The sequence below is a fragment of the Artibeus jamaicensis genome, unplaced genomic scaffold (genome assembly GCF_021234435.1).
Source record: "Artibeus jamaicensis isolate MK-2021 breed Jamaican fruit bat unplaced genomic scaffold, CSHL_Jam_final contig_332, whole genome shotgun sequence".
NCBI classification, from domain to species: Eukaryota; Metazoa; Chordata; class Mammalia; order Chiroptera; family Phyllostomidae; genus Artibeus; species Artibeus jamaicensis.
Window position 1 is genome coordinate 20,379,748 of NW_026521788.1, and position 264,738 is coordinate 20,644,485.

Below are 264,738 nucleotides of genomic sequence, written 5' to 3' on the forward strand. Positions count from 1 at the left end.
CAATAAATGACATCATTAAGAGGGTAAGAGACTTCTGGCTAACATGGAGGTACGGGTAGATATGCTTCACCTCCTCACACAAGGTCACAACTAACCTCAAAACAAAAAACAACCAGAACTGCCAGAAAAATCAAACTGTATTAGAAATGGGACAAACAAGGATTTAGAGGAGAAATACTCTTCGAGAAGGGTAGGAGGGGTGGAGATGGGAGCCAGGGCAGAGAGGATGCGTGTGGCGGTGGTGAGGTGGGCGTGATAAGGCAGTGGTGGCAGCAGTCGGCATAACTGGCAGTCCCACATTCATGTGTGGTGGATAAAAACTGGGAGGGACTTAGGGGGACACCTGGGGAGCCAGCAATCCCAGCCCCAAGCCAGAGCACAAAGCCCAGGGTTCCAGTGCCAGGATAATAAAGCCTCGTAACTCCTGGCTGTAAAAACTCAGTGGGGGTTGGGCCAGCAGAAGAAATTGCCAGTCCCTCAGGAGAGTTCATTTTTAGGGTCCCCACAGTCCTAGAACATATGCAAACCCTCCCACTCTGGCAACCATCACCAGGGCATCAGCTAGAGGGGCACCAGTCACACATGGGAAGTGGGTGAAATGACTGGAAACAGAGTAAGTGCTGGGCAAGTGGCATTGTTCCCCCTCTGACTTGTCTTCCATGTATAGCAACACACAGCCCCAAAGCAGTTCCTCCACCCTGGGGAATACTTAAGGCACCTCCCCTTACAATATAACAGGTGCACCAAGACAGGAAGTCAAAGCAGCTCTACCTAATACACAAAAACAAACACAGGGAGGCTGCCAAATAGAGAAGACAATTATATGGCCAAAATGAAAGAACAGATCAACACTCCAGAAAAAGAAGTGAAAGAGAGAGAGGCAAACTATCAGATGCAGAGTTCAAAACACTGGTGGTAAGGATGCTCAGAGAACTCACTGAGTACAGCAAATGCATAAAGAAAGAAATGAAGGCCACACTAAGTGAAATAAGGAAAAATCCACAAGGAGCCAACAGAAAAGGGAAGTAAGCCAGGGTTCAAGTCAACAATTTGGAATATAAAAAAGAAATAAGCAACCAGTACAGAATAAAGAAACAAGAATTCAGAAAAACAAGAAGAGAATAAGAAGAATCTGGGACATCTCCAAAAGTGCCAACATCCAAATCATAGGGATGCCAAAGGAGAAGAGGAAGAGCAAGAAATTGAAAACTTATTTGAAAAAATAAGGAAAGAGAATTTCCCTTATCTGGCAAAGGAAATAGACATACAAGTCCAGGAAGCACAGAGTCCCATACAAATTGGACCAAAAGAGGCCCATGCCAAGACAGATCATTATTAAAATGCCAAAGTTTAAAGATAAAGAGAGAATCTTAAAGGGAGCAAGAGAAAAGAAGAGAGTTACCTACAAAGGAGTATCTATAAGACTAACAGCTGATTTCTCAAAAGAAACTTTGCCGACAAGAAGAGACTGGCAAGAAATATTCAAAGTGACGAAGAGCAAGGTCCTACAACGTAGATTACTCTATCCAGCAAAGCTGTGATTTAGAATGGAAGGGCAGATAAAGCACTTCCAAACAAGGTAAAGCTAAAAGAGTTCATCGTCAACAACTGAATCTTTAAAAAAAAGGAAAAAAACAAACAACTAGAACAGGAACAGAATCATAGAAATGGAGATCATGTGGAGGGGGAGAGGGGGAGAATAGGGGAAAAGTTGCAGAGATTAAGACGCGTAAATGGTAGATACAGAATAGACAGGGGGATGTTAAGAACAGTATAGGAAAGGGGGAAGCCACTTGTATACATGACCCAGGGACATGAACTAAGGTGGGGATTGCTTGAGGGAAGGAGGGTACTGGGAAGAGGGGTCAGGGGGAAAATTAATTAGGACTATTGTAATAGTATAATCAGTGAAATATACTTTAAAAAATAAGTGAATAAGCATGTCATACACTGAGAATGTATTCATAATACATATATCTGACAAAGGATCCATGTCCAAAATAGATACAGAACTCTTACAAATCAATAAAAATTACAACCCAATTACAAAGTGGACAAAAACTTAGACACTTTTACAGAAGATCTCCAGAAGTCCAAAAAGCCTATGAAGAGGGATTCATCACCAGTTCCCGCTGGGATATGCAACTTAAAACGACAGCAAGACATCACTACACAGTGCCCCAGAAAGGCTAAAATTTAAAAGATGGCAGTGTCAAGGAGAGTGAGGATGTAGAGCAAGAAGAACTCGCACACGTTACTGGTGCAAGTGCAGATTAATTCAACTGTATAGGAAAACCATTTAGCAGCATCTATTAAAGTTAAACCCATGTTAAAGTTAACTTTGCAGTAATACTTCTGAGTGTGCTATCCAAGGTAAATTAACATTTGTGTCTCCCAAAAGACATATAAGAATTTTCACACCCCCTCAATCATCAACATGAGAAGGTATGACATTGTAGTATAATTACACAGTGGAATATTATATAGAAATAAAAAGAAACAACTCAACAGCTGGTATAGTCCCCAAAATGTTGTTTACTGAATGAAACCTAACTCCAAACAGTATATACTCTATGATTCCATTTATAAAAACCAAAGAATAGGCAACTCATTTATGGTGATATAAATCACAGAATAATGATTCTCTTACGAAATGAAGGATAAAAAGTTATTTTTCTTTTTTTTTTGTTTTTTACAGAGAAGGGGAATGAGAGGAACTTCTGAGGTGATGGAAATATTCTATATCTAGATGGTAGATATACATTGTATACATATGTTAAAATACATATATGTGCCCAAATTTCATGTGTCCCCTCCCTGCTCTGGAAAAAGTTGGAGTTTTTTTTTCCTTTGGACAATGTAAAACAGAATATCACTGCAGTTGAGGGCTTCAAGCACATATGAGAGTGGGGTGTCATAGCAAGAATTGGGGGATTAAATAAACTTATGCATGCCAAAAGCTGGTTTACCCCACTCCAGGTTCTCCTCCTCATGTGGCTCCCTTGAACTAAGTGAGCATTTACTCATGTCTCATTAGCCAGAGTTGTATCACATGCTTAATCCTAATCCAATGAACAGGCTAGGGATTGTGCAGGATGGGGCTCTCCCAAAAAATCAGGACAACCTTGAAGTCTGTCATCACCATTATTCTTATCATCACACATTTACCATAGATGCTCATACCCTACAGACTTGACTGTATTTCCTAATAAACCAAAATTACCCAAATATTCCCGCATCCATTATTCTGAGCAGCTTCTCAACTATCAGAAGCCTAGCTCAGCTCATGGAGCAGCGACTGCAAGGGCCCCCAGCCACCTCCACAGTACGGCTTCCCTGTTCAGGACCCAAATGCCCAGGAGATCAGTTCCGATCGGACTAAGCCTGAGTCGCATGGCCCCTGGTCTGCAGAGAGGGAGAGGCAGCACCTGGCTGCTTCTGTTTCTCAGTGGGAGTTGGGCTCTGCCTCTTTGACTGCTCACAGTGACAATCTCCCAGTCCAAGGTGCTAGGAGGACGGTATTGGATGCTGCATGACTCCAAACAAATATTCATAACTACAAAAACATCATGATCTGGCTTTAATATTGAGCTAAAAGTTGAAAACAATTTTTTCTGTTACTTGACCATCCTTGAGTTTACCTGATGCCCCTTTTTGACTTACCGGTCTGTTTTCTGCTCCTTAGCGCAAAGCTGTGAATCTGCTCACTGTGATTCAATACACAGCGTGTGCCTGGTCTCTGAGCTCACAACTTCCCACTCATCTGAAGCTCTCTGGTACACAGGACTGGTGTGTGGCTTTGACTCTCTCTGCTGTAAATCCCATCCCCATCAATCAGTGGTCTCTGTTTAACAAAGACTCAGTATAGCAGTTTGCATGTGTGTAAAACAGAAAGTAGGATTGATCAATCTTCCTCTTAACAGAATCTCACTAGAGTACTATATACTTTTTGATATAGGGATCAATTCCCGTGAGAAAAGATTACAGCATAAATTTGAAGTGAATGATGAACACTGCCAAGCCAACTCCCTAATACTGCATAAAATAAAGTTTGTTTTAGCTCCCCTCAACATCAGTGTCTCTTATTCTTGCAGGTCTCAGCAGCCCAACTTGCTCTGCATATGGTGGCATGTTTAATTAGTGATCCTTCTGTAAGTGTCTGCAATTAGCACCATGATGATTAATAAAATAACTCCTTTAAAGCTCCATTTAGCTAGCAGAACTGCACAATCAGGTATAATTAATTCATCATTAATAAATCATGGCTGATTAACTAATCTGTTTATTACCAACACATTACTAAACAGCTCCCACCTGAGCACAGCTAATTTTTCTATGCTGAACAGAACTGGAAGCTTAAAAAAAAAACAAAAACAAAAAAACAGGTCCTCTAAAACTGCACCAAGCAGCAAGTATCTTGGCATGGTCAGGGAGATTTTGAGACGATGCACATTTTAAAGTTACTGAGCTGCATGAACAATTGTTGCTTGGGTGAAAAGAAAACAGTGGCCAAATCTGGAGTCCTGACCACCAGTGATTCTCCAACTTCAGCACACGCCAGAATCACCTGGAGGGCTTGTTAAAAACCAGAGATCTTTTTTTAAAAAGATTTTATTTATTTATTCTTACAGAGAGTGGAAAGGAGGGAAAAAGAGAGAGAGAGAATCACTGATACATTGCCTCTTGCATATCCCCGACTGGGGACCTGGCCCTCAACCCAGGCACGTGCCCTGAGTGGAAATCAAACCGGCGACCCTTCGGTTCACAGGCTGGCACTCAGTCCACTGAGCCACACCAACCAGGACTAAAAACAGATTTCTGATCACCGCCTCCAGACCTTCTGAATCAGTAAGTCTAGGGGATAAGGCCTGAGAATTTGCTTTACTAACAAACTCCCACCCAGGTGGCATGGATGCTGTTTGGGGACCACATTTAGAGAAGCATAATTCTACCCTTTCTCATATACTTGGGATGACCCCAAAGTCCTTTCTATAGATTTTATAATTTAAAAAAAAAGTAAAATATCTTTCAGCATTCTTTATCCGCCCTTGTGTTTACATGCTTTCTCTCCAACTGGATTGTTAAAGAATTAATTTCTTTCATTTCTCAGACACCACAGAACCTAACAAATACTTTCTAGATGTAGAAACTCTAAACAAAACCCAGACACGCATTCATCTCTGAATTGTTGTTCATGCCCCTGCCTTCCGGAGCCCTGCCCTTCAGTACTCCCCTGACTGTGCCATACCACTCGGTGTCTGCGCCATCTGTAGGCCCTAATCACTGACCAGTTGCAAGGGCTCATTATCTTTTCATGAGAGGATGAGTCTGGTCTCCCCAGTCCCCTGAGACTTCTGTAAGCTCCCTTTCCAGTCGTCTTTTTAGCCTGCTCCCCAGTTCTCCACCTGTCCAGCTTCTAGCTGGGCGTCCTATGCACAGAAGACAGCAGATTACATTTTACCAACCATGTCTGATTACCAGACAGTGGGCCTGACCCACAGGCTGTGAATGGGATCCCAGCTGCACACCTAACTTGCAGAATACATGGAAATGACAGCAAGGGGGATTCCCACCCTGAATAGAACTTGGAAAGAAGCCGTCCACCCTCTGAGAGTTAAACCGTACCAAAAAACAACAACAAAAGAGAAGTGAAACACATGGTCAGCTTACAGCAGTGGTTCTCAACCAGGGTGAAGATTTTTGCCCCGGGGCCCCCACCTCAGGGGTATTTGTCAATGTCTAACAACATTAAAGGAATAGAATGGCTTGCCCAGGCAGGTGACTCAGTTGGTTGGAGCGTCCTCCCGTACACCAAAACAGTTGCAGGTTCAACCCCAGTTGGGGTGCATATCGGGGGAGGCCACCCTTCCATGTTTCCATCTCACACTGATGTGTATGTGTGTGTCTCTCTCTAAACTCAATAAATATATCTCCTGGTGAGGATTTTTTTAAAAAGGAATGGGACGGCTTGACTATATTCTGATCGCAGAGGAAGGCAGGGCTGGGCAGCAGTGGAGGCCCTGGGGAAGGTTACTCAGGAACACAGGAGGGCCCAGCCCGGCTGGACCTGGGAGAGAGGCAGGTGACATGCAGCAGACTCACGTCTCACACAAGTGTAGGCTAAAGTCACCGTGTCTTTAAAAATACTGTAAAAAAAATGTGTAGGATAATCAAGAAAATGTGCTATTAACCGGATATTAATAGTGTTCCAATTTTTAAATGTTGTACTGGTTTTTCATTACTGTGTAAAATCACCACAAACGTAGTGGCTTAAAACAACAAGCATTTATTTCACTTTCTGTGGGTCAGGCGGGTCCTCTGCACGGCCACAATCGAGGCGTTAGGTAGGCTGGCGTCTCAGTCTCATCTGAACACTCAGCTGAGGGGAAAGATCTGCTTCCAGGCTGACTCGGGTCATGGCCAGTATCCAGTTCCTTGCTATTGTAGGACTGAGGGCCTCGTTTTCATGCTGGCTCTCAAGTAGAGGCTGCCCTCAGCTTCTAGAGGAAGCGAGAATCACGGGGTTACCTTAAAAGTCTGTCTTCCATTGATGTGATATTAGTGTTGAGGTTACTATTTTTTTAGGAGCCCTTATGTTTTAGAGCTAAATACCGAAATATTTGCAACGAAACTATGTCTGTCTGGGATTTGCTTCAGAACAATTCAAAAGGGAGGTATAAATAATTGACCATGAGTTGAAAATTGTTGAATCTGGTAGGTTCATGGGAGCTCATTATCTCCCTACTTTTGTGTATGCTCGAAATGTTCATAATAAAATTAAAAATAAAAAGTTCCCATGCATATTATCTACTGCTGCAAAACTAATTATCTCACAACTTTGTGACTTAAAACAACAAACACTTTTTTTTCTGTTTCTGTGCGTCAGGAATCTTGCACAGCTTAACTGGGTGCTTCTGGCACAGGGCCTCACAGGGCTGCCATCAAGGAGTCAGAGGAACCCCAGGCCTCCGAGGCTCCAGGAGCTAGAGGGTCTGCTTCCAAGTTCATGCATGTGGCTGATGCTCAGGGGCCTCAGCTCCTTGCTCACACTGGGCAGCTGGCTTCCCACAGAGCAAGTGGTGAGGAAAAGAAAGCAAGAGAAAGAGAAAGAGAGACACACACAGAAGTTGATCAAAACATAAGATGCAGTCTTTTATAACTTAATGGAAGTGACATCCTATTACTTCTGGACATTCTGCTGGGCATGCAGACCAGCCCTGGTGCAGTATGGGAATTGACTGTTGTCAAAATTATCCTTGAAAACCCTATGAATAACCTATAAAACCTAGTGTGCAGTTATACCAGTGCACAAGCCCAGCACCGCCAGTTTTTCTCCAGTGCTGGCACACGTCACCATTTTATTGAGTGCTGGATAAAGCTGTCGGCTTGAAGTTGGAATCATGGTTGTTCCCAAAATAAATATATTTAAACACTAAAGTCACATATGGCATTGCCCCGAGCATATAAAGTTAAATTCAAGTAAATTAAGTGCAGGATGATGGGATTCTAATGCATCGTTCAAGTGAGAAAGCTTATCACGTCTTGATGACATCTGCCATTTGGGTCCATTTTGCTGACTCCTTATTTTAGCTCCATAGTTACCAAACAGCTTTCTGACTATAATTTGGTTTTCCAAACAGAAATGCAAATAGGGAGAAATGCTCTGATCTAAATCATTCCGTGGTTACATTTCTCATTGTAAAATTAAAAGTTGGCGTCTGGCTTTAAATATCGGTCTGTATGTGCTAGGTCACTGTGAATCTGCACCTGAGAGACCAATTCACTCTTGGTTCACCGACATGATAGGCTTTTGAGCCTGCTCCTCCGAGTCCGTACCAGGGGTGTCCAACCTGTGGCCCAAGGGTCCCACACAGCCCAGGATGGCTGTGAATGCAGCCCAACACAAAATTGTAAATTTACTGAAAATGTTATGAGGTTTTTCTATGATTACATGTCACACTGTATTTAATGTGTGGCCCAGAGATGCCAAAAGGTTGGACACCCCTAGACCATGATAAATTTACCCAAATAATGCCACCCAAGGGGGAATCATGGGAGGGGCCTAAAAATCTTCTCAAGGTGTGATGGCTATACTTACTCCCCCACACTTCTCAGGTCCCTTGCTATTAGATGGGAGGATGTAACCAGTTTTGGTCTGTAGACTGCAAACAGAATTGACACATCACTTCAGAGCCAAGATACAGTGAGATTTTCATATGCTCCTTCCTCCTGCCGCAGCAACCATGGAGGCCACACACTGAGACAGTAGAATGCAAAACCAGCCTGCGCCCCTGCACGATCATGATGAACGGAGCCCCTCTTGACCTGTGATAGACAGAAAATCTGAGGGCAAATAAAAGTTTGCTGTATTAAACCACTCTGACTTCATAGATATTTCCTACTTTAGCATAACCCAGTGTAACTCAATACATCACGGAGGCCAACTTTGCAGGGAGCACATTTTTCGATCAATGGTGACCTTACACTTGAGTGCTGGGATACATCTCCAACAATCTCTCTCCTCAAAGCCCTACACCCACGCTTAGTAAGATGAGGTAGGCAGGAGGTGGGCAGAAGCAGAAGAGGCAAGGAAAAACCTAGCAGGACTACAGATTTTAAAGCCCCCTCAAACCTGCCCTGCTCACATCAGCAGAAAACTCCCTCATGCTAATTCTAGAGGCTTTTGCTCCTGCCTCCCGAAGATGTCATTTCATTTCCTCCTGTTTATCCATTGGAGTGTGCCTGTCCTTCCCCACTGCTGCCTCAGCTTCCCTGGAGGCCACTTCTGGAGCACTGCAGCCACTGTGGCTGCTCAGTCTTCAGCAGGCTGACCAAGAAAACACACTAAATATTACAGTTGCCCTGTCTATTCTGACTCAACTCTCCATTGCTAAATGGAAAAATTTTACTTACAAAAGTAAATATAGGGTTTGAAAATATAGAATGAAAAGTTGACCCAGATGCTTCAAATAGCAACTTTCACGCAAAAAAAAAAAAAAAGAATTTAGTCATCTCAAAGATTTGTTTCTCCAAAACAGCTATTAAGAACTTAGCATACATGTAAGAGAGAAAATCCACACCCTCGCAGTTGCACATTTATGTAAAATTATTCATGCAATTCAGCTCTAGGCTGGGAAAACCTTGCATTTGGCCAGAGCCCCCCAGTGACTCTTGCCCTGGTGTCAGGACCACCAGACAAGTTGTGATGAGCCATGTGTGCAGTGCACGGTGGGCCACCAGCCATTCGGTGAGCTAAAGCACCGAAGCCAGTGAATTATTTTCTTCACCGCAAATTGAGGGAAACACAAGATCACTTTTGTAATACACTCACTCTCACATGCCTTAGCAAAAATAAATAAATATAGGAAACATGGTAGCATTAAGGTGAAAAATGTTGGGACAGCAATTTCTAACTGATCAGCTAGCAGTTTTTGAGACAGCCAAGAACTGCCACCAATAAGGTCACGTTAAAGAAACACTGTTTAAAAAAGAACCCTCACCCAAGAATATATGTACTGATTTTTAAGACAGAGGGAAGGAGAGAGAGAAACATCGATCGGTTGCCTCTTGTACGCACCCGGACCGGGGATCGACCTCACAAACTTTTGGTGCATGGGAGACGCCCCGAACAACCCAGCCACCCAGCCAGCACAAGAAACGCTCTTAATGACCTGAAACAGTTCCCATCCCAGAGTCAGTTATGGGTATTCAATATTACAGATTTAACAGAATTTAAAGTTGTGTGAAAACCTCTTTATTAAAGTAAGAGAAGAATCCCTTTTAATTTATCACTCTAAAGCCATATATCAGATAAAGATATTAAATTACCTTTAGTATTTTAATTTTATTACCATGCTAATACATACACATTTTTTTTAATTTCTGGGTTTTTTAGTTACTTAGTTATATGTCCTGATTTTTAGTTATTGAACTCAGTGTGTTCCAATAAAGGAAGTAATTTTTAGATACATTAAAATTACTACCAAACATTCCTCACACATGAACTGTTTTCACTGTTTATTTTCATGACCCATCCTTGTCCACATAATTCATATACTCATAGCATAACATTGCTAACATTTTATAGCCTGCTATAATTTTCTTTCCTAGTATTATATCATAAGATATTTTTCTGTATTTCTACATAGTTACCATGTCTTTTTAATGGCTGCAAAATATTCTATCACATTAACCTAAGTTTAAATGGTTTGATTTTGTTCCTCATAAATTTGTTCCTCATTCTGTGATTGGTAGTCACAAAAAAACAACCTTATTCTTTGTTACTAGTTACTTACATTTCAAATACAGGTAGAACCAAAACTCAATAGTTAATTAGGGTGTGTTATTACATCTCCATTAATATGTCTTCATTCTTCTAACATGAGGTCAAGTAGACTACTATGCAAGCTTGCTAAAGGCAGCCCCTTACATTCTCTTTGCGAAAACTCGTTGCAGATAGCTGCATCTGCTCCCAGCCGTCTCTAGGCCGTCAGTGTGCCCTCCAAAACAACAGTGGCGCCGCCCCTGATGTCAATCCGTCCATCAGAACGCAGTGAAATATCCAGCTCTCCTCCTCGGCAGGAACACTGAAAGGCTGAAGAAAACAAAATGAATCAAAAATTAAGATCATTTTCACCCTTTTTAATTAAAAGAACCTAGTGAGACACCTCTTATTACAAATTCCAGAATCCTTTCCGTTGTATGTACAGCCCAGCCCAGTGGGTTCTCCTAAGGACTGGGGGGCCACAAATACAACGGGATCCACAAAACACACAGTTCCATGTCTTCCCTTCCCTGAGCCCCTGAGCTACTTCCTCTCTCACCTCCCCAAATGCCCCAGACACACCCCACCTGTAATTTCCTGCCCAGCTCTGTCCAGGAGTAAGCAAGGATGTGTGAAGACAGATGCTAGAACTAGATGTCTAAGAAGATCAGGAGAAATGGTCTTGGCCCTTCTGAGAAGGCCCCATCTCTCCAGGTCTGAGTAAGATAAAGAGAGTCCACTTGCTCATTGTGGTCATCAAGCAACCACATGTGTCAGGCAAACAAGGGGCACGGCCTCAGCCTTGCTGGAGCTCAGTGCTTTGGGGAGTAACTGGTCTCACCTAAGAAAGAGCAGCCACCCCGCTGTCCCCAAGTTAGTGTCACAGAGGCCTAGCCCTCCCACTAAGACCTGTACTCGTTAGGGTAGGACTCATTTTAATTATTAGGGCAATGTAGCCTCAAGTGTCTCAGATCTATTTTTCCTTCCCTGGAGCAATATATTAATCTCCCAGAAACTTGGGCCAAAAGTAAGAAACCTAACTGATCATTCAGTCTAAACTTGTCACATCACATATAATTTCTCTGGGACAAAGTGACACAGCTTGTTAGTTTTATTCAACAAACATTTATCGGGCGCCACTGCACTAGAAGTGTGTCTGCGTGTCGGGAGGGCAAAGGTGGAAGATGTTTGAGATAGGGGCTCTCTTGCATTGAAGGTTCAGGGGGAGGAATTTAAAAACCTTTCATTTTCTTGTGAGTGCTACATAAGATTTTACTATATCCTCAAGTGGAGAGTACATATGAGAAGGAATACTAGCTTAAGCTTAGGCAAATTTTTTTTTTTTTTACTGAAAAAGAGCTGTCCTACCATGCATAACTTTCTTCCCCAGTTGCTGGGACCAGTAGCTGCTGAGAACGGCATGGGCAGACCCTTAAAAGAAATGAAAAATGATCATGCAGTCACGAAGGAAACTGTGGAGACCTTGTGGTACATTTATAAGCAGTCACAATCAGCTATACAGTTGGACTAAACCTTAGATGACTTAGTCGTTATGTTGCCATGGCCACAGCAGTGTGTGCAATTATGAATGGAGATAGAAAGGAAGACTTAGAATTTATGGATAAGATTCTCCAAATGATACATTTGCTATGCTTTATACTTTCTGAAGGCTGGATTAAAGTGCAGGTTTTAATTCTTGTCCTGTCTATAATTCACTGTCAGACCACGATAGGAAAATCAAGTCCTTCACAAGAGTCTTTCTAGATCTTTCCAGGGAAAAGTTCTGCTTCCTCCCAGGATGCACACACAAAGAAAGGTGGGAGTTCTGACAAAATGCCAAATCTTCCACCAAACGCAGTCCCAGGCTTTCAGTGGCTAAAAAACTTTCTTTCAGTGAGGTATTGTCTCACATGATTGTACCCTAGTTTTAGATCAGAGAATAGACAGTAAAATGAAGAACAAACTATAAAGTAATAACTGCCAGAAAAGTCTTCGAGGGAGAAAAGTTCGGATTGGAAAAGGCCCCTCTTTCAGAAAAATGCAGTAAATGTTATGGGAAGCCCACATGGTGTGAGCAGCCACGCAGTTTGCCTGAGACTGTCCTGGTTTTAACGCTGAGGTTCCACGTGCTGAGAAACCCTTGATTTCAAGCAAGCTGAGATGGTTGGTCATCGCTGTCCAAAGACCTTTCCTCTCTAGAGAAGCATTATTCCAGGGGAAACACGCTTGTCCTCTGTGCCAATTAAAATCTTTGTAAAGCAGCTGTACGAGTATAAATCTACTCAGAACTTCTTGTCCATGGGGGAAGGGTTGAGCTGGACTGTTTGGATGTCATTCGGGCATTTTCCTGAGTCTTTAAAAGTGCTTGCTTGCTGAGTTTGGGTTTCACATGCCTTGTTCCTGAGAGAGTAACTACGTCCTGACTCCACCCCAGCCCCTGCCATCTGACCAGGACAGGAGCCTGCAAGTCTCCGCCCAGCCTCCTCTGGCCTGGCCACCATCCCACCCATGGAGCACTGCCCACTTGGGCTGCTCAGCCCACTCTTCTGAAGAGGATGAAAGTAGGAGACTTCCCATTCTTGCCCATCTTAAATCTTATCCCTCTGCTTCTGGCTGGGAGATCTTCAATAACCCTGTTCCCAAACTCACCCCACCTTCTTTGGAGGCAGGTCTGGGAAAGGTGGAGGGGAAGAAAAGAAACACTATTCCTGTCCCTCTTTCCACTTGCAGCCCAGGAGTTCATCCTTCAAAACCAATTCTTATCTAGATGTCAATAATCATGCAGGATGGTCACCGGAAAGGGCAAAAGACATCAGCCCCTGAACTTAAAAAATAGCAGATCTGGAGGTGTTTGCTCAGGGAGCCAGTTTCATGGTTATTATTAAAACAGCTAATAGTTACTGGGCACTTACCATGTGCCAAGAACTATGATAAGTACTTAACTTGCATTGAGTTTCAGTAACCCTCTGGGGATTATTTATATTTTATAAAGGTGAGAATGTATACTTCTAAAAGTTAAGTCATTTACCCAAGGTCAACAACTAGGAAACTAGGATGCACACCCAGGCTGTCTTGACATTAAAGTTTAACTCTGCTAGACTGCTTCCTTTTTCTGTGTTTTCACATGAGATGTCAGTGAAGGGATGGGGGCAGGGAGGTAGGGAAACAGAGGCAGCTGAAGGCCTAAGCAATCTGAAGGTCGCGGGAAGGGCACTTAAACAGCTGTTTGTTATCCTCCCACTCCTCACTGTTTAACCCTCCCCAGGACCCACGTCAAAACTTACCTGTTACAGGGTCTTCTGCCACACCAACCCACGGAGCAAAATATCTGGAGTAAAAGTCAAATGCTTGGGTCTGCCCACCAGGCTGTCCTTTAAGGGTGAGAATGAGTCCTTTCACCTTCCCTGTGTTCTCTATTTGCGGCAGATTCTGTGTGTTCACTTTCAGTTTCTCCAGAAATGACCTTGTTCATAAATGGGATGCATTAGGACAAACACATTCCACAGACCACCCACTAAACAGACTCTGCAAAGCAGGCGAGAGTGTGGCTTCCCCAAACAGATCAGCAGGAAGGGAAAAGCAAATGGAACATCTTCCCACCTGAGAACAAAACTCTCTGGCTGCATAGATCACAGTCTGACTGGACACAGCACAGCCAGACCAAGTCAGAGCTATAAATCTGGGTGCTTGGCCCTCCCCAAAGTGCTGGCAAAGCCAAAAACCTCGTTCACCTGTCGTAAGTATCACTGAGCCGGACCAGGAGCATCCGGGTATCTGGAGAGTAGCGGATGTCCTGCACCAGTGTGTCCCCTATGGCAGCCTGCGGAGAGAGATCAGCCTTCTCAGGAACGTGCTGTGGGTCGAGCCCTTGGTCCCCTGCATGGTAAACAACCTCACGTGCATCTGCAGTGTGCCGGGCACACCCATGGTCTCTAATCCCCAAACTTTAGTTTGGTTTCAGGGTTAAGGTGTTGCCTGAGGAAGGTCATTTTCCTGATGATTAAAGAGGCCTTTAAAGGAGTTAAGCTCAACCTCTGGGAGTCAAATATAGGCATTATTCACAAGCGTTAGTTAATATGTGCCTCTACGTACTTCCTTCAAATGGGTATTTTCCCCACAGATCAGAAGGAAGACTTGAGCCCAAGGTGTCACACGCACGCACACCTCTCGACCCAGGTCTTGGGAGCCCTGGAGTCAGTGCTCTGAATTCCCGCTGCCTACCGTCCTCTGCGATGGGAGGCAGCCCTCGTGCCCACCCCTTAGAGTCGTTGTGGGGATTCAATAAAACACGTGGAGTTCCCGCGGCAATGATGAGAACATTCCACACGGTGAGGACTCGGGGCTGGTGGCTGGATTGGACTTGGGGACCAAAGGACTCACCTTCATGCCGCTGCTCTGCTTGGCAAGCACACTCTTTTCATTTAGAGGCGACATCGCAGGTCAGTAACATAGCCACATTTTCTAAAGATTTTTGCCCTTTATGTAAGACTGTGAGGGACATTTTGAGGGGACAAAAGCCCCTCCAAGCACTACCACGGGATGCCAGCTGAGCAGATGACAGTGGTGATGACATAGGCATTGTCTGGCAAGTATTGGGTGGCTTTAGGTCAAGGACTGAGATGCTCCAAGTCCCAAGGGCAAGATTCCCTCCACCTCAGGTTTCTGGGCTACCTGCCTCTGTTACCACAGTGAACCTTGTCCTTTCCTCTAGAAACTGGAACCCCACCAGCCAGACCCCACTTTCTCTCGGGGACCTTCCAGTCTTTCTAAAGGGTCATCCAGCCCTTCTCTGAATGGATTCTTAGTTGATTTGAAAGTTGAATTCTGGGCCGAGAATCCTATTGCCAGTTTCTAGGAACACAAAATTACAACACTCATGATAAATAACCCTTTGTCATCCTCATTTCACAACGCTGACCCTGAGGCTTAGAGGGGTCAGGTTCAGCTCTTTCTACCACAAACAAGGTAGAAAGAACCTGGAACATTTTCCATTCTCCTGCCAATGGTTCTCCCCCACCCCCACTTCTGCCAATGGAGGCTAATGTTGACAATGAAGAGTCAGTGAAAACTGGTTAACTTTTTCAGCAAATAGATCTAATATTGAAATTCAGACTCGGGTGCATGGTTCACTATCCATTCCAGCTTAGATTCGAACACTGATACTGGTAGCAGGCCTGTCTATTGGGGTCAAATGGTGCCTCAGCTTTGCATTCAAACAATACCAAATGTTCAAAAACATGAACTCAGTTTTTATTCTTTTCACTAACCTTTATCAAGTCTCTTACTTCATGAAAGTCCTATATGAGGAAAAAAGACAAAAATCATTGGAAAGTAGGCAAGCTGTCAGTTGTACACAGTTTATTAATTGGAAAGAACTGACCTGGGGTTGGGCTGGATAAAGAGGCAAGTCCAGGATGATGCCATCCTCTGCTTTTCTGGCCTTTAGTTCCCCACTCAGCGTCACAAAGGTTAGAGTGCTATTCACATTTTCTGGCAAAAAAAAAAAGTCTTATTTTGTCAATCAGAAAACTGTTTGAAAATGAGTCAAGAAACAGGAAAATAAACCTTGTTATATTGTTATATATGTGTATGTCTATTTCAGTCACCATTGTCTTAGATTCTCTGGCACTGCTGTCCTTTCATGCAAGGGGGGGCTCAGGTTTGGTTTGCTGAGGTCCACAGTGGGGAAAACCCTCACCAGATTCTAACTTGAAAACTAAGAACATGGCGGATTAGACTTGGCATCATATTGCAAGGCTTCAAATCCCAGCTCTTTACTGCCTCCTAGCTGTACCCTTGAGCAAATTATTTAACCTCCTTAAATTTCAATTTCCTCATCAATAAAAAGAGGTCAGAATTAAATCTATACTGATTTTACCAATAAAAAAAGGGTAATGATTAAGCCTACCTCATGGGGATGCTATGTTTTCTAGTACAATTTCATATCAACCTACAATAACTGTAGAATTAGAAACTCTACTAGTCTAAGATATGCCGAGTGATGATAAACAGAACATACACGTTATGGACAACAATCTGACATGAATAAATAAGATTTATTTTAACTAAACCAAGCTATACATAACATTTTGATTTAAAGCCTAGACTATAAATGCTGATATAATAGCCCTCCATGCATGTTTCTAATACAACCCGAGCCACTTACCTAACTTCAGTGTGTGTAACATTTTTGGTGAAACAAAGATTTGTGACATAATTCCTTCCCCCCCCTCAATATGTCTGTAAAATTTAAACATATCTCAAAGGTGAGGAAATTCAGCATTGTTTATTACCTTTCACTAAGTATAACTGGTGTTAGACTATTATTTACAAAGCAGTTTTTAGTATCTTATCTCATCTAGCCTTAAACATACTCAAAGGGAATCTGAGAGCTATCATTACAAACCTCAGCCTCATACCAACCAAGGTGGGGTTTTCAAATCCAACTTCCATAAAGTCTGCTTTTCAAGACTGAGTTCCTAAACAATATTTTATGATGTTTGCTTGCCTTCATTCTAATCCCCTAACCACTGAAACCAAAATTACCTTTTTAAAACAGGAAATGGATTACATTACAGAGGTGCCTTGGCCTAACTCTCAATGTTACCTCCTGCCAATCACCCTCCCCCGCAGGAAGCTCCAGCCCTCAGGTTATACAGACAAGTGCCGCTGGAGCTTTGCACTTGCTGCTGTCTCAGCCAGAAATGCTCTTCCTCCCACTCTAACTCTTTGCACAGATGGCTTCATATTCTTCAGCCTGAAGGTCCCCTTCTCTAATGGATGCTGTTGTCCTGCAATGTCTTACAGCAGTCACTTGGTTCGCTGGAAAGAGTATGAGAATTTTAAAACATATTTGCTACTAGCTAAGTGATAGGTTCACTTTTTTTTTTTAATCACATTACTTATTTTGTGAAACAGCACAGCTGCAGAAGCCAGGGTAGCATGGCCACAGAGAGGGACCTCACTCGCTGGTGTGAACCACCTTAATCCGAAGCAGGAGCCTTCAGAGAAAGACAAATCGAAGAGAGACAAAAGTCATTCTCATACAAATGAGCCACAAAATTTTCATTTTCTTATTCTTTTCTAAGTATTTCATTAGTGTCAATCAATTGCTGAAGCATGCTGTGAAAGAAGGAGTGAACTCTAAGCATGCATGCTGGGGCTCTTGGGTACTAGATCTGGGGCTGAACCATTCAAATTGACCAACCCATTCCCCCTGATTAACTGAAAACCAAATCGGATCTCCCCTTCTCTCTCCTCTCTGCATGCAAATAGCAAGTGGGCATTACCCTTAAGTATCATTCCCCCACTGGAAAGGCAGCTTCTGGTACCATTCAAGAATGGTTTTAAAAAATGCTTATTTACTTTGTGTAAAGTTGTCAGTTGGGTGCAGTTTTCGAATAAAAGCAGTTTCTGAGAGGTTCATTTCCCTTGCAATTTTTTGATGCAAGTCTTCATCCAATTTCTACATTAGAAACAAAAAGTTGATAAGATCCCAGAAATATAAGTCAGACTTCTTTGGACAGCAACGGCCATTAGTTAATAACACAATTTATTAATATTAAAACCTGCATGCTTAAAAGAAAATAATTGCCAAGGAATTCAGGCACTTTTCTAAAGATTGCTTTTTAGAAATTCATGTCTGAGCACCTTATGAAGAGCTGTGTAGGTATATAAAGCTAGAATAGACCCTGAAACCCAACTGGCCCGTCCTATCCTTTGTCAGATTTTTACCTAAAACAATCTCCACAAATGGAAATATCACAATCTCCCTTTCTTGTTGGATGAGGAGATATTTGGCACTCCTTCGAGGCAGGCTGGACCACTCTGCCTCCATTTAGGCAGGTTCACTCCCTTTCATGGGCCAGGCCTCAGGCCAGAGGTCGCTCTCTGCAGGATGCCTTCCAGACTGCTCTGCCCGCAAGCACTGTCTCCTTCCCAGTGCTCAGACAACCTGAAATCACCTAGGGTGTCCTTCACTGTCCGTGCCCCCACACTTCTGACTCAGAGCTCTAAGAGGGCACAGACCGCTATTTTGCTTTGTCCTGGCTTAGAACAATGCGTTGTATTCACTCCAGGATGGAAGAGGCTCGATAAACATTTGCTGAAAGAATAAACACATTACTCACTTAATCTTTGTTTTAAAAATCTTCAATATAGATATTTTATCCACTTACAGATGAAGTTAAACAGAGAGGTTGTCTAATAACCTACGATCACAATATACCTAATCAATGGTAAAGTGATTAAGAGTGTGGGCTTTGCAAATGGTAACAACCAGAGAATCTAGAGGAAAGGTATATGGATGTTCATTGTACCACTCTTGAAACTTTTCTGTAGGTTTTTAACTTTCCAAAATAAAATGTTAAAAATAATGTGAGGCCCTGGCAGGTGTAGCTCACTTGGTTGGGGCAGCTCATGATGTTTCTCCCATCGATATTCCTCTCTCTCTCTCTCTAAAGGCAATGAAAAGAATGTCCTTGGGTGAGGAATGAATGAGTGAATGAATGACTGAAGTAGGCTTCGCACTTGGTCAGGTGACTCAGTTGATTGGGGCCTCATCCCACACAACAAAGGGTTTCGGGTTTGATCCCTGGTCAGGGTGCGTACCAGAGGCAACTGATCAGTTTCTCTCTCACACTGATGTTTCTCTCTCTGTTCCACTCTCTCTAAAGTCAACAAACTTGTCCTCAGATAAGGATTTTAAAAAGTTGTTTTAATAAAAATAATGTGGGCTTTGGAAACAGAATTGGAGCTGTATCTGGACCAGCCCCTCGTAGCAGTGCGAGAGTGGGCAGGTCATTACCCCCAGGGAGCCCCAGTTTCCTCGGAACCTCAAATTCCTCAGTTTAAGGGATTTTAATCCCTTAAAAGGGGATTAATGGTATTAAATCAAAGAATTATTGTGAAAATACATGTGTACATACCATATTTTCACACACAGACACATTCTTTTTACCTCAAGAAAAAAATGGGTCAGAAATATGCATTTTCCTTTTGAGAATAAAAATAAATTTTTAAATCCACATAATGCTTACTAGCTAGATTTTGAATTCTAAAGACAAATAAATTTTTGCTTTGGCCAAAGTTACTATTTTTGAGATCCTGAATGCCAGAAATAAGAATTATAACTTTATACTAATAAATTCATAATTCACTTAGCTGAGTTATACAAGTTAATCACCCTTTGTTTTTTAGTTGTTTCAAATTCTTTTAAAACACTTCCCATATACTTGTGTAGGCATTAAACAGTGGTTATTGTGAAAATCAGTCATGAGTTTTAAACTATCAGCTGGTATAAAAATCCTATCAAGAGATTTACTAAGGTTTTCTTAAAGGAGCACTATATTCAAAATCTATAGAAATTCTATAGTCCTATAGAAAGAGAAATCACTTAAGAAATTGGTAACTTATTTTCTGAAAACCCAAACATAACAAATTGGTTTTGTTTTTTATGTAACGTTTTTCTTTCAAAAGGTTAAATCTAGTAATGCATGTAAAGTGCTCATAATAGTGACCAACATGAGCAAGTACTTGATTAATGTTACCTTTTTACTTTGAGTGACTGAAAGTCTGTGCTTTAACCTGCCACACTGCACCGCCTCTCCATAACACAGACAAACTGTTCTTATCCCTTTAACACACTGCAGACAGGAAAACCAATGTGCATCAGGTCAAATGGACCCCTACAATATTTCTGAGGGAAAGCAGCAATCAGTTACTGAGCTGGGCCAGCAGCATCAGCAGCACCACCAAGGGAATTTGTCAGAAACGCAGCGTCGGATCCCGTCACGGGCCTTGTGAATCAGAATCTCAGTTTTAACCAGGCCCCCAGATGACCCGTCTGCACATTACAATTTGAGAAGCCCTGGTGCATACGAATGGCCCTGTGTTCTTGTGGGGAGTCAGGACAGACACAGAAAGCAACAGTGAACAACACTAGAGAGTACCTGTGAATGTGAGACATATTGTGTACAGTGTGCAACTGAGATACATCAATTTTGACAATAAATACGTTAGGCCTTTAAAGATGAGGCCTTGAAGTGGACCTAGAAAAAGGGCAAATTTTGGTGAGTTGGACAGGATAATGTGTGCAACGTTAAATGTGAGCTTTGTATTGGGGATGCTTCTTGGGAAAGTTACTTGATCTCACATCCGTCGGTTACATCTTTGACACTCTAGGATTCTGTGACTTAAGTAAGAAGAATTAGGATGGTAGGATGAAATGAAATAAGCCCCTGTCACAGCTGTGGGCCTGGAGAATGAGAAGTCCCATCTGAGCAGGGGAAGCGGGTGGTTGCTGGAGCATTCCAAGCAACAAGGCAGCACTTAAGAATTGAGCTTGGGCATGCTTTCCCTCTGGGAGCATGGCTGCACCTTTTCCTTCCTCCTCTACTTCCCCCTCTTCTTCCCCCCAAGGCATGTTACTTTTGCCTCTCCCTCTCCTAAACTCTAAGGGCCCTTCTTCTGCCTCTGTAACTTGTTTCCTGAGCCTACGCAGCCCAGCTGGCTCACTTTTACTACCTCTATAACCTTCTAAATAAACTTTCTCATAATTTGGAAAAAAAACTGAAGCACTTGCCATGGCCTGTACAATGTTCTCTGTGGAAACTGGCCCACACACCTGTGCATACAACACCTAAGAGAAAGTAGAAGCCATTTAATTCCCCAGTGCAGAATCTGCAATCAGAAGACTCAATGGCCAATGGAGGGGTGACAAAGAAAAGCCTGCGTGGGTCTTCCTGGGTTTGCCTCCCTGGCACAGGAACCTGCAGTGCCTGCCAGTCCGTCCTCTCTCTCTGATCCAGCCACACTCTCCCTACCCTTGTCCTTCCTTTCTTTACCTATTGCTTCCCTCAACCTTTAGGACAAGAGTCTCTGAAAGCATTAAAGCATTCCACTTTGTAGCCAAATTTGCCATCTATTGGTAATAAATTTCCTTGCAAAAGGGCTGTTTTGCACATCAGCTAGAACACATACTTTACTGACCACCAGCTCTTTAATCCTCTCTACCTTGATGAATTATACCAATTGCAATTTGAATTTCTGTAACTATTCACTGTCCCAGGACACTTAAAATCACCTATTTGCCTGCGGGACCAGAAGACATAATGTCTAAAGTTTCATAATAGCAGCTCTCAGTATGCACCATATGAGGCTGAATTTCTACACCGGAACTAAAGGGCAAGATACTGGTGACTCATGAGAAGGGCAATACTGGCTCTACTTTGAGAACTTTAGAAACAAAAGGAAGAGGCCGCATTCATTTAAAATACTGAATTTGGGTTCCAATCATTTTTTTATTTTACACTACAAGCTTATTTTCCTTTTTCTATATTTGAGTTTTTAACTATATTTTATTGATTATGCTATTACAGGTGTCCCCGTTTTTCTCTCCCCTTTACCCCTCTCCTCTCTGCACCCACCTCTACCCTCCAGCATTCCCCTACCCCTTAATTCATGTCCATGGCTTGTACATATAAGTTCTTTGGCTTCTCTATTTCCTATACTGTTTGTAACCTACCCCATGTCTATTTTATGCCTACCAGTTATGCTTCTTATTCCCTGTACCTTCCCCCTCTAATCTCCCCCTCCCCACGGATAACCCTCCATGTGATCTCCATTTCTGTGATTCTGTTCCTGTTCTAGTTGTTTGCTTAGTGTTTTTTTTAGGTTCAATTGTTGATAGTTATGAATGCGTTGTCATTTTATTGGTCACAGTTTTTGATCTTTTATTTCTTAGAAATATTTGTTTATTTGTTAGTAACTGTTAGTAACGCAGCACAAAACAGTGACAAACCAACAGCTTTTAATTCTCTTGCTTTAAGATCTTACTTCCTTTGGCAATGTCATGTGAGACAAATTTCCAACGGCAAAAACAGAGCTATGATTTTTTTTTTCTTCTGAGTTTCAATGTTCTGCATCAAGACACTGAGTTTCCATCGCCTTTAAGGCCCACAAAAAATTAATGATCAGAAAATCAAAGTAAAGTTTTAAAATACTCCCATCTTGTGGCAGTTTTGAAGTATGACAGCCTAAACATAACAGTCTTGCTCTCAGTCTTTGTCCCTCTGCTGCAGATACAGTCCAGCAAAGAAAAAGTAGTTGGATGTAGAAAGTTCTAAATCGTCCAGGAGGAAATAAGAGACTCCTTCTAAGGCACCTGGATGATTGTGAAGTTATGTCCCTACAATGCGGTTCTCCAACCACAAGTCATCTTTAGTCGTTCCTACTGGTTCTTGCGCATGTCCAGTCTCTGCAGCTCCGTCTGGAGCCCAAAGCTCGTACTCACTTTCCATATTCCACCCACCCCTTCCCACCAATCAGAACATCAGACCAATAATTCTTGGTTAACTAGAACTCTTCAGAAGTTTTGCCATAATTTAATTGATTATATTTTTTACGTTCACTCAACAGATATTTAGTGCCTCCCGTGGGCTAGGCCAAGTGTGTTGGAACACGTCTAAATGGATCTAAGACTGTGTAGAATGTGCCGTCTAATGAGGAAGACAGGCATTGAGTGAAGTACTGGAGTGATACTTGTTACTAACTGAGAAGGAACACTAAGGAGGGCCGAGGAAGCAATTAAAGAGAACTTGTCGTTGAATAGGGAGCACAATGGTTAAAGCACAGGCTCCGCAGTCAGACAGACCTAGGGTGGGATCCTAAAGTCAGCCACTTAGGAGTGCGTGACCTCTGGCAAAGTACTCAAGCTTCCTCCGCCTCTATTTCCCCATCTGTAAAATGGGGGTAATAATAACAAGACCTACTCATGGAGTAGTTGTGAGGATACAATGAGATAACATATGAAAGCCAAGCAGCACAGTTTGGGATGAATTTGTCTGAAGTCACTGCTGCCAGAGCTGAGGGTTATGTTCTAGAAGTCAGTGAGGATAGTTGGGAAGCAGAAATCCCTACATCAACATCTCCTCTTCCTAGACATCGCTCTTTTTGCACAAATGCTGGACAAAGGGAAACCCTTCAGTATCCTAGAGAAGTCTTCTCTGCACTCCCCAATCTCTTTTCTGGGCATAAAAATGAGATACGAGGTTGAAACACCCTAGAAACCCCAGGAGCCTCTGACTGAGTGTGGTCACAGAGTCTCTCTCTAAGGGAGGGCACCGAGTTTGGAGGCGGGCAGTGCACCAAAAGCTTCCCGACATGAGTTAAAGCATGGGCTGAACACAGTATTAGGCTTCTTTTCTTCCTTAAATACATAATCTGCTAAGCTATACAGGAGTTTTGGGTGTTCTCTAAATTTAAAATTGGAAGAGCAAATAGTTCAGAAACTGAAAACTAAGCATTCTTCTTTAAAAATGTGAAACCAATCTTCCTTGCCATCACTGGAATTATTATTAATGCTTAAAAGAATAATAATTATTTTAAACAGTAAATGCCAGTTGAATTAGAATAAGTGTATATATTGGGCATACAGAAAGTGTTTAATGGAGAATTTTAACAGAAAAACTCAGGAATAAACTTCCTTAGTACAGGTATTCTCTGAAGCAACAGATCTCAACCCGAGGCAATTTTTTATTGCCTTGACCAAGAGGGGAGGCAGGACTGCTGTCATTTAGTGCGCAGAGGCCAAAGATACCAGTAAACATTTTACAGTGCACATGACAGCCTTATACAACAAAAAAAACACGCTGTCCAAAATGTCAGTAGTGCTACGGTTAAGAAACCTTGTGCTAAACACACACACACACACACACACACACACACACACACACACACACGAGACCAGCAACAACCAAACAAAAAAATGTGATGATTTCCTAGAATATGAAGGATAAATATGGGCTCCCTACCCCTGAAGATATGTTATTTTTCACAAAATGTTGAAGCTGGTTTACAGAAGAATAAACAAAACATCACCCCTCAGTATGGTCAAAGGCCTCTGACCAATCCAATAGCTGGTTGTGAGTGCTTATAGTTCTTTACTTAGCTGTCATTGTAATGTATCTATTTCATTTTTAAAATATTGTTTCCATACCTTTTTCCATGTGTCTACATGGTCTTTATTGCCAAACTTATTGTCACACGTTTAGGGACACCATCAGTTTTTTAAGACTTTAAATATTTTGCCTGGCCAGGTAGCTCAGTTTGTTAAAGCATCGTCCCAGTACACCACGGTTGTGGGTTCGATCTCCAGTCGGGGCACATACAAGAATCAACAAATGAATGCATAAATAAGTGGGACAACAAACTGATGTCTCTCTCTCCCCATCCCCCTTCCTTTCTCTGTAAGGTCAATAAATAAAAATTTTAGAAAAGGATTTTAAATATTTTATTCAAATATATGTTCCATTTATCCCTTAATCTGTTTTTGTTTTTACCTAATATACAGTATTATAAGTTCCTCATGTGAGAACATGAAAAATGTACTTGTTCTTAAAGAAAAGCACAACTTTAGAATGTTACAAAAGCTCTCAGAACTCTGTTATCCAGAATTTTTCCCTTTCCTTCCAGCAGTCTTTTATCAAGCATTTAAAAAGCAATAACCTAGTCCTTAGTCTGTCCACCAAGTTATTCTGTGGTTGGTCTCATCTTGGTCAAATTTGAAATAATTTTTACAAAAGAACAAAACAAAAAGAATATTCTTTAAAACCCTTCATTTAAAATGTGAACCATTTTCTCCTCCGTAAAATCCAGCACTGTTCTCTGAGTGCCCTCTGTACCCAGCAGCCGTAGGTCTTTCAGCCACTGTGGTGACCACTGATTCATGATCAGGCCCACATGTCTGTGACCATGACCCTCACTAGACTTTGAGCACTTCAAGGGCAGACAAACTTACTAATCTTTGTACTTCCTATCAGTAGCCCAGCGCCTGGCTCATGGTAGATAGTGATAAATATCTGTAGAATATGTTAATGACAGGCTAAGCACCTGAATCATGGCCAGCATTATAAGATTTAACACTTATTTGCCTCTGATATTTTCCAGAGTTCACTTGTCCTCTCTCTAGGCACTTTAGGTATCCACTGTCTCCAGCCATGGATAAGAGAATCCAAGGGCAGAAAACACACTTTATATTTCCTTTATAACTTTTATTGATCATGAATTAGGTAGGGAAAGTGCTAAATTCACCTCCAGGAGAACAGAACTTCCATGTCCACAGAACAGAAAACTAGCAAACTGGTCTTTAGATGCCCATTCAGTTGTCCCTGACAGGCCATCAGGTTAGAATGTTCTCACAGGTCTGAGGCCCAGAAGAAGTGAACTGGGAGACTCTTTAGAGAGTGTCCCCCGGGTCACAGACTTTGTCTTCTTTTTCTTTTTGCCATTGGTACTGAAGCATATTGCTTTTAATTAATTAAGTTCTTTGCTTCAAGTTTTATTTCCTAGTTTTTCCAAATATGTAAATAAGATGTAAAACATATTTTAATACAGAGGTAGATAAACATAGAGATATGTAGTCAGGTAGATGAATAAAGGGTGAGAGATCCTTAAGTCTGTTATTTAGTGAGGATATTGGAAACAAAAGGAGTTAATTGAGGAAGGATGCTAATCCTTGTCTTCAGTGAAAATTAAGTACAAAAATCACTCAAAAGTATTTTCAAAACTCCCAGAGATGTTATATATGGAAACATGGGCAGATAGATATGCTAAGACTCATGACAAACAGATGTAGCCAGTCACAATTTCTTGAGGTGAACTTGTGTTTGCCAGATTGTTTCTTAAAAAAAAATACACAATTGAGAATCTGGTTGTTAATCATTCTCTCACTAACTCTCACAAACTCATTGTGTTGATAGAGCCTATTAACTTTATTACTTTCTCTCTGCATTCTGTAGTTGAAAGAATGCCAGCTGCAACACTGCATAATGAATGTGTTGCTAAAGTGAGCTGAGGGCTCTTGAACTCTTGATCACCATTTTGCTGCCCCATTTGAGAGATAAAATAGGGGTACCAAGAATTCAATTAATAGTATTCACCTGTCTCAGAAGAACCCCAGGATGCCATTCCCCATCTTGACTGCACAGTCGCATCCTGTAGGGAGATTAACAGACAGTGCTGGCTGTGTTCCATTCTGGCTGTGTCCCAGAGATTCTGTGGTCATTGGCTGGGGGTACAGCCTGAGCACAGAAGTTTGTGTTCCCTCAGGTGATTCTAATGTGCAGGCCAGGTTGAGATTCATGGCACAGGAATGCCTCAACACACTATGTCCAACTTAATATAAAATATATTTAAGATGATGAATTGCTTACTGTGTTTTTTTGAAGTAATTCTCACACATACCCTCACACTAGCTTCTCTGAGTGGAAGCGCACCTCAGCTTATCAGCTAACACCTAGGGACCAACACAAAGCACTAAGGTCAAGGAATATATTTAACTGTTCTGTTAATACTTATCCTAATCAAAAAGCCATTTTTAAATAAGATTTTCAAAATCCAATTTGAATTTTTCTTGCTCAATGTAGTATCAGCCATGTCCATTTACATAAAACTCACCTAATTTTATTCTCCTCCATATTTGGTACTAACTAAATGAAAATCTAATGGGTAAAAGGGAGCTCCAGTTCTTCTTTACACAAATTTTAATTTCCCTGCAATTAAGCATGTAGGTGTAAGCATTCTCTCCAAAGTTAACTTGCAGTTATGAATATAATTGCTGATATAATTTGACTAAAAAGAAAAAAACACAAATGTAAACAAACTAGACCTGATTTTTTTATGATCTCACCTTTAACAGGAACCTAATCAACAAAACAAACAAGCAAAGTATAACCAAAGACACTGAAATAGAGAACAGGTTGACAGGGACCAGAGGGGAGAGGGGAGGGAATTTCAGGGAAAAAAGGGGAAGGGTTTGTAGAAACAAATATAAAGGACACATGGACAATAACTGGGGGGGGGGGGACACAGGAGGGAGGAGGGGAGCACTGGGGGGGGCTGGGATGGGGGAAAAAAGTAGAAAACTGTACTGGAACAACAACTAAAAAATATATATTTGGTTCTACAGGAATTTAGAATTCCAGGCACTGCATTTCCAAACAATACTTACATTTTCTAGGAGACAAACAGCAGCAGGATTCCCATTAAATGCCTTCGTCGTGAATGCATCTGCTATGAAAATAGGGAGCTTCATTTTCCTTGTAAGCTGTTTCTGTAAACTCTCAAAATTGCTGGTAATCTGCTTTGCTTCTTGCTGTTGCAAAAAATTTTTTAAGTTAATGTTTTACTTGCTGTACAGAAGCAACTAACAGTTCCCAGATACAAAATCAAGCAATTATTCTAACACACCTACATTTAAAGATATGTGATCTCTAATTTTTAAGCCTCTAATATTGAATTTGTTTTAAAATACTGAATGAATAGAGCACTTTCTTTTCAAATTTTGTATTAACAGTTATACTGTGTATATACTTAACAACACAATTGTATTCTTACTTAGAGTAGCCAAAACTACCTTAGGCTATGTTTTTGATGAAGTGAATAAAACATCCAAGGGGCGTATATGTGCTTATAGTCACCCAATGAATATTACTACCCTTTTAAAAGAACATTGTTTTCTCTTATTATAAAAAATATGCTCATTGATTAAAATAAAACTTGGCCAAATAAAAAGTGACCCATAACCATGCAATAACATTTTTTTAAATTTTGAACTTAACATAGTCAAAAAAACCCTCATGCTTTAATTAATTTTGTTATTTTATTAAACCATCAAGTGGAGTTTTGGAGCTAATGATCTAGATTAGTAAAAGCTTAGTCATTCTAAGATTAATAACAATAATCTTATAATACTCTTAATCTTCTAATGACTAATCAAAAAGAGTAGTCATTATAAGACTAATACTTCCTTTTTATTTAAAAAATCTATCAAATACAGAAAAGCAGAGGGGAAAAAATAATCTCCTGTGCTTTCACTCCCTAGAGACAAATTCTATTAATATTCTGGGTGTTTCTTTTGCTTCACTAGAAACTTCAACTTGGCCTCGTACCCTTTCCGACCCCTCTCCCACAGACAGTGCCACAATGCAGCAAAGACTGTTGCCTCACCCTGCTGAATACCTAAAGCTCCACCTCTTACAACATAATAGGTACACCAAGACAAAGAAATATAGCCCGAATGAAAGAACAGATCAAAACTCCAGAAAAAGAACTAAGCGACGAGGAGATAGCCAACTTATCTGATGCAGAGTTCAAAACACTGGTAATCAGGATGCTCATAGATATGATTGAGCTCAGTTGCAAAATGAAGGAAGAAATAAAAGCTATACAGTGTGAAATAAAGCAAAATATACAGGGAACCAACAGTGAAGGGAAGGAAACTAGGACTCAAACCAACTATTTGAAACAAAATGAGAAATAAACATCCAACTGGAACAGAATGAAGAAACAAGAATTCAAAACATGAGGAAAGGCTGAGAAAGCTCTTGGACAACTTTAAATGCTCCAATATCCGAATCATAGGGGTGCCAGAAGGAGAAGAGGAAAAGTAAGAAATTGAAAACTTATTTGAACAAATAATGAAGGAAAACTTCCCCAACCTGGTGAAGGAAATAGACTTCCAGGAAGTCCAGGAAACTCAGCGAGTCCCAAAGAAATTGGACCCAAGCAAGAGCACCTTAATTATTATTAAGTTACCCAAGATTAAAGGCAAAGAGAAAATCTTAAAAGCACCAAGAGGAAAAGAGTTAACTGCAAAGGAGTTCCCATAAGGCTATCAGCTGATTTCTCAAAAGAAACCTTACAGGCCAGAAGGGGCTGGAAAGAAGCTTTTGAAGTCATGAAAGGCAAGCACCTACATCCAGGATGACTCTATCCAGCAAAGCTATCATTTAGAATGGAAAGCAGATAAAGTACTTCCCAGATAAGGTCAAGTTAAAGTAGTTCATCATCACCAAGCCCTCATTATATGAAATGTTAAAGGGACTTATCTAGGAAATAGAATATGATAAAAAATATGAACAGTAAAATGACAACAAACTCACAACTATCAACGATTGAACCTAAAAAACAAAAACAAAAATTAGACAAACTACTAGAACAGGAACAGAATCACAGAAACGGAAATCCCATGGAGTGTTATACAGTGGAGAGGGGGAGGGGGGAGAATGGGGGGAAAGGCACAGGGAATAAGAAGCATAACAGGTAGACACAAAATAGACAGGGTGAAATTAACAATAGTATAGGAATTGGAGAAGCCAAAGAACTTATATATACAACCAATGAACATTAAGTGGTGGTGGGGAGTGGGAATGCTGAAGGGTGATAGGGTTCAGGGAGAAGGGGGATAAAAGGAATCATAATTTTTTTTTAATTTCAACAAATTAGAGGGCACTTTCATTACATCTGAAAGAAAATGACCACCCTGGCTGGTGTGCCTCCATGGATGGGAATGCTGTAACATAAATCTATAGGTCACAGGTTTAATTCCCATTGAGGGCACATGCCTAGGTTGCAGGTTTGGTCCCAGGTTGGTGTGTGTGTGTGTGTGCAAAGCAACCAATCAATGTTTCTCTCTCTCCCCCCATCCTTCCCCCCCTCTCTTTAAAATCAATAAGCATGCTCTTGGGTGAGGATTAAAAAAAAGAAAAGAAAAAAGAAAATGACCTATCTAACATGCTTTTTTTTTCATTTTTAAATTGAATTTATTGGGGTTACATTAATTTAAAAAATTATATATAAGTGGTACAATTCTATAATACATCATCTGTATATTATATCATGGCTTCACCACTCCAAGTCATGTTTCTTTCCATCATCACTTATCCCCCCTTTAACCTCTCCTACCTCCCGAACCCACATCTCCCTCTGGTAATGCCCATACTGTTGCCTGTCTGAGGGGTTTTTTTTTCTTACCCCTTAACCTTTTTCACTCAGCCTCCTACCCCCTCCGCTCTGACAGCTGTCAGTCTGTTCTTTGTAGCTATGAGTCTTTCTATTTTGTTCTTTCGTGCATTAGATTCCACACATAAGCGAAATCATACGGTATTTGTCTTTCTGTGACTGATTTATTTCACTTAGCATAATAACTCTCCAGGTCCATCTGTGCTATTGCAAAAGGTAAGATTTCCTTCTTTTTATCCTCACCAGAGTTGGGGGTGGTAAATATATATATATTGCTTTTAGAAAGAGAGAAAGGGAGAGAGTGAAACATTGATTGGTTTCTTCTTATACACGCCCGGAATGGAAATAGAACCTACAAACTAGGTATGTTGCCCTGACTGGGAATCAAACCCACAATCTTTCAGTAAAAGGATGATGCTCCAACCAACTGACCTACAGTGGCCAGGACAAAAGTTCCTTCTTTTTTACACCTGAGTAATAAGTATTACATTGTGTAAATGTACCACAGCTTTTTTATCCATTCACCTACTGAGGGGCACTTGGGCTGCTTCCAAATCTTGGCTATTGTAAATAATGCTATAATGCTACGATGAACATAGGGATGCATATATTCTTTCAAATTAGTGTTTCAGATTTCCTCTGATATATTCCCAGAAGTGGAACTGCTGGGTCATAAAGAAGTTCCCTTTTAAATTTTTTGAGGAAAGTCCATACTGCTTTCCACAGTAGCTGCACCAATCTGCATTCCCACCAACAGCATACAAGGTTTTCCTTTTCTCCACATTCTCTCCAATGCTTGTTTGTTGATTCATTGATGACAGCCATTCTGCCAGGTGTGAGGTAATATCTCATTGTGGTTTTAATTTGCATCTTTCTGATGATTAGTGACCTTGAACATCTTTTCATATGTCTATTGGTCATTTGGATATCCTTTGCCCATTTTTAAATTGGATTGTTTGTCTTGGTGTTGACTTGTATAAATAAGTTCTTTATATATTTTGGAACTTAACCCCTTACCAGATGTATCTGTAGCAAATATGCTCTCCCATTCAGTGGTTTGTCTTTTCATTTTATTGATGGTTTTCTTTGCTGTGCAAAAACTTCCTAGTTTGACACAGTCTCATTTGTTTTCTTTTGTTTCCCTTGCCCACGGAAATAGATCAGAAAAAATATTACTGTGAGAAATATCTGAGATTTTACTGCCTATGTTTTCTTCTAGAATTTTTTATGGTTTCAAGTCTAACATCTAAGCCTTTAATCTATTTTAAGTTTACTCTTTTGTGTGGTGTAAGAAAGTGGTCTGGTTTCATTTTTTTGCATGTAGTCTCTGTCCAATTTTCCCAACACCATTTATTGAATAAATGGTGTTCATTCAATATCTTTAGCCCACTGTATGTTTTTGCCACTTTCGTCAAATATTAATTGGCCATAAAGGCTTAGATGTATTATACCTGGGCTATCTATTCTGTTCCATTGAGCTATATGTCTGTTTTTATGCCAGCACCATGCTGATTTGATTACTATGGCCTTGTAGTATAGTTCGATATCAGGTAGTGTGATTCCTCCAACTTTTTTCTTCTGGTTAAAGGTTTGTCGACCTTGTTTACTTTTTCAGAGAACCAGCTTGTAGGTTCAATGATCTTTTGTATTATTTTTTAAACTCTATTTAATTTATTTCTGCTCTAATCTTTATTACTTCCTTCATTCTACTCCCTTTGGGCTTTGTTAGTTGTTCTTTTTCTAATATCTTTAAGTGTAAAGTTAGATTGTTTATTTGAGATTTTCCTTATTTCCTAGGAAGGCTTGTAATGCTTTGAATTTCCCTCTTACGGATGCTTTCTCTGTATCCCATAGACTCTGAGTTGTGTTCTCATTTTCATTTGTTTCAAGGTATCTTAAATTGTCCCTTAATCTGATTGTTAACCCATTCATTGTTTAGTAACATGCTATTTAGCCTCTGTGTCTTCGTGTGTTTTTCAGTTTTTTTCCTTGTGAATGACTTGTAGTTTTATGCCATTATGGTCAGAGAAGATGCTTGATCTGATTTCTATCTTCTTCAATGTACTGAGATTTTTTTGTGTCCTAACATGTGGAGAATGTATATTCTGCTGCTTGAGGGTGAAATATTCTGAAGCTATCAATTAAATCCACCTGACCGTGACTGGGTAGCTCAGTTGGTTAGAGCATCATCCTGATACATCAAGGTTTGCAGATTCAGTCCCCACTCAAGGCACATATAAGAATAAACCAATGAATGCATAAATAAATGGAATAACAAATTGATGTTTATCTCTCTACCTTCCTTTCTCTCTCTCTAAAATTAATAAATTTTTTAAAAATTATTTTAATTTAAAGAAATAAATAAATCTATTTGATCTAGTGTGTCATTTAAGGCTGCTGTTTCTTATTGATTTTCTCTCTCGAAGATCTATCTATTGATATCAATGGGATGTTAAAGTCCCCTACTATGACTGTAGTATAGGCAATCTCTCCCTTTATGTCCATCAAGATTTTCTTTATACATTTAGGTGCTTCTATGTTGGGTGCATAAATGTTTATAAGGGTTATATCCTGTTGTTGGATTGCTCCCTTTATCATTATATATAGTCCTTTTTTGTTTCTTACTATATATAGCCTTTGTTTTAAAGTCTATTTTGTCAGATATATGTATTGCTACTCTAGATTTTTTAAAATTTCTATTTGCATGAAATATTTTTTCCATCCCTTTACTTTTACTCTGTGTGTATCTTTCCTTCTGAGGCTGCCTTTTGTAGACAGCATATATATGGGTCTTGTTTTCTTATCCATTCAGCTACCCTATGTTCTTTTGATTGGAGCAGTTAAGCCACTTACATTAAAAGTGATTACTGAGACTTCTGCCAAGATGGAGGCGTAGGTGGAAACACCTTGCATCCACGTACAACCAAATCTAAAAATAACAAAGTTTTAACAACAATAAACATAACCAAACCACATAGAAAATCGACAATATGGAGTCCGAAAACAACGAAATGCTCAGCTAAACCAGTAAGGGGGGCAAAGCCAGCAGCGGAGTGGGTTGGCCAAAAGGATCCCCCGACCGAGGTGGTGCACAAGCAGCCGAAGGCGCAGATTCCAGGTGTGGGCTAGCTACAAGTGGACACAGGGAAGAGGCGCGGCTGGCAGTCTGCGGTCGGTCCAGCATTTGCGTGCAGATAAACCAGTGAAGAGGCGAGCATTGAGACCGCAGGGCGCAGGGCGGCGGGCTTGCACGTATCCGCTCAGATAAACAGGCGGGGGCAAACAGTGGGACGGACTGGGCGAGCAAAGAGGACCGCCCTTGCTCCCTCTCTGACCCTGCCCCCACATACAGCGTCACAACCTGGCAACCTGGGTGGCCCCACCCTGGTAAATAACTAAGGCTCTGCTCCTCATATGTAACAGGCAGGAACAGATCAAAACATGGCTCAAGAACAACTCAGAGCCCCAGAGCCCATAAATCTAAGTGATGAAGAAATAACCAAACTTTCAGATGCACAGTTCAAAACACTGGTGATCAGGATGCTCACAGAACTGGTTGATTTTAGTCACAAATTAGAGGAAGATATGAAGGCTAAAGTAATTGAAATGAATGGTAGTGCACAGGAAACCAATAGTAATGGAGTAAAGGAGACTAGGACTCAAATCAAGGGAGCAGACCAGAAGGAAGGAAAAAATGACCAAACAGAAAAGAATGAAGAAACAAGAATTCAAAAAAAGGAGGAGAGGCTTAGGAACCTCCAGGACATCTTTAAATGTTCCAACATTCGAATTACAGAAGGGGAAGATGAACAGTCACAATTAGAAACCTTATTTGAACAAATAATAAAAGAGAACTTCCCTGTTCTGGTAAAGGAAATAGACTTCCAGGAAATCCAGGAAGCTCAGAGAGTCCCAAAGAAGTTGGACCCAAGAAGGAACACACCAAGGCACATCATAATTACATTAGCCAAGATGAAAATGAAGGAGAGAATCCTAGAAGCAGAAAGAGATAAGGGGACAGTCACCTACAAAGGACTTCCCATCAGACTGTCAGCTGATTTCTCAAAACAGACCTTACAGGCAAGAAGGGGCTGGAAAGAGGTATTCCAAGTCATGAAAACCAAAGACCTACAACCAGATTGCTCTATCCAGCAAAGTTTTCATTTAGAATAGAAGGACAAATAAAGTGCTTCTCAGATAAGACCAAATTCAAGGAGTTCATCATCACCAAGTCCTTATTATATGAAATGTTAAAGGGACTTACCTAAGAAAAAGAAGATAAAAAAGATGAACAGTGAAAGGACAGCAAACTCACAGTTATCAACAACCACACCTAAAACAAAAGCAAATTAAGAGGACAGCTAGATCAGGAGCAGAACCATAGAAATGAAGATCACATGGAGGGTTAGCAACAGGGGAGTGGGAGAAGGAGAAGGGGGGGAGAAGGTACAGAAAATAAGTAGCACAGACAGTAGATAGAAAATAGATAGGGGGAGGGTAAGAATAGTAGGGGAAATATAGAATCTAAAGAACTTGAGACACGTGTTCATGAACTAAAGGGGGGGAATGGTGGGGAGGAGTGTGCAGGGTGAAGGGGAACAGAGGGGGGGAATAAAACAAATGTAATGGCATAATCAATAATAAATAAATAAATAAGAAAGTCCAAACAACATTATGCTAAAAAAAGGGATTCTAGTGCTGCAGAAATACCAAAATGACAATGTTTGTTACAGGTGCTAGATTACAATCAAAAGTAAAGCATAAATGTTTTAGGCTTTTATGGAGGAAAAAATTTATCTATAAAACACACACACACAGGTCTTTATAAATTACCTAGCAGATAGCATATATATATAACACTGTTAACTAAGGATCTTACTAATTTAAAGTAATGGTCCACATGTAACGGTGGTTATTCCAGAATACACACACACACACACACACACACACACACACACATTACAAACACATACATACACAGGGGGTGCCCAGTAGTATGAAGGGTCAAGCCCATGCCCTATCCTAACAGGTCTCATTTAACTCACACTATAATATTCAAAGGCAAATATTTTACTGATAAGGAAACAGGCTAAAAGAGGTTAGGGAACACATCCAAGGTTCCAAGCTTCCAAGTGCTAAAGCTATTTCAAATAAAAACACACACTAGGGGTCAAGAAGAGAATGAAGGGCAAGAAGGGAGAAATGAAGTTTCTAGTCTCAGTTTAGGGGCAGGGAAGCAGATCGGCAATACACTCACTGAATAGACACCCCTTTGCATTTTTTTCTGGACCTCTCTCAGAACCTCAACTGACATGAGCAGCCAGGGATGTAATACAGTGAGCAGTACCCATACTAAAATAAATAAATAAATAAAATTAAATTAAAAAATAAAATAAAATGAATAAAATAAAATAAAAATAAAGTGATTATTGATAGATATATATTTGTGACTATTTTATTCTTTATAACTATGTTCCTCTTTTTCTTCTTCTTAAAGAAGACCCTTTAACATTTCTTGTAATACTGATTTGCTGGTAATTAACTCATTTAGCTTTTTCTTGTCCGGGAAGGTCTTTATTTCTCCTTCAATTTTATGGGGTTTTTTTTCTATTTAGAGCCTATTAAGAGTTTATTATGAACTTGTGTTATGGCCCACAAGGAAATAAAAGGACTATGTACAGTCTTTTAGGAAACAGGGAGGAAGCTGAGGAGGGCCAAGATGAGTCTAGGGCTTTGATTAGCGCATTCCAGAGGAGGGGGCCCTCATATTCCTGGGGGCAGGGGCCACATTTGTGGAGGAGACATGCCCATAAAAGTTCTTTGTCTGGCAAGGGGAGAATCCCCACTGGGAGACCCATGGGAGGCCTCATACCAAGAAGTGGGCCCATCATGCATGGAGGAGGTACCCCTTGGCCCATGGGTGTGGGAGACCACATGGCCAGGTGGGTACTGGATTGGGGCTCCTGCAGTACTGAGTATGGCACCAGCTGCAGCACTACAACAGTGCCTCTTCCTTGTGGGGTCATCACTTCTTGGCATGGCCCACCAACCCCATGAACTGGCCCAGTAAGACCTGCAGGGACCTGGGACATGGGAACACCAGCTGGGATTCCTCTGCCAGCAGCCCTGCCATCCCCTGGATGCCCGGCAGCTCCAGTAAGTGGCACTGAGGCAATGCCAGTATCTTTGGGAGGTCCTTCTACTGTCATTGAGACTAAATTCTTCCCTCAAAGAAGCACCAGACCAAGGACTCACTTCTCTTCTTTCTTCCTGTTTTGAGTTCTTTGACTTGATCTTCCTGCATTCATCACAGTCACATGGATCATATGCTTGTTGAAAGCCCTGAAGGTGCCAATGAAGACAGGACCATCCTGTAGTCAATGGGCTGCACCATCTTGCTGGTCATGCCTAAAGCCATGGTGGCAGTTCTGACAGATCCTCTCTTTCAATTTCAAACTATAGCTTTACTGGGTAAAGTAGTCTTGGTTGTAGGTCCTTGCTTTTCTTTTTTCCTTTTCTTTAAAAGTATCTTTTATTAATCATACTGTTACAGTTGTCCCAATTTTCCTCCTTTGTCCCTACCACCTGGTACCCTGCTTCCCTCCAACAATCACCCCCTTAGTTCATGTCCATGGGTCATGCATGATAGATTTTTGGCTTCTCCATTTCTATGATATTCTTAACTTCCCCCTGTCTATTTTGTTCCACCAATTATGCTTCTTAATCCCTTCCCTATTTCCCTATTGACCCCCTTCTCCCTCCCAGCTGATAACCCTCCCAATGATCTCCATATCTATGATTTCTGTTCCTGTTCTGGTTGTTTGCTTAGTTTTTTCTCCTTTTTGTTAAGATTCTGTTGCTGATAGTTGTGAGTTTGTTGTCATTTTAATGTTCATGGTTTTGATCTTCTTTTTTTTCTTAAATAAGTCCTTTAGCATTTTATATAATAAGGGCTTGGTGATGATGAATTCCTTTAGCTTTACCTTGATAAAAAGGCACCTGTAAATTGTGTGGGATGGATCCTTTGGTAATTGCCAGGGCAGAGCTACCTGCTTCACTGTTTTGTGTCTGTGTGAGGAGGGCACTGAGAGGGGACAATGCTGCCTGGCTTCTGGCAGTTCACGCGTGCTCACCCCATTTCCAGTCACTTCAACCTCTTCCTGTGTGCAACTGGAGCCGTTCCAGTTGCTTTCCTGATGGTGAATCTCAGAGTGGGTGGGTTTGCATATATTCTAAAACCATGCTGGCCCTTTAAGCAATGAAAAACCAGCAGTTTCTTCAGCTGCCCCAATCCCCGCTGATTTTCACAGCCAGAGGTAATGGGGACCTGTCTTCCTGGTGCTGGAACCCAAGGCTGTGCTGGGATCACTTGCTCCCAAGGTATCCCTCCCATCTGTTCCACTGTCGCTGCTGCCACAGCCTTTCTGCACCACACCAACTCTCCACCCATCTCCCCAACTCAACCCCTACTACCCATGTGGATGAATGTGTCTTCTTTAAATCCTTGGTTGTTGGACTTAAATACAGCTTGACTTTCTGATGGTTCTGGGGCTTATTAATTTGGGGATCTGGATGTAATTCTTTCTACAGTTGTGCAAGGAGGCAAAGTGGAGACTTACGCCTCCATCTTAACTGGAAATTAAGTCCTTGCTTTTTATCACTTTGAATTATTTCATGCCAATTCTTTCTGGCCTGAAATATTAGTTGAGAAACCAGCTGACAGTCATATGGGAGACCCCTTGTAGGCTTTTCTCTTGCTTACTGACTATGAGGATCAACCCTGACCAGTGTATGGGCTGCTGTGCAGATGCTGACCATTCATAGTAAAATTTGCCTCATCAGGATTTGGGCCTGCTGAGAACTTTGGATATGCCACTTGTGAACCTAATTGGATCCTGCTCTGATGTTGTCTGAAGTTGGCCACTGCGTTTTATTGGTTCTGGAACCTTTTGAGAGGGACTCTGGTGCAGACCAGTATCAGACGCTGATTGTGCCTCACCCTGGGCAACCTGTCTGGAGCTACAAAGCAATCCATAGTTTGTGGTTGCCTCTGCTGGGCTTGGCTTTGTGGGAAGGGTCAAGCTATGCACAAAGGCTCACTTTCACCAGCACGGGGCCTGGAGGCCAGCCAGCAAAATTTCCTAGGGACCCTGAGGCTTGCTTCTGCCTGCCAATTGCCTGTTAGGCTCAGTCACTGAAAGAACCTCTGGTGATACTCAAGTTGCATGCATTACTTTCTCAGTGAGTTTCCAGGTAGGGGCGAGAGGTGTTCTCCATGTCTACATAGGTTCAATCTTGGTGCCAGTGCTGGGTCTGAGGCCACTCAGCAAATGCCCCAGGGTGTACCGACTCCAGCTACCACTCACTGGGTGTTTGCTCATCTTTGTGCAGGGCCACGTCTCATCGGAGTAAGGCCAGCAATGTTTATGAGTGAAACAGACCAAGATTTGGCCAAACGAAGGGGAGGCTCTGCCCCAGTTGGACATGTGAGGGAAACATTCCCTGTCCTAGAGCCACACAACTCAGACTGTTCCGGATTCTGCCCAGACCTTGGCAGAGTGGTGCCACCAAAAGTCAAGAGGGTGGGGCCATGAGCAGCTTGGAGGGCGGGACTAGCAGATCTACTGTGAGGGGGAGGTGCCAGTCAAGATCACAGGAAGGTGATGGAATGGCTTCCACCCCTAAGCCACATAACTGAATCAGAGCCCCCTGAGTCTGCCAAGACTTCTATACCAGCGCAGGCATCTGACTCCTTAGCAGGGCCAGAAGCTCCATAAGGGGAATGGACTGGGAGACCAGAGGGTGAGGCTATTGCATTCCCCCAGGCTGATGCTGTATGGAGGAGTGTGCTCTACCCAAGAAAGATGGCATCTTTGGTGCCTCGGAGTGACTCAGTACAGGGGGTCCTGGTGGTTATCCCCTCAGCTCTCTCTCCAGAGCCACAAATCCCAGTCTCTCCTAGCACAACTCTAGTCTACTCTACCCTCCCTCCATCAGAGCACAAGGTGAGTGGGTGCAAGATATTTTCTGCATTGGCTCTTTATGAGGGTGCCTGTGTTTCTGATGGAATCCCACCTCTCCCTGGCAGACAGAAATCCCACTTCTTTTCACAGCCCGATATTATGTGGGCACCTTTTCTCAGCTCTGGTGCTCTGGGCTGGGGAGCCCAGCTTGGGCTTTAGACCCCATGCTTTTTGTGGGGAGCCTTTGCAGCTGAGATATTCCTCCAGAATCTCCCACATGGCTAGCCTTTTTCATGTCTTCACACTTCCAGCTGGTCTCAATGTGGCTTCTTCTATAAATCCTTGGTTATAAGACTTGTCTTCTGCTAGTCTTTAGCTGATTGTTCAGGTTGATTCCTCTATATTTTACTAGTACTTCTAGTCTGGTCCTTGTAGGTGAATGTAGCTTCCACACTTTTCAAGATAACCTGGGAAGCCTTGCTTGGCTGCCCACACCATATCCCAACCCTCTCGGCAGCTCTTAAGCCTACATCTCTTCCTTTTTTTTCTTTCCTTCCTTCCTCCCTTCTTTCCTTCCTTTTGAAAATTTCCATAAGTTTATTTGAGTCAAACTGATGACATATTCCCAGAAAGAAGGGTAGAATCTCAAATGCATCCCTTTCTTTCTTAATACAAGTGTTTTGCTTAATCTTGCCAAATGCCTGCTTTTCTTTTTTCTTTTTTCCCTTTTTTACTGAGTTACAATTGACATATAACATTATATTTGTTTCAGGTATACAACATAATGATTCGATATCTGTATATATTACAAAATGACCACCACAATAAGTCTAGTGACCATTTGTCACCATTTATAACAAAAAAAAAATATTTGTGATGGGAACTTCAAAGATCTACTTTCTTAGCAACTTTCAAATATGCCATACACTATTATTAACTATAGTCACCATGCTGTACATTACATCCCCATAATTTGTTTAAAACTGGAAGTTTGTACTTTTTGATCCCCTTCAGTAATTTTAGTAAATTTGTACATTTTGACCCCAAGCAATAACATTATTTTACACATAGTTTTTAATCATAATTTTTACCCTCTTAATGGTGCAATATATTTTCCAAGGGAAATACTTTAAATACACTAAATGCATCAGAAACATCATTTCAATAGATTTACAAAAGCCTAGACATGCTATAAATTATTTAAACATTTCCTCTTTGGTAAATTTTATTTCTAATTTTTCACCTATAAGGTAATGATCAGATTTGTTGAATATAAAATTTGGAATGCACTTCTGACTCTATAATTATAATAGATTCTTAAAGCGAAATCCTTTAGTCAAAGTGTGTGGACATCTTAACCTATACACACAGTTAAATCCATCTTCAGAAAGAGTGTACCATTTTAGACAATATATGAGTGTCCCACAATTGTTAATCTGATAAAAAATATCTTGAGTTTTTATTTGTGTTTCTTGGACTATTCTAGACTTTTAAGAGCATAAATACAGAACCTCCTGTTTCTCTTTACTTCTATAATCTTGGTTCCTATAACAGAACCACGCACTCAATAAATATTTGTTGAATTAAGTAGGTAAGTAAATAATATGCTGTGCATACATCAAAACTGGACATTCATACATTGATTGACAAATAGTTAAGAGTTTCTAAACATGTTATTATCTGCCAACTAACATTTCCATTTCAGTAGCATTACCAATATTGATAGTACATTGCAATTTGTTTATTCAATTATTTGGAAATTGTATTACGGATTACCTCTATTATTTTAGGAAATTTGAATAGGAACAAACTACAGTTCTTTTCATTAAAAAAGATTTTTATTTATTTTTAGAGAGGGGGAAGGAGGGAGAAACAGAGGTAAACATCGATGTGCAAGAGAAATATCAATCAGTTGCCTGTCACACCCCCAGCCAGGGACCTGGGCCACCAGCCAGGCCCGTGCCCTGACCAGAATCAAACTGGTGACCTATCGGTTTGCAGGACAATGTCCAACCCACTGAGCCACACCCATCAGGACAGGAACAAAGTATAGTTCTGATAATGAAACATAGTTTTTATAAATTTAATAGGATTCATATGATTACAGAAATTACATGGGTGCCAAAAGGAGCAAGTTTTTTGCCTCGTTGAACTTCACTGGTCGTAGCCATCAGCGACATGTTCAATAGGATGAGAAAATATACATTGAAAAGACTAACTAACTCTTCTACAGTGATCATAAATTTCCTACCTGTAGCGTGTTGGTTCTTTACTTTGTGTAGGAAAGATTTCACAACATGAGTCTAGGTGATTTTGGGCATAAGTTTATTAAAGCTAAGGACAGGGAACTGAAGGACTTAGAGAAGCAACAAGAGAGAGCCTAGGCAGTACGCTGCTATTGTTCCATAGAAATGTTACATAGGAAAGAAACGAGCCAAGGCAGGGCAACTGTTAGCTCACTGGAAGGTGATGGTCACAGTGACATAAGTGAGGCAAGGTGGGCATGCTTTTAGTTCACTGGGAAGTCAGAGGAAGGGGCCTTGGAGACAGGGTCAAGGGGTAAGCCTGAGATGAGGTGCTGCTGTTCCCCTGGTTGCAAGTCTCATGGGGACACTTAAGAGTTTAAGAGGAAGTTAAAAAGTTCATGCCCCGGAAGGGGCATGGGTGTGCTCTACAGCGAGCCCACACTAGGTCTTTCTCCTGAGGGTCTTTATCTCACTTCTGCAGGTGAGACTCTTAAGGGAGAGTTTCAGCAGATTTTTTCATCAGCTTTCTAGGTGCATTTTCGATATGCTGAGGCACCAAAATGTGTGTACGGGAGTTTGGGTTAATTCTTTGGTTTGCTTTACTGGTTTACTTTTATCTTGGGTCTGTCTGGCTCTAATGCAGTTTTTGTTATTTGTTCCCCTCACTTCATCTCTCCTTCGGTTTAGCTGGCACAAATGGCATTAATTGGGGCTCTGTTCTCTATTCCCAAACCAGGTTGATTTAAGCTTTGTATTCTCTGGTTAGGGAAGAGAGGTGTAAACCATTTGCTCTCAAGTGTCCTTGGTTAGGGAAGATAAGGTTTTGTGATTCACTAGCTGAATGTTAAGTTGTTCAAATGGTTTGGCCTTGTTTTATTTTCTTGTCTCAGTTTCCCTATTCCACTTGCCTGGGACTTTGACTAGCTTCTTACTATCCTGCCATACTTACACTTGGACAATTCTTTTATTTAATTAGAAATAAATCTTGCTGAGTTTTCATACATAATGTAATACAGTTTTTTAGTTTCATACATAATGTAATACAGTTTCTTGTATCAGGGTCCTTTGTATTCTTCAGTGTCTGCAAGTTTAAAAAGAATTTTAAAATAAAATTTGTATGTATTTACTGATTGATTTTTAGAGAGGAAGGGAGGGAGAAAAAGAGAAACATCAATTTGTTGTTCTGCTTATTTATGCATTCACTGGTTGCTTCTTGCATGTGCCCTGACTGAAGATCAAACCTGCAACCTTGGCATATTGGGACAACACTCTAACCAACTGAGCTATCTGGCCAGAGTGAGAATTTTTAAATTCTGAGTGTTCATTTCAATGATAGTGTAAAAAATTATTTTAAAACTTAAGATGGCTCTGACCAATGTGGCTCAATTTGTTGAGCGATATTCTGCACATCAGTGTTTCTCTCCCTCTTTTTCTTTCTTCCTTCCCCTCTCTATAAATAAAATATATATTTTTTTAATTTAAGACAAAATTTGTTATGCAGTGATGATTTACAATTTCATGGGGCTAAGATTTTAGTTCCTCAAGTGAGAGTTTCTCAAATTCTGGTCCTCAGATATATTCTAAGGTACAGTGACTAAGAACATGAGCTCTGGAGTTAAGAGTTTGGGGGGTTGAAATGTAGGCATTGCCTAAATGTGTGGCCCTGGGCAAGTTACTTAAATTTTCTAAGCCTCCATTTATTCATCTGTAAAATGGAGATACATATTATAATAGTTTCAGTTTCATGGGTTGCTCTGAGGAATAAATGCTCTTAGAATCATGTCTAGCATGTAAGTGCTCAATATATATTAACTTATTGTCCTTGGAAATTTGTGCAGCAGTTAGAAGTCTGTTGGGCTACAAGTAACAGAATGTTGAAACTGTGTAAGTTCCTGTTGCTGCTATAACAAATTACCATAAACTTAGTGGTTAATAACAACACAAATTTATTATTTAAGTTCTGGGGGTCAGAAGGCCAAAATCTCAGGGTCTCACCGAGATAAAATAAAGCTGTTGGCAGGAGGTTACTATGGACTGAATTGCCCCCTCACCCCCAGTTAATATGTTAAAGTTGTAACCACCAATATGATGGGACTTGAAGGGGGAGGGCCTTTGGGAGGTTATTAAGTTTAGATGAGGTCATGAGGGTGGAGCCCTTATGATGGAATTAGGACTCTTACAGAAAGATGCACCAGAGAGCTTGCTCCCTTTCTCTCTGCCATGGGGACACAGAAAGAAGGTGGCTGTCTATAGACAGGAAGAGAGTCCTTACCAGGAACCAAATTTGTTGGCACCTTGGTTTTAGACTTCCCAGCCTCTAAATTGTGAAAAAAATTAATTTCTGTTGTTCAAACCACTGTCTATAGTATTTTGTTATGACATCCTGAACTGACTAATCCAGATTTGTTCCTTCTAGATGCTCTAGGGGAGAATTTGTTTCCTTGTCTTTTCTAATTTCTAAAGGCCACCTATATTCCTTGGCTTATGGTTCCTTTCTGTCTGCAATCCCCATAGCATGTTCAGACCTATCTGAGTTGGACTTTTTTGGCCTTCCTCTTCCACTTTTAAAGATCCCATGACAATGGATCCACCTGGATAATCTAGAATAATCTTATTTTAAGGTCAGGTAATTAGCAACCTTAATCCTATTTACAACTAAATTCCCCCTTGCTTTGTAATATAACATTTTCAAAAGGTCTTGGACTTAGGATGTGGACATATTTGGGGAGCCATTAGTGGCTGCCACACAGACTAACAATAGTTTATATCTTAAGGACATTTGTTGTTTACTTAAGAAATTTGGAAGTAGGAGCTTCTAATATTTATTTAGCAGATTAATTTGTATCCATACTCTTGACAATTTGTATTGTCAAGTGTCCATACTCTTTCTTTCTTACTTAGTTAGCTTTTCTTAAAAAAAAAAAAAGATTGTACTTATTCATTTTTAGAGAGAAGAGAAGGGAGAAAGAGAGGCAGAGAAGCATCCATATGCAAGAGAAAACATCGTGATTGTTTGCCTCTCGTGTGCTCCCTACCAGGGGCCTGGCCTACAACCCAGGCATGTGCCCTAACCAGGAATTGAACTGGCAACCTTTCAGTTTGCAGGATGATGCTCAACCCACTAAGCCACATCAGTCAGGGCTTACTTAATCTTCGTATTTTTCACCTCATGGTCAAAAGATGACTGTTGCATTTCCAGGCATCAGCAGTGGCAGTCCATTGTCCTCTTAGGTCTTCCCTTTTTTATCAGAAAGCCAAGATTTTCTCCAGAATCTCTCCAGCAATCTTGCCCTAATTGGGTCAAATGGCCATCTCTACCTGCAAGAGAATCTGAAGAGTGGGCATATGACAAAGGAGAGTGAGACTGTCCTGATTGGCTTACACAATTTATGAGTCATTGTTGGAGGAATGGGGAGGGGAATGTAGCAGGAGGTAGCTGTTAAAACAGGCAAATCATATTGACTGTTAGGGTCTTTGAGAATCTTTTCCCTTTAAAGACATGTTTTCATTTGAGATGGTATACAATACAGGGCGGGGCAAAATTAGGTTTAGAGTTGTTCATGTGGAAAATAACATAGTAATTAACAAATAATGATATAAAAATAAACTCTGTTTTGTGTACTTACAACTGTAAACCTAATTTTGCCCCACCCTGTGAGGCCTGATAAAATACTTGGTTGTGAAATTTTATTTCTCTGTACTGAATTAGATTAAGAAAACTTCAGAAGACTATTTAACAAATATTATTTTTAAAATTTGTATTCTGGGCCCAGACTCAATCCAGTAACATCCATTTCTTAAGCATTTTCATTCATTCTAGGACTTGGTTCTCAGATTTTAGCATGCATCAGAATCATTTGTGGGGGCTTGTTAAAGCACAGATTGCTGGACTCCATGCCCAGAATTTCTGATTTTGTAAGTCTGAGGTAGGGCCCAAGTATTTACATTTCTAGCAAGGTCTCAGGTGATGCTGATGCTGTACTTGGAGAATCACTATAGAAAAATACATGACATTTCTAACAACAAAAATGTATTAAATATTTCTAAACTGTGTTATGTAACTTCATTTTAATTTTTATTCTGTCAAAAGGTAAAGGGTTTTTTAAAATTCATTTAATCAATTAGATCTCTGAACTGTATGGTGACAGATTACAGTTGTGCTAGGACTCACATTAATGGTTTTATTTTTTTTTAATTACTGTTTTTTAAATGCCTGGCATATGCTAGACTTTGGAGATAAATCACTGGTTCTCTCAAGGAATTCTCAGCCGGTAAGGAGACCAATCTAAATATTATACCATGAAATAAAAAGATCTAGATAAAAAGTTTGAAAATCCAATGACAGCAGTAACTCTACCCGGGAGATGTCAATGCTAGGCACCCAGGGAGAGGAGAGAGGCTCATGAAAGAGCCACAACCCACTATTCTGAGGATCTAATTCTAGAACTTATTTCTTTCATTGTCATCTTTTTTTTTAGAACTTATTTTTTAAAGATTTTTATCTACTTATTTTTAGAGAGAGGGTAAGGGAGAGAGAAATAGAGGGGAAGAAACATTGATGTATGAGAGAAACATCAATAGCCTGCCGCCTGCACACCCCCAACTGAGGACCTGGGCTGAAATGCAGGCATGTGCCCTGACTGGGAATGGAACTGGTGAATGGAACTTTCAGCTCACAGGCTGATCCTCAATCCACTGACCCACACCAATCAGGGATAGAACTTATTTCTGAACATATCTTTTCTTCCATCTCACTCTTAAATTAATTTCATTTCTGTAAGGAAAAGGCAGCCTTAACCTCCCCTAAATTACTGAGGGAAAATTTGAAGCAGATAAAATTTAAGCAACTTGCCTTTCTTTTACTAAGTGGGCATGTACAAATTCTCGTTTCTGGTCAGCCTAATGGCTAGACCTGAGGTGCAGCTGAAACCAGAAAAGTTGGTGTTCATGCTGCCTGTCACCACCAAAACCAGTAAGTAGAGATAAGGATTGAATCTTTATGGGAGCTTTATTCAGATGCTGGTGATCTGAGAATGTGGCAGGTTATATACCCTAAAAACCACCTTAATATCTCATCTCAAGTCAACCTTTTTATGAGAAGAAAAGGGTAGGTAAGAAGCTTGGAAAAAGATTAATCAGATAAGAGTTACAGTCTGGCAGAAATTCTCATAGTATTTCTTTATCTACCAAACAATTCTTTATTTTTTAATGTTTTATTGATTATGCCATTACAGTTGTCCCATTCCTCCCCCTTCATTCCCCTCCACCCTGCACACCTACTCCCCCACCACTCCCCCCTTTTGTTTATGTGCATGTGTCACAAGTTCTTTAGATTCTTTATTTCCCATACTATTCTTGTCCTCCTACCGTCTATTTTCTCCCCACCGTCTATGCTACTTATTCTCTGTACCTTCTCCCTGCCCCTCCTCCCACTCCCCTGTTGCTAACCCTCCATGTGATCTCCATTTCCATGGTTCTGCTCCTGATCTAGCTGTCCTCTTAGTTTGCTTTTGTTCTAGGTGTGGTTGTTAGTAACTGAGTTTGTTGTCCTTTAACTGCTCATATTTTTTATCTTCTTTTTCTTAGGTAAGTCCCTTTAACATTTCATATGTTATTGGGCTTGGTGATGATGAACTCCTTGAACTTGTCCTCATCTGAGAAGCACTTTATCTGCCCTTCCATTCTAAATGAAAGCTTTGCTGGATAGAACAATCTTGGATGTAGGTCTTTGGATTTCATGACTTGGAATACTTCTTTCCAGCCCCTTCTTGCCTGTAAGGTCTCTTTTGAGAAATCTGCTGAAATTCTGATGGGAAGTCCTTTGTAGGTGACTGTCCCCTTATCTCTTGCTGCTTCTAGGATTCTCTCCTTCATTTTAATCTTGGCTAATATAATTATGATGTGCCTTGGTGTGTTCTTCCTTGGGTCCAACTTCTTTGGGACTGTCTGAGCTTCCTGGACTTCCTGGAAGTCTATTTCCTTTGCCAGATTGGGGAAATTCTCCTTTATTGTTTGTTCAAATAAGTTTTCCACTTGTTGCTGTTCCTCTTCCCCTTCTGGTACCCCTATAATTCAGATGTTGGAACATTTAAAGATGTCCTGGAGGTTCCTAAGCCTCTCATTTTTTTGAATTCTTGTTTCTTCATTGTTTTCTGTTTGGTCATTTCTTTCTTCCTTCTGGTCCACTCCATTGATTTGAGTCCCAGTTTCCTTCCCATCACTATTGTGTCCCTGTGAATTTTGCTTCATTTCACTTAGTGAAGCCTTCATTTGTTCCTCTAATCTGTGACTAAAATCAACCAGTTCTGTGAGCATCCTGATCACCAGGGTTTTGAACTGTGCATCTGATAGGTTGGCTATCTCTTGGTCGCTTAGAAGTATTGGCTCGGGGGCTTTGAGCTGTTCTTCTTCTTGAGCCATAATGTTGGTCTGTTTGCGCTTGTTACATATGAGGTGCAGAGCCTTAGGTGTTCAACAGGGCGGGGCAACCCAGGTTGCTGGGTTGTGATGCTGTATGTGGGGGCGGGGTCAGAGAGGAGCAATGGTGTTTTTTTTTCTGCTCTCTGTGATTTCGGTCCCCTCTGCTGCTTCCCACCAGCAAATTGGGCCCTTTTGGTGCTGGTTCCCAGATGTGTGGGCTTGTGCACCCTCCAGAACCCTGTGGGTCTATCCAATGAACTCTCTGTGAGCCTGGGAGCCTCTCCCAGCACCTTGAGCCCTGAAAGTTTTTCCAATTGGTGATTTTAGGCTTTATTTCCCAGTGCTGGGGCCCTGCGTTGTGCGGTCTGTCTCACTGTTTGTTTTTGCACTTGGTTTATCTGTGCGTGAATGTGTGACTACAGTCAGCCAGCAACCTTGTGCCCTCCCTGGGTCTGCCTGTTGCCACCCCTCGTCTGGGATCTGCCAACCGCCATCTGCACACCTGGGTCGGTTCCGGCAGCTTTCTCCTGCACAACCCACTAACTCCGCGCCTCTTACCAGTCTGGATGAATGGTTCGTTGTTGTTGGGCTTTGGTACAGTTTAATTTTCTGTTTTGGTTGCATTCTTGTTTTTAAATATTTGTTGTTCATAAACTTGGTTGTGCGAGGAGGTACGGTGTTTTCACCTATGCCTCCATCTTGGCAGGCCCAATCAACAATTCTTTATCTTGTCACGGATATCCCCTATCTTGACAGCTTGCAGATCTCTGGGGCACAAAGGTTCAATTGCTTGTTGACTTCCTGGAATCACATGGTCATGTATTCCAGTTCCTGGAACAATAGTTTTCTGCATGCATCAGTCACTCCACAGCCTATCAACTATAACTAAAGCTAAAAATTCTGAATCCTTGAGTTCTCCTATCACAGCTATCAAGCTGGGCTCTGTGTGGCTATCAGGTATGTATTTTTCAAGTAACCCAAATATTTAAATTATCCTTTTCTAGTTTCACTCACATTCCATTTGGACCTCTAGAGTGGCTTCATATGCCCCTCAATAATTCCAAACAAATATTCTGTTTACATAAAAATCACCCAAGGGTAAAACTTACAAATCATATAATTTCTCATGTATTCATCTTTTTATAACTGTTTTTTTAGTCTTATCTATTGATATTTTTAGAGAGGGAGGGGACAGGTGAGGGAGGGAGGAGAGAAAGAGATCAATTTGTTGTTCCACTTATTTATGCACTTATTGGTTGCTTCTTGTATGTGCCCTGACCAGAGATCAAACCCATGCCCTTGACATACCCGGGGGATGCTCTACCCAACTGCGCTACCCGGCCAAAATTCTGTTAAAGTTGTTTTTTTAATCACCAATTTAGTATATGAATATAATCTTCTTATAACAAAGATAGTAAAGAAAATAACTAAAATCCCATTTGACAATTTCCTATCCCATTACCTTCCTCAGAGGTGCATCAGGTTTGTTTTTGAGAACACTGCAGACACTTCCTGAATCTAATCTTGCTTCCATTTACCATGTAAACAGAAAGAGAAAATCATAAACTTCCCTCCTTCAAATAGCTTAGATCATGAAAACTGCCCATGGGTGCTCCTGGGAACACTGATGTTTATTTCTTCCTCAGTAATAGTTTTAGTTTGTTTACAGTATCCTGTGGCTACAGACAACAGGAAGTTAATTCCTATTATTCTATAGCTGTTAGCATAAAAGAACTCATTACCTTTGGTTGTGACTGCTGCCTCAAAACTAGGCTACTCATTAAAAATGACCTTTAGCCCTGGCGGCGAGCTCAGTGGTAGGGTGAACAGAGTGTTCGATTCCGACGTTTGGCCAGCGGGCGGCTTCTCCCTCCCCTCCAAAAAAAAAAAAAAAAAAATGACCTTTAGTTCTTTAAAAGGGTAAATACTTAATAATAGAGTACTGACATTCTAAACATATATGAACGCTGTCTACTAGCTGGTGAAAAGAATAAGTATAAAAATTATGCATTCTAAGTAAAATAAATTTTAATTCAAAAGTTGGAAGAAAATTTATTTACAAATTAGTTTTATCTTGCTACTAATAGCATACATATATAGCACTCAATTACTTTGTGTTTATTTTATGCATATTTCCTTAGACTTAATAGAAGCTCTGGAACACTGCCTTTGTTAAAATATTTATAGACTAATTCCAAATTACTAAACTACGTTTATGTTCAAACACCAACTGTTTTAGAAATTTTCCAATTTTTCTGCTAAAGTTTACATTTCTCATCATCTAAATGTTATCAACTAAACTTTTGTTTCCTCTTTTTTTTTTTGAGGACCATTCACTAACCTTTTTTTTTTTTTTTTAAGAGAGAGAGGGGAAGGGAGAAACAGAGAGAAACATCAGTGTGTGACAGAAACATTAATCAGTTGCCTCTCACACAGATCCCCACTGGGGACCGAACCCATAACCTAGGCATGTGTCCTGACCAGGAACTGAACCAGTGACCGTGTGCTTTGTGGAACATGTTGCCCAACCAACTGGACCACACCAGCCTGAGCTATCAACCAAATTTAAAAAAAAATTTCTTTAAAGATTTTATTTATTTATCTTCAGAGGGGAAGGGAAGAGAGAGGGAGAGAAAAATCAATGTATGGTTGCCTCTCATGCATCCCCTGCTGGGAACTGGCCTGCAACCCAGGCATGTGCCCTGACTGGGAATCGAACCACAATCTTTTGGTTCTCAGGCCCATGCTCAATCCACTGAGCTACACCGGCCAGGGCAATTAAAAAATATTTTGACTGCTTGAAAATAAGACTCATATTCTTGCCACCTAAGAAGATCAAGGATACAAAATATGGTGATGGAAGGAGATTTGACTTTGGGAGGAGAATACACAAAGCAGTGTAGAGATGATGTGTTATAGAAATGTACATATGAAACCTACCTAATTTTATTAACCAGTCACCCCTACTTTAATAAATTTTATTTTTAAAAAAGTAGTTTAAGGGATTAGAGAAGACTCCAGAAAGTAAATTATAAACTGATTTTAAGATCCTTTTTAAGTAGGAAAAATATGATTCAGTACTGTTTGTACTAGTAAAACTCTCAGTGTATGCCAAAAAATTTTTAGGCTCTTTCTAGTAGTCTATGAAGAAGCTGTATTTGACTATCCAACTTTAATGCACATTTATATTTTAAAGTTTTGGACAGTCTCACAGTTAAAAATTTATCAATCTTTTTGTAAAGCACTGGTAGCATCTTGCTCTATCTTGAAATTAAGTGAGGAAAACTGGGTCTACAAAGTCATTACAGAAAAAGACTATCTAGATCTTTAAATACATACTATTTGGATTTAACTTTAGCAATAGTGGGAAATAGTGGTTTTGGAAATGTTATGATTATTACAATCTCATGCGTAAGTAAACAAAATAGTAACTCTTAAACCTTGTAGCCCTCTGTCTACGCATCCTTCTGTTTTTTATGAATATTCACAAATGCATGTTTACTATAAATATATGTATCATACATATTCATATATATATAATACCTAGTTAATGCAAAACAAGCAGTAATGAAGGAATAGAGGAACAATAAAGACATAAGCGATATAGAAACCAATAGCAAAATGGCAGACTTAAATCCTACCTGATCAGTAATTACATTAAATGTAACTATCAACTGTTTGATGGTTTTATTCCTCATTATTCCTCAATGTAAGTTAATAAATTCTCATTCCAATTTTTACAACAGATTCTACAGCAAATTTACTTGGCCTGAGCCTATCCACCAAAATATCCAGAATGTAAAACCAAAATATATGTTGATAAATGCCAAATCTATATTAGTTAGCTTATATTGATATCCTCCTAGATACATCCACTTGGATTGTACATGACATCTCAAAGCCAACATACCCAATATTCCTATATTTCCTATTGTCAGTTACTGCCCCACCATCCAACCCTAAGGGGAAAATAATTCATCCTTGACTTCTTTTAAGTCACCCATCCATAGACCCTAAATCCTGCTGAAAGGAACTCCTAAATATTTCTCAAAAACATCCTCTTATATCTATCCCTAATACCATTTTTCTAGTTTAAGTGCTCATCATTTCTGTTGGAACTTCTCCTAGTCTTCTCCTTCTCTCAATATCCACCATCCCCACTTCAGCCAAAATTATTTAAGGTTGATTATCAACCTAAAAACAAATGCCAGGGATAATCTGAGATCTTGCTCCCTAGTGTATATCATCAGTTTGGCTAAAATAAGCTCATAAAAATTCTCTACAGATTTGGATATTTCTTACATCAACATTTACTTGGTGTAATAGGCAGGATTCCAAAGCCCAGTCAGGACCACTCTGTAGACCTGAGCCCAGTACTAGATACAAGCAAGGGCCTATTTTGCCCTACTAGCTTCCTGCTTTGTATCAAGTACACTTGGATCAATCTTTCTTGGAACTTCAGGACTTCTTGGTTTAAGTAGCAGACCATGACTTTATTTGAGCTGCTCTTAGAAAATCCTCAAGCTTATGCTGGCCAGTTCTTCCTTGGATGTCTGAGTGAAAAAAAAAAAAATCCTCAAGCTGGAAAAGGGTTGAGATAACCCAGTGGGGGGAAAAGTGAGTTGCCTGGTTTTAATTAAGCTTTTTAATTGGATTGCTGGTTAAATGAGTGTCTCTACTCTCTATAGCTCTGAAAGAGAAAGGACACTTGCTTCCCTAACCCAAACAGCAAATGGGGTGACAACAGTTGTTTCAGATCCCCCAATCCAGAGTGGTAGAGATGGATGCCATGAGGCACCCAGTGTAGTAACGCAGTCAATCCCAAAGAAGGTCGCAGGAGCCCCAGAAAGAAAGACAGGGTGCCCTAGAGTGGGTTCACCCTAAGAGAGGCCCATGAGAGAAGTATGTGCTCTGGAAAGGGTGGTTGTCTCGGCAACATCCAGTAAGTTCTCCCCAGCCCTTGTTCAGATATTCGTACATAACTAAGAATCTTTGTGGGGTTTGCCTGAGGAAAAATATCCTCTGGGGCTTAAAACAGTACTAGGGATATCCACTACCTATAGCTCACCTGGACACATGCAGGGCTGGTTTTCTCTAGAAATTTCTTCAGATGCCACAGAGCTCAAAATTAATGTGGGAAATCATGCCTCCCAACCCAACAAGGTTCACCACAGTTGGCCTCCCATTTATAACTGAGATGGCTGAGATGAGGATCCTTTGATACTTCTAAATTAATTTTTGTGTGCACTATTAGAAAAAACGGGCTATAAAATTAGGCAGAATACACGGAAAACACACTTAATTGGTCTCTCAGTTGGTCTCTTATTATTTTCAAAAATTAGAGAAAGAGTGTTAGCTGCTTTCTTCCTTTTAAATTTCTTTTAAAAGGAAAAAACTTCCTTTTAAATTTGCATAGTGTATAATTATTAAAATTGGATGAAACCTTTGAATTTCCCTAGTCTCAGATTACCTCTAACTATGACTTAAAGAAACAAAAGAGTATTAAGAATGTTAACTGCATAATTAAGCCTTGTTTTGAGAAGTAATTTTGAAGCATGACAAGGAAGCTCACTTCTGAAGATAGCAGATATGAGGTCTATCCAGAAGAAGTCCAGCCATTGTTAATATAACGAGAACTGTTTGTGTGACATCGATGTAGCCTGGCAGCCACGGAGAGTGAACTGGAATGCCCATGTGTGAACTATGACTTCACTGTAGACGCCAATTGAGTGAGCATGTGTATAGTGTGGCTGTTGCACTAAAAAAGACTGGGCCAGCAGAGCAACAAATCTGCATCAAATTTTGCATTAAGCTTGAACATTCCCCTGGGGAAAATATTAGGATGACTCGGAAGGTCACAGCTATGAGCAACTGGTGACTGGCAGCTTCATTACAATGCACCCACTCATGCGTGACGTCTCATGCGGTTTTTTGGCGAAACATCAAATCACCAGGTGACTCAGCCCATCTAAAGGCCAGATTTGGTGCCCTGCAACTTCTGGCTTTCCCCAAAAATAAAATCATCTTTCAATGGGAAGAGATTTCAGACCATTCATGAGATTCAGGAAAATACAACGGGGCAGCTGATGGCAATTGGGAGAACTGTGTGAGGTCCTGAGGTGCCTACTTTGAAAAGAGGACTGAGGCGTCATTGTCCTATGTACAGTGTTTCCTGTATCTTCTTCAATAAATGTCTCTATTTTTCATATTGCCTGGCTGGATACTTTCTGAGTATATGAGGTCTCAGAGAGAGACCTCATATATATAAACCCCCAAACAAGCATTTCACAAAAAGTAGTAAAATAGATTTAATGTTCAAAAGGCATTAACTACCTTAATTAGACACACTCCTAGAAACGGATTTATAAGTTTTGCTATGTTTGGTTTATTTGTTTTTCATATAGTCAAAAAGATTATAATAATCCAGGTTTATGTTAATTTAGAATGTCATCTGGGGGTACGTGAACAACTATCTTAACCAATTTTTAGTTAACACGCCTTCCCTCCCCGAGGGGTGCAGTCTCTTGATTTCTGTGTTTCTCTTTTCCTCAGGCTCTGCATGGAATTTTCCTCTCCTCTCCTTTTGGTGTAATACATGATCACAGGTTCGTTGTCTTGTTTTCCCCTGGGTGGTTTGGGTACTTCTATTTCCTTCTCCCTTTTCATCTTTTCTATCCTTATGGCCTCCAACAAGATCCTCTCCAGGGTCCCTCTGATCTCTATGCTAATAGGAAAGCACTGAAGTGACTGAATGAAAGACAAAAGAGGAAAAAAAAAATCCCGAAAGCAGCTGGGAGCCCTTAGCTCTAACCATCTCTATGGAAACAATTCCACCAAGCTCCATCTGGAAACAATTCTGTAGGGATTGCAGGAGCGGTGGTAAGCCTGTCTCACTAAGCTTTACTTGGAGGATCCAACTTGCAAATGGGAATAGTTGATAGACACTGTTTGTTGTTATTGTTGTTTTTAAGAAAAATGGTAAAGTAGGAAGTCAAATAAAAATTAGGTTTACCCCTACATAATGCACTTTTTTAAAAACTCAAAACTTCCTACTTGCTATAATGATTTTTAAAAAGCAAACGGAATATATGTACTAATTTCAAGTTTTCTAAGCATTCGCAATGGCAAATAGCAGAGTGCACAATGTAAAGAAATTACAGCCAAAGAAAACATCAAGGTGTGCTGGTAAAAAGTCATTACAATGCTTTTAGGTTTGAGGCCAATAACCACACAAAGTAAGTATGTGGAAAGAATGTCAAACTCAATCAGGCAGTAAATAAATTATATGGATTCAGGCAAAGGGTGAAAAGGATTACAGAATTCCATCTACCAAATCAGGTGGAAAGACTGAAAGGATAAAGTAGGGAAGTGACTTGAAATGAAGAAAGAACTCCATCTGAAGTGTGAAATTTTGGAGTCTTACCAATACAACAAATATTTTAAAAAGAAGGGGTTGGGGGTGCGAACAGTGTCAGCAACATCAGGACATTAAGTGTAGGGCCTGTTCAAGTCTCCAGCCAATAAATTGTTAACTGCAGATCTCTGGAAGAGTAATTTCAGTGTTTGTTTAGGGGAAATAACTTTGGTTTGCCTAAAATGACGTTTGTTTAAAACCGTGGCCACTGGTGTAAAATCATTTGAGTTCAAAACGCTAGCTTCTGACACTTAGGTGTGTAACCTTGGGCATTTTTTTTTTCACTTTTCTAGAACTCAGGCAACTTTTCTGTAAATTGGGGATAATAATTACTGTATTTCACAGTTGTAAACAGTAGTGAATTGAACACAGCACCTAGCTCAAGCAAGTTCTCAATAAATATGGGCTATTATTAATACATTATCCTGGTTTTGTTTCTGTCTGTAGTAATGATGACCACACTAACTTCTTCCTTTTCTGAGGGGTATTTTAAAGGAGTGGACTCAAGAAAGGCACTACAGAACTACGGCTTAACCAGTTCTTACTGTTCTGTACTTTGCTTCCCCCCCCCCAAACTATAACAGGAAGTTTATTTTAAAAAATCACAGAGGTAAAAGATATGAGCCATAGAAGATATGGGCCTCAGGAAACAAGTTACCCAGGGAAAAGGAGGGGCCCTTGGAGTTTAGGAGAGAAGGGTAAAGCAAGTTGGAGGATGAAGCAGGCTTAAGCCGAACCACGTGGCGCCATGAAATACGTGTAGGGTAACTAGCCTTGAAATGTAAGGAAACTGAAGATAACTGGCTTCCTGTGTCCACTCCACACACTGAGATCTCATGGGGGAAACATTCAAGCTTATTCACTGCAAGCACCCCTTGCTCCCCCAATCCCACCCTGTACGAGTTTCCCAATGCCCTTACTACAAAGTCTGACTGGATATTGACGTTCTATACAAGCCAGGTTCACCGACATTTCCTACAGAAACAATCGTGCGCTCAAACTCATTTCCTTCTCTCCGTCTCACTTCTTGTCCCTTCCTATTTCTGGACCTTAACTTGCATTAATCTCTTTACCAGGATTGCCCTCCACCCTTCCCAGAAATTCAGCTGGCGTTTTTTTTAAATTAAAGACATTAGGTGTCGCTAGGAACCTCCGTGATGTGACAGTACAACCAACAAGTACTTACTCGGTGTCACTTGTATGTGGAACTTTCAAGGATGCAAAGCTCTAGTTACAAAACGAGCCAAAGTCGGCCGTCTAGGGCTGCTAATGGATCACTCAGGTTACGAAGTGTGAGAGATAAAAGGCAAGAGGAATGCGAAGGCGAGAGCAGAGAGCGAGGTACGTATTTGCAGGTAAACGCGGGTAGAAAGGAAATCAATCGAGAAGCCCCTCCCGCCCCCCACCCCCGCGACGTGACCCACTGGTGGACGACGGTGCGGACAGCGCCAGGGCCAAAGGAAGGAGGTGCCAGGGGCCAAAATTAGGGCCAGTGGACACTTGAATCTCTCCAGCGTTGAAAAACTCCTATATTTACCGCATAATACAAACATGGTGGACAAGGAAAATGCTCCCTGTTTGGCGGGAGAACCACGTGGCGCTTTTTCCACGCAGGTGACGCTGAAGTAAGGGCGGGCCTTTATGGAATTTGTTCGTGGTGGGGCAGAGTACTGGAGAACTCTCCGAAACTGAGACACCACTATTCCTCCAAACATGTTGGTAGAACCACTATTACCACTCACCCTCCGAGAAAGGCCAGAATGTGGGCTCTGAGAATTTGATAGCTGTATAGAAGGCAAGCACGGAGGACCTCTCCGCCCTTTCCTCTAACTGGACCTGCCTATGCTTCTCTACCAACTGGTCAGCAGACTAGCGCGCAAGAGCACTACTCATAGCACGCGCCAAAGTGGCCTCGACTCTCTAATCTCGCGAGAACGGGGGCGGCCGGTTCTCGCTGCTCGCGCTGCTCTCGCTCCACCTACCCCCTCCTCGCTCGCACTCTCCCATCCCCCCAAGCCATTCGCTTTGCTGCGCAGCTCCCTAAGCGGTTCCCTCCGCCGGAGACGGTTGGAAGAACCGTTGTGGGGAGCGCTACACTAGGCGAGCGACTTCTTTCTCTCCACCGAACCCCGCAAGCACCGGAGTCGGCGCTGCTGTCGTTGGACAGGGTATCTGAAGTAAAAGGGGGTAGGTTGGGCTGGTGGTTTCGTGAGCACAGTCGGGAGAAGGACGAAAGAGACTGGGAGGGTGTGGGGGGGGGAAGTGTGGAGGTCGCCGCTTGGAAGCAGCCAGGCTACTCCTCCCAGGCGATCTCCCACTTCAGCGGGGGGGCGGGATGTCGGGGGGAGGGCTTGCTAATGTGAAATTCAGAGAATGAAGCCCGAGGCCCGAAATGGGGGTCATCCAGCATTTCTCCTTTCCCTGCTGGTTTGGCCTCCGCCATTTTGGGTACGGTGGCGCGGCCGCCTCTGCTTCCCGCCCTTCCTCTCTCTCTACTTTTTGCCCCTCAGTTTTCCGAAACTGATTTAGAAGGCTGGAAGGTGGTCAGAACGCCCTGGAGGGGATGAGGGTGGGGAACGAAGCGAGCTGGGAACCGCGGGGCAATTGGGCGGGGGTGGGGGGAGGGTCTGGGCTGACGGGCGCGCTCCCGATGGAAATGGCGCTGGATGGGCCTGTCCTCCCACCGCGGCCTCCCATCCTCTGCAGTCTCGGCTGGGCTACCTGGGCTGGCGGCACTGCCAGTGACTTCTGACGCAGATTCTCAAGATGAGAGAGGCTGGAGCTGGGGGAGGAAAGCCAATGGCGACGAAGGCGCTCTACTCCTAAATCCAGGACAAAGGAGGCAGGCAGAGGTCTTCCTTTGTAACTCCGCCGCCCGGTGGCTAAGGTTTTTAAGCCAGGCTTGGCTGCCGGACGGGGAGGCGGGGGAAGGGGCGTACTCTCCCTAGCCCTCTGGTCTCCAGGGCAGCTAGATAAACGAAAAGTCTCCGGGGAGGAATAAAGGACGCTTAGCCGGCCCTTATATTCCAGATTTGGAACTTCGAAAAGAGTACGTACTCATTTTCCAAAGGGATTTTTTTTTTATTCGCGCTTACTTTAAACGTAAAGAGTTCGTGGGTAATTGTTTTGTAAGCAGAAAAGCGGGCGACTTATCGAATAAAAATATGAGATGGGCATATTTCAAATAGGTCGTCTGGGCCCAGTGAACTATGTGATACAGTTTATTGAACTTTGGGATGGGGTGGGTGGTTTAGCAATGGTTCTCTATAGTTTGGCATATACTGAGTTAGAATTGTAGTAGGCGTTTTACATTTGGGGAAAATGTTAAAACAACCAGTGGTGACAAAAAATGTGTGGTAGGAATTGAGTTACCGTGCGAAGATTCTTTTGGCATTAGGCTGTATAAAATACTTTAAAATACAGTTGGGGTTTTTCTGGAAGCCAAGCGTGTTTTTTATTTAATGTAGGACTATCGTAATATTTTGACCAAAAGCATAGGCCTGCTCAACAGCCAGACAAACTGAAAGCTCAGTCCATACGGTGTATTGATGGTCGTTAGAACACAGGAGAACTGGGTGGGTAATTTCCACGGAGGACGGTGGTAGGAAAGGGACAGAATAAGAGTTTTCCAGTAATGCATATGAATCTTTACAAAAGTATCTTATGTACATTTCTAGCTTTAAAAGACAGGCCGAAGTTTACTTACGAGGTAGTACGTATGTGATGTAACAGCTTTCCTAAGTGGATTGCCCTAGAAATCTTTTTCTCTGCTCTCATCTGCATCATAATCTGGAAATCCATGTAATTGCCTTTATATTTCTAACAACTATGTTCTTTTTTTGGTGGCCTCATACTAGTAAACAAGCAGCTGGATGTAGTAACTTCGCTCTAGAAAAGAACTCCTTTATAGTCCTTTAGGTATAAGTAGTGCGTCTGTCTTTTTTAAATTTAAAATTGAGTAAGCACATCAGAAAAGGGAATAATATAAAATTCCCATTTTAGTTAAACATTTTTTGCCAGAATTTGGAATTCTCATTTTTTAGAACCAATGGGCTGTCGTTTAGAAAGTTATTGATGCATCAAATCCATTATGTATTAAACTTTAAAAGATGGTGTAATCTCTGCTGCTATAAAGGAATTTTATATTTCATTTGATGTCTCTTAGATGCTTTTTATGACAAACTAAAGTCTCATATAAAATGGACTAAAGTTGTCCTAATGTTTCAACTGCTGGTATTTTTAATTGGTGCTAGCACTTGGAAATCTTAAAACAGAATTGTGATTAGTCATAATGCTGTTGTAAAGAAAGGGCGAGCTGGATTTTTCTGAATAGGTGGAAACTATTTAGGTAGTTTCTGATAGTTTTATTAAGGTACTAAAGCAGATCGTCTTTTTGTATTCCTTTAGACTTTGTCTTGGTTTTGTCTTCTAAGTAGAATTCTAGACTCAAATTTTTGGGTTTTGAGGAAATAAAAGTGTTTTTATTTGATAAATTATTTCTTTTTAGAGAGAGGGGAAGGGAAGGAAACATAGATGTGTGAGAGACACATCAGAAGGCTGCCTCTTGCATGTCCCCTGACTAGGAATCGACAGTGCCCATCTCACTGAGCCACACCAGTGGAGGCAAGTGTGCTTCCTTTTTTTGTGTGTGCTCTCTCAGTACACATGGGATGGAGAGTTGCCCTCTTAATAGTTTCTTCCGAATTTGGTTAAGTTTTCCCCAATTTAAAATTGTGTTTAGGTTTTGTGGGGTTTTTTTTAATAATGGTACTTTTATTTGTTTTTATATAGATTTCATTGGGATAGGCTGATCAGAAAGTCAAAACTTAGTTTGCTTACAAGTTCTTGTAGTAAAATAATCTACTTTCGATTTTTGTATTTGTTTCCAAAACAGTATCTTCACATTGACAACATGTGCATAGTGTTATAAAAAGTATCATGTTAATGTTTTGTGTTTTTTTTTTTAATTTTTACTTAGTGATTTTAGGGAATAGGAGACATTGATTTTTCTTATTTCGTTTATGCATTCCCTGGTTGATTTGTATGTTCCCTGATCAAAATCCACTACCCACGCAGTGGGGCGATGCTCTAACCAGCTGAACTACCCACCCAAGGCTTCACAACAGATTGACTTTGCAAAGTTCTTAAATTTTTCATGAGGAAGTAACATGTGGTGTTAGATCTCCTCCACTTTTCCCCTATTTTGTTCTTAACTTCCTTTATAGAAAGCAGCTATTGTTTCTTAGGTTGATGCTATTTTTTCTTTCCTCTTTTTTTTTTTAATTTAAGAAAATGGTAGATCTTCAAAATGTCTCTTAACTCCCCCTCCCACCCTGTTTTTGGAGCCTATTTTCAGGGCTACTAGACGAGTATTTTTAAGTCATCTAGCTAATATATATATTACAGTAAGTGTTTCAAAAAAACCCTCTATTCTCTTTGCTTTAGACAGTTTCTAAGGAAATGTGAAAACTCCTGACAATGTTTATTTCCTTTTAAGACTCAGGATACTTTCCTGTCTTTTAAGGTTCAGTTATTTTGTTAGTAGTACATTTCACTAGTTCTACAGGGCCCCTTAAAATGTGATAACAATGGCCACTGTTGACTAAGTGGTTACCTTGCCACAGAGCATGCACTGAATGATTCTTAAAATGGTCCAGTGAAGTATAAGCACCCCTGTTGTATTTTATATTTGGACACAGCAGTTAGGTAATTTGCTTAAATTAAGTAGCCAGTGAGTGACAGACCAGTGAATCAAATCCAGTTTCTTTTCTCTTTAAAAGTTCATACCAGTTATTTGTATGCATAAGACTTAGTTTTACAATATCAGATAAAAATGCATATTTTTGCCATTCGAGATCTCTATCTAGAGTGGTACCTAGGATTCCTGTTTTAAAAAAACAACAGAACAGGTATTAGAAGTGATTGATATGCAGAGATGATATGATTTATAACCACATTTGGAAATTTCTACATTTAGCTTATTTTTAAATGCATTAATTTCGGGGTGGGGTGTTACTCTTTGCAGATGCTGCCCCTAAGAGTTGCACTGATAATTCAGTCGTGTGAAATTAAATATTAGTGAATATTGTTTATACGAAATACAATTTTTGAGCATACAGGAATCAAGTGAACAAATTATTTTACTTACAGGGGAGGTGATGGTGAGGGAAGGTTTTGAAATAATCAAGTGAGTAGGATTCCTACAGCTGCATAATGAAATTTATAAGCTCTGGTAAGTTTCTGCAGCTGAAGGACTTCTGCATTAACCTTTTAAAAAGTGTTTTGGAATATTAAAAGGAAGGGTGGATGTCTTGGGAAGGGAACAGGGTGGATGGGTTCATTTTGGAGGGGAAAAACAGCTTCTCTTGCTGTACTCTTTAATGCTTTCTTTTTTAATGTGAATGTATTGTCATTTTAAAAAATTTGTGTCTTGCCCTGGCTGGTGTAGCTCAGTTAATTGAGCGCAGGCCTGTGAACCATGCGATCGAGGTTCGATTCCCAGTCAGGGCACATGCCTGGGTTGCAGGCCAGTTCCCGGTGGGGGGCACATGAGAGGCAACCACACATTGATGTTTCTCTCCCACTCTTTCTCCTTCCCTTCCCCTCTCCCTGAAAATAAATAAATAAAAAATTTTAAAAAAAATTTTTGTGTCTTAAAGCAGTGAGTAAACTGGATTTTAATACACTATATTCAATAACTCCCAAAATGGGTGGTTTCAAAAAAAAAACACCAATGACTGTCAGAAGGCTTTTTTTTTTTTTTTTTTTTTTTAACCTCCATTTAAAAATTCATCCTAATTTAGTCATTAACCCTTGTGGAGTGTTTGAACCAGATTTAGATAAAATAATGATAGGGTTTTTCCCCCCTTCAAAAACAGCTTGATATGTTCAGAATTATAGTGCATCAAACAAATTGACACTTGTGATGTTTTCCAACATCAAAGAAGTACTCGTGCTTTTGACTTCAGTTCTTCCTGTGAGTGGATGGTGGTACCGTGTGCAAACTTCTGAGTGGTTAAGTTTTAAAGACTGCAGAACTATTCAAGTGAATAATAAAACCTGGAAAATGTAAGTGAAAATTTGAGAGATGAGGAAGAGGCAGAATTGATGTTAAATGGTAGGGTTGAGAGAGTTTGAAGACTGAGGAGGAATTAATTATGTAAACTTTTGTAAAATCAGGCAGTATATATTTGCTCCTTATAAATTCAGTACTTTTTCATGGGAGGGGTCACATTTCACTGCCTTTTTTCAGTCTTTGCCTACCTCAAAACAGAAAGGTGCTGTGCCATTGTATTGTTGTAGCATTGTCACTGGAGTCACTGAGCTGTATGTTACATTTCCTGTTGTGCACCTCTGAGAGGTGTTTCTTCAGTACCTCTGACAAGAGTGTATTTTGATTGACTGCTTTATGTGCTTGTTTATTTTTTTATAGCGTTTATATCAAACGGTATTGAGATGGATTGGGTTATGAAACATAATGGTCCAAATGACGCTAGTGATGGGACAGTACGACTTCGTGGATTGCCATTTGGTTGCAGCAAAGAGGAAATAGTTCAGTTCTTTCAAGGTACCTCTAGTATTAGTCAAAGTTTAGTAGTATTTTAATTGTACATTATATTACTCAGTTTTTAATTTGCAAAACCCATTTGCTTGGGGGACTTTTTAATTTGAGTATGATATGTTGGTTAATGTATAAAGTTATGAAATTTGCTCCAGTCAATATTACATACAGAATGTGTAGAATATGTAAAATATGCAATAAACTTAATTGAGAGTAATTATGTGTGATGAAATGAACCATGAATTAGCATATGAAACAGCTAAATTTGATTTGTGATTTTTTAATGTAATGTAGGTGGGCTTTTAGAGTAATTTTAAAAGATACTGGTCAAAAAATTATGTAATCCAATATTTGAAAAAATCTTCCATTTGTATTATGGGGTGATGGGGAACTAAGCGTTTTTTGTTTTGTTTTGTTTAGATTTGTTTTAAATATTTGATTCAGATGGGAATGTTTCAGCCTTTAACACTGTTCCCCTTGATGGGGTTATTTGTCCTTGGGTTAAAGGGTTGGAAATCGTGCCAAATGGGATAACATTGACGATGGACTACCAGGGGAGAAGCACAGGGGAGGCCTTCGTGCAGTTTGCTTCAAAGGAGATAGCAGAAAATGCTCTGGGGAAACACAAGGAAAGAATAGGGCACAGGTGGGGATGGAGAGTTTGGGATGGTGTTAAATTTTTATTTTTGGGGGTTGTGGGTCACTATTGCTTAAAGGGGTGGGTAACAGTAACATTTTTCTGGGGTAGTTTTAAAAGAATTGATAATTACCTAAATTTAACTTGGAAACTACAGATTTGGGTGGGGAATTAATACTAATAGTTTGCTTAAATTAAAATTAGACTGTTTTCATTTCTCTGTAGGATGTTGATAAATGCTTTTGTATAATCAACTATTTTCTCTACACACCTATCGTGTACTTAAAGAAAAGCTAAAAATACATTTATATTTCAAATGGCTAATTTGTCTATGTGAAACTTAAATATTAATTATTTAAGTTTGAAGGTTTAAAAATGTTAACTTTATGGTATATTTAGGCAATTTAAATTGGGTTATGTATCTGGATATAGAAAAACTTACTGCATTTTGCCCAATATCTTATTTACTCTAATACATTTAAGCTGAAACCTGTACCTTAAACCATTTTTAAATAGGTATATTGAGATCTTCAGAAGTAGCAGGAGTGAAATCAAAGGATTTTACGATCCACCAAGAAGATTGCTCGGCCAGCGACCAGGACCATATGATAGACCAATAGGAGGAAGAGGGGGTTATTATGGAGCTGGGCGTGGAAGTATGTATGACAGAATGCGCCGAGGAGGTGATGGATATGATGGTGGTATGTGTATCTAATGAACAAAGGTTCTGTTGTCATTTTCTTAATGTTCCTGACACTTTGTCAAGAAATACAGAAATGGCAGTAATTTCAGTACCTACTAGGTTTTAAAACCTGTTCATGAAACTACGAATTCCCATGGCAAGCTGTGGGACTTGGTTGATGCACATATTGGCCCCTAAATGATACATACAGAATTTAAAATGAAGGTATTGGCATGTTTTGATGTCTGTTTGATATCAGGGTGAAAATTAATTTAGATGTCTAAATGTATCCTTTTGAAATTTTAATTTCTACCAAGTGTTAACTGCTTTTTTCACATGTTGAGAGTTGCAAAGTTGTAATGATTAGCCAAATTGCTTACCACAAAGTATGCTTTTGTAAACTACATTATAAAATTTATCTCTTTAAAGTATATTCACGTGTTTCTCAAATTACACAGGTTATGGAGGTTTTGATGACTATGGTGGCTATAATAATTATGGCTATGGAAATGATGGCTTTGATGACAGGATGAGAGATGGAAGAGGTAAACTAAATACTAAAAACATACTTATTTTTAGGTGAATTTTGGTATTTGCTTTACAGCCACTTAGTTGTAATATAGGAGACATATATAAAGTCAGCTAAGGCATATTTAAGTGTATTCTATGTAGGGCTTTATATAGATGTATACTTGGTATATTCTCCATTCGATGATTAAACGAACTATAAATGTTAGATCTCTTGGGGTTGTCAAAACGGTGTGAATGGGAAAAGTATAAAAATACATTTCTACATATATCAGTTTATAATCTGGAAATGTTTCCTTAGGTATGGGAGGACATGGCTATGGTGGAGCTGGTGATGCAAGTTCAGGTTTTCATGGTGGTCATTTTGTACATATGAGAGGATTGCCTTTTCGTGCAACTGAAAATGACATTGCTAATGTGAGTAATTTTAGTAACTAGTGGTTTTATACTAATCCCTGGTATCTAAATTTTAAAGCATTCTTAATGTTCTCATCCTTATAGTTTTGATATCAGAAACCTTTAATGTAGAAAAATACATGTGTGTATGTGTCTCTCTCTCTCCAGTAGTTTGAATATTTTTGGTCCATTGTGTGACCTACATAGGATTCAAACAAGTAAAGGTTACATTGATAAAGTCCCTGTTAAGAATTTAGTGAAAGCCCTGTCTGGGTGGCTCAGTTAGGTGGAGTGTCCTGAACACCAAAATCTTGTGGGTTGTGATACCTGATTGGGGAGTGTGTTGGAGGGAGCTGATCAATGTTTCTCCCTTTCTCAAATCAATTAAACATATCCTCAGATGAGGATTTTTAAATACATACCCCCCAAAATTAGTTAAAGCTGACTGACCAGCATGGAGTAGTGATGGTTGGGAGATTGTTTCCCTTGTGTGAAGTTTTGAAAGTATACATTTGTTAACAAGTGAAAAGTTTAAGTAGTTTGGTTTAGTTTTCTGGGCTGTATGATGAGCTGAAAATAATTGAAGTAGATGCTGCTATTGATTTAAAACTGGTTGGTTTCATATTGGCTAGAGAATCAGCAGATGTCAGCTGATGGGCCATCCAGTCACATCCATTCACTTACCGAGTAGTTTACTCCCAGTGGCCCACAAAGCCAAGAGAATTTAAAGAAAATTTTGCTTTTAGCTCTTACTGGGAACCAGTTGGCCTAAGTTCCCAGTGCCTTTTAAGATCGCATAAACCTATTTAACTTGTGTTTAGAACTAAATTACATATTTTGGGAACTATCGGTATATAGTTGGTAGGTTTATTGAACTCCCATCATTTTGAGTCATATACCCAATTTCAAATACTTTTCTTGGAAGTGGGGTGCTTATTCTTACCCCTCTCAGAAGTAGGGTATGAGACTTTTTCATCTGTTTAGGATAAACTATTCTCTGGGTTAGATACATTTTTCTTCTCAAATTTAATATCACCTACCTTATTTTAGAAGAGAATAATTTCTTTGTTTTCCTAAGTATGTATAGTCTTACATTCTTAGAACCTCTGAAGTTGATGTAATTATTGACCTTGCAATAGAGGGCAGTAGAAGGGTTTGTCTTCATGGAGAAGGAAAAACAAAGGCATGGGGTAATTTCAGTAATATAAATAGAAAAGTAACAAGTTCTTTTCTTTAGTTCTTCTCGCCACTAAATCCAATACGAGTGCATATTGATATTGGAGCTGATGGCAGAGCAACAGGAGAAGCAGATGTAGAGTTTGTGACACATGAAGATGCAGTAGCTGCCATGTCTAAAGATAAGAATAATATGCGTAAGTAGTAGCCTTGGCATGTTATCTTTGTTTCCTGGATGTGAACTTGTTTCTTCTATGGTCAGACTTTAATGGATTTCTAGGGGGCTGCCTCTTTTTTTTTTTTTTTTAAGATTTTATTTATTATACAGGGGAAGGGAGAGAAATTGCAGTGTGTGTGAGGGAGACATCAGTTGGGTTGCCTTTGGCCCAAAACTCAGGCATGTGCCCTGACCAGAACTCAAACCCATGACTACGGGTCTTTTTATTGAAGCATTAATTCCTACTCTTAATATTTGACAAATTAGAACTAAAGTTATTAAAGGGGGAAAATAGGTATGTAACATGCTCTTGCCTGAGTTCCCATGCCTTTTGCAAATTAGTACCACTTTTTAATCTATACATTGATCAACTTAGGTGAGTTATTTTTGCATGTCATCAAATCTGTTTTTAACCCACCAAATTTCACCTCAACCAGGGATTCCCAAATCTGGCTACACATCATCTGTCACTTGGTACTTCATAAAAAGTTCTCCTGGCCCTGGCTGGTGTGGCTCAGTGGATTGAGCACTGGCCTGCTAATAACCAAAAGGTCACCAGTTCAATTCCCAGGCGGGATACATTCCTAGGTTGCCGGCCAGGTCCCCAGTTGGGGGCGGTGTGAGAAGCAATCAGTTGATGATCTCTTACACATTGATGTTTCTCTCCCTCTCTCTTTTCCCCTCTAAAAGAAAAAAAAATTTTAAGTTTTCCTGGACACTGCTCTTAAGATTCTAATTTAGTTCTATGACTGGGCCTGGAATCTGTTTTTAAGAAGTATACCAGTTGGTTCTGAAACAAGGAATCAGTTCTCTTTATAGATAAGTTCTCTTTATTTTGGGGCTGAGGCCCCAAATACTTATTACTTGTGCAAGCCTATACAGTTTGAAAGAAACGTAATTTTTTTGAGCCCTGTTGACCATTTATTTTATTTTTTTCCCCTTCAAATTTGTAAGCATACATTTAGATTAATATTAGATATCCTTTTTATGCTTTCTCTTTTTTCCTAAAGAACATCGATACATTGAACTTTTCTTGAATTCCACTCCTGGAGGTGGCTCTGGAATGGGAGGTTCTGGAATGGGAGGCTACGGCAGAGATGGAATGGGTATGTAAAGGTTTTTTTTGTTTTTGTTTTAAGTAAATGGAGTTAGACACTTAACAGTCAACCTCAAAGTTTTTCTTTCTTTTTTTAAAGATAATCAGGGTGGTTATGGATCTGTTGGAAGAATGGGAATGGGGAACAATTACAGTGGAGGATATGGGACTCCTGATGGCCTGGGTGGTTATGGTAAGTGTTTTTGGTTACTCTGGTTCAGTTTGTTAGTCCTCATATGTGATACAGACTAACTTCTGTGTTGCTACCTTGTACTAAATTCTTAATGTCTTTTTTCCTAAGGTCGTGGTGGTGGAGGCAGTGGAGGTTACTATGGGCAAGGTGGCATGAGTGGAGGTGGATGGCGTGGAATGTATTAGAGCATAACCACCAACATAATAGTCCTGGCAAAAGCATCTGGTCTACTAGACTTTCTTACAGATTTCATTTCTTTTGTATTTTAAGAACTTTATAATGACTGAAGGAATGTGTTTTCAGAATATTATTTGGTAAAGCAACAGATTGTGATGGGAAAATCTGTTTTCTGTAGGTTTTATTTGTTGCATACTTTGACTTAAAAATAAATTTTTATATTCAAACCACTGATGTTGATACTTTTTATATACTAGTTACTCCTAAGGACGAGCTGCTTTCATAAGCTTTGGGTTGGTGTATTTTATTATTAGCTCTATAAGTAGTAGTAATATGGTGTAATTGTAGAGGAGAATGGTTCACCTCTACATAGTCTGCAAGTCTCAATAAGCAGACACCTAGAATAGAATTTGGAAAGTAGTATAACTTTTCATTTCTCCTGGACAATACTGTAAATATAAAACCTAAAGATGAGTTAAGATGGTTTCAGGAGTATAAAGTTCTGCTAATTCTATTAGTGTTTTTTCAAATGTCACTTATCAGGCATAGCTCTGAAATGTTGATCTAAATAAGAGGTATCTGGACTTCTGAATATTCATAATTGTGTTACCCAAGGATAGCAGTGTTGGACATTTAAATTCTAGCCCTAGACTTTAGAATAAAATCCCCTTGGCACTTGACTGAAGTACCAAAAAATGTTTCCAAAAACTGATTGTTGTAAGTTATCTCAAAAATGTCTTAGACTAGGTTAAGGTTCTAAAACTGAAATGAGAATTCAGTACAAAAGTACTACTGTGGAGTATAATTTTCACAGATGTATTTTTATTTTCAGCCCAATAGTTAAGACATTTATTTCTGGGTTTTTGTTTTTGTTTTTAATATCTGTATAAATATCTTTAAAGATATAAGACAAGTCCATGTTGTGGTCTTAAAATGATAGTCCTACGGTTGGATTTTTTCATTTGCTATCTGTTTGGAATTTTAGAGCCATTGTGTTAAAAAACAGAACAAAACTATATGTAGCAAGGAAAAGGTGCTTTTTACTTTTAATCCTTTTGATCAGTATGGCTTTTTTCCAAATTGGCTAATGGATCAAAATGAAACCTGTTAATGTGAATTCGGTTATTGAACATGTTACTTGTTTTTTGCTTAGAAATGTTAATGTAATAAATATCAATGTGGGAGATAATGGTATGGCGTCTGTCCTAGAATGCTTTGTGTCAATTTCTAAGTCAAGGTACTAAATATTTCTAACTGAAGATTAGACAAAATGACTCATAAATTTAGAGTGATTTCTGCTTTAGAGAAGGTATTAGGATCCTAAATGGAGGTTATCAGCTAAAGCAATGATAAATCTTAATGCCTATACCTACTTCTTTTAAGAACTACCCATTTAAATATTAGTTTCATGTTAACTTCATTTTAATCCTCAACCCAAGGACATATTTTCCTTGCTTTTTTTAGAGAGAGAAGCATTGATTGGTGTCTTACACATGCCCTGACCTGGAATTGAACCCATGACCTCTAGCTCTATATGATTTGATGCTCCAACCAGCTGAGCCACACCAACCAGGGCCCACTTAACATTTTTTAGAGATTACATGTGCTTTGTTTTCCCTGGTACTCCAGGGACTCTTAAAATCTTTAGGAGTACTTAAAGAAAAGTAATTAAATCTTTTAAGAGTAAAAATATAAAATGTTATCAGTGAAAGTTGCCCTTCTAAAGCAGGCTACTTTTTTCAAATCTTTTATTTGGTTTATAAAATTCACATTTTATTTTAAAACATTACAGGATAGGAGAATTACAATCATGATTCCTTGGCACCATGACAGCTTATTGTGGTAGTACTAGCTAGGTGAGGGAATGCTATGTGAGGTTTATTTAAGATCGTTTCACAACCACAAAATACAAATTCAAAGTTTGTAACATAAATTCAAAATTAGTTACAAATGGTTTTTATAAAAGAGCCAAACTAAACGGAGCAGGTTGTACTGCTGTCAATAAACACTTGCCTACAAAAATCCCAAATCAACTGGCAATACACGAATTTTAAATGGCAAAGAATTTAAGGGAGTGGAGGCTAAAAATCATGGTCAAATAGCTTTGGAATTTAAGCAGAAATCACATTTTAAAATTTGTTCTAAGCACAGTAGTAATTAAAAAACATCTGGTATTTGAAAATTTTCCTTTTTTCCTTCATCTCATTTTCAGCAATCATAAAAATGTTCATCCCATCAATACAAAACAGTTTTCAAGAATATAATTTCTCTCTTGACATTTCTATCAGAGCATTCAAGAAAGACCACCTAAAAATCTCAGTTCTAACTGAAGACCTCAAACTGGATTATGAAGAGAAAAATCTTCAAGTAAAATACTAATTTCTGGCAATTTAGAAAAATAATTCTTAAGCTTAAGGAAAGTATGTACTCTTGAGGAAAGGATCCTGCAGGATAACCCCCATCCTGGGGGGAGAGGGGTAGCCATGATTAGGTTCACTAAATATAATGTTTTTAGGAATAATACAAAGTTATCCTAATAGACATTGTTTGAAAGGTACACAGGCATAAAGTGCATGGCTGGTATTAAACTAGGTTTTTTTAAAATGTAGTTGTGATGTCATTCAAGTGACTATACAAAGGTAACTTTACAGATTAAATTCTTGGTATGCTATAAGTAATGTAACAAGGTTAGTGTTTATTCAGTCTCATGCTTGAAATGTTTCAAGTACGTACTTTTCATGGCAGGGCTGCCCATATTTCACCAACTGAACCTAGCTTAGAGGTGCTTAGTTTATGGTGAATTTTTTACTCTATCTACTGCAGTAGCAGGCCACTGCAATGTAATGCTTAAAATTTTCTAGATCTGCAAGTAGCAACTTTAAAAGGATGATGGTTTAACCTCCTTTCAAAAGGAAAAGTTTGAGGCAAAATAACCTCTTTAACCCACTGTATCTGAAAGGTATCAGCAACATTGATTTTAGAGAGGAAGGAAGCCAAAAGAAATTTTATAGGATAAAATATTGGCCTTTTCTAATGCAAAATGGACAAAAGAAGGGAGGGGGAAAGGGCCAAATAAATAGGTATCTTACTGAGCTAATGGAAAATCTGTTGAATTGGAATATTAACACTTGTAAAAAGTTCTACACATTTCCAGTCTTTCTCTGAGATCCATGAAGCATTAAAGTGCATTAATAAAACTTAGAGGCACCATCGAATATAAACTCGACCATCTGGAGCCCTATTTTTAAGAAGGCCTTTATAAAGTAAGGCAGATATGTGTTAGCTATGCTATCCGGCCTTTCAGTGTCTTTGAGAGTTACATTATAATTACATGAATTTGGAATTAGGTTAAAGCTCTTTTAAAACATGCCCTGTTGAAAATTCTTTTTGAATAATAGTGGAAAGGAAATACTAAATTATACAACAATTCCCATGAACTGAAATGTGAAACAGAACTGGTACCAGTACTGTCTGAAAGTTGCTTCAAAGGGCTATCTGAATATGTGCACATACTCATACATAACATTCACCACAGGTACTTGCATACAAGGAAGATTTAGTTCTGGAGTCTTATGGCAAATTAGATGAGCATCTCTGAATTAGCAGTGCATGACAGGAATCACAAACCCGTACTGGCTTTGGTGAAGAAGGCAAAGGCAGTTCGTTGTCAGAGCAAGCATTACAGAAAATTTCTCCACAGTTTCTACAGTGGTGCTATTCGTTGGAGGAAAAAAATCAGAAAAAACTATGAGTAACATTAAAAGCCATATTTGCCCCAAAACTTTTGGACTCTACTTCCTTTACCTTTCTCTTAGAGAGTGAGAATTCCTTTTCACAAAGTTTACAATGTGTCGCTTCTTTGTCTTTCAACCATACCAGTCCCTAGTAGGAAGAAAAGTAACTATTAATGCTCAAATTAATTACATTAAAAAACTTTTTCCCATCAAAAACTTTACAGGGATGTATACAGATGAAGAGTCAAAAATGAGTCCCTTAGCCCTAGCTGGTGTGGCTGAGCAGATTGAGTGCCAGCCAAAACGTTGCCAGTTCAATTCCCAGTCAGGGCACATGCCTGGGTTGTGGGCCAGGTCCCCATTAGGGGGTGTGTGAGGCAACCACACATTGATGTTTCTCTCCCTCTCTAAAAAATAAAATTTAAAAGAAAAAGAGTCCTTTTTTCTGTGAGGGAATACTGAAATAGTTGTAGATTAATGTGTAAACTTTGCTTCAAAATAATCGGTGAGAGAGAAGCGATATGGGTTGAACATAAAACAAGATTGGCCATATACTGGTAAATACTGAAACTAGGTAATGGTTGGTTTTACTCTACTATTACATATGTTTGAATGTTTTCATGATAAAATTTTTTAAAAATAAAAATCTATTACTGATGGTAGTTTTTGTTAAGGAAAGAACCCTAAAGATTATCTAGTCCAACACATAAGGATAAATTTTCACTGTAGAATGCATTTGAGTTGGGCATTAAATATACTGTATACACAGTAATTCCATAAAACTTGAAGAATTTGGAAATCAGATGTTTGATTAAGACCACATTAAATTTAGTTTTATGTGGCCATTAATTTCTCTCAAGTTCTATAATTCACATATTTAGTAGTGCATAAACTTTAGTAGCGGTCTTAAACAAGCGGGAGTTAACTTTGTATCTAAAATTTCTAATTTGACCCATCCTTAACCAACTAAGATCTTGGGTAGAAAGAGCACCTTTTTCCCCCCAATAAAGCAACTTTGTCTATATGGTGCCAGTTTTATAATGAAAAGACCCAGGTAGAAGGACGAGTCCTCAATGCTTCAGATTAATCTTATCACATGTTCCTTTTAAAAACAGCCTGGCCCTGGCTGTTACGGCTCAGTGGACTGAGTGCCTTCCTGCTAACTAGCTGAAGGGTTTCCAGTTCAGTTCAATTCCGAATCAGGGCACATGCCTGGGGTGCAGGCCAGGTCCCCAAATGGGGGTGAACGAGAGGCAAATGTTTCATGTATCTCTCACATGTGGATGTTTCCCTCTTCTTACCTTCCCCTCTTTCTAAAAGTGATAAAGAAAATCTAAAAAACAGTCATTTAAACACAGCCCAGCCTAAGCCACACTGCTGCTGCTTCCAAAGAACAAGTGAATCCAGCTCAGGAGGTAGAAGATGTGCCACCTATAAAATACCTCTGAAGCAGAGGGGCCTTTATCACCTAACTAGAGAAAAATTCTCCAAGTAAAATTCTTAAAAGACTTCAGACAATTGAATGAAGAAAGAGGAAAATTAAAAAGGACTGAGCATTTGCAGATAAAAATCACAAGGTTAATTCCAGGTACTTCTTTTACTGTCTTAATAACTAACACCTATTGTAGCAGAAGTAAGACAACTTGTGTTGGGTTAATGCACTTCAGGCAGTCTAAGGCTCCTTAAAACAGGACTGTAAGTAGCGAAGGGTTAAAAACTAGACAGCTCAGACAAACAACACCAGCAAAGAATCCAATGACTTGAATTGCAAAAATTTTTATTCAAAGCAAGATACAAGACCTTAAAAAGATAATCGAATATAACTTTAACACCATAAAAAGAGAAGTGACTTGCCAAATGCCCCAAAGCCACCCAGTGGAAGCAGCACGGAAATCTGATGTGAAGCAGATTTCCAAGCAGCATCATTGGTTTCAGAGGTAACCTTTCTGACTTCAGGCCTGGGCCTTCCACACTTACTTCAATTTGAATGAATTTACCCTGCTCGTTTGCCAAGGAGAAAAGCTGTAGGGTAAGCCTAGTGTGTCAGCTGAAAGGGACCTCAGAGATCGTTACCCATAGCTCTTATTTACCAGATAAGCTACAGGAGTGTCAAACTCACTTTCACCGGGGGCCACATGGGCCTCGAGATTGCCTTCAAAGGGCCGAATGTAATTTTAGAACTGTACAAATGTAACTTCTCCTGAACAGTTACTTGAGAGCTCAGTGCTGCCATCAGGTAGAAACAAACTGCCAGACCAAATAAAACAAGGTGAAGGGCAGGATTTGGCCCTCGGGCCTTGAGTTTGTAACCTGTGAGATAGATGAAGTCCAGAGAACTGTAGCTGTTTTCTCAAGGAAGCACAGCTGTTTCAAGACTAGAGGAGAGCAAACTATTGCTCTGAAAACAAAGGGCTATTTTTTTCTACCCAATTCCAGAATGTAGATTACCCAACTAAAACTCGGAACCCCACCACCACCACCAGACAGGATATTAGAGGATCCTTTTCTGGAGAACCTCAACTGCCCTAGAGAAAAGTCCTGTTGATACTACCATTTATTTGGAAAGGGTACCAACTAGCAACTAGAAATCTGTTAACTAGCAACAGATTTCTCTATGCTGAAGCCTCTCCGTCTATAACAACCTGCCCCCGTCCACCCAACCATCACGTACAGGGCATCCAAGATTTTTTGTGTTACTGAAATTGGGGGATTATCCAGCATTTGCGGAATGACCTCGGCAAGAGCTACCTCAAAGAAATAAATTCAGAAGAAATAAAGAGTGGCAGTAGCAAAAGAAAACTTCATAAAGAAACAATAAATATCCTGAGAGATAAAGTTGGATGCTATTTTTAAAAGGAAAAGTGAGCAAATAGGGGCCTGCTGGATATTAAAAATATGGTAGCAGAAATGAAAAGTCTCAATTCAGGCTGCATAAGCCTTTAGATTTAACTTCCAGTTTACACGCAATAAGGGCCCAGAAGAACAAGTTTAAGACTGCTACGAATAAGTTATCATAAAACCCATCATGGGGTAAACTGTAGGACAGCTGTCCCAGACCCAACAGCTGGTCAAAAAAGAGCACGTCACATGTAAATCTATTTTTATAGATGTGAAAATATGAAAATCTAGGTAATATCTTGTTAAAGATAGACATGAATGATTAAAGAAAAACATTATTAATAGAAAATACAAGATTATTACTATAGGGAGAAGATTGCAAATGGAGCACATATGTTCTATTTTACAAACTAAAGTGGAGAATATGCCAATATTTTTTTGGGATTTTACTTATTTATTTTTAGAGAGGGGAAGGGAAGGAGAGAGGGAGAGAAACATCAGTGTGTGGTTGCCTCTCACACGCCCCCTACTGGGGACCTGGCCTGCAACCCAGGCGTGTGCACTGACTGGGAATCAAACCAGTGACCCTTTGCTTTGCAGGTCGTCACTCAGTCCACACCAGCAGGCAAGTACTTTAAAGCTGTACTATATGGTATCTTTAACAGTGAAAAAAAATTCAGTTTAAATAGTGATAGGCAAATATCACTATGGATCTCTTTAAAAGTGAGGGCAGCCCCGGCTGGTGTGGCTCTACCATGTGAGTACAGTAAAGGGAATTCTAAGAATGTCAGCGAAGGGAAATGTCAGGACAGGGGTGAACAGACAAGACAGGAGCAGAGGAAAGCAGAGAACTCCAAGGAGGAGGATTCAAAGAAAAAAACAACTAACCGGTTAGCAGATTCATTTACAACATGCAAAACTCTTGTCAAGAAGCATTTTATAGAGATATTAAGAAAACACTGATGTTCAAATACAACTAAATTAAAAAAAAATAAGAAGCAGTTAACTCCAGAGGAAATAAAAGTAGTTAGAAAATATAATTACAATATACTACTTGGCCCAGCAAAAAACAATACTTAAGCAGTCATAATAAAGAATATACATTAAGTGAATTCTACAAAAACTTTTGAAAGCAAGCAAAACTCCTCATCCAGCACATTAACCAGGCAATAGATAGGTCTAAAGTAGTCTTAAATAAATGAAGAGCAAACAATACGTACTGCATATTATTTACAAATAAGGGGATAAATGTCCAAAGAAAAAAAAGAAAGTAGCTCCCCTCAGGTGGTGGGAACTAGGGTGAACAAGGGACAAGAAGATGAACAACAGACTACTTCCATTATTTGTTTCTAGCACTATTTTAAATTATTCTCCTGTAACACTTTTATAAAAAACAAAATGGGGCCCTGGCTGGTGTGGCTCAGTGGATCGAGGGCCCGCCTGCAAACTGAAAGGTCACTGGTTCAATTCCCCAGTCAGGGTACATGCCTGGGTTGAGGGCCAGGTCCCCAGGTGGGGGCCCACAAGAGGCAACCACACATTGATGTTTCCCTCCCTCTTTCTCCTTCCCTTCTCCTCTCTCTAAAAATAAATCTTTTTTTTTTTTTAATGGGTAGCTTGTGCAAGAAGAAGCCATCTGTAACTGAAGTACTCACAGACTATTTTCTCCTATGTTATAGAAGGGATCCTTGCATCAACACATTCAGAACGGTATACTGATACATTGTACCAATTACTTTCACATATTTTAACCTACCCAATATTCAAAGCAACCCTATGCAAAATCATAAGCACATTTCAGAAGAGGAAACACTTAATGAAAATATGTGACTTACTGAAGGTCAAAAACTAATAAGTAATAGACTAGCACAGGAACTCAAGAATTCTCCAATTCAAAGGCAGTTTCATTCATCATGCCACAGTTTATAGGAAAGTGGACAAAGTGAAGTGGGCCCACAACACCCAGGCTCCCCATTCAGTGGCTTTGCCTCTAATAAATCCTGGGATTCAATAATAACACTTTAGTTGTATACAGGGCTTTACCTCCTATTGAGGACTTTCACATATCTCTATACTTTCCTACTTGAGGAAAATACTTTCTACTCACCTGCAATGCTTTGTTGGCTTCTTTTATATCTTCTATTTTAAGTTTTGACCTAAAAGAAAGTACAAATAGGCCCAAATTTCAGTACATGTATATAAATATAGAACATCTAGTGATTCATTAGGAAGATACTGCTTTTATACAGTATGTAAAATATTAAAATTGCTTTTTAAAGAATACTGGTATTTTCATGTGGTCATGACAATATTAATAATAGCTATTATTTACTGGCTTATGTATGGCAGACATTATGCTATAACCTTTGCATGCATGATCTCATTTAATCTTCAAAAAACCTATTTTAAAGATGAAGATGGTGCAGTCTTATGAGGTTCAGTCACTTGTAACAGGTCACAGAGGTGGCAGCTGGGGAAGCCAGGATTCAAATCCTGGTCTAGTGTGACCCCAAAGGCGACATTCTACCATCATGCACATTATTTGTCTAGCAGATACAAAAAGAGTGGAAAAATTGAGGAATATATAGTAGCAACACTTTTTATTTATTAAACTTCCTGGGATGACATTGTATCATATAGGTTTCAAGTGTACATTTCTATGATACACAATCTGTACGTTCCACTGTGTGCCCCCCACCCTAAGTCAAACCATCTTCCATCACCATGTATTTGGCTCTTTTTACCCTTTACTACCCCTACCCCATTCTCTCTGGTGACCATCAAACTATTGTCTGTGTCTATAAGTTTCAGTTTTATGCAATACTTTTTCTTCTAAAAATAAGTGTTAACAAACATGTAGATTATAAATAGCAATATTTAATTACCTGTGATCCCACTTCTCAGAGAGACAATCTCTATATGTTGATGAGTGTGCATGTATTTTAAATGGAATCATTATTGAGTTTTCCATAACAAACTCTTTTCACTTAACAGTATAACCTGAAAGGCTCAGAGCTACTGACTTCTTATCATCTTCTACATCATTATATTAAATGATTACAAGTATACCATAAAAAAGAATATAAAGTAATTTATATAATTATCTACTGCTGAACTTTCAGTTTGTTTCATTTTTGCCACAAGGAGGATTAGTATTTCAGCAGATAAACTGGTACAGTCTGGAACCTAACTGGTGTGGCTCAGGGTGTTGGGCATCATTCCAGAAAGCAAAAGGTTGCAGGTTCAATTCCTGGTCAGGGCATGTGCCTGGGTTTCAGGTTTGGCCCCAGTGGTTGCAGTCAGGATGCTTACAAGAGGCAACCGATCGATGTTTGTCTCTCACATTGATGTTTCTCTCTCTTTCTCCCTCCCTTCCTCTCTCTCTAAAAACAAATAAGATCTGCAAGAAAAAAACAACTGTGTACCATCTGGGAAAACTCATAGGGCCACTGGTCCTTCCTCCAGCCATCATAAAATTATTGTCACTGCAGAAAAGAACTCAAGTTGACAAAAGTAAAATATGTTCTGACTCCCAATGAGCCCTACTGATGTCTTAGGGACTACAGGTCTCAGAAGCAGAGATAAAAAACTAATAAAGCTGCACCATAAAAATCAAACATCAGCCCTGGACAGGTAGCTCACTTGGTTCGAGTATCCTCCTGTTACACCAGTTTTGCGGGTCCCAGGTAAGGGCACACACAAGAATCAACCAATGAGCCCTGACCAGTGTGGCTTTGTGTGGATGTCATCCCACAAAGTGAGGGGTGGTTGATTCGATTCCCAGTCAGGGCACATACCTGGGTTGCAGGCCAGGTCCCCAGGTGGGGAGTGAGAGAGGCAGCCTAACAATGTTTCTCTCTCACATAGATGTTTCTCTTCCTCTCTCCTTTCCCTCTCCCTAAAACTAAATAAATAAAACTTTTTTCTAAAGAATCCAGTAATGGGTCTCAAGTAATAAGTGGAACAACAAATTGATCTTTCTCTCACCCCTTCCTCTCTCTCTCTCTCTCTCTCTCTCTCTCAAATCAATAAATTTTAAAAATGTTTAAAAAAGAATTTGCCCTGGCTTGTGTGGCTCAGTGGATTGAGCGCTGGCCTGGGAACCAAAGGCTCACTGGTTCCATTCTCAGTCTAGAGCACATGCCTGGGTTGCCCGCCAGGTTCCCAGTTGCGTGGGAGAGGCAACCACACACTGATGTGTCTCTCCCTCTCGATCCCTCCCTTCCACTCTCTAAAAATAAATAAATCTTTAAAAACAAAAAAGAATTCAAACATTAGCAAGGAAAGATAGATAGACAGACAGACAGACAGACAGATAGATAGATAGATAGATAATAAATGAAGTAAAAAGACAAATGACAAACTAGAGTAAAAAGATGTACACTGTACAACAACTAATTTACAAAGGTCCCATAAGAAAAAGATGAGCAATTCAACCAAAAAAATCTACAAGTGGTTTTCAGGAAATAAACTGCAAGTACAAATAGAACACAAACAGAGCCCTGGCTGGTGTGGCTCAGTGGATTGAGCGCGGGCTGTGAACCGAAGGGTTGCTGGTTTAATTCCTGGTCAGGGCACATGCCTGGGTTGCGGGCCAGGTTCCCAGTGGGGGCCTCGTGAGAGGCAACCACACACTGATGTTTCTCTACCTCTCTTTCTCCTTCCCTTCCCCTCTCTCTAAAAATAAATAAATAAAATCTTTTTAAAAAGCTATTAAAAAAAAAAGAACACAAACAGAGATGTCAACCCTGCTCATAGTTAAAGAAATACAAATCAAACAGTATTTTCAATTATCAGAATGGCAAAAACAGACACTCCTACTTCTGGAGGGGATCTAACATTGGAGGTGGAGGGTAAATTGGCACTATCAAAAATTTTTAAAGCACATTCTGTGTGGCCCAGCAATCACCTCTTGGAACTTATTTTTTAGATATACTCATTAAAGTATATCTAGAGATATCAAAATACATTTACAGGAATGTTCACAGCAGTACTAATTATTTTAAATACTATAAAGTTTAAGAAAATTTTAGAAACAGTTTAATGATAGCATGTTCATCCTAAGGAAAATCTTTGTGTACTCATGAAAAAACCTCTAACACATATTCTAAAGTATAAAACCCTACAAACCAGAAAAACACGCATACAGGAATTAGGTATGTAGTCGGTTTACAAGGCAAAAATTTAGTAGTCACAATAGCCCTTGAGAATTCCTTAAGTAGTCCATAAGGTTTGGTACAGATTGTTAGGTATACCTGATCTTGAGCAGTTATTCTCATGCAAAGTAAAATTTGAGAAACAATGAACCAGGCTAAAGATAAAAAAACCATAAGTCTGAATTCAGCTACCTGGACAGCCAAAAAGATCATGCTTTTAATACAACTATAAAATCTCTAGTATTGAATGAGAAATGAGCAAAAAGTAATTCCTCCTTTTACTATTCTAATCTGTTTTAATATTAAACCTTTATGATCTTAATAAATGTAAACATATTTTTTGTTCTGGGGATTACTCACTACTGAGCCCCTAGGAGCAGTTAGAATAGTGTCTGGCCCAAAGCAGAAGTTCAACAAGTAGACTGAACAAATGGGAAATGAGGTAATAAGCACTTAGCGTAGGGTCTGGCTCAAAGGGGTCAGTAAATGGATGCCAAAATAAAACTGAAATCTTGTTTATCAGAATCACAATGCAATTGTTCTTTGAATTTGTAATCATAAACACTGTTATCTTTTGAAGATTGATGTTTCCTTTTGCCATTTTAGTAAACTGCTCTTTCCTTTGCTCTTGGACACTGGTCTCAAGACTCCTTCATAGAATCAATCCCATCTTTAGCAAAACACAGACTATGGAACAAGGAGGAATATGAGGGGCAGAGCACCATTTCTTTCTTGTCTTTATAGGGACCCAACACTTCACTGCAACAGAACCAAACGCAGACACTCCATGAAGCTAAGCCCCTACTCCAGACGGGATGAAACACCCTTCACTTCTCACAATGTTGGGTCCTTCTCAAACACTCTGAAAAAGCTAACTTCTGTTGCTCTGAGAAAAATATATTAACTCCTGGATACTATTATTTAAAGAAATCAAGACACTTAGCTTTCATCTCTTAAGAAAACCTTCAGAACTAAGAGCTGATACAATGAAAATTTTTAATAAAATCTCTCCAACCTATAGTCTTATTTGTTAGTCTTTAAAATTTTTTATTGTATTTTTTCCATTACCATCTATCCACCTTATACTCCCTCCCTCCTGCAATCACCACACTGTTGTCCATGTCCATGAGTCCTTTTTCCTTTTTGCTCAATCTCCCCACCCATTAACCATCACCAACCCCACCCCGCCCACATCTGTCATCCTGCTCTCTATGAGTCTGCTTTTGTTTTTAATAGTTCATATCTTTCTTTTCTATATTTAAACTTTTCTGCTTGTTTGGTTTGGCACACTCAAACTTTTATAAAAGTCAATGACTACTTAGCTGAAGGAAAAAAGAGAAATTACTCGCTAAGTTTGTTGCCAAGTTCTTGAAGAGCCTGCTCCTGTTCATGATACAATTTTTTCAATTGCTGATTTTCATCTTGGAGGTCAAGGAACTCCTTCAAAACAATAAAAAGCAAACAATGTAATTCCAGAGAAAGAAATGAGAAACTCCACATTGTATACACATACCATTAATTAGAAACACAAATTTTAGTTTTTTACAAAAACCAGATTTTTATGTCCAAAGCTCTTTCTTTCATAGCTGCTCTATCAATTATCAACTACTTTCCACTCATTATTTACTCTCTTCACTGATATTTTTAAAGATGACTAGTATGTTATTTCCTTATTATAAAGGCAAATTATAATTTGATTCTTTTTAAATAACTTTTATAAAAATGTGATTTTAATTTTAAAAGTTTTACCACCATTTACTTTTTTAAGACTAATGATTTGTTGGGTCTCATTTCTAAGATGAGATAAAGCATCTTTCTCCTTCTGAAGATCTTCCTGCAAAGTCTGCCTCCACTCTTTCTCAATCTTCAAATCGGTTTCCAGTTGCACCCTTGAATGACAAACAATAAACAGAAGCTCAGTACTATGGTTTACATGAGAGTTTTACATATTCTTTAAAAAGAGCATCTTTTTGGTTGATAACTTTTGCCTTTATAATTCATTTCTAGATATTTTCTTGCATAAATATTTTTTTGGTAAATTCAGCAGCACAGGCTTTTCTGATCCCAAAGTACCAGCACTACAGTTAGCTCAGAATTATCAGCTCAGAATTCTAAGGATATCCTGAAAATATCCTTCAAAAATGAAAGTGAAATCAAGGTATTTTCAGATGAACAAGAGAAACCAAAAAACAAGAGAATTTGTTATCAACACACCTACCCTCAAAGAAAGGCTAAACGTTTTTCAGAGACAAATAAGGAAACTTGGAACATCAGAAATGAAGAAAGAACAATAAAAAGAAAAGTTTTCTAAATTATGTTTTAAGGTTGAGGCACAAACTATAACATTGTCTGATATGCTTACATAGAGAAAATATTTAAGCAAATTGTATTAGAAAGGGGAAAGGGCATAAAATGGAAGTAAGGCTTCCATGCTTTACTAAAGGCAATAAAATGTTGATACCAGCAGACTGTGAAAAGTTGCAAATATACAACATAATGTGTACGGCAACCACTAAAACATTATATAGAGAAATACACTCAAAAACACTACAGATAATCAAAAAGGAATTCTAAATAATGTTCAAGTAACCCAGGGGAAGGCAGGAAAATGAAATGGAAATAAAAAACAAAAATAAAATAATAAAATAGCAGACTTAAATTCTAATATATCAACAATTACATTAAATATAATGGACTATCTACATCTTTAAAAGAGAGACTGGCAGAATGGATAAAAACTAAACTATAAGAAACTTCAACTACAATGATAAAGATTAGGCTAAAAGTAAAAAGATAGTAAATTGCAAACATTAATCTTTTGTTTACTACATGAAAACATTAATAAAAAGAAAGTGGAAGTGGCTATTTAATTCTGATAAAGTAGATGTTAGAGCAAAGAAAATTACCAGAGACAAAGAGGCAAATTATATAATGATAAAAAGTTCAATTCAGTAGGAAGATACAGTTACCCTAATTGTGTAGATATTAAACAACAGAACTTGGAATGTAAGAAACAAAAAATTATATAACTGGAAGTAGAAATACCTAAGTCCACAATTATAGTTGAGAAATTACAAGAAGTCCTCTCTCACTAATTGATGAAGCTACTAGACAGAAAATCAGTAAGGACAGAAAAGAACTTAACAACACCTCAACCAATAGATTTGAAGGCAGCTTAGCAAATTATACATTGTATATGGCATGTGGTCTTGTTTAATGATCTGTTAAACATAATATATAACTATTTTCTATTGTTTTCTTTTAATAACACAAAAGTAATATGTATTTACTGGGGAAAAATACTGATCCTTATAAAGTAAAAATTAAAATACCCTTGTCAGCCCCAGCTGGGGCACATGAAATAAAAAAATAAAATAAAATGCCCCTGTCAGTTTGCCATCACTCCCCTGAGATAATCATTCCTTAGAACCTGTATTCTTTAAACTCTTTTCTATGGACAGTTTTAATTTAATTTAATTTAATTTTTAAAAGATTTTATTCATACATTTTAGAAGGGAAGGAAAGGAGAAAGAGAGGGAGAGAAACATCCATAGGAGGAGATACATAGATAGGTTACCTCGCACGTGCCCCCAGCCGGGGAACCTGGCCTGCAACCCAGTCATGTGCCCCAACTGGGAATCAAACCAGTGACCTCTTGGTTCATAGGCCTGCACTCATGCCACTGAGCCACACCAGCCAGGGCAGGACCATTTTAATTTTATAAAAAATAGGATCATACTTAGCACATACTTTCTGCAACTTGGCTTTTTTCCAACTCAATGACATATACTGATATTCTTCCTAATTGGCAATATACAGATCTAACATGTGAAATACTCATAAAAATGTTCCCGGAAAATATCATGTTCTTCGATAACAGATGTTCCTTACAGTTACATAATGGCTATCAGATTAATGTTAACAGAGAAAGAATAAAACTGCCCTTGAGCAAAAAAATAGCAAGACAGTTGGAAATGCTCTATAAACAATAAAGGTGGGACTTCCGCCAAGATGGAGGTATAGGTGGAAGCACTGTGCCTTCTCACACAACCAAGTTTAAAAACAACAAAGTTTTACCAAAAAAAATGCAGCCAAACTACAGAAAATTGAACTATACAGAAGTCTGACAACAACAAACCCTTCAGTCAAACCGGTAAGAGGGGCAGAGCCAACAGCAGAGCGGGGTCGGGCAGGAAAGACCCACCAGACCAACCCGGGTGCTCGACCCAGGTGCGCCGGCAGCCATGGGCGGATCCCAGGTGTGGAGTAGCGGGCGGACCCACCGAGGGCGCAAGGCAGTGGACTCACTGAGAGCTGACCATGGTCACACATTCGCGTGCAGATAAACCAGTGAAGGAGCGAGCAGTGAGACAGACCGTGCAGGCCCAGTGGCAGGAAGCAGCAGAGGGGACCGCCATTGTCCCTCTCTGACCCCACCCCCACATACAGCATCACAAACCAGCAACCTGGGTGGCCCCACCCTGGTGAACACCTAAGGCTCCGCTCCTTATACCTAACAAGCATGAACAGAGCAAAACATGGCTCAAGAACAACTCAGAGCCCCAGAGCCAATAAATCTAAGTGATGAAGAAATAGCCAAACTTTCAGATGCACAGTTCAAAACACTGGTGATCAGGATGCTCACAGAACTGGTTGGTTTTAGTCACAAATTAGAGGAACAAATGAAACCTAAATTAATGAAATGAAGGGAAATGCACAGGAAACCAATAGTGATGGAAAAGAAACTGGAACTCAAATCAAGGAAGTGGACCAGAAGGAAGAAAAAATTGACCAAACAGAAAACAATGAAGAAACGAGAATTTTAAAAAATGAGGAGAGACTTAGGGACCTTCAGGACATCTTTAAAAATTCCAAACATCTGAATTATAGGGGTACCAGAAGGGGAAGAGGAAGAGCGACAAGTGGAAAACTTACTGGAACAAATAATAAAGGAGAACTTCCCCAATCTGGCAAAGGAAATAGACTTCCAGGAAGTCCAGGAAGCTCAGAGTCCTAAAGAAGTTGGACCCAAGAAGGAACACACCAAGGCACATCATCATTACATTAGCCAAGATGAAAATGAAGGATAGAATCCTAAAAGCAGCAAGAGATAAGGGGACAGTCACCTACAAAGGAGTTCCCATCAGACTGTCAGCTGATTTCTCAAAAGAGACCTTCCAGGCAAGAAGGGGCTGGAAAGAAGTATTCCAAGCCATGAAATCCAGAGACCTACATCCAAGATTGCTCTATCCAGCAAAGCTTTTATTTAGAATGGAAGGGCAGATAAAGTGCTTCTCAGATGAGGACAAGTTCAAGGAGTTCATCATCACCAAGCCCTTATTATATGAAATGTTAAAGGGACTTATCTAAGAAAAAGAAGATTAAAATATGAACAGTGAAAGGACAGCAAACTCAGTTATTAACAAACACACCTAAAACAAAAGCAAACTAAGAGGACAGCTAGATCAGGAGCAAAAACATAGAAATAAAGATCACATGGAGGGTTAGCAACAAGGGAGTGGGAGGAGGAGAAGGAGGGAGAAGGTACAGAGAGTAAGTAGCATAGACGGTAGATAGAAAATAGATAGGGAGAAAAGCAAGAATAGTATGGGAAATATAGAATCTAAAGAACTTGAGACATGTGGACATAAACTAAAGGGGGGGAATAGTGAGGGAGGGGGTGTGCAGGGTGGAGGGGAATGAAGAGGGAAATAGGACAACTATAATGGCATAATCAATAAAATATATTTTTTAGAAATTTGTATATTTATTCTTACATGTTTAAACTTCATTCACCTTCCAAGTACTCTCCATTTCATAAAATACATCTACTGAGACTTTTTCCCATTGTGCAAAACAGTTTTTGAACTCCTCGATTTTGATGCTATTTAGTGCTTCTCCCATTTTTTGGTTTACCTCTTCCACATGGGCAAAACATTTCCCTTTGAGGACTTTTGTCATCCAGGGAACAAAAAATGTTGCTCAGGGAAAGATCCGGCAAATAGGGACGAGGCATGGAGATCATGCTGTTTTTGGTAAAAACTGCTGAACACTCTGTGGTGTGGGCAGGTGTGCTCATAAATTACCATCATGAAATGGCAAACACCTTGAAAGAGTCTTCAGAAAAATTCACTGAAGCCAAATGCAGCCTCTCACAACACTGATACAGATGAGTTCCCGGAACACTCACCTAGCTGGAGAAGCCTGTACTACACGGGGCCCACCCTCCGAAGATAATTCAGGTTTTTGGGGGTTACCCACCTCGTATATTTTCTAATATTTTTTAAGAACTCCAACCCTGGCTGGAGTAGCTCAGTGGATTGAGGGCGGGCTTGCAAACCACATGATCGCGGTTCAATTCCCAGTCAAGGCACAGGCCTAGGTTGCAGGCCAGTTCCCAGCAGGGGACTCACGAGAGGCAACCATACGTTGATATTTCTCTCCTTCTCTCTTTCCCTTCCTCTCTAAAGATAAGTAAATAAAATCTTTAAAACAAAACCTCTATAATCTACCTGACATCATTAAATAAATGAAAATATAGGTATTCTACCATAGGCACAAAAGAAAGGGGGGTAGGTAGACATTATGCTAATACAAGTATTTTTTTCCAAGAGTGAGATACTCACAGCTGTTTCTCCTTTTGAGAGATTTGTTTCTGCAGACTGTCGGATTTACTCTGACATTCTTGTAGATATTTCTTGTCCTCATCTTCAGCTTCCATTTGCGCCTTCTCTGCTTGCTGCAATCTGGTGTAATTCAAATCAACTTTGGGTAAAACTGAGGCTAGAACTAGGGTGTAAAAGGGTGAAGAAGACAAATAAAAGAAAAATGGGGAAATAGAAACATTTCTAAATGAAAACAAAGTTTGGGGGAAAACTCACAAACTCAAACGTGAAAGAGCCACACAATGTCTAGAAATTGTTTTGTGATTTTTTTCAATATAACATATAATATGCCCAAAATACTATCTTCAAATTTGTTTTATTTCTTGTTCATAATTAATAATGCAAAGCAATACAGCCTTTACCACTTTTATAGAGCATAATGAATCAAATTTCAAAGTATAATAGGTGTGTTACTACCTTTTTACAAAACCATGAAAAGCATAGTATGTTTATGTCTATACTAGGTGGAGAAGCCCCATTGTTATGTTAGGATGTGTATGCCAGGAATCAAGTGCACTGACAAGGCCAAGAGCAAAGACCTGCAACTACTTTAAAATAACAGCCTAGTCCTCCCTATAGGATCATTATGCATTTACTAAATTATGCCAAAGCTGTACGTATATGTGTGCGCATTTTAAGATTTAAAGGTATTTAGTAATAGTTGGCAACATTCTCTAGAGGTTATTTTTGTTCCTTGAATTTTGTCATTGAATTTTTTAAATTTGCTAAAATGTGATTTCCATTTTTTCTTATTTTTAAGTCACTGCTTCTCCCTGAGCTTAGCTCTACTCCCTGCCTCCTATGGTCATCTAGGATTTCTTAGATTTAACTTCAGTATTTTTATAAGAAAATATCTCCCAAGTATTCAAGCGATATTACTCCTTGCAGGGAATCCCAAGATAAACATCCATTCTAACCAAAAAAAAAAAAAAAAAACAAGGCCTCTTCTTTTCTTACTTACAGTCATACCAATGGGGCAAACCCTCACATATTTCAGAAGTATGAATGCCACTTCCAAGAGAAAGAGTAACATTCAAGTTGTCTTTAAATCTAAATTTGAAATATTAAGGTAGAGGGAGCTTTTATCTAATATTATAGAAACTAAAAAAAAAGAGTGAGGTAGGCCTTGAAGTTGTGCTATCATAGAAGATGGCTAAGGGGAACTAGAAACTTGAGGTGCTAAAGCACGAGATGATGGCCAATCTGGGTTATAAACTATTTTAAACATTTTAAAAACTAGTAAAAGAGCCATTAGGCAAACAGTGGACCAATGGTGGAAAAAAAAAAATCTGTGCCAACACATTGTGAAACCAAAGGTTAACTTATTTTTAAACAATTTATATATTTTCCATCAAAAAGTAGCTAAAAAGATAAAACTGCGTTTGAAAATCCTGACCTCTGAAGGTCAATACTCAAAATCAGCCCTTGTGCACAAGGTTTGAGGGATGTGTTTTTGGAAATCCAAGTGCACCCACTCTGCTTTATGGCAGTGTTTACCACAGCTGCTGATCAAGAAGTGTACAGGGTCCCTAATACCCCATTTAGAAGACTTAATAGCATAAATTCTTTTCTGTGTAATATATTATAAAACTGTTGATTCTCTTTCAGTCTATTTAAATACAAGTGGTTTTCAGAAAGATATATCTTTGACCAGCTTGTACTGGTCCTGAGTGTCACTGCTGGCACATTTCACCAATGACATTGCAATTGTCCTAGTTTGAGTTAACAAATCGTTGTCACTTCATAATGGAATGGACAGAAATCAAAGACAGAAAAAGGTAATAAAGATGTCCAAAATGTAAAAATGGGGATAAAAAAACAAAAAAGAAAAAAGAAGAAAGAGGATGTCAATAAAAGAATATTCATGTCAATAAAGCATTAATAGTTATGTTTTTCATAAGTAGATTCAAAGAAAGCAATGATAAGACATATGTTGACACCAACATGACAGATCAATGAAAATACATTACATTTTCCAACAATAAAAGTGAAAAATGCCAATATAAAACAATTCAATTTAAACAAAATTATTTCTTGGGTTGGGTTAAGGGTCCTAGCTCAAAGAAACAGAACTAAACTGTCACCTCGGAAAGCTTGATTTCAGATACAAAGATGGTGAATGACAAGGGGTATGAGGATCAATATGCATGGCAATCAATCAGGGATAATTCCACTACGGATTTTGTTTGTTTTACACTTTTTCAACATTTCTGTTTGTGTATTTGTTTTATGTAATGGAACAGATTGAACCACATGAAATTGCTGATATTAGGCCTTTTAAAAAAATCTATAAAATGGCAAGTTCAAATGAATCAGCCTAATATAAAGCAACTTGATTCCATGCAACAATCAAAACAACAAAGGCAAAAATCTGCTGGGCTTAAAAAAAATCATGTTCTAATCTAAATTTTCCTAATGGTTTTTGCGGCAGGTGTCAGAGTTGAATAAAGAAAGGGGAGAGAGAAAGGAAAAAAAAGAAACTAAGACTAGAAGTGCTGTACCTTTGTTCCAGCTGCCTCATGGCTATAGTAATTTTATTGGTTTTGTCTTCTAGTCGTGCAATTATCTCATTTTTTTCTTTCAAACTATCTTCAGAACCCTATTTAGAAAAACATAAAAGCTACAGTGGTTTTGACTTTTATACCTGAATATTTACAAGCTTTGTATACCATTTTGCTGTGGGACTGTTACTTTGGAATGAACAGTTAATTTATAGATTAAAATACTCTCATAATATAAAGCAGTAGTACTACCAGTCTTCATTAAAAATATAATAAAGGGAAAAAACTCAGCTTTCAATGTTTTTGGAAGACAACAGGCTAAGCTCTTGTAAAATATGCTGTTTTTGAAATTAAATTGTAAAGGGCTTTTGGCAACAAGTCTACTGAACAAACATGTCACTTTATTAGATAATTCATAATCATTATAGTAAAATATTTCAGTCAAAATTAAATCTGTCTTAGGACTATGCTGTATAAAGAAGTTCACAAAATGTCCTGCATAATTAGATTGAGTTTTCCCAAAAGATTTAACTTTCATACTGTTAACCTTCCAGCATTAAAAAAACAAATTCAGATAGGTGCTTTTGTTTGTTCTCTGATACTTTTTCATTGCTACATATCTGAAGCTTCCATTTAAGAATTTAAAAAAACACCTCACTTTTTATAACCAATATGGCACAGTTAAAACAGGCTCATCTATTAAAAACCAAACCCTATATACAAATATTCATTTTCAAATTATATAACAAGAAATTCCAAGAATTTAAGAACATTCCTTACCTGCAACTTTTGATACATCTCTATGTTAATTGCTTTAACTTCCTCTAGTTGTTGTCTAAGGCCTATCAGAGTGTCTTGTTTCTCATGGATATCTTTCTCCAACAACTTCATGGCAAGTTCAATCTCATGCTTCATACTAACTTGCACAGCTAGCTCGTTCTCGGCATCCTGTAATTGCAACATATCCTCAATTCACGTGCCACTTCAGGATGTCAAAATCAGATACACAACAGTTAACGAGGCCAAGAAAGAGTTTCTACTCCTTTTGAGTTATAAGTCCCACTAAAGGGAATCAATCAAGCCCTAAAACAACATTCTAAATATTTTCAAATGCATATTTTGCTAAAATGAAAGTATTTCCTAGATTGTCAATTATCACTATTCTACTGGCTCAAGGATGAAGTATTTTTATGCCTCATAAACTCAGTATTGATTTTCCTTAAGTAAAACAATAAAGCCATCTATATAAGTGAAAGTCAAAGAGAACTCGAAAATTCTATTTCACAATCTTAATTTCTTCTCTTAAAGAATTTTACATCAGAAGGAAAAGCTGTTTCCTAATATTAAAGACAAAGAGCAAAAGTAATGAAAAGGCTCGCAATGCTCTCTTCTTCACCTGGGTAGTAGTTACACAGGTAGTTACATTATAATTCATTAAGCTACACATTTGTATTTTTCTGTAGGTGTTATATTTAATAATTTAAAAGGGTAAAAAACTTAATTTAAAATATGATTTTACTAATACTTGAATACAGCATTCTATTTCCTTTTTTGTCATGTTGGTCATGATCTATTCATTTCAAAAGTACAGATGTAACAGTTTAAAAATACCATTAAAAAAAACACTGATACAGTGGGAGCTTAAAGAATTGGAGGGATTTGAGTGAGGCGGATTGCCATCCCACACCAAGGAAGATGAGGCTGAAAGAAATTTTAAGTGGTGTTTGCTTAAGGGTAAATAATAACTATTATTACTATTGTTAGCTAATGTAACTTTAATGCAATCTACCTGTCGTAACTGAGACTCATCTCGAAGCTGCCTTCTTGCTTCATTGTACATTTCATCTAGCCCCTGTCGAGAATGCTTATATGTTTGAAGCTCAGTTTCCACATCCACTTTGGTAACCTAGGAAGAAAATTGTCAATTTTATCATCACTATTATTAATACAGCACAGAAATACCCAATCTATACAAAAGTTGCAAAAAGTAACAATTTTTGACACAAGAGTCTGTTTGCAATCAGTCTATACTTACCTCTAGGTGTTGCTGTGTTTTCATTAAAATCAGTTTATTCTCACTTCGCAATTGATGATTTTCTTCTTGCAGTTTAATGATATTATTCTTTGCTATTGCTAACTAAAAATTATGAAACATGGGCAAAAAAAATTTTAAACATCTTTATACTTGTTTTACAGGTTATATTCATGGCTATAAATAATAGAAAATAAAATCCTAAAACTAGTAAAAATGACTCTAACAATTACAGAAACTTTTATAAGAAATATGTGTTTCTATTACCCCAAAATACCAATTTAAAAAAATTTACTAATTTCTACTGTTTCCTTTTCTTAGTCAATATATATTATGTTAATCAAACATATTATGTTTAACTGGTTTACAATATGCCCTGAATACAAAGTGCCTGAGTCAGCATATAAAGAAATATGTGGAAACAATAAAACTGTAAAAACTTGTGTAAAAACAGAAATGTCCATAAGGAAAAAGGTTTTGCTGTCATTGGAAATGACATTTGCGATAACAAACAGGATGCCCTATGAAACATGGCGCACTGAGTGACCAATGCAAACATGAGACAGCTCTCAGTATCAGAGTTAAACCTGAACCACTAAGTGAATGAATGGCTTGACTCTGAGGCCCAGAATAAAAAGGATCCTAGGAAAGGAAAGCAGGGACCACTCCCCAGTGCTGACTTGCAAATAAATTTCTGAACAATTTATTAAGGATACAACTGAACTTCACAGTGTGTGCTTCTGACCAAGAAGAGGCACAAACCAGTGAGCAGCTCTCTCTCACAGTCCCAAACTATCAAAATGAAGATGTACTCTTAATTGCAATTATACAAGCAATCACGTTTCCCTGGTTTGAAAACACAGGGCAAGTTTTAAAAGAAAGAAAAATTTTAATTCACAGGGAAAAGAGGTTTAATAGCATTAGTAAAATAACATATTTCTTCCTCTACCCAAAATAATTCTGAAAATAGAAAGCAATACTTCTATGGTTAAATAGATTTTTAACATATTAAAAAACAGTATAAAAAAGAGAACTAGCATAGTCTCTGGTTCTGGGACCACCAGAGAGCCACTTTGAAAGTGCAGGAAACCAGAGCACATGGGAAGAATTTTACACATGGGAAGGTAAAAACAGGGTGGATATGATCATGCTTGAAAAGAAAAGCAATCTGAATAGTGGAACAAGAGAGAGAGTATCACTTCAGCATGAAGTCCTAACTATAGGTGATTCTATATCTAAAATCAGGCTATGCAGATTTAAAATGAGAAGCATAGCTCACTTATAGAAGAGTATGTATGAGTTTCATCTTTGAGGCTCATTCCTAGAAGGTGAGTATCTCAAAACAGGTAAGATTCATTTGAGATATGTGGTTTCTCTAAAACTTTTTTTTTTTTGCAAAGGCAAATTTATTTTTCAATTTTTTTCTATTAGTTTACATTTAATATTATTTTGTGTCACTTTCAGGTGTACAGCATAGTGGTTAGCCAGTCATATATTTCCAGTACCCAACTGGCACCATACAGTTATTACAATATTATTGTGTATATTTCCTATGCTGTACTTTACATTGCTATGACTTTTGTAACTACCAATCTGTACTTCTCAGTCTCTTCACCTTTTTCACCCAGTCCCCAAAACCCCCTTCCTAAAGGGACTTGTTTTCAGAGATGTGAGCAGGGTGTAGGAAAACCATGAAGGACAGTGCAATACTCTGGACAAGTAACAGCAGGAGGTCATAGGAAGAAGTTAGGCAGTTATTGGAACCTGGAGAGAGAGACAGAGATCCTAGGAAGACATGTGCCCTTTGATGAAAGCCCAGCAACCCTTTGTAAACTGCCTTACTCCCCAGGCTCCTTCTGAAACACCTGTGACTGGCCACCCACTCTTGAGATGGTGGTGCCTACAAACCACCATGAATCTCAAGAGGCTACCATTAAACTTTTCAATTACAACTGTGTTGCATATTTTCTTCCATCATCAACATTAAAATGGCTGCACAAAAATTCACCAATTTTCATAAGCCTTTTAAAAAAAATTCTTGCTGATAAGACTGCTGTCACAATATAATCTAACAAAATTTCAAATGAAGTTAGACAACTAAACTCTACTAGAGCCACCTTATGGGAAAAAAAAAACCAAACTTGTTGGCCAAACCAATATAAGTATTCCATCATAATGATGAAAATGTGTGTGTGCATGCTTATTACACTCATGCCGAACATGAAAAAGGATTATAAATACTAGGTCCGTGAAAGACAATTATCCATGGCTGATGACAATACCTCTTCGATCAGCTTTGTATTTGACTTTTCTAATGAGTCAACTCTTGAATGGAGACTGCTGACTGTGCTGCTGAAATTAATAAAGAAAAAACTCATTCAAAATCACACAAACTCACAAAGGCAAGAAAAAGTATGTTATCCTGGACTCTATGTTAACTGACATGCACCAAATGCCAACTGAATTTTGAGTGTGGGAGTTTCAGTAAGTTGGATATCCTGATTTAGCTAGAAAAACGATAAAGACTGAAGCAAAAGAACCAATATTTCTATTAAAATTTTATTTGATGCTGCTCATTATTTTTTGTCTTCTTAGGGTCCCTTTTTACATTTAACTTCTAATATTTAGGAATAAAAATTCCACACAAAAGAGTACTCAATATTACTGAAACTAAATTTAAAGTTATTTTTAAAGGGTAAACTTTAAATGTCCATTTTGTAATTAAGTGGCTTAATGATGCCACTTATAAACAATGTTCATGAACAGAAGTCCCACTGTTTCCCCTCTCCACTTTCATAACAACTTAAAGACCTCCAAAGTCACCTGTTGTTGAGAAATGTAAACATGCGATACCTAGTATCAGGAATATAGTCAGCCTGACACTAAGCAAACACCTCGGCTTTCAAGGATAGTCAAGTCAGGTTACACCACATAAACACACTCGTTTTTCACATTTTTGTTTAAATCAACCAATACTGGACATTAATGTACATTTTACTGAGTCTGATTTTCAAGGGCTGCTTGATTTTACCATCTCAAACTTTATCTAATAAAATGTTAATATGCTGTATACATCACAGTAAAGATATATAGTAGATTCAACAAATTTTATACCATGCTCAGAAACAACTATTGGCATTTCAGTTAAGCTATGAAACAGAAAAAATGTTTTTTCATTTATATTAAATCACTTTTTAGATATAACCATTCTGAGGTAAACAACTCGAGTTCTTCACCAACAGCACCATACTGATGACAAGCTATAACCAGCACAGGACTGGAAGATGAAAGACCAAGCTTGGAGTCCCTGCTTTTCTAATTGTGTCGCCTCCTGAAACCTTTCCGAGTTCCAGCCTCCTCACCTATATAGTCACACAATATTTGCCCTACCTTTATGTGAGAATGAAAAAATAATTTAAAAAGTAACTTTTGAAAACAATAATGTTTGTTTAAACATATTCGAATAATAAATAATTTGTTTTTGAAAACAAAACCCTCGATAGTGGTTTTCTTTGGAAAACAGGTGAATTCTATTTTTTATCTGATTTCTACACTTTCAAAACATTCTAAATGTTCACAAACTATTTTCCAATTAAAAAAAAAACAAAGAAAAAGGGGAAGTGTTTACAGGACCAAGTATAAAGGACACATGGACAAAAACAAGGGGGGTGGAAATGGGAGGGAGGTGGGGAGGGCTGGGGGGTGGGCTAGGATGGGAGTAAAAAGCAGAAAACTGTACTTGAGCAACAATGAAAATTAAAAAAAGAGAAAAAGAAAAACAAAAATGCTTTGAATACATAAAATATACAGAAGACACAAGTATTGCAGTAACTGATTAACAAACAAACACATAATTTAAAAAAGACTGAGAAAGCTCATTTGAACCAAATGGAATAGTCTCTAAGATAAACTGTTGAGTAAAAACAGTAAAGTACAGAATAGTGTAAAAAAATGTGCTACCTTATGTGTAAAGAACCGAAAGTGAGAAATATGAGAAAATATATGCGTATCCTTATTGATTTGCATAAAGCATCTGTGGAGGCATTCACAGGACCTAGTATATTAGTAAATCCCTCGGAGAAGAACTAGAAGGTTACAGATCAGGGAAGAGGGAGACCTTTCATTTAATGCTCCTTTTGAAGTTTCAACCGTGGGAATATATTGCCTGTTCCCAAAAAGTGAGTAAAAGTTTAAAAGTAAATAAGTAACACAGGGTTGCACTTAGAGATGCAGTCTCAGAGCCCTGGCCAGGCTGCACAGTTGGTTAGAGCATCATCCCCATATGCCAAGGTTGTGGATTCAATCCCCAGTCAGGCCACATACAAGAAGCAACCAATGAATGCATAAATAAGTGGGACAACAAATCGATGTCTCTCTCAAATCAATTACAAAATAATTAAAATAACCCTGGCTGGTATGGCTCGGTGGATTGAGCACTGGCCTGCCAGCCAAAGGGCTGCTAGTTTAATCCCTGGTCAGGGCACATGCCTGGGTTGAGGGCCAGGTCGCCAGTTGGGGGTGTGTGAGAGGCAACTGATTATTTCTGTCACACATTCATGTTTCTCTCCCTCTCTTTCTCCCTCCCTTTCCCTCTTTCTAAAAATAAGTAAGACTTTAAAAAATATAATTAAAATAAAAAGTAAATACAATATCACCAATATAAATGACAAAAATACAGATACATACAATGCACACATTTCCTACGATAGCTATTATTAAAACTCCATCACTAAAGAAGACGACACTGACATGAGATCTCCCCTGTCTCCAACTTCAGAGGGAAAGCAAGAGTTACAGCTTATTAGCTTTTCTGCAATGAGAACATGTTTATTTGTATCTTCTGATTGTAATACATGTTTATTGGGTAACATGCAAAAAGTACAGAAAACTATAAAGAAAAAATAAAAAGTATTCATACTCCTATCATCCAGAGTTAGCCAGTTTGGCTAATTCTTCCTTTCAACTAATGAGAACAGTCCATTTCTAACTACATAGCAAATATTCATTCACTATACCCATGTTATATACTATGGTAGCCATAAGCCATTTGTGGCTACTACTAAGCACTTACAATGTCACTAATCCAGATTTAAATGTGCTGTGAGTAAAATACACATTGAATTTTGAAGATAGTACCAAAAAATTAATATAAAATACCTAAATAATTTTTATAGTGATTAAATGTTGAAATGATAATATTCTGGGTTAAATAAAATATATTTTTAATTAACTTCAGCTTTTTTTTTACTTTTTTAATGAGGTTTACTAGAAATTTTAAATTGCCTATGTGACTCACATTATGCTTTTATTGGACAGAACTGCACTATAGTACTTTGCAAACGTGTATCAGAAATTCTCCTCAGATAGAGTATTCACTGACAGTTCCAGTGACCAGGCAACACTGGAAGGAGACAACTTCCACCGCGGAGTATGAAAGCCACATTTATACATGAAGCCTCTTGAAGTAGGAGAAAATGAATTTTTGAAGTGTCAAAATGACAGAAACTTCCACCCTATCTATCTAACCTTTTTTCTTAAGGGCACAGGGATAGGTTTGAAATTCTATTTTTAAATTCTGAGAATTCTATTTAAAAATCTGATTCTCATTTTCTACTGAAAATGAATCATCTCCAGTAACTCTCTGTATCCTTACTTCCCATTTTCTCTATTCACTGTAACCCCTTCTAGAAGATGCACAGAAGAATAGGGTTAAGTTGACCTGACCGGGGAACCCTAAGACAATAGTCATAAATATACTAAGTATTCCAAGTATCCATAATACTTACTTCAGTTGTCTATTTAATTCTTCAACATAATTCTTCTGGTCTAATATGGCAGCAATTTGAACATTCCTAAAGGGGGGAAAAGTAGTTTTGTGCTAATTGAAAGGTATTTAGTGGGTACCAAAGATAATATCTAAATCATCTAAAATTGCTGTAAAAATAATGTCTAAGTCATTTAAAAATTTTTAATGCCATAATGGCAAAATATTATCTTGCCTTTAAAATTTAATAATCTTTATAGTCAGTAGCAGTAAATTGTCCAATTATATTAAATAACTATAATATTTATTAAATAACTTGCTAATACACTTAATGTGCCATTAGTATATTTAAAAATTTTTACATCAGTATGATTTATTTTCTATTGAAATATATGACCTATAACTGTGTAAATTTAAGGCATACCACGTTAGCTCAATATATTTATATTGTGATATGATTGCCATTGTAGCAATAATTAGCAGCTCTATCACATTATATAATTATCCTTTCTTTTTAGTACTTGGAATAAGTATAATTTAAATTTAAACATAATTAGATCTTGAAATAAACTAGTATATGTAAGCTTGTGAATAATAAGCTTTCATCACTTTTATCACAAAACACAGCATAGTACTAAAATGGGTTTCAGGCCCTGGGGGGGTGACTCGGTTGCTTGGAGCATCATCCCGTGCACCAGACGGTTGCAGATCTGATTCCCCATCAGGGCATATGCCTAGGTTCTGGGTTTGATCCCCAGTTGTGAGCAGGACACAACCAATCAATGCTTCTCTTTCACATCAATGTTTCTCTCTCTATTCCTCTCTCTCAGATCAATGAAAATGTGTCCTTAGATGAGGAGGGAAGAAATTTATAAAATGGGTTACAGGAACTACTGGTATAACCAAAGTCATATATCAGACTAAAGTCTCCTTCCAAGTGGTCTTTGCTTTTTAAAGCTTGTAAATGGAAATGAAAACTAAATAAAGCAGGAACTACACACAAATAATGGTAATAAAAAACACACGGTAAATAGATGGACCTCAGACTGATTTATAAAGACCCACATAAAAAATACATGTGAAATAACTTACGAAAATCTTACCTTTCTTTATTTCCAATATCATCTTCATTCTTTAAATACATGGAAAAATCAATCACTCCAACCTGAATTTATAAATAAAGTTATTTCTATTTAAAGGGGAAAAATATCTAAAGTACATTTAACATGCAACTGAATTTTATTCTTAATTTTTCTTTAATGTTTAACTGCACCGTTTACAACTTAAAGCAATAGTAATACCTGGATCAAAGTGGAACACTGCAAACTGAAAACACTTTGCTTTTGGTACTAATCACTTCCACTTACTTGTGAGTCTAAATCCTCTCCCTTTACACACAGATTAGCATCTATTACATTCAGGCCAACCAGTAGCCCAACAATTACTGCTCCTTCTTCTTCCATCATTAGTGCATGATACTCATAAAATTCACTGTGAAAATTAAAATAATAAAAACATTGAATCACAAATGTATTTCAAAAACTAAATTTTGTAATCTCAGTACCTTATTACAAACATGAAACCAATATTAGGTATCTTCAAATTAGCCTTTCTATGTGTGAACAATTTAAACTTTTTGAAATTTAAATGTTTATACAGAAAATGTAAAAAAAAGAGACCAAAAGAAATAAAATTAAAAAAAAAAATTTTGAATGCTAAGAAGAGAAGCAAGGATAGATCAAAGGAAAAAGAGGCATCACTGAGGGCTGGAATGTTAATGACTCTCAGAAGACAGTGACTGCTGCTGATCTGATTACAACACTTTAATTAGAGTTGAATTTTTAATTCAAGGATTTATTAAGACCCTTGGGATAAAGACTAAGGTAACTAAATGAACATATTACATATTTCAAAGCTCATGTTCAAGTCAGTGGTTTTGATATGTACATTGCAAGTGTTACTAATAGAGAAACAATAAAAGGTACTTATGGATATCTATATTCTAAAAAAAATTCAAATAAGAGACTTGTGAAAGGAATGGGACAGTTTAAAAATTAATATTTGACTATTTATATTAAGAGAACTAGTTATCACTGTCTCAGGCCTTCTTCAAAAGTCACATGTATAATATTTAACCACTTCAATTAACCTTCAGAATATAACTGAGAAATTGCAGGTACTTAAAGTATGGTCATTCTCATTTAAAATATGGGAAAGCCAAGATGTACAACTAGAGTCACAAGTAAACCCAAAACAATTAAATTTTCCAGAACATCAGACATACACTCTAAAAGAACAAGAGTGAATTAAGGGGCTACCATGGGCCCACTTCCTTTGAAAACTGATTGCCTTGCTTTGACAGTCTGTCTTAACCATTTGGCCTCCAATTTAAACTGATGGTTTACAATACAGTCAAAACAGCAGTCTGGACATTCAAGATCTGAAAAGAGACCTCTTGAGCCCTGGCTGGTGTGACTCGGTGGATTAAGTGCCAGCCTGCGAACCAAAGGGTGGCTGATTCAGTCACCAGTCAGGGCATATGCCTGGGTAGCCTGCCAGATCTCCAGTTAGAGGCGTGTGAGAGGCAACCACACATTGATGTTTCTCTCCCTCTCTTTCTCCCTCCCTTCCCCTCTCTCTCTGGAAATAAATAAAATCTTTAAAAATAAATAAATAAAATAAAAGGAGACCTCTTGAACTAAAGCCCCAAATTCCACTATAAATTTTTACTCATAGAATAACTGTAACTCAGAAAAAAAATGTACCTTACACTTTAAAAAATGAAGCTTAGAAATATAAATTTCCCCCTTATCAGCTGATAAAAAGTGTACAATATTCTTTTTTTTCGGCTATTTACTAATCAGTGTATGTCCCCCACAATGATTTTCTCACTCATTTTGTTCTTCCTTTTATTTTATGTCATGTTATTGTATTTTATGAATCGTTTTTTTACTACATCTTCAATCCTTTTTGGAAGACACCATATAAAGGAAATAAAAAATGAAAATGAATACAATTTAATGGTACTAACCTCAAGAGATCCCTTTGAATTATTAAGCAACGAAGATAATCAGCCATTTTTTTTTGCATGAGAGCTAATCGAAGCCATGCCCTTGCACGACCCAGGGGGGTCCTAAAAAGTAAAACCAATTGGTAAGAAAATAGCCCCAGCCCAAAGATAATGGACTACATGTTCTATCTCTGTTGAGGTATACATTAATAAGGAAAAAAAGCAATTTATCATGGTTTTGTCTTCATTTCTCTAGTTTTAAGCCAGTTCTTCGAGCATGCAAACCAATCCTTGACAACTACTTAAGTCCAAAGGTAAACTTGCATCTGTAGAACGTCTAGGTACCATTTTATGGATTGGAAGAAATGACTCTCTAAAAAGTGAGAATATTTCTACAAGCAACACTTAGTCAGAATGGGCTTAGCCTTCTAAAAATGAATATGCATCAATAGAGCAGTATAATGCCTTAAAAAATAACTGACATCATATCTGACTGTAAAAAAATCATAGCAAAGCTAAAAAGGTACCAACCAGGACTTCTGGCTAAGATGGAGGTGTAAGTAGACACACTGTGCCCCCTCACACAACCAAAATAAGGACAACAACCATTTAAAAACAACAAAATAACCAGAACTGACAGAAAATTGAACTGTACAGAAGTCCAACAATGAAAGAGTTAAAATAGACACACTCATCCAGACTGGTAGGAAGGGCAGAGTCTGGTGGCTGGGCAGAGAAGGGTCGGGCAAAAAAAAAAAGTGGTGGCTTGCGGACCGTGGGCACACAAGGCACAGTTCAAAACACTAGTAATCAGGATGCTCACAGAATTGGTTGAATTTGGTCGCAAATTAGATGAAAAAATGAAGGCTAAACTAAGTAAAATAAAGCAAAATGTACAGGGAACCAACAGTGATGGGAAGAAAACTGGAACCCAAATCAATGGAGTGGACCAGAAGGAAGAAAGAAAGGACCAAAGAGAAAAGAATGAAGAAACAAGAATTCAAAATAAGGAGGAGAGGCTTAGGAATCTCCAGGACATCTTTAAACAGTCCAACATCTGAATCATATGTATGCCAGAAGAAAAAGAGGAAGAGCAAGAAATTGAAAACTTATTTGAACTAATAATAAAGAAAACTTCCCCAATATATTTGCCCCAAGGCAAAGGAAACAGACTTCCAAGAAGTCCAGGAAGCCCCAGAGAAGTTGGACCCAAGGAGGAACACACCAAAGCACATCATAATTACATTAGCCAAGATTAAAATGAAGAGAGAATCCTAGAAGCAGCAAGAGATAAGGAGACAGTCACCTACAAAGGAGTTCCCATCAGACTGTCAGCAGATTTCTCAAAAGAGGCCTTACAGGCAAGAAGGGGCTGGAAAGAAGTATTCCAAGTCATGAAAGGCAAGGACCTACATCCAACATTGTTCAATCCAGCAAAGCTTTCATTTAGAATGGAAAGGCAGATAAAGTGCTTCTCAGATAAGGACAAGGAGTTCATCATCACCAAGTTCTTATTATTAATAAGGGAAATGTTAAAGGGACTTATCTAAAAAAAAGAAGATAAAAAATATGTATAGTAAAATGACAGCAAACTCACAATTATTAACAACCATACCTAAAACAAAAATAAAAACAAACTAAGCAAACAACTAGAACAGGAACAGAATCACAGAAATGGAGATCACATGGAGGGTTAGCAACAGGGGAGTGGGAAGGGGAGAGAGGGGGAAAAGGTACAGAGAATAAGTAGCATAGATGGTAGGGAGAAAATAGACAGGGGGAGGCAAGAATAGTATATGAAATACAGTCTCCAATAAATTGTTGCTGACTGCCTACTATTGTAAAACATCTTAACACTCAGGAAACAGAAATGCATAATTGATACATCCTGCTTTAAAAGAACTTGCATTGTATTGCAGTAAATTACTGCAAAATTCTGCAATACTGCAGAATTAAAGTAAGTGATATAATAAGGAAATTACTATGGTGATAAGAACCTAAAAATAAAAAGTAGTTACTTATTACTGAAGGGGCTAAGAAAAACCATGAAATTTGAGCTGAACCATGAAGAATGAACAGAATTTTATTAGGAGACAATGGAAGAAGGCTATTTAAGGCTGAGAGAAGATAAATTAGAATGTGAAGTACTTTTAAGGAACCGCAAATATACTTCTGTGGTTACAGATGAACAAGTAACAAGATGACTTACTTAAGACCAGGTAAGTCCCGGACACTAGCCCCTATTTCCTCTGCTTCTGGGTACAGCTTCTCCACTAGTTCCAAAGGACCCCAAATAGTTTTGTTGTAACTCAAAAATGATTTTCTTACTGAAAAAAAGAAAATGTAATGCATATGACTTTAACATATGTATATAACTACAGTAACTTCCTTTAAAATATTTAATTTCAATATTTCTAACAACATACAATTATTCAGAGACCTTAACTCTTTTATCACACTGCACAGCCTGTTAATCAGGATCCTGGTATTTTTCCTTATGAGAAATATGTACCTTGGCCATTCTTCCAAATCAGAAATATGTAGGCAGATAGATAGTTACGGTAAAAAACAACTGGGCCCACTCTTTACCAGTACCAAAATAGAAAGGCTGACAGCCCTAGAAAGTTTATCTTTATCAGTTTATTAAATAAAGCAAAGACAAATAAATATATTACTTTTTTTAAAATCCTTAACCAAGGACATTTTTTTTCATTGCTTTTAGAGAGAGAGAAAGAGAGAGAGAAACATCCATGAAAGAGAGAAGCATGAACTGGTTGCCTGTCAGCAGATTTCTCAAAAGAGGCCTTACAGGCAAGAAGGGGCTGGAAAGAAGTATTTCCCAGACAGACCTGGTCCGGGAATTGAACCTGCAATCCTTTGGTCACATGATAATGTTCGAACCAACTAAGCCACACAGGCCAGGGATAGTTACATTAGTTTTAAACATGAAAAAATGTGACTTTCCTTTTCCTTTTTTTTAAATCTGAGATTTGGGTAATATAAAACCATAAAATCACTATCCATTTCTTTCTTAAGACTGACCAGCTCTCCTGCAGATGCACTGTGCCTATCATATGTACCATCCAAGGACAACCATGAAGTGAGGCAATTTTTCTTTGGGGGAAAAAAATCAAACAGTACCAGTAGACTTATAATGATTCATCAAAATAGGCCTATGACTGTTAGGAGATGTCTCATGATATTTTGTGAAGTAAAAGAAAACAAAATCAGAGAAGTTTAAATTTTAATTATTTTTGCCATCTTTTGGTAAATTGCATTTCAGCAAGTTGGGAAAAATGAAAAATCTATGTTACTGTTATTATTTATCTATTTAATTAATTGTTGTTCAAGTACAGTTTTCTGTCTTATACTCCCATCCCAGCCCATCCCCCCCAGTGTCCCCCACCTCCCTTCCATTTCCACCCCCTTAGTTTTTGTCCATGTGTCCTTTATACTTGTCGCTGTAAACCCTTCCCCTCTTTCCCCTGAAATTTTCTCCCTTCTCTCCTCTGGTCACTGTCACCCTGTTCTCTATTTCAGTGCCTTTGGTTATATTTTGCTTGCTTGTTTGTTTTGTTGTTTAGGTTCCTTTTAAAGGTGAGATCATATGGTATTTGTCTTTCAACACCTGGCTTATTTCACTCAGCATAATGCTTTCCAGTTCCATCCATGCTGTTGCAAAGGGTAGGAGCTCCTTTTTTCTTTCTGCTGCATAGAATTCCATTGTGTAAATGTACCACAGTTTTTTGATCCATTCATTTACTGATGGGCACCTAGGTTGCTTCTAACTCTTGGCTATTGTAAATTGTGCTGCTATGAACATTGGGGTGCACAGGTTCTTTTGGATTGGTGTTTTCAGGATTGTTAGGATATAATCCTAGCAGTAGAACTGCTGGGTCAAAAGGCAGGTCCATTTTTAGTGTTCTTAGAAAATTCCAGCCCTGGCTGGCATAGCTCAGTGGATTGAGTGCGGGCCTGCGAACCAGAGTATCGAGGTTCGATTCCCAGTCAGGGCACATGCCTGGGTTGCAGGCCAGTTCCCAGCAGGGGATGCATGAGAGGCAACCATACATTGATGTTTCTCTCCCACTCTTTCTCCTTCCCTTCCCCTCTTGATAAATAAATAAATAAATAAATAAATAAATAAATAAGTAAGTAAGTAAGTAAGTAAATGAAAGAAAGAAAGAAAGAAAGAAAGAAAGAAAGAAAGAAAGAAAGAAAGAAAGAAAGAAAGAAAGAAAGGAAGGAAGGAAGGAAGGAAGGAAATTCCATACTGTTTTTCATAGTGGTTGTAAGAGTCTGCAATCCCACCAACAGTGAACTAGGGTCCCCTCTTTTCCACAACCTCTCCAACACTTGTTTGTTGCTTTATGATGGCCATTCTGACCGGTATAAAGTGGTATCTCATTGTGGTTACTGTTATTTTTTTTAATGAAAAGGAAATTTTCAAAAAGCAAGTCCTACCCTGGCTCAGTGGATTAAGTGCCAGCCTGCAAAACCAAGGGTTGCTGGTTTGATTCCCAGTCTGGGCACATGCCTGGGTTGCAGGCCAGGTCCCCAGTAGAGGGCATGTGAGAGGCAACCACACACTGATGTTTCTCTCCCTCTCTTCCTCCATTCCCCACTCTCTAAAAATAAATAAATAAGATCTTTAAAAAAAAAAAAAAGAGTAAGCAAGCCCTGGCTGGTGTGGCTCAGTTGGTTTGGTCATCCTGCAAAGCGAAAAAGTCACCAGGGACATGCCTAGGTTGCAGGTCAGTATCTGGTCAAAGCATACGTAAGAGGCAACCAACTGATGTTTCTCTCCCTCTCTTCTTTCCTTTCTCTTTCTCTAAACGTCAATAAACATATTCTTGGATGAGGGTGTTTTTTAATTTTTTATTTTAAAAAAGAAAATAAATCTGCCCTGGCTGGTATAGCTCAGTGGATTAAGCATGGGCCTGTGAAGCAAAGGGTCACAGGTTCAATTCCCAGTCAGGGCACATGCCTGGGTTGCAGGCCAGGTCCCAAGTAGGGGACATGTGAGAGACAACCACACACTGATGTTTCTCTCCCACTCTTTCTCCTTCCCTTCCCCTCTCTCTAAAAATAAATAAATAAAATATTTTTTAAAAAAGAAAGTAAATCTTTAAAGTTCTCATGACAAGAAAAAAAGAACTTGTAATTATGTGTGGTGATGGATGTTAACCAGACTTGTGATAACTTCACAATATATACAAACATCAAATTATTGTGTTGTATACCTGAAATTAATATAATGTTATAGGTCAATTATATCTCAATAAAAATAAATGAATAAAATTTAAAAAATAAATGAGTACATTAATAACATCACACAGAATTTCTCAAATTTTGGCACCAAGATTCCTTCTAAGTTTGAAGTACATTTTATTAAAACCACATTTAGATAAATCTCCTCTTCTGCTTTTTACATGTACCCACACTCTCATGCACCAGAGTCAGAACTTCTAAGCCCTCCCAGCCTACTCAGGCTCCTAGTGCAAGAAACCACGTTTCTCTTGCTTTACAATAACTGCCTTAGTAAACAACTTTACTCACATAGCTGTCCACACAGCTGTTGATCATATGAATTAGAGACCAAAACTGTCTAATAATTATAAGAAGTTATTATGTAACAAATGTTAAATAATTATAATGCATTTTACACATTTCATAATTCAACATGAACTGTATAGAAGAACACAATATTCACTATTAATATTGTTTTCAGGGAGCACTCACATTTCTATAATAACCCAATTTAGAAGACAATTTTTCTAGATATGTTTCCATGTGCTAAGGAAGTTTATATTTCACTAATCAATTGTTTTAATGTATTTGTTCAATAGCACCTAGACTAGTAAAAAGAGTTCATATCAGAATCACCAAACTTGACATTTTTAATATGTCTATAAATGTCTTAGAAAATGGAAAACAATTCAGAGTATGTTGAAAAACTTTTACAGTAAATACGCCTTTTAACCAAACACTAACAAGTACTCATTTTCTAAGACCACCCATTTCAAAACATAAAGCAATAGGATATTTTCTCCCAAAACCAACCCACCGAGTATTTTTAAATGTAAAGTAACAATAATTATGGCCTCAAAACAACAACAAAAAACATATTTTCAAGAATGTTTAAGATGTAAGAGAGATTGATTCTAACTTTTTTAAGTCTCATGATACCTTTAAGACCGTGTTTCAGACAATGTTCCATGACAACAAAGAACTGCTGCAAGGGGGGATAGTCAGAATCCAAAGTGCGGCCAAAGCTGAGAGCAGATTCAATGAGTCCTTTGATACTCAATTTTGCCATGTTTAACAAGTTTGCTCGCTCTACAGCTGTGGGGTCTTTTGTAGCTGAAAGCACAAGAAAGAAGTCCAAGATCATTTGCAAGACATGACACTGAAAAATATACAAACTCTTTCCTTCCCCTATAAAACCAACAGAGGCTTGTTTTTCCTTGGTCAACAAATTAGTCTTCCTAACTCACCTACACCCCTAGTTAACTTCACTTTATGTCTCTTTCACATAAACTGTAGAACTCTACCATGCCCACTCCAGCCAACATTTATGAATTATTCTCAAAATCCTGTAAAGTGGCTATTCTCTGGTATTTATTTTACTTTTATGGTACCCCTTCAGGGAGAATGAGGTTTTTTAAACGACTTTCTATAGAGGTAAATTGGGACTAATATGCAACATGTTTAAGCATCTCATGCAAAAGGTGGATAGCAGGAACCATCCAAGGATGAATTCCAAGGCAAAAAAAAAAAAAAAAAAATCAGAATAAACTGTCAATAAAATAAAAGGTAGTTAAAATTCTAAGATTCCAGTATTACTCATAACAATCATGACAGATAAACAAAAACAGTGACAAGAGAACACAGAGGAAGCCATTCAATTTCACTCATTTTAATTATCTTGTTTTTTCATCGTAACTGTTGTTCTATGTTTCGTGACTCCCTTATTTTCCAAGAGGAAATAAAAACAGGGTACAGTTTCACATTAAGGTTCCCTGCCGTTCCTTCCACACAACTGATTCAGTTGATTCAGCTGATTCAGCTGATTCAACTGATTCAAGTTAACTTGTTAACTTGTTAACAAGTTAACAGATATATTTTTAAAATTATTTCACTTGATATTTTCAATTCACAAAAAAAATTTTTTCTTTCCCACGAATTTTATTCTGTTTACTTAGAAATTCAGACCCCATACTCTCATTACCGTTTTGAGTGGCAAGAATATTTTCAGCAAACACAGATGACAAAATGAAATGCAGAAAAAAGAAGCACTTAGTAAAGCGTTTCATAATCTCTGACAAGTTTACTAGCCCGGAGTAAACCAAGTGTCCGTTTTTCCTTCACTGAACAAAAAGTCCAGGGTTCCCAATGATCTAGTATTCTAGTTCTAGTCTCAGATAACCAGGCAAAAAATGCAAACAGCCTCAAGTGCTGTGACCTGGCCAGCAGGTGGAAAATCTCCACACACGTCACTGCTTCAAATGTGCACGTGTCCCTCTTTTTTTCGGGGGCGAAACCACTTAATGTTTCATAATCTATGGAAATTCTCCATTTTTGTTAACAATTTCCATCACGATATGCAACGCACGATGCGACAACTAGACAAAGGGTGCCTTTGCAGCACTGGGTGGCAGGGCCAGCCTGGGCGCCAGCAGCTTCGCGCAGAGACTTTGCAACCGGCCGCGCCCCGCAGCTGCTGGCGGAGGCATCCCGGCTCGCGGCCGCGAAGCAGAGCTAAGGACCAAGCCCCGGCATTTGCCTGGCCCTGGAGCCCCTTCCCTGCCCCTCTATCTCCCCGAGTAAGACTGTCCAAAAGGCTCGGGCGCCCGCGGGACCCGCGGGGAGGGCTCACCCGGGGTCCTGCGCCGCATCGCTGCCCCTCCCCCGCCCTCGGTGCCGGGGACCCGGGCCAAAACCTGAGACGCATCTTCCCTCTGCTACTCCCGAACCTGAAATGTCATCGCCCACCCCCGACCCTTCCCGGGACCAGGGACCGACACCGCGGCCGGCCCTGTCCTCGCTCGCTGGAGTTGAAGGACAGCCCCTTATACCCTTAGGCCCCAGAGCCGGGGCCAGAGGGAACGAAGGGCGGCTGCCCGTTGCCATGGTGACCCCGCGCGCCCCCGAGTCCCTCGCCGCCCCGGCTGGGCCGGGCCCCAGTTCCGACCCGGAGGCCTCGGTACCACCACCGCCAGTACTCCTCGTCTGGCCGCGGCCTTCGTCCCCGGACGCAGGGCCCAGAGTCCGCTCTCAGCCCGCTCCCCTTACCCATGGCGGCGGCGGCGGCGGCGGCGCGATCTCGGGCGGGGACTGCCTGGGCCGCGCCAGCAGCTCCCTTCAGACGCGCGGCGGCCGCCAGGGCGTCAGCGCCCAGACCCGCAGCGGCCCACAGCGCTCCCGGCGGCCGGAGGGTGCCCGGGAGGTTCCGCAGCGAGCGGGGCGGGGGGCCGCGGAGCCTGCGCCCGTAGGGGCGAAACCCGCCTCCGCTAAACCCGTCCTGCCCACCCGGACAGGAAGAAGACCTGGGCTCCGCGGAGCCGGAGGGCGGGACCCCGGCCCGAAGGCGGGCCTCTCACCCTCCGGGCTTCGACGCCGCTCGCTCGGGAGGCCAGTTCCAGGGTGTGAGCCGAGTGCAAACGTTTTCGTCCACCTGGGTTTTCTCTACCGCGCCCTTTCATCTTCACGCACTAGTAGGAGATTAAAAGAATTTAGAAAATCTGAAGCATTTATCTGTTAATAACAGTTGGCAGGAATCTACTGAAACTGTTCTTACAGCCCGAATCATGACGTTCAAACCATTAAATATACTGGTGCGCAAAGAGCAATGAAAACAGCCTAACGGAGGGATCACTCAGTAAATTATGTGTCTAATCACTATGCCGTACGCCTGAAACTAATGTAATATTGAATATTGACTATAATCGAAAAAAATTAAGTGATAAAAAATGCGTTGGGGAACGATTTTACTAGTCAGAGAAACTAGTGTCAAGATAAAACTAATGTGGTTTGTTGTTTTGGTTTTTTTTTTCATTTCAGGAGGAAAGAAAACCTCATGGTCAGATGACACGGTTTAAGTTATATCAATTTGGAAAAAGCGAGCTATTCCCTAGTTAGATCAGCAGTTGCTAGAAACAGACCGAGGTATTTCTTGAAAATGGAGCGATGTTTTCTCGTCATTGCTTTGGCCATTAGCAAGTTTTGTTATGCAGCTTTACTGCTTTTGGTTTTTCATTTTATTTATTGTGAGGTAAGCACATATGGATAAAATGTACAAGACATATACAAGTTTAAAGAATCATTATAAAATAAAACAGATGTAACCACTACCAGAGTGAGCATAGACAGAGCCATCATCCCTGGGAAATGGCACCACTCACCACTCACTCCCCGTCCCCCTAGAAGGTAACGACTGTTCTGACTTATATGAGAACTCTTTCCTTGCCTTTTTTTTTCCCTGTTACTACCACTCAAGTGTGTTCCCTTAAACAATGTAGTGTATTTTTGCTTGTTTATAACTTTTCACATATGGAATAACACTACAGATTATCTTGTTTCATTTGTTTAACATAATCCACGTGCACGAGGAGTTTCCAGGTTGTACACACACCTTGGTGACCATAGCACCAGTCTCTGGAGCATATAATTAAGAATAGAATTACTGGGAATCGTGTATACCTTTCTTTAAATTTACTAGATGGTGCCAACCTGTTTTAAAAACTCTTCTCAAAATCAACACTCCTGTCAGTCTTTCTGTAACTCCACCTTCATTCTAATACTCAAATTGTGAGAATTTCTTTATTTTTGGAATATCTTGTGGGTAGCTGATTGTATGTTGGGTTTATTTTGTATTTATCATTACTGATGACATAGCACTTTACCAATGTTTACTATTTGGAGCTTCCCTTTTCTAGAAACTGTTCAGAGCTTTAGCCTATTTTCCTACTCTTATTGGATTGTGCAAGTTACTAAATATTTACATAAGGTTTGTGTCATTATGTGTTGCCAATAACTTCTAATATTTTCTCTATCTCTCTTTATCTTTGATTAACATAAATTCTTAATTTTCCTTGTAGTTGAATTTGACTTATAATTTAGAGTCTTGTTTAAGAAGTCCTCCCTACCTGGAGGTCATGAAGATACTCTTAAGAGCTGCATCGGTTTGCCCTTCACATTTAAGCCTGTTATCGCACCCAGAATTGATTTTAGTTAATGGCATAAGATAGGGTCAAATTTCTTTTTTTCCATATATTTATAGCCAACTATCCCATTATCCTTTCTCCATTGATCTTCCATGCCCCCTCTAGTTTCAATACCCATGTATGTTGGTAGAATAAATGGAGTCAGCCTGGCTTCCTTATCCAGATGTCTGGGCAACGAAGGGAAGCAGTTTCCCGTAACCTTGAGAATGGTCCTATAAGCAGTGTTCCTATAGCCTTGAGAATGGGTTTAATAAAATGTTCCCATAGCCCTGTGTGGGCCTGCATGCATAGAATGAAGCTGTTGTATAATATCCTGGTACCCTGCTGGCTTTATCTGTATTTAGTACATAAGGGGGTCAGGGATTTCCCACTGGGGGCAGGAGACTCGCAGAGACATGCAGTGACACACGGAGGGATATGCAGCTTGCAGCATGTGTGGACTGCCCACCCGTGAATGAAGGCGTGTCAGACACCTCAATGACTCTGTGATGACGAGTCTGCTCGAATCCCATGAACCTGTCCGGCCTTGAACAGTGGCAACACAATGTTCCTGGGCCAGAATCTAAGTTGATTTTCAAAACCATGCCAGTTAAAAATAATCATCTCCATTTTGCAGATGAAACCAATCTCAGAAAAGTTTAACGACTTACCTGCAGTCACAGAACTATTAAGGGACAGAACCAGAATTTGAACTAGTACAAAAGTAGCCTCCATTTTCATATTCTAAAAATGTATCTGAGGTTTTTACAGTGTTCCAAGGAGTCCAAAATTCATGACAAGTCTAATCCCTTTTACTATCTTACTGTTAAAGTTGAAATACAACTGACTTGTTCATTTGTCTCTTCCCTAAATCATGGTTTAAAGAGGACTCTGGGCCTCTAAGTGCATTTAGAAAAATGAGTAAAATTAAGTATATATTTAATTGTTTTATAGAGCAATAAGAACAAGGGAAATGACTTTTATTTCCTAGATTGCTTCCCCCCAGGGACTCTATAGATAACACGTACAAAGAAATTTAATTCAGCAAAAAAAGTTTACTTAAAGCAAAAGCTGTTCTTCCCTTTGAGGTCATAATCTTAAACATTTCCTGGATATTCTAGCCTCCTTGTGTTAAACAGAATTAGAATTTAGTGTGTGATGTTTAACTGCCCTTCATAGGGTTAAGTAGAGTATCAATCTGTTGAGTCCTTGATCTACTAAAGCAGAATCTAGGTTTTTAAAAAAGCTTTCAAATATTATGTAACAAAAATACTATTTTAAAAATCTCATCACACACCGCAGTATAGGGGTGGAACTAAATGTCTGGAATTTGCTTTACAACATCTCAGATTTTTAAAAAATCAAGGAGGCTGAAAACTGCAGCAAAATCTATTGAATATGGGTGATGAGTGAATACAGTTCATTGTACTACTCTATTTTTGAAGTTTAAAATTTTTAAAGCTTCTAAAATGTAAGCTAAAGTAAAAAAGAAAATCAATGTAAAAATCTTTTATACACCAAAGCAATACCCATAAAAGATGCAGACTTCACCCCCTGCATCCACCTTGATTCATACTTCCCAGGATTGAGTCTCAGTCACCCAAGGGTCATCAGTGACTTGAGTGGAATTGAATGGGTCTATCCTAATAACTAGAAGCAGTCTTTTCAATCAGCAAAGCTCTCCACTGAATGCAGGTAGACCAGCTTGTTACATCATGCCACAAGCTTCCAGTCATACACCCAGCTAGCCTAAATTGTGATTTGCTTACAATGACAACTGTAAGTTAGACTGCCACACACTTGGAAAATGTGTACTACACCAAAAGGGGAACACACAGTGACTAGGAAAATTGCTGAATTACTAATCAAAACACCTGAATTCTAGCAATGACCTGCACAGAACTATATGCTAATAGAGAATATCGGGGGACTTCCGCCAAGATGGAGGCATAGGTGGAGACACCGTGCTTTCTCACACAACCAAGTTTAGAGACAACTAAATACTAGCAACAGAAAACACAGCCAGAACACAGAAAATTGAACTTTTCGGAAGTCTGATAACAACAAATTCTTCAGCCTGACTGGTAAGAGGGGCGAAGCCAGCAGCTGGCGGAGAGGGGTTGCACAGGAAAACTCGGTCAGACGGACTCAGGCACGCAGAACCCAGGTGCAGGGTTGCAACGGGTGGACCTAGTGAACGACCCAGCAAGCGACCGCGGGGAACCAGTGAGGGAGCAGGGCCAAGATTTGACTGTGGTCGCGCACTCTTGCGCAGATAGACGGGACCCAGCAGGCCCCCACGGCGAGCGTCAGCAGAGGGCGCTGCCATTTCCCCCCCACCCTGCCTCCACATATCCACAAACAGCGTCCATAACCCAGCGACCTGAGTAGCCCCGCCCTGGTGAACCACCTAAGGCTCTGCTCCTCACCCAGCCAGGCGAAACGGCAGAGGGGGCTGCCATTTCCCCGCTCTGACCATGCCCCCACATACAGCATGACACCCAGTGACCTGGGAGTCCAAGGCTCCGCTCCTCATACTTAACGGGCACGAACAGACCAAAAATGGCTCAAGAAGATCTCAAAGCTCCAGAGCCTATAAATCTAAGTGATGAAGAAATAGCAAAACTCTCAGACGCACAGTTTAAAACACTGGTGATCAGGATGCTCACAGATCTGGTTGATTATAGCCACAAATTAGAGAAGCATATGAAGGCGAAACTAATTGAAATGAATGGAATTGCACAAGAAACCAAAAGTGATGAAAAGGAAACTGGGACTCAAATCAATGGAGTGGACCAGAAGAAAGCAAATAATGGCCAAACAGAAAAGAGTGAAGAAGCAAGAATTCAAAAAAATGAGGAGAGTCTTAGGAACCTCCAGGACATCTTTAAATGCTCCAATATCCGAATTATAGGGGTACCAGAAGGGGGAAAGGAACAGCCACCAGTGGAAAACTTATTTGAACAAATAATAAAGGAGAATTTCCCCAATCTGGCAAAGGAAATAGACTTCCAGGAAATCCAGGAAGCTCAGGGAGTCCCAAAGAAGTTGGACCCAAGGAGGAACACACGAAGGCACATCATCATTACATTCGCCAAGATAAAAATGAAGGAGAGGATCCTAGAAGCAGCAAGAGATAAGGGGACAGTCACCTACAAAGGAGTTCCCATCAGACTGTCAGCTGATTTCTCAAAAGAGACCTTACAGGCAAGAAGGGGCTGGAAAGAGGTATTCCAAGTCATGAAATCCAAAGACCTACAACCAAGATTGCTCTATGCAGCAAAACTTTCATTTAGAATGGAAGGACAGATAAAGTGCTTCTCAGATAAGATCAAATTCAAGGAGTTCATCATCACCAAGCCCTTATTATATGAAATGTTAAAGGGACTTATCTAAGAAAAAGAAGTTAAAAAAATATGAACAGTGAAAGGACAGCAAACTCACAGTATTAACAACCACACCTAAAACGAAAGCAAACTAAAAGGACAGCTAGATCAGGAGCAGAAACATAGAAATGAAGATCACAAGGAGGGTTAGCAACAGGGGAGTGGGAGGAGGAGAAGGGGGGAGAAGGTACAGAAAATAAGTAGCATAGACAGTAGATAAAAAATGGGGGGCAAGAATAGTATGGGAAATACAGAATCTAAAGAACTTGAGACACATGGTCATAAACTAAAGGGGGGTAATGGTGGGGGCGGGGGGTAGGATGGAGGGGAATGAAGGGGGGAATAGAACAACTGTAATGGCATAATCAATAAAAAAATAAATTTAAAAAAGAATATCTATGCTAGGTACTCTGTAAAGTTTAATCCACTGAGAGAATATCTATGAAAATTGCTGGCAAACTTTAAAGCATGCTACATATTACTACTGCTGTTAAAAAAGCAGTAAGTGTTAATAAAGTTACACAAAGCACTATTGGGTAGTCTAAATATAGAAATGGCAGTAATTCTTTTGTCAGGGAAAAAATCAGACAAGGCTTTTTGGGGATGACATATTAAACTCTTTCAGACTGGGTAAAGTGCATAAATAATGGAGGAAAAAATAAATCCAGATTGAGGATATGAATGGGAGGAGGAAAAGACATGTACAGGGAACACCAAAAATACAGGACCCAGCACAAATAATACCTTTTTTATTACAAACTTTTATTACAAAATCATAAGCATGTAATTCTGTAACATAACAATATCACACTCAAGTACACCATTATGACATTTTAGGTGAAATGTTCAAATTAGAACTATAAATTATTACACCCATATTATTACCCTACCAACCACCCTCAAGCAGGTATTACTCTGCTGGACCCTGTAGTCTATTAAAGTTACAACAAATATATGAACAAAATATTAGAGAATGACTTCTACTGGGTTGTCCAAAAAGTTGGTCAAGTTTTTTTCCATATGATGGTTCTAGTAGTACCCAGCTGTCTTCAACTTCATTAGAAACAATTTTGTTCCACTGCATTGCGACAGCTGTCATATCAGTGTGCAGTAAAAATAATTTATCAAAATTGGTTTTTGTGCAGCCATTTTAATATTGAAGATGGAAGAAAAAATGTAATATTTTTGATGCACGATGCTTCATTATTTCAAGGTAAAAACACAAATGAAGTGCAAAAAAATTGTGCAATATATGGAGATGGTGCTGTGACTGACTGAAGTGTTAAAAGTAGTTTGAGAAGTTTCTTGGTTTACTGACATTTTTGCAAATAATTCCTTGCTGTGGGGCTGTCTCCTGCATTGAAAGATGTTTAGCAGCATCCCTGGCCTCAACCCATTAGAAACCAACAGCAGGAGATAGATGACATACTCCAAATATCCAAATCAATAGTTATTGGTGAAAAGGAAAAATATGTCTTTTATTTTAGAAAAAACTAAATGGACTTTTTGGCCAACCCTCCATTACAACCCATGGGTTCCAACCTATCGGTGGGACATGAAAGTAATTCTAATAGCTTACAACCAGCTGGTTTTAATGGGATAGAGTGGGAAATATTAAGGTGTATCACATATAAAAAGGGTACATATTTTGTTATTGTTTCAGATGCACCCATGTACACATCTATGCCAAATCATGACATAAATGTATTTCTTACAGGTTGTGGTCATTTTTGTTTTTTAAGCACCATGCTATATTATCATACAACAAACAACCAGTAGCTGTAACTAAAGGTTGAACTTACAAAAAAATTAATCTTCTAAAATCTTCAGTGTTTGAAATTCTCACTAAAATCAGGGGAAAATATTTAAAGAAAGGTACACAAAGACTTTAAAGCTCAGGTAACTGTGGGGTAGATGGTGGTGCTAACCAAGATCGGGATCACAAGAAGGCATTGCATCAGCCATCTCCAGTCTTCATCATCTCATGGCACACCATAAATCACTAAAATTCTGTGGCACACCAAAAAGTATATTGTTATTTTCTGCCAATCTGACAAAACAAGCAAGTGTAATTTTGATTCATTCTCACTAATTGCTGGCTATTGTTGCACTGACTGTTGTCATTTTTTATTTGACAGTCTAAGGGGAAAGAGGTCAGTGCCCCCGATTAAAATCTTCAGGCATTGCATATTTTAAAAATTCTCGTGGCACACCAGTGTGCCTGCTGCAGCATACCGGTTGAAAATCGCTGCATTGGGTGGAAGATGGGAATTGACATTTTATGTGTACTGAGTTTGAAATGCTCATAGGAGATTCCTACAGCATGAGATAGAAAAGTTATGTGCAAAACTTAAAAGACATAGTGTGAGGTATAGATCTGGTAAACAGCCACACAGGTAGTTGAAGCCATCAGTATCCAAGGACAGAGAAGAGGACCACACCAAACAGGGAGGTCTGGAGAAGACCTGCCTTTAGAGCGAGGAACGGAATCAGAGATGGCAAGAGGGAGATGTTAGCAGGAACTCTGAACTGATTCAGGGGTGAGGCCCCTGGAATGGCTATACTGTCATCAAATCTTGACTTTACACTACAAGTGAGATCTTATTGAGTAATGGTGCTTATAATCTGGAACTGAACAAAGTGAGTGCCCGTAACATTAGTGTTTGGTAGCCACTGATGTCTCAGTCCTGGGTATGAATATCATACTTAGACTGCACTATTAGCTCTTCTGAGTGCCCAGTTTGGGTTTAAATTCCAGCTCATCCTAAGCCTCCAACTCACAGCACCTTATACACAGACAATGAATCCTAACTCTTTCAAATAAGTAAGTGGCTAGAATCTTGTAACCAAGACAGATTCACAAATGACAGAAAATGTAGAATTCCCCCTCAAATTCTTCTTCTATATGGCTTTACTTTACAGGCCATACAAACCTGTGAAGTAAGCACTGACTAAACCAAAAAAACTGCGTATTCATCTCACCCCAGGAACTGGAATTATCTTAGAGTCCTTCCTGTTATATAATGTCAACACCCCTTGGTTTCATCTTTAGAGTACCATAATTATTTCGGTTGTCACTACTAAAAAACAACGCTGGAAAACCCATAATTTAATTATTATTCAGTATTAATAATTGACACAGTGAGCCCTGGCTGGTGTAGCTCAGTGGACTGAGTGCAAGCCTGCAAACCAAAGGATTCTGGTTGGATTCCCAGTCAGGGCACCTGCCTGGGTTGCAGGCCAGTTCCCAGCAGGGGGAGCATGAGAGGCAACCATACACTGATATTTCTCTTCCTCTCCTTCCTTTACCTTCTAAAGATAAATAAAACCTTAAATAATAATAATAATAATAATTGACACAGTGAAACAACAGTAGAAAACAATTTATTTAATGAAAACTTCAAGTAATCATTTTTTTAAAAACCTGAGAGGTAGAACAACTGAGAGAGAGAAATGAGAACTTTCCATGGAGAAGACGGATACACTAATGTTGAAATTGGTCACCATATACATAAGTAAGTACTTTAAGTCAATTTTGTTATACAAAACATCTTTATACAAAGAGGAAAATTTGAGCAATACCCCAAAACAAAGGGCATGTGAACATAAAAAGGTGAAAATAGGGTATATATTTTTAATTTGTCATCAATTCAGCAACAAAATTTCTAAAGAAGAATAAGAATTACTTTCTTTTATAACAAAATCTACTCTAGAATATTGAATACTAAAAATAACAAGTGGGAGAGCAAGAAGAAAGTAGAAATTACTTGGAAATAATCAACTTATGGTTTAAAGGCTAGGACTTTTTTCAAAAAAGATTTTATTTATTTATTTTTAGAAAGGGGAACGGAGAGAGAAAGAGGGAGGGAAACATCAGTGTGTGTCTGCCTCTCACATGCTCCCTACTGGGGACCTGGCCTGCAGCCCAGGCATGTGCCCTGACTGGGAAATGAACCAGAGACCCTTTGGTTCTTGAGCCAACACTCAATCCACTGAGCCACACCAGCCTGGGAAAAAAGGCTAGGTTTTTAAATCAAAACATATCTGACACCAGAAAGTAAAAAGGGAAAAACAGCAAAATGGATTTGGATCAGGAATCTCAAAAAAAAAAAAAAAAAAAAAAAAAAAAAATTCACACCTATGTTCTCATCACCATAAGATTGTGCTTACATGATAAAAATGAATCAATTTTCTTTACTTACATTGCAAATAAAATATGATAAAAATCTACAAAATCAAGTTAATCTTGAAATTTTAAACTTAAAAGTTTAAACCTCAGATCCCCACAAAACTCCATCTCAAAAGCTGGTAAACATTTATTAAATTCTTTGTAGGTCACACAAAAACACATATATAGTACTATAAATTTAGACTTTTCAGTTTGGGGTATACCTGTACAGAAAAATAAATAGGGTTAAATTTTGTATGGTGACAGAACTTTATGCTTAACAAGATTATACAAACACATACACACAAACTTGCGACTTTGAACAGAATACATTTACATCATTTCTTACCCTTAAGATAAAAGTTATCTCCATGGCCTCCATGTGCTGATTTTACAGCATACCCAAATTACTCATAAAAGGAAATTATTAGGGAAGGTCAGTATGCTGGTGTGAAAAGGGAAAACAGGGCTTGTTCACCTTCTTTGAAAATCACCCAATACATAACGAAGACTTTCATGTTCTCCTGATGGCAGATCAATGATGTAAAATAAATTAAGGAAGACATATTTAACACATTATGGAACCATATAAAACATCTGTGACATAATTATTCAATATTTCATAGTTTAGCTTACAGGACTGCTAAAAATTAGAGCGATTTTTATGGCATTCTATGGAAAATAATGTACTTATGAAATATGGTTTATGTATCTTAGCCTAATACCCCATATAATTTTTTTAAAGATAATCCATTTTTAAAATAAACTATATAAAGGCAAGAAATAATTCTCCATTTCTTAAAAAGATTTTATTTATCCCCAGAGAGAGGGGAAGGGAAGGAGAAAGAGAGACAGAAACATCGATGTTTCTGTACACCCTAGCACACCCCCCACTGGGGACCCGGCTGGCAACCCAGGCACATGAGGAACCAACCTGGCAACACGTCGGTTCACAGGCCAGCACTCAATCCACTGAGCCACACCAGCCAGGGCTAATTCTCCATTTTTAAATATAATGCTTTGTCCTATATTTTACACAGATATAGGTATAGATAATCCAGCACAAATAATGCTCCCTTTTTATTATAAACTCATTTATTACATTATAAACATGTAATTCTGTAACATAACAATATCACACTCAAGCACATCATATGACATTTTAGGTGAAATGCTCAAATTAAAACTATAAATTAGTACACTCATATTATTACCCTACTAACCACACTCAAGCAGGTGTTCCTTCTGCTGGACCCTGTATATGTAAAAATGTTATTTATTTTTCAGAGAGGGGCAAGGGAGGGAAAAAGAGACGGCGAGAAACATTGATGTGGGTGATCAGAAACATCAAGGTTAGATTGATTGGTTGCCTCTCACATGCCCCCAGCCAGGGAACTGGTCCGCAACCCAGGCATGTGCCCTGACCAAGAATTGAACTAGCCATCTTTCAGTTTGCAGGCTGGTGCTCAACCCACTGAGCCACACCAGCCAAGGCTATACTATATTTTTAACAAAGGGTTATAAATTGGGTGAGAGAAACCAGAGGAGAGAACCAGTTTCCCTAGATGCATCTAAGAAACATGCTCCCTGTTCACTGGGCAACAGATCAAGTCCCTTTTCCCCTCCTTTCTCACTTCACACACTATCATCCATCACCTTCATTATTCTACTTTCCACTTAAAATTACTTCCCATGAATTATTTTCTATCTTCCCTTTGTAGAATCAGATCTTTGAGATATGCCCCCGGAAAACACAAGACACTGAATTTTTAATTTATGCAAGTACATAAATAAAATACTCAAAACAGCACAATCAAATGTGACCACATAGAAAACAAAAAGGATATTAATTTTTCTGAGTTTAGATGGCAAAGCAGCTTCCCCAAAGGAGGATAGCGGTTTAGTGAGGACACACATCCCAGGAGAATCAGTTTATGTTTGGCTCTGGTTATAGCAACATTAAGTCGTCGCCAGTCTTTCAAAAGTTCACCAAGCTGAAAAATATGTAATTTTCAATTATTTGAGGTTACTTATATATTTGAGATTGTTCTGGCAAAGAACACAATTTGTCTTGAACTATTTTACTACTGTTTTTTTTTAAGATTTTATTTCTTTATGTTTAGAGGGGAAGGAGAGGAGAAAGGGAGAGAAATATCAATGTATGGTTGCCTCTCGTGCATTCCTGCTGGGAACTGGCCTGCAAGCCAGGCATGTGCCCTGACTGGGAATCAAACCATGATCCTTTGGTTTGCAGGCCTGCACTCAATCCACTAAGCTATACCAGCCAGGGCCTATTTTATTACTTTTAATGCTAACCAATAAACCACCAGGAAAGGTTATTTTATTACTTTAAAAAATATATATTGCACATCAGTAAATGAGTGGATCAATAAACTGTGGTACATTTACACAATGGAAAACTATGCAGCAGAAAGAAAGAAGGAGCTCCTGCCCTTCTCTGAGAGCATAGATGGATATGGAGAGCATTACACTAAGTGAAATAAGCCAGGTGGTGAAAAACAAATACCATATATCTCACCTGTAAGTGGAACCTAATCAACAAAACAAACAAGCAAGCAAAATATAACAAGAGACATTGAAATAAAGAATAAACTGACAGTAACCAGAGGGGAGGGAGAAGAGGAATAATGGGGGGAAATAAGAGAAGGGTTGTCAAAGAATATATATTTATCTGAAGGCCTCATGGACAAAGCTAAACAAGGTAATATTGAGAGTGGGAGGCGGGGGTGGGCGGGATGGAGAGTAGTAGTGACGGAAAAATGGAGACAACTGTACTTGAACATCACTTTAAAAAATTACATACACACATATATACACATAACATATACAGCAAAAAAGATTCATCGACACATTAAAAAAATCTTATCTTTGGAAAAATTTGCCCACAATGTCAACTATTTCATCAAATATTTGATGAAATATTTCATCTTATATTTGATGAAATATTTCATCTTTGGTGTGATATACTAGCCATAATCTAAGACTATTAGATAACATAATAAAAATAAAAAGTAGAGCTATATTTCACTCATTGTAGCATTGTTTGTTACAGTAATAAAATTAGAAGACTCGGGGAAGTGGTTAAATTACACCATGACACATATGTACAGAGTCTGGCAGGTGTAACGCCTGCTGGAGTGTAGTTGGTAGGGTAATAATATGGGTGTAATATTTAATAGTTTTAATTTGGACATTTTACTTAAAATGTCATGTGGTATGCTTGAGTGTGATATTGTTATATGTTACAGAATTACATGCTTATGATTTTATAATAAAAGATTTTATAATAAAAAAGGGGCATTATTTGTGACAAACCCTGTATAATGGAAAACTATGCAACAATAAGAACAGAATGAAATCTCTTTCTATATAAAAAAGATCTCCAGGTTATTTTATTAAGTGGCAAAGCAACAGTTCAGAATAATGTATTTCTACCTTTTGTGTAAAAAGGAGGGAACTATGAATACTGATTCTCATCTGCTTGTATATGCCTAGGAAATTCTAGAAGGTTATTAAAAAAACTAAAAGTGTAATTATTTGTGCATATAAAAACTGAATAGAAAAGGAATATGGTAGAAGGGAGGCTTTTTACTATGTACATTTTTATAACCATATAAAAGTATCACATAATCAAGAAAAAATCAAGAAGAGGTAAAAATGAAAATAAAACAAAAACTGGAATTATCTATAAATCTAAGAGTATATCTGCAAAAGCCTCATATTTAAAATGCCCTAAATGCTCCTCAGAAAACTAAAAAATTGAACTGTCTTTTGACCCAGCAATTCCACTGCCGGGATTATATCCTAAGAACCCTGAAACACCAATCCAGAAGAACCTATGCACCCCAATGTTCATAGCAGCAAAATTTACAATAGCCAAGTGTTGGAAGCAACCTAAGTGCCCATCAGTAAATGACTGCATACAAATACCATATGGTATCACCTTTAACAGGAACATGATCAACAAAAGAAAAAAGCAAGCAAAATATAACCAGAGACACTGAAAGTAAGAACAATCTGGCAATAACCAGAGGGGATGTAGGAGGGGATAATGAGGGTGAGGGTTTTCAGGAACTACTATAAAGGACACATGGACAAAACCAAGGGGGAGGGTGGAAGCAAGGGAAGAAGGGAGATTTGGCTGAGGGGGACTGGGGGGGGGGGGCGGGGAAATGCAGATAACTGTAATTGAACAATAAAATAATTTAATAAAATGCCCCAAATGCAATAGCCAAGAGGTAGAAGCTACCCACATGCATGTTGATGGATAAATGAATAAACAAAAGTGGTATATATGTGCAAAGGAATACCATTCAGTCTTTAAAAGGAAGGAAATTCTGTCACATGCTACAACATGGATGAATACTGAAGACATCATTCTAAGTGAAGTAAGCCACTTACAAAAGGACAAACACTCTTAAGATTCCACTTGCATAAGGTACCTCTATGAAGCTGTAGTCAACTTCATAGAGACATAGATCAGAATGGTGGTGGTCAGGCTGGAGCGGGAAGGAATTAGGGAGTTGTTATTCATAGTTACAGAGTTTCGATTTGCAAAATGAAAACGGTTCTGGAGATCTGTTGCATGACAGTGTGAATATACTTAACATTACTGAACTACACACTTAAAAATAGTTAGGTTGGTAAATTTTATGTTCTGTGTTTTTAGCACAATTTCTTTTAAAAAAAGAGGGAAAAAATATGTCTCAGAGGAATCAACAGAAAATATAATTAACTTACTGTTCCATCTTTATTACTTCTAACAAAAGACACTAGAATGATACTCTTGTCTCTTCCTTGGTATTTGTCTACCGTATTAACTTCAACCACCCCAAAAGAAGAATGTGCCAATAAATCATTGATGATCTTTAACTGCTGCCTGTATGGTGCGACGATACCAATATCAGAGGGATTACATCCAGCCTAAACAGAAAGGACACAATGTAAAATTTTTTAAATCTTGATTTTTGTTATTTAAGGCTTACAAATTCATTAAATGTTTACTACATAATGTGCCCAGCTGATGTTTCCAATAGATATTCCTATGACAAGGGGTAAATATAATTATTGAATTTGTTCTAAATCAAAATTTGCATTTCCCGAGCTGAAATAATTTCCTCAAACATTGCTCCCTTGATTTGTAGAAGTCCGTGGCAGTATAATGGTTTGCATGCCACTAGACCATTGCTGCCATACAAAAAAAGTATAAAGATATACATTTCACTTTCTGCTCTCCGATTCCCACTGATGTTTCTGATCCCCAATCACACTGACTCCCACTATCGCACTATATTGACACAATCAGAATTATCTGATGTTACAAGTTATCCTAAAAGGAGAACCAAAATGCCATTATTAAAAAATTACGTGAGAGAAATTTTCCCAAAATGAACTGATCAGACTTCAGTCCTCTTAATTAACAAGGGTAAATGCTACTACATCTTAAGTTCCTTGCATTCTAACATTCTATGACTTTGCAAATATTAATTTGCCCTCAAATTAAAATATTAAATTACCTTAATAAAAATCGAAGTCAGGAAAACAATGAGTTTGGCTTCTGTTATATTGCTCACACCACTCTTTTCAACTTGTTCTGGTGCTGGAACCTATACAGAAAAATAAGCATCCTGCTTGTAAAACAATCTCTAAAGTTAAGAGCACACAGGTAGCTATAAGAGACTGTACTACTGATTGTGGAGACAGTTGAAAAATCTTTTCATCTTAAAAGGTGAAATGAATGAGACTATGCACTTTCGGAAAGCCATCCAGAGGCAATCTTCTTAATCATGTCACGGTTCAGACTAAAATTTCTATGAAAGCCGACCGCACATTGGGCTTCACATGCTTTACTTTGTAATTCTCCATGTTAAGGACTCAAAGGCCAGAAAAGATAAATATCTGGCTCAAGGGCTCACAATGAATCGTGGCACTAGGAATGAAAACCTAGATCTGGCTCCAATAACTATGCATTTTCTTGTTGCCTTTTACACAAATAATGGGGCAGATAAAGTTCCCCAGGTTCTGCAACACATGGTAAAACTCCCCAAGGACTCTCTTGCTCTACATATCCCCAACTAACCTTGATTACTTTTAATACAACTTATTTGGAATCCTGATGCTAAGAAAGAGAAAGCCTGAGTAGCAAAACTAAAGAACCTGAGCAATCATTGGTGAGGTAAATATACTGTAAATTAACTAATAAATTAAAGTGTGGTTTATAAAAGCAGTCATCTGTGAAATCAGTTTATTTGAATGAATTTCCCAGAATCTGCCTGTCCCTAGGTGTTAATTCTTGAACCTGAAACATTCAGAGCAATATCCAAGAGAATGAAAATTCCAGCAGGGTATGCACAATTAGGCCCCGTTTTTAACAATCAGCTAACTCCACCCATCCTAATAACGAATGATACATTTCAGAATAATATGCGTACATGTGATTGGCCACTATGTAAAGACTTCTAAATCAGTGCTGAGAAGCACTATGTAAAACAAACTGTAGGGTCAAAACTTTGTTCTTAGTTCCTAGAAATAAGTCATTTAACGTTCTTGTGAAGATGTTTGTTTAATGCCAAGTTTGTAAAGAGGTTTTTATGTGCATAAGTGGGGTCAGAAGGTATATGGGAAACTTCCTTACTTTCAGCTCAGTTGTGCTGTGAACCTAAAACTACCCTAGAAAATAAAGTCTATTTTTTAAAAAGTCTTTAAAAGGACAAAAATTCATATGTTCTGTCCATTGACAAACCCAGCCCTTGGACACTATTAACAGCAGTTTCTTTTCTAGGAAATGTAATTATACTCTTGAGTTCACTTTCTAGCTTTCCTACTTAAAAGTCAAATTTGATATCTGTCAATCCTCAAAAAAAACCTCCCAATGATAATGGGTCTACAAAAAACTTTTGTATATGTTGCAAAAGTGTATAAGAAGTATACTACTTTTATTGTTATGCTCTAATGAGGCATTTCTATTGAAAACTGTGGAATGTAAATAACAGGAAAAAAGGAGAAAAACTTAAAAAAAAAAAGTTGTTTTATTTTCTTTTACCTGGTCTGTATTAAGAAAACAAACAGGATTGTTTGGTTCAAATGCTCCCATCAGCCACGGACTTTCTGAATAATCAGCATAAAATTCCAGTTCCAGCTTTACATCTTTAAAGTTTGGCAGGTTTATCACTGCATTGGCCACTTTGTCTGATCCACATTCCAGCTTCCCTTCATATGTCAGTTTATTACTTAAGGACATGATTTTACTAAAAGAAATTACAAAAATAACTGTAGTTTTGGTGGATGAAAACGAACATGAAAATCCCTTGTAGCTGCCACCGTTATAAATACCTGTTCATTCTGTACTGCACAGTTAACTGTACGACAGCATTTTTATTCTGCTCCAGCCTCTTGAATAAGCTTTCACTCATGCCAAGAGCTCTGTCAACATAAATTGAGGCTCATCAGTGTACTGTAACTGTCCCTTAAAAAGAAGCTAATTTAAAATGAAAACTTCAATGTCTGCTCACCTTGCTTCACGGTTCAGCACCAGGGGAGGAAGCTGCTGATGATCCCCCACCAACACGAATCTCCGAGAAAAAAAAAGTGGCCCTAGGCAAACTGGCTGGCTAATTTGAGAAGCTTCATCCACAATACAAAAATCAAAAACTTTACGGGAAAATATTGGATGGTTTACTCCCATACATGTTGTTGCAACTATAAGCTAAAGGCAAAGAAAACAGACCAGTTATTTAATGTCCAAAAAATGTAACTTTTTTCTAGTTTTGAAACTAAAATATATAAAAAAGACTTCATCTCCAATAACAGGAACCCCCCAATATTATTTAATTCTGAGATATAACATGCAAAAAAATTAAGTTTTACTACAAATTGAAAAAAATTTTTTCCAAACACCCTAACAATTTTTAAATTTGCAGACCAAACCCAGCTCCAACGAAAGCCAGAGGAACAGATAAGGGGAAGCCTAGCAGAGAGAAAATCTGTAACAATAACCACTCTACTCTAGCCAAACACCACAAAAAAAACCGTGGCCTCGTCCCCCACCAATGCGAGCAGAGACCAAATTAGAAATCTATAGACCGCAACTGTCCCGAGATGTTATAGCAGGGCTTCACAATACCCTGTTGGAGCAGTACCAGAGAAAGCCAAGCAGGGAGCCAGGATTTCCATTCGCGCTGGCTGGTTACATGCCCCCACCTGCAATGTCCCTGGAGACTCTGTGGAGAGCCTGGACTTCCACCCCATCCAGCAGTAATGAGGAGCCCCCACCCCGTACGTCAATAAGGCCAAGTGGGGAACCTGGACTTCAACTCCCACCTGGCAGTAATGAGGTGGCATATCCTCTCATCCTGCCAGAGTGGTGTCAGAGGAAGCCAGGTCAAAACAGAAGTTTGGGTTTTTTTTAAGATTTTATTTATTCATTTTTATAGAAAGGGGGAGAGAAAGAGAGGGACAGAAACATCAATGTGTGGTTGCCTCTTGCACGCCCCCTACTGGGGACCTGGACTGCAACCCAGGTATGTGCTCTGACTGGGAATCGAACCAGCAACGCTTTCATTCACAGCAGCAGCTCAATCCATTGAGCTATACCAGCCAGGGCTAAAAACATAAGTTTTAAACAACAATATAAAATTGCTCAGGTTTCATCCAAAAAAAATCACTTATTATGCACAGAACCAAGAAAATCTCAAACTAAATGAAGAAAAACAATCAATATATGCCAACACCAAGATGACGTTAGGATCATGTGACAAAGATTTTAAAGCAGCCCCGAAAAATGTTTAAATAAGCAGTTATGAACACATTTGAATCAAATTAAGATATTACAAGTCTAAACAAAATAGAAAGTCGCAGCAAAGAAATGAGAGAAAAGAATCATTTTAGAACTGAAAATACTTGCACAAAAACCACATTTTTAAAAGACCACAGAACAGGCTCAACATTGGAGGACAGGGGAAAGACTCAGTGAACAGAGACACAGAAAAATAGAAATTATTGCAGGGGTCAGTGAAAAAGATGAAGGAATTAAGATACAAATTGGCAGTCACAAAATAGTCATGGGGATTATAGGTTATAGTCAATAATATTGTAATAACAAAATATATATAGTATCAGGTGGGTGCTAGACTTATGGAAGTATCACTGCGTCAGTTATGTAAATTTCTAACTACTATACTATACACCTAAAACCAATATAATATTGAATGTTAACTGTAATTAAAATTTTTTAGTTTAAATAATTATAGAAATTATGTAACCACTGACCTGTGGAACAAAACAAAAGATCTAACATTCATGTCCTCACAGTCCTAGAGAAGGGGCTGTAAAAAATACTAGAAGAGGCCTGGCTGGATTGAGTGCCGGCCTGCAAACCAAAGGGTTGCTGGTTCGATTCCCAGTCAGGAAAACCTGACTGGGTTGCGGGCCAGATCCCCAGTAGGGGGCGCATAAGAGGCAACCACACATTGATGTTTCCCTCTTTCTCTTTCCCTTCCCCTCTCAAAATAAATAAATAAAATCTTTTTTTTTTAAAGTACTAGAAGAAATCATGGTTAAAAATGTTTCAAGTATGACAAGAGATCCGTAGATTCAGTAAGCTGAGGAAAAAACCCAGGACAAAACACAACATAATTAAAATTCGAGAAACCAAAGGAAACAAAAAAGTCTGGAAAGCAGCCTCAGAAAACCACACCTTGCTATAGGGGAAAACATTCTAATTCAAGTGTCACCATATTTCTCATCAGAAACCATGGAAGCCAGAAGGAGGTGTCCGGGATTTTTCCAGGACTAAAAGAATCATTTAACCAGAATCCTATAACTAGCAAAACTACCATTCAGGAATAAAGAGGAAATCGAGACATTCTCACAATGAAGGAAAACTAAGAGATTTTTTGCCAGCTGACCTACCACCCTAAAAGAATAGATAAAGGAAGTTCTCCAAAGAGAAAGGAAATGGTAAAACATGGAAACTTAAAACATGAGGAGGGAAGAAAAACACAGTAGGCAAAAAATACGAATAAATACAAGATGGTTTCCATCTCCTCCAAATTACCTTTGATGGCTAAAGCAAAAATTATAACATGGTCTGATGTAGTTCTAAATACGGAAGAAATATTTAAGATAATTATATTATTAACAGGGGAAGATAAGGGGCAAAAAAGTGAAGGTACGGTTTCTAACTTCACTTGTACTAGTAAAATGACAACAGCAATAGACTAAGTTATGTATATATAATGTAATAACTACAGCAACCACTAAAAACAACTACTCAAAGTAATACATACAAAAACACTATACATAGATCAAAATGCAATTCTAAAACAATGTACAAGTAATCCATAGGAAAAAGGAAAAAAATCAAAGCAACAAAAAACAAACAAACAAACAAAGTGGCTGTCATAAGCTTTTATATATCAATACGTGTCATAAATGTAAATGGTCTATAAACCACATACGTTTTTAAAAACAGATTAAAAGATACCACAATGGCTGGTGTAGCTCAGTGGATTGAGCACCAGCCTGTGAACCAAGGGTTGCCAGTTAAATTCCCAGTCAGGGCACATGCCTGGGTTGTGGGTCAGGTCCCTGGTGTGGGGGGCATGTGAGAAGCAACCACACAGTCATGTTCCTCTCCCCCCTCCTACCCTTCCCCTCTCTCTAAAAATAAATAAATAAAACCTTTTATTTAAAAAAGGTTAGAATTTGGCAGAGTAGATTAAAAAAACATATCCCAGCTAAACACTACAAGGAAAGCACTTCAAATTTAATGAAAGTCATGTTGAGAGTGAAAAAAATGGAGTATCGTACTGATTTTCACTTGTTGAAATTATCCCATTTGTTCATCATATATAAACTTTTTAATATGCTGCTGAATTCAGTTTGTGAGTGTAGTGTTGAGGATTTTTCTATCACTCAAATATGCCCAGCAAATTTTTTTAAACACAGGTACAAAAGCAATTCAATGGAGGAATGAAAGGAATTTTTCAAGAAGTGCAACTGGACATCAAAACAAGCAAATAAATGAACCTTGACCTAAATCTCATACCTTATACGAAAATGAACTCAAAATGGTAACAGACTTAAATATAAAACATAAAAGTATAAAGCTTTTAGAAAAAATAAAAACAGGGGAAACTTTCAGCATCTGAAGCTAGAAAGAGTTCTTAGACTTGACACCAAAAGCAGAATGCATGAAAAATTATATACTGGACTTGATCAAAATTAAAACCTTTTCTGCTGTAAAAGACCCAGTGAAGAGGATGAAAAACAAGCTACACCGTGGGGGGGAATACTCACAAATTACATTCCAATAAGGACTAATATATAAAATATATAAAGAATTCTCAAAACTCAGTATTAGAAAGTAAACAATCTGGCCCTGGCTGGTGTAGCTCAGTGGATTGAGCATGGGCCTGCGAACCAGAGTATCCCGGTTCGATTCCCAGTCAGGGCACATGCCTGGGTTGCAGGCCAGTTCCCAGCAGGGGACACATGAGAGGCAACTGCACATTGATGTTTCTCTCCCACTCTTTCTCCTTCCCTTCCCCTCTCTCTAAAAGTAAATAAATAAATACAATATTTTAAAAAATAAATGTAAAAATAAAAAGTAAGCAATCTAAATGGGCAACAGATATGAAGAGACATTTTGCTAGAAAGGATATATTGATGATTAACAAGCACAGAAAACCATCACTAAACATTAGGTAGCTATTTTCAACAGGTATGATGCAAGAATTTTTAGAACATGCAATTCATGACTATTTTAGTCAGGGGCACTGACCTCTTTTCCCTCAGATTGTCAAATAAAAAAATAACAGCCAAAACAATAGCCAAGCACCGCGAATAACTCAAAATTATACCTATATTTGGGACTTCCAGCCAAGATGGAGGCGTAGGTAGACCCACTGTGCCTCTTTGCACAACCAAAAGAAGGACAACAAATTAAAAAAACAAAAAACAATCAGAACTGACAGAAACTCGAACTATACGGAAGTCCAACAACCAAGGAGTGAAAGAAGAAACATTCATCCAGACCAGTAGGAGGGGCAGAGATGGGCAGAGAGGACTCACGGCAAGGCGATGGCTGGCGGACCCAGCGGGGTGGCAGCTGGACTGGGAGGTCCCACATTCGCATGAGGATAAACTGGGAAGAACAACTGGGGAGTGAGACAGGCCGCACAACCCAAGGCTCCAGTATCAGGAAATAAAGCCTCAAACCTCTGACTGAAAACACCTGTGGGGGTTGAGGCTGAAGGAGAAACTCCCAGCCTCACAGGTGAGTTTGTTGGAGAGACCCAAAGGGTCCCAGAACCTACACAAGCCCACCCACACAGGATTCAGCACCAGAAAGGCCCAATGTGCTCATGGCAAGCAGGGGAAATGGATGAAAACCAGCAGACAGTGGAGCAAGCAACATTGTTCCCTTTCGGACCCCCCCCCCCCCCCCACAACAGTGTCACAACCCAGCAACATGGGTTGCTCTGCCCTGGTGAACACCTAAGGCTCCACCCCTTACAACTAATAGGCACAGTGAGACCCCCCCCCCCCCAAAAAAAAAAAAAGAAAGAAAAAAAGCCCAAATGAAAGAACAGTTGAAAGCTCCAGAGTAAATACCACTAAGTGATGAAGAGATAGCCAACCTATCAGATGCACAGTTCAAAACACTAGTTTATCAAGATGCTCCAGGAACTCACTGGGTACTTCAACAGCATAAAAAAGACCCAGATAGCAATGAAGGTTGCATTATGAGAAATGAAAAAATATATACAGGGAACCAACAGTGAGGGGGAGGAAACCAGGACTCAAATCAATTGTTTGGAGCATAAGGAAGAAAGAAATGTTCAACCAGAAAAGAATGAAGAAACAAGAATTCAAAAAAATGAGGAGAGGCTTAGGAACCTCCAGGACATCTTTAAATGCTCCAATATCTGTATCATATGGGTACCAGAAGGGGAAGAGGACAGCAACAATGGAAAACTTATTTGAACAAATAACGAAGGAGAACTTCCCCAATCTGGCAAAGGAAATAGACTTCCAGGAAGTCCAGGAAGCTCAGGGAGTCCCAAAGAAGTTGGACCCAAGGAGGAACACACCAAGGCACATCATCATTACATTAGCCAAGATGAAAATGAAGGAGAGAATCCTAGATGCAGCAAGAGGAAAGGAGACAGTTACCTACAAAGAAGGGCCCATCAGAATGTCAGCGGATTTCTCAAAAGAGACCTTACGGGCAAGAAGGGGCTGAAAAGAAGTATTCCAAGTCATGAAAGGCAAAACCTACATCCAAGATTGCTCTATCCAGCAAAGTGTTCATTTAGAATGGAAGGGCAGATAAAGTGCTTCTCAGATAAGGTCAAGTTAAAGGAGTTCATCATCATCCAGCCCTTATATATTAAATGTTAAAGAGACTTATCTAAGAAAAAGAAGATAAAAAATATGAACAGTAAAATGACAACAAACTCACAGATACTAACAACCGAATCTAAAAACAACCCAAAAACTAACTAAGCAAACAACTAGAACAGGAACAGAATCAACTAAGCAAACAACTAGAACAGGAGATCACATGGAGGGTTATGAATTGGGGAATAGAAGGGAGAGAGGGAGGGAAAAGGTACACAGAATAAGTAGCATAAATGGTAGGTAGAAAATAGGGGGAAGTGAAGAATAGTATAGGAAAAGTAGAAGCCAAAGAACTTATATGTACGACGCATGGACATGAACTAAAAGGGAGGAATGCAGGTGGGAGGGGGTGTGCAGGGTGGAGGGGAATAAAAGGGGGGAAATGGGACAACTGTAATAGCATAATCAATAAAAGACATTAAAAAATTATACCCATATTTTTGGTCAGATCACGAAAAATATAATTTTTTGGTGTGCTGCAGAATTTCAGTAATTAGTTAATATGTGCCATGAGATGAAAAAGATGGAAAAATCACTGCCTTAGAGAAAAACACAATGAGATATCACCATATACCAATCAGAATGTCCAAAATGAAAAACAGTAACACCAGTAACACATGCTGATAAGGATCACTCATACGTTGCTGGTAGGTGTAAAATGTTACAGCTGCTTTGAAACACAGTTTGATAGATCTCTAAAAATCAAAACATGAAACAATCAAATGACCCAGAAACTGCACCCCTGAGCATTTATCCCAGAGAGATGAAGGCTTACATTTACTTAAAATCCTGTACACATATGTCTTGAATTGCTTTACTCCTAATAGCCAAAATCAGGAAACAATTCAGATGTCTTTCAATGAGTGACCGGTTAAACAACTGTGGTACATCCATGCAAGGACCAATATTAACCAGTAAAAAAGGAACAAACTATTGACACAGGCAATGATCTGAATGTCCAGAGCACTGGGGTAAGTGAAAAGCACCAATCCCAAAAGGCTGCGAACTCTATAATTTCATTTATAGAACATTCTTGATATGACCAAATTATAGAAATGGAGAACAGGTAAGTGGTTATCAGAGTTTAAGGAGGGGTGGGATGGGAAAGAAATGGGTAAAGTTACAAAACTGTGGCATGAGTGATACTTGTGGTAACAAAGTATCTTATTACTTTGGTAACGAAGCTAACTTTGTTACTTATGGTAGCAAAGCTAACTAATGTCAATGTCCTGGTTCTGATAGTTTACTACAGTTTTGCAAAATGTTACCGTGGGGCAAGGGATACACGAGAACTCTGTATTGTTTCTTAAAACTGCCTGTGAATCTATAATTATCTCAAAACAAAAAGTTCAATTTTTAAGCCTTGGCTGGTGTAGCTCAGTGGATTGAGCGCGGGCCTGCGAACCAGACAATAGCGGCTTGATTCCCAGTCAGGGCACATGCCTGGGTTGCTGGCTGGTTCCCTGCAGGCCAGTTCCCAGCAGGGAATTCACGAAAGGCAACCATACATTCATGTTTGTCCTTCTCTCTCCTTCCCTTCCCCTCTAAAGATAAATGAAAATCTTTTTAAAAATACTTTTAAAAAAAGTTCAATTTTTAAAAAGTAAATCACACTTCAAATTTTTAAAATAATTGGCATAGATATTAGATAAAGGAATTAAAAGAATAGCTTGTTAAATTTATTTTAGATGACTTTTTTAAAGACAAAAATACCTCCCAGTAAAAATATATAGATGTAAAGTTAAATAATAAAATATAAATTAGGTTCTATACCAAAGACTAGAAAAATCCATCATAAGACTGTTCATGTGCCATTGCTTATAATTCAAACTCACTAAAAGAATCCTGATTAATAGTTTTCTAGGTGTGATAGTGTGATATAAAAGGAAATATATATTTGGCCTTCCTCCTAATTCTTGGCACAGAGCTCCTAAACACCTCTGGAATTTCCTGAGTGATGGGGAAGAGAGGAACACCTTTTGTTATTCATAATTAGCCCCTTTCGACCAAATCAGAGTTTACTGAAATGAGGTGACACTGAAAATGGGAGCTGGTTGCCAGAGGAACCAACCATGTAATTACAGGGTTAGAACTTTCATCCATCCCTCCAGCTCCAGGAAGGCAGCTGGGGATTGCGCTAATCACCAGTGGCCAATGATTAATCAGGCCTACACGATGGACTCACCATAAATATCCCAAAGGAGCACGGCTAACACATCATGGTGCTGGGAGGGTTCACCTGGAAAGGGCACAGAGGCTCCACCCACCTTTGCACAAAGTGTACCCTAAGCATCTCTTCCATTTGGCTGTTCCTGAATTGTATCCTATATAATATATTTAGTAATAGTAAGTAAAGCACTTTCTTGAGTTCTATGAGCCATTCTAACAATTACTTAACGAAAGGAAAATGTCATGGAAGCCTCCGTTTATAGCTAGCTGTTCAGTAGCACAAGAGGTCCTGATATGCAATTTAAACAGAAGTGAGGGGCACTCTTGTGGGACTAAGCCCTTAACCTGTGGGGTCTACAGTAACTCCGGGTAGTTAGTGTCAGAAGTGTTGTAAGTAGGGAGAGACAGAGTTTTCCTTTACTAGGATATTTTAAACCAAAAACCTCATTTCATTTCAGAAGCAAACAGCAAACTATAAATTAGTAAATTGGTCTTGTGGTTTAAACGAATCAATCATGTGCAAATTTGGTCAATGTGACTGAATTTGCCCCCTCATTCTGGCCACAGAAATTAGTATCAGCATTATTAATCAGCATTATTATACCATACTGTACTTACTTGACTATTGTAGAGTTCTTCTAGAAGTGCTAAAGATTTAATAGACTTTGATCTGCAAATTTCCTCCTCTGTAAATTTCTGAATAGCTGGATGTACCTTCTGAGGCTGACCCAAGCGCAAAAATCCTATTTTAAATTTTGCTAACTTCAAAAGAATATTGTCAACAGCAGAGTGTGTATAACTGGTCAATAACACACTAAAACCACAGGTGTAGAGAATTCTTACCTAACAATAAATAAGAGAAAAAAAACAGCATTACTTTCAATTCTGGATCATTTTTAACATGCTCATATTTTTCTAGTAAAATCGGAAAACTTAGTAAGAAGCCTATCTAAGAATAGAACCAGGTAACTTTTTAAAAATTATAAGGCCAAAATGTTTTATGAAAGTAACATGGTATTATTGTTATTAACGATGTTAATTAAATTGAACACATAAAATTTGAATAATACCTGGCACTATTAAATATTTGCTACTATCATCGAGATTAATCAGTAAATTACTAAGAAATTTACCAATATGAAAAAAATCCAAGAAAATCTATTCAAACCACCCCTATATAATTTATCTTTTATTTTTTTTAATTTATTTTTAATTGATTATGCCATTACAGTTGTTCTATCCCCCCCTTCATTCCCCTCCACCCTGCACCCCCAACTCTTACCATCCCCCCCCTTTAGTTTATGACCACGTATCTCAAGTTCTTTGGATTCTATATTTCCCCTACTATTCTTGCCCTCCTCCCTATCTATTTTCTACCTACCTTCTATGCTACTTATTTTCTGTACCTTCTCCTCCCACTCCCCTGTTGCTAACCCTCCATGTGATCTTCATTTCTATGGTTCTGCTCCTGATCTAGCTGTCCTTTTAGCTTGCTTTTGTTTTAGATGTAGTTGTTAATAACTGTGAGTTTGCTGTCCTTTCACTGTTCATGTTTTTTTAACTTCTTTTTCTTAGATAAGTCCCTTTAACATTTCATAGAATAAGGGCTTGGTGATGATGAACTCCTTGAATTTGGTCTTATCTGAGAAGCACTTTATCTGTCCTTCCATTCTAAATGAAAGCTTTGCTGGATAGAGCAATCTTGGATGTAGGTCCTTGGCTTTCATGACTTGGAATACCTCTTTCCAGCCCCTTCTTGCCTGTAAGGTCTCTTTTGAGAAATCAGCTGACAGTCTGATGGGAACTCCTTTGTAGGTGACTGTCCCCTTAGCTCTTGCTGCTTCTTGGATTCTCTCCTTCATTTTAATCTTGGCTAATGTAATTATGATGTGCCTTGGTGTGTTTCTTCTTGGGTCCAACTTCTTTGGGACTCTCTGAGCTTCCTGGATTTCCTGGAAGTCTATTTCCTTTGCCAGATTGGGCAAATTCTCCTTTATTATTTGTTCAAATAAGTTTTCCACTGGTGGCTGTTCCTTTCCCCCTTCTGGTACCCCTATAATTCAGATGTTGGAGCGTTTAAAGATGTCCTGGAGGTTCCTAAGACTCTCCTCATTTTTTTGAATTCTTGCTTCTTCACTCTTTTCTGTTTGGCCATTATTTGCTTTCTTCTGGTCCACTCTATTGATTTGAGTCCCAGTTTCCTTTTCATCGCTTTTGGTTTCCTGTGCAATTCCATTCATTTCAATTAGTTTCGCCTTCATATGTTTCTCTAATTTGTGGCTATAATCAACCAGTTCTGTGAGGATCCTGATCACCAGTGTTTTAAACTGTGCGTCTGAGAGTTTTGCTATTTCTTCATCACTTAGATTTATAGGCTCTGGGGCTTTGAGATCTTCTTGAGCCATATTTGGTCTGTTCGTGCCCGTTAAGTACGAGGAGCGGAGCCTTGGACTCCCAGGTCGCTGGGTTGTGAGCAGTATGTGGGGGCGTGGTCAGAGCGGGGAAATGGTGACCCCCTCTGCTGTTTTTCGCAGCTGGGAGAGGAGCAGAGCCTTAGGTGGTTCACCAGGGCAGGGCTACTCAGGTCGCTGGGTTATGACGCTGTATGTGGAGGCGGGAGTCAGAGTGGGGAAATGGCGGTGCCCTCCGCTGCTGCTTGCCGCTGGGGCCTGCTGGCTCCCATCCAATCGCCCACTCCCTCGCTTGTCTGTCCACGCACACGAATGGGAGACCACAGTCAACCCGCAGCCCTGCTCCCTCGCTGTTTCCCCGCGGTCACTTGCTGAGTTGCCCACCAGGTCCAACCCTGCTCGTGGATTCCGCACGCCTGAGTCCATCTGACCGAGTTTTTCTGTGTAACCCCGCTCCGCCAGCTGCTGGTTTCGCCCCTTACGCGTCAGGCTGAAGAATTTGTTGTTAACAGACTTCTGAAAAGTTCAATTTTCCGTGTTCTGGCTGTGTTTTCTATTGCTAGTATTTAGTTGTCTCTAAACTTGGTTGTGTGAGAAAGCACGGCATCTCCACCTATGCCTCCATCTTGGCGGAAGTCCGTGATTCTCTAATTTATCTTTTTTTAAAGGGAAGGAAAACATACCAGTGATTACATATACCACCAAAACAGACACATCAGACGATCCCGAATGCAAGACACCTACAACATGATTACACCTATTTGTGATTTAGCTTCTCTATTTCTCATGTCATCCTAAAAAGTTAATTTGAAATAAAGGCATTCTGAGTTAAAATCCAGCCCTTGTGGTAGCAGACATCACAATCTCTGAACAAGGGAGCAGCTGATTTACACACTGAGCGTCTAAGCAGAAGCACCAGAGCCTTACGAGAGCACACATCGTAGTTGTCTTCCCTGTCCCAGGCATGCCCACGATGAGTGTGTAGTCTCTTGAAAGAAGCACCTTTTTCATTGCTTGCCTCTGAGGCTTATTCAAACCTATATTTAAATTTAAAAATAACAGAAAAAAAGTGCGTTGAATTTCAATGAGCAAATTAATTATTTTATAAGAAAAGCAGCTGTCATTCAAATTTCTTCAATCTATCTTTGCAAAGTGAGAAAATACGGTGATGTTAAAAAAATATGGAAACTACTTCCAAAGAGGCTATCTAAAAACTGTAACTGCACAAAAATTAATAAAACACAAAACTATAATGTAGATTCAACTATAAACAGAACCAAAAAAATTAATGGAAGCAGACAGGCTGGTGGCATACCTTTCAGAATAGAGGCAACTGTATCCTTTGCATCATGTGGAAGAACAGAACTGAGATAGGATATAAACTGAGGTTCGCGCAAGTCAATGATTAACTCCCGAAGTTTTCGGCTACAAAGAAAAAAATGCTTTTAGTAATATTTCTTAGGAAAGTGGGATAAAATTAAAATTCATTCACTGTTACAAACCTGGTATCAGTATTTTTCATCAATTTAGAAAGATTTCCTAATGGGGTATCTATATCACAATTTTTTTCTTCCTGGTCCAGTCTGAACAAAGTTGATTCTGGGAGTACTGACAAGTTCCTAAAACAGGAAAACAGATGTACATGAATGTTTTCCACTTAACATAGTCAGTTGATCTATACAAGAAATAAGCTGCTGTCTGCTAAAAGAGTAAGTGAGCTAGGGTAGCTATTAAAATGGCTACCAGCCCGTAATTCATACTTGGCAATCAAACACAGCACAAAGTCCTGGATTGGTGGAAAAGAGAAAAGGGGAGAGCACAAGGCACCAAGGTCAAAACAGCTAATAATCAGGAACCTATAAAAATTGCCAACAATTCACTTGACCTTGCAATCCAAGGCTCACAACCCTAGAAGGATCCTGAGCACATGACTCTCCCTCCACAAGCCTGGAGTACAGGATTCTTTCCTGACACCTTCTCTCACTGCTCCAGCAGCTCATCAAACCCTGGTGTCCCGGATGGTCCCCTCCCTGGCCCACTCCACTGCTCTTTCTTGTCATTGTCCCTTAGGTCCCATGCCATCACATGGCTCTAAATCTCAAGTCTGCATCTTTACACCTGACCTCACATTCCTCTCCCACCTGGTTCCTCACCCAAGCTTTAGGTCAGAATATCCAGTAGACAGCAAGGTCTTTCCACCTGGTTAAAACCTTGGCTAAGAAAGCTCAGTATATCCAGAACTGCACAATGCTTCGCTCCTGCCGAACATGATCCTCCTTCTATGGTCCTGACCTCAGTTAACAGCACTTGTATCTACGCTGCTGCCTTGATCCTTCCCTCTTCTCACCCCTTCTCAACCTGCGTACCCAATGAGCATTCCAATGCCAGCCGGCTTCACTTTCTAAGTACTTGTCAAAAAGTCACTCCATCCTCTCTGCCGAACCCACCCTGTCCTCATTCACCTCTAGCCTGGGCCTCTATCGGTTTTCTGGTTTCTCTGCTTTTAGTTTTGCCTTCATCAATTAATGCTACTCTCCACAGTGTATCCACAGAAAAAAAGCAAGTATAATTATCAGTCTTCTGTTTGAAACTCTTCAGCACAGCTGAATAAAGTCAAAACTTCTTAACATATAAGACCACCTTCAATCTGACCTCTCCCAATCATTCCCTTATCTTTCACATTCCAGAAAAAAATTACCTGCACTTTCCTGGATGCTCCACTTCATACTACATGACACCATCATGCCTTTACATACTATGTCCCCTCTGTCTGGAGTGCTCTGCTCACATTGTTTCACCAGGCTCACTGACTGAGTTTCACAATGACCTCTTTCTCCCTCTTTTTATTTTTTGTTTTGTTTTTTTTTACTGAGTTCACTAGGGTGACATTGGTTAATAAAAGTACACAGGATTCAGGTGTACAGTTCTACCACACATCATCTGTATATTGCACTGTATGTTCACCACTCCAAGGCAAGTTTCCAACACCATTCACCCCCGCTTTACCACTCTCTTTTAACTCCCTTGCCTCACTCCCCCTCTAGTATTTGACCTCTTTCGAAAAACCTTCCCTGAGCCTCCTAAAATTGGGTTGAATGCCTCTCCTTGGTGTTTCCAGCAATGTAAACACTTGTCATATTAGACTGAACATACATTTATATATTTGCCTACCCACAACGACTATAATTTTTTAGGGCTTGCAAAGCACCTAACACACGGCAGTCACTAAATAAATACTAGAAGAGACTACAGAGAATCTTAATAGACAACACAAATACTGTGGATCATACTCCCACAGCACAAAACCCAGGCCAGCATTGGTTACAGCCTAACTGGGATGACTGGGAGAGAACGGCCTGGACATCTCCACAGCAGGTGCCCAGAAGTCACCGCACCCCGGTCACTGATCTCCACCCACTAAGAAATGGTGACGCGTGCTGCACGTCAGAGCATGGATGTGCAGCACAGGAAGTGGGGGATATGGCTATTGATGAACACGGGCCACAAAATTTTATAGCAACTTTTCTATTATTTACTTAATATTTTTCTTTAAATCAACCTGCATTGTTTCAACTGAGATAAATGTCACAACTATCAATGGGAAAAAATCATTTTTTAAAAGGGAGGGAATGAACTGGTGAGTGACCAGAGTGCTAAGAAGGAGAAATAAGTCTATGTTGAACACAGGCTGTCTGTCCTGCCCACAGCACCCGTGGCAAGAGAAGTAGAAAGGGCTCTGTCCACGTCAGCACTATGGGATGTGACGCACTGAACAAAACATTAGCAGTTTGGAGGTTCCTCAACATGTCACACATAAAATTAGTACATGACCCAGCAATTCCACTGGGAAATAAGAATACGTTCACATAAAAATTTATATGTGAATATTTATAGCAACACTAGTCATAGCACCCAAAAAGTGAAAATAACTCTAATGTCTATGAGCTGGTGAAGAGATGAATAAAATGTGGCCTATCTATGTAACAGAATATTTTTCAGCCATAAAAAGAAATGGAATACTTAAAAAAAAGGGAAAAAACGAGGTACTGATAAATGCTGACATGCACGTGAACCTCATAAGCAAGAGTCAGACAAAAAGTATCACATATTACACAGTTCTACTTATATGAAATATCCAAAAGAGATACATCCATAGACACAGACAGCAGATTACTTGTTGCCGGGGGCTGGAGGGAGGGGAAGAGTGAAAATCAATCGCTTCCCCGGGCCAGTGTAGTTCAATTGGTCGGAGTGTCACCCTGTAAACTGAAAGGCTGTGGGGTTTGATTGCTGGTAGGGCACACACCTGGGCTGCAGGTTTAATCCCTCCATCTGGGTACATTCAGGAGACAGCCAATAGATGTTTCTCTCTCATATCAGTGTCTGTCTGTCTGTCCCCTGAGCCTCACCTCTCTAAAAGCAATGAAATATGTCCTCTGGTAAGGATTAAAAAAGTTAAATTAAATTAAAAAAAAAAAAGAAATTGATGGCTTAATGGGTACATTTACTTTCAGGGTATAAAAAACATCTTGTAACTGGAGAGAGGTGACAGTTGCACAATACTGTTAAATGCCACTGGACTGTGTATTTAAAATGATTAATGGCCCTGACCAGGTGGCTTAGCTGGTTAGAACCTAACCCTGTGCACCAAAGGGTTGGGGGTTCGATTCCCAGCCAGGGCACATACCTAAGTTGCAGGTTCAATCCCCAGTTGGGGCATGAAGGGGTAGCTAATAGATGTTTCTCTCTCTACCTCCTTTCTCCTCTTTCTTGAAATCAAAAAACATATCCTTGGGTGAAGATTAAAAAAAAAAAACTGTTAAAATAATTAATGGTCAATTTTATGTTATGTGAATTTTTACCTCAATTAATGTAAGTAAATCACATGACTATACCAATAGATACAGAAGAAAGCATTAAACAAAATCCAACACTCATTTGTGATTAAAAAAAAAAAAAACCCTCTCAGTAAACTCAAGATAGAAACTTCAACTTTATAAAGAATATCTATCAAAACCCTACAGTTAACATCATACTTAATGGTGAGAAAGAATAGGCTAAAAAAAACCAAACGAACAAAACAGTCCGCTAAGTGAAAAAAGCCAGTCACAAGAGACCACATATTGTGCCCTGGCTGGTGTGGCTCAGTGTACTGAGTGCTGGCCTACAAAGCAAAGGGTCATTGGTTCAATTCCCAGTCAGGGCACAAGCCTGGGTTACAGCCAGGTCCCCAGCAGGGGGCATGAGAGGCAACCACACACTGATGTTTCTCTCCCTCTCTTTCTCCTTCCCTTCCCCTCTCTCTAAAAATAAATAAAATCTTTTTTAAAAAGACCACATATTTATATATTTTCATTTATACAAAATGTTCAGAACAAGTAAATCTATAAAGACAAAAAAAAACTGGTGGTTGACTAGGGCTGAAGAGTGACTGCTAAAGGGTATAGGGCTTCTTTGTAGAGTGATGAAAATGTTCTAAAATCAATTTTGGTGATGGGCATAACTCTGTGAATATACTAAAAAGCATTGCATTGTATGCTTTAAACGGATGAAGTGTACGGTATGTGAATTATACTTCAATAAGGCTCTTACCCCTCCCCGCAAAAAGGGAACATGTCATTACCTGTCTAATAAACAGGTTACTGTTGTCCTGCTAATCTCTTTCACATATCCCCTAGACAAAGCAAATAGTGTTCTCTCTTCTCCACTTAAAATAATTCTGTCCCCTGCCATTAGATTTGTGATGGGCATGGCACCATTTTTACGCTGGAAATTATGTAAATATTGTCCATCACCAACTGTCTTTACATGTTCTGTTCTAATCAGGTTTCCAATGCAGTTGCCGCTCTGCTCCCTATAAAATAAAAAGATAGAGAAAGCTTCCATTTACATCACATACATAAATACTGTATTTTCAGTTTTCCACAATTTCCTTCTTCATTGGACCCCTAGCAACTCTAATGCTAACACTGAGTCTATTGTTTTTACATATTCCACGCTCCACACTGAAACTTTAGAAATGCTAAGGGAACATTCTCTCTGTTAGCTTTAAAATGCGTAATCTCCCATCCACAGGCCTCCACGTGCCTGGAGGGAGCACCTCCCTGCTGATCACAGGCTGGGATCTCTGAGCAGCATGTGGGTAAGAATGTTGATCCCTGAAGGACACCCCCACCTCCTGGGTGTACCGTAACATTTAGGAAGACAAACTGTAATGATCCCTTCCTAAATCTGATGTGAAGAAAATACTCAGCTATTAATTCAGTGTTTACACAGAGATTTATAATTACTGTTATTACAACAACAGCAAGCAAACTGATAATTCCACTCCTTCTAGGAAATAAGCATTAGACATTTATTGTTTCTCAGGCACTACTACTATTAAACACTATACACTTCAGAATCTTGTTGGCATGTACACTTGGCAATTCACTGTACTTACGTAGTCTGTGGATAGCTAAACTTTCTCCATTGTAATGTTTCCTGTTTTGAAGTTTAGTATTAAGCAAATAATGGTCTAATTATTTCTAAAGACACATTATTATCGGTATTCATTATGGAGAGTAACTAATGTATTAAAAGCAACTAAACAGAGAAAAATACTATGCAAAGAGATACAAAACAGCAACTTTACAAGTAACTTTTAAAACAAGGATCTCACAAAATATAAGGTTGGTCAACTTTAGAAATTTTAAATCTGTATCAAATAAATTATTTATTTAAGTTTATTTAAATACATTAAAAATGTTAGCAACATTATTGTATACCATATTAAGCATGCTTCTTGAAAGGACTGTGCTTTTTTTCCCTCATATGCCTATGAGGTAATAACATAGTAGGACTCCTCTAAATACAGGATGGAGCAAAAGTAGGTTTGCCGTCGTGAATACACAAAACACAGTATTTATTCTTGTATTATCATTTATTGTATTATTTTCCATATGAAAAACTGTAAACCTACTTTTGCCCCATCCTGTATTTTGTAATAAATAAATGAAGACTATAAAACAAAACAAAAAAATACTAAAACTATAAACTTTTGCCCTGGCTGGTATGGCTAAGTGAATTGCACACCAGCCTACAAGCCAAAAGGTTGCTGGTTCAATTCCCGGTCTGGGCACATGCCTGGGTTGCGGGCCAGGTCCCCAGTGCAGGGGTGCACAAGAGGCAACCACATCGATGTTTCCCTCCTTCTCTTCCTCCTACCCTTCCACTCTCTTTAAAATTAAATAAAGCCTTTAAAAAAAAAGGATTTCCAGAGGCAGATGTATCCTACTGAAAGTAGCTAACAGTGGTATTCTACTTAGAAACAATTCACTGAGAGCCATCTGGAGTTAGCATGAATACATGAAATTGCATGTCTTTAACATGCGACATAATCTATTTGTCATGAATTTCGAATGACATCCTAGTAGCTCATCCTACTAGCTCTCTATTTGTCATGAATTTCGAATGACATCCTACTAAATGAAGTTTTACTACATTATATGTACCACTTACATTTCCGAAGAAGGCATCAACCATATATTTTGGTGATTCTTTTTATTATCCTTTGACTGTGACTCCAGAGTTAACATCAGACACCAAAGGCTGAAATACTCTAAGTGGGTAAGCTTCAGATGCTGGGTTTCTTCTTTTATTTTGGGCAGCATGCCAACGGGGACTAAACTGTCATCCGTCTGTTGTTCCACTGCTCTAAAAATAAAGCTCCAAGTCAGAGATGTGTATAAAATATTTTGCTGGCTGGCTATAAAATGAGGTATTTCTAAAATAAATACAGCCCTGACTGGTGTGACTCATTTGGTTGTGTGCCATCCCGCAAACCAAAAGGCTGAGCGTTCCATTCCTGGTCAGAGCACATGCCTGGCTTGCAGGCTCAGTCCTGCGTTGGGGCAAGTATGAGAGGCAACGGGTCAAAGTTTCTCTCACACATGAATGTTTCTCCCCTCTCTTTCTCCCTCCCATCCCCTCTCACTAAAAGTAAATAAATAAAATCTTTAAAGTAAATAAATAGTAAAATAACGTAAGTATACATATATGATGATCATCTTAACTTGTCATTACAGCCCCTAATTTTTTTAAAGAAAAAAAATAATTAAAAAATTTTTTATTTATTTATTTTTAGACAGAAGGGAAGGGAAGGAGAAAGAGAGGGACAGAAACATCAATGTGTGGTTGCCTCTCACGCACCTCCCCACTGGGGACCTGGCCTGCAACCCAGGCATGTGCCCTGAATGGAATCGAACCAGCAATCCTTTGGTTCACAGGCCAGGGCCCTAATTTTTTTTTAAAGTCATTTCAGCCCTTGGCTGGTGTGGCTCAGTGTATTGAGAGACATACTGCAGACTGAGAGGTCACTGGTTTGATTCCCGTTCACATCACACGCCTGGGTTGTGGTCTGGGTCCTCTCCATGGGCGGCACGCGAGAGGCAGCCACGCGTTAACATTTCTCTCCCTCTCTTTTCCCCTCCCTTCCCCTTTCTAAAAATAAATAAATAAAATCTAGCAAAAAAAGTCATTTCAGTATTTTAAAAGCCAAGTAGCTTTTTACAAAACAAAATACTTAAGACACTCAATATCATGTTGTTTGCCTTCAATGGCTACGTCCCCGACAATTACTTAAATTTGATATACTCTGGTATTTACACCTATAGGTAACAAGTTTTGGCTTTTTCTACAACGGCATTTCTCAAAATCACAATATTCCTACATCAGCTCTGTGCCATAGGACAGTCCACATAAAAAGTAGGAGAAGCATCTAGAGTCAGTTTTGCTTAATGCTAATTCTAAAATTTTATACAGAAACAAGTATGTCATAGGAAAGACTACAAAACATTCGGAATAAAACCTAAGATTTCAAAACAATGTGCTCATACTATAGGCCCAGACTTCCCAGGGAAGAGATCTGCTGTTAGGAGATCTTTTGATACAATAGTTTTTAAAGTCCTTTCTGTGAATTTTCAGACTGAATTAGAATTTTGGTTCTTATTATCTTCTTTCCTAGTCTGTATTTACATCTAACTACTTTTTTGTGTCCTTCAAAACTTTCATTGGCCTACAAAGGCATATATAAGACAGCTACAATTTCCCATGTGTAATACAATAGGCACATGTAAACAAGACAAGTCCATCAGATCATACTAAACTGTGTGTCTGGAAGAAACAATTGCCCTGTTTTTAACTGCAAAACGCCTGAAAATAAAATAGTAGTTAAGAAGTAAAAGATTTCTTGAAAAAGCCATTTACAGCCCTGGCTGGTGTAGCTCAGTGTATTGAGCTCAGGCCTGCGAACCAAAGGGTCACCAGTTGGATTCCCAGTGGGGCACATGCCTGGGTTGTGGGCCAGGTTTCCACTAGGGGGCAACCACACACTGATGTTTCTCTCCCTCTTTCTCTCTCCCCCTTCTCTCTAAAAGTAAATAAATAAAATCTTTAAAATAAAAGCCATTTACATTGTATTCACAATGCCTACTCTACATATTACATTTTTCCTAACCAGTTTAAAACACATTCTATTATTCTCCAAGGAAACAGGCTTGTTATAAATTATGAACTGTGCTTTTTTCCTGCAGAAATACACATGGGAAAAAAAAATGACTGAATAATATAATCAATGCCACACCAGACGACAATGGTAAATCATTCTGAGTTGAGTGCATACCTAACTGAAATTAGTATTTTTGGAAGATAGTGTTTACCTGCTATAAAGAGCACAGTTGCCCGCTTGTGAACAATATTTACAGGTTTGCTGTTCCTCAATTATTTGTGGCAAAGGAGCAAGCTTTGTCTTCTCGTTTCCAGTAGCAGATTTGCTAATACGGTGAAATAAAGAGAATGCCATCTGGTTTCTTAGTCTTAATAATTCTATGGGGGAAAAAATGGGTGTTTTTTAAAAATTAAGTGAAGTTTATTATATAATATAGCTTTCCCACTGCATAAGCAAAACTTTCAGATTTAAAAACATTTTAAAAAGTATAGAACTACATTGATATTTCCTACTATACTAGAATAAACACTGTTAACATTTTGGTATAATTTCTCCAATTTTTGTTCACTTGATAAATTCTTTCAACAATCATGTATCTCATATCTAGTATCCATTGTGAAGTTGGTGTTTTATCAACTGAGTGCTAAGGATAAATACAGCTATTAGAGTACAGGATAGGATGTTTAAAATAGTTTTATATAACAAAATTTTAAAAGATTAATGTTTTCAACTGTACTACATATTGTTAAAGTTCTTTTTAAAAAATACAACTACAAATTACAACCTGTTTTTAGGCCTAACAAGTACAGTGAACTACTGTCAGGTGTAAATATAGGCACATCTTGTTTCACTGCACTTCACAGATGTTGTGTTTTTTTGCAAAGTGAAAGACCCTCCACCAGCAAAAGGATGACGACTTGCATGATGTCTAGCCTTTTTAGTAATAAAGTATTTTTAAATTAAAGTATATATTACTTTATTAGAAATAATGCTATTGCACACTTATTAGACTACAGGATAATGTAAACATAATCTTTACATGCACTAAGAAACCAAAAAATGTATGTGGCTCGCTTTATTGCGGTATTCACTTTATTGCAGTGGTCTGGAACCAAACCTGCAATACCTCCGAGCTGACGAGAAAAACAAACCAACAAAATCCAAAGAAGTAAAACTGGAGAAAACAGCTCAACCTCTTTTGTCAAGGTGGTTGGCAGGCACAGCGTACATCTGGCCCGTCTTCAGGTAGAGGAGCAGGCCGGCCTCCGGATCAGACCTTCTCTCTTGACTTAGCAGTGTATACAGAACAAGCTGTGAAAACATTGTACATTCCGTCAAATAAAACTTTAAATGTCTGCTTCTCCATACAATTTTTGCAGTCAATACATACTGTAATTTTAAAATCAAAGGTAAATTAAGCTATACCCATTTTGATAATAACATGAGCCAAATTAGCAAAGGTAACACTACAAACTCAATGTCAAACATTCCATTTCCACAAAAAATTTTTTGCTTCTCAGTTTTACATAGACAAAAAAGGAATATTTCAATTTTTTCTTAGTAAATATTTAGGTTTCCAATAAATTAAAGAGAGAAATTAAACTATGTTTTACATTTTGAAGTTAACAGTTTTTAGACATTATTTTTCCTGTTTAAAATAAGTTAACTATTCACTAAAATACATATATTTACATGATAGTACCATGACAACTAAATCAGACTAACTCTATAGAGTTTATTTTTTTCCAGATCTGAGCATCAGTAACTACATTAGGTTTATGAGGTGCTGTTCAGCGAAACCATCTAAGTCAAATTACAAATAGCTCCTTTAGTCCATGAAAACACCTTAGCAGCAAGGCCAAGTCATTTGCTTAGTCATATGCAACCTAACAACAAGCTGATGCAATCTCCAATGTTAAACTATATGATTTATGAAGGCCCAGTCTTTAGATAATAAAATTCCGAAAAACAAGATCAGTAATTATAATTAACATACCTTAGGATAATGTCAAACTACAATTGTATTCTGGTTTTCCAAGCTATATTTAAAATATAATGATTAATTTATAGAAGGCCAAAAGTATTATTTCCAGCATAAATATTAATCATATACACAAATTCATCATTAAGTGCACAAGTTCACAAAAAACAAAAATTTGATTTTTGGTTTTTGCTCTACCAAAAATAGTGTTTGTGCAATTACTTAGCAAGTGTAATGGAAATAAAGGAGAAATCTCAATATATAAATTTTGCAAAGAAAGTACAATCCCAGATACCTCAATGTTCAAGGACATTTATAGAAATACTTATGGTACTCTCAAATGTTTACAAAATAAAATGTAGAAACATTCCATCTTAGTAAATAATCATACGAAAGTTTGATATTTTAGCTTGATATCCTAAATTCATCCTTAAGTATAAGATTCTTAGGAAAGGCTACTGCTTCAACATTTGAACCTATGAAGCATCTGGGAGGGCTCTTACAAGTACCCTACTGTGTTCCCTGATACAGTATAAATACCAAATAAACTTTTTAAAATTAAAGTCATAAATGACAGGGTAGACCCTTGGAGCTATGGACCTAGTGCAAAGGTGGCAAACATCAGGCCCGCGGGCCAAGTCTGGCCCTCCACCTTGTTTTATACAGCCCAGCACCTTGTTTCTATGGCAGTGCCAAGCTCTCGCGTAACTGTGACGCAGTAGCTACATTTATACAGTCCTAAAGTTACATTCAGCCCTGTGAAGGAAACCAAGAGTCTGATGTGGCCCCACCTAGATGAAAATGAGTTTGACACCCCTGACCTAAGGAGTCGTCCAAAATTAATGGGCCCACCATGTTAGGTTTTTCCCTCAGTGGGAACTGTGGCAGAAGGAAGAAGTACATAGGACTCTGCTCCTGGGACTTACTAGTAGGGGAAAATATTGGAAATGATAGTCCCTGAATATTAGGATAAAAGAGAGTTGAGTTGAAATTCTATAATAGTACTATAATTCAACTATATTACAAGTTAAATTAGTTTTTATGAGCTGGTTTAGGGACCACAGCTCCATATATTTTTCCTTTAAAAATGTATTTCAAATATAATCACCAACTTAGAAATAAACTTTTGGAATATAATCTAGTATAAATAAAGACCTCCTCCAATTGAAATTAGTTTATAACATAAGCTTTTTCTGTATTACCAAAGTGAAAATTCCAATCTTCTAAGAGAAGAAATCTGTCTTTCCTCATCTCCATTATCTATATAACTCAATTACTGTAACTATTTTTTAAATGTTTCCTCCCTTTTTTACACAGTGAATATGTAATACAAACTCCAATGTTTTTGTATGATCCTGGATCTACTCAAATTTTTTATGATAAAAAACACTATTTTTTATACTGCTTTATTCTTTTTTTTAGATGTTTATTTATTTATTTTCAGAGAGAAGGGAAGGGAGGGAGAAAGGGACAGAAACATTGATTAGTTGTCTCATATGCCCTCAACTGGGAACCTGACCCACAAGCCAGGCATGTGCCCTGACTAGGAATCGACTCGGCGACCTTTTGATTTACAGGCTAGTACTCATTCCACTGAGCCACACCAGCCAGGGCACTATTTTATTCTTAAAAGTTCTTCTTGCAGCTTCTCTACTCGCAAAGATAAAAATTCCAACTGAATAAAGTTAAACACAGTAATGTTCTCTGCTTGAAGGTCCTATAAATTAGAGCAGCAATTTTAGAAGAAAGGTCTTTAGAACTATACCACCACCTCAGACAGTGAAATGCTTCTATATTTCTCTCCCTTTTAGCAATCAAGTGATTTCAATCAAACTTGTCCTTTAAAAAAAGTTAAGAATGTGCAGTCTCACGTACACAGAAAACATTTTTTTCAAATTTTTGGCATGATCTTCCTTTCCTAAGAGGGCTTTAAGTTAGCTAAGTCTTTAGTTCATAATTTCATCCATTTCTGTATTATCAAAGTAAAAAATTCATGTTTACTAAAAATGGAAAACCTATTTTTCCCCACTACCTCGAAAATCTGTAAAATCTAGCAATAAGTGAAAAATAACAAGATTACCTTACTTTTTCATTCCCAAATACATACAAAAGCTTTTGTGAGACCTTTTGGTGTTTGGTATATAATTAGGAATGGCAGGAAAGATTTAATGAGAGGAAGTCTCTTTAAAGACAACAGTATGGTGGTTACCACTGGGAGGAAGTGGGATGAGGGGAGGATGAAGAGGGTAAAGGGAGTCAAATGCCTGGTGAGGAAGGCAGACTAGACTTTGGGTAAGTACTCAATGCAATACACAGATGATGTATTACAGAATTGTATAGCTGAAACTCATATAATGTTATTAACCAATGTTACTCCCATAAACTGAATTTTTAAAAAAAAGAAAGCTCAAAAAACAAAAAATTAAAAAAAAAAAGAAAGAAAGAAAGCTCGCCTTGACCAGTGTGACTCAGTTTATTGGATGTCCCACAAAGCAAAATGTCACTGGTTCAATTCCTGGTCAAGGCACATGCCTAGGTTGCTGGTTTGGTCCCCAGTTGAGGGGTATATGAGAGGCAACCAATCAATGTTTCTCCCTCACACTGATGTTTCTTTCCTTCTTTCTTCCTCCCTTTCCTTCTCTCTAAAAAGTAATTCTCTTTTAAAAAGAGAGAAAGCCTCTCTGCCTCTTTAATTCCCGATTACACAATTATTTTGAATCTGAACTTTATTTTATATGAAATCTGCTGAAAATAAGTGAAATTCCAAAGGCAAAAGGACTTTTAAGTAACATTACAAAATGTTGTTGTTACTCCCTTAATACATATTATACCATAAAAGTATAAAAATATTACTCTTTTAGTTTCATCTTTGCCTATTTAAAAGTGCCTAGGACAAACTACAAATTGCCAATGTGGAGATGGGCAGAGGGAATGAAAATAATTAGAAAACAAAATGTTAATTACTTTGTCATTATAATTAATATAAATTTCAGAAAATATTGAAGGACAATAGAAGATTGGTATGTATACTAAAGAGAAGAAAAGATGGTTTTAGAAACTTGACTTTAACATAATAGTAAAATACAGTTCTATATTTAATTTTAGATAAAAATCAACATAATCAAATTAATGGTAGGGGATAGTGAGTTTACACTGTTTCCTAAAGATTGTCCTGTGTAGATGTCACTGAAAACAATAGCTCCATGGTGAATTAGGTTTAGTAAACAATGGGTTAAACATTGCCAAAAGAAATCATATTACTTTAAGACTTCTTAGAAACCTTACTAGGCTAATGCGCATCATTGTATCTACAAATACATTTGGTTTCCAAGGAATTCTTTTCTTTTAAAAAAAGTATCTGTTTAGACTGACAGGTCGGCAACATAAAGTTGGCAGTATTGTCTCACAAGTTCACCTGTTACATTCTTTGCCGCAGATCCACTATAGCCACACATACATTTACAAAACAATCTGAGTATTCTGGATGTATCACAAATTGAAAAGCACTACATGAAACTCAAACATTACTAGAATTGAACTGAAATACATAAAGCAAACTACATTTTAAAATCTATTAAACTCTCCATCTTGTTAAGATTTACATACCTGACTACGGTGTTCAATAGAATTTGATTCTTTGCCAGTTTTAAGTTCCAGTGGCATTATTATATCTTTCACTTTACATCCTCGATGTATTTTCACACCAACTGTAACATCTATTTTGCCCTTTAACCCAAACCTAGGGGACCAAATGCTTTCTTCAATATCCAGTGATTTTATGACTTCAATATTACATGTTGCATTGCTGTTACTACCATCACTTGGCCTAAAAAACAAAACACAGAAACAATCAGAACACTTAGCTAACTTCTCATCCACTATTATTGACTTTCCATTGCACACAGAGAATGTGGGGATGGAAGAGAGTCTATATACCGTCCCAGCAGTGATTCGCCAAGTGTGCAGCATCATAAAAACCAAGCTTTAAAAGGTGTAAGAATTCTGGCTGTTACATGATCTAGTTGACGTGATTTCATGTTGTTTAAATAAGAGATATTTCTTAACAAATAAGAATATTTTCGAAGAAAAGAGAATGTTATCTTCAGTAATTTTTTTAAAACTGTTTCAGGAAACTTCAAATAAAATCTCTAGGCTTATACTTCTGCAGTCTTTCAAAAAGACAACAGAGAAATTCAGGGAAGCCACGACTTACCCAAAATTTCTTAAATATGAACATTTCTCTTACCAAATGTTACCTGATCTTGGTATGTATTCCAATATGCTTATGTAAAAAAATTTTACTATTTATAAAATATCACATGTATACTTAATAGAACAGAGGTAATAAAAATTTTAACAATACTTTTTCTAGAATTAATGTGATTTTAGACCTAGATCTGTGGAACAAATGATGGTATTTCAATTTAACTACTTTGATTTTCATCAACAAAATCTCCCTGAAAGGGGCGCCGCCTCTGCTCCTTTTACTTCGCCCTGCCTGGCCCCCAGTGCTTGATAGGTTAGCCAATGATGGGTAAGATTCCCAAAGGGGGAACATGGCCTAAGACAGGCACAATCACAGGGAGCTCCCAAGAAGGATTTAGGGGGCTACAGGAAAAAAGGGTGATGGACCCTCACCCCTCAGCTTTGACATAGCCTGAGTCCTCATCTGTCTGGGAGAAGTCTCCTAATCTCTTGGCTGCCTTACTTCCCCTACCTGACTTAAGCCTGAAACACTGCTGGTGGTGGGTGCAGCCATATGCTAGAAAGGGTGGGTTCCATAGGGCGATCAGGCCTAAGAAAGAATATGTAAAGTCCTGTGAAACCTGTTTTGTTTAGAATGCTCTCAATTAAACGATAAGGGTCCAAGAAGGAAGTGAGTTTGTTCCCCAAAGTTTTATGGCCCTTTAACTATCTGACCCTGACTCAAAATAAGCCCTCAGAGTTCTTCATATTTATCTATGGTTTGATCCTTACTGCCTGATAATGATTAATGAGCTTTACCTGAACTCTGTGCACAACTAACCCAAGAAAAGCCCATTGAGGAAAAGGCTCTTGGACCTTCTCCTTTGAGAGATGGGTCACCTTTCCTCCCCAAGCAGATCATGTCTTGGTAGACTTATTCTCATCCCTGGCAGACTGGGGGCTCTGCAGGCAAAACTCCTCCACAGCTGGGAAAATGTCCAAAGGAGTGTACCCTTCAGAAACACACCTAAGCTTGCATCACAAATAACTGAAACAAAGTCTTACACACAGATACAGAAACGAGATAGAACACCAAGCTGGGAATGAAGAGATTCCATATGCTAGACTCATCACCACCAGTGTTGTTGTTTTTTTTTAATTTTATTTACTTATTTTTAGAGAGAGGGAAAGGGAGAAAGAGAGGGAGAAAAACACCAATGCATGGTTGCTTCTCCCACATCCCATACTGGGGACCTGGCCTGCAACCCAGGCCTGTGCCCTGACTGGGAATTGAACCAGTGACCCTTTGGTTTGCAGGCCAGCACTCAATCCACTGAACCACACCAGCCAGGGCTCCACCAGTGCTTTTCATATAAAACCTGGAAAAGTCACACAACTCCCTAGACCTCAATTTCCCTGTTTGAAATCTAGAACTTAGTCTCAAAACTCCCTCTCAAGTCAAAGACTTTTCTGAATCCCACACTTCCTCTGGTTTCTCTGATACACTTCTTCCACACTACAATCCCTTGCTAGTCCACCCTAAGCCTCCTTTGATGGAGTCTATTCTCTCCCTGTTTTGGACCTCTCTGTTGCCGTTTGTGTCTCTCTTGGTAGTCCCTTCCACTCTCGGTTTTCAACTACCACTACTACACTGAGTTCTTGGAGAGCTTTAGTATCCATGTAACACCAATACCTAGAGCAATCCTGGGCACAGCTGTAGCATGTAATCATGTCCACTGAATGTATGAGTCTTTGAGAAAATGAGTTTTCACTGCAAAAACAAGTGAATATTAAGCCCCCAAAATGCATCTACAATGTTAAAACAATTGACTGTGAAAGAAAACCTAGTATCTAGAACAACCACGAAACTGAATATCCACCACAATTTAAAATCTCAAGCCAATTTAAATAACTCCAAAGAAATAAGAAAAGAAGGAGCCCAGCTAGTGCGGATCAGTGGACTGAGCACCGGCCTATGAACCAAAGAATCGCAGTTCCATTTCCAGTCACGGCACATGCCTGGGCTGCGGGCCGAGAGCAACCCACTGATGTTTCTCTCACATACTGATGTTTCTCCACTTCTCTTTCTTTTTTCCCTTCTACTCTCTCTAAAACTAAATAAGTAAATTCTTTTTTTTAATAAATAAATTCTTTAAAAAAATAAGAAGGAAAGGGAAGGAGGTAAAGAAGATAAATAAGGATAAAGAAATAATTAGGAACAATAGAAAACAAAATTAAGTTTGTCGTTTTAAATAGAGACCAGAATGGCAGAAACTACAAAACAAAGAACCAGGAAAAAAACTAACTAATGAGCACTTACAATTTATCGCAGTGAACTAATGCAACAGGACCCACCCTGTGTGCCAGACATAGCAATCTCTGCTCAAAAAAAAAAAAAAAACCAATGATAACAAAGCATTATGAATTTATAAAAAATAATACAGGAAAAATTAAACAACCTATTTAGTTTTTTAAAAAGGTACAGAGCTGGTGGTAAACTTAAGGTCACTAGAGAAATAAACAATATGAGAAACTTAATTCTAACAGCAAGTTGTCTTTTTTTTTTTTAACTTCTAAATATATATATTTTTAAACATCAATGTGTGGTTGCTTCTTGCATGCCCCCTACTGGGGGCCTGGCCCACAACCCAGGCATGTGCCCTGACTGGGAATCAAACCAGTGACCCTTTGGTTCGCAGGCCTGCACTCAATCCACTGAGCTACACTACCAGGGCTAAATATTTTTTAAATACATACATAAGTCCTGTTGGCAACTGATGATGGTGATGGTTGCACAATTCAATGAATATACTAGAAGTCACTGAATTGTACATAATATAGAAAAAAAAATAATAGTTAAAACTCTACTGGCAGATACGGGACATTTAAACATTGCTAGCAACCTTCTAAAATGATTTGAAAATTGTTGAAGAATTCCACCAATAAGTAAAAGGTAAAATTCCTAAAAATCTTTGATGAGTAGAACCTCCAGCTCTGAGATTTTAACACAGAGAAATAACTGTCCCCATCCCCACCCTCTGACTGGTGTATATGCACTCCTTCTCCTCTACTCAAGGACAAAGCTCTAACAAATCTCCCACCTCTTCTAACTATTCATTGTATCCTCTATGGAAATCTTCCCAATGGCATATAACTAAGTTATAGCTCCTGTCCTCGAAACAACGACAAAGCTCTCTTCCCCCAGACAGAAGCCTTTGGCAACCATTCCATTTCTACAAATCCTTTCAGAGACAAACTGCTCAGTATAGTTGTCTACATACCTTGTCTCCAAATCCTCTTCTACCATTTTCTTTTTTTTTTAAGATTTTTAAAATTTATTTTTAGAGAGAGGAAGAGAGGGAGAAAGAAAGAGATAAAAACATCAATGTGTGGTTGCCTCTCGAACACACCCTACTGGGGACTTGGACTGCAACCCAGGCCTGTGCCCTGACTGGGAAGCAAACTGACGGCCCTTTGGTTTGCAGGCCAGAGTTCAATCTACTGAGCCACACCAGCCAGGGCTACCATTCTTTCTTGACCCCATGCTAATCACATTTCACCCCAGAATCACTACCTACTTTTCTTTCCCTCACATCCACATCTAATCCAAAAATCTATCAACTCTAACCTTTAAAATCTGACCAAAATCCAACCGATTCTCATCACTTCTGCAACTCTCACTCTGATCTAAGCCACCACCATCTCTTGCCTGGATTTTTGCAAGGATGTCCAAATTGGTCTACTTCTACCTTTACCCTACAAAATAGCCTCAAACAGGCAGCCAGACTGATTCTTTTGAAAGTAAATCAGATCAATGCAGTAATTAGCACACAGAAGATAAGGAACTTGCCTAAAGTTACACGGCTAAATTGTGACAAAACTGGAATTCACAGTCAGGCTCAGTATGTCCTACAAAGCACAGAGAACAGTAGCAAACAAATTGGCCCAAAAAGCTGACTGTTCCCAAGAGTTCTGATTCACAAATCTTAGAAGAAGTTATTTAGATCACAAAATGTCATAAAATACTGAGACTATCAATAGAAGAATACTGATGAAAGTAAAAGTTGTGACTATTTAAAAAAAAATAAAATGTCACCTGTTTAAAAAAGTTATCAGATCAATGTCACCTGTTTAAAAAAGTTATCAGATCTAAACCCTCTGTGCAAGCTGGCTCAGTGGCTTGTGCAATGGCCTGCAAACCAAGAGGTCCCTGGTTCGACTCCCGTTGAAGGCACAGGCCTGGGTTGCAGGCCAGGTCCCTGGGCAGGGGTGTGTAAGAGGCAACTGATCAATGTTTCTCTTGCACATCGATGTTTCTCTCCCTCACTTTCTCCCTCCCTCCCTCCTCTCTAAAAAATAAAATCTTAAAAAACAAACAAAGAGAAAAGTTCTGTACAAATGCCCCAGTGGCTTCCCATCTAATCAGAGCCGAAGTCCTGACAAGGACGGAGGCCCCTGGAAAGCTACTTCCGCTCTCTCCAGCCTCTCCGTTCTAGTCACACTGGCCGAGGTGAGTCAGCCACAGGGCGTTGCCAGAAGTGCTCCTCCCGGAGACAGCTGCGCGGCTCCTTTCTTTCTTCCAGGCTTCGGCTCAGTGTCTCATCACAGACAACTTCCGTGAGCGGAATATGGAAACAGAACGTCCCGGTGACTCGTCCTCCTTCCCCTCCCCACTGTTCTGCACTGCCTTTACCACGGGCTGGCGCACTGAGGTTTCCTCGTTCGGCAGGACAGAAGCTCCACGAAGCCAGTGCCTTTTTTTTCCTGCTACTGTAATCCCTGCACCTGGAACATTACTTGGTACATATCAGGCACTCAATAAATATTTACTGAATGGCTGAGTGATTAAAAAGAAAAAATAGTATTACCTATAAACCTACAAATTTATATCAATGCTACTTTAAGGGGAAAAAAGTAAAAAACAAATCAAATGCCAAAAAGCATTAAATGGCTAAACACAGCATTTAACTATACAGCACAAATCTATGACAATCAATATGAGACACAGCCCATGTGTGATAGTAACACAGAGAAATATACATAAAATTAGGACCCCCCCAAATTTACTAATTATTTTATTAAAAATAATCACATACAAAAAGTAGACTTTTATATGTGGTTATTTTTTAAATAAAATAATGAAAATAAAATTTCATGATAAAAATGGGAAGATTTATACCAGGACTGTAATTTATAAATAAGCAAACAGCCCTGCCTCGTGTGGTTCAGAGGGTTGGATGTCATCAACCTGTGAACTGAAGGGTCACCGGTTCAGGTGCGGGTAGGGGCCCGTGCCTGGGTTGTGGGCCAGGTAGGTCCCTGGTTGGGGGGGTGTGACAGACAACCAATCAATGTTCCTCTCCCACTTTCTCTGTCCCTTCCCCTCTCTCTAAAAAAAAATAAAATCTTTTAAAAAATAAAATAAGCAAACAAAAAGGCTAGTTATAATAACTCAACCTTTAAAAGGCTCTAATTCAAAATACGGAACAGAATCCTGTTCTACACATATGAACACCATATAAACAAAACGGGTTTCTTACAAAGAGAGCTGCATCTGCGGGAAGTCAGTTGGATTATGCATGAAATCTCCAGCCCACTTAGAAAACGAAGGAAGATATTCTTCTACTTCTTGCTTTACTTCATCTTGATTCAAATTTAATCGATACCTGTAAAGTAAGAGATTAAATGTAAAACTTTAAAAATGAAAACAGTAAATAAGGACAAAAACACCTATATAAGCAACCCAAGTACCTCTGACCAACTAATCAGCAAAATGTGGTCTATATGAACAATGGATTACTATTCAGCCTTGAAAAAAGAAGAGAGCAAAGCCCTACGGGTCCTCTGAAAGGGCTGATTCAGCAGGGAAGACAGTTAGCAATGCAGCTCTGCCAAGACTGTTTCTCCTGAGCACAATGGCAACCCCCAGTTGATAGAGAAGCTGAAATTCCTCAAGCCAGGGAGCAACGGCTGACACTAAAGTGTCCTGAACAATCACACACTCAGTCTAACAACGGCAAAGGTTATCCTTGCAAAAGACTGAAATCTGGCAACTTCCAATCAATAACAGAAGATGTAGGTGAGAATGTGGGGAAACAGAATTCAGGTATTGCCGAGAGAAATATAAATGGGGACAGTGCTTATAGAGACAAATTTGGCAATATGTATCAAAATTTTTATTTATTTTTAAAAAGATTTTATTTATTAATTTATTTATTTCTACAGAGAGTGGAAGGGACAGAGAAAAAGAAGAAGAGAATCATTACTGTGTGGTTGCCTCTGGTGCACCCCCAACTGAGGATATGACCTGCAACCCAGGCATGTGCCCTGAATGGGAATCAAACCAGTGACCCTTTGGTTCACAGCCCAGCACTCAATCCACTGAGCCACACCAGCCAGGGCAACATGTACCAAAGTTTTAAATGTACACAGCCTGGAACCTGCTCTGGAGGGTACAAGATGCTATAAAGGACATTATTGGGCAAAACTAGAATGTAGACAAATCAGACAAAAGTATTCCATCAATATCAAATTTCCTAAACTTGGTAACTACACTGTGGTTACATAAAGGAAAATCCTTCTTCTTAGGAGATGCACATTTAAGTATACACCATGGTTTTCTACCTCAGGGACATGAGCCTTGGGCCCACTTTGCTCAGCATCGGCAAAAACATATGATGAGCAAAGTCCCTGGCCAGCAGCAGGCACTAAGGCCCCACACCCAGCTGTCACCACATCCCTGTCCCAGCCACCAGTACTGTGGAGAGAAAAGGCCTGGATGAAGGATGAACAAGGCCAGCTTTGCCCATTGCCGTGGGAGCTCCTGATCCCACAGGACAACTCAGGATGTCCAGGGCACTTTTTGGCCTGCTCCGTGGTTGGTGTCTTCACGGTTTACAGACCACTGTATATTCCATGATTAATACTACTTAATCTTAGGAAAAAAGTCTGGCCCTGGCTAGTGTAACTCAGTGGATTGAGCGCCAGCCTGTGAAATGAAAGGTTGCCAGGAAAGGTAGGAGAAGAGGGGGAGAATGAGAGGGAAAGAATCACTGCAAGAGAGAAACATTGATTAGTTGCCTCTTGAACACACCCCAGGCTGGATGGAACTCACAACCCAGGCATGTGCTCCAACCAGAATTAGAACCCATGACATTTCAGTTTGGAAGATGATGCCCAACCGAGCCACACCGGACAGGGCAATAAATAAAATCTTTTTAAAACACACACACACACACAGCCCTGGCCAGTGACTCAGTGGATTGAGCATTGGCCTGCAAACTAAAGGGTCACCAGTTCAACTTCCAGTCTGGGCACATGCTTGGATTGCAGAGCAGGTCCCCAGTAGGGGGCACACGAAAGGTAACCACACATTGAGGTTTCTCTCCCTCTCTTTCTCCCTCCCTTTACCTCTGTCTAAAAATAAATAAAATATTTAAAACACACACACACACACAAAGTAGATATGAGTGAATATATGAATGTTCTGTGTACTACTCATGCAACTTTTTGTTAAATTTAAAATTATTTCCAAGTTAAAATACTTTTAAATGTTTAAATGCATATATCTTCTAGCCCAACCATTCCACTTCTATGTATTGAACCCACATACATGACTCACAGGTATTAACCGAAGGATGTACAATGGTATTTATCATAGCATTGCTAATAAAAGCAAAAACTGAAATGCCACGAGGACACTTTAAGAGTGATCTAGCCATACAATGATACACTATGCCACTATTAATTAAAAATGAGATAGCTCAATAAGTACTGAGATGGAATGAGCAACAAGATTTAATTTTTAACTGCACAATAATGCGCATGGTATGCTACCATCTCCGCAACAAAATATAAATGTAAATATGCACACACACAACCCACTAGCACATATAAATGCTTGACATCTCAGGAAGGACATAAGAAAACAACTGTTGTTTCCACTGCGGAGAGGAACCGTGTGACAAGGAAGAAGGGGGAGAAAGAACTTTTTACTGTTTACCCTCTTCTACTACTACAGTAACATATGGTATACATGAATTTATACCATTGAGAAACAGCGCTTTCATTTTTTTTAAATCCTGCACAACTGAATAATCTTTTTCCTAAATAACTTTCTCCAACCATCGCAAGAGCGTTCTTCATTGTCGGGAACTCCTTAGGCAGATCTTCCCAGTGTCTTACTTTCTACAGGTCAGGACTCTTTTCAAAGTTTCCACACCAGTCTATACTGGTTATTTAATGTCTCCTGCATTTAAATTCTCCCTTTTTAATTTGTGAAGTCACAGAAAAATGACATGTAACAGACTGGTCTCTCCTGAGATTAGTAAGATACTTAAGGTGGGACTCTTACAATATAACGGCTGTGTACAACACGAACAGATAAAATATGTTCCGTGAACTGCTATAAGGAAGACGGGCCTATGAGAGAGGGTAGAAAAGAACTTTGGATCTGCTGTTTTGGGATCTGGGAACTTAAAAAGTATTCTTTCGAACAGGATTAGCACTACTGGAGATGGACAACATTCACAGGAGAATTAATATTTTCATAATTATGAAATGGAACACAAGCTTTCCCTTAATGACTTAGGATATTGTGATTTAAAAAAAACAATAATATAATTCAGTAGCCCAAGGATCTGCTACAATGCATTCCCTCAAATTTCTGACCTTCATAGTTCCTGTATTTTTAAAAGGTTCCCTCTTTCCTATACTGTAATGAAGCTATCAGTTCATGTTATATGAATATGAAGGTGCCTCTCTCCCACATCTGGAAACCAGGTAAGACTGTTAGATATGAGTGAAAACGAACACATGCTTACTGCTAAGAGGGTATCAGAGAGACATTCCACTACATAAAGTGCACAACGAACACATGCTTACTGCTAAGAGGGTATCAGAGAGACATTCCACTACATAAAGTGCACAACGAACACATGCTTACTGCTAAGAGGGTATCAGAGAGACATTCCACTACATAAAGTGCACGAGGGTATTTTTAACACAAACAACGTGAATTCTAAGCAAGGCTGCTCAGAAACTTTGTTTTCTTTCATTCTGATATTCAAGTTGGATTATAGATCAGTCAGACTGCCTGATACCTAAACACCCAAGATGTATTAAAACATGTCCACAAATTCACTGACACTCCCTTCAAAAGATAGCACACAATTCCCCTACCCTTAAGAGAGAGCTGGGGACTCAGTGACTGCACCTAATAAATTAAAAAGCAGAAGCAGCAGTGCAGGAATCCAAAGACTAGGATATAAAAGACACCATGTATCCTGCTGGCTCTCTTTCTTGGACACTCCATCCAAGAAGCCAGGGCTGTGGCATGAGGCCACATCATGTCGCCTTATGAAGAGGCCACGTGCAGAGCAACTGAGACCTTCTGCCAGCAGACAACAAGGTACGGGGGCCTCAGCAGGAGACATGCGGAAGCAGATCCTCCTGTGCTGGTCAAGCCTTCAGATGCCTGCAGCCCCGCATGGGAGACCCTGAGCCAGAACCAGCCAGCTAAACCACCTCCAAATTCCTGACCTATAGAAACTATGAGATAACAGACTACATGCTTGTCATTTAAGCTGCTGAGGTTTTTTAAAATGTTTTTTGGGGGGGGTTTGTTTTGTTTTAGAGAGAGAGGAGGAGGGAGAGAAATACTGATGTTGAAAGAGAAACATTGATTGGTTGCCTCTTCTATGCACCCTGACCAGGGAACCTACAACCTAGGTATGTGCCCTGACCGGGAATTGAACTGGCAGCCTCTTTGCTTTGTGGAATAATGCCCATCCAACTGAGCCATACCACTCAGGGCTAACCCACTAAATTTTGATGTGATTGGTTTCAGGGCAATAATCAATGAAATATACAAAACAGATAAGGTATTATTATCATTTGTTAACTAAGGTGTAAGTAGAAAATTAAAATTTTATAAAGAAAAAAAATAGAAAGTGGTAAATAAGGTAATAAGCAGAACTCTTAAAGCAAAATTTTATCTATTTATATTCTGAATGCTGTGCATGCGAGATGGTCATGAACAAGTGACAACTTCTCTGTGCTTCAGTTTCTTCACTTACAACAAGCTGATATCGAACTATGTAAACTATGTCTATGAGCACTTAGTGCCTGACATATGGCAGGAATTTAAAATGTTTTCAGGACACTAGATTATATGTCATTAGCAAATCAGTCGAGTGAAATTTTGAAACACACTTTTTTCCCATATTACACAGTGAAACATGGAATTACATCTGGGAAAGTAGATAGATGTCAAAATCAAAACTGCCGCTAATAAAAACATTTCTCTGAGAGAAGATGGACCACAATAGGAGTCAAGGATGAAACAGACAGCAGAACACGCCGAACCCTCTGCAGGCAGTCCAGTCACTCAGAAAACACCAATGACGAAGCCTCTGTAGGCATATATACATTATTTCCATTGTCACAAAATGCAGAAAAGGTATTATTACCTTTTCCAGAATCTTTAAATAACTTCTTCAGTCATTAAACTGATAAAGCTAGAATTTCAAATGTGATCTGACTCCCAAACCCAAACAATTTTCAATAGGTCACACGTTTTGAAGGTGAGGCAAAAGGTTCTCACATTCTCTGAGAGTCTGCTGCGCACAGGTGCAGGAAGTTTAGATATTTTTAGCCAAAGAGCTCCTATTGTGCAATTTTAGAAGCTCTTCACAGAAATACAATAGGGTACTGCAACTCTAGAATCTGCATTCTAATATTACACTAATTTATAATGAATAGTCCAATGGCCAAATACCTTGTAAATACTACAACTTATAAAATAAAACTGTACCTGTAGTTCTCTCGTAACTACTTACATTTCCTTCAGATGCCTTATCTCTTGAACAGTTTGAAAAGCAAGTTCTTGTAGCTTTTCTGGGGCAAAGCTATCACTTATTGCTTTCTGAAATACTTCATGGAGAACTGTACCAATCAGCATTTGGCGTGTGGCTGGATCAGGGCTCTATCCAAAAAAATATATATTTTACAACGTATTAACAGACATAAATGTATACTTATTACCTAACCTATTAAAGTACTATGGCCAAAGTACACTGGTAAGACAAATGCCAAAACATCAACCAATTTTTTTTTCCTGGTGGGTGGAATTATAAGTGACTTTCACTTTCTCCAATTCAGAATGACCTGAATTGTTTTATTTTAAATCTTATAGTTCTAATTTTAAAAAATTAACCAATATGAAAAAGTTCAACATATTCCCAAATATTTAATAAATTCACTTCTAATTTCACTTTATAATTTATCCAAGGAGAAAGTCAATAAAAGCATAGCTCACAAACTCATGTAAATAAGATATTACTGAAACATAAAATTTAGGAGATTACCCCCATCCAACTTAAGGGGACCACCCAAGCAGTTAACAGTGGCTTTTCTACATTAGGCCACACTACTAAGACAGGGAGTATAAGCAGCTCCAGTTAAGACATAGAAACAAACACAAAGAGGCTGTCAAAAGAAAGACACAAAGACATATACCCCAAATGAGAGAACAGAACAAAACCCCAGAAAAAGAACTAAACAAAATGGAGATAAGCAATCTATCAGGTGCAGAGTTCAAAACTTTGCTTAAAAGGATGTTCAAGGAACTTAGTGGGCATTTCAACAGCATAAAATGACCCAATCAGAAATGAAGGTTACAAGAGCTCTGGCCGAGATAGGGCGTAGGCAGAAACACTTCACTTCCTCGCACAACCAAAAGAATAACCAACAATTAAAAAAAAAAAAACTGCCAGAAAGTCAAACTGTAGGGAAGTCTGACAACCGAGGAGTTCAAGAAACATTCATCCAGGCTGGTGGGAGGGGCACAGACAGGCAGCTGGGCAGAGAGGACAGGCACGAACAGCAATGTGGCAGACCACACAGGCAAGGCGGGGGCTGGCTGACCAAGAAACTAAAGACCCAAACCTCTGGCTATAAAATTCTGTGGGTATTGCAAAGGTAGGAGAGACTTCCAGCCTCACAGGATAGTCTGTTGGAGAGGCCCATGAGATCCTAGAACATACAAAATGCACCCACCTGGGAGCCAGCACCTGAAAGGGGACAACCCCCTTGTGAGAAGTCAGGGAAGTGATGGAAAGTGGGGTGAGAGCCAAGCAAGTGAGCTAGTGGCACTGTTCCCTTTCTGGACTCTCCCCCACAGTCAGTGCCACAACAAGGTAGAGGGTTGCCCTGCCCTGGTGAATACCTAAGGCTTTGCCCCTTACAATGTAACAGGTGAACAAAGACAAAGAAATATACCCCAAATGAAAGAACAGATCAACACTCCAGAAAAAGAACTAAGCAACAAGGAGACATACAACCTGTCAGATGAAGGCTTCAAAACCTGGTAATCAGGATGCTTACAGGAATAATTGAGTTTGGTTGCAAAATAAAGGAGGAAATGAAGGCTATACAAAGTGAAATAAAGGAAAATACAGAGAACCAACAGTGAAGGGAAGGAAACCGGGAATCGAATCAACGATTTGGAATGAAAGGAAGAAATAAACATCCAATTGGAACAGAATGAAGAAAACAACTCAAAAAAATGAGCAGAGGCTGAGGAATCTCTGGGACAACTTTAAACGTTCCGATATCTGAATTATAGGGGTGCCAGAAGGAGAATACGAGCAAGAAATAGAAAACTTATCTGAACAAATAATAAGGAAAACTTCCTCAATAGAGAGAAGGAAATAGACTTCCAGGAAGTCCAGGAAGCCCAGAGTGTCCCAAAGAAGTTGGACCCAAGGAAGAATACACCAAGGCACATCATAATTAAGTTACCCAAGATTAAAGATAAGGAGAGAACCTTAAAAATAGCAAGAGAAAAGGAGAGTTACCTACAAAGGAGTTCATTCCCATAAGGCTATCAGCTGATTTCTCAAAAGAAGCCTTGCAACCAAGAAGGGACTGGAAAGAAGTATTTGAAGCCATGGAAGGCAAGGACCTACAACCAGGATGACTCTATCCAGCAAATCTATCATTTGGAATGGAAAGGCATATAAAGTGCTTCCCAGATAAGGTAAAGCTAGAAGAGTTCATCATCACCAAGTTCTTATTATATGAAATGTTAAGAGACTTATCTTAGAAATAGAAGATTAAAAACTAGGAACAGTAAAATGACAACAAACTCACAACTATCAACAACTGAAGCTAAAAAACAAACAGAAAACCTAGGCAAACAACTAGAACAGGAACAGAATCACAGAAATGGAGATCACGTGGAGGGTTATCAGTGGGAAGGAGGACAGGGAGAATGAGGGGAAAAGGTACAGGGAAAAAGTACAATTGGTAGGTACAAAACAGACAGGGGTGGTTAAGAATTGTACAGAAAATAGAGAAGCTGAAGGACTTACATGTATGACCAATGGACATGAACTAAGGGGAGCAGAATACTAGAGGGTGGGGGGGTACAGTGTGGAGGATTAAAGGAGAGAAAAAAAGTGGGACAACTGTAATAGCATAATCAATAAAATTTTAAAAAAGAAATGAAGGCTACACTAACTGATAAAAATAAAAACTTACAGGGACTTAACAGCTGAGTGTATTTAGAGAAGTGTCAAATCAATGATTTGGAACATAAGGGGAAAAAATATAAAACTGCCACTCAGAACAGCAAGTAAAGAGAATTAAAAAACACCCAAAATCCAATAGAGTATGGACCCTCTAGAACAATTTCAAACATACCAACATCCACATCACAGGGACGACAGAAGAAGAGGGGAAGAAATTCAAAATTTGTTTGAAAAAAATTATGAAAGTAACCTTTCCTAATTTGGTGAAAGAAACAGACATACAAGTCCACGAAACACAAAGTCCCAACAAGATGGATGCAAAGATGACCAGACACACATCACACTTAAAAGGCCAAAGATTAAAGATGAAAAAAGAACCTTAAAAGCAGCAAGACAGAAGCAGAGTTACCCACAAAGGAGTTCCCATAATAGTGTCAGCTGATTTCTCAAAAGCAATTTTGCATGCAAGAAGTACTCAAAGTTGCAAGGACCCATAACCTAGGGTACTATAGATAGCAAAGCTTTCATTTCGAATGGAAGGGCAGATAAAGTGCTTCCCAGACAAGGTAAAGCTAAAGTTCATCATCACCAAGTCACTATTATGTAAAATGTTAAAGGGACTTATTTTTAAAAAAAGATCAAAACTATTAACATTAAAATGGCAATAAATTCACAACTATCAACAACTGAATCTAAAAAACAAGCTAAGCAAACAAGCAAAACAGAAACAGAATCAAAGATGTGGTGATCAATTGGATGGTTACCAGCTGGGAATGGAAAAGGGAAGAATGGGGGGGGCAGGAAAGTGCAGGGATTAAGAAGTACAAATTGGTAGTAAAAGAATAGTCAGGGGGATGTTAAGAACTGTATAGGAAATGGGGAGGCCAAAGAACTTAATTGCCTGACCCATGAACATGAACTAAAGAAGGGATTGCCAGAGGGAGTGGGGGATGCTAGGTGGAAGGAGGCCAAGGGGGAAAACTTGGGGCAGCTGTGACAGCAAAATCAATAAAATATTATAAAAAAAAAAATTTTAAGCTTACAAAAAAAGAAACATAAAATTAAAACTTAGATTTTTTTAGCAAGAAAGTTCTCTCCACTAAAAAAGAATCGGTGTTATTCAATTAACTCTTACTAACCTAGGCCTCTCCCTTGAAGCTATCAAAACACTCAAGTCCACTAAACCATCATCAGGAATTTTTAAAACTTTACAGAGGAACTCTCTGCACTAATTTTGCAAATTCTATGTGACTCTGAAATTATTTCAAAATAAAAAAGTTTTAATAGATTAATATTTAGGTCCACTTTATGACATGATTAAGAGATGTTGATATTCTCCCACAAGTGAAGAAAAAAAGTGGATAAGATAAACTACAAATAAGTAACAACTAATACTTACAAAACCTATACAGATATTTTTCTTCTTTTTTTCTTCTTACTCAGCTATAACTTTGGTTTTCTACGCACACAGAGATTAATTATATAATGAAAACAATACTCTGGGTGAACAAAACTTTCAACAAATAAAAGCCCAGGTTCTTCAACAAATAAGTGGAATTAAGCCCTGGCTGGTATGGCTCAATGGATAGAGTGCCAGCCTGTGAACCAGGGGGTCACTGGTTCGATTCCCAGTCAGAGCACATGCCTGGGTTGCAAGCTTGATCCCCAGTTGGGGCACGCAAAAGGCAACCACACACTGATGTTTCTCTCCCTCTCTTTCTCCTCTCCGTCCCCTCTTTCTAAAAATAAATAAAATAAAATCTTTAAAAATAAATAAATAAATGGCATTGAAACAAAGGGGTTAAGTGGAAGGCAGACTAATACAGATCAAAAGATACTTAACAGGCCTATCGATAAACATAATACAAAGACCTTGTTTGGATACTGATTCTAACAAACCAACTGAATAAAAAATATTTTTGATAAAAGATATTAGAGATAAACTGAGCATTAATTTAAGAGATTACTGTTTTATTGTGTTATAAAAATATTGTATTTACATATTTTTAAAATCATCAGCTTTCATATACTTGCAAAATAATGTTTGGGAAAGCAGAATGGGTATATGGGGGTTTATTATAATCACCTCTGTGTATACTTCAAATTTTCCATAATACCTTTTTAAAGGAGAATGTAACATTTATTTCTAGTTTATAGGGAAAAACATGAAGCAAAGTTTGGAAATGTCTAGACGTACTAAATTTAAAATTTTATTCCTGAATTAATTTTCTTATCATTAGATTTTATTAGCGTTGAACAAGATTCAAAGGACTCAGGCAACTAGCCTTGAGTCCCAGCACTGCCCCTTGCTGGCTACGCGACTTTGGGCAAGTCACTTAAATTCTGGGCCTCATTTTCCTCATCTGTAAAATGCAGCTGATTAATAGCATCTACCTCACAGGACTGGTGGAAGGATTAAGTAATATAAAAGTGTAAAAGTACTCTATAAACTCTAAAATCCTGCAGAAGCTTTAGCTGTTAAATTATTCACCCTGAAAGTTTCACTCAGGACAGCTCTCCTCATACATCGAATACTACTGGCTATGCTTGTGCCAGAAATCAGCATGTCTGGATACAGAATCAAAAACCCAAAATCTTCATCTATTAACCAAGTGTCAGATGCGCAGTCTCCCTCCAAATGAATGATGTCCCCTGGCTCTACTGGTACAGAGCACCTAAAAATAAAGCAAAGTATCAAGACACAGTTAGGTTCCTATACTTTTTTCTTTTTTAAAATACTTTATTTATTTTCACACAGAGAGGGAGGGAGAAAGAAAGGGAGAAAAACACATGTGTAAGAAACACTGACTGGTTGCCTTTCACATGACCCCCCCAACCAGGGATCTGGCCGGCAACCCAGGCATATGCCCTGACCAGGAATCGAACCAGTGATCTTTTGCTTTGCATGATAATGCCCAACCCACTGAGCCATGCCAGTCGAGACCGACATTTTTTCTTCCTTTTTTTAAATTGATTTTAGAGAGAGGAAAAAAAAAGACAGAGGGAGGGAAAAAGAGAGAAACGAGGATTTGCTGTTCCACTTAGTTATGCATTCATTGGTTGATTCTTGTATGTGCCTGACGGGATCAATCTGGACAATGCTCTAACCAACTCAGGTACCCAGACTGTGTAGGTTCATACAGTTACACTCATTAAGGAGGCTTCAAAAATAAATATTTTGCCCAGCTGGTGTGGCTCAGATGGATGGAGCGGTCACCTCACAGACCAAAGGACTGCTGGTTCGATTCCCAGTTAGGGTACTTGCCTGGGTTATAGGTTCAGTCCCCAGTTGGGGCACATGTAGGAGGCAACCAATCTATGTTTTTCTTACACTGATGTTTCTCTCTTCCTTTCTCTCTCTCTCTGGAATCAATGAGTATACTTCTTTTTAGAAAAATAAATAAATAAACTAATATTTTCATCTGAAAAAGTATTTCTAAATTTCTGGATCATTTTTAAAAATTAAGAATCAGGATAGTCTTCTGAATCAAATCCCTGTCACTCGCCTCTTTTTACCTTTCAAACACACCTGAGAATACTCATGGGTTTTCTTTAAATCCCAAAAGGGAAAACTGCTTTAGCATTGTTATTAAATCTTTAACAACACACTATAAAGCTCCAATTATAGATGATATTGATTTAATAATTAACTCTCACATTCTTAAGACATACAGTGTATCTACATCTTTTATAACTCTTGAGACATGGAGCTAAAGCTAATGGAGCAAGAATAAAATCATATTTATCTAGTTCAAACCACCCACTTGTAGCCTAAACACAAAGTCTACACAAAATTAGACCTGACCTTTCTGCATCTCCCCTTCATCCCTTGCTTACCACAATTTGCTTGAGTAGAGAAATCTAAGGTCAAAGAATGTTCTTATGCTGAAACTAATTTTATTCTTAGTGAGAATGAGTTTTAAGCTACAATCTTAAAACAGAAAATACAAGTAATTGGAAGTAGTCACTTAATAAGTCCCTTTGTAATTTCAAATAACAATAAAATCAAGTTTTGGAATAAGGGACTTGACATGTGGGGGTAACAGACACAAAATTAATATGGAGTTAATTCAGGTTGAAACTACTCTCTTTACTAATAATTACATGACATCCACACAAGCCCATGTGAGGGGTTAAGATGGTACCCTTAGGAATCTGCCAGATCAGTACTCAAAGTCACACAAAAATTACCAGTCATTCCTAAGGATGCACAATTCTTTACATTCTAGTGACTGGGAAGCAGTGATGAGTAAATGCTTTTCATGGTTTCCTTCTACATTCTGTACAATATTGACTGCTAACACCAGGTACCGATTATCCATTCCACGGCTCAGGACTGTTTTAGAAGAGGAAGCTTGCACCTTCTTCTGAAATCTAAAGCATAAACATACAAAACTACTGTAACATAAGCATGAAATAAGAAGCCCTTTAGCTACGAACCAACCTTCTAGTTTTTAGGTTTGTCTCTCCTGGAAAGCTTGCCATAATGACTGTTAGCTAAAATAGGTAAAAATTAAGAGAGTAAGGACATAGCAGAATTCCTACTATACGAACTTCCCAGAAACAGTGCCATTTAAAACACACCTATGGGTTTTTTCCAAATATGAGCTCCTTGATTCTGAGGATTCAAGAGAAACTGAAAAACATTAAACAATACACTCCTACCACTGGTGTAAACCTTTTCAAAGTACAAATAAAAGGGAATGTTTTGGACACTATCCTTTTTGTAAGTAAAAGAAATGTTTGTCACAGGAAAACATAGCATGGTGGTTTGCTGGAAGTCCTACTGAGGGCCACAGAATTAATCTTTAAATTAGGAGAGTACTTAAAATTATCATCTCGTTCAATCTACAACTTAATGTGGGAAATCCTTCTATGACATCTCATCGGCAATCAACCAGCCACTGCATTGTACAGAAAGCTAACTCAATACATTTGCTCATTCCTGCACAGAGTAACTCAAAAATTTCTTCTATAATGGACAAGTCAATATCACAATACATTTTTTTTAGTTTTTTCCTTTTTATTGAATTTATTGGGGTGTCAAATTACTTTTACCCACTGATCCTAAGCAAAATAATCTCTTCTCTAGAAAACATTAAATTCCTATTGTTTCCTGTTTGATTGTAGTAAGACTCCAATGGAGTCCAAAGTCATTCTCTCTCCAATAACAACAAATGCCTTTCGCACTATTCTAATATTACCTTTGTCACACACTCTAGGTCCTGTTATTTTGGAATCTCCACATTTACCTACCCCTCGAATTTCGCAAAGTCAGCTGGGACGCCTTAAGGTTCTCCCAAGAGGTATTGCTGATCAAAACCCAAAACGCAAGGGATCCATCAATAATAATCTGCATCAGTGTTATTGCTAATGAAAATAACTCTACATCATGATGCTAGGTCAAGTGTTCCCCACTATTTAAACCGAGATGAGGATACAGAGTTCTCTCTGGGGTAAATTCTCCAACTAAACCTCGAGAAAAGCACCTCGCAGTTGCAACTTTCTTTTACGAAGACATTTAAGGTGGCTTGGGACTCTCCAAATTAAGGGAAAAGACGTGAAATTAAGGGAAATAACTGGCTGCTGAGCAAGGGAGAGTCCCCAGACTCTGGTCTGAGTGTGGCCCCAGAGGGCCCTGCGAAGCAGACAGACCCCAGCTCTGGAGGTGAGTCTGGCGCCCCGGGACCCGAGCCGGGTCACTGTCCAAGGCCGAGTTGCACCCGCGGCCGTGGGTGAAACCTCTCCCGCTCCGTCTTTCAAATTTCCCGCTTTGCTCCCAGACCCTCCCCCCCAGCTCCGCTCACTGCTCCGCGGGCGGCTCGGCCTCCTCTCTGAAACTCTTCTCCATCAGAAGCTCGAGATCACCCAAATGCTCCATTCCCGGGTGCGGAATTCGCTAAATGCCACCAAGTAAAAAGTTAGGGAAATCCGTAGCAACCCTGAAAAGAGAAAGAAGCGCCGGTCCGTCGGGCGCCACGCGCATGCGCCGACTCACCGAGGTCCCAAGTGACCTGCGCGAACCGCTGCTTCTGAGCCGCCTTATTCCTCGAGGAGCGCAGCAGTCTGCGCTACCCACCCGCTGAAGGCGGTTTTGCGCTCCTGCCTTGGGTTTTGAAAAGCAGGGACTCCCTGCTTTTCACACTCTGGCCCAAATGAAATGTTCCCGCCTTCTTTCTAGACGCGCCAACCTATTCCCAGCACACGATCTTCATTTGGGCAGAACAATTTGTAGTTGCCCAAACCCCGGAGTCCCTAGCCGTCAGAATCTTGCATTCCCTAGAAAACAATCTCTCTTCCACCTTTTCTTTCCCCTCTGGAAAACAACCGCTCTTCCACTTTTTTTTTTTTTCCTGGAAAACAAACTGTCAGGAGCTTTCTCATTGTGTTAGGAGAAAATCTACAAAATTACCTTTTTTTTTTAAGATTTTATTTATTTATCAGAGAGAAAGGGAAGGAGAAAAGGAGAGAAATATCAATGTATGGGTGCCTCTTGTAGGTCCCCTGCTGGGAACTGGCCTGCAATCCAGGCAGGTATCCTGCTGGGAGTAAAACCGAGATCTTTTGGTTCGTAGGCCTGCACTCAATACACTGAGCTACCTACGCCAGTCCCGTCAAAAATTACCTGTCTTACAATATACTTTTCCCACTTTTTTTCAACAGTGGACAAAGCAATCCTATCAGTGGACAACCCTCTCCCTTCAAAGTTCTCTCGTATTACCAAGGGCATTGCTCTCCAGTTACTCCCTTGTTCCCTTCTGTCGTCAATCTGTCCCTCACTATTGGATTGCTCCCTGGTATGTTATGTGTCCCAGTATCTCCAATATTTTTTCTTTTCTTTTTTAAATTGATCTGAGGGAGAGAGAGATTGACTTACTGATTGATTTGTTCCACTTATTTATGCATTCGTTGGTTGCTTCTTGTGTGTGCCCGAACTAACCAGGGATCCAACTGCAGCCTTGGGTGTGGGTGGGATGCTCTAACCAACTGAGCAGGCTGGCCAGGGCCCTTCCCTCCTTTAAAAGTTTTTCCTCAATGGAACTTATTCCATCCCTTTTTTGGCCACTCTCAAGTTAAAACTTTTAAAAATAATCTTTAAGGCTATCTCCAATTTCAATTCCTCTTCACTTTCCTTTTGTTTTTAATTTTTTTAATTAAAAAGCAATTTATTTCACGAAACTTTAAAATTAATATACTGAGTATTTAAAATACACAAAAAGACATAAAAAATAAAGTCACTTCAGTAGCATGTCACATAACTTAAAAATAACCTTTATCAAGAGTTGTCTCTCATATCCATGTTTATTCATTAAAAATAATGAAAAACTTCTTCAAAAAAAATTGGAAGAACCTTGCTTGTAATAAATATGGGTTCTGTACCTGTGACACCACATTCGATTGGTTTTCCTCCAATCTCACAGGCCCTCCTCAATCTGCTTTAATGTCTCTTTAGTCTCAAAACGTTGAAAGTCCTCAGAGTTCACTTCTTGATAACTTTATCCACTAGCTCTCTAGGTTATGTCATCCATTTTTATGGCTTTAAATAACATCTGTACTGCCAGCTCTCAAATGTATATTTGTGAGCAAGGCTTTTCCTCTGAATTCAAGAATCCAACTGCCTACGATCAAGTCTTTCTTGATGTCATTTAAGAAATATTATTGGGAGTAGGTCTCAATTATAACATGGCCAAAAATGCAACTTTTTATTATCTTTATTATTATTCTCAGTAATAGCACTATCTCAGACACTCTGAGGATAAGGCCAGAAACTCAGAGATTATTCTTGATTCCTTTCTGTTATTAGTCACATCCAGTGCATAGGCAGACCCATAGATTTTGTGGCTAGAATTGACTTAAATCTCTCTCTGCCTTTCCAACTTCACTGTCACTACCTGAGGGTTATCTCTCACCTGGAAAACTGTAGTAAACTCTTACCTGTGCTTCCATTATTATCTCCTTGCAGTCCAGTCCCTTTTCCTAATATTTCATCATGAAATTATTCAAATGTACAGAAGTTAAAAAATGATATAATCAACACACCCGCACACCCATCACATAGATTTTACTATTAACACTGTTACCTTTGATTAATTACATCTATCTATCGATCCCTCTATCTATGAATTCGGGAATTTTTTTTGTTTTTTTTTTAACGCACTTCAAAATATCAAGCATCAGTGCATTTCACCCCTAAAACTTGGTGTGCATGTTATTAGCTAGAATTCAATATTTGTTTATGATAGTTTAAAATTTTTTAATATATTTTATATGTAAATTTTTTATTTTACTTAAAATGAAATGCACAAATCCTATCTATGTGTACCATCTGATGAATTTTGACTAATGTCAACCCCCTACTGAGATACAGAATGTTATCCTCACCCCAGAAAATTCTTTCATGTCCTTTCCCAGGTAATTCCCACATCCATCCCTACTGGAAAGACAACCACCAGTCTTATTTTTTTTCACCAGAGATTAGATTGATCTATTCTAGACTTTCATATAAATGGAATCATTTAGTACATAGTATTTTGTGTCTGGCTACTTTCACTCAGTATAATGTTTTCGAGATTCATCCATTTTATTACATGATTCAGTAGTTTCTTTTTATTGCTGAATGGTAGTCTACTTGGCCAGTCTCCTGTAGATGAACACTTGGACTATTTACAGTAGTTTGCTATTTTAAATATAGCTGCTATCATTCTTGTACAAGACTTTGTGTGCTCTTTTTCTCTTGGGTAAATATTTTGGGTGCCCTGGCTAGTATGGCTGAGTGGATTGAGTGCAGACTGAAAACCAAGGGGTTGCCAGTTTGTTTACCAGCCCAGCCACATGCCTGGGTTGAGAGCCAGGTCCCCAGCAGGGGGCATGCGAGAGGCAACCACACATTGATGTTTCTCTCCCTCTTTCTCTCCTTCCCTTCCCCTCTCTCTAAAAAAATAAATGGGTAGATAAAAATCTTTAAATATATATATTGGAGCGACACTTCTGAGCCATAGGTAGGTTTATGTTCAGGTTATAAGAACCTGCCAGACCTTTAATGTATTTTTTAAATATACTTTATTGATTATGCTATTACAGTTGTCCCAATTTTTTTCTCCCCTTTATACCCCTCCACCCTCCAGCATTCTGCCCCTTTAGTTCATATCTATGGGTTCTACATACAAGATCTTTGGCTTCTCCATTTTCTGCACTATTTTTAACCTCTCCCTGTCTATTTTGTACCTACTAATTATCCTTCTTATTCCCTGTACCTTTTCCCACTATTCTCCCCCTCTTCCTCCCCACTGATAACCCTCCATGTGATCTCCATTTCTGTGTTTCTGTTCCTGTTCTAGTTGTTTGCCTAGGTTTTTTTTTTTACTGTTGTTTTTTAGATTCACTTGTTGATACTTGTGAGTTTGTTGTCATTTTACTGTTCCTAGTTTTTGATCTTCTATTTCTTAGATAAGTCTCTTTAACATTTCATATAATAAGAACTTGGTGATGATGAACTCTTTTAGCTTTACCTTATCTGGGAAGCACTTTATCTTCCCTTCCATTCTAAATTATAGTTTTGCTGGATAGAGTAATCTTAATGTAGGTCCTTGCCTTCCATGGCTTCTTTCCAGTCCCTTCTTGGTTGCAAGGCTTCTTTTGAGAAATCGGCTGATAGCCTTATGGGAATGAACTCCTTTGTAGGTAACTCTCCTTTTCTCTTGCTGTTTTTAAGATTCTCTCCTTATCTTTAATCTAGGGTAACTTAATTATGATGTGCCTTGGTGTGTTTCTTGTTGGATCCAATTTCTTTGGAACTCTGGGTTTCCTGGAAGTCTATTTCCTTCTCTCTATTGAGGAAGTTTTCCGTATTATTTGTTCAGATAAGTTTTATATTTCTTGCTCTTCCTCTTCTTCTGGCACCCCTATAATTCAAATGTCAGAACATTTAAAGTTGTCCCAGAGATTCCTCAGCCTCTGCTCATTTTTTTGAGTTCTTGTTTTCTTCATTCTGCTCCAATTGGATGTTTATTTCTTCTCTTCATTCCAAATCATTGATTTGATTCCTGGTTTCCTTCCCTTCACTGTTGGTTCTCTGTATTTTCCTTTATTTCACTTTGTATAGCCTTCATTTCCTTTTTTATTTTGCAACCAAACTCAATTATTTCTATAAGCATCATGATTACCAGTATTTTGAACCTTGAACCTAACATTGTCTATCTCCTTATCACTTAGTTTTTTTTCTGGAGTTTTGATCTGTTCTTTCATTTGGGCCATTCTTATTTGTCTTGGCACAGCTGTTACGTTGTAAGGGGCAGAGTCTTAAGTATTCGCCATGATGGAGCAGCCCTCTTTGCTGCATTGTGGTGCTGTCTGTGGAGAAGGGGTCAGAAAGGATACAATGCCACTTGCTCAGCTCTCACCCCAGTTTCCGTCACTTCCCTTGCTCCCCACAAGTAGATTGTGCCCTTTCAGGTGTTGATCCCCAGATGGGTGGATTTGTACGTTCTAGAATCCCATGGGTATTTCCAACGGATTTTTTTGTGAGACTGGGAATTTCTCCTGCCACTACAACCTCCACAGGTTTTAAAGCCAGAGGTCTTCAGTCTGTAGTTTCCTGCACTGGAACCTTAGGTTTCATGGTCTGTCTCACTCCCCCATTTTTCCTCTTGGCTTATCCGCAAGCAAATGTAGTGCTGCCAGTCAACCAGCCACTGCCTCACCCACTTGGTCCTCCACCCTGCCCAGCATCCTCTCTGCTCCAGCTGCCTCTTTCTGCCCCTCCTACCAGTCTGGATGAATGTTTCTTTAACTCCTTGGTGGTCAGACTTCCATGCAGCTTGATTTTCTGGCAGCTCTGGTAGTTTTTAGTTTTTAAATTGGTTGTTCTCCTTCTTTTGGTGGTTCAAGGAAGTGCAGTATTTTTACTTACTCCTCCATGTTAGCCAGAACTCTAGAATCACATCTTCTTTAATGTCTTTAAGCAATATTTTGCAACTTTAATTGTGCAGATTTTACACATTTTTGTTAAATTTAACTGTTCTCTATTTTTCTTATGCTATTCTAAATGAAACTGTTTTAAAATTATTTTCCAATTGCTCCCTACTAGCACATGAAACTAGTTTTTAAATTTACCTTATATCCTGAGACCTTGCTAACTTTGCTTATAATTCCTACTAGTTATTTTGTCAATTCATTAAGACTTTCTATGTAAATGTCATCTGTGAATAGAAGCACTTTTACTTCTTCTTTTCTGATCTTTATGCTTTTTATTTTGTTTTCTTACCCAAGTTCACTGGCTAAGGAGAAGCTGTGACACTGGCATCCTTGCCTTCTACCTGACCTTGATGGAAAGTATTCAGTATTTCACCATTAAATATAATGCTAGCTGTAGGCTTTTCATGGATACCTGTTAGAGTTATCTAATGTTATGTATAAAACAAAAACAAGCTCTGGCTGGTATGACTCAGTGGGTTGAGTACCAGTCTGTAAACCAGTCTGGCTGGTACGGCTCAGTGGGTTGCTGGTTCAGTTCCCAGTCAGGGCACATGCCTGGATTTCAGGGACCTGTGAGAGGCAACTGATCCATGTATCTCTCACACATAAATGATTTTATCCTTCTCTTTCTCTCTCCCACCCTCTCTAAAAACAAATAAATAAAATCTTTAAAAAATACAAACCTCTAAAACTTTGTGGCTTAAAACAACGACAATCCTCTTATAGTTTATGAATTTTTAATTTGGGCAGGGCTCCATGGGAAAGCTTGTCTGTTTCATGAAGCATCAGCTGAGAGTTGGAGGATCCACTTTGAAGATGGCTTACTCAGAGAGTAACTACAGAGGTTACATAGCATCACTTCCACTTTAGTCACAGGCCCACTCAGCCAGGCTGATGGGGAGGGAACAGTCTCTACCTCTTGAAAGGATGTGTGACATGGCATGAGAAGAGCACGCGAGATGGGATGTGTAATTGGAAATTATTATCTGACAAAATGCCCTTCATACGGTTAGAAGAGGAAGTTCTCTTCTAATGTAATTAGCTTTTATAATGAATCAATGTTGACTTTTGCCAAGTGCTTTTTGTGCATTTATTAAAGAATTGTGGTTTTCCTCCTTTATTCTTTTATTATGGGAAATTACACTATTGACTTTAGATTGTGAAGGTGTCATTCCTAAAATAAACCCAACTTGGTAATGATGCAATAAACTTTTTATATGTTACTAGATTTGGTTTCCTAATATTATTAAAGATTTTTTTCCTTTTTTGTTCCTAACAGATTCTAGTCTGTAATTTTCATTTTTTGTATTAACTTTGTCAGGTTTGGGTATGAAAGTTATGCTGGCATCATAAAATGAGTTGGTAAGTGCTCTCTACCTTTTAATTTCTAAAACTGTGTATGAGTTTATTACTTTCTGAGATATTCAATAGAATTCACCACCTGAGCCTGGAGTTTTCTTCATGGAAGGATTTTTTATAAATTCAATTCCTTTAATTGACTTTGCATATTTTCTGTTTTATCTATGCTATCTGTTGTTGTGACTTTCAAGACATCTGTCCACGTCAATTGTCAGATTCCTTGACAAAGTTATGTAGAAAGCCCGTATCTTTTTAATACCCACAGGATCCATGGTGACGTCCTCCTTTTCATTCTTGGCAATGGTAGTTTACATTCTTTCCTTTTTAGTCATCAGCCTAACTAGGGGCTTATCAATTTTGTTGTTCTTTTGAAAGAACTAATTTTGGGAGTTGTTATTTTTCTCTATTGTCTGGGGGTTTTTTTTTTTCTTTTTTAGCTGAAACCAACAATGGTTTCAGCAAACCACTGCTGACCAAGTGGGGTGATCCTTGTAAAAACATAGTCAGACCATTTTACCCCTCTGCTGAAAACTTTCAAGGGCTTCACACTGCATTTAGTGTAAAAGGCAAACTCATTACCATGACCTGCGGAGCTCTGCAGGATTTGGCCTTTGTGTACTTCTCCAGTCCAATTTGTTGCTGCTTCCTCACTCACAATCCTCCATTCACACTGGCTTTTTGACATTTCCTATGTCACACCAAGCTTTTTCCTATTCCCTTTATCTGGGCCATTGTGTCCCCTGACCCCCACCCAATTCTTTGCATGGCTGTTTCCTTTTTATCTTCCATGTGTCCGCTTAAAGTTTAGTGTATCAAAAATATTTTTCTTGCCCTGGCTGGTATAATTCAGTGGATTGAGTGTGGGCCTGCGAACCAGAGGATCAATTCCCAGTCAGGGCACATGCCTGGGTTGCAGGCCAGTTCTCAGCAGGGGACGCACAAGAGGCAACCACACATTGATGTTTCTCTCCCTCTCCTTCCCTTCCCCTCTAAAAATAAATAAATAAAATCTTTAAAAAATATATATATTTTTTGACCATTCTAAAGTAGCTCTGATCTTTACATCCCACAAATATTCTCTATCACATAATCTATTTACTTCCTCAATAAGCATTTCTACAAACTTCAATCATTTTATTGATTGGTTTTATGTTCACTGACACGTTCAAATTTATTGACATGTTAAGCATTTCTTTTGAATAGGATACTAAAGTGTTAAAATATAGCATCATAGCTAGTGGACGAGGCTACAGATTCAGGCTGGCTGGATTTAAATCCTAGAGGCACCTTTTATTGTGTGAACTTGCACAAGTTACTTGATCTCCCTAGGACTCAATTATCCTATCTGTATTAAGGCATCAAAAGTACTTAAAACAAGGCATGGAACATACTAAATCCTCAGAAAACATACATGACATTATTTGTCACTGATTTCTAGTGCCTAACAGTGTCTGATATTCAAAGAACTGATGTGCAAAACACCCTGGCTAGGTTGTTCAGCTGGTTGGAGGGTCACCCTGTACACCAAAAGGTTGAGGGTTTGATCCTGGGTAGGGATGTATGGGAGGCAACTGACCGATACTTTTCTCTTTCTCCCCCTCCGTTCCTCTCTCTCTCTCTCTCTCTCTCTCTCTCAAATCAATGACCATGTCCTTGGGTGAGGATTAAAAAAGAACAAAACAAAGAATACATGCAAGGATCTGTGAAAAGTGAACAGTTGCTATATATCACATATCATTGGCTCAACTCTGTAAGGCAATGTATCACTCATATAATATAGGTTTTGTTAGCTGCCATCCTTCCTGGCTCAAATTGGGAACAAAACATTTCTGTGACACAAACCAAGTAACTCTCTAAATTGCTTTTTCCATGGACTATTTGTGATTCATTTCTCTTTAGTAGAACATAAGGTCTCCAAAAACAGGGGCCAACCCTTCCTTCTTCCTATCAGTAAACATCACTGAGCACCTATTATTATGCCAGACCCTGTGTTCCTTATTGGTGGTGAAGGCATGACTCTACCCTTGAGAGAACCAATTGGGAGGAACATAGATAAACAGGCAGTTACTATAAAGTACAGTACATATGTATTAGAAAAATACCCAATGTTAGATGTTATTGGGCATCCAAACCAGATTGTAAGCTGACAGACCTCTTAAGGTAAGCCCCCCAAAACGCTGATACAATTCCTGGCATATACTGGTGCTAAATAAACAGATGTTGAATTCCCTGGGGGAAAATGGGGTAAGATATTATTATATATACCCACTAACCTTACAGACACTTCCATACGGGCAACCGCTGAGAGCAGGCAGCGGTACCTCACTTAACCCCTGGACCAGACCACTGTCCCATTCTATAGATCAAAGAGGGCTGTAAGAGCACTGAAAGGCAGGAAGAGTAATAATGGAGTTCAGAACAGAAATTGCCCATCTTTAAAGGGAACATAACCTGGCAAGATGCCCTTGGGGTATCAATCTGAAATGAAGCAGATATAAATAGTTATTATTTTAAATATTCTTCAATTCCGACTGCTTATATTTAACATTTATGCTTTCACAATATGAATAGTTAACAGAAAGAATTGTTGAAATGTGAATACAATTACTTCTAATATCCTATGTAGTCTATAAAAGACAAGAACACAAACGTATTTTAAAAATATTTTCAGTCCTTTTTATTGATAACGTAACTGAGATACTTATTTTATACATTTAAATTACCTTGAGATTTGATGACAATATTTAGTTACAGTGTAATCTAGATTTTAAAATATACAAAACAGTTTTAGGATAGAGACGGACACAGAGATAGAGAGCAGCTGTGGGGGAGGGATGACCGCGGTAATCACAGGGTGGGAGGTGGGGGTGGAGGACAGTGTGGGGGAAATAGATGGTGACGGACAGAGACTTGACTTCAGGTGAACACACAATACAGTGTACAGATGATGTGTTGTGGAATTGTGAACCTGAAACCTGTATAATTTTATTAACCAGTGACATCCCAATAAATTCAATAAAAAGGAAAAAAGTAAAAATTAAGTAATAGTTTGAGGAACACATGTATTTCCACGTGCACACTTACAAAATTATACAAAGATACATATTTGTTTTAAAATAAAGGCTTTGAAAATGAAACCAGTTCATCTAATTTTTACTAAGGTGTGAGAAGAAATTTTTTATACAAAAAATAAAAACTGAAACAGAAATAACACTTTCAACTTGGTTTTCTAATGTCTTAAATACACATCAATTTTACAAATCACTACTTCTGAGGACAAAACTATAACTGTTTCCCTCCCATTTTTGTCATGCTTATAATAAGACATAAAAAGTACTCTAAATACAATCAATGGAACTCTTACATTTTAAACCATTTCAATATAAAGGATAGCAATTCAAATAATTTTTGCATTGCTACTTAAGTTTGTATTGCACTAAAATTATTTTCCATGGAAGAACTAGTTGGTGTATGTAACATGACAATACTTTAGAGACAGTCTTTGACATTCATATCTATGTTAATGGATACTTCACGGTCCACTGAAACATATTTTCTACTATACACCAAATCATTTAACAAATTTATAATGTTAATCTGTTTTTAAAGCAGACAGTCAGTATTTACTACTACTGCCTTTGGGAAATACACTGACTTTTTAAAATATATAAATCAGTCACAATACCTGGTAATAATATTTGAGCAATACCTAAAAATTCTTCATTTATTGCTGAGTCTCTACATGACTACGTTTTAAATACAACTATTTTTTTAATGAAGAGAAAAAGAGTTTTGTCTCTTTACCCAGTGGAGCAGTTTTAAGAAGATAAATAGTAATATCCCAATGCTGGCTTCTCAGCTATGGTTTATATAACTTAAAAGTTCATTTCTTTTCATTCTGCTGCAAAGCCTGTTTATTGTAATGATAATAACCAATAGTAGAATCTTGGACAATCATGATTACAATGAAAAGCTTGGAATAGCATTATAAGCTAATGGCAACCTTCTGAATCCAATTTTAAGTTAGTTCTACTTCCTAAGAACATCTTTAAATGATTTCAAACAACCTAACTGATTAGCCAGCATCAGTTTAGGAATTTTTTCTCAGTGTTCTATGGTGCAGCTCTTGGTATCAAAGTATAGTAAGTGCTCTTGATTTGTGATGAATAAAAAAGATCAAGTACTAAATACCAGTGGTTCCTGTGACAGGGCAAATATCCCCCTTCAAGTAATGTTCTCCCCAAAATTAAAGTAACATTTTATTTATCCCTCTGAGAGTTTGTTAAGGAAAGGAGATCATAATTTTTTTTCAGTTGAGGTGAAAAAACTGCTTCATGAGTTCATATGTTGTAAAAGCCACTGCTTGAGAGGGAATGCAGCGAATGTAGTTCAGAGATAAACCGCGATACAATCCTTTTCGAATTCCATGCTGTCCATAAACATACTTCATCGTCTCCCGCATGGTACTGAAAGACAGCGGTTACATGATGACGCCTTTAGTCCCACTTATGAAGAGACAATGTTAAGATCCATAACAGCATTTTTAAAAGAAGCTAAAATGCCATCTTATTGGGAACTGCCCTGCCTGGTTTCAGAAGCTGTAACTCCCCCATGGTTAAGGCTGAGTGACCTTGGGACCATAAGCCACTAAGGGGACAAAGCTTATCTCCCTGGCAGGGGCATCCCCTCCACTCCTTTTAATTCACCCTGCTTGGCTCACAATGCTTGATCCATTAGCCAATGATGGGTAAGATTCCTCAAGGGAGGGACGCCCTAAGACAGGCACAATCATGTGTGTGTGGGGGGGAAACCAGGGAAGGACTTGGGGGCTATAGAAAAAGGGGGTGATGGACCCTCGCCCCTCAGCTTTAACATAGCCTGAGTCTTACTCTTGGCTGCCTTACTTCCCTGCCTGACTTAAGCCTGAAACAATGCCTTAAGCCTGAGAACAATGCTGGAGGTAGGTGCCGCCCTGTGCTGGAAAGGGCAGGTTCCCTAGGGCAATCAGGCCTAAGAAAGAATGCATAAAATCCTACAAAACCTACTTTGCTAATACCCTCAATTTAAATAATAAGGATCCAAGCAGGAAGTGAGTTTGTTCCTCAAAGTTTTATGACTCTTTAGCTATCTGACCCTGACTCAGAATAGGCCCTCAGAGTTCTTTGTATGTTATCTATTGTTTAATCATTTCTGCCAGATAATGACTGATGAACTTTACATATACACCCTGTATTCCTGTGCAAATTGAACCCAATAAAAAACCTGTCAGGGCAAAAGGGGTGGGGTGCTCTCCCCTTGAGAGAGAAGCTGCACCATCCCTTCTCCTCCACAGGACTCAGAAGTCCGTGTGAATTTGTCTCATATCTCATTCATGACGCCCCAGACACTGCGGGCCGGTATCTGTGACACCATCTTGAATAGTTTTTGGAAGGCAAGTGCTAAAACAAGCTAAAAACTCACAATAAAGCAGTAATGAATTCTAAACTAGTACAAATACTATTTCATAATAATATCTGAAATACTGTTGTAGTTGTTTTAAAGGATGTAAGAAGAGTTATCCTTTAAGTTTTCATTTCAGGTCCAGTTTTATACTATAACTAGCAGGTGGTTATAGAACTAAAGCTTGAAGGACCATCTTTCCCATTTCAGCAATAAAGACTTTCTTGTTTCAAACGGTGTTCTTTTTCCTTTCAAACCAACATTTCGGGCTTTGTCTTTACCTTTCAATAGGCAATGTGGACTGAAATCTTCAAAAAAATCTGTTGGGTCAATAAAGGCAATTTAAGGTCCTGAACAAACATTCGGCTCTTCCCCCGAGGGACAACATATCACCAATCAAACAGAATGACTCTAAATATTAATATCTATAGATTATAGAGAACTCTAGAGCTGTGCTGTGCAATGATGGCAGCTACTAGCCATATGTGGCTCCTGAGCACTTGAAATGTTGCAAGTTGAAGTTGAGATGTGCTGTGAGTGTAAAACATACCCTGGCTCTCAAACGCTTAGTATAAAAACAGGATGTAAAATATTAAAATGTTTGTATTATAATATTTTAGATATATTAGGTTAAAGAAAAACATTTTTTAAATTTCATGTTTATTTTATACATTTTTAAAAACATAGCTACCAGAAAAATTTAAAATACATACGTGGCTCATGTTCTATTCCTATTTAACAGAGAGCTGTTCTCAAGGGAAAATTTTAATAGGAGGACTGGGACCTGAATTAAAACCTTATAATTAAACTATGGAAGATAAAATGGGTGTTCCAGACTACCGATGAGACACAGTCCTATCTCCCTACTTACTTTAAACATTACATTTCCTAAAGAAAATGAACAAAGATAAATGGAAAACTTACAGGCACTTTTCAAATTCTGGAAGAACAGTTCCTAATTGCATTCGCCTACGAGTTACATCAAATGGATAGCTAAAAGAAGAAAAAGGCATAAGGACTTAAAAATTATTTTCAGTTTTCTGCTTAATAATTATTGAATACAAAGCCCAATATATGTTAAGAAATATGTATTCCTATCATCTTATTGTTTGGGAGTCAGGACACAGGCCATGAATAGAACTAAATAACAATACAGAGGTCTCCTGGCCTTTGATTATGTGGCTCCCTCAGGTTAGATGGTTCTTGGTTCTTTCTTCCTATCACAGTATCAATTTTTATTCATTCCTTAAGGCCAAAATAAATGCCACCTCCTGGAGAAAACAAACTGGGTGTTTTTCACAGTTGTAACCCTATGATGTGGTTTCTCATCTGCGGCACTAGTGACATTTCGGTTAGATACTTCTTAGTAATCTAAGAAGGGCTGTCCTGTGCATTGTAAAATATTCAGGGGCATCCCTGGCCTTATACCCACATCTAGAAATCAGTAACACACCTCCAGCTGTGACAACAATAAATGTCTCTAGACATTAATAAATGTTCACTGGAGGCAAAATCACCCCAGTTGAGAACCAGTAATTTAAGAATATCCACCAAGTCCTCCTGTATAGAGTAGTCCAACAAAAATAATTTCTTTAAGGGCTATAATGAACAATACAGATAATTAGAAAACAGAGGAAATTCTATGTAAAGACTGCCTGAAATGAAATATACAAAAGTAATTTCTTTTCAGAGTAGGGTCCCAGGTGATTTCTTGAAATTTTATTTTGCTAAAATTGACTACTTATGTTAGATCCTGTGCTAAACAATTCATGTACATTATCTCATTCCATCTTCACAACAATTCCATACAGTAGGTACTGTTATTCCAACATTAACATAAGAAAATTGAGGACCTGGCTGGTGTGGCTCAGTGGATTGAGCACTGGCCTGCGATCACCAGTTCGATTCTAGGCCAGGGCATGTGCCTGGGTTGTGGGCCAGCTCCCTGGTTAGAGGCTTATGAGGGGCAGCCAATCGATGTTTCTCTGGCACATTGCTGTTTCTGTCCTGCCTTTTTTTCTTTCCTTCCCCTGTCTCTAAAAATAAGTAAATAAAATCTTTTTTAAAAAGGTTTAAAAAATTGAGTCTTAGAGACATTCTCTAGTGTCACAAAGCTGCTTTCTACTTTCTAACTCAAAGCTTTCCATGGCACCTAATATACACATAAGTGATACATGCCAAAAATAATCATATACTTTTGTATACATTTAAATTATAAAAGTTATAATTTTTAAAAATCCATGTATGAACCAAGCAGCTCACGAAGTAACATTACTAACAGCTGAAACTCCCTAAATACTTCAATAGCATCTCCAGGAATTCTTTTTTAATGGGGCATGGGGAGAAGACAACACTTTATGGGGATAAAGGGGCCAAAACCTCAACCTGAAGGATTCAGTTTCCAAGCAGGAAAAGATGTATGGGGGCAGAAGATGATTAGTATAAAGGAGAGAATGCAAGAAGACAAGGTACAAGGATCGGAGTTAGGGAAATAACAACGAGGAAGAAAGAAAACAGCACCGTAGGCAAAGTTCTAAAGTAAAAAGTAATAAGACTTAGTGAGGATATGGATATGTAAAACATAAAAAATAATTCTGAGGCATTATCATGACTAGAAGTTTAATGTCCATCAATAACAAAGAGGAAAGATATATCTGAATTACAGAGTTGGCACTAACTGCAGAAGAAGTTCAGGTAGAAACATCCAAGAGCTTGTTGGAGAAGTAATAGTGGGTCAACAAAGGAGATTGAAATAGAACTGGTTATCTGTAGAGAATGGGTTCTCTTTATGAAACCATAAAAATAGATGAGCTATTCTAGATATTTAAGGGAAGAGCAAAAGGATTACTATCTGGCTGGGCCTTAGAAAATTGGCACAGATAAGTAGGAAGAGGAAGACATGAATCAGCAAAGTACCAGAAAAGGGAAGGTTAGAGAGAATGATAGCCAAGCAAGGGCACTGTTACAAAAACCAAGGAACTAGAACAATTGAAAGGAAGGTAAAAGACCTGAGAAGGAGCCACTGAATCTGTTAAGAATCAATGGGTATAGAATATAGATTTAGAGGAGAAGTGGGAAAGAGAAGACAGATGTTAAGGACCTAAGTTGGAAGTGAGTAACAAAGAAAAAGGGTAGTAAAACCAAGAAGAGAATTAGGATAGCCAGAGGTGATCATGTCTGCAAATGAACAAGTTTCCACAGCCAGGTTTCTAAAAGTAAACCAGACACCTGTTTTCTTTTTTACCTTCACTGTAGTATGTATCTGCTCTCTCACACAAGTACACCAAATTTGCTTTCACAAAGGTAATAATTGTAAAATCCAATGAACAACTTACTTTTCAGTACTTATTTGACTTTTCTTTTTCCACTGGATATTCTTTTTCGAGTCTGTGACACTATCACTTCCTGCTGTCCTCTGTTTTACAGGATACTCAGTCATAGAAAGCTTTTCTTCCTATTCCTGAAAAGTTCCTGCTTCTAGTATCCAGGACCCTTTTTATCTCATGTAATCAAGACCAAGAGGTCTACAGAAATTCTTCGAAGCCACCTTTCCAATTACAAGATAGTAATACCTTTATGTTTCTACTAGAACTTAAATTAATATGCAATTCCACAATATTGGTACTGTCTCAGTAAGAATATAGTCTTCTTGAGGCAACAACTGTGCTTTCCTTTCAGTGAACCTCCCAATGCCTTATACACTGTCTGACTGAGCAGGCCTTCAAGATTTTAGAGCAAGAGAAGTTGTGCCTCCTTGCATAACACAAACACAATAAATGGCTCGAATTTCAGAAACTTCATATAGGCAAAGCAAATTCATGAGAAAATATGGATGAAGACTATATATACTTAGTATTTCTATCTATTTTTAATGAATCCATAGGAATTTGGGTGGGTTCACTAATTTGGTACTAAATTTTTTATAATATGCTAAAAGTGCGGGCACATCTGAAAAAAATGTATTTATACTTATATTTTGCAAGAAATACTACGTTTTAATAATCTATTAGAAAAAGTGATTAACCAATGCTAAAAATCAGGATTGGGTAACTTGACTGAATTAAGTGGATGAAGAAACTTACGATATTGTCTGTGCTATAGCTCCAGCAACACCACCACAAAGTAAGTTTATGTGAGTTTTCAAAACTAAGACATTAGGATTGTCTGATGAAGGTCTGCCAAGAAGGGTAGGAGCATGGGAAAGCCCAACACTCTTTAAGGTACCAAAAGTAAAAAATGAAACACCTGAAAAACAAAATATAAATTCACCACGATGCTAAATAGAACATGAGCTGTGAAAAGATACCAATCTTACAAAATAACCAATTAACTCAAGGAACTACCTATGCATTTCCTGTTTCCTGCTGTTTGGCTTAATTTAAGACAAAAAATAATTAATGTCTATAACTAACCTAAAGACAACAAAATTAGCACCCATAAAAAATTATAGCATTGGTTTTTACACACTAACATAAATAATTCAGTTCACTGAATAAAGGTATTAGTGAGTATAATGCCATCTTATATAGGAATAGAATTAAACTATTTCCCAAAGTTTCCCATGAATAAATATTAAATTCATAATTAATAATACAAGTAAATATGACAACTTCCATTTATAATAACAATAATGGTGACAATGTAAGATAGAGGCAAAAAATTCAGAAGTGACAAAACATTGTTATTTTAACTGAGTATCTAATTTTGTCTTCAAGAGTTGTGATCAGGAGAGAAATCTTCATATTGGCTTGCAAGACAAATGAAATCTAATAAACACTGAATTCAGTTATTGGTAATATGAAATTCATATTGCTGAAAATTTACATAAGTTTATAATAGATCCATTAAAGTTGTATGTTAATAAAATGAAGAGTAGAATTCAGCCCTGATTGGTGTGGCTCAGCAGACTGAGTGCTGGCCTGCAAACCAAGAGGTCATGGGTTTGATTACCAGTCTGGGCATATGCCTGGGTTGCAGACCAGGACCCCAGTGAGGGGCTCATGAGAAGCAACCATACAATGATGTTTTTCTCCCTCCCTTCTCTTCTCAAAAAATAAATAAATAAAATATTTTTAAAAAAGAAGAGAATTCAAATATCCCTATCACCTGAGCATTACTCAAGATATCTTGATAGCCACTTATTTTTTCTTTTTTTTGCCCCCACCCTCCCTTTTTTTTATTTTAAAAACATATTTAAAGATATACTTGATGCTTAAGAACAAATAAGCACTAACAAAAATTCAATCCAGAAGAATATATCAATATATGCATTTATTCTTTATAGAAAATTCTTATAATTTTATAGTATTTGTAAAAATACTATAAGCACTAATAAAAATTCAATCCAGAAGAATATATCAATATATGCATTTATTCTTTATAGAAAATTCTTATAATTTTATAGTATTTGTAAGAACAAATAAGCACTAACAAAAATTCAATCCAGAATAATATCTCAATATATGCATTTATTCTTTATAGAAAATTCTTATAATTTTATAGTATTTGGAAATGATGATATACAATTTTGAAATATTCATACACTTGTATTTGGAAAATCTAGTCTAAGGCCTTAATCTAAATACAGAAAAGTTCACAACAAGAAGGTTCATAACAACATAAACACAAGTAAAAATAATTAGAACTACCTAAATGATGTGGAGTTATAATCAATAAAATATGACACAATTAATAAAAATGATGTTTGTAAAGACTATTCAAAAATATAAAAAAATACTTCAAAAATCAGGAAGAATTAAGAAAAATTACATATGTACATATAACTGTAAAAATATAACTAAAAAATTGAAAGTTAAAACAAAAATAAAAGATAGGAAAAGAAGAAAATATAGCAAAAAATTAAAGAGTTCTGCTGCCAGCACGATGGCAGTACAGGTGTTCTGAGGGGCTCTGTCACTGCAGAACAACTGTATCCACTGCAAAAAGCATAAGGTGTTTAAGAACCCCAGAACCACCTCCCCATATAAGCCCACTTGGGAGTTGTGGGCTCGTGAGAGTAGTGGAATGACTGCATATCGACGCCAATAGCAGCAAAGCCATTAAGATGGATCCTCCATTGGTCCTACAGAAGAAGGAATCAGAGTCTGAAACTCAGAGATCAGGATCAAGTGATAAGCTCATAATTAAAGACCACCATGCATAGGAGGAAGAAACTAAATTTGTACATTTATAAAGAGTAAGGGAGTAAAGATTCATAAAAATAAGCAAACAAGATGAGAAAGAAATTTAAAAAAAGAAAAACAACACACAGAAATAGAATAGCAAGGTATAGAAACAAGTCTAAATATATCAATAATCATAATAACCATCCAGTGGATTAGTTGACAATTAAAGTGTTTTATAGACTGGATTAAATAAAATATCTAGCTCTCTGATGATTGCAAAAGAAATACCTAAAACATAAAGACATGAAAAAGCAGAAAATATAAAGGATGAAAAAAGATATGTCAGGCAAATATTAACTTGGATATGGCCAAAAAATAATTACGAGATGGGTAGGAATTTGAACAATGACTAGATGACACTCAGGACTTTTTTTTCCAAGTTTCAAATGGTATGTAGCCATGCTTTTAAGATATACTGTGGATGAAACAAAGTGAATTTGCTTTGAAACAATTTGAGATGAGGATGGAGGGAGTAATTAGGGGTTAGATAAAGCAAGATTTGCCGTGAGTTGATCACTACCGAAGCTAAGTAATAGGTACATGGTAGTTCATTATACTATTGTCCACTTTTGAATATGTTTGAAAATTTCCAAATCTTAAGTAAAAACAAATAAAATAACAAACTCAATGAATCCAGCTAAAGCAGTATTTATGAAAAAATATTTACATTAGGGGAAATAAATCTAAAGATTCAAAGTTAATTAGGTAAGCATCCAACTAGAGACTAAACCCAGAGAAAGGAGATAATTAAGACATGAACAAAAATTAATGAAATGGAGAATAAAGGTAGACTAGAGAAGAGAAAGAAAAACGAAATGAAAAGTGGGATACAACTAGAGATAGCGCAGATATGAAAAAATAAGGAAAACCTTTTAACAAAAAGTTGAAAACCAGCACAAAACAGTCAAGTTCATAACAGTAAAGAAAAATACGAATTACCAAAATGACACAAAAACATGAACAGCTCTACAATCACTCAAGAAATTAAACCAGTATTTAAAAGTCATCCCATAATTAAAACTTGAGAAACAGATAACTGTAATCATTTTATACAGGTTCTTCCTGAGGATGGAAAAATGATGAAGAAATGCTTTTTAATTCATTCTATGAGACCTTGAGGATATTACAAGAAAATTACAAAGTAATCTCCTTATAAATATAGATGTAACACTTACAAAAACAGCAAATTGAATCCAACAAGACATAAAAAGATCACTATATCACAATCAATTTGGGTTGACATTAGAACATCCATTGATGTCATTCACCATATTAACAGATTAAAGGAGAAAATTGTATGATCACCTCAGTAAATATAGAAAAGGGTGTCTGATTAAATTCAACAGTAGACAATAGTATAATGAACTGAGTCAGTAAAAATTCTTACCAAACCTTCTCCAACCTAATAATTACTACACACTACAGTAAACATTATACTAAATGAAGTATTAGAAATATTCCCTTGAAAATCAGTAATAGTCAAAATGCCCAGGATTATCACTTTTATTTATTGCTGAACTATAGGTCCTTAGCTAGTATAGTAAAATAAGACAAATGTAAATTAAAAAAATTTTTAAATAAGAATTACAATGAAGAAAAATAATAGTATTTGCACAGGATGTGATTACCCACACAGAAAACTCAAAACGTCTACAAACAACACAGTGGCTGGCCATAATATCAACAAGTAGGATAACAGGACATTATAAGATCACATAAAAATTAAATCAAGCCATAAACATAAAATGTACTTTTCTAAAAGACACTACAAAGTTTATAAGGTTTCTATGACTATACCTAGCAAAAATGTCCAAAAACTGTACAAAATTTCATTCAAAATCCAAACAAGGCTCTTGTGCAACATCAAAAACTGAATCTAGCCCTGGCTGGTGTAGCTCAGTGAATTGAGCTCGGGCTGTGAACCAAAGGGTCACCAATTCTATTCCCAGTCAAGGCACATGCCTGGGTTGCTGGCCAGGTGCCCAGTGGGGGCCACATGAGAGGCAATCACACACTGATGTTTCTCTCCCTCTTTCTCTCTCCCTTCCTCTCTCTCTCAAAAAATAAATAAAATCTTTAAAAAATAAAACTGATTCTAAAGTATGTGGAATAGCAAAATATCTATAGTCCTTACATTCCGGGGGGTAGAAAAAAAGCATAAAGTCAAGGGACTTATCGTAACAAATATAAAGACTTCATAAAAAACTGCATTCTATTACTGTTCTAAAAAGTAGAACTGAGGATCGCTGGAGAAATGAGGGACTGACTGCTTAGTAAGTGGTAATAAATCAAACAGTTACCCTTCAGGAGGAAAAAAAATACCACTGGCAGATTAATGACTTAAATATAGAATGCTAAACTTTAAAAAATCATTCTTAGAAGTAATTAAAAGAAAGATTCTGCCAAATTCGAAACATACCCGCATACGGAGCCATTCCTAATATAGTAGGCATCAGGCCTCTGTAAAATCCAAGGAAACCGCCTTCCTTTTGAGTGAAGAAAACAACAGAAGCTACATTACATTGCTCTCATTATGCTAAACATCAAAGAACAAAAGCATACATTATAATACAAAAATTATTCTGGGAACAACCTTGAAACACAGATGTGTTTTCATAATTATTACTAATTACTTGTAAGCAAAAGAATTATTTATATAACAATCAAAATATTGCCCTACATATAAAAAACACATTATATAGATGAGAAAAGTAACTATGTACCTTTGCATAAATTGTTTTGAATGCATGAATAATTCCTGTGTACGTGTGTTCCCCCTTCACTTGGAATGCTAGGCGTACTCTAACCATGTCAAGAGGGTAAGTACAGATAACTGCTGTCATACCTGAAAAAAAGTAGAAAACTTCAATGTACAAGAAATTTTTTGGCACATATATATCTCTTATCATTAAATCATTATCATATATATAGAAGATATTTTTATACACACACACACATATCTTTCCTGTCATTTGTTTTGTTGTAAAATTATAGCAATGATGAAAACCCAATGAAAGCAGAAGTGAACCCTGGCTGGTATGGCTCAGTGGCCAGAGTGCCAGCCTGCAAACCGAAAGGTCGCCAGTTTGATTCCCACTCAGGACACATGCCTGGGTTGTGAGCCAGGTCCCTAGTTGGGGGCATGTGAGAGGCAAGTGATCAATGACACATCTCTCACATATCGGGGTTTATCTCTCTTTTTCTCCCTCCTTTCCTCTCTCTTTAAAAATTAATAAATAAAATATTTTTTAAAAGGAGATATTGATACAATTATATCATAATATCATCAGTTAAAAAAATCCCTGTAAATAAAGGGTCGGCTTGTAAAAATCTCTTCAAGTTCTTCCCATGGTGACGTTATATTGTTAGCGCCAAAATAGTACAGTTAAGTGGATGGTGAATATTTTCAAATTCTGTTGCTTGTCTATTCCAAGGTAAGATATCTGAAGAAAAACCATTTCCATAGCACTAGACACGATATCTAACTTTTAGTTTCTCTAATTTTAAAATGGAGAGATGCTTTACCTACCTAAAAAGCTATTATAAAAAATTTAAAAAGGTACTTTATTTATGTGAGGTGCTTTTGAAAAATTTAAAACATTATCGTAATTTTCATTTTTGAATTTAGGTAAATTTGTTATTGACTAAACATATTAAAAAAATATAAGTATCATAGGAAATAGAAACAATGTGTTTCAGGGGTAAGATCACGTCGTAAGAAAATTTAATACTAAGTTCTAGATTTTCATTAATATGATTTCCAATTCCATAAACTACCCAGCTGAGTTTTTTAATTTAAAAAATCTCTTTACTGTAAAGTATCAAAAGAAATGTATGTTTAACGTAGGAAAACTAGGAAATAAAAAAATGAAATAGATATTTATCCTCCAGTAATAACCACCTAAATATATATTCCAAACTTTTCATATGTGTACATCTACACACAACACACACACACACACACACTTAAAACTTGTAATTCTATTTTGTAGTCAATATTTTTTACCTTTATATTGTGAACATCTTTCCATGTGAGAAAAACATTACTTGGATGTACTACAATAGTAAACAATCTTCTTAGACAGTTAGGTTGTCTCCATTATTTGCTCCACTGACAGAGCAAACAATGCTTTGGTGAACATCCTTGTAACTATTAAATATTTTTGTGCACCTTTTCCATTATGGATAAATTCCTACAATCAAATCATTAGGTCAAAGGGCAAGACTTTTAATAAAAATTGCTCTCTGAATGATTGTGCCAATTTATAATGCCATCCATTAGAATAAAAGTCCTATTTCTCTGACTTCTTGGTAGTATTAGATTACTGGACAATTAAAAGATTAAATTATTCCATCATTTTCTCAACAACCGATGGGCAAAAAGCATTATCTGTTATTTTGGCATGTTTCTCATATGGCTTTGTGTGTGTGTGTGTATGTGTGTGTGTGTGTGTGTTGTGTGTGTGGTGGTTTTATAAATTTATTTGTCAATCAGTGGTCAGTTCTCATCCACAGTGACTGTGTAGATTTTAGAAAGTGGTTACCTACTTAGTACAAAGGTAATTAGTGTATACAACTTGTTTGATGAATCTTCATCTTCATTACATTTTCTGGACACCTGCACATGAACACATGTGCACGAGGATACGGGGCACTCCTTATTCCTCTGCCCCAGACAGCTTTACTGAAACACGTACACACCTGGAGTTCTATCCCCTTCATGGCAAATCTCCAGACCCCTTTGAGTGCCCAAGGGAACATGCTTGACACTCACTCTATAAATGCACTTGGGAAGGTTAATGGTACATTCTCTGTTCTAACTCATGGTTGGCAGAACGGCCATTCTTCTCGCCAGTCAAGTTGAGATGTACTTCTAATTTTTGTGTATGTGCCAACTTTTGTTTTTCTCCCTTTGGTCAGGAAACTGAGGATTTATGATCAATTCAAACCAACTGAGACTATAGGATGAGACTGTCCCTAAAGTCTCATCCTCTTTTTATCTCTATATTCTAGAATCCCAGGAACTGTGGTAACCCAAGAACGTACTTTAGTCGGCAATTAAATTTGGTAATTTGGAAAGCTTTAGAAGCATTTAACATTACCTTCCATAACTACTATATGCTTAAATAGAAAGCAAAAAATCTCTGGTGGGAAATTATATTTCTAACCACAATACCAAAAACAGATAGTCCTGCTGAGGCAGGAGATGGAATAGGAAATCCTGAGACACTGCAGCAGTCATCAGTCAGCATCCTGATTTCTGATAATCATCCTGTGACACCTAATAATAATTAGAATTGTGGTTTCCTTCCTGAGAGGGCAATCAAGGAGGATTGTGGGAAATTGCATGTGTAGAAGCTTAAGCACACACCCTACAGGGCACATAGCTGTTCAATAGAAGAGGGCCATTTTCTGGCCAGAGATGGCCCGCTCCCATGTTGAGAAGTATACTTTCCTTAATAAATTTCCCACTTGCTTTCCTCTACAATATCTTCGTTCACGACCTCCAAGAACCTGGACCTTGTCTCCATCTGCAGCACTGGGTTATTAGAACTTTGGAGATTATATTCTGAAAATATGGTAAATATAATTTTTTATTCTGCTCAAGTAAGAAGCATAAAGAATTTCTTTACGAAAGAATTAACAATACAAGGAGAAAGCAGCAGAGAGAAGAGAGGAGTAAATATTAGAAATTGGGTAACACAGGGCTGGAGTAGAGGAGCATATGCTGACTCTCATCAATCTCCTTCTTTCCCAATTTATGAATGAATACGGAAGTAGGTGTGAGTTTTCCGAGCTGGCTTTCCTCCCAGCTTACCGCCGTCCTTGCCCATCTGAGGCTTCCACTGAGGGAATAGCATCCAAAATTTATATCACATCCAGAGACTGAAGTTCAACCACTAATACGTGATTTCCAAGTAAATACTTTAGACAAATGGAGGGCTCCAGCATCAGGAATACAAAAGCTAAGCTAAGGAAACTGGCCTAGAGTAGATGTCCATAGTAGTTCAATTCTACTATATCTTATCCTTTGGATGCAAATCATTTCCTCAAGCCTGATAATTAGGTATCACTTGAAAAATAACTAAAATACACCTGTCCATACCTGTGTACAACCTCTGATGAGTACAGTATCTAAAATAATGCTCTTAGAGAATATTTAGGAAGAAATAATTCAATTATGACATCCAGGAAACACATTTGCAATCATTATTACACAAATGAAAAAAATCTGACTTTGGCTGCCTTTTATACAATAGTCTCGTGTGGAAACCAGAGGTCTCAGGTAACTACATCATTTCAGTCTAGCCAAAGGGCTAGAGAGCAGATGTCTGAACATTGCATGGCCCCTGCCACCAACCCCTTGCACGCACAAATCAGGCCTCGGATCTATTAACTAAAGAAAGTTAGTTCTGATTTTTAAAAATTCAAGAGTTAGATTACTAGTTCAAAAGAACAATTTCTCCAAATATATAGGCAGCTTGTTGCTTTTGAATTCTGGATTGGGGTTCAAGAGGGATAGAATTCCCTTTTAAATAAAAGTATCCAAAAAAGGTGCCTCAAAGCTATGTTGAAATTCTCAAAACAACAGTGTGTAGTCTGTTTTAATAATCACTGGATGCACCATACAGCAATTCTAACTGCTTATGTCCCGGCTCTGCCCTGATTGGTTGCTGCCCACATCATACTGGTTGTTAAATATTTTGAATGTCACCTCTTTTTACAACAAAAAATTTCCCTGTGTTAAAAATAAGACAAAAAGAAGAAATTATGTGGCTGGCTGAAGAGCATGTAGCAAGCCACTGCCATGGAAGGTTTAATGACAGGACCTCGTATTTATGGAGGACCTAGATCTTTCACAATGTTTTCACAGACATAGAGCTGACCAACCATAAGCTCCACTTTAACAAATGGATAAACGAACTGTGGAAAGCTTGGATGACCTGCATATAGTCAAAGGACAGGTATGAAATGAAGGCCAGCCAGCATCTCAGGAAATATTCTGCCCTCTCACCCTGCCGGCCTTGAGCCAAAACACCAAACTGGAGTAGGCCAGAGAGGACAGACAGCAAGTAGAACTTAGCTCATTACCCCCAGTTTCTAACAACTTCCTTTTTTTCCTTCTTCTCTTTATCCTGTCACTCTTAGTTTCACAGAAACTAAGACTGATTTCAAACAACGGAAAGATAAAAAAGAAAAGAAGCACCACTTTCTTCAATATGAATCTTTTAGTCTCCAGTGGATCTCAGTCTCCAGGTTTTCCTTTTTCTGGCTGACTGAGATTCAATGGGTAGTTGCAGGATGAGGTAAAAGATTAAAGTTCAAGAAATATTTAAAATGAGCTCTTTAAAAAGATTTTATTTATTTATTTTTAGAGAGGGGAAGGGAGGGAGAAAAAGGGGGAGATAAACATCCATGTGTGGTTGTTTCCCGACTATTTCCCACTGGGGACCGTCCCGCAATCCAGGCATGTGCCCTGACTGGGAAACCAACTGGCAACCCCTTGGTTCACAGGCCAGTGTTCAATCCACTGAGCCACACCAGCCAGGGGAAAAATGAGCTCTTTTGAAATGACAGTGAAAACATACATGCCATTTTTACTTTGCAAATACAAAATTCAAACTTAGATTCAAAGGCCACCAAAAGCAGAGGAGCAAAGATACCAGATAAAAATAAATTTAACCAGAACATTCATTTCAACTCTTTAAAATCACAGAAACAAAACCTACTTAAACATGGTTAAAAAAAAAAAAAAGGAAATACTGGATAATGGAAGCACTAGTCTTATTTATAATAGCTAGAATTTTTTAGACTTTTTTCTCTAAAAAAATAATTGAAGCTCCTCTTGTTTACTATTGTTTTCTAGTATATACCGAAACCTTGAAGTTAACATGTCTTTTGTTTCAGCAAAATGAAACTAGAAACACCATTTGAATGAACGTGCTATTCAATAATCAAGTGCCATGAAAAGGAAGTAATACAAAACCTTTAGGATTTGACTCATATTCATCATATTCATAATCCTACCTCACCTTTCTTATAACCCTCAAAGAATTTTGACCATTCACCTGTAAAGTTAAATTTAAGAAACAGAAATTAAAAAGTGATACAAGAAATCATACACTTCAAGTTTTGGAAACAACTAAAATTTCTCTTCCATAAAAGGAAGATAATCATAACACTTTTCTCATAGTATTGTTCCATGGACTACTTGTCAAGTGCCAAAAATGAGATGCCACAGGCTCAGGTCTGTGAAGAGCCCAAAGCAAATGTGCAATACTGTCAGCTAATGTTGCTCACCAGCACCGTCATGCCAGTGTAAAATACTGAAATACTTTTACCCCACCTGGAGAACAGCTGTTGCTCCAACTTCCCAAGATCCCCCCACCAGAACTCCGACCCACCCCCACCACCACTACATGCCATCTCACAATCCAGCCACAAAAAAAGAGTTAAATGGAGGTTTCAGAACCTGTTTGTTAGTGCCTCTGCAGTTGGGTTGCTAAATACAGGGTCTGGCATAAGTAAGGCCTGCTTGAGTGTGGTTGGTAGGGTAATAATATGAGTGTAATAATTTATAGCTTTAATCTCAACATTTCACCTAAAATGTCATATGGTGTGCTTGAGTGTGATATTGTTATGTTACAGAATTATATGCTTATGATGTTGTAATGAACAATTTTGTAATTTAAAAAAAGGGTGTTATTTGTGCCAGATTCTGTATTTTGAATATTATTCTTGGTTATTTTTATTACTCATTGTACTTGGGGCAGCCAGCTGGAAGTCAAGAAGAGCTAAATAAACAGTGCCTAAGGCAAAACCATAGATAAGCAGGTCAGGTGGAACAGCATAAATCTAGGTATAAAGGCATACAGCTGAAGAGTCATTAATTTCAGAGCCTAAAGTAGTATTTGGCAAGTTCCTAAGACATGTCATCTGAGACCAAGACTGTTGTCTCAACAACCAGGAAGATAATTATCAATGGCTATAGTATCTCCAACATCTATCCAAAGATTTTTTTCTGGTCTTTGGGGCTTACCTGCTCACATCTAACTGCATTCCCTTCCCCACCATACAACCCATGTCGACCTCAAGGTCTTTAGAACTACCAGAATGCTTAATCGCATATACTGAAGAGCAGGGGCCTATGTACTCAGAAGGCGAAATAATGTAAATGCTCCAGCCATACATACCTTTCTCTCTGCCAATGCTAGTACCCCACAAAGGCACAGTACAAAATCTTGGTTTAAAAACCTGACACCACCATGCAGTATGTCATACCCTGACCAAAGTAATAAAATAGTCATCCAGCCCTGGCTGGCATAGCTCAGTGGATTGAGCGTGGGCCTGTGAACCAGAGGATCCCGGTTCAATTCCCAGTCTGGGCATATGCCTGGGTTGCAGGCCAGTTCCCAACAGGGGACGCAGGAGAGGCAACCATACATTGATATTTCTCTCCCTCTCTCCTTTCCCTCTGAAGATAAATAAATTTAAAAAAAATAGTTATCCAAAATCCTATAAACCCTATGATAACCACTACAATTAAGTTTTTTTTTTTAAGATTTATTTACTTTTAGAGAGAAGGTAAGGGAGGGAGAAATACAAGGAGAGAAACATTGATATGAGAAACACTGATCTGCTGTCTTTAATGCGGGCCCCAACGGGGGACCAATCCTGAAAGCCAGGCATGTGCCCTGACCTGGCAACCTTCCGCTTTGCCAGACAACACCCAACCGAGTCACACAAGTCAGGGGTACAATTAAGATTTTGATATAGTACCTTCCAGTGATTTTATTTCCATTAACAGAAATAAAAATAGTTAACATGTTGGCTATAAGCTTGTAGAATCTTTTTAATGAATATTTATATATGTATTTACTTAAAAAAACCCCAAATATTATATACAATACTGAACATTCTCTTTTATAATTTGCTTTTGATTTAAGATATAAACATCTTTCTTTATTAGTAAATAAAATTCTAGCCCTGGCTGGTGTGGATCAGTGGGGTGAGCGCTGGCCAGCAAACTGAAAGGTCATAGCTTCAGTTCTACGTCAGAGCACCTGCCTGGGCTGCTGGCCAGGTCACGAGCAGAAGGAGTACAAGAGGCAACTAATCCAAGTTTCTCTCACATGTTGATGTTTCTTTCCCTTTGTTTCTCCCTCCCTTCTTGTCTTTCTAAAATAAATAAATTCCACAAAAAATATTATTAATGAATGTGTAAATTTCTGATGTATGGAACTTTTTTAACCACTCTTCTACTGCTACAAGTTTAAATCACATTTTGATATTATAAACAAAACTACAATGAACATCTTTGTTGCTAAATATCACTATACACATCCTTACTGCTTCTGTTAAATACATTCGCTGAACTTATTATATGATAGAGGTGCTTAAAACAAAGAGCAAGAATACATTACTGAGCAAATAATGTTGGTACAACTGACCAGTCATTTAGAGAAAAATTTTATTCAATCCCTATTTTATTCCTTATATAAAGATAAATATTAAAAAGGTCAGCATTAAAAATTTATATTAAAAAGTTTTCAAAGAAAACACAATTAAATGGCTTATCTTAGAAAGAGAAAGGCATTTATAAAAATTTTGAAGCCACTGAGAAAAAGACTAACACATTTGGCTATGGAAAATTTCTATAAGGAAGGTAAAAACAACTTTTAGATGATTTTTCTAAAAAAATCACAAAGTCAAAAGACAAATCTAAAACTGGTAAATAAAATATGAGCAATATTTGACAAAAAAGAAAAATAATGTCCTAATTCCAAAACTCATAAAAATGAATAATTAAGTAGAAACAACTCAAAGCAGAAAGTAAGAAATAACGGTCACTACAACTATGAAAAGGTGATTAATCTAACTCATAATTAATTTCCAAGTATCAAAAATTTGAGCCCTGTCTGATGTGGCTCAATGGATCAAGTGCCAGCCTGAGAACAAGAAAACATGCCTGGGTTGTGGGCCAGGCCCCAGCTGAGGGCATGCAAGATGCAACCATGCATCCCACACACTGATGTTTTTCTCCCTCTCTTTCTGCTTCCCTTCCACTCTCTCCAAAAAAGGTAAATAAATAGAATGGTTTTAAAATATATTTTATTGACTATGCTATTATAGTTGTCCTATTTCCCCTCCTTTATTCCCCTCCACCCTGCACACCCTCTCTCACCCACATCCCCCCCCCCTTTAGTTCATGTCCATGGGTCAAACATATAAGTTCTTTGGCTTCTACATTTCCCATATTACTCTTAACCTCCCCCTATTTCTACCTACCATTTACGCTATTCATTTTCTGTACCTTTTCCTCCTCTCTCCCCACCCCACTACCCTGTTGATAACCCTCCATGTGATCTCCATTTCTATGGTTCTGTTCCCATTCTACTTGTTTGCTTTTGTTTTTGTTTTAGGTGTGGTTGTTAATAACTGTGAGTTTGTTGTCATTTTATTGTTTGTATTTTTTATCTTCTTTTTCTTAGATAAATCCCTTTTAACATTTCATATAATAAGGGTTTGGTGATGATGAACTTCTTCAATTTGACCTTATCTGCCCTTCCATTCTAAATGAAAACTTTGCTGGATAGAGTAATCTTGGATGTAGGTCCTTGCCTTTCGTGACTTGGAATACTTCCTTCCAGCCCCTTCTTTTCCTGTAAGGTCTCTTTTGAGAAATCAGCTAACAGTCTTATGGGAACTCCTTTGCAGGTAAACTGTATTCTTTTCTCTTGCTGCTTCTAAGATTCTCCCCTTATTTTTAATCTTGGCTAATGTAATTATGATGTGCCTTGGTGTATTCCTCCTTGGGTCCAAGTTCTTTGGGACTCTGAGCTTCCTGGACTTCCTGAAAGTCTATTTCCTTTGCCAGACTGGGGAAGTTCTCTTTCATTATTTATTTAAATAAGTTTTCAATTTCTTGCTCTTCCTCTTCTCCTTCTGGTCCAGCACCTGTACAATCCAGATGCTGGACCGTTTAAAGATGTCCTGGAGGTTCCTGAGCCTCTCCTCATTTTTTAAAATTCTTGTTTCTTCATTCTTTTCTGGTTAGATGTTTCTTTCTTCCTTCTGGTCCACACCGTTGATCTGAGTCCCAGTTTCCTTCCCATCACTATTGGTTCTTTGTACATTTTCCTTTATTTCACTTAGTGTAACCTTCATTTTTTTCATCTGATTTGTAACCAAATTCAACCAATTTTGTGAGCGTCCTGATTACCAGTGTTTTGAACTGTGCACCTGATAGGCTGGCTATCTCTTCATCACTTAGTTATAATTTTTCTGGAGCTTTAATCTTTTCTTTCATTTGGGCCATTTTTTTTTTGTCTTGGCACACCTGCTACATAATAAGGGGCGGAGCCTTAGATGTTCACCAGGGTAGGGCAAGCCACATTGCTGTGTTGTGATGCTGTATGTGGGGAAGGGGTCTGAGAGGGAACAATGGTGCTTGCCCAGCTCTATGTCAGTTTTCAGTGACTTCCCCTGCTACCCACAAGCAAAGTGGGCCCTTCTGGTGCTGATTCCTGGATGGGTGGGTTTGCATACCTTCTAGGACCCTGTAGGTCTCTCCAACAAACTCTCCTGTGAGGCTGGGAATTTCAGTGGTTTGAGGCTTTATTTCCCCACACTGGAGCCCTGGGTTGCAAGGTCTGTCTCGCTCCCCAATTGTTGCTCCTGGTTTATCCACACGTGAATGTGGGACTGCTAGCTCCACAAGCTGCTGCCTCACCAGGTCCACCCGCTGCTGCTCTGCCAGCCAGCTGCAGCTTTGCACAGCCCACTCCATAATCCGCTGCCTCACTGGGTCTGCCAGGCACTACCTTGCTGCGAGCCTTCTCAGAGTGCCCGTTTCTGCCCTCCCACTGGTCCGGGTGAACGTGTCTTCTTTAACTCCTTGATTGTCGGACTTCCATACAGTTCGATTTTCTGTCAGTTCTGGTTGGTTTTTGTTTTTAAGTTGTTGTCCTTCTTTTTGTTGTGCAAGGAGGCACAGTGTATCTACCTATACCTCCATCTTGGCCAGAGGTTATCAATAAAATCTTTTTTAAAAAATTAAAATTAAAAATAAAAATTTGAGCCCTGTCTGGTGTGGCTCAATGTATTGGGCACCAGCCTCCGAATGGAAAGGTTGCCAGTTTGATTCCTAGTCAGGGCACATGCCTGAGTTGCAGGACAGGTCCCCAGATGAATGTGTATGAGAGACAACTGATCGATATTTTTCTCCCTCTTTCTCCCTCCCTTCCCCTCTCTCTGAAAGTAAATAAACAAAATCTTAAAAAACACAAATTGATAAGGGGACTTCAGGTCAAGATGGAGGCATAGGTAGACATGCCTCCTGGCATAGAAAGAATTACAACCAGATTTCAAAACCAAGTAACACCCAGAACCATCAGAAAATGGAGCTGAGCTGTATGGAAGTCTGACAAATAAGGATTTAAAGAAGCCACATTCATCCAGATGGGTAGGCTGGGCAGAGTTGTAGAGCCCAGACAAGGTGCAGCACAGGAGACAGCAGCATCAGTGGTGGAGCAGGCAGTCTCACACTCACATATGGTGAATAAAAATCGGGAGGGACCCTGGCTGGTGTAGCTCAGTGGATTGAGCACATGCCTGAGAACCAAAGCATTGCCGGTTTGATTCCCAGTCAGGGCACATGACTAGGTTACAGGCCATATCCCCAGTATAGGGTGTGCTAGAGGCAACCATACATTGATGTTTCACTCCCTCGCTTCCCCAACTCTCTAAAATAAATAAATAACATCTTTAAAAAAAAAATGGGAGGGATACCTTGGGAACAATGAATCCCAGCCCTAGACCAGCCCACACAGCCCAGGGTTCCAGCAAACAGAAGATAAAACTCCATTACCTCTGGCTGTAAAAACCAGTGGTAGTTGGGGCAGTGGAAGAACTGCTGGCTTTTCGTTTCTTAAAGGGCCCATGTGGGCTTAGAACATACACAAACACCAGAACAGCAGCTGGAAGGGCGCCAACCACATATTGATGGTGGGTGAGGCGAATGGAAGCAGGACGAGTGCCCAACAGGCCTCCAGAAGCCAGGCAGGAGCACTGACCCCTCTCCAAGCCCCCTCCCCCTGCCACACACACACACAGTCACAAAGCTGTGAAGGGAATTGCCCCCTCCTGGCAATTACCTAAGGCTCTGCCCCACATAATTTACAGGTGCATTTTCTACATAGGCCCCACTACTAAGACAGGGAGTCAAAGCAGCTCTACCTAATACACAGAAACAAACACAGGGAGGCCACCAAATTGAGGAGGCAAAGAAATAAGGCCTAAATGAAAGAACAGAACAAAACCCCAGAAAAAGAACTAAATGAAATGGAGATCGCTAACCTATCAGATGTAAATTTCAAAACACTGGTTATCAGGATGCTCAGAGAACTCATTGCGTAGAGCCACAAAATAAAAGAAGAAACAAGAGATACACTAAGTGAAATAAATAAATATATACAGAAAACCAACAGTGAAGGGAAGGAAGTTGGGATTCAAATCAATGGTTTCAAACAAAAGGAAGAAATAAACATTCAACCAGAACAAAAAGAAGAAACAGGAATCCAAAAAATAAGTAAAAAAAAAGAAAGAAAGAAATTAACCCACACAAACAAAAAAAAACAAGGATAGGCTGAGGAACCTATGGGACAACTTTAATCATATCAACATCCAAATCTAAGGGTGCCAGAAGGAGAAGAGGAAGAACAAGAAATTGAAAACCTATTTGAAAAAATAATAAAAGAAAACTTCCCTAATCTGGTGAAGAAAATAAGACATAAAAATCCAGGAAGCGCAGAGAGTCCCAAACAAGATGGACCCAAAGAGGACCACACTAAGACACATCATACTTAAAATGCCAAAGTTTATAGATAGAGAGAATCTTAAAAGCAGCAAGAGAAAAGCAGAAAGTAGCCTACAAAGGAGTTCCTATAAGACTATCGGCTGAATTTCTCAAAAGAAACTTTGCAGGCCAGAGAACTGGCAAGAAATATTCAGTTATAAAAAGCAAGAACCTACAACCTAGATTACTCTATCCAGTAAAGCTATGATTTAGAATGGAAGGGCAGATAAAGTGCTTCCCAGACAAGGTTAAGTCAAGGAATTCATTATTCCTAAGTCATTATTAAAGGGATTTATTTAAGAAAAAGAAGATCAAAACTATGAACATTAAAATGACAACAAACTCACAACTATCAACAACTGAACCTAAAAAACAAAAACAAAAACAAACTAAACAAACAACCAGAACAGGAACAGAATCATAGCTCTGGAGATCATTTGGAGGGTTGTCAGCTGGGAGGGGGGAAAGGGGAGAATTGGGAAAAGATGCAAGGATTAAGAAGCATAACTGGTAGGTACAAAATAGACAACAGACGGGGATGTTAAGAATATACAGGAAATGGACAAGCCAAGACCTTATATGCACGACCCATGGACATAAACTAAGAGGAGCAACTGCTGGAGGGAAAGGGGGCACTGGGCAGAGGCAGGCAAAGGGGGAAAAACTGGGACAACTAAAATAGCATAATCAATAAAATATACTAAAAAAATTTGGTAAGAACTAGTGCTGGTAAGGAATGTAGGGGAAAAGGCTGTTAAAAAGATTATGGAGATCAGCTTGTCAAATCCTATCAAAATTTAAATACAGCCCTGGCTGGTGTAGCTCAGTAGATTGAGTGTGGGCTTATGAACCAAAGGGTCACAGGTTCAATTCCCAGTCTAGGGCCCATACCTGGGTTGCAGGCCAGGCCCCCAGTAGGGGACGTGCAAGAGGCAACCACACATTGATGTTTCTCTCCTTCTCTTTCTCCTTCCTTTCCCATTTCTAGAAATAAATAAAATCTTTGAAAGTTTTTAAATACATATATCCTTTCATAGATAAAGTAATTTCTCTTCTCAAAAATCTGTTCTATAGATATTGTCACAGAAGTATATGTTCTCTGTGAAACAAATACTGAAAATATCCCAAATGTCAATCAACTGGGGACTGATTAAATAAACCACGGTACAGTCATACCTTAGAATGTAACACAGTAAAACACAAGACAAGGCAAGACAAGAAGTCTGACCTCTAAAGAAAAAGACTACAACTCTCTAACAAAATAAGATCTATGTACTGATATATACAGAGGTAACTAAAATAAAAGTTCTTATCCTATAAAGTAGCATTAGAAAAAAAGCATACATAAGACATTGCTAACAGTGATTGTTTCAAGGGAGTGATACTATTTTCATTATATAGGAGTAGGTATTACTATAGTCAGTATAATTTTTTTTAATTTTTGTTAAAAATTTTATTCATTTATTTTGGACAGAGGGGAAGGGAGGGAGAAAGGGAGAGAAACATTAACATGTGGTTGCCTCTTGCACAGCTCCTACTGGGGACCTGGCCCGAAACCCAGGCATGTGCCCTGACTGGGAACTGAACCAGTGACTCTGGTTCATCAGTCAGCACTCAATCCACTAGGCCACACCAGTCAGGGCCTAATTTTTTTTAATTAAAAAATAAATAAATAAACATTTTCAGGTAAACTGTCAAAGGAAATGACATAATTTTCACATAGTTGTAAGTTTAGATTATTCCTTACCATCTCCCACTTCAAAATACTCTTTTTTGAGTTGGGATATTAATAATTTCTTGCTTTTAAAAAAAGATTTAATTTATTTTTAGAGAGGGGAAGGGAGGGAGGGAAACATCAATGTGTGGTTGCCTTTGCGCGCTCCTTTCTGGGGATCTGCCCCACAACCTAGGCATGTGCCCCAATCTGGGAATCAAATAGGCAACCTTTGGTTTGCAGGCCAGCACTCAACCCACTGAGCCACACTAGCCAGGGCGGGATACTAACAATATCTTATATAGTTGAATAAAGAAAGATAACAAATGTATCCTGTTAATCAATATCACACATATCACCTAAACCAAATTAAGTGTTTTAATAGAAAAGAAATGTCAGAAATAAAATAAACCCATTCTTCTTACCTGCTAAGGATCCAGCCATTAATCTGTGCACGTGACCAGAAATTCCCAGCTTTGTAGTAATCAACTAGAAGCCAAAAACATCAAATTAAATAAGATATTTTTAAATGCTACCCATTTCACTGTTTAATAATGAAGACTTATTTCAAAAGAGTAACAGAACTAGTAATGAGGAATATTAAATGTGAGTGAAATGACTACAATTATATGAAGCTGAACCATGTTCTATCACGCCATGAACAGGTCAGATATTTTCCCTACAGGCCTCTGTTCTAATTCTGTATTTTTACAGATGCAGTCTAGCTTAGGATCACCAAATACACTACACGCTGATGATTACAAATGAAGTGTAAATTGGAGTAGTAGGAATAAAATGCTTCTACAGACAATAAAGTCTTCACATACCGAAGGCATCTGTTCCACCTGACAGACTAGCTTACGATGTTGTTCCCATGTCTACTGTTTAGTTTGCATCTTAAGATACCCTATGAAACTTAACATACATAACCCTTTTCTGTGTTAACATGTTTGAGAGGATAAACTTTCACTCAGCTAGAAAAGAGAAATTTGATCAATGAGCAAGATGGGAAAAGCTGTTAACTTAGATCGTTACTTAAAAATAGATTTTTTTTACAATATGGTTTCACTATTTTATATAATAAGAAAATCCAAAGCCACAATGTTCCCCTCCTACAATTGAGAAACACGAAAATACTGAAGAGCTATTAATACTTTATGGATTTATTATTATCTACTTGAAGAGTACTTTGGCTCTTTTTCTTAAGTGGGAATATACACAATTTACTGAAAAATGACTAACAACTCTGGAATAGATAACTCTAACTCTAAGTTATATTTAAAATTTTAAACTATCACAGATCTAATTCCTTCAAAAAGACATTACTTTACCCATTCATCCAAAGTAATTTTAAAGGCCAAGGCAAATGCCTTGTCAACTAAGAATGATAGTTAAGGACACAAGACAAAAAAACAAAATGAAAGTTCACCGTTTTATAATGCTCAAATGCCATAAACTGGACGGCACCATAGGGAAAGATTCGAATCATCATGGCACCATTCCCTTTATACAGTCCAAGGTATCCCTCCTTTTTGGGAACAGCACACAATGTCGAAAATACTCCTATTTTTAGAAAGATTTTTAGAAGACAAATACTGTTACAACAGAAAAAATGATCTCAATTCTAATTTTCATGACAATCACAGATAAAGATTACTAATGTCACCGTATATAATTTCATTTGAGAAATTACATGAATAGTAATTTCTATGTAAGTTAATACTACTTAAAATACATAACTTATTCAAATTACGTAAAAATATAAAACATTATAGCAAGAATAGCTACAAATAACTTATACTTACAATTATCATAAATTATATTAAACTATAGCTATCTAAAACTATTAACAGCAGAAATATATTCAAAGTCCATACACTGCAGGGCAGATGATCAACTCTATCTGGAAGGATGAAAGACATTTCCCAGCCCGACCCAGATACATGTGTGGTTTGTACACGTAAGAATACTGCTAGCCTTGGCTGGTGTGGCTTAGTGGACTAGAGTGTTACCCTGTAAACTGGTGCACGTTTGAACCTCTCCCTCTCCCTTCACCCCTTCCCTTCCCCTCTCTCTAAAAATCAATAAGCATATCCTCAGGCGAGGATAAGAAAAAAAATATTGCTAAATAAAAAACTATTAAAACTATTTAAATTGGGGGGCAATTTTTCATCATTAGTAGGCTTTAATTAGGAATATTGATAAACAAAGGCCTCAGTTCTGATCCTATATATTGATGTTTATTATTCTATTAAGGTTAATCACTAGTCCCACTTGCAGTACAGACTTCAATAAACATATCACTAAATACTTCCATTATTAAATCATTTAAATTCAAGCTCCCTTCCAAATTTTTCAAACAAATATCTGATCAAATATGAAAGTAAATCACTAGGCTCCTTTTGAACTTCAGACTGCAAGTAACCTCTTGATCCCTTCCCAGAAATTACTTATTAACATCCAAGACAAAATAGGTAATAAAAACATTTTAAATAAGCAAGTATCTCAATGGACTAACAGTCTGGTAAAAAGAATTCTATTATGTTGACATATGGCTATGTGCATAATATATAAAATTCTCCCAAAATGCATGAATAAAAAAACTAAATATATTCACACACACACCTAGAAAGGAAATCCTATTGAAGATGGTGTCCCCTTGTAGGAAGAGGGAGCAAGAGTTAAGTCCTGTTTAATTTTATTCGAATGTGTTAGTAACAATTTAAGGGTAATTAAATTTAGAAACATGACTATCTAGTAGAGACAGGAAGGATGATGATGACGAAGGGGAAGTACAGAGGAAGTTTCAATTGTACTGATAATGCTTATTTTGAAGCACCGACTCCACATGTTTATTATACAAGGTCTGGAAGAAATAAGGTTTGCTTGAGTGTGGTTGGTAGTAATAATGTGGGTGTAATCATTTATAGTTTTAATTTCAACATTTCACCTAAAATGTTACATGGTGTGCTTGAGTGCAATATTGTTATACTACAGAATTACACGTTTATGTTTTATAATAAAAGATTTTATAGCAACAAAGGGGCATTATTTGTTCTGGACCCTGTATTATTCTTTAAAACTTTCTGACTACTGGAAACATTTTAAGAAAAACTGTTAGTATAGGCAAAAAAGATATAGTGCTTTAAAAAAAAAAAAAGGAAATCTAAAAAGAAAAACCTACAGAGGGGAACCAGAGATGACAAAAAAAGGCACAATAAACATAAAATATAAAATAAGAATGTGAGTGAATAATTCAATGATAGCAAAAAAGAAAAGCTGAAGGACAAAGTCATCTGTGAAAAGCCAAAGACTCTCACCCTGGCAGGTGTGGCTCAGTGGACTGGGCATTGCCCTGCAGACTGAAAGGTCACAGGTTCAATTCCCAGTTGGGTCACATGATTGGGGGTTCCAGGTTGGGTCCCCAGTTGGGGCAGGTGCAAGAGGCAACCAATTGGTGTTTCTCTCCCAAATTGATGTCTCTCTCCCTTGCTTTCTCCCTCCCTTCCTCTCCCTCTGGAATTGATAAAAGGGGGAAAAATTTTTTTAAAGCCAAGATTCTCAAATTCTATTAAAAGGCCATATTTACCGAGATGCTTTTTACAAAAATCTCACCTAAAACAAATTAACTAAGACAACATTTTTCATTCAACAGACATGAAAAATGGATGTTGAATGTTTTCAAACGGCTTAAAATATCTACTGAGATAATTGTATTTTTTTTTCCTTCAACCTACAATCTGTTTTCACTTTGGGAAATTAACTGAAATTTTCTTTCGTTCTTTTATTTTTTTTAAATCCTTACCAAGGGTATGTTCACTGATTTTAGAGAGAGAGGAAAGGCTGGGGGCGGCAGAGGTGGGGAGAGATAGCAAGAGAGAAACACTGATTGGTTGCCTCCTGCACATGCCCCCAACCCAGGATCAAACCCACAACCTAGGTATGTGCCCTGACTGAGGTACCAACCCACGACCTTTTGGTATACGGGCTGACATTCCAACCAACTGAGTAATCCAGCCAGGGCTGAAATTTGTTTTTAATATTTTTAAATTTTTTCAACTACAGTTGACACACAATATTATATTAGTTTCAGGTGTACAACATAGTGATTAGACATTAATATAATTTATGAAGTGATCACCACAATAAGTCTAGTACCAATCTGACAACATGCATAGTTATTTCAGAGATTTTCTGTAAGACATAATACTGGACCAATTTTTGAAAATGTTATAAAATTGTTTGGGAAAAAATGTGTATTCCCTGTAGGGTGCAAAATCCTCAGTATATCTACATATCAAGCTTGTGTGTTATTTAAATCCTTCTCTGTATCTTCACTTAATATCAAGCTAGGATTAGAAAGAACATTTGGTAAAATATAAGCATATGCTTGTCTATGTACACATCAGCTAAAAGAAAATGGAAGAAACTTGGAAAAATGCTTGATTCCAAACAGGTAATAGGGACAGAAAATGACATTTTGCTTTTGTACTTTTCTGAATAATGAACTTATAAAAATATGCATTCAAAAAATTTTTTAGATAAAGTGTAAAAGGAGCAAAATTAAAAAATTTTTAAAGAATCCTCTTATGATTCATCTACCTATTTTTATATCACATTTGACTGGAAAAAGCCAAATGAAGGTCAAAGATTTATAATATACTACAGGAAAAAATTCTTGACACAAACTGCAAGTGGGGGGAAAGGGAAGTTCTAATTACCATACTCCTTACTTTTCATTTGATTCAAAAATAAAAAGTAGTTTTTGATGCTTTGGAAGTAATGTCACACATTATTTGTTTTTTTCTCTTTTTTCCAAAAACCACACCAAAGTAAAGCAGAGCTCTAGTCGACATGAGTGTGCTGTTTAGTCACTAGATGTGCCGCTCTCACAACAGGCTCAGAGAACAGTAGCACAACCTCAAGGAAAGGATGGTTCACACATTTTTAAAAAGAAGCTAAAGTAGAAATTTTATTCAATAGCACATCTTCATGTTTTATTTGACTGTGAAAATTCATGCTTTAAAAAACCAGAATTTTAAAAATATTTATGCATATATATTAAAAAGGAGGTATCTAGAATAAAATGCCAAAAAACATTTTAGAGAAAATTTAAAAAATACCTTTTTTTTTTTACAGCTTGTATATTTTAAGATACATGGAATTCCATATACTACACCACTTGCAGGAATTCCATTTCAAGTTTTGCATGCCTTTATAGGGTACACTGTAACCCATGGTACGCAGCCCTGTAGAGGGTGAAATCTAACGTGAATAGGTAACCGAATAATTACAAATCAGTAAACAAAACAACACAGATCACCATAGGGAACAGGTTAAAGGACTAAAACAATCCAACTCAGTTATTGGTCTGTTGGGTCATTGTAAAACACTCCAAGATACTGGGTAATATAATTCATGTCCCTTTTTTTTTTTAAGATTTTATTTATTTATTTTTAGAGAGAAAGGGACGGAGAGAAGGAGAGAAATATGAATGTATGGTTGCCTCTCGTGAGTCCCCTACTGGCAACTGGCCCGCAACCCAGGCATGTGCCCTGACTGGGAATCCAACCAGAATCCTTTGGTTTGCAGGCTTGCACTCAGTCCACTGAGCTACACCAGCCAGGGCTAATTCATGTCCCTTTCACCCTCAATTTACATAACAAAGTAATTTCCTTCATTTCCAGTTTTATATAATCTCTTAATAAATTCAAAAGTCCGATTATTTCTATACATGAAGAGCACATTGTGAACATACAGAATTTATTGCTGGACATAGAGATGGTAACTTTTGTTTTTCAATTTTAAAGTACGGACTTAGTGTTAAGAATATTGACAACAAAGCGAGCTGCAATTAATGTAAAATATAAACAGCCATTACACTTTTTTTAAGGAAATCACATTTTTAAAAGAGATTTTTCATTTATCTTTAGAGGGGAAGGGAAGGAGAGAGGGAGAAATATCAATGTATGGTTGCCCCTCATGCGCCCCCTGCTGGGAACTGGCCTGCAACCCAGACATGTGCTGCAACTGGGAATCGAACCGCTATCCTCTGGTTCGCAGGCATGTGCACTCAATCCACTAAGCTACACCAGCCAGGGCAGGAAAATCACATTTTAAATATCCAATTGAAAAAATAATTCTTATCTACTCTGTTCATCATCTTTCTTCTACACCGATGTTGCATAGTTGCATAGATCAAGCAGAGCACTCATTGTTCCTATCTTTTGAAGCAGGAAACTAAAGCAATGAAGTGGTATGACTTGGTTGCCTTGACCTAATTTCTTTCTTGGTCTCTCTGTCCACAATAATTTTTTTTTTAATTGAGAGAGAAAAGAAGGGGAGAGAGGGAAAGGAGGAGAGAGAAAGAGAGAAAGAGAAGTCATGAACATTGATTTGCTGTTCCACTTATTTATGCATTCACTGGCTGCTTCTTATATGTACCCCTGACTAGGTACAGAACCCGCAACCTTGGCATATCAGGATAATACTCTATCCAACTTCCCTACTCCACCAAGGAAACACATTAAATTTTTTTTAAAAACTCTTTTCCCTTCTAATTGAAAAAGTAATACATGTTTGTTCAACATGTGTTACAAATTAGCTTAGAGGGAAAATATTTCCTCTAATCTCACCAATGAGTATTAACCACTAATGTTAATGTTTGTCTTTCCAGTCTTTTGTCTAAACACGTTTATTTATATAAAATGCAAATAATTCCACTATTTTGTAATATTTTAAAATTAACTAAAACATTATGACCTTCATCCCTAGTCAATTAATATTCTTTTAAAACTTTTGTTAAAGATTTTATTTATTTATTTTTAGAGAAGGAAAGGGAAGTAGAAAGGGGAGAGAAGCATCACTATGTGGTTGCCTCTCTCGCACCCCCTACTGGGGACCTGGTCTGTAACCCAGGCATGTGCCAGGCAGGAATGAATGGAACCACCGACCTTTCAGTTTGTGGACGATGCTAAACCAACTAAGCCACACTAGCCAGGGTCTGATTGGATTCTTAAATAACAAAATCCAACTGAGCTATTAATGTGTGTCTGTCAAGGATGTGACACATTAATCCCAATAAGCAACCAGTAGTACTTCAATGATTCAAAGATTTTGGTTTAGAGGATATCAGTACCCTAAAACAATTATAAAAACTATGGTAAATGAAAATATTAAAATGAATAACAGAAATCTAGTCCTTGTAAAATCTGCCACCAAATTTGAATTCCCTTTTGTATCTCCCTTCCACTGTAATTCACAAATGGAAACCAAGCCACAGATGGATGTTTTCATTCATTTTAATCTTTAGCATCTATTAACTCACCTAAATGTTTATAATGATGATTGTGAGCTTGTAATAAAACCTTTACTCGATCCAAAGGAGCAACTGTTGTTTTAGCACAGCATCCCGCAATACCTAAAAAATTTTAAGAAGTCAGGGAGATGTTGTATACCATTTCTTTCCGGATGAAAACCATTATTTGTTCAGCCAACACATACTCTCTGATCTTTAATTTGGTCTCCATGAGTGTAACTACCCAGTAGAAGTGATGTGCAGATCATTGCCCCTCATTCTCTGTAACTTACTAATTGGCATGTTATACCTAAAAATAAGTTTGAAGAGTGTGAATCTGAACCCTAATACCTGACCAATACTGGGAATCTTGCTAAAAGTGGTTATGGAGACACTTGAAAGGTATTTACTCAACTGTAAGGCACTGTTTGAAGAAACCTCCTCCTCTTCAGTGCAACCTTTGCATTGAAATAACCAACTTTTACCCATAAAATTCAATCATTCTTTCATATATTCAGCAATTATGTACGTGGTCCCTACCACATGCAACCCTGCAGACATGCAGATGACAGCACAGTGCAAAAGTGGATACATACATATAGGCCAGGCCTACTAGGCTTGGCATGCTTCTAAGATATATAGATTCTTTTGCTATGTTGTTTGTGTCCCACCCCCCAAAATTTCATGTTGAAAACTAATTCCCAATTTGATGGCATTTAGAGGTAGGGCTTTTAGGGGGTGATTATGTCCAGAGGGCTCTGCATCTTTATTTATATAAAATGCAATATGATTCAACTATTCAACTAACTGTGGGATTAGTGACCTTATGAACGAGGCCCCAGGTACCCCTAACCTGTGAAAACACAGTAAGAATTTGCTGTCTATAAAGAAGAAGGTCCTCATTTGACACTGAATCTGATGGCACCATGATCTTGGATTTTCCAGCTTCTAGAACTATGAGAAATAAATGTTTGTTGTTTCTAAGCCATCAAATTATGGCATTTTTGTTATAGTAGCCCACATGAACTAATACACTTTTCTAAAGTACCTTATATGTACAAATGCTCCTTGATTTATGATGGCGTTACATACTGATAAACCCACTGTAAACTGAAAATATAGTAAGTAGAAAATGAATTTAAATTAAGGGTGAATTTTACTGTATATAAATTATACCTTAATAAACCTGATTTTAAAAGAAAGAAAACTACGTAAAAAGAAAACAAAAACCATGCAAGCTTCTAAAAAATACAAAGCCTAATCAAGATTCCTTTGCAGAGTTTCTGATACTTGCTATCTGCAATTCTTTTCCTCCTTTTAAGAGATTTTAAGTATTAACTGTTAGATATATAGAAAAAAGTGCACAAATTGTATGTCACTTAATGAATGGTGAATAGTCACATAAGGACCACTCGAATCAAAAAATGAAACTACCAGCCTCCCAGAAGTCTTTTCTGTACCCCCATAATCACTCTTTGCCCCTCCTTCTCAGAGATAACCAATCAGCTTTCTGACTTCTAACAACACGGACTTAGTTTTGATTGTTTTTTTTTAACCTTACATAAATAAAATCACACAGCATGGCTTGCTTTGTGCCTGGTTTCTTCTGTTCAATATTGAGCTTGTGAGATTCATCAACACTGTTGCATGTGGCAGAAATTTATTCATTTTTTCAATGCTGCATAGTATTTCACTGTATGATTACACCATATTTTGGTAATATGTTATAACACTGATGGGCATTTGGATTGCTTCTGATTTGGGACTATCATGAATACTGTAGACGTGAACAGAAATATATATGTTAAGATAAACCTAGGAGTGGAACTACTGGATCACATGACATACAAATGTTCAGCTTCACAGATAACTTCCCAACTAGTTCTCCAAAGCAGCTGTACCAATTTACATTACTACCAGTAGCACATAAAGAGACCTGGTTGCTATCCCCAGCAACATGTACCATGATTCTGGTTTAACGTCTAATCAATATCACAAAATGAAACATTTCCAAAACTGAACTCCTCATCTCCCCTCCACCTGCAACCACCATGAAAATTGATTCAACGACAGCCTTCCCATTTCAGCCAGTGTTTCAACCTTTCAGCTGCTCAGACCATGAGTTAGTCATTCTTGACTCACTTACCCCCTCTAACCTGTTAGACAGTCCTATTCATTCTATCTGTATCCAGATTATCACAATTTTTCACCATTTCTCCTGTTACTCACCTGACCCAGGCCACTATTTATCATGTGAATTACTGCAATAACCTCCAAACTAGTCTCCTAGCTTCCATATTTACTTTCCTACAGTTACTCTCAACGGGAAGCCAAAGTGATACTTTTGAAATGTCCTACGTCACTTCTCTGCTCAAGACCTGCAATGACTCCCAACTTCATTCCAAGTAAAAGTCAGAATCTTCACAATGGTATGGAAGGCCCTCCAATTGCACCCTGTATGTCTCTAACCTCCCTCTCCCATCAACTCCTCTTGGCTGCAGCCACTGCTGTTCTTTGAACAGAGGCCCACTCCTACTTTGAAGCCTTTGCTTTAGCTTTTCTCTCCTGAAATGCTCCTTCTTAGCCATCAAATTGCTAAACTCCCTCACTTCTTCAAGTCTGTTCAAGTGTCATCCTTTGAATGAGAGTTATCACAGCTATCTTATTTAATATGCACCCACTTAGCCTCTCCATTTCCTCGTCCCATTCTTGTTTTTACTTCTTCCCATTGGATTCATCACTTTGTAACAAACTCTATAACTTAGCTTTTCATTGTGTTTATTGTCTTTCTCCACAACTAATGTAAACTCCAGGATATTGTTTTGTTCCCTGAGGTACACTGAACATGTAGGAGGTACATAGCAGGCACTCAAATGTTCCTGTATAAATAAATGAATGTCCTTTCTATCAGAACAAACTTTTAATACTACTGCAGCATAGAGACATTATCTTTCTATAGGAAGTTTTTAAATTCCTAGTCTTAAATAAGTGAAGACAACCCGCACAACCAATTAAGAAAGAGTAGAGACCAAAACACCTCTTCGTGGAAAGGCAGAGCAAATTTCTGACAGACAACATGAACCTTCTGGTCCTACAGTCACACCAACGACAGGGCTGCACCAGCTACCTGTCAAGTAATTGTGAGCAACTGTGGCAGAGTTTACTGGAATTGTTGGAATCAGTTTTGCTTGTTGACAGTTTGCACAATTTTCCAATCATGTTTTAAAAGCTATTTGTTTTCTCTTAAGCAAACAACAAAGTCCAATTCTACATTCGGCCACCTATGGTCTTTATAAAAGAAAGGAAAGCACAGCATGTTTTACTGAAACACCTCGGACCTTTGTAAAAGACTCCCCTATTTTCCCATCCAACCCTGAAGAATGGGTGCCTGGTCTAGCACTTCCACCTCCCCAGCGGCTCCACAGCAGCTCCAGGGCCCTCCTCCCCAGGATCCTGCTGTCACTGGTTAAATGATTATCAGGAAAAGGTGACAGCACGTCAGGACAAACACATGACAGGACACTGAAGTAGCCACTGTTCAAGAATGTCCTCGCGGCCGCATTCACCCTGCCCCAGGGTGCACCACACCCCATCTCGGGCGTGGCCAGGTCCCTCCGGCAGACACCCACCTCCGGCCAGGAAGGAGCGAAGCCAGTAGAAGTCTCGGCGGGCACTTGGCCCTCCGGCTCCGGCCGCCTGCGGAATGACAGGAGGGGCGCCGGCCGCTGCTAGGGCTGCCGCCGCCGCCATCAGGACCAGGGCCGCGAGGGGAGCTTCAGTCTTCAACTAGCTAGAGAGCTATAGCCATCGCAAGTGCTTACACAGCACAGACAGCCGCGCGGGCGGGGCGGAGCTACAACCTGCAGTGCGGCGCGGGCTGATGGCGTAAACGAGGGGCGGGGCTTGGAGCTGGACAGCTCGCCCATGCAGCCTGCAGCCCATGCAGCCTGCCTCCCGTGCCTGCAGTGGGCTTCTCTTTCCAGGCCTCTTCTGTTCAGACCTAAGAGGTGAAGCGCAGCCAGCGGGAAAGTCCCTGCCTAGCCCACCAACCGAGAAAGCTGTTCCTTGCCCATTGACCTGTATTGACCATCAATTTACAACTGCCCAACGGGCTGTCTTCTGAGTTTCCTAAGACGAACCCTTTCCAGAACCAACCTTTGGTTCTTGACTGTTTCCATGAACCTCTGAAATTGCACTATCTTCCACCAAATCATCCCTGCCTTCTCAGAGAACTTCTCACTACACTTCAATTTCTGCCCTAACTCCCTACCAAGCTTTCACTCCACCTCTACCACCTTTTCCAAAGAAATATTGCTGGAGCAGATTATTCTTTCTTTGGAGCCCTACAAATTGCATTACTCCTCGCCAATCCCAAGCCTCTGCCCTAAAGTCTTAGGAACTGGAATCTGTCCACCGCCCACTGTATTCCAAGATGCGATTTCTTAACCACCCCCTTTGGGCACTAGTCTCTTACCATGAGTTTCTCATCAGTTCCAGCATGATCAAAATTTACTCCTAGTCTTTGTGACCAAAGTTGTTCTGAACTTTTATAGTCCCAGAAATTATCTATTATTTTCCACCACATTTACTCCAACCTTCTTAATTACTGGACACTGGTCTCTTCTTTTTATGTCTAAGCCTCTGCAAGTTGTTTCTAGCCATATTTCCTCACTAATACTTAGTTCAGACTTCACGTTTATTTCCCTTCACATTCCAAATTTTCAATTTCTACCAGAAAATACAGACCCATATAATAATATCATTATATTTTGCACGTCTAACATTTGGAGAGGTGCAGGAGCAAAAAAGAAAAAGAACTCACAGACATGGACAATGTGGTGATTGTGGGGGGTGAAGCTCGGTGGAATTTGAGAGTTAAGTAGAAGGCACAGATTCGAAAAAGCCTGACAAGGCAGAAAGCGTTGATATAATTTGTAGGACTCCAAAGAAAGGAGGGGGATAAATGGTAATGAAAAAAATACAATAAATAATTAACTATTAACAAATAAAATGTGAACTTCTGGCCAAGACAGAGGCTTAGGTAGACACACTGTGCCTCCTTGCACAACCAGAAGAAGGACAACAACAATTTAAAAACAAAAAACAACCAGAACTGACAGAAAATCAAACTGTATGGAAGTCCAACAATCAAGGAGTTAAAGAAGCAACATTCACCCAGACCAGTAGGAGGGGTGGAGACCAGCAGTGGGGCAGAGAGGACTGGAGGCAAGGCTGTGGCTGGTGGATACAGAGAGGTGGTGGATTGTGGACTGGGCGGTCCCACATTTGCATCCAGATTAATGAGGAGAAACAACTGGGGAGCAGGACAGACTGCGCAACCCAGGACCCCACTGCAGGGAAATAAAGCCTCAAACCACTGATTGAAAACATCTGTGGAGGTTGACGCGGCAGAGGGAGAGACTCCCAGCCGCACAGGAAAGTTCATTGCGGAGACCCACAGGGTCCTAGAACGTACATATACACACCCATCTGGGAATCAGCACCAGAAGGGCTTATTTTGCTTGAGGGTAGTGGGGGAAGTGACCGATATCTGGCAAAGAGTGGAGCAAGTGTCTTTGTTCCCTCTTGGCCCCGTTCCCTACAAACAGCATCACAACGCAGCAAAGCGGGTTGCCCTGCCCAGGTGAATACCTAAGGCTCTGCTCCTCACTACGTAACAGGTGCATCAAGACAAATTTTAAAAATGGTCCAAATGAAAGAACAGATAAAGCTCCAGAAAAATCACAACTAAGTGATGAAGAGATAGCCAACCTATCAGATGCGCAGTTCAAAACACTGGTAATTAGGATGCTTACAAAATTGGTTGAATTTGATCGCAAATTAAATGAAAAAATGAAGGCTACACTAAGTGAGATAAAGGAAAATGTACAGGGAACCAATACTAATGGGAAGGAAACTGGGGCTCAGATCAACAGCATGAACCAGAAGGAATAAAGAAACATCTAACCAGAAAAGAATGAAGAAATAAGAATTCAAAAAAATAAGAGGCTTAGGAACCTCCAGAACATCGTTAAACGTTCCAACATCTGAATCATAGGGGTGCCAGAAGGGGAAGAGGAAGAGGAAGAGGAAAAAATTACTTAAACAAACAATGAAGGAGAACTTTCTCAATCTGGCAAAGGAAATAGACTTCCAGGAAGTCCAAGAAGCTCAGAGAGTCCCAAAGAAGTTAGACCCAAGGAAGAATACACCAAGGCACATCCTAATTAGACTACCCAAGATTAAAATTAAGGGAAGAATCCTAGAAGCAGCAAGAGAAAAGGAGACAGTTACCTGCAAAGGCATTCCCATCAGACTGTCAGCTGATTTCTCAAAAGAGACCTTACAGGCAAGAAGAGGCTGGAAAGAAGTATTCCAAGTCATGAGAGGCAAGGACCTACATCCAAGATTACTCTACCCAGCAAAGTTTTCATTTAGAATGGAAGGGCAGATAAAGTGCTTCTCAGATAAGGACAAGGAGTTCATCATCACCAAGTTCTTATTATTAATAAGGGAAATGTTAAAGGGATTTATCTTTAAAAAAAAAGATAAAAACATGTATAGTAAAATGACAGCAAACTCACAATTTTTTGTTTGTTTTATTTTATTGATTATGCCATTACATGTGTTCTATTCCCCCCGTTCCCCTCCACCCTGCACACCCCCCCCACCATCCCCCCCTTTAGTTCATGAACACGTGTCTCAAGTTCTTTAGATTCTGTATTTCCCATACTATTCTTACCCTCCCCCTATCTATTTTCTATCTACCGTCTATGCTACTTATTTTCTGTACCTTCTCCCCCTTCTCCTTCTCCCACTCCCCTGTTGCTAACCCTCCATGTGATCTTCATTTCTATGGTTCTGCTCCTGATCTAGCTGTCCTCTTAGTTTGCTTTTGTTTTAGGTGTGGTTGTTAATAACTGTGAATTTGCTGTCCTTTCACTGTTCATCTTTTTTATCTTCTTTTTCTTAGGTAAGTCCCTTGAACATTTCATATAATAAGGGCTTGGTGATGATGGACTCCTTGAATTTGATCTTATCTGAGAAGCACTTTATCTGTCCTTCCATTCTAAATGAAAGCTTTGCTGGATAGAGCAATCTTGGTTGTAGGTCTTTGGATTTCATGACTTGGAATACCTCTTTCCAGCCCTTTCTTGCCTGTAAGGTCTCTTTTGAGAAATCAGCTGACAGTCTGATGGGAGCTCCTTTGTAGGTGACTGCCCCCTTATCTCTTGCTGCTTCTAGGATTCTCTCCTTCATTTTAATCTTGGCTAATATAAATAATGATGATGTGCCTTAGTGTGTTCCTTCTTGGGTCCTACTTCTTTGGGACTCTCTGAGCTTCCTGGATTTCCTGGAAGTCTATTTCCTTTGCCAGAATGGGGAAGTTCTCTTTTATTATTTGTTCAAATAAGGTTTCCACTTGTAACTGTTCCTCTTCCCCTTCTGGTACCCCTATAATTCGGATGTTGGAGCATTTGAAGATGTCCTGGAGGTTCCTAAGCCTCTCCTCACTTTTTTGAATTCTTGTTTCTTCATATTTTTCTGTTTGGTCATTTTTTCCTTCCTTTTGGTCTGCTCCCTTGATTTGGGTCCCAGTTTCCTTTCCATTACTATTGGTTTCCTGTGCATTACCATTTATTTCAATTAGTTTAGCCTTCATATGTTTCTCTAATTTGTGACTAAAATCAACCAGTTCTGTGAGCATCCTGATCACCAGTTTTGAACTGTGCATCTGAAAGTTTGGCTATTTCTTCATCGCTTAGATTTATTGGCTCTGGGGCTCTGAGTTGTTCTTGAGACATATTTTCATCTGTTGGCACCTGTTAGGTATGAGGAGAGGCGCCTTAGTTGTTTACCAGGGCGGGGCCACCCAGGTCACTGGTTTATGACACTGTATGTGGGGGTGGGGTCAGAGAGAGAGCAATGGCAGTCCTTTCCGCTCAACCAGTCCACCTCACTGCTCACCCCCGCCTGCTTATCCAAGCGCAAATGTGTGGGGCCGCAGTCCTGCGCCGACCACCAGGGCCTGCACGATCTGTCTCAATGTTGGCCTCTTCACTGGTTTATCTTCGTGCAAATGCCCGACCAACTGCAGACAGACAGCCGCGCCTCTTCCCTGGGTTCTGCCTGTTGCTAGCCCGCAACTGGGATCCACGCCCTTGGCTGCCTGTGCACCGCTGGCGTTGGGGGATCTTTTTTGCCTGACCCGCTCCGCTGCTGGCTTCACCCCTCTCACTGGTTTAGCTGAGAGGTTCGTTGTTTTCGGACTCCGTATTGTTGATTTTCTGTGTGGTTTGGTTGCATTTATTGTTGTTAAAACTTTATTATTTTTAGATTTGGTTGTGCAAGGACGCAAAGTATTCCCACCTACGCCTCCATCTTGGCCTATACTTTCATATTACATAACTAGACAAACAGCCTCAGTTCCTAGTGCTAACACGTGCTTCTTCCCCCCCACCCCGTTCTATATGCTGTACTGGTACACCTCCCCTCATCCATTTCCATCCCAATGAGATGCACCTTACAGGCTTCATTTATCACTTAATGGCCCAAACTCCAAAACCCAATCCAGATCCAGAATGAAAAGTTGATATATAGATAATAACTGACAAGTCTAGTGATTTAAACATCCAAGTATTTCTTCTCCATCTACTCATCTGGTTAACTACTCAACAGCCCAACCTACAGATGTTACAGTATCCCAGGGCTCAGTCTATGGGTCTCTTCTATAGTAAAATTCTGAGATCTTAGCCAACCTCATAGTTTTAAATACCATCTAAATAAATGTTCATGACTCCCAATCTCCAGTCCTCCCTACCTACTCCCCAACTCTATTGATTCATATTTTCAATATTTGTATATCTAATTGACATCTATGTGTCATATTCAAAACTAAATTCCCCATCTTCCTCTGCAAACATGCTAGTCCTGAAGCCTTCCTTCATTTCATGAAATATCCATTCCATCCTCAGTCCATAAACCTTAATTAATTTCCTAGTCTCCCTGCTCTCTCTTGCCCCCTTCTGTCTATTCTCAATATGGCAGCCAAAGCAATTCTTTAAAACCTAAAACAAGTCTTGTCGCTTCTTGTCCCAAAACCTCTGCATGGCTGTGCATATTACTTACAGAAATTCTTACAACGGTCTACTGGTGTCCTGTTATATCTCTGACCTCAACTCCTAGGACTCCCTTTAGTCACACTGGCTGCTTCGTCCCTCACAAATACCAGGCATGCTCCCTCAGGGCCTGTGCACATGCTGTTCCTTCTGCCTGTGCGACTTTCTCCTTACATATCCCGTGTAACTTCCTCCTCCTCTCCCCACCTCCAAATATTTACACAAATATCACCTTTTCAGGGTGACCTTTCTTGGCTCTAATATTTAAAATTACCACCCACTCTAACCTCATCCCTACGAAAACTCAGTATCTTTTTTCTCCGCTTTTCTTTGATTTTTTCCACAGCACCCATCAGTATTATATATAATTTATGTGTAATACATATGTAAAATTTATATTTATATATAAAAATAAATCATTACATATGATTTATATTATATAGCAAATGTTTTTATTATGTTTCCCTCACTAGAATGTGCATTCTGTATAGGTAGGGACTATCTGTTTTGCTCCTTGGATAAGTCATTTGACACCAGATAATAAGTGGTGATAGGTCTACTTAAGACAATCCTTTCTATCTCTGTCTTTATTTTTAGGATATCTATATTTAGAGTAACTACTAGACGGAGACTTAAAAAGTGGAGAAAAACCAACCCACGGCAGACTGCATTTTTCAGTGGTCATCAGGGAAAGAGGTAACTGAACTGTCATCTGACATGGCCAAGCACGGGTCAAGATTCATGCACACACACAAGGAAATTCAACATATTCAAGAAAACAGCGCTCACTTCAGCAGCACATATCCTAAAACTGGAACAGTACAGAGAAGATTAGCATGTCCCCCGCTCAAGGATGACATGCATAAAACAAAGAAGAGACAAGTTTGCCTATCTTAAGATGCCTGAACACCTCTTTCTGACTCCCCAACACTTGTATGGCAGACCTCGACCAGTAACATCAGAGAAGGGGGGCAAGATCATATCATGAATAGTTTTCGACTTGGGCTGAGGAGTTTAGACTTATTAAGTAGCTGGTGACAGCTATGATTTAGAAAAATTAACCTGGGAGAGATGAATGGGACAATTGAGAAGGCAGACACTGACAGAGCTGACAGCGAGGAAGCCAGTTATGAAGCTGTAGCAACAATCCGTGCCAGAGGGCTGGTAAGAACGTGAAAACACAGTGACCAGGAAGGAAGTGGCGGGAGGAGGTAGCACCTGGTGGGCCTGCTAAGGAATTAGATGTGGAGAAGGTACCGGAAAAGTCAAAGTTGCTGTAAAGTTTTTAATAGGGTGGTTAGGAGACTTGATTATAACATTAACAGAATAATAGAGGAGAGAACTGGTTTAAGGTATAGAAAGGGGTTGGGGATGTTGGCACCAACTGTAAAGATGATGAAAACAGTACGAAAGCACAAAGAAAAAAGTTTTGGCAATGGTTTTTTCTTTAAAATGTAGATTATATGTGAATACCATATAGACCATATTTAATGATATCTACCTTAAAGTCCTCTTTGAAAGCTTCCCCCAATCCCACACATACCCTGACATTTCCCGAAACAGAGAAGAGTCAGGCTGCTACTTTAACATACATGCCACGGACCTTGGATAGCTTGAAGTCTTCTATCACTAGGTGGTCTCTCTCAGACCACAGATTATTAACCTTCATTTACTTACATTTATAAGGAATAGGCATCATCTATCACTAATGCCCTATTATTAAAACAATTTTTTGCAATTTACTTAATTTACTTTTACAATTTATAATTCCAAAGGCTTAGCCTCTTTGTTGGTATGACAGCTTTATTAGTTCAAATCAAGACATTCATGTTAGAGCCCATTGTGATGATGCTACATGTAGTTGTTCTTTGTAGCTGGAACTCAGTAATTTGTTTCATTCAACATCTCCTGGGATGCTCTTTGGACTCCAGTTGCTCCTGCTGGGCCATGGTATGTTCTGTTTGAAGCTTGTTATAAAATGATTTCACAGTCCTCCCATCTCTTCAACATGCTAATCAAAGGGGTGTTCTCATATTCAGCGAACTTCTTGTTGCCGTTTTTATTGCTGCTGGGCCAGACAAGCTGGGGATAGAGAGAGCGCCCTGACAACCTAGTTGCTCTGCATGCCTCGTGAAAAAAAAAACCTTTCTTTAGAACTCAGACTACTAAGTTCTTCACAGAATGATTCTACCTTACACACTTGTCTTCCAACTCACAGTTCTCTGAATCATCAGGAAGCACAATGTTCAAGGTAGCATTTTTGTTAAAATGCACTGTCTTGTGATACAAGAATACACTGTGGGCCTGGTTTCATTTCCTATTCCTGAACTTCTTTCTTGATTCCTCTGTTGCACAGTGTGGTGATGACTTTTCATTACCAAGGGCACTTGCTCAGGGGACATCTCCATCTCTGCATCCTGCGACCAGCTCACATCACCCTAGATGGTTTCATCGACTTTGTTAAACCAGATCCACCAGGCAACAGAGAGAATGGCCCCCTTGGGGTAGCTATCCTCTCTCCCACTTCTTTTTCTTATACTTTCTCCATGAAGCATTCTTCTGAGGGTTGTTGGCCTCCTGAGGAACGTCAAGTACACCCCTAACTTTCATAGGAACTTTGTAAAATCCCGCTGTGCTGCATCTGCTGAAATTCAGTTTGAGTCCATTTTGTTCTGATGTTTCCCCCACAGCCACTATAGTGCCAGAATTGTGCTGGATTACAACACACAGGGAATATAAATATCTGGTTAGGTGTAGTGGGCAAAGGGGACTGAGATACAAGGCCGTCCGGATGCTCACTGGGCACCACTGAGTACGGAAAATAAAGATTTTCATTTCTGAATCCTGCCCCCGGAACAGAGGACGGGTGATAGTCAGGATTCTTGTACCAGAGATTTGGGCAAGGCTGCCGGGCCATAGGTTCCATATATTATAAGGGTCATTTCACCCTGGCTGGTGTAGCTCAGTGTATCAAGCGTGCACCTGTGAACCAAAGGGTCGCTAGCTTGATTCCCAGTCAAGGCACATGCCTGGGTTGCAGGCCAGGTCCCCAGTGGGGGGCACTCAAGAGACAACCACACGCTGATGATTCTCTCCCTCTCATTCTCCTTCCCTTCCCCTCTCTCTAAAAATAAATAAATAAAATCATTTAAAAATAAATAAAATTTGCCAAAAAAAAAATAAGGGTAATTTTCTAGGCTGCTTTAGTTCGAAGTCTACAACTGGAAGAGTCTACAGTGGCAAGCTGATTGCTTCTGCTCTGAACTCTGCAACCAGGAGTGTCTATGGTACCACCTTATTAATTTTAATAATTTTGTAATCATATAATTTAACCCATAGTCCAGAGCTGTGTGGCTCAGTTGGTTGAGCAACATCCCACAAAGAGAAAGGTCACTGGTTCCATTCCTGGTCAGGGCACATGCCCAGGATGTGGCTTCAGTTCCCAGTCAGTTAAAAATAAACAAATAAAACTGAGCCACTCAGCAGTACTTGTTATATTAACTTCTGTTAGTCCACAGACATATATCTGAAATACATAATTGCATACATATATTCTTTCCTCTTCTTAAAAAATATTTGATTTACTTTTAGAGAGAGAGGAAAAGGAAGGGAGGAGAGGGAGAGAAACATTGATTCTCTGCCTCCTGCAGGCCCCCAACCAGGGGACCTGGCCCACAACCCAGGCATGTGCCCTGACTGGGAATCAAACCAGAGACGCTGCGGTTCATGGGATAACACTCAACCCAGTGAGCCACAGCAGTCGGGACTATTTTTCACACTTTTAAGTTTATGAATTAGCAACAGATTATAAAGTGAGCCAGTATAAGTAATTATTAAGAGGGAAACCACTGCATTTTAAAGAATTATTAGTATTTACATATTCAAATTGGGAAGCATTCTCCTAGTGCCAACTATACAGTCGCCTTTCAATTCTAATGTAACTGCTATGTTTGGGTTTTACATTATACTACAACCAAAAGAGTCAAGTCTTTCTTTTTTTCTATTTTCTTTCTTTCTTTTTTTTTTTTTTAAGATTTAAAAAAAGGTTTTGCCCTGGCTGGTATGCCTCTGCGTGGACCGAGTGCGGGCCTGAGAACCAAAGGGTTGCTGGTTGGATTCCAGTCGGGGCAAATGCCTGGGTTACACGTCAGGTCCCCACCGCAGGGCACGTAAGAGGCAACCACATACTGATGTTTCTCTCCCTCTCTTTCTCCCTCCCTTCCCTTCTGTCTAAAATTAAATAAACAAAATCTTTTATTTTTAGAGAGGAGAAGGGAAGGAGAAACAGAGGGAGGGAAACATCAATGTACAATAGGATACACCAATAGATTTTGCCTTTCACATATTCCCAATCGGGGACCTGGCCCCCAACCCAGGTATGCACCCTGACCAGGAATCAAACCGTTGACCTCTCAGTTTGTAGGACAATACTCAACTTACTGAGTCACATCAGCCAGAACAAGCCTTTATTTTTAAGATAATTAATTTGAAATTTTCCTTCTATGTGGTCAGAATGGTTACATTAAAATATAAGGACGAGAAAAAAATAACTTGTAACACAAGCTGTTTTCTTGGAAACAATTTTTACAAGTTTGTTCCCAGGATGACTTTGTTACTTTGTAACACAGCTTCCCATAAAAAACTAATCAGCCCAAACAAAAAAATTTTTTTCTACCGTTACAACCATTACAATGAAAAATTAACAAATATCCTACTGAAACCACAAATCCTGATATTCTGAGGCTCTGGAACTGAAGTTAAAGGCAGTAGTCTCCCATAATAATGACAAGAAAAAGCAAGACGATCGTGGGCAGTGGAGAAAGGAAGCACTGAGAACAGAAGAGGTGGTGTATCATGAGGTGAGGCCATCAGACACACTAACTCCACAAGAATCTCTGAGGCAGCCCTGGCTGGTGTGGCTCAACGGATTGAACGCTGGCCTGTGAACCAAAGGGCTGCCAGTCCAATTCCCAGTCGGGGCACATGCCTAGGGTGCAGACCAGGTTTCTGGGTGGGGACATGTCAGAGGTAACCGACTGATGTATCTCTTGTATACTGCTGTCTCTCTCCTCTTTCTCCTTCCCTTCCCCTCTCTCTAAAAATAAATAAATAGAAATCTTTTTAAAAATCTCGGAGGCAGCAGAGATCTGTGGTGCATGCTAACTTGGTTCTCTCTCTTCTTGTTCCCTCACTCTGACTCATAAAGACACCATCTACCTTGTTCAGAACCAACTGGGACTTTGGGAGATGAGTGGGGTGTAAGTTCAGAGATTCTGGCTTCAAGCAAATATCTCTGAATGTCACAACTTCTGAGTGGCAGAGCTGGGATTTGAATCTAGGCAGCATGGCTCTTAACCCTGCTTTGCAGACAGGATCTGGGGGACCCTTAAAAAAGGTCTCTGCAGTGAGCACCACAAAGTTCTGCTCATGGCCTTCGAAGCCGGAAGACGTGGTAGCTCCTGGAGTGACAAGCCCAGGCTGAAGCCCAGGTTGGTCAGGGATCAGGCAGAGCAGGGAAACACAGGGGCCCTGGGAGCCACCCCCATGTAGTTCTAGTTTTAATTTTTCATCTTCAGCTTCTAATCGGTAAAGTGCCCCCTGATGGGATGTGAATGTCAAATAAGATCATTTGGGCATAGTACCTACCACTGTGCTCAGTACATACCAGGTGCTATATGTCCCTCGCTTCCTTAGTATGTGCACACCTAGTCCTGCAGAACAGGTCATTATTTTAAAAAAATATTTTAAAATTTATTTTCAGAGAGAGGGGAAGAGAGAGAGAAAAACACCCATGTTAGAGAAACATCGATCAGTTGCCTCTCGCACACACCACAACCGGGGACCTGGCCCACAGCCCAGCCACGTGCCCTGATCGGGAATCCAACCAGTGAACCCTTTGACTTTGCGGGACTATGACCAACCCACTAAGCCACTCTAGACAAGGCCAGAACATATCATTACTCATTCAGCCAATAAACTTTAATGTCTACGTACCATGTGTCCTGCATTGTATTAGATAGTCAAGATATAAAAACAAAAGTGAGTATGGTACTCCTGGTCAAGTAGCTCAGTCGGTTGGAGCATCATCCCCATACACCAAGGTTGTGGGTTTGAGCCCCAGTCGGGGCACATACAAGAATCGACCAATGAATGCATAAAGAAATAGGACAACTAATTTCTCCCCCTCTCTCCCCCTTCTCTAGAAATCAATAAATTAAAAAACAATGATAGCCCTGGCTGGTGTAGCTCAGTGGATTGAGCACAGGCCTGCGAACCAGAGGATCGCAGTTCGATTCCCAGTCATGTCCGGGTTGCAGGCAGGTTCCCTGCAGGGGACACATGAGAGGCAACCATACACTGATATTTCTCTCCCTCTCTCCTTCCCCTCTAAAGATAAATAAATAAATAAAATCTAAAAAAATATGAATATGACAAAACTCCTGTAAAAAGTTTTGTAAAAGAGCAAGCAGCTACTAAAAAGTAAGTACAATGTATCAGTTATCCGTCCTGTGTTTGGTTTGTGCAGCGGCGTAAAGTACAGAGGGGAGAGATCAGTTCTTTGGGGGAAGTTGGGAGTTTAGAAAAAGCTGAAGATTTGAGCTGAGTCTTAAATTATGAGTAAGAATTTTCCAGGCAGTTGTAGGAGAAAGAATATTTCAGAAGAGGAATTGCATTATCTCAATGTAGTTTTACTTAGATACATCAATGAATTAAAAAGTATTACAGAACTGACCTAATTTGTTCTTTCATTTGTCCAATAGCTATTTCTTTCTCAGAGACATAACAGTAAACAAAAACTTGGTCCCAGCCTTTTAGGGAGCTTATATTCTAGTGGGAGAGACAGATCTTAACTGTGTAAAACTGAAACTAGGTTAGCACGTCTGAGAAGAGGCTTAGTTCATAATGATGTGAAACCATAAAACAGGCCTATGACCTGAACAAGAAGGTTAGACAAAGCATCCTTAAGGCAGGGATGATTGAACACATGGGTGAAGCGTTAACTGAGGAAAGAAGGAAGGAAAAGCACTTGAGGAGAAGGAAACAGTAGCTATGGTGAGAGAGTCCAGTGTTTTCAAGGGTTTGATCATAACCGAGGAGGCCTTACCATACTCAGCCATTCAAGTTCAAGAATTCAGGAGCCTTCCAGGGATCAGGCAGGTCACTTACATTGACAAAGGTGTAGGACAATAGGGGATGCTACTAGACTGAAGAACTACGGAAGTTTTTGCCTGCCTAAAATTAAACTTATCTGCAAATAAAATCCACTCGTTTACAAGAGCAGAATTATTGGTTTACAAGTACAGAAAAAAACCACTGTGGCTAGAGTGGGAAGACCTAGGTTTGTGAGATGAGATAGAGAAATCGGTCAAAACTTATAGCCAATGGTAGCCAGTGTAGGAGTCTTGTCATTTTCCTAAAAGTAATGTGAAACCAAAGTGTTCAGGTGGGATCATCATAATCAGTTGTATGTTTCACAAAGGTCCTTCCACTTATAGCTTGGATGATGAAATAGGGACAAAAGTGACTGTTGAAAGATAGGCACTTGGTTTAGAGTAAAGGCTATGGACACATGAATTTGAGACACCCTGAAGGGATAAAAAGGCTGGGACTTGGTGATGGATTCAATAAGGGGGCTGGGGAGAAGCCCTAGGTTCCTGGTTAACAGAACTGAATGGACTCACTGAGGCATGGATCCTGGAGGAGGATTAGGGTTTTTGTTGTTGTTGTTGTTTGTTTGTTTGTTTTGTTGTTGTTCATTTAGGATGAGGTAGAAATAGAGAGGAAAGGATGGGTTGCCTGTTTGGGATATACTGAGTAGGCAGAGGCCTTGGAGACATCTATTAGGAGATAGTAAAGAATTGAACAGCAAAGAATAAGCAGCAGCCTGGGCTGAAGAGACTGCATATAACATTACCAAATCGAGGCTAAGCACAGAGAACCTAGAATTCAGCCTTGAGCAACTGCAATACTAAGTGGTTAGTTAGAGAATGATGAGCTGGCAAGGGAGACAGAGAGGGCTGGCTAGAGATGTAAGGAAACAGAAGTTACAAAAGCCAATTTAAAAAAGAGCGTTTTAAGAATAAGGTGGCATCAGAAATGCTGAGTTTAAAAGGTCTGTAAAGGGTCTAAGTTGAAATCGTATGGAGCTCAAAAATGGGCTTTAGGCTAGAGAGGAAACTTGAAAATTTGAAGTATTCAAGTTGCAACTCAAGCCATGTTTAATGTATAAAGATGGTACTCAATAAACAGGAGCAACTATTATTCACAGAGGAGTAATAATAACACTGAGAGATTTACCTAGTGTTTTTTTCTCTCAGGAAATAACATTTTGGAACCCTGGCCAGGTAGCTCAGTTGGTTAGAGCATCATCCTAATATGCCAAGGTTGCAGGTTCCATCCCCAGTCAGGGCACATACAAGAAGCAACCAATGAATGCATGAATAAGTGGAACAACAAATCTGTTTCTCTCTATCCCTCTCTCTCTCAAATCAATTCATAATTTTTTTGAAGAAAATAACATTTTGGAGATATTATCTGATTGTATCTGTCAATCAATATTTGGACTGTCAGCAGTATTTATGGAGGGTATTACAGTATGTGGTCCTATAGAAATATAAGATACAAAAGAAATAGAAGCCATGGCTGGCATGGCTCCATTGGTTGTAGCGTCAGCCTGTAACCAAAAAGTTGCAGGTTCAACTCCAGGTAAGGGCACATACCCAGGTTGTGGGTTTAGTCCCCATCTGGGCACATGCGATCCCTGGTCCTAAAGCGCACAAAGGATCACCAGTCATGCGAGCACAGGGGAGTCAACCAATGGATGCTTCTCTCTCCCAGTCAGGCACATGCCTGGGTTGAGGGCCAGGTCCTCAGTGGGGGTCATGTGAGAGGCAACCACACACTGATGTTTCTCTCCTTCTCTTTATCCCTCCCTTCCCCTTACTCTAAAAATAAATTTACTTTTTTAAAGATTTTATTTATTTATCTTTAGAGAGGAAGGGAAGGAGAGAGGGAGAGAAATATCAAAGTATGGTTGCCTCTTGTGCATTCCTGCTGGGAACTGGCTTGCAACCCAGGCATGTGCCCTGACTGGTTCACAGGCCCGCGCTCAATATACTGAGCTACACCAGCCAGGGAACTTTAAAATATTTTTTAAAAATAATAAATAAATTGAAATATAAATTTTACCTTAAAGCTTTCAGTTAGGGAAATAAAAATGTTGACAGATATAATACTAATGAATCATTTCAAAATTGCACATCAGTGAGTACAAATTAATAAAGTTCAATGGTATTTTTTTATGAATGCTGAAGGAGGGGTGGTATTTAGAAATTATCTACATTTAGTGCAGTTGTTCAAAAACAGTTTTCCAAAGGGATTGAATTGTCAGTGGACTCCAGAGATGGTAAAGGCCTTAGAAACCTTTAAGGCAATGACAAATAATTTTGAAATTATTTTTGAGTATTAGGGGAGGGGATTGGAAACAGATCCAGAGCCCCTGGGTTAGCCTGTAGCAGGTGCTTTACATTTGTTGCTATGTTCAAAATATTGCGTTACTAGAAAGTTTACCAAGAAATTAAACTCATTTGTGCAAACATTGAATTTCATAACTGTGGTTATATTGTTTAGCTAGGACCTCAGAGAGGCATTTAACAAAAATTTCTTGAGTTATTGGGTGTCTGCTCTGTGCCAAGTTCTGAATTAAGCACTGGGAATATAACAATGAAAAATAAGCCCTTTGAGGGACGTGGGGTTTGGTAACTCTGTTACAGAAACAACTCCCCCTCAATCCCGGGGGTCTTGTTACTTACGATGGTTTCTATGCCCACTGCTGATTAAAAACTGTGATTTTTTAAACATTTTTTTATTGATTATGGCATTACATTTGTTCTATTCCCCCCCCATTCCCCTCCACCCTGGACACCCATCCCCCACCACCCCCCCTTTAGTTCATGAACACATGTCTCAAGTTCTTTAGATTCTGTATTTCCCCTACTATTCTTACCCTCCCCCTATCTATTTTCTATCTACTGTCTATGCTACTTATTTTCTGTACCTTCTCCCCCTTTCGCCTTCTCCCACTCCCCTGTTGCTAATCCTCCACGTGATCTTCATTACTATGGTTCACTCCTGATCTAGCTGTCCTCTTAATTTGCTTTTGTTTTAGGTGTGGTTGTTGATAACTGTGAGTTTGCTGTCCTTTCACTGTTCATCTTTTTTTATCTTCTTTTTCTTAGGTAAGTCTCTTTAACATTTCATATAATAAGGGCTTGGTGATGATGAACTCCTTGAATTTGGTCTTATCTGAGAAGCACTTTATCTGTCCTTCCATTCTAAATGAAAACTTTGCTGGATAGAGCAATCTTGGTTGTAGGTCTTTGGTTTTCATGACTCGGAATACCTCTTTCCAGCCCTTTCTTTCCTGTAAGGTCTCTTTTGAGAAATCTGCTGACAGTCTGATGGGAACTCCTTTGTAGGTAACTGTTCCCTTATCTCTTGCTGCTTCTAGGATTCTCTCCTTCATTTTCATCTTGGCTAATGTAATGACGATGTGCCTTAGTGTGTTCCTTCTTGGGTCCAACTTCTTTGGGACTCTCTGAGCTTCCTGGATTTCCTGGAAGTCTATTTCCTTTGCCAGAATGGGGAAGTTCTCTTTTATTATTTGTTCAAATAAGGTTTCCACTCGTAACTGTCCCTCTTCCCCTTCTGGTACCCCTATAATTCGAATGTTGGAACGTTTAAAGATGTCCTGGAGGTTCCTAAGCTTCTCCTCATTTTTTTGAATTCTTGTTTCTTCATATTTTTCTGTTTGGTCATTTTTTCCTTCCTTCTGGTCTACTCCCTTGATTTGAGTCCCAGTCTCCTTTCCATTACTATTGGTTTCCCGTGCATTACCATTCATTTCAATTAGTTTAGCTTTCATATGTTTCTCTAATTTGTGACTAAAATCAACCAGTTCTGTGAGGATCCTGATCACCAGTGTTTTGAACTGTGCATCTGAAAGTTTGGCTATTTCTTCATCACTTAGATTTATTGGCTCTGGGGCTCTGAGTTGTTCTTGAGACATATTTTCATCTGTTGGCACCTGTTAGGTATGAGGAGAGGCGCCTTAGTTGTTTACCAGGGCGGGGCCACCCAGGTTGCTGGTTTATGACGCTGTATGTGGGGGTGGGGCCAGAGAGAGAGCAATGGTGGTCCTCTCCACTTGCCCAGTCCCCCTCACCACTCGCCCCCCACCTGTTTATCTGAGTGGAAATGCGCGGCCCGCAGCCCTGCACCTTGCGGTCTCAATGCTCGCCTCTTCACTGGTTTATCTGAACGCAAATGCTCAACCTGGACCACAGACAGCCAGCCACGCCTCTTCCCTGGGTTCCGCCCCTAGCTAGTCCACACCTGGGATCCGCGCCTTCCGGCTGCTTGCGCACCACCCCAGTCAGGTATTTTTTTTGCCAACCCACTCCGCTGCTGGCTTCGCCCTTCTTAATGGTTTAGCTGAGCATTTTGTTGTTTTCGGAGTTCGTATTGTCGATTTTCTGTGTGGTTTGGTTGCAATTATTATTATTGTTAAAACTGTATTGTTTTTAGATTTGGTTGTGCGCAGACGCAAGGTGTTTCCACCTACGCCTCCATCTTGGTAGAAGTCCAAAAACTGTGATTTTTTAATGCCAGAGTTTGGTAAAAAGCAAAGGAATTATTTATTTAAAAGTTAAATAGGTTCAGAGCAATGGCTGAATGTTGCTGTTAAATTCCTAACTTCTTTTAAAACACCCACGAACATACACAGTCCTGCCCTCCCTTGCCAAACCAGGCCAACCAGGGTTACGGTGTCTCAGGAAAAGATAAGTCCGTAGCTTGGCTAGACTTCCATTCTCTCTTTTTTTTTTTAATTCAGAAATTTAGCCTATCAGTATTTTTTAATGTTTATTATTTGTATTTTTTCTTTTTATTTTAATTGTTGTTCAAGTACAGTTTTCTGCCTTTAGCTCCCATCCCAGCCCACCCCACTTCCCTCCCATTTCCACCACCCCCTTGTTTTTTTCATGTGTCCTTTATACTTGTTCCAGCAAACCCTTCCCCTTTCCCCCTGAAATTTCCTCCCCTCTCCCCTCTGGTCCCTGGCAGCCTGTTCTCTATTCCAGTTAGACTCCTGTTCGTAATTCAAAACCGTATCCTCATGGTGGGTCGGTGGGAGTTCTTCTTCTTTCTTTCAAACTGCATGGTCAGGAGAGAGAGCTCCACATGGTTGCTACATCCTGCTTTCCTGCTCCTTTCTAAGCTGCGTGATCAAGAGAGCCTCCTCTCTGCTCCCAAACCGCATGGTTAAGCCCCAACATGGCTGCTGCACCTGGGTTTAAATTCCGGTGCGGATTTTCCTCAGTAACCCCATTTTCGACTTCTCCCACACTGGGTTGCAACTGCCAGCAGCCTGGTTCTTTCTACTTTTCTCAGCTGTTATTGTTAGTCCAGGTAAGTGTGGCTCTATGACACAGAAGCTGCCTCTAAGCCACTCTTACGGGTCGAGGAAACCACCCCAACTGTGTTGCATCATGGATTAGAGACACACCCATCTGCCTGGCTATATCCAGGCACAGATTTTAATATTATTAAAACTCTGGCTAAATTCTTCAGATATGCAAAGTAACTCTTAATGGCCCTGCTCCTCTTCCTTCATTCCCCAAGTGATAGTTATGGGTTTTGGGGGGGGGTTTTATCCCCATTTGGGGGGACCTTCAGCTCAGCACCCCACTACAATCCTCCCTTTCAGATCAAACCTTTTATAATTTTATAAAGGACAATGGCCAAAGATCGTATTATCTTTTTGTAGCTGCTTCCTGCTGGATAGGGGTCCCCGAAAGAGTGGTAGGATGTGGTGTAGAGGATGGCCTTGCTGTGAGGGGAAGGGCCTTGCAGAGGCCAAGGCCGCTGGCTGTGACCAGGGAGAAGCAGGCTTGATGTCCAAAACCTGGCATTACTGGACAGTTGGTATCCTTGTTGTATTCTGGAGGTGACAGATTTGGCAAGAGGGTTAGAAAGCACAATTAAACCATAACCACTACGTAACAAAAGCAGGGATTAATTCTTCAATGTCCTACATTAAGAAAAGAATGGCTTATATATAGAATGGTGCGCAAGGTGTACCACACCTGTCCAAAGTGCTTTTGTCCACTATACTTAGCTTGGGCTGGGGGGAATGTTCTAGGATGTCCACCCTTTCAGACTTCTGGGCCTTTTCTGTCCAAGCCATTAGGACAGAAAAGGAAAATCAGTTTTAAAGTGAAGCCCACAAACCACCCCAACAAGTCACCAACCCAGCCACTTAGATCAGCCAAACCGTTGAGTCTCAGGGGGCGATGATGAAGATGGGCTCTGTAAGTGAGGTCTATATTGCAACCAATCACTCAGGTAATGAGGTCATAGGCATACGTCCTATGAAAACAGAAGAACACACGTTAATTTACACAACCCACAAACCAATTTTTCTGCCTGTGAGACTGTCTTTTGGGAAGACATCCACTTGCAAGGAATTTCCTGAAATGACTTTTAATGTGGCAATTTGATGGGTTATGTGTGCCTGTTTATTGAGCATCTTTGATGATGCCACACAACCAATTTTAACTTCCAAATGAAAATGAACTTTCAAGGCAGTTAGCTGCACCCATCCAATGTCCAACACTGAGCATTGTGATTTTCCTTGAACTACAATTTTTTTCTAAAGATGACCCTTATTATCATCAAAAGGACTACATTGCGTCCCGTCCAGTTCGAATTTTTCCTGTTTGCTTGCATAAACACACCAAGAGCAGTCCTGGATCATACATGATTTTTAAGTCTGCTTTGCTGGAATTCGCACAAGAAACTTCTAGATTGCCTTTCTAGTCTGCCCTTCAGGGCACAGAAGCTGAGTCACACATCTGCCATCTGCCTTCACCTGAATCAGTTGTTTCACTTTTAAGTCCTCAAGGCTTCCATTTTGCCTGCAGGTTCCATTTTTAGCCGTTTCTCAGAAAAGCAACCTTCGTTCCTCCCCTGAAAAGACTGCCGTGAACCACACGACTGACTAAGGAACCAGGTTTTTTCTTGTGGACATTCAATCCCAGTTCCTCAGGGCTTTCTGGTAACATCCAGCACTGGGGCATGCCTCCTTCAGGTGTGACATTTAAGTTAGGATCTTGGTTGGCAAAACCGCCATTAACCACTGGTCTTACTGGTTTTATGCAAAGAAACATTATGTTTTTACTACTAACTTCTTCAGAATTCCCAATTCTGGAGGCATCAGGTATGGAGAAAAATACAAAGTGTGAAAGAAAATCTTTGTCCTTCCGATATTCACTCAGATTGCATTTCCATGTCTTATTCTTTCCCTGGTTCACTTTTGTGCATAGTGTAAAGTTTTCCCTGGAAACCTCAGTTGCTTTTCAGAGCAGATACAGAGCAAAATTCAAGCCACAGACAGAGTTCCAGAAGAACAATAAACAAGTAGAGGCATTCTCTTGCACCCGCATGTCCTTTGGTCTGCTGGGGGACACACCCTTTTAAATCTGACTAGAGGTACTGTTCTACCTGCACCAGAGCACCAACGACCTTTAGGCAGAGCAGTGTCCTTCAGGCCCTGTCTCTGCACAGAGACAGGCTCTTTCACCGCTGGCTGAAATACTCACCAGCCCTGAAAGACCCTGCCTGGGTCCCGGGTGGCAAAGGTGTTTCCTCTCCACACCCCCCCCACCAATTACAGGTGACCCTTCCCAGGTCTTCAGATATAGGGGATTTCTGATCAGAAACAGAGCAAAGTTTAAATCATATTCCTGTAAAATCAGAAAAACATGTAGTTGAAGTTTTCTCCATGTCTGAAACTTTCACATCCTTTCCATGCATTTTTAAAACTTTCCACAGACCTTCTGCATATTTTTACCCATTGAGATTTAACCATAATACACTTTCAATCCTTGTTTTTTCCCACTGGGAAGGACTATACTTAATTTTAATACCTGGCAGCAAAGAGTCCCCTATCTTTACAGGCACAGGCATCTTGCACTAAAAGTCCTCAGATATGCAGGAACATTCTACAGCTTTCTGAAGCTTGGACCTTGCAAACACCCTGTAACTCAGGTGGTCACCCTTGGACATCAATTCATGACTTTCAGAACCAGACCCTCCTTATCAGAACCAGTTGCACAAAGAACCTGACTGGTGCAGGCCCACACAGCAGCAACAACACACAGCCCATAATCTGAAGAGAATGCATAGCCCACCACCTAGCCCAGTTCCAAGACTGAGGACCTCTCACATGACCCATCATCCAAGATGGCCGAGTGGCCATGTGCCACATCCAAAATGGCAGCACCCACACATGCTGAGTCATCCAAGATGGCAGAGCCCATGCACACACCATCCTCCATGGGGGGACACTCACGTGACTCATCCTTCATTTTACCCAAAATGGCTGCACACCCACGTGGCTTGCTGTCCAATCCTCAACGTGCTTGCAGGCTCGACTTACAGAGCCTAGAGGTTCCCTTCCTCCCCAAACCCACTCCTTTACACCATTCTGGCCTTCCTGGTGACTGACGCCTTGAGCTGGGGTGCAGAGCAATTCCCTGAGATGAAAGTTCACACTACCATACTCCAGGGTCGGTCTTCTCCAGATGGCCGTAACAGAGTACAGGTGTCTTTAGTCCTATCTGGGCTGGCCAAAACTATAAGTAACAGACCAGAGCAACCTAGAAGCAGCATATAACCAAACTATTATCCACAACTCCCTTATTCGCAGATCCAGTTTCTTTTCACCTTCCAGGGGTGTTCAGGTAGCCCTCAGGAGAGGTGCAGAGACTGGGGAACTCCGCAGTCTCCATCTGCCATTTCTGAAGGGGTCTGTCTGCCGCGGGCAATTATCAGGCCCACCGTTCGGCGCCAGACAATCTTACAGAAACATGCCCTCCACCCCCGGGGGTCTTGTTGAAACTGGAAAAGCTGGTGTCCCTGTTGCCTGTCACCTGCCAGGCCCAACAAGCAGAGACAGGGGTTGAAGTTTTATGGGTACTTGGCTGATTATGGGAGGACAGTGGGTTTGTACCCTAATAGACCAACTTAAAGTCCATTTTAGACCCATTATTTTTATAATAAGAAAATTGTAGGTAAGGGGATTGGAATTCAGTGAAAATTTTAATCAGATAAAAAAACTGCTGCATTCTTTCATCGGTGTCCTGGGCGGTGGTCTTTTTTTATCTGTGCCCTGGGCTGTGGGTGTCTCACCCTGGAGGATAATTGCCCAGATACCATCGTGCTAGCTTGCAGTCCTCCTGAGGCACGAAGGAGGAACTGTTTATGATCTCCTGGGGTCAGGGTGGGTCCTACCTTCAGTTCCTGAAATGATATCTTTTTAAATACCTTGATTACTAAGCTTATTAGCTACTACCTGAAACTAAAATTTTTCCATCTGAGTCCCCCATTATTCTCCCACTGTAAGTTTAAACTATCTTATTTCTATAAGGTCTGTTTCATATGGAAGTATTCATTTTTTGTTGAGCACCAATCTTAGCATTAGACCACCTGATAGGGGTTTAGGAATACATTTAATTGCAGATCCTCATAAGGGGACACATTGTATGCAAAGACAAGCTCTGAAAAAGCACAAAAATGGTTTTTAGCACAATCAACAAATGTTGCACTCTCTGTAGGAGGAGCTACATTAGTGTCTTTTAAGGAAAACATTTCCTTGTCCTTTAGAATTACCACAGGTTCCCAATTATAAGTATTGGAGTAGGTTATTTTCTTATTGATATGCTTAAATAAAGTACAATTCCAAAGGCTTTACAGGGGAAAACAAACACCTATAATTCAACGTAAGTTCATCCTACAAGACAAGATTCAGAGATGTTTAGAACATTTTCACTAAATATACCCAGATATTTTTATCTCATTTGAAAGGAACAAGTTCTACATAACATGGGGTCAAACAAAAGTAATGAAAAGAATATAAGCTATTGTTTTCAAAAGATGCCTTTCAGGTTTTCTTGAGGTTGAGTGATCCATTGTCCTCCAGTGATTTCTTTACTCTGGTGCGATGAATCCAAGATTTTATTTCTGCCAACTTCACCACAGTGAGGGTGGTGAGGAGTATGTCCCAAGATTCAGTCCACTTTTGTCCTAGTCGGCTTTCTGAAGATGCCGTTACCCAAAGCTTGAGTAGCACCTTATCTCCAGGCTCATAGGAATGTAGCACACCTGCAGGGGAGAGGTCTCTGGTACAAGCAAGGTCATTCATTACAGCTAAGGTCTGAATTAAGTGTTGTATATTTTCTTCACCTTCACTTCTTGATCTATATGCATGTCTCTCACTCCAATCATAACCTGAAATGATTGTCCATACACAATTTGATAAGGACCCAACTGAATTCCACTTCAGGGAGTCACCCCTAACCTGAGCAAGGCAATAGGTAAAACTTGTTCCCAATAAAGATGAGTTCTTGGCACGGCTTGGCTATATTTTTCTTCAAGGTGTGATTCATCTTCACTACCTTCCCAGAAACCTGAGGTCTCCATGACATGTGGAGTCTCCACTTAATTCTTTTTTTTTAAATAATTTTATTTAGTCATTTTTCAAGTATAGTTTTTTGTCTATTTCTCCCATCCCAGCCCCCCCCCCCCCATGCTCCCCACCTCCCTCCCATTTCCACCCCCCTTAGTTCTCGTCCCTGTGTCCTTCATATTTGTTCCTCCAAACCCCTCCCCTTTTTTTTCCTTAAATTCCCTTCCTTCTCCCCTCTGGTCACTGTCCCCTTGTTCTCTATTTCAGTGTCTTTGTTTTTATTCTGCTTGCTTGTTTGTTTTGTTGTTTAGCTTCCTGTTAAAGGTAAGATCATATGGTATTTGTCTTTCAACACCTGGCCTATTTCACTCAGCATAATGCTTTCTAGTTCCATCCACGTTGTTGCAAAGGGTAGTAGCTCCTTCTTTCTCTCTGCTGCATAGAATTCCATTGTGTGTATGTACCACAATTTTTTGATCCATTCATTTATTGACAGGCACCTAGGTTGCTTCCAACTCTTGGCTATTGTAAATTGTGCTGCTATGAACATTGTGGTGCATAGGTTCTTTGAAATTGATGTTTTAGGATTCTTAGGATATAATCCTAGCAGTGGAATTGCTGGGTCAAAAGGCAGGTGGATTTTTATTTTTCTGAGAAAATTCCATACTATTTTCCATCCACTTGATTCTTAAAAATTTACTAACCTTCTGTTTAATTTCTGAAACAAGAGAAAGTTCACTATTGCTCTGGATGTTGCTGCGTAGGCCAAAGTGAAGCATTATTTCCTTCAGTAAGTCTTTTACTACCTCAAGAATTTCTCCATTCTAGTAGGATAGGCTTCTACCCATCCTGAAAAGGCATTAATAAAGACTAGCAAATATTTCCACCCTTGGACCCTTGACATCTGGGTAAATTCTATTTGCCAGTCCTCAAATGGCCTCTGTCCTCGGTATTGTTTCCCTTCTTTCTTTTGATGGGGATCTGTCTTGGGGTTGTTCTTCGGGCACATAACACACCTAGCAATTACTTTTCATAAGGCTTTAGAAATTCCAGGACCTGTAAGCCACAGTTGAATATAAATGATTAATGAGTCCCTTATGAGGTGAGTGGCCTCACGCAAATGCTTCATGACTGGCTCTACTAAATGTTCATTAAATGGTATAATTCCTTTCTAGTCTGCTGGAGGCAAATGGCCTGAAATTCCTTAGGAGCAAGCATTTATGGCTCTGTACAAAGATCTCTCCTTTTGCTCTGGTGCAAGTGTAACAGAGCCTACGGGCTCAAGTGTTGCTCAATTAGAAGATACCTTCCTTAGTTTCCCACCCTTCTCTCACGGGAGATTAAGGGAACCCCAGAGTTCAGGAGTCTCTGCCCTGCCTTAGAGGAAGTGACCTCTCCACCACCTTATGCAATGGATAACCTAAAGCCACCAGCTACTGAAAACCTCAGCCCCTCAGGACATACTAGGAGTGGTGCTTCTTATCTCCCTACCACTCCTACACTCCTACCCTTGAGGGAGGGTGTCAGCTGACACCCAGGTGCTGTAGAGGTACAGGTGCGCTTCTCTATAGCTGATTTACAACAATGGGAAGACAGACTAGGGAGTTTTTCAGAGGACGCTTCAACTTTCACTAGTAATTTCCAGACTCTTACCTTAACCTTTAGCATGTCATGGAGGGATTTGTACAAAATTTTGACCACCTGCTGTCCCCTAGATGAGAAACAGTGGACCTGGGAAGAGGCCCTTAAGCATGCAGACCAGTTGCATATCAGGAACCCCAGCACAAACCAGCCTGCTGCCCAAACTGTCTCAGACCAGGATCCCAAGTGGGGATACAATACTCAGGCAGGAATCTGGAATGGGGATCCAATGGTAGATTATCCATTGGTAGGAATGAGAATCTTAATCAAGAAACCTGTAAATTATGAAAAGATTAGGGAACTCAACCAAGGCAAGGAAGAGAACCCAGTTCTCTTCAGAAACAGACAAGTAGAAGCCTTCAGAAAATGTACAAACTTGGGTCCGTCCTCTCTGGAGGGTTGAATCTTGACAGGGCACCATTTTATAAGTCAGTCTGCCCCTGACATTCGCAGGAAGCTTCAGAAATTACAAATGGGCTCATAGACGCCCCTAGACCAGCTCATGGATACAACCTTTTTGATCTTTAACCATAGAGATTTGGAGGAAAGAAAATGGAAAGCAGGAAAGAGAGAAGCGAGTTGACTTCCTTGCATTATCCTTTAGTAGAGCTGTTGGCAGAAACCAGCCCCATCAAGGGAGCTCGGAGAGAAGGCAAATGGATCAGAACTGTTATAAGTGCAAGCACCCCAGACACTGGACAAAGAATTGCACTTGACCACCTCTGGGACCCTGTCCTCTATGCAAGAATATCAGTTCTGCCCTGGCTGGTGTAGCTCAGTGGATTGAGTGCAGGTTGTGAACCAAAGGGTCACCAGTTTGATTCTCAGTCAGGGCACATGCCTGGGTTGCAGGCCAGGTCCCCAGTGCAGGCCACGTGAAAGGCAACCACACATTGATGTTTCTCTTTTTCCCTTTCTTCCCCTCTCTGTAACAATTTTTTAAAAATTAAATAAATAAAAGAATATCAGTTCCAACACTTGGCACTGGAAGGTAGACTGCCCCCATTCCCAGAGTGGAAAGGGGTCATCACACAAGACCATGGCTACGTTGAGACTGAGGGTGCCCTGGGAATAGGTTGACCCCAGGGAATACTCATATTCCCATCTCTATCAAGGAGCCCCAGGTAACTCTGGATGTGGCAGGTAAGAAAAGCAACTTTCTTGTTGATACTGGCTGGGGCCACTTACTCTTTCCTTAACTCTTACTCTGGACTTTTTTCCTCCAAATCAGCTAATACAACGGGGGGTCAAAGGAAACCTTCAGGCCTATTTCTATATATTCCCTTTCACTTGCCATTTTGAGAGTCAAATATCCAAACACTCCTTTTTGATTGTTCCTCAGTGCTATATTCCACTATTAGGCCCAGACCTTTTAGCCTGAATGTAAACCTTTTTTTTTTCCCTAAAGAGTCACTTGAGTTATGCAAGGTCATGATAATCAGTTATAACCAAAACTAGAGGAAATCCCAAGTTTGGTTCTGGATGCAGTAAACTTGCTAGTTTGGGAGTCAGGAATTCCAGGAAGAGCAAAAGCTGAATTACTAGTTAAAATCCAATTAAATCCCAGGGAGGATTATCCTCACAGGGAGCAGCATCCTATTAAATGAGAGGTTTTGGAGGGGTTATAGCCTATCATAACTAAATTTATACAACGCAGGCTCATAATTTCTTGTCACTCTCCTGGCAACACTCCCATTTTACCAGTGACAAAACCCACCAGAGAGTATAGGCTAGTCCAGGATGTAAGGTTAGTCAGTGAGGTAGTAGTGCCTTTACATCCAATAGTAACTAACCCTTATACCTTGCTCTCACAGGGACCTGATGATGCTCAGTGGTAGCCAGCATTAGATGTGAAAGATGCCTTGCTCTGCATCCATTTGCATCCTGACTCTCAGTATTTGTTTGCTTTTGAGTGGATTGACCCAAAGATGATGATACTTCAGCAATGCACTTGGAACGTGTTGCCACAAGGGTTCAGGGACAGTCCCCACCTCTTTGAGAGGGTATTGGGAAAGGATCTCAAAGAGCTACAGTTCCAAGGAGATGCCATACTAATGGTATACTAGTATGCAGATGACATACTAACCTGCAGCCCCTCCAAGGAGACTTCTAATCAAAATACCATCCAGACTCTGAATTTCCCAGCTGAAAGGGGACATCAGGTATCAAAAAAGAAGGCTTAGATTACCCAACAAAAAGTACATTATTTAGGGTATATTTTGACTCCTGGGTCTAGGCAATTACCACAGGAAGAAATTAAAGCTATTGCTGAGTTAACTCCACCTGCTACTAAACAGCAGCTTCACACTTTAGGAAGAGCGAGAGCTCTTTCTTCCTATTCCTTTTTTTCCTAAAAATCCTGCCATTCCTATGGCAGGATTCTGTAGGATTTGGATCCCCAACTTTGGGCTAATTGCCAAACCCTTGTATGAAGCTCCTAAGAGGCCAGATACTGAACCCATTTTATGGGAAAGGGAATGTGATCAGGCTTTTAATAAAATCAAGCAGGTCCTAGGCAAGACCCCAGCCGTAGGCATCCCCAACTTAAACAAGCCTTTCTCTCTATACATAGCAGGGAAGCAAGGAATAGCTTTAGGGGTTTTAGCCCAATTACTGGTTGAGGAATGAACTTAACCAGTTGCATATTTCTCTAAAAAACTGGACATTGTATCAACCAGGTAGCCTCCATGTCTAAGAGTAGTTGCAGCCACAGCCATGCTAACTGAGGAAGCTGCTAAACTAACTCTCAGGCAGAAGTTAGAGGTCTTAACTCCACATCAGGTACAAGGGGTGTTACAAATGAAAGGGCACCTCTGGCTAACAGGAAACAGACTGACCAAATATCAGGCCTTCTTCTGGACAATCCTGAAGTGACTGTAAAGACCTGTAATACCTTAAATCCAGCCTCCTTTATCAGAATCATCCCCAGATTTGACCCATTCCTGCTCAGACGTTATTAATCTTACTCTAGCAGGACTCACTTGCTAGACCAACCCTTAGAAAACCCTGATGAGGAATGGTTCACTGATGGGAAGTTTGTACAGAATGGCCGTGGAAAACAGGATATGCAGTAGTTAGTTTATATAACACCATTGAGGCACAATCCCTTCGACCCTTGACCTCGGCCCAAAAGGCTGAAATTATAGCCTTTACCCGAGCTCTCATCCTAGGACAAGGAAGAAGGGTCAATATCTATGCAGACTCCAAATATGCCTTCCTTGTGCTGCATGCTCGCACTGCCATATGGAAAGGAAGAGGGCTCATCACTGCTGAGAATCCCTCCATTAAACGTGGACCAGAAATCTTAAATCTGTTGGAAGCAGTTAGGCTCCCTGAGGAAGTGGCAGTTGTGCATTGCAAAGGCCACCAGAAGAATATGTCCCCTATCTCCAAGGGAAATAGGAGAGCAGACCGAGAAGTAAAGAAAGCAGCACTAGGGCCTGACAAACAAGTGGCCCTATTGCCCTCTGTACGTGGCTCAGATATCAAGCCCACCTATGTAGCTGAAGAAATATCTTGGGCTCTGGAGCAAGGAGGTGTCCATGAAGGCCCCTGGATATATATTTGCCAGAGGCTCTCCCTTCTCCAGGATTCCCAGTGGAAATTCTCAAAGGCTTTGCATGACTCCTTCCACATTGGAAGGGATGCTACAATGACGACGGTTAATAAATTATTCAGAGGCCGGGGAAGAGCTACTACCATAAAGAATATTTGCCAGGCTTGTACTCTTTGTGCCTACAACCACCCTGGGCAAAAGCCATCCCTGCCCCTGCTGATAGAACCTGTTCAGGTAAGAGGGCTGTATGCTGGAGAGGACTGGCAGATTAATTTTACCGAATTGCCTCCTTATAGAGGATACAAATACTTACTAGTCCTGATAGATAGCTTTATTGGATGGGTTGAGGCTTTTCCAACAAGGACGGAGAAGGCCACAGAAGTAGCAAAAGCTCTACTAAAGGAAATAATACCTCAGTTTGGCCTTCCACAGTCCCTACAAAGTGTTAATGGGCCATCCTTCACTTCTAGGATCAGGCAAACAGTCTCTGAAGCTCTAGGCATAAAATACTATCTCCGCTCTGCTTGGAAACCACAGTCCCTTGGAAAGGTAGAATGGGCAAATCAAACTTTAAAAAGAACATCAGCAAAACATTGTCAGGAGACCTCTGAGAACTGGGCAAAGTTGTTACCTATAGCCCTCATGAGAATTAGGAGCTCCCCTAAGGCCAATGCTAAGCTCAGCCCATTTGAAATGTTATATAGCCAACCCTTTTCAACTCTAGGTCTAATATTTGATACAAAGACCTATCTAGTAATTAAGTACATACCATACTTAGGGCAAGTACAGAAAGCTTTACATGCATATGGAAATGACGTTTTACCAGCCCCAAAAGGGAACTTTCAAACTATCACATCTCCAGGGGACTGGGTACTCCTTAAAACTTGAAAGGAGGGATCATCCACAGACCAACTCAACCCTGAATGGAAAGGGCCCTACCGGGTAGCCCTGAGAACCCCTATGGCTGTAAAACTTTTAGGGGTCAATACCTGGGTTCATATTTCCAGGGTAAAGCACCCGCTGATCCCGATCTGACTCAGGACCAGCTGGAGACCCAAAGTCCATACTACATACACATCGAGCCACTGGAGGACCTCAGGTTCCTGTTCGAAAGGAGGAAGCCCTAGAAGATAAGTTATGATCCATGACAATGTACTGAAGTCACCATTGTTCTGGATAGTTACCCTTCTTGCAACATTTCCATTAGTACTGGTCCTCTGTATAAAGTCTAGCTCACTTCCTTCTGGGTGAAATCGTATCTATGATCGTCTGGAATGAAAATCTCTTTGTTGTTTCTATGGATCACTCTCTACTCACCTACACCCTGCACAGGGGAGTGGGATGAACAGTTTTTAGTAAACGCTTCTTAAAACTTAGCAGCACGAGAAAACCCGGCCCAATGTTGGATATGTCATCCTAGCCCAGAAACTCCTTCCAGATAGAATACTCACATAAAAGCCTACCCAATAGCTAATGAATCCTTAATCAATACTTTGAACTACTCTGCTAATTACACCCATTCCTCTTTTTCTCTGAGGCCGGTGGGAGCAGAACCGTCCTCTGTGCTCCTGTATGGCCCTAGAATTGCTCATTTAATCACCCCAGTACCTCTCTTACATGCCGCAGTGCTATAGGATGCACCCCATGTTGTAATAACACTCAGACAGGGGCCAATAACCCATTTGGAGTCCTGGTCTCTCTTTCCAGGTCCAGCTTTCTAGAGAACCTTTCTGAGCAAGACATTTTCAAACCTTTGAACTGGTCACATAGAGTATGCTACCTGAATTATGACTCTAACTGCATTCCTAATAGCACCCATTACTGCTTTGACAAAACTCATAATGCAGATACCAAAGACACTTCAAAAATGTGTTAGCTGGAAATTGAACCAACTCCTTCGAGGGGTATTAGCAAAATTTCTACCACCTCCTGCAGGAGGGGAAAATCAGGGAAATAATTTAGGCCCCCTTAAGGATTGCCTTTCCTTCTTGCCATACACCCTCCTTAACAAACATAGCTCCACCGATGCCACAGTCACTGCGGCACCCCTGGGCCTCATATGGCTCTATGGGACTCCCAATAACTGACTAACAAATGACTCAGAACTTCAAGAAGCCATTGCTTATACACATCTCAGCAACTCTAAACATGGGGGTGACTGTACCTTAGGGGCCTTGGCACCCCAAACCTTATGATTATAAACATTACCCAGGGTCCTGGAAGTCCAGCTCTCAGCAGAAAAAAATGAGCTTTTGGTTTAGTCTTGGCTGGAGCTGCTGTCACTACAGCCGATGCAGCCCCCCGGGAGGCTTTGCCTATCACGAGGCCACTCTGAGGAAACTCACTAAGGTTATAGAAGAAGTCTTCAAGGACACTGCTGATGATCTAGCTGGACTATCAAGATCGGTAGACTCACTGGCAAATGTAGTCATGGATAACTGCCTCGCCCTTGACTATCTTCTAACAGAACAGTGTGGAATATGCACTGTTATTAAAAAAAAACCTGCTGCACCTATGTAAATAACTCTGGAATGGTTGAAACTAATATAGGGAAAATTCATGACCAGGCAGAGTGGCTACAGAAACAATAATCAACTGGGTCAGGGAATCAGGGATACCCTGGCCTCCTGGCTCCCGAGTTTAATGTGGCTACTACCCCTCCTAGGTCTCTAACAACATCCCCACTCTTATTATTTTTAGGACCTTGTTTGTTTAATTTCCTTGTTAAATTTGTATCTTCTAGACTTAAGCAATTCTACATCAAACTGAGGATGCTCCCGAGTTTCCAACCAATCCCTGAGAGTGACATTGAAACGGACCAACATAGAGCATCTGTGGTGACCTCAGGAGTTCCTCTTCAACCTCTAGATAGAATAAGGTGAGAGCTTCCTGGTTCTCGATAGGTGGGGACTATGGTCCTATCTAAACCAGAAGTAGTTAAAGAATGAGCTTCGCCCTTCAACAACCCCAAACAGATTTTTGAGAACTATGTCTCTCAGTGGGGAAGTTGAAGCGTTAGATAGTCAGGAAGGAAGAAACTCCAGAGGTGCCCCAGGGCTAAGATAAAGGACATACAGGACAGAGATCCAGTTTTATGATCCACTGTTCCCATTGTCAGGAAAAGTGATGAATCATAGTAAACTATGAATGCTTCTGCGCAGAAGATGCTACACAACCCCTGGTTCATTATAATAGCATTTTAATAAATTAACTTTGCAGGACCCCCTCCTCCAGTGCCCAATTAAAGAAAATCATGGGACACCACATGCCCAGTAGCTTTAAAGTAATATAACTAATTATGCACGCCTAACAAAACCTCACCAATACTAGTTAGGAAATATGCACCCCATAAGAATAGAATCCCGCCCTTACTGACGTGGCTCAGTGAATTGAGTGCCAGCCTGTGAAACAAAGGGTTGAGGGTTCAATTCTCAGTCAGGGCACATGCCTAGGTTGTGGGCAGGCCAGGTTTCCAACTGGGGGGCGCATGCGAGGCAACCACACATTGATGTTTCTCTCCCTCTCTCCTTCCTTCCCCCTCTCTCTACAAATAAATAAAATCTTAAAAAAAAAAAAAAAAGAATAGAATCCCCCCAGCCCCTGAATTCAATCTCCATTTGGAGCTGGCTGGCTCCCATGTTCTGTGGAGTATACTATCTCTTAGTAAATCTGCTTGCTCTTTCTCTCTTTTTCTGCTAAAACTCTCTGCGTGCTCAGTTCAATTGTTTGTGGTTACCAAGAACCTGGTTATCTGTGCCCACCTACGACACTTGGTATTGTTTCCCTTCTTTCTTTTGATGGGGATCTGTCTCGGGGTTGTTCTTTGGGCACATAACACACCTAGCAATTACTTTTCATATGGCTTTAGAAATTCCAGGACCTGTGAGCCACAGTTGAATATAAACAGTGAATGAGTCCCTTATGAGGTGAGTTCAAATGCTTCATGACTGGCTCTACTAAATGTTCAGGAAACAGTATAACTCCTTTCTTATTCTTTCCCCATCCACTATCAGTTCCTTCTTCATCGAAGTAGCAGCTTTCAGCTTTCTCTAACTCTGTAGTCAAATATTCAGGGTCAGTTTTTGACAAGTCTAGAACAGGTACCAAAGGCATTATAAATGTTCCTTTAGCAGCCTCTTTCTCTGCTCAGTAAACCAAATTGTTTCCTCTAGAAACAAAGGCCACTTCAGTGTCCTCTTTCTGATGCCCCAGGCAGTGTATAACTGCCACCTAGAAAGGTACCTGAACAGCCTCTAATAATTTTAAAAATTCAGCTGTATGCTTAATCTCCTTTTTATTGGAGGTTAATGATTCTTTTTCCTTCCAGATGGAACCATATGATTGCAAAACTAGGGAAGCTTACCTAGAGTTGATATACACATTCACTCTCTTTTCCTGCAATAATTCCAGTGCCCTCGTCAATGCAATCAGTTCAGCTTTCTGAGCACAGGTACCCAGTGGCAAGGCCTTGACCTGTACTATTCCTTCAACAATCACAATGGCACACCCAGCCTCTCTGTTTCCTCTGTCCATATAACTGCTTCCATCTGCATAGAGAGTCCAGTCTGCCTCTTCTAGAGGATGGTCCTGGAAATAAATTCTGCTAGAATATACTTCATCAGTTATCTCAGCACAGTCACGTACTAGTGCAGCCGAGTCAGGGTCCAGGAGAAGGGAGGTAGGATTTCACTTACAGTGGTGGGGGAGGTGTTGGGATTGTTGGGGGGAATGGTTCAGTACCTGCCCATTCTCCCAGCAGTGAGCTACGAATTTCCCTTTTGCTCCAGCAAGCTCAACACTTGGTGGGGAGCATAAACAGCGATAGGCTGTCCCAAGAAAAATTTCCAGCTCCCTGTAAGAGTTCACAGGTGGCTGTCACAACTTGTAAGCAGGCTGCCCACTCCCGGACAGTGTGATCTAGTTTCCTTGACAAGGAGAGTGAGGTGGGTTGAGAAATATCACTAATCATTTGGGTGAGGACACTTGGCACAATGCACTGCCTTTTGTGAACATGTGAGAGGACTTTAGCAGGTTTGGAAGGTCCAAAGCTGGTATAGAAGCCAGGTGTGCCTTCAGGAACTCAAAAGCCTGGGTGCACTCCTTCATCCATTCTAAAGAGATACACTCCGGTCCTTTCAGAGTTTTTCTGTTTAACAGGTCTGATACAGAAAACGAAGCATGTGCTCATAATATCCAGTGGGCTGGCCCTCTGACCCTGCTGCCACTGGGAGTTTTCACAAAGGGTATTGCCCTGCTCTGGTAGGGCTTTTCCTTGGTTCCCTGGTGGGTTGCAGTTCAGACTTACATTCCCCAGCTCCCTCAGCTGAGTAAGGAGGAAGATCCCCAGGCTGGAGGGGCGGTGGGAACCCTGACCATGCTCACAGCAGCCATAATATCTAGATCTTCCTGGGCCCCCTCCTTTGAGCTTCTGCTCTCTTTCACGGGCATATTCCCTCTTCTCTGGACCATTCATCTATTTCCTTTTAATCCTATATCCTGATTATGTGAACTCGTGAAAGTTTCTAGGTAAGGCGTTTTGTCCCGCTTCCCCAACCTCTGACAAAAAAACTCTAGTAACAGTATAACACACTCATTTAAAGACCCCGTCCGTGGCCAGTGCTCATCTGAGTCCAGATTATACCGTACACAAGCCAAACAGTATTACAATAAAAACCACTTTCTTTTTAGTTATAGATTTATAAACAAGCATAAGCTGATCAATTAGCTGAAACTTGCCCCAGAGGGCTGCTTCCTGGAACAGAGGCTTTTTCCCTTATTCTACCAGACAGAGCTCTGTAATGTCACAAAAACCAGAAGGTACCTCAATTAAAGCAGTAATCACCTTTTTACCAGACAGACCTCTGTAAACCAAAAAGCACCTTAGTTAAACCAGAAGACACTTTTTACCAGAGCTCTGTAAACCAGAAGGCACCTTAATTGAAATGGAAGACGCCTTTCCAGCAACATCGAATGCTGGCCGGAGTCAAGCCCTCTTCCCTGACTCCACAGGCACGGCTTTTAATATTATTACAACACCTGCCAAGTTCTTTAGATACGCAAAGTAGCTCTCAAGGGCCTTGCTCTGCTTCCTTCATTCCCCAAGGAATAGCTATGGGGGCTTTTTCTATTTGCGGGGAGCTTCACCTGTAGCACCCTGTTACAACTGGAGTTGAGAGTGTGAGAAGTATTCAATACTATGGCAGAGACACGGGAATGCTATAGAATTCCAGGGAGGAGGGATTTCAAAATGAAGAGGAGCCCTAGCTGGGCTGCTCAACTGGTTGCAGCATAATCGTGTAGACCTAAAGGTTATGGGTTCGATTCCTGGTCATGGCAAATACCTGGGTTGCAGGTTTGGTTCCCATTTGGGGCATGTGCAAGAGACAGCCATTAATGTTGTTTCTCTCTCAAATCGATATTTCTCTCCCCACCTCTCTATTTCTACCCCTCTCTCTGAAATAAATAAGCATGTCCCCTACTAAAGATTAAAAAAGAAAAAAATGAAGAGGTAATAAAGGAGAATGAAGCTCTGCTATGAATGTAACCTCAGGTGAGTGGGTCAGTGGATTCAGTGATAAATAGATGTTATGGGAATAAGAAAGAATTAGGAATATAATTTTTTTATGGAGAGAAATAGGGCTAAACTTAGATGGGAGAGCAAGGTCAAGGGAAGGAGGCAACCTGGGCATGATAAACATAAAAGACCTCTACACAGCTGAGAGGAAGGAACTAAAGAAGAGACTGAAGATGCTTAGAAAGAAAATCTCATTAATAAAGTAGAAGCTGTTTAAATAAAGTAGCATTTAAAGGAGGCCCTTGTGGGCTCAAGGGCACAAGTTAACAGCCACAAAACAGGGAAGAAAGTTCAAGGAAAGAAGGAAGTAGTACTGCTGAGGAAGGGAGGGCAAGGTAAATAAGTCTAATGCTTAAAGATCTCCCTTGATAGCCTAGGCTCTGGACAGCTTTGAAGGTGAGCAAAATGAAGACTTAGAACAGACCCCAGTAAGAAAGAGGCTAAAAAGCTCTCAAAGTAAGAATTGCTGAGAAGCAATAAAGACCTCTACACAGCAGAAAGGAAGGAACTAATGAAAAAGAGACTGAAGATGCTTAGAAAGAAAGTCTAATTGATGAAGTAGAAGCTGTTTAAATAAAGTAGCATTTAAAAAAGGCCCTTGTGGCTCAAGGGCACAAGTTAACACACATCACAAAACAGGGAAGAAAGTTCAGGTAAAGAAGGGCAGGGAGGGGCTGAAGACCTCAGGCAGATTTCGATTTTAAGATACTGAAGCTGGTTGAGGCTCCAGCAGAATTCCCAATTGCAAGCAGTTGAGGAAATGGATAATACAGATATAGAGGTCAAGTGTGGGTGCTTCAAGGTCAAGTTTGGGAGCAGACAGCTTGAATTATTAGGTTGGAAAGTTACCATTGAAATTACTAGCTAAGTCACAAGTGGAGAAAACGGCCTACTCTTGTTATAGAAAGTGTGTGTGTTTGGGGGGTGGGGAGGGACGGAGGGATGGAGCTGACACTGAAACAGACTCACTTTGACTACTCACTTTGACTACTCACGCAGTTCTTGATTTGGAGTCTGCTCCTTTGGAAATAGACTGTAATATAAACTACCTTGTTTTATCATCATGCCTAAAAACATATCTTCATGCTCTATTGTGAAGATAGCCTAATTTTTGCACTTCCTTCTAAAACCAATAGTATTTTTTTTCTCCCTCAGTATTGACTTGACTTCTATCTTCCACCTCTGAGGTATTTTTTGTTTTGTACATACCATTGTGTTGTATGTAACCTGTGTATTCTTGACAATCTTCAGGATCAGTTTAGAAACTTGAATGAGAAAAAGATTTTAGGTCTGTGTCTGCTGGTAAATGGACTGGTAAATGCCAGTTACTGCATATCTGCTCAGTGCAAATTCTCTGGTAATTCCCTTGGTTTTATTTATTTATTTTTTAGTTACATTTTATTGATTATGCTACTACAGTTGCCCTAATTTTCCCCCTTTACCCTCCACCCAGCAACCCCATTCCCTCAGGTAATCCCCCAACCCTTGTTCAAGTCCACAATCATGCGTGCAACTTCTTTGCCTATTCTTTCCTATACTGTACTTTATATCCTCATCGCTATTCTGTAACTACCTATTTGTACTACTTAATTCCCTCACCTCTCACCCATTCTCCTATACCTTACGCCCCATCTCTTTATCTTTAACCTTTGGCATTTTAGTTATGATGTCTTAGAGAGTGGGTCTCTTTGCATCCATCTTGTTTGGGACTCTCAGTGCTTCCTGGATATGCATGTTTTTTTTTCTCCACCAAGTTAGGAAAATTTTATTTCATTATTTTTTCAAATAGATTTCTGATTTCTTTCTGTTTCTCTTCTCCTTCCGGTACCCCTACAAAGCCTACAAAGTGAATATTGGATTGCTTGAAGTTGTCCCACAGGTTGCTTACACTATACTTGTTTTTTTTTTTTGGGGGGGGTTCCTCTTTTCTTCTTGTTTCTCTGATTGCTTGTTTTTCCCTTCCTTATGTTCCAAATCATTGATCTGATTCTTGGCTTCATCCACTCTACTGGTTCCTATAAACTGTTCTTTATTTCAATTAGTGTATCATTTGTTTCTGAGTGGATCTTTCTTAGGCTGTTAAGGTCCTAAGTCCCTTGAGCATTCTTATAACCAGTGTTTTGAACTCTGTATTTGATAGACTGCTTATCTCGATTTCATTTAGCTCTTTTTCTGTAGTTTTGATCTGTTCTTTCATTTGGGCCATGTTTCTTTGTCTCATCTTTTTTTGGCAGCCTCCCTATGTTTGTTTCTATGTGTTAGGTAGAGCTGCTTTGACTCTGTATCTTGGTAGTGTGGCCTGATGTAGTAGGTGTCCTGTAGGGTCCAGTGGCACAGCCTCCCCTATCAATCAAGATGGGTACTTGAGGTGCACCTTGTGTGTGGGATGAGTATGATCCCACACACAAGAGGGGACTTAAGAGTTGGAAAATTTTTGTTTAAGGTAAATAGTTATAAGTTTAGCAAGTGATGTATATGTTAAAGTTTTTGTCTCAGAAACTACAGATAAGGCACACCCTGGCTCCTGGGAAAACAGCCAACTTTCTGGGGCACTGCTAAAGATCACCGCCTGGGGACAAGTAAAGGCATCCAGGCTATTGTGTTTCAGGGAGGGGCAAACAACCACCTGCCCCTAGGAACAGCTAATTGTCCAGGATAGGAATGTTGAAGTTTTTTCCACCTGTCCCTCCCTGAATTGCAAAACCCTTCATTTCACCTTTGTTTTTTCCCTGCTCTAAAAACCTTGGCCAGGAAAGAAAAGACAAGATGGCCTATGAGGGTATGAACCCGCCATCTTTTCAGATCACCGGCCACCTGAATAAAGCACCTTTAAAGATTTAATCACTGTCATTGCTTGTTGGGTTAGGTAGTGACAGGCAGCTTGAACTCTGGTGTCTTTTCTGGTTTCGGGTACACCCTCATCTTGTAGTTGAGCCTTGATTGCTATATGCAGATCAGTTGGGAGAGATTTACCCAGGCCAGTCAGCTGCAAGGATTGGATGTGACCAGTGACCACCAATCTCCAGCCCCTGGGGAGGACCAGCGATGCAGGGGCAGAGTGGTGGTCGTCCTCCAATATGGTCTGGAGCTGGTCCACTGGATGTGCTGACCCTGGGGTTTCTTGGGTGGTGTAGGCCAAGATCAAACCCCACAAATGTTTTTCCTGGGGCCATCCTGCCTGAGTTATAAAGTGAACTGGGATGGCTGCTACTTGTGCTGGGCTTGGAGATTCCCAGGTGAAGCCAAGCTGTGAATCTAGGCTGCTAGTTCAGGGCCTGGGGCTCACTGAGGCCAGCTGCTGCTCATATGAGAGGACTTAGGATGTTGTGAAGCATGAACCAAGACCAGCCATTAATATGGAAGAGCAGCTTGGGTGGGCCAGTAAGTTAGGTGGGGTAGAGTCCCTGGAGATCTCCACGGAGGGTCAAATAGTGTTAGCCAGGTTAATGGAGTCTGAGATATGCACAAGTCTGCCGGATCGGTCTGGATAGATATGGTTTCTCTAATTCCATAGTTGTCAGACTTCCATTTAAGTCCATTTCTATCAGTTCTGAGCAACGGTTGTTTTATATTTTAGTTGTACTTTTGTTGTGGTTGTGTGAAGAAGCGAGCCATGTCTGACATCTTGATCAGAAGTCCTAGGTTTGCTTTTAATCTAAGTTTTTCTCCTTTACTGGACTCCTAGCAGAAATGACCACATTAAATCTTTTCCAATGCTAAATTATTACTGCAAATTTCTCTTGCACAGCCTCCCCTGTTATCCCCCAGGACTATGCAGATTGCGCTGTGCCAGATCCCCAAGGGACAACTGATTCTTTCCTAACCACTAATATATCCTCTATCTATCTATCTATCTATCTATCCCTGATCTCCTTGTAAAATATTTTTTAACATTACAGTTTACACTTAGAATTATTTTATATTAGTTTTAGATGTATAACATAGTAGGTTAGATAAGCACATACTTTACAAAGTGTACCCTCTTATATTTCTAGTACCCACCTGGCACCATCATACTTACTGCAATATTACATCCTTGATCTCCTTATGGAGAATGAGTGTGTCTTCCTTTGATGTTGTATCATTTGTTGTTTTTTTTTAAATATTTTATTTATTTAGTTTTAGAGAGAGGGGAAGGGAAGGAGAAAGAGAGGGAGAGAAACATCAATGTGTGGTGGCCTCCCACGTGCCCCCTCCTGGGGGCACAACTTGGCTTGCAATCCAAGAATGTACCCTGACTGGGAATGGAATTGGTGGCCCTTTGGTTTACAGGCCCTCAGTCCACTGAGCCACATAGCCAGGGCAGATGTTTTACCATTTGTATTTCCAGAATGTATAAGTGTTTTTCACCAACACTTAGTATTGCCAAATTTTTAAACGTTTGCCAATGGAAATGATATCCTTTAGAAAAGAAATACTGTGTGTGTGCATATGTATGTGTTTGAAGGGAGTATATTTATTTATTTCCTGGGGCACTGACCAATGTAATTAGTAAGCAAGGCAGCCAAGACAAAATTAGAGTTATAGCCTTAGGGAGTTTGATAAGCACTCTTCCAATACCCATATTATGTATATTTCACATCTCTTTTCTGGACAAGTATTGGAAATAAGACAGGTATTCTTGCTTTGTTATTAAGGAAGAGAAGTAGTTGTAAGGATAATGAGAAATTGCCTAACACTTATTTTTTGATATTGAAATCTGGAAAGGATTATACTTTCCTTTCTTCTGCTTGAGTAGACATCTCATTTTATTGTTTCCTGTCACTTGTTCAAACTTTCCATTTGTATTACAAATATCAGACCCGTATGTTGCTGTGTTTAAGACTCAGATACCAAGGTGACTTTAATTATCTACACACTGATGACTCCCAAATTTGTTTTTCCAAACTAATTTTTCTGTTTTCCAAACTCCAAATTGTCCCCAAACTGGCCAGTGGGAGCAATATTTCCACTTTTTACTGATGGACAGTTTCAATTTTTTACTGTTGTGAAATAGTTGTATTTCAATAGTAAATACAAAGATGTACTGTTGAAATCCTACCTTCAGGGAGGGCCCTTGCTGGTTTCTGTGCATAAAAGACTCCCAGGTTCAGATCAACTCAATGTCCTGGTTGCTGTATTTCAAATTGCAACACACCCCAGCACTGCAGTCCCCTTTCCTGCTTTTCTCTCTCCCTTTGACCATAGCAATCTGACATATTTGCCTTCTTTATTTTCTGTCCCCTCATTTCCACTCCAAGCACAGAGGTTTCCATTTGTTCATTGCTGTTTCCCCAGAGTTTAGAACAGTGCCTGGTACATAGCACAGACTCAACTAACATTTATGGAATGAAGAGAATGAGTGTTACCAAGGACGGTTGTCTAATTTTTTGTGTGATTTTACTATGTCAGTACTTTGAAATTGAATCATTTTTATTAATTGACAAAAGCCAGGATATTGCTTTTTCATGATATCCTTTTCCCTTTTGTTCTTTATGAAAATCAAGTTTTGACTGAAATTCTCTCAACATTCTTTTCATCTAAATCTAAGGAAATTGTTTTTAACAAGGTATTTACAATTAGGCCTTTGGAAACACTGACTGAGAAGAGTCTGTTTTTGCAGTAAGATTTATTTCAAATGCTACATTTCTGACTTTTCCAACCAAGGTATTTATCTGACTGTAGCATTGGAAACACAGCAGGGCAGTTATTAGTCTGTTTTGCTTGCAAACCTTCATTGTATGTTCCTTCTAGGTAGGAGGCAAGTTTATTTAGCACTGTATGACTAGTTCCTAGGTCAAGAATTTATTTGGCCCTGGCCAGGTAACTCAGTTGGTTAGAGGTTCTACCCAATGATTTGCCAAGGTTGCAGGTTCCACCTCTGGTCAGGATGTGTACAGAAATCAACCAGTGAGCCCTGGCCAGTGCAGATCAACTGGTTGGAGTGTCACCCTGCAAAACTGATAAGTTGGGGACTCCTAGGTTGTAGGTGCAGTCGGGCATGTTCTGGGAGAGGCAACCAATCAATGTTTCTACTGTCCCTTCTCCTTTCTCTAAAATCAATAAACATGTCTTTGGCTGAGGATAAATAGATGTTTCTAATGTTTCTCTCTCTTTGCCTGTCTGTAAAATCAATAATAAATATATATTTAAATAAATCAATCAGTGAGAAAGGTTGAAAATCTAGGATCTTTCTCAAAAGAAGGATGAAAGGAAGTATAACAAAGAATAAAATTTAAGTGCAGAATGGGGGTAAAATGATGTAGAAGGCAATGATGGAATGACTCTTTCTCTTCAGTTGAAGTTTGACCTGAGAAGAATGATAGTTCCATGAACACAATGTTCCTTACCACCGTGAACCCATTAAAGACCTGGATTCCCATGTCTGTCCTAAGGACTGACTAGTGGAAGAAGCAACAGCCATCTCACACATTTCAGGAGAAATTCAGATCTCTAGTATTAATTTTGGCATAATGCCAGTGGCTATAACTCCTAATGCTGAAAACCTACTTCTTCCTCTACCTTAATTTCTTCATCCATCAAGAAAGACCACTACCAAGGCACAGGACCAAAGAACTAACAGGAGTGTTATGGTGATCTTTCAAGAGAACACAACCTTCTCCTGGCGCCTCTGCCTTTGGTGTTGAGGGCAGTTTTCCATTGCTAGCAGCCCAGATGGTTGCTCAATGGTGTCATCTCTGACTTGACACCCCTTTATGTATCTACAAACATTCGGTTTAGAGACCCTACAACTTTTCTCTCAGCCCAAGAGCCCCTCAAAAAAAGGTAATGGCTAGACACCTCTCTCCCTCTCCAATACTCTGCTTTGACCTCAAGAGAAAAAAAGTGTTGAAAGAGGGGAGGAGGGCTAAAGGGATGGGGAAGGGGAAGGGTCGAGGGGGGAGTCCAACTCCAGTTTGGGGAAATCCAGCTCGCGTTTTGTCTATTGCACAGTGGTGCGGGGTCCAGAGAAGGCAGAGCCCCACCTTCACTCCCCGAGGTCTGTCCTAGGGAGACACTGCAGCTCCGGGGGGGCTGACCTGGAGGGGAGGGGCAGGGCAGACCAATCTAGCGCTTTGTGCAGCGCAGCCGCCAACCTCTCTGGTCTTGGGTTGGCCCCCCTGGGACGCGCCCCTGCCCCGCCCTAGTCATGAAACTATACCTGCCCCTTCTTCACTTCAGACCTTTGGGAGGCAGCCACCCACCCAGAGGTCTCGCGTCCTGACCGCGTCCTGACCGCGTCCTGACCGTGTCCTGACTGTGTCCTGACTGCCGTGCCTTGTGCTGTGCCGGGATCCGGTAGGTGTCCGTCCCGGCCCGCCGCATCCCTCGTGCCACTCGCGCCCGCTAGGGCCCCCAGCTCTCAAGTAGTGGGGACCAGCGCGAGTTGCAAAGTTTGCCCGAAGGCTGGTGCGGGGCTGGTGGTGCGGGGCTGCTGTGGGGCTGGAGCGGGGCTGCAGCTGGGGGGACATGCGGCTCTCAGAGCCCGAGCCCGTCAGTGGTGAGTCTGCCTGGCAGAGGGTAGCGCTGAGCCGCGGCCGGAAGGCGGTGCGGGGGCGGCGTTCTGTTCTGCTGCGCTGGACGGGACCCGGGCTGGGGCTCCGAGCCTGTGGGTCCTCTGGGGCGGCTCCCAGCAGAGACCCCCACTGCCGCGTCTCTTGGGGACCTTTTTTCGAGGGTGGCAAACCATGCTCCGGAGGCCGAACTTAGGGATCTGCTGGGGGAAGAGGGGAAGCCTGGGACTCGGACCCTGAGCTCCGCTGGAACCCGGGCTGGGGAAGGGAGTGCAAGGGTGGCCTGCAGGGGTCCCCGAACTTGCTGGCAGTGAGGCTTCTCGTAGGAAAGTTGGAGGTCGGTGCGCCTCGGGGTGAGACCAGAAAAGAATTAGGGTAAGTTTCGGGCGGGGAGCCCAAGGTGTCTGTGCTCAAGCGAACCCCCAAATAGGTTTTTCCCTCGCCAGGCTGATACCCGGGGGCCAGCTCGCTGGGAACACGTTTTGGCCCCTGCCCCCTCCTCCGCGTTTTGGAGAGGGGTTTTCTGAGACAGAACTTTGGCCAGGGCTTTACCTGGAGTTGTGCGGATCCGGGAAGAAGAGAATAGGAGGTAGAATTAGTGTTTTGTGAAAATGGTAGTTTTTAAAGAACAAAAATCAAGAAACTTCTTTTAAGCGCCACCTGGTCGCCGGACGCACCGGCGTTGCCATCGCCTCGGTGCCCGCGGGCGCTGTCCCGGTGCGGGCGAGGGCGGCAGGCGTGCGGAGCCGGTGCAGCGGCTGCCGCGCTGCACGCGCCGGACGCGCTGGACCAGCCGTCGGGTCGGGCGCGTGGGGGCGCCGGCGGCCCTCGCCAGCCGGGAGCCGCGTCCGGGCTGGCGCTCGGCTAAATCCCGCTCGCGCGCTCCCCCTTTTCCTTTCATCCCCTCTCCCCACTCCCGTCTCCGCTCTTCCTCCCTCCCCTCCGTCTCTCACCCTCCCTCCCGACGCTCAGCTTCCTGAGGGCCGTGCGCGTGCCACATGTTTCTGCGGAGAGTGGTCGGGAAGTGCCTGGCCGGTCCCAGGGAGCGGTCCACGTGAACGGGAGACCCAAGTTGGGCATTTCTGACCCCGTGAAAATTAGTGCCTCGCTAAGAGCAGATTTGCTCGATCCTAGGAGTCCGTCCCCCGCCCCCAACTCTGCGTCCTCTCGAATTAACCATCTTGCATCGGTCACTCCTGTGCCTCTCCCCCCTTCCTCGGTTCCACTCTCGGGCACAAGATGAGCTGCGTAATCCATTGGAGTCATGATTAATTTATGAAGAAATGTTTGAAAAGTGCTTCAAGATCTTGAACAAGGCAACGATTAGCGTGCGCACAAGCTCGTGTCAGCCGGGCGCGCAGCGCCGGGACGGGTAGGAGGGCGGCCGCGGCAAGGCTGCCGCGGCGGGCGGCCCGCAGCCGGACCGAAATGTGCTCATCCTTCGCCCCTCCCCCGCCCAACGATCGCAAGGGAAATAGAAATGTTGCCTTCTCTATGCCTCAGGACGTTAAAAAAAGATATGGAAGAGGTTCCTGTTAACCAGTTTGGGGCAGTGTTGTAGGAATTTAGGCGGACAGCTAAACGTGGGTGGGGTACATGTAGGTGTGGCGATCGATAAGGAGATATTTGGAGATCGCCCGCATTGCATACATTTAGATAACCTAACGTTTTCTGTTGTTATTGATATTGACCACTCAGATTAAAAAACAAGTCCCCCACCCTCTCCAGTGAAGGAATTTTTTTAAAGGTCGGATGTCAACCTCTGACAGTGTTTAATGCCACGCTATGATTTCATTTAAATTCCAGAATCAACTGATATGGGAGGCAGCATACAGTGTCCCCTTTTCGTTGAGAAGATTCGAAGCTCACACTTAGAACTCTGTGTCCACCACTTACCCATTTTAGGGAGAGTTAACCCTCACTGCTATGGGGCCTACCAGAATTGATGGGTCGGAGTTTGGATCGCCGTGGTCTCTGCCCTTTGTTCCTTTTCTCTTATCTGGTTTGTCTCTCCCTTCCCCCACTCTCTTCTCTGAGTACTGAAAATTCTCTTTTCTCTAGGGAGAGAAACTTAAATTTCTCTTTCCCTCCTGTTTATCTACCTTTAGTCTTGAGTGTTTTGAACCCAGTTGTCTTTTTAATATTCTCGTTTCGTTACTATAAATTTCTTCCCTTTCCTCTGTCTTTTGGCTGTTTTCCCCTTTTGAGACATTTTCTAATGCTTTTTCTCTTCTCAATGTGTTTTATGCTTTTCTTGTTTCTAGAAGGATCATTCTGTCTCCATTTTTCTCTCCTTTTCCTTCTCTGGCCCTTTTTGGCCTTTTTTTTTCTTGCTCTCTGCAGGGCAGCAGAGTTGTTTTACATATGGAAGGAGCCTTTGACTAAATCTGCTGGCCTTCTAGTGAGTTTCCTTGAACAGCCTTTCCACGTGCTGAAGGCTCCCACACTTCCTGTGGTAGAAAACTATCTAGGAACAGCAAGCAACCCGCCCACCTCCTCTTCCTTCAAATGTAGAACTTAGTTACTGGAGGAACTAAGCCAGGTGGTGCCTTTTAAAAAGAAATGTTTTTAAGTCTTGTATTTCTGAGTCAAGGACAGTAGTCTTTAAATCCCCAGGAGCTGAATGGAGTGACTATGAATCAGTGTTTCTTTTGCAGATAGCTCTATGTATGCAAATACTCACCACTTTTCTGGCCACTGCTGGTAGTGAGAAGGATTGCAGTATAATTTTAAGCTGACGTGCAGGCTGGGTGGTTACCTCATTTCATTCAGCCAGTCCTGCTCAGGGGACTTGGGGACACGCAGGAGGGAGGAACATAGGTGGAAGAGGATTTTTTTGACATATTGCTATCAGCATTGCCCTTCACAGACAATGGCTACAATTTAGGAAGTCAACTTTTCCTTTTCTAGGCAAGGTGATTACTTCCATAATTGTAATGAATGAATGAATGAATGAATGAATAAATAAATAAATAAAGTAAAGTTTGATCACTTCGATAATTGTAAAAAATAAAGTAAAGCAAAGTAAAATAAAATAAAAACTCTGTTTATGGAAAGACAGTGATTACTTAGTAAGCTCAAATAATGTTGAGGCAAAAATCTGATCCTGTTTGTTGACCTGTTTGGCTAGGTAAGTTTAAATAATATGTGAATGATGAGCAGATCCTTGCACGGGCCACATTTATCATATTCACCCTTCAGCCTGTTCCTGCCACTTTTCCAGTCTTACATTCTCTACTTTGGGCTAGCGTTGTCAGTTGTGTTTCAGATTAAGTGGCTTCTTTGTGCTTGGCCTATAATGCTTGAGTCTCATACATTCCAGTGCCCTATCTCACAAGGACATTTTAGAAGGAAAAATTTTTATTGTGGGTTAGGGGTCTTGGAGCCCTCTGATTAAAAAAAAAAAAGATTGTTTAAATATGTAATACTTTATACCCCACAATCTTGCTTGTTTGTTTCATTTTGTTTTCCAGAAAAATTAGAACTCAGAAGATTCTGACAATTGATTAGATATGATTCCCCTCATAGGCCTAATATAAGCTTAATAGCAGGGACACCTATCTCTTATTTTCTGCTTTGATCATGTTCTCCTATAGCTATCTGTAGCACTCCGGCTCTTGAATATATTCTGGGTAGAATAAAACTGATTTTGAGAAATAATTGAAATGACAGTTTTCATTAGAAATGAAAAATGGAATTAGTATTCAGTTGCAAATGTACTTTCTTATAAGGCTTAAATACTCTATAATAAATAAAAACAAATGAAATGGAGCATTTAACAATTACAAATCATTAAGCACAATAAATTTAAGGAGATCTGTGGGGATAATTCCATATTTAAATATGGACCTATTTAATGGAATAAACTATATTTTTTCCTCTAAAATTTCAAAACAACAAAAACAAAAACAAAATCTTGCTGCTTCTCCTGCTAGAGTTTAGCTTTGGAGATAACTTGGTTAATCACTTTAAACAGGTTATGTTTCATTAGCAGAGCCAAGGGTGATAAAATTAGAATCTTGTAGGAGCCCTTATTTTAAGTCTGATTGTCTGTTCCTCTGGCTCGGTGGTACCCAGTGGTTTCTCCCCTGCAGTTTGGTTTTTCTGGGGTCCTTGGCCTCTTTAATGATCTCATAAAAAGGCAGTTACCATTTAAAGAGGCCACATCTTCCAATCCATGTTACTCATACCTTTTCCATTTCCTTGCCAGGCTCTTTTTCAGGAGATAAGGTTTGAATGGTAAACATTATCTTAATTACAAGTCTGAATTTCTAAAGCAATTCAATTAAAAAATATAAAAGAATATATAAGAGACAGAGATTGATTTATAAAGTACTTTCAAAACCAGATCCCATGACACACTCTGGCTTACCCAGATTACTTGCCTTCATATAGGAATTTTAATTTTCATGGCTGATTACAATATCTAGATTATGTGTTCCTAATAATTTTTTAACAATGTGATCTTTTAGAAAATGATTTTATCGATTTATTTTTTTTAGAAAGGGGGAAGGGAGGGAGAAAGAGAGGGAGAGAAACATCAGGGTGTGGTTGCCTCCTGCGGGCCCTCTACTGGGGACCTGGCCCACAACCCACGCTTGTGCCCTGACTGGGAATCTAACCAGTGACCCTTTGCTTCCAAGTCTGATGCTCAATCCACCAAGCCACACCAGCCAGGGAATAATTTTTTAGCAATATAATCTTGACACAAGAGATAAAGAAAGCTAATACTGCTATTGTTGAATTTCTAGAGAATGGAATGGATTGCTTTTCATTATCTAAAAAAGAAACAAAGATCGCTAACTTTCTGGAGATTGCAATTGGAATGGCTTGTTTTCTAAAAATGTTGGTACAAAAAGCAATGGTCTTTAGAGAAAATATCTGATAATTTTTCACAGCCAAAGAGTTAGTGTGAGCCAAAACACTTAAAAAAAAGTAAAAAAAAAAGGAAAAACAGTAAGCTTAGATGCCGAGAACTCAAGTGAAGTATTCTCTGGCTTAGTGTTTATATTTGGCACAGATATATCAAAATGTTATTTTTCTTGTGGCTAATGTTATTACTGTCTACTTCAAATGTCTTTCTTATAGGCAAAACGCTTTGACACTAAATGTTATGCTTTGGGATCTTATATGGTCTACAGTGTGTGGGGCGGGAACAGAAACAAAAAGAACTAGATTTTACTTTGCAAGATCTGGCAGACTGTGGGTTAATTAAGCTGGTTCTATAATAATGATAACTACCAGGTAGCCTATTTTCTCTTACTTTTTTTTTGTATTTTAGAAATTATAGTCTTTTTTTAAGCCCCCCATTTATTAAACACCCAATATGCTACAGCTTCATACATAACATCATATATACTTATGGTAACCCAGGGGGCCGCTATTATATGCTTCCTATCCAGTTACACATAAGGAAACTAAAGTTATAGAGAGACCAAGGAATTTGTTAGAATTATACAGCTAGTAATGTTTCTGAGCTGGAAACCAAAATCAGGCCTGCATACTTCCAAAGGCCTTCTTCTGACCCCACTTTGCCCTTCAGCTTCAGGTATCACAGTGATAAAACCAGTGTTCTAGGCTTTCCCCGTAGAGGTCCATTAATATCTGAAAAAACAGTTTCATTTCAGATGCAGAAATCGTGACTCAGTTTAGTGGTTTGTTGAAGGACACAGCCGGTGATCACAGGTTCAGATTCAGGGCTTTTGTGACACAGCTCAAGCCACTAAACCAGCCAGTGAATCCCAGGATTACCTGGATCGGGTCAGTACAGCAAAACCAAGGGCAGAATTTCAGAATGACAGAGAGCTGTCAAATTTTTGCTTTGCCAAGTAATAACAAAAGAAACAAGCTTATCCCATATCTTTTGACAAAAGAGAAGACTTCAGGAAGGCTTTGTTTCAGAATAAAAGGCAGTTAATTAAAACAAACCAATTTGACTTTACGAAAATCTTTGTACTGCATCATTTTGCACCCTGATTTTGCCACAGACTGCTTGCTGATCACTTGGTTGCAGACAAGTTTTTGGTACCCATTCTCCTATACCATGCTTTCTCACAAATCCCAAACCTGTCACATGTTAACAAATTGTCACCCAGCCAGTTGTCAGAGTGTTGATTCTGTGATCTTGGGGAGAGTCTGTGGATATGTTTTGTGTGGTGAGTTTGGTCTTGGATCAGGGCAGGCAATCTGAGGAGATGAAAAGGTTACTGAAGATGGCTCTTGGTCAGCCCCTTTCATTTTCTTCTCTTTTCTTGTTTATCTTGCTTGTCTAGTATCCTTTCCTATTATTTCACTTTCTCTTTATTTCCAATTTCCTTGCCTAGGCATTCAACATGAGACTTTTGGGACCACTTGTAGTAGAAGGGATTTTAGACCCAGCAGTCTTTGGGTTAAGTGGGATGAAGGAGAAAAAGAGGCACATCATTTCTGGGTGTGGGCGCTGCCCACCAACCACGGTGCCTTCCTTGTACACAGTAGGTACTCAGCAGATGCTTGTTGGATCAGTGAGTCTTTCTTGTGACCTAGTGTGCTAATACTACCTCCTAGACTTTATGCTATTTTTGTGTGCATGTGAACAGCTCAAA

The 264,738-nt window shown here is 39.3% G+C and overlaps 5 protein-coding genes, 1 non-coding gene and 1 pseudogene across 15 annotated transcripts; 2 read left to right on the top strand and 5 right to left on the bottom strand.

Annotated features, from left to right (window-relative positions):
* Nucleotides 1–9,726: 9,726 nt before the first annotated feature.
* Nucleotides 9,727–57,958, bottom strand: PBLD (phenazine biosynthesis like protein domain containing). Of its 2 annotated transcripts, XM_037144411.2 has the most exons (10): nucleotides 57,829–57,955; nucleotides 27,273–27,416; nucleotides 17,630–17,729; nucleotides 17,167–17,265; nucleotides 15,645–15,754; nucleotides 15,532–15,561; nucleotides 13,996–14,084; nucleotides 13,549–13,727; nucleotides 11,633–11,695; nucleotides 9,729–10,594 (listed from the first exon to the last, which is right to left on the bottom strand). In XM_037144411.2, exons 2-10 carry the CDS (start codon nucleotides 27,354–27,356, stop codon nucleotides 10,482–10,484), a joined length of 867 nt encoding a protein of 288 aa, XP_037000306.1. In that variant the 5' UTR covers nucleotides 27,357–27,416; nucleotides 57,829–57,955; the 3' UTR covers nucleotides 9,729–10,481. The 2 variants fall into 2 exon arrangements, with proteins under 2 accessions (XP_053519894.1, XP_037000306.1); XM_053663919.1 differs by lacking the exon at nucleotides 11,633–11,695 and having other exon boundaries at nucleotides 9,727–10,594; nucleotides 57,829–57,958.
* Nucleotides 35,524–46,504, bottom strand: LOC128627183 (small nuclear ribonucleoprotein-associated protein B-like; annotated as a pseudogene).
* On the top strand, nucleotides 57,100–68,000 carry HNRNPH3 (heterogeneous nuclear ribonucleoprotein H3). Of its 6 annotated transcripts, none has more exons than XM_037144406.2 (10): nucleotides 57,100–57,294; nucleotides 62,540–62,674; nucleotides 63,176–63,314; nucleotides 63,822–64,006; nucleotides 64,446–64,532; nucleotides 64,817–64,932; nucleotides 66,149–66,284; nucleotides 67,315–67,410; nucleotides 67,501–67,593; nucleotides 67,702–68,000. In XM_037144406.2, the coding sequence occupies exons 2-10, from the start codon at nucleotides 62,563–62,565 to the stop codon at nucleotides 67,776–67,778; spliced, it is 1,041 nt and encodes a 346-aa protein (XP_037000301.1). In that variant the 5' UTR covers nucleotides 57,100–57,294; nucleotides 62,540–62,562; the 3' UTR covers nucleotides 67,779–68,000. The 6 variants fall into 6 exon arrangements, with proteins under 6 accessions (XP_037000301.1, XP_037000304.1, XP_037000299.1 ...); XM_037144409.2 differs by having other exon boundaries at nucleotides 57,153–57,275; XM_037144404.2 differs by lacking the exon at nucleotides 57,100–57,294 and adding an exon at nucleotides 57,990–58,156.
* Nucleotides 68,001–69,627: 1,627 nt separating this feature from the next.
* On the bottom strand, nucleotides 69,628–108,009 carry RUFY2 (RUN and FYVE domain containing 2). The gene is given in 18 exon segments (XM_053663915.1): nucleotides 69,628–71,517; nucleotides 71,519–71,652; nucleotides 76,450–76,498; nucleotides 80,844–80,938; nucleotides 81,258–81,387; nucleotides 86,125–86,244; nucleotides 88,665–88,762; nucleotides 89,445–89,612; nucleotides 90,454–90,570; nucleotides 90,700–90,801; nucleotides 92,979–93,048; nucleotides 96,483–96,548; nucleotides 97,564–97,625; nucleotides 97,828–97,951; nucleotides 99,492–99,593; nucleotides 101,680–101,797; nucleotides 105,660–105,833; nucleotides 107,766–108,009. Coding segments are annotated over 18 exon segments (1,881 nt in total). The 5' UTR covers nucleotides 107,770–108,009; the 3' UTR covers nucleotides 69,628–71,369.
* A 9,196-nt stretch (nucleotides 108,010–117,205) lies between these two features.
* Nucleotides 117,206–170,384, bottom strand: DNA2 (DNA replication helicase/nuclease 2). 4 transcript variants are annotated; one of them, XR_008391335.1, is made up of 21 exons: nucleotides 170,227–170,384; nucleotides 168,611–168,793; nucleotides 166,911–167,094; nucleotides 161,726–161,871; nucleotides 156,428–156,553; nucleotides 150,309–150,528; nucleotides 145,915–146,032; nucleotides 144,933–145,098; nucleotides 142,735–142,929; nucleotides 140,858–141,088; nucleotides 136,737–136,853; nucleotides 136,550–136,659; nucleotides 136,162–136,271; nucleotides 133,442–133,666; nucleotides 124,762–124,955; nucleotides 124,583–124,672; nucleotides 124,293–124,497; nucleotides 122,767–122,856; nucleotides 121,991–122,173; nucleotides 117,579–117,753; nucleotides 117,206–117,453 (listed from the first exon to the last, which is right to left on the bottom strand). XR_008391335.1 is itself a non-coding variant. In XM_037144412.2 (21 exons), exons 1-21 carry the CDS (start codon nucleotides 170,298–170,300, stop codon nucleotides 117,704–117,706), a joined length of 3,183 nt encoding a protein of 1,060 aa, XP_037000307.2. In that variant the 5' UTR covers nucleotides 170,301–170,384; the 3' UTR covers nucleotides 117,206–117,703. The 4 variants fall into 4 exon arrangements, 3 of the variants coding, with proteins under 3 accessions (XP_037000307.2, XP_037000308.2, XP_053519797.1); XM_037144412.2 differs by adding an exon at nucleotides 119,077–119,223 and having other exon boundaries at nucleotides 117,206–117,772; XM_037144413.2 differs by having other exon boundaries at nucleotides 117,206–117,753.
* A 9,017-nt stretch (nucleotides 170,385–179,401) lies between these two features.
* Nucleotides 179,402–216,102, bottom strand: SLC25A16 (solute carrier family 25 member 16). The gene is made up of 9 exons (XM_053663968.1): nucleotides 215,874–216,102; nucleotides 212,275–212,367; nucleotides 206,377–206,510; nucleotides 205,373–205,436; nucleotides 191,100–191,221; nucleotides 190,796–190,862; nucleotides 186,274–186,436; nucleotides 183,116–183,184; nucleotides 179,402–181,218 (listed from the first exon to the last, which is right to left on the bottom strand). Exons 1-9 carry the CDS (start codon nucleotides 215,992–215,994, stop codon nucleotides 181,062–181,064), a joined length of 990 nt encoding a protein of 329 aa, XP_053519943.1. The 5' UTR covers nucleotides 215,995–216,102; the 3' UTR covers nucleotides 179,402–181,061.
* Nucleotides 216,103–222,144: 6,042 nt separating this feature from the next.
* LOC119038215 (U6 spliceosomal RNA) lies at nucleotides 222,145–222,251 on the top strand. The gene has a single exon (XR_005080376.2). It is a non-coding gene; the product is annotated as a U6 spliceosomal RNA (small nuclear RNA).
* Nucleotides 222,252–264,738: the final 42,487 nt, after the last annotated feature.

Bases quoted from the DNA above. Each gene is read 5' to 3' on its own strand.
- PBLD (XM_037144411.2), bottom strand. From the start codon at position 27,356: ATGAAGCTCCCTATTTTCATAGCAGATGCATTCACGACGAAGGCATTT. The intron at 17,730-27,272 runs GTAAGTATTGTT...TTTCTAATGTAG, and splicing joins CTGTTTGTCTCCTAGAAAAT to AAATTGGATGAAGACTTGCA. The intron at 15,562-15,644 runs GTCAGTTCTTTC...TTCCTCATATAG, and splicing joins TTTATCCAGCCCAACCCCAG to GACTTTCATGAAGTAAGAGA.
- HNRNPH3 (XM_037144406.2), top strand. From the start codon at position 62,563: ATGGATTGGGTTATGAAACATAATGGTCCAAATGACGCTAGTGATGGG. The intron at 63,315-63,821 runs GTGGGGATGGAG...ATTTTTAAATAG, and splicing joins AAGGAAAGAATAGGGCACAG to GTATATTGAGATCTTCAGAA. The intron at 67,411-67,500 runs GTATGTAAAGGT...CTTTTTTTAAAG, and splicing joins CTACGGCAGAGATGGAATGG to ATAATCAGGGTGGTTATGGA.
- DNA2 (XM_037144412.2), bottom strand. From the start codon at position 170,300: ATGGAGCATTTGGGTGATCTCGAGCTTCTGATGGAGAAGAGTTTCAGA. The intron at 145,099-145,914 runs GTTGAGCTGTTT...TTTCCCCCATAG, and splicing joins CAACCACCTTGACAAAAGAG to AATTATTAAGACTAAGAAAC. The intron at 124,956-133,441 runs GTAAGTACAGTA...CTTTGCCTTTAG, and splicing joins AAGAACTCTACAATAGTCAA to CTTATAGTTGCAACAACATG.
- SLC25A16 (XM_053663968.1), bottom strand. From the start codon at position 215,994: ATGGCGGCGGCGGCAGCCCTAGCAGCGGCCGGCGCCCCTCCTGTCATT. The intron at 212,368-215,873 runs GTGGGTGTCTGC...AAAATTTTTTAG, and splicing joins TCGCTCCTTCCTGGCCGGAG to GTATTGCGGGATGCTGTGCT. The intron at 205,437-206,376 runs GTGAACTTTCAT...TTTGGCTTCTAG, and splicing joins CATTTGAGCATTATAAAACG to TTGATTACTACAAAGCTGGG.